The 274635-nt window shown below is 49.7% G+C and overlaps 12 protein-coding genes and 3 pseudogenes across 23 annotated transcripts; 9 read left to right on the plus strand and 6 right to left on the minus strand.

The window, feature by feature from the left end:
- The first annotated feature begins 5875 nt into the window (after nt 1–5875).
- On the plus strand, nt 5876–27110 carry Lmna (lamin A/C). 2 transcript variants are annotated; one of them, XM_076862204.1, is made up of 12 exons: nt 5876–6439; nt 19156–19312; nt 20816–20941; nt 21215–21385; nt 21590–21715; nt 22258–22478; nt 22575–22800; nt 23767–23874; nt 23982–24101; nt 24710–24799; nt 25555–25824; nt 26119–27110. In XM_076862204.1, exons 1-12 carry the CDS (start codon nt 6084–6086, stop codon nt 26143–26145), a joined length of 1998 nt encoding a protein of 665 aa, XP_076718319.1. In that variant the 5' UTR covers nt 5876–6083; the 3' UTR covers nt 26146–27110. The 2 variants fall into 2 exon arrangements, with proteins under 2 accessions (XP_076718319.1, XP_076718320.1); XM_076862205.1 differs by lacking the exons at nt 5876–6439; nt 19156–19312; nt 20816–20941 and adding an exon at nt 22177–22191 and having other exon boundaries at nt 21240–21385; nt 22236–22478.
- Nucleotides 27111–42805: 15695 nt separating this feature from the next.
- On the plus strand, nt 42806–61718 carry Sema4a (semaphorin 4A). Its single transcript, XM_076861767.1, has 14 exons — nt 42806–42959; nt 45007–45167; nt 46024–46083; nt 46233–46331; nt 46558–46660; nt 47465–47581; nt 47947–48071; nt 48213–48385; nt 50074–50224; nt 55653–55833; nt 59677–59795; nt 59907–60064; nt 60657–60757; nt 61129–61718. The coding sequence occupies exons 1-14, from the start codon at nt 42821–42823 to the stop codon at nt 61716–61718; spliced, it is 2277 nt and encodes a 758-aa protein (XP_076717882.1). The 5' UTR covers nt 42806–42820.
- LOC143403869 (transcription initiation factor TFIID subunit 9-like) lies at nt 57524–58457 on the plus strand (annotated as a pseudogene).
- Nucleotides 61719–67061: 5343 nt separating the features above from the next.
- On the plus strand, nt 67062–86474 carry Slc25a44 (solute carrier family 25 member 44). Of its 2 annotated transcripts, XM_076862214.1 has the most exons (4): nt 67062–67209; nt 73804–74441; nt 81150–81277; nt 83986–86474. In XM_076862214.1, the coding sequence occupies exons 2-4, from the start codon at nt 73817–73819 to the stop codon at nt 84175–84177; spliced, it is 945 nt and encodes a 314-aa protein (XP_076718329.1). In that variant the 5' UTR covers nt 67062–67209; nt 73804–73816; the 3' UTR covers nt 84178–86474. The 2 variants fall into 2 exon arrangements, with proteins under 2 accessions (XP_076718329.1, XP_076718328.1); XM_076862213.2 differs by lacking the exon at nt 83986–86474 and having other exon boundaries at nt 67129–67209; nt 81155–81260.
- A 146-nt stretch (nt 86475–86620) lies between these two features.
- Pmf1 (polyamine modulated factor 1) lies at nt 86621–111350 on the plus strand. The gene is made up of 5 exons (XM_076862215.1): nt 86621–86839; nt 106699–106804; nt 108217–108317; nt 109825–110020; nt 110875–111350. Exons 1-5 carry the CDS (start codon nt 86682–86684, stop codon nt 110926–110928), a joined length of 615 nt encoding a protein of 204 aa, XP_076718330.1. The 5' UTR covers nt 86621–86681; the 3' UTR covers nt 110929–111350.
- On the minus strand, nt 91372–92271 carry LOC143403865 (growth arrest-specific protein 7 pseudogene; annotated as a pseudogene).
- Nucleotides 111351–111501: 151 nt separating the features above from the next.
- Nucleotides 111502–113917, plus strand: Bglap (bone gamma-carboxyglutamate protein). Its single transcript, XM_076862216.1, has 4 exons — nt 111502–113030; nt 113201–113239; nt 113395–113464; nt 113652–113917. The coding sequence occupies exons 1-4, from the start codon at nt 112967–112969 to the stop codon at nt 113782–113784; spliced, it is 306 nt and encodes a 101-aa protein (XP_076718331.1). The 5' UTR covers nt 111502–112966; the 3' UTR covers nt 113785–113917.
- Nucleotides 113918–114014: 97 nt separating this feature from the next.
- On the minus strand, nt 114015–118057 carry Paqr6 (progestin and adipoQ receptor family member 6). 7 transcript variants are annotated; one of them, XM_076861297.1, is made up of 8 exons: nt 117641–117710; nt 117038–117113; nt 116522–116649; nt 116232–116437; nt 116005–116131; nt 115602–115698; nt 115302–115452; nt 114015–114969 (listed from the first exon to the last, which is right to left on the minus strand). In XM_076861297.1, the coding sequence occupies exons 2-8, from the start codon at nt 117086–117088 to the stop codon at nt 114695–114697; spliced, it is 1035 nt and encodes a 344-aa protein (XP_076717412.1). In that variant the 5' UTR covers nt 117089–117113; nt 117641–117710; the 3' UTR covers nt 114015–114694. The 7 variants fall into 7 exon arrangements, with proteins under 7 accessions (XP_076717412.1, XP_076717409.1, XP_076717408.1 ...); XM_076861294.1 differs by lacking the exon at nt 117641–117710 and adding an exon at nt 118013–118057 and having other exon boundaries at nt 115302–115729; XM_076861293.1 differs by having other exon boundaries at nt 115302–115729.
- Nucleotides 118058–119163: 1106 nt separating this feature from the next.
- Smg5 (SMG5 nonsense mediated mRNA decay factor) lies at nt 119164–148227 on the minus strand. Of its 2 annotated transcripts, XM_076862219.1 has the most exons (23): nt 148000–148061; nt 145806–145884; nt 143855–143953; nt 142922–143045; nt 141837–141993; nt 140075–140164; nt 138740–138829; nt 137971–138049; nt 134122–134247; nt 133961–134029; nt 133272–133480; nt 132489–132626; nt 131532–132131; nt 129771–129946; nt 128491–128566; nt 127692–127867; nt 126862–127020; nt 123211–123270; nt 122608–122767; nt 122094–122184; nt 121213–121287; nt 120715–120853; nt 119164–120534 (listed from the first exon to the last, which is right to left on the minus strand). In XM_076862219.1, exons 2-23 carry the CDS (start codon nt 145814–145816, stop codon nt 120451–120453), a joined length of 2988 nt encoding a protein of 995 aa, XP_076718334.1. In that variant the 5' UTR covers nt 145817–145884; nt 148000–148061; the 3' UTR covers nt 119164–120450. The 2 variants fall into 2 exon arrangements, with proteins under 2 accessions (XP_076718334.1, XP_076718332.1); XM_076862217.1 differs by lacking the exon at nt 145806–145884 and having other exon boundaries at nt 148000–148227.
- A 2858-nt stretch (nt 148228–151085) lies between these two features.
- On the plus strand, nt 151086–156368 carry Tmem79 (transmembrane protein 79). The gene is made up of 3 exons (XM_076863489.1): nt 151086–151839; nt 152154–152367; nt 156155–156368. Exons 1-3 carry the CDS (start codon nt 151086–151088, stop codon nt 156366–156368), a joined length of 1182 nt encoding a protein of 393 aa, XP_076719604.1.
- Nucleotides 156369–157404: 1036 nt separating this feature from the next.
- On the minus strand, nt 157405–160293 carry Glmp (glycosylated lysosomal membrane protein). Of its 2 annotated transcripts, XM_076861626.1 has the most exons (6): nt 160143–160293; nt 159419–159676; nt 159035–159235; nt 158690–158908; nt 157968–158224; nt 157607–157861 (listed from the first exon to the last, which is right to left on the minus strand). In XM_076861626.1, the coding sequence occupies exons 1-6, from the start codon at nt 160257–160259 to the stop codon at nt 157696–157698; spliced, it is 1218 nt and encodes a 405-aa protein (XP_076717741.1). In that variant the 5' UTR covers nt 160260–160293; the 3' UTR covers nt 157607–157695. The 2 variants fall into 2 exon arrangements, with proteins under 2 accessions (XP_076717742.1, XP_076717741.1); XM_076861627.1 differs by lacking the exon at nt 157968–158224 and having other exon boundaries at nt 157405–157861.
- A 7991-nt stretch (nt 160294–168284) lies between these two features.
- Nucleotides 168285–184629, minus strand: Cct3 (chaperonin containing TCP1 subunit 3). The gene is made up of 14 exons (XM_076861006.1): nt 184514–184629; nt 182402–182463; nt 181715–181765; nt 181577–181639; nt 180723–180819; nt 178080–178197; nt 175926–176112; nt 175066–175215; nt 173337–173469; nt 173067–173148; nt 171294–171474; nt 169515–169760; nt 168975–169106; nt 168285–168617 (listed from the first exon to the last, which is right to left on the minus strand). Exons 1-14 carry the CDS (start codon nt 184542–184544, stop codon nt 168513–168515), a joined length of 1638 nt encoding a protein of 545 aa, XP_076717121.1. The 5' UTR covers nt 184545–184629; the 3' UTR covers nt 168285–168512.
- A 265-nt stretch (nt 184630–184894) lies between these two features.
- On the plus strand, nt 184895–191473 carry Tsacc (TSSK6 activating cochaperone). The gene is made up of 3 exons (XM_076861708.1): nt 184895–184933; nt 190084–190206; nt 191256–191473. Exons 1-3 carry the CDS (start codon nt 184915–184917, stop codon nt 191471–191473), a joined length of 360 nt encoding a protein of 119 aa, XP_076717823.1. The 5' UTR covers nt 184895–184914.
- Nucleotides 191474–202723: 11250 nt separating this feature from the next.
- On the minus strand, nt 202724–203636 carry LOC143403509 (suppressor of cytokine signaling 6-like; annotated as a pseudogene).
- A 14215-nt stretch (nt 203637–217851) lies between these two features.
- On the plus strand, nt 217852–231601 carry Rhbg (Rh family B glycoprotein). 2 transcript variants are annotated; one of them, XM_076861706.1, is made up of 10 exons: nt 217852–218038; nt 224240–224426; nt 224835–224985; nt 225082–225229; nt 228477–228643; nt 228919–229056; nt 229177–229310; nt 230267–230388; nt 231336–231417; nt 231493–231601. In XM_076861706.1, the coding sequence occupies exons 1-10, from the start codon at nt 217852–217854 to the stop codon at nt 231599–231601; spliced, it is 1425 nt and encodes a 474-aa protein (XP_076717821.1). The 2 variants fall into 2 exon arrangements, with proteins under 2 accessions (XP_076717821.1, XP_076717822.1); XM_076861707.1 differs by having other exon boundaries at nt 231336–231409; nt 231533–231601.
- The last annotated feature ends 43034 nt before the right edge of the window (nt 231602–274635 follow it).

Genomic DNA, 274635 nt, shown 5'->3' on the forward strand with positions numbered 1-274635 from the left:
TTTTTGTATTTTGAGACAGGGCCTCAATGAATGGGTCAGGGCTAAGCTGCTCAGAGCCAGCTAGGTTGCTGAGGCTGGCCTTGAACTTGTGATCCTCCTCTCTCAGCTTCCTAAATTGCTGGGATTACAGGCACGATCCACAATGCTGGGCTGAGGGTTTGTTTTGTGATACTGAGTGTTGAAGCCAGAGCGATGCACCATTGAGTTACAGCTCCAAACCTTTTTTTATTTGAGAGAGGATCTCACTAAGTTGCCCAGGTGGGCTTTGAACTTGGGATCCTCCTGTCTCAGCCTGGGATAACAGGCTGGGATAGCAGGCTGGATGAGGCCTTGCTGTGTTACCAGGCTGGCCTGGAACTTCCTGACTCTAAAGCAATCTTGCTGATTCAGCCTCCTGAGTAGCTGGGACCCTAGGCAAGTGGCATTCCTGCTGGCGGTGCATCTCTGTTTCCACTGGTCTTCATGCTTCCCTTCTCCCTGAATCTCAAGCTCTATCAAGCAGCTAGAATCCTCTGCTCAGACACCATGCCAGCACCAGGTCTCTACCTCTGCTGCCCACTTCTCCCCTCCTACCTCTGCCCACACTTTCCAGCCTCACCTCTGGAGGCTGCCTGCTCTCCTCCAGGTCAGACTGCACTCTGAGCACTTTTCCACTTTGGCACCTCTGCACAGACTTCCTCCCGGCCTCGGGCAACAGCTCACCTCCCACGCGTCCAGCCAAAGTGGCAGAAGATAGCGCAACGCATCCTGGACTTGAACCAGGCTGCCGGGTCCATTCTGAGCTCCGCCTGTTACTTACTGTTTGGTTTGGGGAAAGTCAGCTTTGCCTGTAAAGTAGGGAAACAACTTCCAACCCACAAGGTTGTTTTGTGGACCCCAAACTGTAAAGACTAGAAAAGTGTAAATTACTCACCGATAAAGCATTGTCCTGCTTTTTATTTTTATTCTCATAGCACTTATGTCTTTTTTTGTTTTAAGCTTTGGGGATTTTTTAAAAATATCTTTATTTATTTATTTGTTCTACTTAGTTGTACATGACAGCAGAATGCATTTCAATTCATTGTACACAAATAGAGCACAACATTTCAATTCTCTGGTTGTACACGGTAGAGAGACTCATCATTCATGCAATCAAACCTATACCTAGGGTAACGATGTCCATCTCATTCCACCGTCTTTCCTATCCCCATAGCCCCTCCCAGCCTCCCCTTTTCCCAGTCCAAAGTTCATCCATTCTTCCCATGCCCCCCACCATCAGAGATCAGCACCCACTAATCAGAGAAAACATTTGGCCTTTAGTTTTTTGGGATTGGCTTACTTTGTTTAGCACAATATTCTCCAACTCCATCCATTTACCTGAGAATATCATAATTTTATTCTCTTTTAATGCTGAATAATATTCCATTGTGTATATGTACCACAGTTCCTTTATCCATTCATCTGTTTATGGGCATCTTGATTGGTTCCACAGTTTAGCTATTGTGAATTCAGCTGCTATAAACATTGTGTCACTATAGTATGCTAATTTTAAGTCCTTTGGATATAGACGGGATAGCTGGGTCAAATGGTGGTTCTATTCCAAGTTTTGTGAAGAATCTCCACACTGCTTTCCAAAGTGATTGCACCAATTTGCAGTCCTACCAGCAATGTATGAGTGTACCTTTTTCTCCACATCCTCTCCAACACCTATTATTGCTTCTATTCTTGACTGGGGTGAGATGAAATCTTAGTGTAGTTTGATTTGCATTTCTCTAAATACTAAAGATGTTGAACACTTTTTTATACATTTGTTGATCACTTGTATATCCTCTTCTGAGAAGTGTCTGTTTAGTTCCTTAGCCCATTTATTTATTGGGTGTTTTTTTTTTTTTTTTTTTTGTATTAAGTTTTTGTTGTTTTTTTTTTTTTTGAATAGGGATCGATCCCAGGGGTACTTAATCACTGAGCCACATCCCCAGCCCATTTTATTTTATTTTTTATTTTTTTAAAGAGAGAGAGAGAGAATTTTTTAATATTTATTTTTTAGTTTTCGGCGGACACAACATCTTTGTTTGTATGTGGTGCTGAGGATCGAACCCAGGCCGCTCGCATGCCAGGCGAGCGCGCTACCGCTTGAGCCACATCCCCAGCCCCTGATATTAAGTTTTTTGAGTTGTTTATATATTCTGAGATTAGTGCTCTGATATATGTGTGTATACCTTTATTTCATTTATTTATTTTTATGTGGTGCTGAGGATTGAACCCAGCGCCTCACACATGCTAGGCAAGCACTCTACTGCTGAGCCACAACCCCAGCCCCCCCAGCCCTTATACCTTTACCTATAATTTTCTCTCTCTCTCTTTGGTATCGTCAGTTGAACGTCAAACACAGAACCACATCCCCAGTCCTTTTTCATATTTTATTTGGCAACAGGGTCTCAATGAGCTGCTTAGGGCCTCACTAAGTTGCTGAGGCTGACTTGGAATTCACAATCCTCCTGCCTCAGCCTCTTGAGGTGCTGGGAATTACAGGTGTGCCACCATGCATAGCTCACTTTGGTTAGTGACTATCTTTTCTCCCTTGAAATGCCAGCTCCATATGTGTAGAGATGTTTTTTAAGGGTTTTTTTGTTGTTGTTTTGCGGAGCTGGGGATAAAATCCAGGGCTCTGCAAACACTAGGCGGGTATTCTATCACTGGACTATATCCTCAGTCCAACTTTTTTTTTTTTTAAATGGGATTTTGCTGTGTTGCCCAGGCTGACTTCGAACTCATGATCCTCCTGCCTCAGCTTCCAAAATGGGTGGGATTGCAGATGTGCATCATTGAACCTGGCCTTAGCCCCCTACCTTTTTTTCTCTTCTTTTCTTTTCTTTCTTTCTTTTTTTTTTTTTTTTCTTTTTGCAGTAGTAGGTAGGAACCCAGGGCCTCTCACATATTAGACAAGAACTCTACCACTGTGCCACGTCCCCAGCCCCTATATTCTAATTTTACTCATTAAATGCTCCAGCTTCCAGATTTCTGGGATTCATTACCCAGTTTAGAGTTCCATGCCTCCCCCGCCCTCCCTGCCCCCGCCCCACCCCAGTGTTCAGTTTGAAACCAAGGCCCTGCTCTGGCTGGGCAAACACTCTACCATTGAGCTACAACCCCAACCCACTGTGCTGCTCTTTAACCACTGTACTTTTTGGCTTTGCTTCTCTCTCTGTCTCCTCTACCAGTGGGAGGCTTCCTTGAGAGCAAGAAGAGCATTTTATGCCATGGCATGGTGTGCACCCCCCAGAGCTCAATCTCCATGTGGTTGGTACCCACAGTGCCCATGTTACAGCGGAGGAAGCTGAGATCCAGAGAATTCAGTTGCAGATCTAGTGTCACACATCAACTGAAAGACAGGATTGGAACCTGGTTACCACCCTGTCACAATCCCCCAACCCCAGCCCCAGGAGGCCCAGATTCTCTAGACCTGGCCTCCCCTACTCTCTCTTGCTTCCTTTGGTAGTAGTGATCCATGCCCTGGCACAGGGAGAATAGACTCGTGGCATTTGGGATCCAGAGTTTGAATAGAATATTCAAGATAAAGAGCCTCCCTAAAACCTCCAGTCCTGCTGCCCCTTTTGGGCCCCTCTAAAGCTCAGATTTAGGATAGGTGCCACTTTGGTGGTGGTGGTGGTAGTTGAAATCCTTTGGAAAGAGTTCAGAGTGAAATTCAAGGAGAAAATCCTATTCCTTTCTCCTGCACCTTTTCCCCAAAGATGAGAAAGTCTAGGATAGGAAGGGTTAAGTGTGGTTTTGCTTCCTCAGCCAGGAGGGGAAGCCAGGCCAGGCGGGGAGGGGAGCTCAGTGCCAGGGTGGGGGCTGAGACAGTGGGAACAGCGCGAACCCCATCCCTCACGTTTCACTGGTTTGCCCTCAGCCCTCCCACCTCTTCTTCTGGTTGGGGGAAGAGAAAGGGGAGAAACAGAACAAGCCTTTTTGTTTTGCTTGGGAAGCTGAGGGTAGGTGCCACACCCTGGGAGAGAGAGCTCCTGGGAGAGGGAGCCACATCTTGGGTCCCCTCATTCTGAGCTCTCACCACACTGCCCAGACACCCCCACCTAAGCATCACCTTTCAAGTTCCCCTCCTGAGTATTTAAAAGTCCTTGCCATAATCCCTCAGCAACTCCTGGTCCATTTGGAGGCCTGGTCCAGAACCCAGAACTGAGGACCTGTCCAGCCCTACTTTGCTTGTGTACTGAAAAGCTCTGATACCTTGAGCTGTGGAGGTTAGCAACATAATCTAATCCCCCAGGTTCCTCACCAGAAAACAAGCTGGGTGAGCACTGGGGCGGGACTAGAGATGGATAGGCCCTGGAACCTTGGTTCTATCACCTCTTAGAGAGGATGCCTTGGTTGAGGTGGCCAGGGCCAGAATTAGAGGAGGAGAGATCAAAGGGGTCTTTGGTGAGAGCTGAGGATGGAGGCTCCAGAGCCTGGGACAGGGAACCTGGGGATCTGAGTGGTACTGGTTTGTGAGAGGGCCTGGCATGACTCTTCTCCAGAGCTGGTTGACCTGGCCAGAGAGGAATGTGGAGATCAGTGTGGTGGTGGCCTTTGTAGCCAACAGGGCCTGTTGGTGTTTGCTGTTCCTGACCCTAACTACTCTTTTTCTAGCTGGAGCTAAGATGGAGACCCAGTATGGACTGTCCAACCTCCAGTCCTGCTCCCCCTTTCGGGCCCCGCTGGGAACCACAAAAATCTGGGACCTGGTGTCCTGGCAACGTGATGAATGCACACACAGCTCTGGTATCTGTTTTAAATTATCCATTAAAATAAGTACAGTCCTGGAAAAAAATAAGTACAGTGCTGGAGTTGGCTGGGTGGGGTCAGCAGCAGAAAGGGCCTGATGGGGGAGGCACCTACTAAGCCTCTTTTTCCAACTGCCTGGGTTCAAAGGAATGGGCAGGAGGTGGAAGGGGACAGCTCCTGGGTCCTATTATTTAATTAATTTATTTATTTTTGGTACAGGGGCTCTTAACCACTGAGTCACACCCCCAGCCCTTCTTATGTTTTTGAGACAGTGTTTCACTAAGCTTCTTAGGGCCCTGCTAAGTTGCTGAGGCTGACTTTGAACTCGCAACCCTCCTGCCTCAGCCTCCAGCCATGAGGCCCTGAGTCCGCTCTGGGTCCTATTCTTGGTTTTCTCTGGGAGCTGGAGACGCTGAGGTTTTTGCTTGGGTCTTAGACCCAGTGTTTAAGGCAGATAAATAGGGGCAGACCATAGGAAAAATGGGGGGCCTCAGACCTCTATCCCAAAACTGAGGGCATAAAGCATCTGAGAGGTTCCAGAATTCGCTGCACCCCAAGGAACCCAGGCATTTCTTACCCCCCCAACCCATCTCTGGCATACTGAGATGCATCTTTGAATGGGCAGCCCACATGTGGAGGGGGGGGTAGAGGTGACTCACGATTACTACTGGGAGACAAGGGGGAGCCAGTGGTGGAAGAGTGAGTGAGTCACTTCGACGGGCACCGGCTTCAGCCCTACCCCCACTTTCTCGCTCCCTTTCCCTGCCTGGCCCCCTCCCTTGCTTTGCACCCACTTCCCCTCCTCGACACCGCTGCCCTTTGCCCACCCACTCTCGTCCCTTGGCTCTGCCCTCTACCCCTGAAGGCCTGAGGCAGTGGGGGGCAAGCTTAGAAGTAAGATCGCTGAGCAGGCAGTAACCAAGACTGCGAGCCCCAGGCAGACCGGGCGCTCTGGAGAGGGTGGAACCCGACTCTGCCACAGCCGGGCGATTCGTGCCCCTCCTCACCATTCCCGCCCCCGCCTCTGTGGGTAGGTAGATTGCCCTTTAAGAGCGGTAGACCCGCCCCCTGTGGGGAGGACCTATTAGAGCCCCGGCCCGGTCGCCGGTGACTCAGTGTTCGCGGGAGCGCCGCATCTGCACCAGCCAACCCAGACCCGCAGGTCCGACAGCGCCCGGCCCAGGTCTCACGCCTGCCAGGAGCCAGCGGAGAGCCAGCCACCCGGCGCGCTCCGCCCCTGAGCAGTCTCTGTCCTTCGTCCGAACCCTAGCCCTTTCCGGGACCCCTGCCCTGCGGGCAGCGCTGCCACCCTGCCGGCCATGGAGACCCCGTCCCAGCGGCGCGCCACCCGCAGTGGGGCGCAGGCCAGTTCTACTCCGCTGTCGCCCACTCGTATCACCCGGCTGCAGGAGAAGGAGGACCTGCAGGAGCTCAATGACCGGCTGGCCGTCTACATCGACCGTGTGCGCTCTCTGGAGACGGAGAACGCGGGTCTGCGCCTTCGCATCACCGAGTCTGAAGAGGTGGTCAGCCGCGAGGTGTCCGGCATCAAGGCCGCCTATGAGGCCGAGCTGGGGGATGCCCGCAAGACCCTCGACTCGGTGGCCAAGGAGCGCGCCCGCCTACAGCTGGAGCTGAGCAAAGTGCGCGAGGAGTTTAAGGAGCTCAAAGCGCGGTGAGTGAGGCCAGGTGGCGGCGTGCCGGGCGCAGAGTGCAGAGGGCGGACGGACCGGCACCCTTGGCCGAGTCCAGGAAGGGAGCCGGAGGGCGCTGGGCAGCTGACAACTTTGCTATATAGTCTCCTCCCTCCCCGGAACTGCCCAGCGGGCGACTGGCAGTGCCAAGAGGAATTGTCAGACCGGGACAGAAAGGAAAGGGGTCTCTGGGAGAGGGTAGGAATGTAAGGAATAATGGGGGCACTGGGGCTAAGCAGGGGCCCGCGACAGGGCCGCATTCTGTTAGGGTAGGATTTGACATCCATTTGGAGCCTCAGGGAGGGGCTTAACCAGCACAGATCTGGCCTTGCCAGGTATTGGAACTCTGGGCACTTAGACCAGGTTGGAATGGGTAGGTCTGTTAGAAGTTTCTTGGTAGTCCTGGCACTGTGCCAGTTTCACCCAGGCTTACTCTGAACACATGATTTCCACTGAGAAAGGTCCCAAGCCTGCATCTGCCCAGTGGTACTGGACCCCTTTCCCAAGCAGCACAGTGGAGGCCATTTGGCATGACGTTTTCCTGGGTTCTTTTTAGCATTGGGAAGTTCTCCTCCACTCCTAGCATGTCTGGGACCTTTCTTGGACTCTGAGGCCTACCAGAACAGCTCCCACAGCCTTTGGCCTGTCTGGCCCAGGAATGCAAAGGAGGGAGGGAGGCCAAGGGCAGAGGCTCCTGGCACAGGAAGTTGTATTATGCCCAGGTCTGGGATAACCCTCCTCTTGGCCCTGTGCCTGGCTTCTCCGAGGGTTAGGGGCTCTGTCTTTCCCTCCCTCTTCAGGGTGAACCACTTTTATTTCCCAGTCAAGTCAGAACAGTCTGCTCTGGCCCATCCTATCAGCTGCTGACGTTTTGATCTTTGCTTTATTAAACGGCTGGAATACAGTGACACTTTTGAAATCCAGCCGTTGGGATCTTCAGGCCACTCCCACTTCACCCATCCCAGCCCCACCCTACCACACCCTACTTGACTCCACCTTCTTTTCTAAAAGGGCCTTGGGGGAGCCTGGATGCTTAGGCCCTCTTCTTCCAGCCCCCAATAATTTGGGTCTCCTGGGTCCTATATGAAGATCTAGACCAAAAAGCATTGAAGGTGCTTGGACATCCATGGGGGGCTGATTGATGGCTTTGACTTCCACTCCTTCTCTCCCTTTGCATGATCTTCTCCAAACTCATGCCCTTCCCAGAACCCCTCTAGGTGGTGCCATGCAGATCCATCAGTCTCCTGAGGGATGGATAAAAATTGCCTGGAAAGATGGGTTTAACCTTTATTTCTGCCCAAAAGGGATAACCTGTCTTTTCCATTAGTAACATGAACAACTTAGAACGACAGATAAGGAACCCCACTGAATTAGTGTTCTACTCTAGTCCACTCAACTACCAACCCCTGCCTCCTGCTTTCAGATTCCTACGAAGGACATTCTTAGCAGATCTGGGGAAAACACTGATTGGGGAACAGGACCATTGGAGTCTACAGCCTCTTGTGCTCAGATAGCCACGACAGTCTGACTCCAGTCTCATGGTGCAGCTGTCCAGGCCTGGGACACCAGGCGGCTGTGTGCCCACGTGGGGTGGGGTGGGGGTGGTGTGTGTACTTGTTATATTTAGCCACCTGACTCTTTTCTCCCCCACTGATCCTAACTAGGGAGGTTGGGCTTCCGGAAATGGGAGGTGGGTTTGCACACCTGGATCTCTGGGGTGTGGGAGGTGGGGTAGAGGAAAAAGGGGTGTCTGGGGGTGTCCGTCCACTTATATATCTTTAATAGGAAGAGCCAGGATTCCTATTCTTTTTTTTTTTTTTTTTAATCTTCTGTGCTCAGGTTGATGTGGAGAAATGGCCAGAATGAAGAGTTAAGGGCAGGGGTTGTCCCAACTCCTCCCACCAAAGCCTAGAAAGAAGATGTTGTCTGGTTTAATATTTAATTAGAGCTTAGAGGTCAGGGCCAGATTTGGAATTGGGATGCTGAGCAGTCTGTGGTGATCCTTGGCCCAGCCTCAGCACCTCAACCTCAGCACCTCAAGTACCCCCACAGGTTTGGAACCCATTCTTTCCGGGCTGGGTTATAGGTACCAAGAAAAAATATTTTCCCAAACACACACACACACACACACACACACACACTCTCCCTCACTCACTTTCTATTCTGGAACCCATGGTATTTGAACGCCTCAGTTTGCAGAGAATGGAAAGACTGAAAGCCCCAGCAAAAGCCCACCTGGGGTCCAGGCTCAGAACTGGGCCCCACCCCAGGCCAGACAGCTGGGTGGATGACTCAGATGCTGTCCCCCTCTCCCCCTCCCTCCCACCCTGGTGACTTTACAGGAGACAGGGTGGAGACAGCAGATGTCCTAAAGGGGAGGGATGGGGGCCTGAATGTCTGCATCTGTACCCCTCTGCATCCTGGTGTCCCTTTCCTGCCTCTTTTCTTAGACTCTGGTGGTGTCTGGATCCAGAACTCTGGACAGTCACTATGGACAAGCAATTAGCATGCAGAGCTGATTCTGGAGTTGTTGCCTTGGGCTGCCGACAGTGCAGGGTCTTTGACTTCTCATGAGGAACTGTTGGAGGAAGACTGAGTCAGAAATGGGGAGATCCCAGGCCCACAAAGCAGAAGCACCTCTTCCCCTCCTGAGGCCCTCGTGCTCTACAATTTCCTGGATTGCCTGCCTCTTGCGGCCCCAATGCGGACGGGCAGGGAGAAGGAGGTTGAGGTACTTATGGGTTCTGATCAAGATAAGCACAGCAAAGGCCATAGAGGTGCCCATATTCCCAGAAAGGGATGATAGGTCAGGGCTTAACACAGGCTCTCTGACTTCTAGTTGAATACTCTTCCCATTAAACCTCGCTTCTCTAACTTGGGGGACAGGTTGGAGATCTGGGGGATAAGGTAAGGAATGGTGATTGAGACTCCTGCAGCATGGAGAGTCTGCCCTGAGGCCAGTGATCCCATAATGTCCTTCAGTCCTGTCAGGGCATGTGGACACTTTGTCAATAGCCTTTGTCTCAGTCTGTACCTGGAAGGACCCAGGACCCTGCCAGGCCATAGATCATGAGACAGTCAGAGCTCTAGGAGCCTGATGGTTTCAGTTTTGAGCCTGTCTAAGGACTTGTCATGGGAATTGTCTACCTGGATGGGAAGGGCACAGCCATTAGGTTAATGGGGATGGGGGTCTTTGAGCATGCATTGCCCTTACCCTTATGTAATTGTGCCTCCTGATGTTACCTCTCCCAGCTACCCTCAGCCTTGCCCACATTCTGATTGAAAGGGCAAGAAGGTACAGTTCAAGGGCTAAAAAGTACTTAAAGAGCCCAAGGGAAACAGGAAAATTTTTTTACTTTTGTATGGGGAATTGAACTTAGGGGCATTTAACCACTGAGCCACATCCCCAGCTCTTTATTGAATTTTATTTAGAGACAGGGTCTCACTGAGTTGCTTAGAGCCTCAATAAGTTGCTGAGGCTGGCTTTGAACTCTCAATCCTCCTGCCTCAGCCTCCTGAGCCACTGGGATTACAGGTGTGTGCCACTGCACCTGGCTGAGAATCATTGCTTTTTTTTTTTTTTTGGTACTGGGGATTGAACTCACTCAACCACTGAGCCACATCCTCAGCCCTATTTTGTATTTTATTTAGAGACAGGGTCTCACTGAGTTGCTTAGCACCTCACTTTTGCTGAGGGTGGCTATGAACCCGCAAGCCTCCTGTCTCAGCCTCCTAAATCACTGGGGTTACAGGCGTGCATTACCACGCCCGCCAGCTGAGAATCATTTCTTAATAGGGCCTCCTAACGCCTGCCTCTCTGGGAGTTTGAGACTACTACATGGGATGTGCCCATTGCCCCCACTCATAATCCCTCCAGTGATTCAGAGCTCAGGATCAGGGACAGCTGGGGTGACAACTGGTAGGAGATGTCTTCACCTACCAACTGTGCTCTCTGCTCTTTTCCCCCTTGCCTCCTTCCTCCCCAGCCCCTCACCAGTTCTAGCAGCTGTGGCAGACAAAACCAAGTCTAGGGACAGTTCCTCCTATCAACTCCTTGGCCTCCAGTAGAGGGGTGACACAAGCATGCACCTTGTGTCACCTCTAGGTGGTCCACCAACAAAACAGCACGTAATATAAAGCTGCAGAAACAGCCCTGGCCCTAAGTGTCCCTAGTTCTAGGATTGGCCCTACCTATAAATTGGCATGTGACCTTGAACTAATCCCTTTTCTCTGGATTTCCCTAGCTATAAAAGAGGGGATTAAAGCAAAAGGTCTCCAGAGATCCCTTAGGTCCCTAAGTAGTACAGTGACCCACAAAGTGAGAAAATAGTCCTCTAAAATACCAGGCTTTTCAGCTGGGCACAGTGGCTCATGTCTGTAATCCCAGAGGCTCGGGAGGTTGAGGCAGGAGGATTGCAAGTTCAAAACCAGCCTCAGTAATGGTGAGGTGGTAAGCAACTCAGCAAGACCCTGGCTGTAAATAAAATACAAAAAAGGCCTGAGGATGTGGCTCAGGGGCCAAGTGCTCCTGAATTCAATCCCCAGTACAAAAAAAAAAAAAAAACAAGTTATTCATAGAAAAATCAAATATAATCAATGTGAATATAATTAATAGTCAGTGCTCTTCTCAGTAGAAATTTTCCCATAACCAGTGGAATTAAAAAGACTAGTATTCTTCTCTATGTCCCAAAGAGAGTGTGTTAGAAATGGTTAACTATTGTGACATTACCCTCTTGGCGTGTTCTTTGTTTTCATTACTAGTAGGAAAGTACAATTCGTTTTCAGTGGCTCTCCTTCATGACAGTGGAAAGGGCTGTATCATGTAGCAAGACAGGGACAGTCGGCACTGGAATGACTCCCTTTGATTGACTTGTGTAGAGGCTAGAAAAGAGGCCCTAGGAAGGCAGGACTGCTACCCAGAGCTGGCCAGGATTACACAGCACAGGCCTGGAGCCCAGGGAGGTGCATGGTGACCTTGACCTGCCTACCTTCCTCCCTTCTTTCACCCAGCTGGCTTCCCCATCCTGAGGCTGGGCTGTGAGGAGGTTTTGGCCCTTCCTAATGCCTTTAGAAAAGGGACAGAGTTTGGAAAGGGGGCTCTTCCCACCCTGCTGTCTAGTTGTGGGAGAGGAAGCCGGAATCCCGCCTGCCAGGAATAATTCTGGCTGTGATCCCAGGCCCAGCAGGGGAGCTGAGTCACTGTAGAGGGCAGAGTGTAGAGTGGACAGGAGACCCAAGGCTTATCCAGTCAGGCAAGAAAAGTCTGAGAGATGGCCTTGTCCTTGAGAACTAAATTCAAATTTCAGCAAGAAGGACAATTGTAGCTGGATGTGGTGGCGCATACCTGTAATCCCAGCAGCTCAGGAGGCTGAGGCAGGAGGATCATGAGTTCAAAGCCAGCCTCAGAAACTTAGTGAGGACTTAAGCAACTTAATGAGAGGAGCCTGTCTCCAAATAAAATATAAAAAGGAGGTACTGGGGTTTTTGCTCAGTAGTAGAGTGCTCACCTAGCACATGCGAGGCCCTGGGTTCGATCCTCACCACCACATAAAAATAAATGAAATAAAAGTATCATGTCCAACTACAACTAAAAAATAATTTTAAAAATTTTTATGTAAAGGGCTGGGGATGTGGTTCAGTGGATAAGCGCCCCTGGGTTCAATCTCTGGTACCAAAAAAAAAAAAAAAAAAAAAAAAAGACAACAGTAGGTACGTTTTGTGGGGACAAGTGGAGGGGAATGGGATATATGAGACCCTTCAGGGTTGGTCAGGGTTTTGAGATTCTTCCCTCAGGGGGTCTGGCCTCTGGGCAGTGGAGAGAAGGCTCTCTGGGGATGGGAAAGCTCGCCCTTCTTCCCTTCTTCTCTGGTGCTGCCACCCCCTGCTGGCTGGGAGAGAGCTCCGCATCTTCCCAGGCTTAGTAGGAATGTGGCGGGACCAGACTATCTAGGTCCGCCCAGACTTCCTCTCCTGATGTTGGGGTGGGGCTCCTACACCCAGCCAGGGCTTTCAGGGTTAATAACCAAGCACCACCAGACAGAGGGGCTAATAAGTCCCAAGAAGGAACTGCTGAGTTGATTTTTTGTGAGGATCCCCAAGTGCCCCACCCTGGGACCAGTAGCTTCCCTTCTTCCCCACAGGGGAAAGGGAGACACAACAGGGACATTCTGACTTTCTTAGGCCATCTTTCCCCTCCTCCCTGCTTCTGTTTCTTTTGGTCTATCCCCAGGCCCCACCCTTGCATTTTTATGACAACACAGGAATGGCTTTTGGAGCCTTGGTCCAGGAAGATGGAAAGCGGAGTTTGACACAGAACTTTGCAGTGTTGGTTGCTGAGGAAGCCAGCCCTGCCTGTTACCCAGGACCCCAGAGCTCTGGCCTCTGGCCCCAGGCTTCTCCCCCTCTGTACAATGCCACGTTGATACACCCAGCAGCTGTGACTCAGGTCTGGCCCCCTGCCAGGCCCAGCGCCTCTGCTGGAGTTGTGTCTGAACATGTCAACAGGCCTCCTATCCCGCTCTTAGCACTAGCGCCCCCCAGACCAGCTCCTCCCTCTGCCTCGAATTAAGACTGACTTTGTCTTGGGAGAGGACAACTGGGAGCCTGGCTGCTCGTGAAGGGGATCTGAGCATATTTGGCTGGTGTCACACCCAAGAGAGGCATGTGGAAGCTGAGCCTTACCAGCTGTGGCTCACACGTGCCGCGTTTGGGGAGATCAGGGGTGGTCCATACACGGGACCTGCCATGCATGTGTTTTCCAGGTTTAAGACATCCAGAGCTTAAAAAGAAAAGAAAGAAAGAAAGAAAGAAAAGAAAAGAAAAGGAACACATCCAGGGCTGGGGTTGTAGCTCAGTGGTAGAGCACTTACCTAACATGTGTGAGGCACTGGTTGGATCCTCAGCACCACATAATTAAATAAAATAAAGGTGTTGTGTCCATCTACCATTGAGAATGAATGAAAAGAAAGACATCCAGAATTTCACAGGTAAAGTCCGGGAGAGGCTCAAGAAGACTCTAAGTCCCTGGAACACCTGCCCCCTCTCAGTTCCTCTTTTTAAGATCTCCTTTCCAGAGAGGACTGGCATCTCTGATGCCAAGGTGGGGAAGCTGGCTGCCCACATTCTGCCCTTACTTGAGAGTGGTCACTGACCCACAGACCAGCCAAGAAAACAGCAGCGGTTCCCTCGGTTACCTCTGGTGGCTGCACATGGCTGAGGGTTTGGGTAATGTTTGAGGGTGGTTGGGAGTGACAGACTCACTAGGCCTCTGTCACCCTGACTGGGGTGTCTCCCAGCAATGGAGTCAAAGGTTGACATGCCTCCCAGGCTGTGTTCCTGTCTGCACAGCCTGCTCTTTTTTCTTTTTTGGTGCTAGGGGTGGAGCCCAGGGCCTTGGGCACGCTAAGCAGGTACTCTACCGCTGAGCTACACCCCTACCCCATCATGCCATTTTCTGTGCTCTGTCCCTGTCTGCTGTGAGTCTCCTCCGGTGACTCAGTGGACAGATTATTAGTATCTGACCCTACCCTCTCCTGGTCTTAGTTTCCTTAACTGTAAAAGTACAGGAATTGTTCCAGAGGGTCCCTCTAAAAGCCCTGAGCACAGGAAACATTTAGTCTCAGGGCATTCAGGGGAGTTCAGAAAAATCCCCAGACCCCATAGGTAAAACAGCATGTGAAATCAGCAGGGCTGGGCTCTGCTAGGCGGAGCTTGACTGAGGTGTGTGCGGGGAGGAATGGGTGTGTTAGAAGGGGGCTGGGAGAGAGGGCAAACTACACTGAGAAGAGTTCCTGGAGCAAACTCCAATTTGGGTGGGTCAAACATATAAACTTTTCTATACTGAATGTGCATTATAATATGTCTATGTAAAAAAATTTTTAAAAATAAAAGGAATTGCCAGGCACTGCACGGCCCAGGCCTGGGATCCCAGTTACTTGGGAGGCTGAAGCAGGAAGATTGCAAGTTCGAGGTCAGCCTCAGCAATTTAGGGAAACCCTGTCTCAAAAAATAAAAAGGAAGAAAAAAGAAAAGAAAAAGGGCTGAGGATGTAGCTCAGTAGTAGAGTACCCCCCCACCCCCACCCCCCAAAAAAAAGAATTTACTGTTTTGTTAATGAGAAGGGCAAACGAGAGGGGTGACAGAGACAGGCATGCAGGCTGGGAGAGGGCAACACTCAGGGAGACCTGGCAGCCCGGCCCCCACGGCCTGCTCAGCCGCAGGGGTCGCCCTGGCCTGGGAGGCAGGAAATGCCCAGGGGCTCGGAGCCCTTGCTCTCGCCCCCCCCACCCCCCCCAGACAGAAGCCGCGCAGCCCGGCCATGGGGAACTCGGAGGGCAGGTGAGGCCCCGAACGGTGGGCCCGGGAGCCGCCGGGCCTGTCCCCGCCGCCTCCCTCCGGGCCTTCCCGCCCACTAACTATTTTTAGCCCCCGTGAGGGCGGCCCCAGTCTGGCCGGGAGGAAGCTGGCCTCTCCCTCAGCCCAGCGCGTCGCCCCCAGCAACCGGGCCCAACAGGCCGCTGCCGGCCGCCTGCCATATCTGGCCGCGCTGGGCCCAGGAGAGCGACTCCGTGGGCGGCTCAGCGCCTGGCCCGGTGCCGCAGCGTCTCTCCCCTCCGCGACTGAGCCCGGCCTGCACCGCCGAGAGCCCCCGCCCCGCAGCCTGGGCCTAGCGGACCGCCCGGCCCCAGCCCGGCCTGCTGTCCCCTCCCCGCCGCCCGCCCTGGGGGCCCTGCCCTGTCCCTGCCAACCGTGGGATGAGTTAAACAGGATGCCCAGCCCGCCGTGCCCCCAGAGGCTGCTGGGCTCGGGGAAGCTGCAAGGCGGCGTGAGAGGGAAGAGCTGGCCCTCCGTGCCTGCTACCTGGCCTGCCACCAGGCCCCCTGTGAGCACTAGAGGATTTCCCGACCCGGCCCTGGTATTGTCTGCCTGGGCATGAGTCACCTGAGGAGCCCAGGCTCCCACCCACTCCCAGCTCCCCTGACCTGCTCCACCCTTTCCTCCCTGCCTCTCCAGCACCGGGAAGATGGCACTCAGCACGCACCCAGCCTGCTTTCTGCCACCCCCCATGGACTGGGGCCCGGCAGCACCACCGCCCGGGCACTGAATATGTGCCTTTTCCCTGCTAGATCCAAAGCCCTTTCCTAGGAAGAAAATAGTGTTTGGTGGTGGACAGGCAGGCCTAGGGAGGAGGGAGGGGAGGCTGGGTTGGGACCTACCCCCAGCCAGCTCTCGGGTGTGTGCATGTGGCTCCCTGGCTGCAGAGCGCCTGAGGTCTGAGTCATGAGCTCATGGGCGATAGTGGCTTCTTCCCCACAGATGGGATCTCCCCAAGCCTGACTAAGAAACCACAGAGGCCCTTTCTTGCTTCCCTCTCTTTGCTCGTGGTTTCCCCCCATCGGCAGGGTGTGTCTTAGTTCTAATCTCCTCTCTTTCTGGTGCTAGTCAAAACCTCCAGGAGAGAAAGGGAAATGGCTCCCTTAATTTAGTTGGAAACCCATATATTAGAGCACTTGCTGAACCAGCACAGCAGCCATTTGGCAATTGCTGTGTACTGGCTGCAGGACCCTGGACCCATCTCCCTGCCTCAGTTTCTGTAACTGCATAGCTAGAGTGTCTGTCTCACAGGGTAGCTGTGAAGATTAAATGAGGTGATACTGTTATATTTAGAGAAGTGTTTAGTACATAATAAGCTCCACATAAGTGTTTGCTATTACAGTAATGCAACACATAATAATGTGTTTATCAAAGACTGGCCACATACGTGAACAAGGGTGGTTCTACCACTGTCCTATAAGATTATATTGATAATCTAGTGACATTGTAGCTTAGTTTGCGTAAGTAAATTCCATGATGTTCACACAATGACAAAATTGCCTAATGATACATCTTTCAGAACATAACCCCATCATTAAGTGATGTGTGACATGACTATATTATTATTATTTTTGCTGTACTAGGATTGCTCTACCACTGAGCTACATCCAAAGCTGTTTTTATTCATTATTTTTGAGACAAAGTCTCACTAAGTTGCCCAGGCTGGCCTCAAAGTTGCAATCCTCCTGCCTCAGCCTCTCAAGTAGCTGGAATTATAGGCATGTGCCAACCACACCTGACTGTGACTGTACATTATTACCACCACCACCACCTTTGGGAACAACAGAAGGAAGTAAAAAGGTTAGACTTAAAACACAGAAAAGGAAAAAGAGGGCTGGGATTGTAGCTCAGTGGTAGAGTGCTTTCCTAGTATATGTGAGGCACTGGGTTCGATCCTCAGCACCACTTAAAAATAAATGTATTGTATCCATCTACAACATGTATATACATATGAAAAAGAACAAAGCAACCCTGTGCCTGTGAGACTGTGAGGCCAGAGGGTAGGAACCAGGAACCATGCACCTCCATTTTCCTCAGTCAGTGTTTGCCAGGTACTTCCAAGGAAAGGGTATTTCCAAGGAGAACCCCAGGAGCTCCCCTTCTGGCATCTGAGGAGGTCTTGGAGCCAGGACTAGGGAGAGATGACTTTGAGACACGGTGTGAAAGTGTCTTGCCTCTCCCTGTTCAGGTTGGCCCTGTCCGAGGGGCATTTTGTGGTGGGGAGGGCAGTCTTCTCCATTCTCTCTAGCCTTGTGACTTGGGAAAGCAGTGAGATGGAGGAGGAGGAGTCCCAAACCAGTGGCCAAGATAGACTGGAACAGTATCCCCGAAGTAGCTTGCAGTGTTTGACACTGGGTCATCCACCTTCTTCTTCTGTCCCTTATCTGTTCAAGCAGGATGCTGAGTTGAGCCGAGTCTAAGCTGGTTCTCTAAATTTTTTTTTTTTTTTTTTTTTTTTGGTACTGGGGATTGAACCCAGCGGCCCTCTAGCACTGAGCTGCATTCCCCAGCCCTTTTATTTTCTGAGACACAGTCTTGCTAAGTTGCCTTGAACTTGCAGTCCGCCTGCCTCAGCCTCCCGAGTCACTGCTATTACAGGAGTGAACTATCCACCAGCTGGTTCTCTAAATTCTGAGAGTCTCTCCATAGAGCCAGCTGCAGCCCTGGCCTTCAGGGTAGAAAGGCCTCTTCTAGGAGGCCCCTGCCAGCCTGGGAGCAGCCCCAGGAGCTCTGAGTCTAGGTCTGCTGTGTTGCTTCACTTACCAGGAGTTTTTCTTCATCCTCCCTCCTTCCCCTGCAGCTGCCTCAGCTTCGGAAAAGTTCTGAAGTCATGGAAAGTTGGGGCTGTGCTCCCAGCCAGGGGCTGGGCCGGATGGCAGCCAAAACCTGAGCTGGGTTTTGACTTTATTTTTAGCTTTTCAGGCTGAGAGGGAGGAGAGGAGACATCCTCTGGTCTAGAAGGGCCTCTCTTGCAGGAGACAGACACTGTTGCATTGAACAGTTTGTTCCGGGGGATGGATGGAGCAAGCGCTCGGGCAACTCCCCTGCCCCTCTGGGTGTCCCTCTATCTCCATCCCACCCAGTGGAGCCCAGTTAGAGGGGAGCAACTCCTTATTTGGAATCTCCCAAGTGTCTCCTCCCTTCACAGCTTCTGCAAGTCCCCTCTCTCCTGCTTCAGAGTGAATTGCTGGGTTGTGTGGAGCTTAGGGCTTTCGTGGCAGGAAAAAGTCTGTTAGCAGGGCTGTTCTTCTCCTTGCTGGGTAGGTTTTTCCTGACTGCCCACATCTGGTTTTCCTTTCTCCCGTCTGCCCTGGTGGGCCTGTGCTTGAGGGAAAAATAAAAAATAAACAAATCCTAGAAATGAAAGCAGATGCGTTACATATGGATGTAGGCACTCTGACCAGGCACTTGGATCGGCACAGTTGGAAAGTTCTTGGGTTCCCCAGAGCCTCCAAAGAACCTAGGACCTCTGTGCTTCTACAGTTCTTTGGCAGAAGTAACGAGGGGCCCAGGAGGTGCAGGAGCAGGGTTGTTGGTTCTACCCAGAGCTTTGCCCATTTGAGGAACAGGATGCTCAAGGCTGGAGTGCAGATGGAACTGAAGGCCTGGGAGCCGCATCTGGGGCCAGATGCCGAGGCTTGTGGGTAGATGAGTAGGGTTCAGCCTTCTCTCAGGGCTCCAGTAGAGGCTGGGACCTCCCCTATTCTGCACAGATCAGTCTTGAGAGAGGAAAGGCCCAAATTTCCCCTCATGGTCCTCGTCCCAGGTCTCCTGAGCCCTAACTGGACTTTCCTTTCCCATAGTCCCATGTTATAAAAGGGTTAGGAGAAGGGACTGACAAGGTTGGGGCTCAAATTGAGGATTAGGTACACAAGGCCCAGGGCCAGGAGCCTAGTTGTCGGGTTCTTCCGAGGGAGGGAAGCTCAGGCAGAATGGAGAGTGGGTGTTATTCAGGGAGGGGAAAGTTAAGGCCCTGTGTGGGAAGGAGCAGGAGACAAAGATGCCCTGTCTCTTTTGGAAGGAATGGTAGGAGAGGGAAAAGCATTCATATCATGGGATCTAGCTTTGCCCTTAGCCCCAGGCACGTTCCTGAGCCCTGAGTCATGGGAAGGGTGGAGAGGAAGGAAAGGGGTTTTGGGGAACCTTGTGGGAGGTGGAAGCCCAGCCCCAGAGTCTGGCAATGTAAACAAACCAAAAGTAAGGGCGCCCTCTCCTGGCAGTTAGGAGGACTGCAGAGCCAGCCTCATGGGTTGACCTCTTGGGAACACCTCCCTCTCCATGGACCTGGATTCCTCTGAAACCCACTCTTCCCTCTTTTCTTTAGCAATACCAAGAAGGAGGGTGACTTGATGGCCGCCCAGGCCCGGCTCAAGGACCTGGAAGCTCTGCTGAACTCCAAGGAGGCTGCGCTGAGCACTGCTCTCAGTGAGAAACGCACGTTAGAGGGCGAGCTGCACGACCTTCGCGGGCAGGTGGCCAAGGTGGGACACGCTCCAGGGACCTCCTTTGACCCCCATCTGACACATGCACACTCATTCTTCCACCCGGTCCTAGGAGGTGCCTGGTCTGTCACACAATCCCAGAGCTGTTCACTTGTACTAGTGTCACTTTGTCCGGCCAGACCATATCTGGTCCTCCTTTGGCTGCTCCTGGGGTCAGTGAATTGAAAGTAATCCTCAAGCCAATCGCGGTGGAGCTTGCCTGTAATCCCAGCAGCTCAGGAAGCTGAGGCAGGAGGATCCCAAGTTCAAAACCAGCCTCAGCAATTTAGTGAGGTCATAAGCAACTTACTTAGCAAGACTTTATTTCAAAATAAAAAATAAAAAGGGCTGGGGATGTGGCTCAGTGGCCCTGGGTTGGATCCCTGGTGCAAAAAAAAAAAAAAAAGTAATCCACAAAACATTTCCATGTAACTTCGCAATGAACTGGCCCTGGATCCCTCCCAGTCTGGCCTTCCTGTGGCCAGCTCTTGACTATGGGACGTGTTTAAAATGCTCTTCATATGTATGGTGGCCTTCACTTTCAAAACACTGCTATCCAACCTCTTCTCCAATTTTTCATGTTACAAACTAGGGACAGAATTGCAGAAGCGGCTTATTCCTAGTTCAAAGTCTCACCTGCTCAGAGCAGGGCCATCTGGACACTCTCCCTCCCAGGTTCCTCCACAGTACGCCACAAGAGACTGTAGAGACTGCAAGAAGCCGGCAGGTCAACTCAAAACCAGGGCTAGACCCTCTTCTCCATGGGATCCTCCTCCAGTCCCAGCCTCCCTCAGTCTTCCCCCGCCATGCCAACCTGAGCTTTCCAAAACGAATGTGTAGCCAGGTGGTCACCTGCTCAGATCTCTTCAGAGGCTCTTTTTGTGGCAGATGAGAGCCACTCCTTTTTTTTTCCCTTTCCACTCTAGGACCAGGTATGATTAACCACTGAGCCACATTCCCAGCCCTTTTAATTAATTAATTTATTTAAAAATATTTTTTAATTGTAGATGGACACAATGTCTTATTTATTTTTATGTGGTGCTAAGGATTGAACCCAGTGCCTCACACTTACAAGGCAAGCGCTCCACCACTGAGCTACAGCCCCAGGCCCTAATTTTTTATTTTTATGTGGCGCTGAGGATCGAACGCAATTCCTCACACATGTAAGGCAAGCACTCTACCACCGAGCTACAACTCCAGCCTCTTTATTTTTTATCTTGAGACAGGGGTCTTACTAAGTTTCTGAGGGCCTCGCTAAGTTGATGAGGTTGACTTCGAACTTGTGATCCTCCTGCCTCAGCCTCCCAAATCGCTGGTATCACAGGTGTGCACCACCACACCTTGTCAATCTTAGCATGACACCTCCAGGGGCATCCAAGGCCCTCACTTTCCCCGGGCCTTTCCTCATGTATAAAGGATGCCTGTGAAGAGCCACTGTTCAGCTTCTTTCCAGTTCTTGTGCTCTGAGACCCATCTCTCTGAACTCTCCCCACTTCCTCTTAGCTGGAGGCAGCTCTTGGTGAGGCCAAAAAGCAACTTCAGGATGAGATGCTGCGGCGGGTGGATGCTGAGAACAGGCTGCAGACCCTCAAGGAGGAACTGGACTTCCAGAAGAACATCTACAGTGAGGTGGGGACTGTGCTTCCTAGGCCAGGGGGCTGGGCTGGGGGGTGGCAGACACCGTCCTGGGGCTAGAGGGTAAGCTGTATGCAGAGTTCAGCTGCCTGAGTCCCCTGTATAGTGGACAGGGGTCAGGGATGGCCAGCACCAGCTCCTGAGTTAAAGTGGGTCTGACAGTGGCTTGTGGGTTAGGGCTGTGTGCGGAGCTCGGGCTTCTGGGTCTAAACTTCTAAGGGACCAGTTCTGATTTCAGTCTGTGTGTCCTTGATCCAACCTTTCTAGGAGCTTCGTGAGACCAAGCGCCGCCATGAGACCCGGTTGGTGGAGATTGATAATGGGAAACAGCGTGAATTTGAGAGCCGGCTGGCAGATGCTCTGCAGGAGCTGCGCGCCCAGCATGAGGATCAGGTGGAGCAGTACAAGAAGGAGCTGGAGAAGACCTATTCTGCCAAGGTGCCTGCTCTCCCTGGTGCCCTCACTGCTCTGCCCCCACAGCCCACCCCTGCCTGCCCTGGGAGATGCCTGGGAGGACAGGCAGATGGTGGCAGGGAGCCCAGGGTGGTCCAGGACCTGGGGCCTCAGCAGTGATGCTGTCCTCAGGCCCCTCCTTCCGTCCTTCCCCATCCCTGCAATCCTGACTCCGTGTGCTCCCTGCAGCTGGACAATGCCAGGCAGTCTGCTGAGAGGAACAGCAACCTGGTGGGGGCCGCCCACGAGGAGCTGCAGCAGTCGCGCATCCGCATCGACAGCCTCTCAGCCCAGCTCAGCCAGCTGCAGAAGCAGGTGATACCCCGCTCATTCCTCTGCCAGGGACCACTGGGCTGCGCAGATGTAGGGAGAAGCCCTGAAGAACATCTCTTTCCTCATCTGTGAAATCGGGGTGAAGTGGGTGTGGTGACAGAACAGGCCCCCAGGACCACAGACTGGGAGGCAGGGTCTGGGATTTGGAGTCCCATGGCTGTCCGCTGTTCTGGTTCTTTCTCTCCCCTTGCCTCCACTTCTTAGAAAATTCGTTTTCCCACTTGAAAATGGAGCCCATTCTTGTCCTCCCTGACTCACAGATCAGCCATAATACTCTGCAGCATGAGGCATGAAAATCATCTGTATTATTTGGTAGAATAACATTGGCTGTGCCATTTGTGACGGGAGGAAATGGGCTCTGGCCTCAGAGCAAGAGATCGTAGTTAGATATTGGGAAGGACTTCCTGGTCACCACATTAGAACCTGCAATGAGTTCTGAACAGGGTCCTTGGTACCTCGTGTCCCTCCCTCTCCATACTTGAAGCCCTTGGAGGGTCACCAGACCCCTGCTTTCTCCACCCCAGCTGGCAGCCAAGGAGGCGAAGCTTCGGGACCTGGAGGACTCGCTGGCCCGGGAGCGGGACACGAGCCGGCGGCTGCTGGCAGAGAAGGAACGCGAGATGGCCGAAATGCGGGCGAGGATGCAGCAGCAGCTGGACGAGTACCAGGAGCTGCTGGACATCAAGCTGGCCCTGGACATGGAGATCCACGCCTACCGCAAGCTCCTGGAGGGCGAGGAGGAGAGGTGGGTTGGGTCGAGTCAGGCGGTGCCAGCAAGTAGCTTCCGGAGGCCTTCCGCTCGCCCTGATCTCTAGTCCTCTTCCTTGTCTCCTTTCCCTAGGCTACGCCTGTCCCCCAGCCCCACCTCGCAGCGCACCCGTGGCCGTGCCTCCTCCCACTCATCCCAGACGCAGGGTGCGGGGAGCGCCACCAAAAAGCGCAAGCTCGAGTCCACTGCTGAGAGCCGCAGCAGCTTCTCCCAGCACGCTCGCACCAGCGGACGGGTGGCCGTGGAGGAGGTGGACGAGGAGGGCAAGTTTGTGCGGCTGCGCAACAAATCCAATGAGGTAGGCTCCCCTGGATTGGGTCTAAAGTAACAGCTGGGTCCCACTCTTGGCTCCTGGACTTCGTGGCTCTGAGACCTTAGGAACTCTATTTAACCATGAAGAGAATCAGTCTCCTTATCATTAAAATTGGGATGAACCTGGTTATGGTGGTGCACACCTGTAATCCCAGAGACTCAGGAGGCTGAGACAAGAGGATCACAAGTTTGGGGCCAGTCTCAGCAATTTAGCAAGACCCAATCTAAAAAAAAATAAAAAGGGCCAGGTGCAGTGTGGTGCCCCTCTGTAATCCTAGTGGCTCTGGAGGCTGAGACCAGAGGATTACAAGTTCAAAGCCAGTCTCAGCAACTTAGCAAGGCCTTAAGCAACTTAGTGAGTCCCTGTCTCAAAATAAAATATAAAAAGGGCCAGGGATATGGCTCAGCGACTAAGTGCCCCTGGGTTCAATTCCTGGTACCAAAAACCAACCAGCCAAACAAACAGAAAAGAGTTGGGGATGTTAGAGCACCCCTGGGCTCAATCTCTAGTACCATTAAAAAATAAAATAGGGGAAATAGTTACCCCTAAGTCTTTGAGCTGTTGGGAAGGTGAAAGAAAAAGTATCAGTGTGCCTGGTACAGCTCAAGTTTCCACAGGGCACAGCTGTTATCCTTGGGGAGAAGGGCAGTGACCGGCCGGGGCAGAGGATGGAGGGAACAGCCTGTGAACGTGGGTGGTAGCAGTTCTGCCTGGACTCTTTTTTGTTTTATTTTGTCTTATTTTCAAGATGGGGGACTCACTATGTTGCCGGTGCTGGTTTTGAAGTCCTGGGCTCTAGCCATCCTCCTGCCTCAGCCTCCCGTAGCAGGATTTCAGGCACCACCACCACGACTCACCTGCCTGGGCCCTTGAGCAGGATAAACTCAAGAGCCCAGCTGAGCCTCTCCTTCCTTCCTTCCTCTCCTCTCCCCTGCCCTCCCCTCCTGGCAGGACCAGTCCATGGGCAACTGGCAGATCAAGCGCCAGAATGGAGACGATCCCTTGCTGACTTACCGCTTCCCACCAAAGTTCACTCTGAAGGCTGGGCAGGTGGTGACGGTGAGTAGTAGGGTACTTGGGACTCTGGTGTGGCCTTAGGTGGGGACGGGTTGGCCTGAGGACAGGAGTGCTAGAGTGAGCACCCTTCTCAAATTCTCTTTCCTCAGATCTGGGCTTCAGGAGCGGGAGCCACCCATAGCCCCCCTACCGACCTGGTGTGGAAAGCGCAGAACACCTGGGGCTGTGGGAACAGCCTGCGCACGGCTCTCATCAACTCCACTGGGGAAGTGAGTAGCTGCGGCTGGCCCCTTGCTGGAGGCGGCTTCCCTGGATAGGCCCCTAGGCGGCCCCCCAGGTGGTCAGAATGGCAGCCAGCTGTTCCCAGCCCAAGGGGACCTATTCCAGCCACATCCCAGAGCTCTCTGTAGAACCCAGTAGGCAAACAGATGGGGACACTGAGGCTCATCTGTGATTCGAGAGACAAAAGAGCCTGAGGAGAGGGAGCTGCCTTCCTGGGCTCTTGAGCTGCCAGGGAGTCCAAGTCATCTAGTCTCTCCGAGGTCTCCGTTGCCCAAGTCCTGGAGCCAGGCTGGAGCTCACCTGTGTTCACTGAGACCTGCCCTGGGCCTACCTCACTGGGCATGCCCAGCACATTAGGTAGAAGTTACCAGCAAGCGTTGTTAAGGGGAGAGCCACATCCCTCCCCAGAGGGCTCAGCAGTGTCCATCTGGGACAGAAGCTGGTTCCTTAGCTCCCAACATCACAGAGGACAGAGTGAGCAGCGGAATGGATGAAGTCCAGGCCACAGAAAGGTTCCCCGAGGTCATTGTGCGTTGATATGCTCCCTCCCTGGCCCTCACCCCTGATGCTTGGTTCTGGTCCTTTGTCCCTGTAGGAGGTGGCTATGCGCAAGCTGGTGCGCTCAGTGACCATGGTTGAGGACGATGAGGATGAGGATGGAGATGACCTGCTCCATCACCACCACGTGAGTGGCAGCCGCCGCTGAGGCCCCACCCACACTGGGCCACCCAGCCAGGCCTGGGGCAGCCTCTCCCTGCCTCCCTTGCCAAAGTCTTTTCATTAAAGAATGTTTTTGGAACTTCACTTGCTGCCCTGGCTTTTCTTCTCTCTCCTCCCTCTACTTGAACAGGGAGCCCAGGTGTCTGGGCGCCCTACTCTGGTAAGGAAGGGAGTGGGAACTTTCTGATGCCATGGAGTCTTCCCACGGGAGCAGTGGACAGGGGTCTGGATGTGTCTGCTGGGAAGGGGACAGGAGGACAGCGGTGGGGCACCCAGCCCCGCCTCTCTCCCCCACTCCTGCTGCATGCCTCTCCTCTCCTCTCCTCCCTTCCCAGCCCTGCTGCATGCATGTCCCCTCATTCCCCTCAATTCTCTGCAGAAATGTCTCCTCCTATTCTTGTCCCTCCCGTATTAGATTTTGCATGTCTGCCGCCCTCCGAGCTTGCTTTTCCCTTCGCCCTTTTCCTTTTGATTTTAGGAGATTTAGAGGAGTCCAAACCATCTCTCTCTGTCCCCAGGTCTTTCTGACCCTCCTGCCCTTTCTCATCCCTCTTCCCAGTCCCTGACCTCCCAAGTCCCTGTGGCCTTTGGCTCCCTGGGCACAGAACCCACCTTCCTGCCTGGTGACTGGGACCTTGTAGGAGCCCAGAGCCTGGGTGCTGGGCCCGAGCAGCCAGTCCCAGACTCGCCGTCCCGCCTGAGCCTTGTCTCCCTCCTCAGGGCTCCCACTGCAGCAGCTCGGGGGACCCCGCCGAGTACAACCTGCGCTCCCGTACTGTGCTGTGCGGGACGTGCGGGCAGCCGGCCGACAAGGCATCTGCCAGCGGCTCGGGAGCCCAGGTGGGCGGATCCATCTCCTCTGGCTCTTCTGCCTCCAGTGTCACAGTCACTCGCAGCTACCGCAGTGTGGGGGGCAGTGGGGGTGGCAGCTTCGGGGACAGCCTGGTCACCCGCTCCTACCTCCTGGGCAACTCCAGCCCCCGGACCCAGGTGAGTCATCCCTTCACCTCCAGTTCCCCATAGGCAGGACCCTGGCCATGGAGGGTTAGGACAAGCGGAATCTCTGGGGGGTGGACAGCCTTCTCTCCCGCAGCCCGGGGGAGCGGGAGCCTCCGCCCTACAGCCCAAGTCCTAGACGCCCCATTCCTGCATCCTGCCCCTCCTGTCTGAGCCCCAGACACGAGGGCAGGGGCAGGGCTAGAGTGTGAGGTTTGGGGGAGGCCACACCTGGGAAGGGCATGTCGAGCAGCCGCGCTCACACCTGTCTACTCTCTTTCCTCTTAGAACGCCCAGAACTGCAGCATCATGTAATCTGGGACCCACCAGGCAGGGGTGGGGGCCGAGGCCACCTGCTTCCTCCTCACCTTATCCCCACCCCCTGCCCTGCACCTCATGGGAGCAGGCTTGAAGCCAAAGAAAAATACCCCCTTTGGTATTTTTTCTTCTGTATTTTGTTGTTTTGTTTTTCTAAGAGAAGTTATTTTCTACAGTGGTTTTATACTGAAGGAAAAACAAGCAAAAAAAAAAAAAGCCTCTATCTCAATCCTAATTTCTCCTCCATCCTTTCCCTGCTTCCAGGAAACTCTGTATCTGCCTTAAAACCAAAGAGGGCTTCCTCTAGGAGCCAAGGGAAAGGGGTGCTTTCACAGAACCTAGTTTCTGCTTTGCTGCCCTGGCTGCTGCCCCCGCCCCGGGGACCCTATGACATGGTGCCTGAGAGGCAGGCGTGGAGTCTTCTCCACCGGTCAGCCTCCTCTGGACAGCTGTCCCACTGCCAGGCCAGCCTCAGAGAGAGAGAGAGAGAGAGAGGACAGCTGAGCCCGGCCTCCCCTGGTTCCACTACACTTGGCTGAGGCTCCTTCGCCTGCCCCATCCCCCAGTCCCTACCCCTGTCCCCAACCCCGGGGTGAACTGATTCTCCCAGGTACCAGCTGTGCTTGCTTTTTCTGTATTTTATTTAGACAAGAGATGGGAATGAGGTGGAAGGTAGAAGAACAGGGAAGGAAGGTTAGTTTGAGACTAACTTCTCCCAGCTTAAGAGCCTTGGGTAGGCTCTGTCCAGTCACTGGAGGTCAAGGTCAAGTGGGGTGCAGGGAGGAGACAGAGGGAGCCTACAGGAAAGGGTGAGAGCCTGCTAGGGCCCACCACAGAGGAGGACGGTGAGGGGTAGAGGGTGGTTGGCAGTAGTTATTGGCAAACACTAAGAGCCTCTTGCCTCCCCATTGCCCATCTGCATCCCTTTTCTCCTCCCCAAATCAATACACTATTTGTTTCTATCCCTGGCTCTCGTGTGGTCTTTGTTGGTGGGCGTCATCGTGTACACAAAGGGTTGCGTGGTGGCTGTGTCCTCATGTTCACTGCTGCCCAGCCTCACCCCTGCTCTGGGGGACAAGGAAGAGATAAAGTCCACAGAGCACTTGAGGGTCACACCCGGCACTCAGTGATGGCTGAGGGGAGCGGCTTTGACATAAGCATCACCCATCCACAGGTGGCTCTCCCTCTGTGGATATCCCTCAGAGAGGCAGAGTCCGAAGGAGGGCATTTCGTTGCTAACTTCTTTCAACCAGCCAAGCACTGATCAAGCACCTTCGCCCTGAGCTGAGCATGAATGCAAAGACTTATGCCCACCTGGTCTGAGGGTGGCGATATCTGGGGGCCAAAGGGCAAGGACAAGTGGGGAGGGAGAGAAGCTGGGTAAAAGGGCAATAGGGAGAAAGTAGGGCTGAGCTTGCAAACAAGCAGTTAATATCTCTAATTTCCAAAGCATTTCTGCAGGATCTCATTTGATCTCTATATTGTCCTGAGAGGTCGTTTTTTTTTCCCTTTGAAATGAAGGCTCAGCAAACATACCTGAGGCCACACAGCTAGCAGGTGGCAGAGATCCCAAGGGTCTGACTGCAGACTTCTGCTCTTGTGACATCATGCTCCCCTTTGAACAAAAATATATGGATGATAAACTGTAAGTTTATGTTCCCTGGGCAGAGGAGTTGAGGGTTCAAAACTCGTGAGATCATACATGACACGTGCACCTGTGATCCCAGCCACTCGGGAGGCTGAGGCAGGAGAATTGAAAATTTAAGGCCAGTCTCCCCAACTCAGTGAGATCCATCTCAAAAAGAAAAGAAAAAGGCAGGGGCATGTCTTGAATTGTGGAAAACAGATGGGAAAAGCAAATTTAATAAAAGGGCCTGGAAACCCCTAATGTCCCCTAGGCTGAGAGCCCACGGAGCCTCTGGGGAAGGAATACCCCAGAGGAAACGGGTAGTGGGGCTCGAGGCTGTCTGGGATGGGCAGGTTCAGAGAAGGGAACCCTTTCTCTCCCGTACCTCTGCCAAGGCACCCAGCACCCAGTGGAGAATCACATCTGGAGGAGTCGCGTCCTCTAAGATAAGTGCACATCCAGAGTCGGCCACCGGGGGGCGACAGAGCCCCATCGCGGCAGGCCAGCGTCTGCGCCCCGGGGGCTGGGGTCGTCCCCGGCGTCAGCGCCGAGCCTGGGGGGCATCGCGCGGGCTCCGGGCGGAGGAGGCTGCGCTGATGCTGCGAGCCGGGGACGCCCTGGGCCGCAGGCGAGGGCCTCCGCTCTTTAGCAGGAGCGCTGAGAGCGGCGCGGCAAGTGCGCAGACCCTGCCGCAAACCCGCAAAGCGGTAGAACCTGCAGGTCGTGCGTGGGCGCAGGTGGCCGACCACGTGACGCTCCCGCGCCCCGGCTCAGCCGGCCGCCGGTGGTAACTCCAAAGTGGTTTGGTTTGGTTTGGTTTGTGCTAGGGGTTGAACCCAGGGCGCTTTCCGACTGCCTCATCCTCAGCCCTTTTTGTTTTTTACTTTGAGACGGGGTCGCGGTTGCTGAAGACCTCGCTGCGTGGCCAGGCTGGGGCTCAGCCACCCACCGCTGCGGTGACAGGCGCCGCCCCGCCCAGCCCTGAAGGATTGTTCGTGGTTAAAATGTAACGCGGGGCGCAGGGGAGAGTGGGAGGTCACTGGACCCGACCAGGGGAGGGAGGGAAGGGAGCGGGAGGGGAATGGGTTCCCCTGTGACCGCACGACCGTGCCACTCCAACCGCGCAAGCCACAGAGTGGGGAGCTCTACGCCATGTGTGTGTGCTATGTCAAAGTACATTCTACTGCCATGTATAACCATGAGGAACAAATAAAAAATAAAACAAATGTAAAACATTATTTTTTAATATATTTTTTAGATGTTGATGAACCTTTATTTTATTCATTTATTTTTATGCGGTGCTGAGAATCGAACCCAGTGCCTCACCCATGCTAGGCCAGCCTCTGCCACTGAGCCCCAGCCCCAGCCTCTGTAATACATTCTTTAAAGTAAACCTGAAAACTCAGGTAAGTGGGGTGGGGGGTAGGGAAGAGCATTCCTTTTCAATCATCCACATCACTAAATGATTTCTTTCCAGACTTTTTGCCTGAGTTTGTTTTACTTAGTTAAGATCTTACCACGGTTTAAATTTTTATTCTGCTTTTCTCAATGAATGTGCATAAGCCCTGGCCCCTGTTATTTCAAGGGTTATAAACGTTACTTAAAAATAACATAAGCTCAGGACTGGGGATATAGCTTAGTTGGTAGAGTGCTTCCCCCGCATGCACAAGACCCTGGGTTCAATCCCCAGCACCACAAAAAAAAAAAAAAAAAAAAAAAAAAAGCAGATTCATATGATACTTGGCCATTGCACAGAGGGTAGAAAATGCAAAAATAAGCACAACTCCAACTATGATTGATATTAACATAATGGTGGGCATCTTTCAGCATTTTGTGTGTGTTTTCAGTACTGAAGATTGAACCCAAGGGCAGTCTATTACTGAGTTACATCCCAGCCCATTTTATTTTATTTTAGTTTTTGGTACCAGGGATTGAACTCAAAGGCACTCCATCACTGAGCCACATCCCCAGCCCTATTCTGTATTTTATTAGGGACAGGGTCTCACTGAGTTGCTGAGCACCTCACTGTTGCTGAGGCTGGCTTTGAACTGACCTCCTGCCTCAGCCTCCCGAGCCCACAGGGATTACAGGCCTGCATGCCACTGCACCTGGCCCTTTTTATTTTTTGAGACAGGGTATCCTTGTGCCTCAGCCTCCTGAGTCACTGGGATTACAGGTATGTGCCACCAGTTTTAATCTTTGCCACTTTGATTGGAAACCAATCATGGTTTATTAATGTTTCAAATCGCAATCTGGGTGTGGTGGGCACACCTGTAATACCAGGGAGTTGGGAGGCTGAGACAGGAGGATTCCAAAGTTCAAGGCCAGCCTGATAGACTGACACTGCCCACAAAAGAGAAAATAAAAACCTCTGGGGATGTGGTTCTGTGATAACAGTGAAGTTCAACCCCAATACTGATTTTTTTTTTTTAAATCACATTTCTTTGAAGAGAAAATTGAAAAGTCCTTTATTTTCCTTTCATGTATGTTAGTTATTTGCATTTCAACTGATATGAATAACATTTTTATCCCTTTGGCTCAGGTTTTTTGTGGGGTGGAGATTACGCTTTTCATATTTGTTATTAAGAGCTGGTGCCTTGGCACACTCGTGTAATCCCAGCAGTTTGGGAGGCTGAGACAGGAGGATCACAAGTTCAAAGCCAGCCTCAGCAATGGCAAAGGACTAACCAACTCAGTGAGACCCTGTCTCTAAATAAAATACAAACTAGGGCTGGGATATGGCTCAGTGGCCAAGTGCCCCTGAGTTCAATCCCCTGTACCTCCCCCGCCCCAAGGGAAAAAAAAAAAGATTAAGAGAGCCAGGTGGGCACATACCTGTGATCCCAGCAGCTCTGAGGGCTGAGACAGGAGGGAGGATCATCAAAAGTTCAAAGCTAGCCTCAGCAACTTACGGAGGCCCTAAGTGTAGTAAAGAATAAAACATAAAAAAGGCTGGGGATGTGGCTCAGTGGTTTAGTACCCCTGGGTTCAATCGCTGGTACATCCCAAAAAAATTTTAAACAAGTTTTCCCTCAGTATTTTATGTCTATAGCTATTAAACCACATGTTTTGCAAATATTTTTAAAAGGATCTTTATCATATAAATATACTATTCCCCCAGCTATTTATTTATTTATTTAGGTGGTGCTGGGGATGGAATCCAGCGCCTCTCAAATGCTAGGCAAGTGTTGTACCACTAAACTACACCCCCAGTCCTGCCCCCAGCTTTATAAAGGTGTAACTGACAAATAAAAATTGTATATATGGGGCTGGAGTTGCAGCTCAGTGGTAGAGCGCTTGCCTGGCTTGCATGAGGCCCTGGGTTCCATGCTCAGAACCACATAGAAGTAAATAAATAAAATAAAAAGACCCATTGGCAACTAAAAAATATTTTTTTAATTGTATATATGCATTGTATACAGTGTTTTTATATATATGAATGTATGTGTATGTGTATATATATTAAAATGAATGTATCAAACTAATTAATATACCCATATCGTTACATTATTTTTCTTTTAATTTTTAGTTGTAGATGGACACAATACCTTTATTTAACTTATTTGTTTGTATGTGATGCTGAGGATCGACAGGCAAGCACTCCACCACTGATGAACAACCCCAGCCCTTTACATTATTTTTGTGTGTGTGGAAGGAACATTAAAGATCTACTCTCAGCTGGGTGCAGTGGCTCAGGAGGCTGAGCCAGGAGGATCAAGAGTTCAAAACCAGCCTCAGCAACTCAGCAAGGCCCTAAGCAACTTAGCAAGACTCTGTCTCCAAATCTCCAAAAAAAATGTATTTTAAGAAAGGGGAGGTGGCTCAGTGATTGAGAGCCCCTGGGTTCAATCCCCATTACCAAACAAACAAACAAAAAAAGCCAGCCTCAGCAATTTAGAGAGGCCCTAAGCAACTTAGCAAGATCTTTTCTCAAGATTTAAAGGGATCTGGGGATTTGGCTCAGTGGTCAAGTGCTGGTAAGTGCTCCAGGTTCAAAACCAGTACCGATGGGGGGGGAAAAATCCACTCTTCCAGCAGTTTTCCAGTATACAACATATTATTATTATTATAGTCACTGTACTAAGATAGACCTCCAGAGCTTTTTCTTTTTCTTTCAGTTTTTTATTTTTTTAAATATTTATTTATGCATTAAAATTCTTAATACACCATTATATCATAATTTATCATGTCTCTGATTATATAGAAGGTGTATTGACACCAAATTCACATCTTCATACATGTATTTTGTGTAGTGATGAGGGTCTCCAGAACTTTTTCATCCTGACTGAAATTGTGCGCACTTTGGCCAACATCTCCCAGTGCCTGCTCCCCAGCACACTTTTTAAAATTTATTTATTTTGGAAGTGGGTTCTTGCTACATCGCCTAAGCTGACCTCAAACTCCTGGGCTCAAGCAGTCCTTCTGCCTCAGCCTCCTAAGTAGTTGGCACAACAGGCTCACACCATAGTGTCCAACAAACTTTTTTATTTTTTTTTTTTTAGGTACTGGGGATTGCACCCAGGACACTCTACCACTGAGCCACATCCCCAGACCCCTCTCTCTCTCTCTCTCTCTCTCTCTTTTTTTTTTTTTTTTTTAATATTTTTTTAGTTGTCGATGGACCTTCATTTTGTTTACTTGTATGCAATGCTGAGAATTGAACCCAGTGCCTCACCCGTGCTAGGCATGCACACTACCACTGAGCCACAACCCAGCCCTCTATTTTTTATTTTAAGACAGAATCTTGCTAAATGCTGAGGCTGGCCTCGAACTTTCAATCCTCCTGCCTAAGCCTCTTGAGTAGCTGGAATTATAGGCACAACCATGACCAGTCTAACAGACTTTTTTTTTTTTTTTTTCCCTTCTTCTTTTTTGTGGTGCTGAAGATTGAACCCAGGGCCAAGGTATCACATATGTTAGGCAACAACTATCACAGAGCTACATTCCCAACCCTTTAACCCTTTTTACTAATTTTGAGACAGGGTCTTGTAAAGTTGCCCAGGCTGGCCTTGAACTTGTTATCCTAATCCTTGGCCTCCCGAGTTGCTGGACCACAGGACTGTACTCATTCCCAACTCCCAACATACTTTTTAGTGGCTGATCCCCTCTGGGCATTCAGATTAATTCTCAGGCTTTGTTGCTATAAATTATGCTATAATAATGCTTTTCCCCTTCCTTCCTTCTTTCTCTTTTTTTTTAATTTTATTTATTTATATGCAGCACTGAGAATCCAACCCAGTGCCTCACACCTGCTAGGCCAGTGCTCCACCACTGAGCCACCACCCCAGCCCTCTTCTTTCTTTCTGTAGCGCTGGAGATTGAACCAAGGCTTCTTCTTCTTCTTCTTCTTTTTTTTTTTTTTTTTTAAAGAAAGAGTGAGAGAGAGAGAGAATCTTTTTAATATTTATTTTTTTAGTTTTTGGCGGACACAACATCTTTGTTTGTATGTGGTGCTGAGGATCAAACCCGGGCCGCACTCATGCCAGGCGAGCGTGCTACCGCTTGAGCCACATCCCCAGCCCTGAACCAAGGCTTCTTGAATGGCAAGCAAACACTGTGCCATTGTGCTACATGCCGGCCTAACTAGGGGATGCTGTTAATATATCAGGTAATGTTTTAGGATGGAATCCTGACGATTTCCTTGCTGACTGGTCTTTCAGTTCATGATCACATGCCCTTGGAACCCCTGTCCCTGGTCTAGTTGTCCTCGTGCCCCAGAGGACCATTCCATGCCTCCCCCTCTCCTGAACTCTCAGGTGCTGGCCTGCTTCCTGCTTGACACCACAGCCTGCTCTTGCTAAGCTCCCCAGTGCCCGGCACATCGCTAACCCAGCAGTGACCACTTCTCAGTCCTCAACTTACTTGACCTTTTTTGTCACAGGTGACTCATGCTCATCAGCCGACATTGATGATTCTTCCTCTTCTCCTTGGGCTCTACAAGATATACATACTTGAGCCCAAAGATGCTTCCTTTAGGCTCACAGTGGGTTTTTATTTTTTTATTATTATTTGTCTGTTGTTTTTGTTTTGTTTTGTTTGGGTGGTGGGATTGGATACAGGGTTGCTCTACCACTGAGTCACACCCCCCTCTTTTATTATTTATTTATTTACTTATTATTAATATAGTTTTTCTTAGTTGCAGGTGGATACAATGCCTTTATTTTATTTCATTTTATTTTTTAATTTTATTTATTTATTTTTTTGGTACCAGGGACTGAACTCAGGGGCACTCAACCACTGAGCCACATCCCCAGCCCTATTTTGTGTTTTATTGAGAGACAGGGTCTCACAGAGTTGCTTAGCACCTCGCTTTTGCTGAGGCTGGCTTTGAACTTGCAATCCTCCTGTCTCAGCCTCCAGAGTAGCTGGGATTACAGGCGTGCGCCCCACCATGCCTGGCTCCAAGGATTTATCTAAATCTCTAGAATATGTGTGGAATCCAGTCCATTCTTGTCATTGTCCCCTCCCCCTGCCCTCTAGCCTGGGTGGTGGCCTTAATCTCCAGGCTGTTCACCTGCCCTTGCTCTGTACATTTCATTCTCCACACAGCAGCCCAGGGACCCTTTAACTGCTTGGTTACTCCTCTGCTCAACATCCTCAGAGTCTCCCCAAAGCACTCAACGTGAACAAAGCCAGAGTTCTCACAATGGCAGGGAAACCTGGCATGAAAACCCTCCCACCGTTGCCACCTCATCTTCCTTCTCCGCCCACTCAAGCCACAGTGACTGCTTAGGTAAGTCTAGAGTGTATCCTGCTCATGTCTGCCCCAGTGCGTTTACATCAAAGATTCTCTCTGCCTGAGTGGGACGGGAAAGTCTGCATGCCTGGTCCCCTTGATTTCTGCAAGTCTCTTTGCCACCCGGTAAAGCCTCCCCTAATTAAATTTTATAAAATAACAACATGCTCCACACTGGGAATATGAGCACATCAGAACTACTCTGATTTATTTTCCTCTAGGTTATTTAATACCATCGGACACATTCTACTTGTATATTTTTTCATTTTCTGTTTCCCATCCAAAATACACATGCCTGAGGACAGGGACTTTTTTTTTATTTATGCCGAATCCCCAGTATCTAGTCCAGTGCCTAACTACATAGTAGGGTCTTTATAAGTATTTAAAGGAAATGCACAGAACCAAGTGCCTGTAACCCCAGTGACCCAGTAGGCTGAGGCAGGAGGATTGCAAGTTCAAGGCCAGCTTCGGCAACTTAGCGAGGCCCTATGCAACTTAGGGAGACCCTTTCTCAAAATTTAAAAAAATTAAAAAGGGCTGGAGATGTGGTTAAGTGATTAAGCAATCCTGGGTTTAATCCCTGGTTCCAAAAAATAAAGAAGAAAGAAAGAAAATGCATAGTCAAGCCTAGTGGCTCATGACTATAATTCCAACAATTTAGGAGGCTGAGGCAGGAGGATCCCAAGTTGGAGGACAAACTGAACAACTGAAAATTTAAAAAAAAAAAAAATGTTTTTTAAAGGCCTGTAGCTCAGGGGTAGAGCCCTAACCTCTGGGTTTGGTATCCAGAACTGTGCCCATACACACACACACAGTTGGAGAGGGTGAGACAAATTAGGATCCTTCATCTTTCAGTCTCTGCAGAACCTCAGTGTCCCTGATCCTGTCCCCAGAGGGAAGTTGGTAAGGCCACTGGCAGGGGACGATGCTTCCTCTTCCCGCCCCTCCAGGTTGGCTCTGAGGGGCTGGCCTCCCCTTTTCCCTCGGCCCTTCCGCTTCTTGGGCTGATTCTCGGTGCCTAGTACCAGTCAGTGCCAGTTGGCAGCTCTTACCGGAGACTGAGGTGGCACGAACACGGGAGAGGGGGAGAGAGTGGGCAGGGGCCCAAAGGGAACAGAGACCCAGAAGTAAGAGGTTGTCATCGGAACTGGGTGGCCGGCTGAGAGTTTCAGGGGACGAGGGACAGCCTAGGCGGGGGATCCTCGGGGTTTCCAGGGGAAGTGGGTAGGTGCCAGGCCCCCCCTCTGGACCCCGGAAAGTCCAGTCCTCTTCCCCACCACCTACTTTCCTCTCCAGTCACCCCTTAAGCCGCCCCTGGCTAATTCTTCTTGGTCTCTTTAAGAGCTGCCTGGGAACTGGGACACCAGAGGGGGCTGGCAGGCATCCCCCTCCCCTCCCCTGCCTGCCTGGCTCCGCCCCCTGCCCCCGAAGAGATTCGGCTGGAAGACTCGGACTCCTGGGTTAGGGTCTGCACTCCTGGGCTGGGGGTAAGGCCGGAAGGTGGCGGGGGAGGGGAGCGTGTTCTCTGGGGTGGGCTGCAGGGATGGGACCAGATTCCTGGGCGATGGACCTGCTGCATCTAGGTGCTGACTTCAGTGGGTAACGGTAGGGGGTGGCCCTCTGGTCTCGGCTGGGGGGAAGGGCAGTTGCGGAGAACTTGAGGGGCAAATCCTAAAGGGCAGGAGCCCGGGGCCTAATCAGTCTCACTCTCCTGTTTCATTATCCCCACGACCATCATTTGCTCAACTGCACCGGCCATTTCCTGCCCCTCCCACAGTCAAAGACACAGGGGAACACCTGGTCTTCCCAAAGGTGGGGAAACCAAGGCTAGGAAACCAGAGGAAGTCAGCTGTGTCCAGCGGCGGGAGAAACGGAGACAGAAAGAAAGCTCACTCCACCCCAGAGATCCGGGAGCAGCAGACCTGGCATCCAGGTCACCCGGCAGGTTCCCCATGGCAGCCACCAGCCAGGACCAAATCCCTGCTCTCTCAGCAGGGCCATCAAGTTCTTTTCTGGAAGTTTGGACTTCCATAGGTCAAGGCCAGGAGAGACCCCCTGAAGTCCAGCTGGGTAACCCAGAGAGAAGCGGAGCCAGGAGAAACCTGGAGACTCCCCTGGGACATTTCAGAAAGGTAGCCCCTTCCAATTCTGCCTCAGAGGCTGGACCCCCATTTCCCAGAAAGAGAAGATGACGGACACAGGGACCCAATGACTTCCAATGAGGGTGTGGGGCTTTCTGCCGTTCCCCCTTCCTCTTTCTGTTACAGTTTTCTTGAATTCCTTCCATCTTGATCCCAATCATTTTCCCCCTGTTACCGCGTGTCCCTGTCCTGAGTGAGGATTCTGAAGAAGTCGGCACTTTCTGAGGCCCCCAGGCCTGGGTGCTGAATGGCGGAGAGGATGGAGTGCCCGGAAGGAAGCGTGGGCGGATGTGATAGTGACTCTGCTCAGAGGTCACTTCCACTTTCAGCACATGCCATGTCCTCCTTGCCCCACCCCAGGAGGAAAGCTCACCCACCACGCAACCTAGACCTAAGAGGGAACCAGAGCTGGTCTGTGAAGCCAGGGCAGCTGCAACATGCTCACTTCCTATTTCCTAAAAATACTAGTAAGTCTGGAGAGAGCCAGGCTGGTCCCAGGTGGCAGGAAAGCCATCAGCCACCATTTGCATACATGAGTCAGAGAGGGCAGGTGCCCTGCCGGGGCTCACACAGCAAGTTAGAGGCAACCAGGTCCAGGATTCAGGGCAGAGGTGCCTTTTTCTCAGTCCTCCTGCATGCTGAGAGAGACCAGTCTAAAAGGGACTTTTTTCTCAACTCCTCACTTATCAGGGAAGAAGTTGAGGCCCGGCAGGGACAGATGGGGACTCTGGTAATAGGGTTGCTTAGGACCAGCACTGAGAGGGACACAAAGACCCACCTAACCCTCCACCTACTGCTTAGATAAGGAGGGATTCCCAGGGAGCAGAAACCCAGGGAAACTGGCCATCAAGGGGAATGGACTCCAGCTGATGCCGGGAACCCAGCTGGGGAACATCTGCATAGTGGTGCCTGCCTGAAGGTGGCCAAGGGGCTGAGCAGGGATGGGGGCTGACGTCCCCTCTCCTTGCCTCGCCCCCACATGGAGCCCCTCCTCCTCCACACATGTGGATCCAGGAACCACAGAAGGTGGGGCACAGTGGGATCAGGAGGAGGAGGAAGAATATGGGGAGATTCTAGTCCCTCCCACTTAGAGATGCGGTCGCCATGGTGACTAAGGACCAGTGAGGCGGGATGGGGTTGGGGATGGGGGTGGGGGTGTGGCAGGGACGAGGCGCCGGGAGTCGGAACGCCAGGCATTCCAGGGGGAGGGAAGCGGCATTCCCCAGCTCCAGGTAAGGGAGCCAGAGAGCTGAGCGACAGTCCTCAGGAGGAGGCGGGCCATTGTCTGGGGCTGGCGCTGCCCCGAGGAGGGGGCAGACGAGGGGTCGGGCCATTGTGTGCGGTGCCGTGCGCAGTCTTCCAGCACTAGTCAGACTGAGCAAGGGACCCAGGAGGCTCTGGGTAAGGGGTTAGGAGGCACTGGCTGTGTGGGCGGCAGGAGGCTGGGGTGGGAAGAGGCGGGGGGATGCCGGGGGAACCCCCTGGTGCCCACATACAGTAGGCACTCAACGCACATAAGTTGATTTGACTGGCTGGTGATCATAAAAAGAAGGCAGGCCAGGGGAAGTGCTGTGGGTCTGAGGAAGGGGAGCCAGGAAGCAGAGGTTCCCCAAGTCTGCGCTCTGTTGAGGGCTGCCCCTGAGGCTGTGGGGGGGGGGAGGACCAGGAGGATCTGAACCTACCAGGTCATCGGTGAGACCTGGAGTGGCTTTGGTCCTGACTCCAGGAGCCCTCCCCTCAGTGAGGCGCCCCTGCTCTGCAGGGAGACCTTGGGGTTGGTTGAAGTTCCCAGGTAGCAGGGGCAGGGTGGGAAGCAATCCCTCCATCTCCCCTCCCGCCTCCGCCTGCACATCTGGGTCTCTACTCTGGGCCATGAAGCCTGGCAGGAAAGGGCTATTGTCGCCTGTGGTCTAAGGCTGTGGAGGAGGAGTCTGGGGAGGAGTTGGACCCTGGCAGGGGTGGTGGGGGGTTGAGCTCAGCATTGTCATGCTGGGGGTCCCCAGGTGGGGCTCTAGGCCTTGTGAAGCAATAAGGGGGAAGCCCTAGAATGGGGCTATGGATATGGTATAGCCCTTACAGCCTGTGCCCTGAGCACCTAACCCACTGCCACCCCACCTGACCTGCTGCCCCAGAGTGCTTCCCCTCTCCGGCCTCAGTTTCCTCATTTGTACAGGGAGGGCGGAGGTGGGGACCTGCTGGCTCTGAGCTTCCTGTGGGCAGGACCTGCTGCATGATTTGTGCAGCGAAATGAAAATGTGCCCTGTTCAAAAATTACTAAGACTTTCAAAACAGCACTGGGCCAGGCGTGGGCACCGTCTGAGCACAGGGACGGTATGACTGTACTGGTCATGCATCCCTGACGCTGGCCTTGGCCGTGGGCTCTGCCGGCTGCAACCTGTGAGACTTTGACTTCAGAGGCTCCGTTGGGAGGGGTGCGCTGCTGGGGACAGAGTGCCCCTCCTTCCCATTGGGCTCTCTGCCAGAACTAGACCTGAAGGCCTTTGTGAAGGCAGGGGTGATGGTGGGGAGGCAAGGAGGTGGGATGGCCTCTCTTTAGGTAGGTTTTTGTTCTCTCTGAATCAGGAATCACCCCGGAGATACTGTTTTTTAGCTGAGGTAGAGCTTGCTATCTCCCACCCCCCCACACTTACCTTCTCCTTCCAAGGGGCTCTGAACTGAGTTTCCTTGGGGGGGGGGGGATGAGGGGGGAGGGGACTGAGGGAGCAGGGCTCCAGGGAGGCTGTAAAGCTAAGGAATTAGCTTCTGAATGAAGTAGAGCTGAATTTAACTTGGCTTCTAGTTGGGTCACCTCCTCCATCCTCACTTTTCGTCTCTAAAATGGGATTGTGTTAGATTATTGGTAATGTTTGCCTAGCATGCAGGAGCCCATGGGTTTGATCTCCAGAACTGCAAAATAAATGCATAAAACAAATTTAAAAAAATAAATAAATAAAATGGGATTGTGACCAGGCATGGGGGTGCTCATCTGTAACCTAACAACTCTGGAAGCCGAGGCAGGAAGATTGCAAGTTCAAGGCCAGCCTGGGCAACTTAGTGAGACCCTGCCTCAAAAAAAAAAAAAAAAAAAAAAAAAAAAAGTGCTGGATGTATAGCTCAGTAGTGAAGCAGCCCTGAATTCAGTCCCCAGTACTGCAAGAATAAAGAAGTAAAATACAATGGGATTGTGGTGGCAGTGACCTGCTGAAATTGCTGGCAGGACCCAGAAGTCAACAGTACAACTCTCCAAGTTGGATGGAGGGGCTGGGGAGAGGAGGTCTGGTTTGAAGGGGGATCCTGGGTCTTGCAAGGAGGAAGTAGTACAGGGTATTGAGTCCTCCATGGCTAGAGAGGCGGGAATAGAGCACCGGACGGGGAGGAGTGTGGCTGGGAGGAGTGTGGCACTGGAACTCCCCGCCTCTGGTTCCCCATCAGATCTCCTCCCGGTGACCCAGATAAGCTAATCTGCTCAAATGGAGAAGGCCTTGGGGCAGGTTGGCTTCCCAAATCTGAGCTTGGGGGGGGGGGGTCAAGGAGCCTTTGCAAATGGGGTCAGGAGCATGGAAGTTTCCTTTGATTTTGAGAGCCTGGCAGAGATCTGGCAATCAGCCTCCAAGAGACTTCGCAGGAGTCTTATGCAAGTCTGCCAGAAAGGATGGTCAGGAGGGGTCTGTGTGAAACCAAGCCCTGGGGAACTGAGAGATGATGGGAGCAGGAAGAGAAGAAAAATGGCCAAGTGGGGTCTGACAGGGAATTTTAAGAAGTAGTGGGCTGTATCCCCGTCAACTGGCGCTGTGGCAAGAGGGATGGGAGTTAAACTACAGGAAGGACTTCCTGGTAGTGAGGAATGTGCACTTAAGATGGAGGTGGGTTATTTATTGGAGTTGGACTGGCCGTGGGACATCTGTGCTCTTTAACCTGTAGTCAGCTGACCTGGTTGAGTGGGCAGGAGCCTCCTCATTTTATAGGCCACAGTGCCTCATTAACCCTGCATTATGAGGTCCCCCTGGAGTCTTTGCGGAGGAATGAACAGCCACCATTAGGGGCTGGGTGCCTCAGAAGCGTATTTCATTAAACATGAGCTCAGACGGGAAATTTCCTGGGCTTCCCACTGGGCCAATGCTTCCCGAGAATGATGGCGATTACATTACAGGAGGGACGTCCTCAGCAAAGTCGTGAATAAGAGCCTCATACAATGGTTTTCATCTTTTAAAGATCGTGGGCTTGCTGGGCATTGGTGGTACACGCCTGTCATCCCAGCAACTCAGGAGGCTGAGGCAGGAGGATCATGAGTTCAAAGCCAGGCTCAGCAATTTAGTGAGGCCTAAGCAACTGAGCGAGACCCTGTCTCTAAAGAAAATATTTTAAAAGGGATGGGGATATGGCTTAATTAGTGGTTAAGCATCCCTGGGTTCAATACCGGTACCGCCCCCCGCCCCCCAAAAAAAAAATGGACTGGGGATGTAGCTCCGTGGAAGAGTGCTCCTGTGTTCAATCAGGAATAAATAAATAAATAGAATAAAAAATAGTGGCTCAACCAAAAGTGGGAGTTTGAAGGTCAGACTGCTATAGGGACTTCCCAGTGTGTAGGTGTGGTAAGGCCCCCACCGTATGGGTAAGTGAAAAGAGGAATATGAAAGACCATGATACCAGGTCTGCTATCTGGGAAATCTTGGGCAGGAGAAACCACAGCTGGGCTGGTTAGACTGGCTGGATAGAGAGGCAGGAGAATCACTGAAGTGACCCAGAAGGGCCTTTTCAACTTTCTGGATAGATTGAGGCAAGAAGCGGGCGGGAGGGAGGGAGGGAGGTGTGTCTCCTGGGAGGCCGGGAGGTTTTCTTTTTCCCCTCCCAACCCACTGACTTCCGCCCAAGCCAGGATCTGTCACAACTCGAGGTGGAAATTCTGGTTTCCCTGGCCAGGACTCCTGCGCTGGCTTTGGGACGATGGGTGCCTGGAGGACCTTGCTCCCATTCCAGCCGGGCTGAGCCTTCTGTCCCCTGCCTCTGGGGCCTGGGAACCTCCTCCTTCTTTCTCTTGGGTGGCACCCCCACCCCGAGTCTGCCACTGGGGGTTCCCGCTGTGGCTGGTCCAAGGGGATGTGAGGTGAGAGGGGCAACTGGGAGTGGTGATCTTGGGGGAGTGTGCAGCAGAGCCCCAGGGAGGCCCCAGCAGGAGCAGAGAGACAAGACAGAAAGGGGACAGCTGCAGAGGCTGGGACGACACCGCCACCCAGGCCTCCCCTCGGGAAATACTGGTAGCCAAACTGGCTGATGGACTGGCATCACCTCCCCGGAAGATGAGGGCCAGGTGGGCCTCCTAGTCAGAGACCCTGAGCCCCCTGGGGCTGGGGGAGTGGTGAGAGCAGGCTGACTCAGACGGGGTGCCTGCCTGGGTCTGGGGTGAGTACGGGGCACAAAGTGTCAACAGATCTGGAGGTGATGGGGGTCAAGTCCAAAGAATCTATATTTTGAGTATAGGAACTTGCTCCCCAGAAAGTCCCCTGCCTAGGGCAAGCAATGATTTGGAGAGGGGAAGACTAGGAAGAAAAGACACAAAGACTTCCCCGAGAATAAGGTAAGAATTGTTGAAGCAGCCAGGCGTGGTGGCCCATGCCTGTAATCCCAGCAGCTTGGGAGGCTGAGGCAGGAGGATCGAGAGTTCAAAGCCAGTAGTGAGCAATTTAGTGAGGCCCTAAGCAACTCAGTGAGACCCTTTCTCTAGATTATGTGTGTGTGTGTGTGTGTGTATAATATATAATTATTTTTTTAAGGGCTGAGGATGTGGCTCAGTGGTTAAGCACCCCTGGGTTCAATGCTTGGTGCCAAAAAGAAAAAAAAAAAGAAAGAAAGAAAGAAAGAAAAAAAAATTAGAGCAGGGCTACAGAGGGGAAGGAACAAGGTGGAGAGTGCCAGGGCCCCTACCTTGGGGGCAAGCTAAGCCGCAAGCTGAGTGCGATGGAAGCGAGATGAGACTGAGGCCATTTCAGATGGGGAACTGTGCCCTCCCATGTACCCTCCCCGCCTCCCCCCACACACACACTACACACACTTCTGCTGCCTGGGGCCCTGCGATTGGTCCTCAGTGAGGATGTGGTAAGAACTGGTCATCCAGAAAGTGCCCTGGTGCCTGTTTCTTCAGAGCCATCTGGTGATAGCTTCTGGCTGAGCATGGCCCTCCCAGCCCTGGGCCTGGACCCCTGGAGCCTCCTGGGTCTCTTCTTCTTTCAACTGCTGTTGCTGCTGCTGTCGCCGCTGACTGCAGAGAGTGGTGGGCAGGGACCTATGCCCAGGGTCAAATATGATGCAGGTGAGTGTCAGATGGGGAACACGAACTGGGGGGGAGAGGAGGAAGGGGAGAGGGGGGAAATAGATATGAAGAAACAGGGTGCCAGGCAAGTGTTAGGCAACCACCGTGTGTGTGTGTGTGTGTGTGTGTGTGTGTGTGTGTGTTGAACCTGAGCCTTGTGCATGCTAGAAGAGCACTCTGCCACTGAGTTACATGCCCAGCCCAAGAAACAGAGAGGCGGAGGACCTGGGTGAAAGAGAGACAGTCAGAAATAGAAATTAAAACCGAGAAGCCACCTACCTGAGCTACAGATTCTGGGAAGGGGCGAGAGGGGTCCCAGGTTCCCCAGGGCACCGCCTCTTTCATTTCGGCAAAGTTGGTGATTTCTTTTTTCCTTCCTTAAATGTCACCTTAAATCCCTAACTGCTTTCACGCCCCCAAGTGCCCCAAAGTCAAGGTCCTGCTAGAGGATCATCTGCAGATCTGGTGACCCAGGGCGTACCAGGCACAGGTAACCGGTGGAGATCGTGCTGGACCATTCCCTGACCATAGACACCAGGAGTGTGAGCACTGGGGTGGCCCGAGTAGGAAGTGGGCCCTGGACCCCTGCAGGCACAGCTCGGCTGGCTTTCTACTGAGGTTGTGGGGATGCTGGTTCTTTTATCTCTAGGAAGAGGGTTCAGGGAAAGACATGGCCCCTGCCGGATTCCTAGGAGCAGGTCTCCCGGGCACAGCTGTGACTTTCACATCTTTCTGGGGCAACCTGGTAAAGGAAATGCAGTTGCCTGTTTTCATTGTTGATTTGGCCCTGGGACTTGAACCCAGGGGTGTTTTACCACAAAGTCACATCCCAACCCTTTTAAAATTTTTTTTTTTTTATTTTGAGGCAGGGTCTCACTAAGCTGCTTAGGTCTTGCTCAGTTGCTGAGGCTGGCTTTGAACTTGCAATCCTCCTGCCTCCGCCTCCTGAGTCTCTGGGATTATGGGCGTGTGCCACTGCGCCTGACTTTAGTGCCACCAATGGAGAGGCCCCCTCTGGGTAGCCCTTCTCTCATGGAGCTCAGCGTCAGAGCGGGTTGGGGAGTTCGATAAGCAGACACTCGCGGTGATCAGTTTGGTAACTGAGGGGTGTGCACAGTTCTGGGGGAGGCCTGGGCTTCCTGAGGCCAGCTCTTCTTTTAGGACCTTCCCCACTTTCTTCTTCAACTTCCCTTAGTTGTTAGATACCCTGAGCCTGCAAAGGTAACAGGAGCCAGGCAGCCCTCTCGTGCTAAGATGTGTGTTGAGAGAGGAATCGAAGAGCTCCTTTCTCCCTCGCTGATGGGCTCATGGGACACACACACACACACACACCACCACCACCACCACCACCACCACCGTTACCACCACCACCAAGCTATACTGGGGAAATGTACAGGACCTAAATGAGCCTCCCACAAACGGAAGCCCAGATGACATTCAGGTGTGGCCACCCAGACCCCAGAAAGGGAGAAAACATGTCTCCTCTCTGTACAATTTCTGGTGGTGGAAATTTTCTGTCATAGAGGAGGAGAAGGAGGTGGGTTAGTGGTGCAGGTGTCAAGAGGGACTCTTCCCCTCTCCCCCGACACTGTCCTGTCTGTCCCTCCCTTTCCTGTTTGTGGCTGGAAACACCTTTCTACCTGTCCCTTGGACTGCTGAGCCCCTCCCAGTGGGGATCAAGGTGCCCTTCCCACTGCAGCCCCCCAGCCCTGAAAGAGCAACCCCTGTGCTTCTCTTCATTTCCTTTCTGTCTGCCTGGGGTGCTGGCCACACTACCCCAGTCCCAGGCTGTCATTACCCTGTCCCTAGCAGCTTCTCTCTGCTGTGGACTCAACACGCAAAGCTCCCGTGACTGCCAGCAGGGTGGGGAGCAGGGGCTGCAGGTGGAGAGGACTGGGTTCAGCTCTGAGGCTGGACGAGCTCGGCTCCCAAGGTCCCTCTCCCAGGCCTTCTGCTGCTCTTGCCAACCTTGACCTTGTCCTGCCTTTGTCGTGGGAGTCGGCTGCTGCCCATCAATTTCTGCTCACTGTCTCCTTCTCACCTACAGGGGATGGACGTCGGGCACTGAGCTTCTTCCACAAGAAGGGCCTCCAGGACTTTGACACTCTGCTCCTGAGTGGTGATGAGAACACTCTCTATGTGGGAGCTCGAGAGGCCATTCTGGCCTTGAATATCGAGGATCCAGGAATTCCGAAGCTGAGGAACATGGTGAGGATGTTGGGGGTGCGCTGGGAGGGTGCCCGCAGCTGCCCCACACTGGGGCTGCCCGCGGATGAATAACACCCCAATGGCCACTAGTGCCATCAGCAGTAAGCAGCCATTCTTGTTTATATATATATATATCTTGACAGTATAACAAACAGGAAATGTTATTGTGACCTTATTTATTATCACAAATATTGGTTGAATAATATCAACTGTTAAAATGGCTGGTATGGAAATCATTGACATAGAAGATAAACATTGACTCAAATCATATCAATAATTTGATATCCACCCACTGAAGCTTCTATAATGGAAGGGAGAGAGGAACAGGAAGGAAGGAAGAGAGGGTGTTAGCAATCACTGGTTAAGTCCATGGTGTAGTCCGCGTGTGGCCTGTCGTCCACTTGCATCTATGTGGTGCTGGCAAAAACCGCCGGTTTTCTGAGGTGTGTCCCGGGAACTGATGCTTTAACAATGGCTCTGGGAAATGTGTGACATGACAACTGTTGCCGTATATATGATGCGTTACACTGGGTGTTTATGTAGACTACCTGGGGTGTCTGTCTGCAGCCTGTGACCTTGACCAAGGTCACTTAGTAAGTGCTAGAGCCTCCATGGGAACTCAGGTTTGTCTGATTTCTTAGGCAATGTCCTGCCACGGACCTGGGTCCTGGCGAACATTAGTATCAACAGGTTAATAGCCCTGATCACAAATAGATGTTGTTGCTGTCCATTAGCATGTGATCAACCACCATGCCTACTGGCAATCTCATGCCAGATCTGAGAAGGGGATGGCAGGGCACAGAAGAGCTAAAGACCCCATTTCCCTTGGTCTCCCCTTCCCAACTCTCTATTTCAGATACCTTGGCCAGCCAGTGACAAAAAAAAGAGTGAATGTGCCTTTAAGAAGAGTAATGAGGTAAGTGGAGGTGGGGACATGGTGGCTCCGGGTAGAGAACCCCCGGTATCTCTAAGGCCATCATGGGATGACCTCAGATGGAAGTGAGCCTCTGGGGGTGCAGGAGTTCGGGGAAAGGGTCTGGAGGTCTGATTCTCTGTCTCCCCCAGACGCAGTGTTTCAACTTCATTCGGGTCCTGGTCTCTTTCAACGCCACGCACCTCTACGCCTGTGGCACCTTTGCCTTCAGCCCAGCTTGCACCTTCATTGTGAGTCAGCTGACACCCAGTGCACAGGCCCCCCGAACATCACTTCTCACACCTACCCCAGCCTGTCCTCTGTAGCTCTGGAAAACTCTGGTCCCTTAGGACCCTCATGGGCTTCCTGGCCCCAGAAAAATTCCCCTGTCGGTCCCTCTCCCTTCCTCCTCATGCCCCTCATTTCCCAGATGTGAGACCCTGGCATTCTGGGCCCCCAGCCTCTCTCCCCCTCTAGGGACTCCAAGATTCCAACCTGTTACCCATCTCAGACAAGGTCATGGAAGGGAAAGGCCAAAGCCCCTTTGACCCTGCTCACAAGAACACAGCTGTCTTGGTGGGTGAGTGTCAGGCCTCCTGGTCCCTCCCAACATCTGCCTTTTCTAGTCACTGTAAAATATGGAATATGACAGAGAGGTGATCCAGGAGCCTCAGAACCCAAGATTTAGAGGAGAATCAGGCGTCTCAACCACCAACTCCTACTGGAACTGCCATGAGGAGATGGAGGGAGACAGGGAGATGTGGAGAGCAGAACCGAGACACCTGGGAAGGGTGTCAGGCAGAGAACTGGGGTTCAGTCACTGTTCAACAAATGTGTGCGTGTGCAGACATCTCCTCTCGTGGGCCAGACATGGGGCTGGGTATTAAAGCGGTTACAAAGAAGGAATCATGGCCCAATGCCTTCCCAGACACAAACCATTACAGTCTTCCCACTCTGACTTCCTGGAGGAGGTGGCCTTTGACTTCTGAGCAGGACTTGAAAGATATCAGGTAGAGGGACACGGAAGGTGTTCCAGGAAGAGAAAGGGAGGACCCAAGGTGTGCAAGCAGAAAATGCAGTCACCCTCTGAGATCAGTGAATGCAAGTGGTTCAGCTGGTATGTGAGGGAGTAAGCACAGAAAGGCTGGAAGAGTGCCCAAACACAAAAGGTGACTCTGGTTATTTCCTGTGGAAAGGGGCGCCTAAAAAACGTGTCTGGTGCCTGCGTGCTGGGTGTGGGTATGGGTGTGTGTTAGCTGGGTTTTGGGGGCTCTGCAGGAAGATGTAGGAAGAATAAAGGGGGCCAAGCTGGCCCCAGACATAGGCAGGGCAGGGCACCCTCCGTCTGCTAAGTTCTCCTCTCCTCCCCATCCTCCGGCCCTAGATGGGATGCTCTATTCTGGCACGATGAACAACTTCCTGGGCAGTGAGCCCATCCTGATGCGCACGCTGGGCTCGCAGCCTGTCCTCAAGACTGACACCTTCCTCCGCTGGCTGCACCGTAAGGATCTGACTTCCAGCCAGCATGGGTCTGGCCCCTTTCCGAGTCTGGGAGACCATGCACGGAGTTGTTAATTCAGTGCACACTATGCGTGCATGCTAAGAGTAGGTGCATTACTCTTAGGCATTGGGGGGGCGGGGTTCGCAGGGAAGAAGACAAACCTCCAGTTCTCATGAGGTTTTCATCTTATGTAAATAAATTAAACAGGCAGCGCGCACGCACACACCATCCCAAGCTGTGGGGATCTGAGGCAGCCGGTTTCAAGGACCCCAGAACCAATCCAAGGGCTTTCACCAAGGGAGAACCCCGGCCATCAAGGTGCTCACCCCTAATCCCATTTTGCTACCCCCCCCCCCCCCCCGCAGCGGACGCCTCCTTCGTGGCAGCCATCCCTTCGACTGAGGTCGTCTACTTCTTCTTTGAGGAGACAGCCAGCGAGTTCGAATTCTTTGAGAAGCTCCACACCTCCCGGGTGGCTAGAGTCTGCAAGGTCTGCTGCCTGGGCGGGAGGCGGGTCTGTCCGCGGGGGAGCCAATGGGGAGGTAGCAGAGGCGGGGCGGAGTTCCGGAGGCCCAATGGGAGGGCGGGTGGGCGGGGCCGAGGCGCCCCCTGACTGCTTGCGCGCCCGCAGAATGACGTGGGCGGTGAAAAGCTGCTGCAGAAGAAATGGACCACTTTCCTGAAGGCCCAGCTGCTCTGCACCCAACCGGGGCAGCTGCCCTTCAACGTCATCCGCCACGCGGTTCTACTGCCCGCCGATTCTCCCTCCGTTCCCCACATCTACGCGGTCTTCACCTCCCAGTGGTGAGCCGGAAGGCGGGAACACCTGGGCTAGAAGAATATCTGTGGCCGGGGCTCCCTGGCTCTCGGAAAGGAGACAGGAACCGATGTGCAATGCACTTTGCATAGACAGGCATTTGGTTGTCACGGCCTCCCAGGAATTCCACTCATGTCCTTCAGATAGATGGGAAAAGTAAAGCTCAGAGAGGCTCCGACTAGTTTATATTCTAACTGGCTCTGAAATGATGGGGAAACGTTTACAAAAAACATGTTAGAATCAAGAAAATAGACAAGAAAATAGGAAGAAATGGGAGAATACAAGACGCTAAATAAAAATTTAGGCTGGGCGCAGTGGCGCCGGTCTTTAATCCCAGCGGATCGCGAGGCCGAGACAGGAGGATCTCCAGTTCAAAGCCAGCCTCAGAAGTGGTGAGGAGCTAAGGAACTCAGTGAGACCCTGTTTCTAAAGAAAATACCAAAAGGGCTGGGGATGTGGCTCAGTGGTCCAGTACCCCTGAGTTCAATCCCAGGTACTCCCCCCCCCAAATGCATGTGGATTAAATAAATTGTTAAATACATTAAAGTAAAATGATTTTAAAAATAAATAAATAAACAGAAAGAGAAAGGAAAAGAAAAAAAGAAGAAGAAGCTTTAGCAGCTAGAGTTAAGGCCAGTACATTACAAATGCTTTCCATAGACATTGTATAGTCCTTAGCTGCCAATCACAAATTTATCTCTGAGATTCCTAATGGCCAGGGCAAAGAGGGAAACACCATCAGTATCATTAGAGAAAAATAAAGTCTTTGCTTAGAGGCTGAGAACTGTTAACTGATTTTTCCAAAGTCTCTCAGCCAGGTCAGACCCCACAGTGTTTAGTGGGGTCAGACAACCACACTACAGACAGTGTGTTAAATACCAGAGTTATCTGGTGTAAACAGGGTCTGGTATCCATGAGATCTAAAGCTAAGGACTTGGTGTGTATGATGGTCAGGTTAAGAGAGAAAGAGAGAGCTGGGTGTGGTGGCAGATGCCTGTAATCCCAGTGACTCAGGATGCTAAGGCAGGAGGATTGCAAGTTTTTGAGGCCAGCCTCAGCAATTAAAGTTGCCCTAAGCAACTAGCAAGACCCTGTCTCAAAATTAAAAAATTAAAAACAAAAAAGAGGGCTGGGGATGTAAATTTGAGGTAAAGTAGACTAAATCCTCAGAGGGGAGAGAGAGAGAGAGATCTTCTGTCTCCATAAACCACAACTGAAGGGATAAAATTACTCAAAATACTCTGATAGTCAGGCTGTAGTAGATTCTCCGAGAACCAAGAATCCCAGGGACCCAAAAAAAGAGAGCTTCATGTGGAGCCCTGATTTTCCCAAGGTCTGGGGCTGCTTGTTTTGCCTTTCCTATGGGGGTAGCCAGCCTAGCAAGATAGGCAGGAGCCACCCCAGGGACTGTGCCCCAATTAATTCTCATTAAGCATAATCACATTTCAGATTCTGAGATGGGCCTAGAGCCAGGCTGTGGGCTAGACTCAGGGAACTCTGGGGCTCTCCCAACCCTTATCACCATTGCAAGGGGAAGAAGAGGCAGCTGGAGGTTTGCCCAGTGCTTCACGCTCATGCCACCCTCTCCCTGAGGGTGGGCCAGGGCTGGAGGGGTTGCTGATTTGTACAGCAGAGAAAACCACAGATAGTATCTAACCTCTCTGGCTGTCTTCAGGCAGGTCGGCGGGACCAGGAGTTCAGCAGTGTGTGCCTTCTCTCTCGTGGATATTGAGAACGTCTTTAAGGGGAAGTACAAGGAGTTAAACAAAGAAACTTCACGCTGGACTACTTATAGTGACAGTGAGATCACCCCCCGCCCAGGCAGCGTGAGTATAATTCTACCCCTGAGCAAAGCCCCTACAAAGAGGCATGGATATAATGTGTGTGCAGAAGCAACTGTCCTACCGTGGGAAGTGCCCAGGAACTTAGTTACCTACCAGTCCTGTCTGGAGCTGGGTCAGTTTCTTACAAATGCTGACGTTGGCCCATTTATATTCTACCTAGCCCAGCTGCCCACATCCCACAGGTGTCCGATGGCATCCTACATCCAGCACAGTTGCTAGGCACCTCCTCTCCAAGACTAAGTGCACACCAAATATCTGGATATTAAGGCATCATGGGCAGTGTGTCAGACTGGCTTGGGCATCTTCACCTGCATTTCTTATGTGATTTTCTTTAAAATCAGAGTTATATATAACTAATTTAAAAAGTCAAAACGATCTACAGAATTGGATCCAAAAAACAGCCCTATCTGGGCATGGTTGGCACATGCCTATAATCCTAGCTGCTGGGGAGGCTGATACAGGAGGATCGCAAGTTGGAGGCCAGCCTGGATAATTTTGTGAGACCTGGGAAACTTACTACATGGCTCAACTGTGAGAAATAGCATGCATAATATAATATTAGTCTACCAGGCACAGTGGTGCATGCCTGTATTCCCAGCAGCTCAGGAGGCTGAGGCAGGAGGATCTTGAGTTCAAAGCCAGCCTCAGCAACATAGCAAGGCCCTAAGCAACTTAGAAAGTTCCTATCTCTAAATAAGAAATAAAAAGTGCTGGGGATATGACTTAGTGGTTAAGCACCCCTGGGTTAAATCCTTGGAGTGTGCACACACACAGACAATATATATATGTGTGTGTGTAGCACACATATGGAGCACAATTTTTCAAGTCTCTGGTTGTACATAAAGTAGTTTTACACCATTCATGTCTTCTTACATGTACTTAGGGTCATGATGTCCATCTCATTCCACCGTCTTTCCTACCCCCATGCCCCCTCTTCTCCTCCCTCCCCTCTGCCCTATCTAAAGTTCCTTCATTCCTCCCATGCTCCCCCCATCCCCATTATGAATCATTATCCTCATATCAAAGAAAACATTTGGCCTTTGGTTTTTTGGGATTGGCTTACTTCACTTAACGTTCTCCAAATCCATTCATTTACCTGCAAATGCCATTATTTTGTTCTCTTTTAAAGCTGAGTAATATTCCACTGTGTATATATACCACAGTTTCCCTATCCACTCGTCTACTGAAGGGCATGCAAATTGGGGCAGCCAATCTGGAAAGCAGTATGGAGGTTCCTTGGAAAACTGGGAATGGAACCACCATTTGACCCAGCTATCCTACTCCTGGGTTGATACCCAAAGGACTTAAAAACAGCACACTACAGGGACACAGCCACGTCAATGTTGAGAGCAGCACAATTCACAATAGCTAAACTGTGGAGTAATTATCTTTTTTTTCCTTTTTCCTGCTTGCTTTGTTTTCTAAGTTCTTATCTCTCCTTCAACCTCAGATTCCTTATGAATTATCTGAATATCTCTGAAGACAGACCTGTTAGCTATTTAGCAGTTTCATGTTCCTGGAGAGCTTCACATCTACCCCTGTCTAGACTGGTGGCCCTTTGCATTAGCTGCAATCCTGGAGTCCCCCTTTGTCATCATCCTGGGGATTCCCTGGCCATCTTCCTGACACATACTGTGATTGTGTTTTTTTGCATTCCGTGGCTTCCTCTTTTTCTTTTCTTTTCTTTCTTTCTTTCTTTTTTTTTTTTTTTTTTTTTGTACCAGAGATTGAACAACCAGGGCCACTTTACCACTGAGCCACATTCCCAGTCCTATTTATTTATTTATTTATTTATTTATAATTTTAAGATGGTCTCACTCAGTTGTTGAGGGTCTCTCTCAATTGCTGAAACTGGTCTTGCACTTGCAATCTGCCTGCCATGGCCTCCCCAGTTGTTGGGATTATGGGCATGAACCACCACACCCCCCTAAATTAAATGTTGATAAAGAGGAGGCCCTAGGTTTAATCTCTGACACTGAAAAAAAAAAAAAAAATTCTATTGAACTATTTCTCCTCCTTCCTTCCTGTCGTCTTTCTTTCTTTCTTTTCTTTTTTTTTTTTTTTTTTTTTTTTTTTTAGATGGGGTTTGTTCTGATGCTCAGAGGCTGGCCTCAGACTTCTAGACTCCAATGATCCTCCAGCCTCAGCCTCCCAGTGGCTAGGACTACAGGTGCACACCACCACACCCACAGTGTAGATATGGATATTTCCTTTCCATTTTCTCTTGAATTTATTTGTTTGTCTTAGAGTTTTCCACAGTCTGGATCTTGATTGCATCTGGTGTAGTTTAAGTATTTCTTGTAAATTGTTCAGTGGTTGAATCTAGAGATTTAATCAGATTCAGGTTTGATTTAAAAAGAAAATCATAACCACAGCTATTTTATTTTTTTATGCATTTTTTTGTGGTCCAGGGCCTTTACATGCAAGGCAAGCATTGTACCAACTGACCTATATCCCCAGCTTTGATTTTTGTGGGCAAGATTGCTACATTGTGGTTGTTTGTACTTCCTTCTGGCTACATGCAAAGTCTAGCTGCCCAGTGAAGTAAAGATTCCTCTTTTGCAGAATTCTATTCTTTTTTTTTTTTTTAAAGAGAGAGTGAGAGAATTTTAATATTTATTTTTTAGTTATCGGCAGACACAACATCTTTGTTTGTATGTGGTGCTGAGGATCGAACCCGGGCCGCATGCATGCCAGGCGAGTGCGCTACCGCTTGAGCCACGTCCCCAGCCCCAGAATTCTGTTCTTGTCTTCTGAATGTTCTTTTCTAAACTTTTTGCATTTTTAAAAAATATTTTTGAGTTGTCAATGGACCTTTATTTTATTTATTTTTAATGTGGTGCTAAGAATCAAACCCAGTGCCTCACACATGCTAGGCAAGCGCTCTGCCACTGAGCCACAGCCCCAGCCCTTCTAAATATTCTATCTCTACTCACTTTTCTTAGGATAGTAATGATAGTTTTCTGTGATATTTTCTTCTCCCTGAATCATTTCTGTTTCCTCTTAGGTATTTCTTTGTTCTTTCCCCCACCCCTTTATTTGGTTTCTTTCTTTCATGTTTGTAGCTTTACTTAGAAGTCTGGTCGTCCTTGCGATCTACTCTGCATATGTGTTTTGGTACTGGGGGGTTGAAACAGGAGGCACTTTGCCACTGAGTCACATCCCCAGTTCTTTTTATTTTTTATTTTATTTTATATTTTTATATTTTATATTTTATTTTGAGATTGCTGAGGCTGACCTTAAACTTGTCATCCTCCTGCTTTGGCCTCCCTAATTGCTGGTATTACAGGAGTATACCACCAAGCCTGGCTGTTCTGTCTGCTTCTTAAACTGACTTTCAAATAATCTTCTTTATTTATTTTCCCTTTAACTTCACTTCCAGAGGTAGCTCGGTCCATAATTCACACACTTTAGGAATTCTATCTTTTAAATCAGATGGTTTAGGGGGTCCCCCTAGGGGTACCTGAAGAAGGTTCTTCTCTCTCCTGTAAGTCGTAAGTCGTTTGTTCATTTGCTTAACAGCGTCTAAAATGTGAATGCTGTTTGCTTTCATTCCTGTTCTCCACACCACTCTGCTCTAGGTTTATGACTTTAAAAAGAAATCCCTCCAGGTATAGTAGCACATGCCTGTTATCCCAGAGGCTGGGGAGGCTGAGGCAGGAGGATTGTGAGTTCCAGACCAGCCTCGGCAATTTAGTGAGGCCCTAAGCAACTAAGAGAGACCCTGTCTCTAAATAAAATATTAAAAAGGGCTAGAGATGTGCCTCAGTGGTTAAGCATCCCTGAGTTCCATCCCTGGTACAAAAACCAAACAAACAAATAAACAAAAAAGAAATCCCTTTGGGCTGGGTCTGATGGTGCATACCTGTAATTCCAGCAATTTGAGAGGCAGAGGCAGGAGGATTGCAAGTTTGAGGCCAGCCTCGGCAATTTAGCAAGATCTTGTCTCAAAATAAAAAGGGCTGTGGTACAGTGCCCCTGGATTCAATTCCCAATTCTGGAAAAAAAAAAAAAAATCCCTTTGGGAGGGGGTGGAAGTAGGCGTGTGTGTTCTAACTGGCATCAAAATGGGATGTAGATGCTATTACCTCACTTTACAGATGAGGAAGTTGAAGTTCAGAGAGGAGAAATAACTCACCTAAGTCTACAGCGGTAGGTGACAGAGTTTGGGCTGTCATCGAGAGATGCTCTTGGTTGTGGAAAACAAGGATCCTAACTGATGATCAGGAAAAAGGTGCCCCAGAGTCCCAGCATGCCTGTGTTGGCAGGGCCTTTAGAGAACAGCTGGTCCTACCCCCTCATTTATGGGTGAGAAAAAGGAGGCTCAGATGGAGAAGGGACTCTCCCAGAGTCATGCATCAAGTTCATGCAAAACTGTGATGAGAAACACTGCGTGCCACACCACCCCTTCCTGTGATGTCCCCCATGCCGTCACCGACTCAGCAAACACTTCCTGAGCACCCTCATGCCAGGTCCTGTGCTGTACTGGGGCTAGAGACATGGGCAAAACATGGTCATTGCCTGCAAGAAGCCTCTCCTGCTTCCTGCTGACTGCCAGGCATCTCTGATGCAGGTGCGAGGAGGACAGCAGGAACAGCTAACCTTTCCTATGTACTGGGCATTGAACCCAAAGGGGCTTAATCACTGAGCCACATCCCCAGCCCTTTTAATTTATTTTATGTTTGGCAGGGTACTGGGGATTGAACTCAGGGCACTCAACCACTGAGCCACATCCCCAGCCCTATTTTGTATTTTTTTTTATTTAGAGACAGGGTCTCACTGAGTTGCTTAGTGCCTTGCTTTTGCTGAGGCTGGCTTTGAACTTGCAATCTTCCTATCTCAGCCTCCAGAACTGCTGGGATTATAGGTGTGCGCCACTGCCCCTGGGAGCCCTTTTTATTTTTATTTTTTATTGTTTTGGTACTGGGAATTGAGCTTATGGCCACTTAACCACTGAGCCACATCCCCAGCCCTTTTTATTCTTTATTTTGAGATAGGGTCTCGCTAAGTTGCTTAGGGCCTTGCTAAATTACGGAGGCTGGCCTCGAACTTGCAGTCCTCCTGCCTCAGTGTGCTGAGTTTCTGGGATTACAGGCATGTGCCACTGCGGCCGGCAGCAGTTAACCTTTCTTGAGGACTTACCGCCTGCCAAGCACTGTTTTGATTATTTATATTAGTGCATTTCATCCTCACGAGGGGCCTGTGAGGTGGGTATTGGCGACATGCCCAGTTCATCATTGAGGAACCTCAGGCATGCTGAGGCCGGGACTCAAAGCCAGGCAGCTCCAGAATCTGAGCTTTATCCACCCTCCTAGATAAGAGAAGGCAAGGGGAGGGAGGCGAGGGCAGGGGCAATGGATGGGCTGAAGAGATGGGCCAGCCAACCTGATGTGCCTCCTTCCTCCGTCAGTGCTCCGTGGGTCCCTCCTCTGATAAAGTCTTGACCTTCATGAAGGACCATTTCCTGATGGATAAGCAGGTAGTGGGCACGCCCCTGCTGGTGAAGTCTGGCGTGGAGTACACACAGCTCGCGGTGGAGACAGCCCGGGGCCTTGATGGGCACGATCATCTGGTCATGTACCTGGGCACCTGTGAGTAAGGGGCTCAGGGCACTTCCTAGAGCAGGGGCGAAGGAGGGAAGACCTTTCAGTCCAGTCACTTACTCAGGGTTTTACAGATGTTCAGTGCGCCTGGCGCTCTGCTGGTCCCCAGTACTCTGTTCTGGAAATCCAGTAGGGGAACAAGACAATCCAGTCCCTTCTCTTTCTGTGCTTTCGGTTTTCGAGGGGACGCAGGGAGGTCTTTGATGGTGCTGGCGAGAGCTGCCTGTTTTGTGGGGAAAGCCGAGTTAGAGGGTGAAGAGTGAGTGTGTAGAGGAGAATCAGAATCAGTGTATAGAGGTCACTCCTTTCTTCTTTTCTTTCTTTTTTCTTTTTATTCTTTTGAGTGCTGGGGACTGAACTCAGGGTCTTGTGTGTGCCAGGCAGGCAGTCAACCACTGAGCTACACACCATCCTTGAAAGAGGCCTGAGATGGCTCCTTCAGCTGGGAAAGTAGCTCAGTGGTGGAGTGTTTGTGTAGCACGCATGAGCCTCTGGGTTGGATCCCCAGCACCGCCTGTTGTCAGGCTTCTTTTTTCTTAGAGATGGGAAAGATGAAAAGAATCGAAGAGGGGCTGGAGCTCACGGGTAGAGCGCTTGCCTAGCATGGGTGAGGCATTGCAGATGAATAAATAAAATAAAGGGAAAAAAATAAAGAATCAAGGAGACCGGGTGAAGGTAAAAAGATAGTAAAAGATGGTAAAAAGGCAGGCGCTGGGCATGGTGCCACACACCTGTAATCCCAATGGTTTGGTGGGAGCTGAGGCAGGAGGATCACGAGTTCCAGGCCAGCCTGGGCAACTTAGTGAAATCCTGTCTCAAAATAAAAATAAAAAAGGGCTGAGGATATAGCTCAGTTGGTAGAGTGCTTGCTTTGCATGCACAAGGCCCTGGGTTCAATCCCCAGCAGAACACACATAAAACAATAATAATAAAATAAAAGGTGAGATCTAGCTCAGTGATAGAACACTCTGGGTTCATTCCCCAGTATCACAAAAGAAAACAAAACATCAGACACAAATCTGTGTCCTGACAGAGTAGGCAAAGACAGACAATAAGAATCCTGAGTAAGGGGCTGGGGAGGTGGCTCAAGCAGTAGCGCGCTCGCTTGGCATGCATGCGGCCCGGGTTCGATCCTCAGCACCACATACAAACAAAGATGTTGTGTCCACCGAAAACTAAAAAATAAATATTAAAAAATTCTCTCTTAAAAAAAAAAAAAAGAATCCTGAGTAAGTAAATTACATAATATCATAGTATGTTAGTTATGACATTAGAAAATCCAGTAGAGCGTTGTAAGGAGGAATCAGGAATACCAGTAGAGGTTGCAATTAAAAAAAGATATTTTAGGCTCCTCCCCGTAGTATGCCCAGCTCTCTTACAGTTGCTGTGGAGGATTATGTTGTTAAGGGACATTCTGCTCACCAGTACTCGAAGCTTTGAAAAAACTACACTAGGCAAAGAACTTGTATCAAGATCAGGACTGAGGGCTGGACTGAGGGCTGGGGATATAGCCCAGTTGGTAGAGTACTTGCCTTGCACAGACAAGGCCCTGGGATCAATCCCCAGCACCACACACACACACACACACACACAAAAAAAAAAAAAAAAAAAAGATCAGGACTGAAATACATGAAATCAATGTGGTGATTTGGCTCAAGACGTTTGATCACTGGATATCATGGAGTCTGGCAAGATGGCTTCTCCCACAAACATTACAGAAAGACACACAGATGATGGCACAAATCGTGAAGGATATGGGATTGGAGAATTTGAGCCAAGAGTTATAAATCAGATGTTGGGATTTGCCTTCTGATATGTGGCCCCAATTCTAGATGATGCTAAAATTTATCCCAGCCATGCTAAAAAGCTCCTGTGGACGTAGACGGTGAGTGAATGGCAATCTGGCGTGGAGCTGACCAGCCTTCACCTTTCCTCCCCCGAGAGATTTTTTTTAAATTAGATATTGCAAGGCAAAGAAATCGAATTCCTTTGCCATTGATCAAGCCATATTCAGATCCTAGATTGCCTCCTGATAGATATTGCTTAACAGCTACAAAGTATAGGCTCAAGTTTTTACAAAAAAAAAAAAAAAAAAAAAAGCATGTACTTCTGTGGGAAGAATAACAGTTCCGTGGTTAAGTGTTGGTTCAGTTTCTAGCAGACCAAGGACTCCCACACTGGGCACACCAACCCTCCAAACCATGTTGTCCCATGTCTGTTTCAGCTAAGTAGGGACTCCAACGTCTCCATCAGGGCACAGGTTTACGAACAGAAGCCTCAATTCCTGCAGCATCAGCAGTTCAGAATGTTGTGATCAATGATGGATTCATCGTTAATTGGATAAAAAAAAAAATTCCTTTTTAAAAAATTTTGTTAGCTGTTGACGGACCTTTATTTTATTGAGTTATTTTTATGTGGTGCTAAGAGTTGAATCCAGTGCCTCCCGCTTGTTATGCAAGCGCTCTACCACTGAGCCACAGCCCAGCCCCCAAAACATTCTTATTATCACTAATATGGTATCATCACAAAATACTGCCAATGAATTATCAAATGCATCAAAAAGAAAACGTGAAGATGATGATGATGATGACGACCACTATGATAATTTGTAATCTGGCTTTGATGCATGTGATACTTTTTTTTTTGGGGGGTGGATACCAGGGATTGAACTCAGGGGCACTCGACCACTGAGCCACATCCCCAGTCCTGTTTTGCATTTTATTTAAAGACAGGGTCTCGATGAGTTGCTTAGCACCTCGCTGTGGCTGAGGCTGGCTTTGAACTTGCCATCCTCCTGCCTCAGTCTCCCAAGCCGCTAGGATTACAGGTGTGCACTCCCACACCTGGCCTGCATACTTGGTCTCAAACCCATTGTGCTGAAATTAAAGAAGCACAATGGAATTTTTCAAGTTGTATTTTGGAAAACTTAAGTAGTATTTAATGAGTAAATAGTAGTTACTGTTCTTCTCAATTGAAATGCTGGATTTTTCTTTAATAGGACCTGTAATGGTTTTCATCAGCCTTTATAATTAAAAAATAAAATTGTTCATTGATTTGTTTAAAAAAGACATTTTATTATGTTTTATAATATATATTAATTATATATGTATACATAAAATATATATGATATATATTTTAATATATGTATGTGTGTATATTTACACATACACACATATATACCTATGTGTATTAGAGACAGGTCTCTACGTTGCCTGAGATTAGGTTGCAGGTTTTTATGTGTTGCTTTTTTTTTTTTTTTTTTTTTGTACTGGGAGTTGAACTCAGAGTTTCCCACTTGCTAGGCAAGTAGGTTACAATTTTGTTTTTTTAATATTTATTTTTTAGTTGGACACAATATATTTACTTATTTTTATGTGATGCTGAGGATGGAACCCAGGGCCTCGCACATGCTAGGAGAGCTCTCTACCGCTGAGCCACAACCCCAGCCCATGGTTGCAGTTTTTTAAAAGGTGGTCAGGGCCTCACCAAGGCGCCCCAGTAGAGACATTTGATGCATGTGATGGAGGCCAGTGATGTGATTTTCAACAGGGGCAGTCAGCTGCCCACTGCCCATGTCTTTGGAGAAAGGGGGCAGCTGGATTTCTCCAACAATGGAGTTTTCAGGCTGTTGCAAAGGAAAGGGAGCAGCCCAAGGCTCTAAGTCATTTACAAGAGCCCTCCACCCGTGGGCATGGAGGACAGTGAGTGGCCTGGCTGATCTCCACCCTGTACACCCTGCACTTCAGGAGTGTTTGGCAGCTAGGGAGGCTACCCAAGGCTGAGAGGGCTCCAAGAGCCAGGGGAGAAGCTTCCAGCTCTGTTTATCCACAGCCACAGGGTCTCTGCACAAGGCTGTGGTGAGTGGGGATGGTGATGCCTGTCTGGTCGAGGAAATCCAGCTGTTCCCTGACCCCGAACCTGTTCGTAACCTGCAGCTGGCCCCCACCCAGGTGAGAAGGGACTTGATCCTCAAACGGCCACCTAGTAGGGCTGGCCTTGGGTGCTGGGTGGGGCTGGCCCCTGGGCCTGGGTTGTCTTGACCCTCTTCATCTTTATTCCAGGGCGCACTGTTTGCGGGCTCCTCGGGAGGTGTCTGGAGGGTGCCCCGAGCCAACTGCAGTGTCTACGAGAGCTGTGTGGACTGTGTTCTTGCCCGAGACCCCCACTGTGCCTGGGACCCTGAGTCTCAAATCTGCCGTCTTCTCTCTGCCCCCAACCTGTGAGTGCCAGTCCTGGAAGGTGGCTAAGACGGCCCCCTGAGACCTTCGGACCCAGCTTCTGCTTTGCTCTGCCCTCTCCTGGGGCCACTGGCACATCACTCCAGAGGCCAGGGAGCCTCTGTGTGGGTTCCTAGGACAGCGTGTGGCCAGGGGTTCTGAAGCTCTCTAGCTATCCCAGCTTCTGCATCCTCTCCTCCGTTTTCTGACCCCCCTTCTGCCACCCTGCACTTCCCTCCCTTCCTTTTCCTGTTCCTTAATTTTTTTGGGGGGGATTCTGGGTTTTAAATTCAGCGGTGCTTTACCACTGACCTACATCTCCAGTCCCTCCCCTTTTTTGGTACTGGGGATTGAACCCAGGGCTGCTTAATCCCTGAGTGACATCCTCAACCCTTTTAATTTTTTTTTATTTTGAGATGGTCTCACTCAGTTGGTTATGGCCTTACTGAGTTCCTGAGGTTGGCCTCAAACTTGTGATCCTCCCGCCTCAGCCTCCTGAATGGCTGGGATTGCAGGTGTGCACCACACGCCTGGCTTTCTGTTCCCGTGTTTGTCTGTCTCGACAGATGACTTTTGCGTGCTTTGCCCCTTCAGGAATTCCTGGAAGCAGGACATGGAGCGTGGAAACCCAGGGTGGGCGTGTGCCAATGGCCCCATGGGCAGGAGTCACCGGCCTCAGAGCCGTCCGAAAATCAGTGAGTGTGGGACCAGGGAGGCTCAAAGGCTCTGGAGGCCTTCTGAGTGGGGTGGGCGTTTCTGCTCCACGCCTGACTTGAGACCTGAGCTGGAACCCATCTGGGTCCTGGCTGGAGGAGGAACAGCGGGAATTCTGAACTGGAGACAGCTGGGATTGGGGTTGGGATGGAAGTCGGTTTTGGTGTCAGAGTTGTGGTTCAAGGGACTGGAAGTTAGTGTGGGGTCCAGGCTGAAGACAGACTGGGGTGACACCGAGCTGGGAGCTGATATAGAAGCTGGCGATGAGGTGGGGTCTCGGTGGAGGTTAGGGACTCTCCCGTCCTCCTTCTTCCCTGCTTCCTTAACAGCTGTGCCCTTCCTTGTCTTCCAGTTAAAGAGGTCCTGGCCGTCCCCAACTCCATCCTGGAGCTCCCCTGCCCCCACCTGTCAGCACTGGCCTCCTACCACTGGAGTCACAGCCTGGCGGCCCTCCCAGAAGCCTCTTCTGCCGTCTATAACGGCTCCCTCTTGCTGTTGCCCCGGGATGGAGTCGGGGGCCTCTACCAGTGCGTGGCCACCGAGAACGGCTTCTCCTACCCCGTGGTCTCCTACTGGGTGGACAGCGAGGAGCAGGCCCTGGCCCTGGATCCTGAACTGGCGGGCATCCCCCGGGAGCGCGTGGAGGTCCCCCTGACCAGGGTCGCTGGTGGGGCTGCCGTGGCTGTCCAGCGCTCCTACTGGCCTCACTTCCTCGTGGTCACCGTCCTGCTTGCCCTAGTGCTCTCGGGGGCCCTCATTGTCCTCCTTGCCTCCCCCCTGGGGGCACTCCGGGCTCGGGGCAAGGTCCAGGGTTGTGGGAGCCCGCCCCCTGGGGAGAAGGCCCCTCTGAGCAGGGAGCAGTGCCTCCAGCCCCAAAAAGACTGCAGGACCTCCGTTAGTGACACGGACGCTGACAGCCGTCTGGGCACGGAGGTGGCTTAAACTCTGGGCACGGGCAAGAGCCCTTGCTGAGCAGAGCTGGCTCCTGACCGTGCTACCTGGGACCCTGTGCAGGGCAGCCCTGACTGGGGGAGTAGCACAAGTGACTGTCCTCCTTCCATGACCGGAGCTTGTCCTGCCTTGCTGAGCCGCCAACGGCACCCAGCGGAGTCCGCAGCAGCCTGCGGGCCTCCCTACGGGACTCCCTTCCACCAAGCACAGAGGCTGCCCCCAGGCCTGCACCACAACAGGGGGACCTGGAGAGGACCCTGCAGTTCTGGCCACTCCAGGGACCCTCCAGAAACTTACTGAGATATGGAAACCCCGACTGCTCCAGGACCCCGTATTGACCCCCGGACACCCCAATGACCGTGACTGGACCTGGTCCTGGAAACTCCACCTTGAATGCAGCTGCCACCTCGGACCACCAGCCTCCCTCCTCCCAGGGGTCTCCAGGATTCTGCAGGGAGCTGCCCACTCCTGCTCCCCTTACCAACCACACACCACTGACTCTAGGAAGTCTTTCCTAAAGTCTGACCATCTTCCCTCTTGCTTCCGTTTCGGCAGATTGTATTCTTTCTGCCCGACTAGAAGGGCAGGGGTAATCTGAGCCTTGTTCACTTCTTTACCCTTGCTGACCCCTTGTCCTCTGTCCTCTCCCTTTCCCTGTGTTTTGAGATTCTGAACAATGCTTGTCACAGACAGATTATTTTTTATTAAAAAGACAAAGCTCATGACTGGTGCTGTTTTGGGGGCAGCAGGGTGTTCCCAGAGGACCGCCAGGAAATGCAGCGAGAGGCCTGAGAACACAGGGCGGACCCACCACTGGGTTTGTGGGATGATTGCCCGAGGACCTCTGCTGCCTGGCAGAGCCCTCTCCTGCACACTGGGGTTGCTGGGGAGCACCCTGAACCTTTCCTGCAGCACCCACCGGCCTGAGCTTGTGCCTGCTAGACAGGTGACACCTTGTCATTACTGTCACCACCGACTCCCTTGCAGGGCGCCCACAGTCGCCGTCCCCAGCTCTCCCACACTTCTCGTGACTCCAGCTCAACCCCCTGAGCAGCAGTTGGCTTCAAGTCTTGGTAGACGAATTTATAGAAAGACGGTGCAGCCACCCCCTCCTGGCCATGTCCCTCTCAATATCTGACAAACAAGGCTCTGTCCACACCCCCACACCACCTTCCCCCTCTCCCTCCCGCCAAGGAGGTACAAGTCCTTCCTCCCACCAAGAGCAAGCGGTGCGTCTCTGTCACAGCTAGGAGTTTGTCCTGTAAATTACGGACCTGGACCACCATGCCCACACCACTTGACCCACTTCCTCTGTGTTTTTTTGGTGCAGGAGATTGAACCCAGGAGCATTTTACCACTGAGCCACGTCCCCAGCCCTTTTTATTTTTCATTTTGAGGCAAGGTCTCCCTGGGTTTTCCAAGCTGTCCTTGACCCTTCCATCCTCCTGCCTCAGCCTCGGGAGTTGTTGGGATGGCAGATGGGCGCTGCTCTGCCTGGCTCTGCCTGGTTTCTTTCTGTCTTCAGGTGGGACAATAACCCTCCCCAGAACTCCACCCATTCCGTCCACCCCCACTCCCTCTCTCTGTCATGTCAACACCAGCAGACATCGGCTACGGGTCCCCTCCACCTACTCTGTTGCCCTCCTTCTTTAATCCTCTGTGATTTGGTTTATTTTCCCCCTCCTCCCACCTCAAATGACTTTCCCTTGAGTACCTATAAACCCTTAACTGAGGAATTCAACCTTGACCTTTGAGCCGCTGGGATTACAGGCTTGAGCCCCCACGCCTGGCTCGACCACACACTAAAGATAGATAAAACACTAAAGGGTTTTATCTATCTGTTTATTTACTTATTTGTTTGTATGTATTTATCTTGCAGTACCGGGAACTGAACCCAGTGGTGATTTACCACTGAGACACATCCCCATCCTTTTTTTTTTTTTTTTTTTTTTTTGAGATAGGGTCTTGCTAAATTGCTTAAGGCTTCATGAAGTTGCTGAGACTGGCCTCAAATTTGCAATCCTCCTGCCTCAGCCTCCCCAGTCACTGGCATTATAGGCATACTCCACTGTGCCCTTAGCCGCTTTTTAAGTGTACAGTTCAGTAGCATCAACTACAGTCACATTCTTGTGAACAGGTGTCTAGACTTTTTGCATCTCGAAAAACACAAACTCTGGGCCCTGGCAACCACCTTTTGACTTTTCGTTTTCATGAATTTAGCTACTCTAGGTTACTCTCATAGTGAAATTACAGAGTATTTGTCCTTTTACGACTGGCTTATTTCATTTGACATAATGTCCTCCAGGTTCATTCTGTTGTAGGGTGTGGCATAATTTCTTTTTTTTTTTTTGGTGTGTGTGTGTGTGCAGAGATGGTATTGTTGGGGGGATTGACCCAGGGGCACTGAACCACTGAGCCATATCCCCAGCCCATCTTTAAAAAAATTTTTTTAGTTGTAGATAGACACAATACCTTTATTTTATTTGTTTTTATTTTTATGTGGTGCCAGGAATCTAACCCAGTGCCTTGCGCATGCTAGGCAAGTGTTCTACCACTGAGCAACAACCCCAGCCCCTCCCCAGCCCTTTTTAATATTTTATTTAGAGACAGGATCTTGCTGAGTTACTAAGGATTGCTAATATGCTGATCCTCCTGCCTCAGCCTCCTGAGTTGCTGGGATTACAGGCGTGCACCACCACACCCCTCAGGATTTCCTTTTTTAAGGTTGAATAATACTCCATTGTGTATACATACCATCTCTTCTTATACATCCCTCCATTGATTGGTATTTGGGTTGCTTCCACCTTTGGTTATTGTCAGTGATGCTGCAGTGAACATGGGAGTGCAGATCTCTCTTTCAGATCCTATCTACTGTGACTTTTTATTGGAGTTATTTGGCTTCTCTAGTTATTTCCTTTTTCTTGCTGTTTCCTTTTCTTCCTCTCATTTCTCATCCCCCCAGTATGCTTCCACCCCGATGTTCAGTCTTTCCCATTCCTGGCTTCCTGTCTTGCCACTCCCCTGATGACCTCTAGACCAAGGGCTGTGGGGAAGCCTGGGACAGTGGAGAGGACCCTGGACTAGGATTAGGCTCCTGGAACTTTCATGTGCTCTTAATAGACTTGGGCGGCTCTTCCCATCTGTACCTCAATTTCTCCACCTACTGGATGAAAGGAATAGGCAGAAAAATCTTCCCACTTGAAAGCGGCTATACACTGCCAGCTACACAGCTCCAGAGTTGAGCTTTCTCCTGTCCTGTGCTCTGGCCAGTACAAGGACAATCCTGATGGACATATTTATTCAAGTGACCCTGAGGCTTCTTGAACCATTCCTTGTGATGGTTAAGGTGTCGGCTTGAATGTATTAAGGAATACTTCGAAGCAAGCGTTATTTCTGGGTCCTGTGTCCCACCTACTTAGGAGGCTGAGGCAGCAGATTGCAAGTTTGAGGCCAGCCTCAGCAATTTAGAGTAGCCCTAAGCAACTTAGCAAGATCCTGTCTCAAAAAATAAAAAGGACCAGGGATGTGGCTTTGTGGGTAAGCGTCCCTGGGTTCAATCCCATGTTAACAGAAATAAGCCAGGCACTGAAAAGCAATTACCATATGATCTCATATGAATATAAAAAAGTTGATCTCATAGAAGTTGAGAATACAGCTGGGAATGGTGGTGCAAACTGTAATCCCCGTAACTTGGAAGGCTGAGGCAGGAGAATCCCAAATTCAAGGTCAGACTCTGCAATGCCGCAGTCTGGCTGGGCACAAAATAAACGAGCCGCCACAAAGCCTTGTAGGTTCAAACAGCAACTCTTTATTCCCGAACTCTCACCCGCACTCTACACACACTTCCCGGGAACACACTCCCTCCACTGGGCTCCACCCGCCAATTCTCCCCGAACCCCACCAAACTCAAAGGGAACTCCAAAGTATCAGGTGCCTGAGGCAGCAGGATCCTCCCTAATCCCGGAGCCACCCCATTCCCCCCCAGGATCCGCCCTAATCCCTGAACCGTCCTAATCCGGGAGCAGGGTCACCTTTCAACCATTCCCTCTAGCAAAATGCCAGGCATTTTAGTTCCAACTAAACTGTGGCTCTCAAAACTGCAATTTAGTGAGAGCCTGTTTCAAAATAAAAAAAATAAAAAGGGCTGGGGTGTAGCTCAGAGGCCTTGGTTTTAATTCCCAGTACTGGGGGAAAAAAAGAAGTTTAGAATACAATGGTGGTTGCCAGAAATTGAGGGAAGGGAGAGATGAGGGAAAAGTTGATGGGTACTAAATTGCAGATGGATAGGAGTAAAAATTTGGTATGAACAGTAAAGTGACTATAGGTGACAATATGTACTCTATATTAAAAAAAAAAAACAACTAGAAGGATTCTGAATGTTTTCATCATTAAGAAATGATACGTGTTTTAGAAAATAGGTTTAACCTGATTTAAATATTACATGGGTGTGGTGGTGCATGACTGTAATCCCAGTGATTTAGGAGGCTGAGGCAGGAGGATCACAAATTCAAAGCCAGCCTTAGCGATTTTAGCAAGGCACTAAACAACTTAATGAGACTCTGTCTCAAAATAAAAAATTTAAAGGGATGGGGATGAAGCTCAATGGTATGGTAGAGTAACCCTAGGTACAATCCCCAGTACAAAAACAAAACCGCCCCACAACATTACACAAGGTATACATGTATAAAAACATCACAAGGCACCCAATCAATGTATTCAATTTTTATATATCAGTAAAATTGGGGAAAAACTGAAGTGTAGAATAAAAAAAAAAAAAAAAAATCTACCCGTAGGCACAACCAGTTTCAGAGCTGGATGAGACCCTTAATGTTATTTTCTCCACCTCCAAGATGACCTTCATTCCTGCAATTTTTTTAGTCCCTAAACCTCAAAATTAGTTATCTAACCTCAGTCCTTCCTGCCGCACTTTGACCTCTACTGTTTGGGCTCTATAAAAAAAAAAAAATGAGAAAAGCTACACAAAAATTAAAGATTACATTTTTTTCCCCTTGCATTGCTGGGGATCTCACTCTAAAGATCAGATTTGAATATAAAGATTCCAACGGATCTTAAAGCACGCGGTGACCCACTTACAACTGGAACTTCAAGAAAGGATCACGGACTCATCCGCGAATTAGAAACAGCCCTAGCAGAGCACGCATGCGCTTTAGACCTGGGGGCGCCGCGAAGGCAGAGGGGGCGTGGCTACCGCCCTGAGGCAAGATGGCCGTCAGGACCGCCCATCGTCGCTCCTGGGGGAGGCTCAAAGGCTCAGAACGCCATTGGTGCAGTTACCCGGGGGGCGGGAATGACAGCGTCCCAGTTTCCGGTTCCGGCAGTACCGGGATCCTAGTCGAGATGGAGGAAGATGCGACCGGAGGCTGGCAGCCGCTGGGAACGGAGGGTCAAGCGGGGCCTGCGGCCTAGAGGTCCGGGGTCGGAGTTCGCTTCAGACGCGGTGGAGCCGCCGGGGTCTGAGAAGGTAAGAAACCGTGGGAGTAGCGGTGCCTGAGGGCTGAGGTGTCTAAGGACCCGGACCTGCCGGGGGGCAGTGGATGTCAGCGATGCCCGGCTGCCGGGCTCTAGAGCTCGCCCTGCAGTTTGGGGAACGAAGGGCAAGTCCGGCGAGGCATCCCTTCCTGGCTGAGGAGTATGAGATTCACGGACAGCAAAAGAAGCGTTGTGAGGAGTAGGTCCTAGGACCTAGAGGTGACTGTGCGGGGAACCGGGACCAAATCTGCATAAAGAGGGGTGCCATGTGGAGTGTGTGGAGAGGACTGTCATGTGGCGTCTATGAGAGGGATCACGTGGGTACTTATGGAAGACCAAGGAGGGCTGCCATGTCAGAGGAAGGAGATTACCTTGAAGGAGGGGTCGGGGCGTCGCCTGGGAAATATATGTCCAGTAGGACAGGTGGGCAAATGTAGTCACGTTTCATGGCAGACAGCTCCGGGATGCAGAGATCTGATGCAGATGCTGTAGGAAGGACAGAAGGAATAGAGGATGCTTGTCTCCACTCTTGTTTACATCTGAGAAGTGGGAACCCATGAATGTCTTGTCAGTAGTTGTATAAGGTAATTTGATTGGTGTTTGACTGAAAAGACTGGAATGGACCAAATGATCCATTGTGTCCAGTTCCAGTGACAAGTTAGGATGGAGTCAGAGGGCTTTGGGATCATAATGTCATAATGATCCAGGATTCCTAGATAGGTGTTGTAATTCTTATATTGACAGTCCCTAATATTTAAAGCAATGCTTCCCAAACTTTGACGTGGATCTAGTGATCTTTTAAAAGTTGTTAGCTCTTATTCAGCAGATCTAGGGTACAGCCTGAAATTCTGTTTTTCTTTTTCTTTTTCTTCGTTATACTAGGACTTGAACGCAGGGGCACAGTGCCACTGAACTATATCCCCAGCCCTTTTTATTTTGAAATAGGGTCTTGCCAAATTGCCAGGCTGTCCTCAAACTTGTGATCCTCCTGCCTCAGCCTCCTGAGTAGCTGGGATTACATATGTGTACCACCTCACTCAGCTTTGAAATTCTGTATTTCTTTGTGTGTTCATGTGTGTGAGAGTGTCCTACTGGGGGTTTAACCCAGAGGCACTTTACCACTGAGCTACATCCCTAGCTTGTTTGTTTATTTATTTTTGTACTGGGGATTGAACCAGGGGCACTCTACCACTAAGCTACTTTCCCACCTATTTTTTATTTTGAGACAGGATCTTGATAAGTTGCTTAGGGCCTTGCTAAATTGCTGAGGCTGGCCTTGAACTTGTGATCCTCCTGTCTCAGCCTCTTAAATTGCTGGGATTACAAGTGTGCACCACTACACCTGGTTGAGACAGGATCTTGATAAGTTGCTTAGGGCCTTGCTAAATTGCTGAGGCTGGCCTTGAACTTGTGATCCTCCTATCTCAGCTTCTTAAATTGCTGGGATTACAAGTGTGCACCACTACACCTGGCTGTAATGTCTTTTTTTTTTTTTTTTTTCCTGGTCATTGAACCCAGGTACCAAGCACTGAGCCACATCCCTAGCCTTTTTTTTATATGTTATTTACAGACAGGTTTTTCTTTTTTTTGTAATATTTATTTTGTTTTAGTTGTAGTTGGACACGATACTTTATTTTTATGTGGTGCTGAGGATTGAACTCAGCGCCTTAGAGACAGGTTCTTGATAAGTTGTTTAGGGCCTTGTTAAGTTGCTGAGGCTGGCTTTGAACTTGTGATACTCCTGCCTCAGCCTCCCGAGCTGATGGGATTATACAGGTGTGTGGCCCAGATAGATTCTACATTTCTAATCAGTGCCCAGATGATGCTTGTGATGCCAGTTAGTGAACCAGTCTGAGTGGCAAGAGCATCCCTATGCAGTAGAGCTTTCTGCGATAACAGAAATGCTTTGCTGTTAACAAAATGCTTTCACAATTTTTAGCTCCTATGGAGTTGCACCACAATCCTTGTATAGCTGCTGCAGCTTTGATTAGCCCCATTTCACAGACGAAGAAGCTGAGTTCCAGTGAAGTGACTTGGTTCCAGTTTTACACCAGTAAATAATGGGGGACTCAAATATGGATCTACTGATGACGAGTGTTCTTTCCATTTTATATCCTTGCCCTCTAGAAAATACTGTCTTCTCTTGAGCCAGAGTTTTATCTTAGAACTTAGTGAATAGGCTTGCATGATTTGTGTTTGTTTGTGTGTGTGCAAGGAGAGTACAAGTGAAGCAGAGGTACACACCTGGGCCAGTTTCTCCCTTCCCACTGGTAGAATCAGTAATGGGAGCTCCACCTCTGATATTTCATTTGATCACTTAAGGACACAGTGTTCACTAATCCTGGGTCATCTATTGGGTCCTCACAAGAAGCATGCAGGTTTTTTGTTTGTTTGCTTTTATGAGCAGGGTTTTTTTTTTTTGTTTGTTTGTTTGCTTGCTTTTATGGTGCTGAGAATTGAACCCAGGTCTTGTGTATGTTAGGCAAGAACTCTACCACTGAGCTACATCCCCAGCCCAAACCTGAGCAGTTTTAAAAGTGGGAGAAAATCTGGAATTGGAGCCAGACACACAAATAAGGGTCTGAGAAAGAACCATAAAGAAGTTGAGCTGACTCACTTGGGTGAAGGGAATACTGAAGGAAGTTTGCATAAACGTATCTGCAAAGAGGATTTTCCAGAGGCTAAAACAAGAGGAGCTGGTTTTGATATTTCAGCAGGAAACTTGGAGGTTATATAACAACAGGTTGAGATCTCACCATTTAGGAGTAACCTCCTTTTGAAAAGGCAGAGGGGGTGTGTACAGTGCCCTCACCCTTCTGAGGTGGCTCCTTGGTTTTTTTGTTTTTTTTTTTTTGGTACCAGGGATTGAACCAGAGATGCTCAACACTGAACCACATCCCTAGCCCCTTTTCATTTTTCATTTTGAGACAGGGTTTTGCTAATTTGCTTAGGGCCTTGCTAAATTGCTAAGACTGACTTTGAACTTGTGATCCTCCTGCCTCAGTGTCAGAAGTCACTGGGATTACAGATGTGCAACATGGCATCTGGCAGTGGCTCATCCTTTGAGGTCCAACCCTTAATGGCTTCTCCTGTTACTATGACAACAGTAGGCCTTACCTGCTTCAGAGAATCCCAGCTTCCTTCTAGGAGTTTAAAATAGACTGGGCAGGGGAGAGATGGAGGCAAGGCAAGAAGTGGTACATTGTATCCTGTTGTAGAATTTCTTTTCTTTTTTGGTACCAGGCATTGAACCCAGGGCACTTAAGCACTGAGCCACACCCCCAGCCCCTTTTTATTTTTCATTTTGAGACTGAGTCTTGCTAGGCTGTCTACTAGGTTGCTGACAGCCTCCCTAAGTTGCCGAGGCTGGCTTTGAACTGTGATCCTCCTGCCTCAGCTTCCTGAGCTGTTGGGATTACAGGTGTGTGGCATCGTGCTCAACCTGTCATAGAATTTCTTATCAGGAGATGCTGGTACTTGGTGATTCAGCTTGACAGGTTGAAGAGACACTCAGGAAACCAGGTCCTGGAACAGAATCTCATGGCCGGCTGTGTCCTTCTGCCCTGCACAGCACTCAGTTTGCACGTGCCGGCAGGAGGCCCTCCTGCCTGAGTCCTACTGTGTTTGTCCCGTGCTGAAACATGCCTGCTCAGTCATTCCAGGAGCAGAGCAGCGTTTGCTTTCTCTGAAACAAAGTGAGAGAAGTTCCTGGGCATCTGCATGGCCTGGGGCTTATGCTTAACCCTCCAGTGACCTGCAGTCATGAGGGCATTAACTTCACCTCCCCGGATGGGAATGACTTTCTTGAAACTGAACAGAAGGATTTGTGTTGGAATCTTCAACTCCCATGGGGTAGAAGGCATGGTGGAGTAAAGAAATCTTGGCTTGTATGCTCCCTTCACCACTGGCCAGCTGCATGACCTTGGGCCTGTTATACTTCACTTGTCCAGCCCTCTATGTCCTCACTTGTCATAAATGTTTAACTGTATGCAGGTTAAGTTGTAAGGGCTGCATGAGGTGGTAGATAGTCAGTAAATCCTAGCCTTTGCCTGTGTGTCTTTACCTCTCAGTGGAGAGGGAAGCATGACCTTGGGTCCCCAGATGACAAATACTGTGGGCAGGACAGACAGTGACCACCTTCTCTTGGAGGGTTCAAAGAAGATTGCACCACTGGACTTGGTGGGTATCTCAGGCTGAGCCTGGGGAGGAGGGTCATCTTGGCCCATAGCAATGGCACATCAGTGTTCTGAGGGTCCTCCTGCCTGCAGAACCCCACCTCTGCCTCATTTCTCACGGCCTAGATTTCCCACTCTGGACAGCCCCATTGACGGGTCTTCTGTCTCCAAGCCATTGCTGTTTTCTTTGCACTGTCTGCATGTATTCCTTCATATTATATATTTATTTATTTTTTAGTTGTAGTTGGACACAACACCTTTATTTTTATGTGGTGCTGAGAATCGAACCTAGGGCCCCGCATGTGCTAGGCGAGCCGCAACCTCAGCTCTACTACTGAGCCACAACCCCAGCCCCTGTATTCCTTCTTTATTCAAGCTGCTTTGTCCTCTAGGAAGCCTGTCTTGTTCCACGCACCTCACCCATGCCTCGGCTCTCAGCTACTCAGATTGCACTGTGGGTAACCCATACTCTAATGAAAGTGGTAACAGTGCAGCTCAGGGATTCCTGAAAAGCCAACCTCCCCCACCCTTGGACTTCCAGAGACTCCAAGAGCAATTCCCATGGAACAAAAGCTACCTAAGCCTGAGTTGGGACTTCTGTTAGGGAAGGTGATTGAGGATGGACTCTGGTTGGACACCTAGCATGAGGTTTGCCACCAGAATTTTTTGTGTAGAACATTTCAGCCCTCTAGAGTTGTCCCCATGAAGTGGCCATCTCCTTACCCATCTCCTGTCTCAAAAGCCAGGGAAGTCCCTGGCTTCTCACTTCCTAGAAATTTAACTTCCCACTTTACCTGCCTGGGTGAAAATTTCCAGTATCCTGTATAACCAGTGGGCTACACCAGAGCATATGACATTTCCACTAAGTATATAACGTCCTCTGGTTTCACATTTCCTAAATTTGAAGCTCCTGATTTTAGACAGTTATTATATTAGTAAGTTTACTGGTTTGTTCGAAAGTCTAAGCAATGAATAAACTTAACATATGGGTCACATGTACAATCATTTGCCCCAATCTCTTTCTCTTTGTGTCTTATATCCATTCCCTAGAGGGATGCGGTGTCTCCTTGAACAGACTGAATTTCTTGGTGGCAGAGTCTGTGTATCTGTCATTTCTCCCTTCATTCTCTAGGGCTGCGGTTGTGCTCTGTTTGCTTAGGTTGAAAGCACAGGGTCAGACATGTCCTCCAATTTGTAGCGTTAGGCTTCTAGGTGGTTCTTTTCCCTTTCTGGAGTGCTATCTAATAACCAAAGAGGACTCTGACCTTTGGGCTGTCCCTGGGTCTCTAATTCTTTTCCCTGGAGGGTGATAGGGGGTGCCTGTGGTGTAAGGGCTCTCCCGACTTGGGCTCTTCCCCTCATTTTCTTCTAATACAGACTGGAAAAGGGGGTGCTCAGAGAGGCCAGCATGGGAAACCATGAACAAAATCAGATCTGTTGGGGAGCAGGGAGGCATGGGAAAAATGGAGGAACTTTGGGCAAAGGGGAAGTAGGGCAGGAAGGATGCATGGGGGTAAGAAAGACGGTGGAATGAGATGGACATCATTACCCTAGGTACATGTATGACTGCTCATATGGTGTGATGCTGTATTGTGTACAACCAAAGAAATGTAAAGTTGTGCTGCAGTTGTATACAATGAATCAAAATTCATTCTGCTGTCATATGTACCTAATTAAAATAAATTAATTAATTAAAAGAAATCAGACATGTCAGTTGGTAAATGGTGGCAAGAGGCACCTTGCTGAGGATGTACAGCCAACATGGTGCCTTCTCAGTGAGCCCAGGGGCACAATAAATGGAGCACTTGGGGCTGAGGGTGTGGCTCAGAGGTAGAGCGCAAGCTGTGAGGCACGGTTCGATCCTCAGCACCACATAAAAATAAAATAAAGATGTTGTGTCCACCTATAACTAAAAAATAAATATTTTTAAATGGAGCAGTCCCTTCCAGCCTTCATGAGCCTCCTAAATGTCACTTAATGACATCCCATTAGCCAACTTAAAAAGGCCCTGCAAACTTCCAGGTGATTCCTTTGACCACAGCATTCTGAACTCTGCCTGGCTGGGCCAGACAAGGAGAGTGGTCCCTGCCTCAGGCTGTGTCACGGTGTCCCAGGCAGAGAAAGTGCAGGAAGGACAGTCCCAGATGCTAGGGTCGGGGACTGAGCTAAGAGTGGAGTTAGGAGGGTCACGATGGCGAGGGATGATTTCTGTGTGGGGACCAGAATTGGGAAGGACGGTCAAGATGCTGATTTCTGAAGGCTGGTGATGGGCAGAGCCAAGCGGGGTGAAGTCTAAGCTTTGGGGAGGTGGGTGTCCCAGGAGAGGAGAAGAGGAATTTAGAAACTAGCCCAGAGGGGAAAGCACAAAGTTCTGACCTCCTTCCTGACGCTCCACCCTGTCCAAATCCCAGGTCTCCAGGCACAATGGAGGACAAACGAAACATCCAGATCATTGAGTGGGAACATCTGGACAAGAAGAAGTTCTACGTGTTTGGTGTGGCAATGACAATGATGATCCGGGTCAGCGTCTACCCATTTACCCTCATCCGCACCCGCCTGCAGGTTCAGAAGGGCAAGAGCCTCTACCATGGGACCTTTGATGCCTTCATTAAGATCCTGCGAGCAGATGGTGTGTCTGGCCTCTACCGGGGGTTCCTGGTCAACACCTTTACCCTCATCTCTGGCCAGTGCTATGTCACCACTTATGAGCTCACCCGGAAATTTGTAGCTGACTACAGCCAGAGCAACACAGTGAAATCATTAGTGGCTGGTGGCTCGGCCTCCCTTGTGGCCCAGAGCATCACAGTGCCCATTGACGTGGTCTCCCAGCACCTGATGATGCAGCGCAAGGGGGAGAAAATGGGGCGCTTCCAGGTCCGTGGGAACCCAGAGGGACACGGGGTAATTGCCTTTGGCCAAACGAAAGACATCATCAGGCAGATCCTGCGAGCTGATGGGCTTCGAGGCTTCTACCGAGGCTACGTGGCTTCACTGCTTACCTATATCCCAAACAGTGCTGTCTGGTGGCCCTTTTATCACTTCTATGCAGGTAAGCAGGGGCCAGGAAAATGGGGGATGGGGGCTATTGATAGGGTGAGGTACTGTTGCTCTGTGCAGGTTGCAGTGGAGATGAGAGTTAATGGGGGAATGGGCCATTCATCCAACAACTGTTTGAATCCAAGAGGATTCAAAGATGAGTGAGACATGGTTCTGCCTTCAAAGAGCTTGTGAATGTAATGAGGGGGTCAGAGAAGTAAAGTAGGTGAGTATAGAACAGTTCATAGTGCGTGCTCTGGGTGTGCTGGGACCACCTTGTGTTAGCAGAGTATTGCCAGAGAATTGGAAGGTGGTGGGGTTCAAAAGCTGTTGGATGTTTGGGATTTGAAGATAGTAGTGAGCTTTTTTATTTTGGGGGGATACTGGTGATGATTGAATCAAGGGGTATTTAACTACTGAGCTACATTCCCAGCCCTTTTTTTAAAAAAAAATTATTTATTTTGAGACAGGGTCTTGTTAAGTTGCTGAGGCTGGTCTCAAACTTGGAATCCTCCTGCCTCAGCCTCCCGAGCTGCTGGGATTGCTGGTGTGCACCACTGCACCTAGCAATAGTGAGCTTTAAATATTTTCCAGAATCTGAATTACTGAGGGCTTCAGTAGACATTTTGCTTTCTGAAAGGTCAGAGCACATTGCCGGGTGCGGGACCTGAGTGTGCCTGCTTCCCCAGCCGTGGGTCACTACCACATTCTGGTCAGGGCATCTGTCCTCACAAGCTTCCTGATGGCTGCTGCTGGTTTCTTGCCTTTCACACTGGGCATTCCGTCCTGTCCCAAAGGGTACTTTCTAATGACTTCCTGTCCTGTAATCATTTCGTCCTATGGCACTGTACTTTTCTGGTGATTCTTTTATTTTCCTGATTATACCTTCTTTTTATTGCTAACTCTGTTTCTTCTTCTGTTTCATCTGGACTCTTTGGTAAAATTCAGATTCTTAGACTCTACCCCTGACCTTTTGGAAATAAATTCTGAAAATCTCTAAAAATTTTCATTTTTTTTTTTTTTTGGTACCAGAATTGAACCCACAGGCACTTAACCACTGAGCCACCTCCCTAACCCTGTTTTTTATTTTGAGACAGAGTCCTTTAAGTTGCTTAGGGCCTCACTGTGTTGCTGAGGCTGGCTTTGAATTTGCCATCCTACTGCCTCAGCTGCTGGGATTACAGGTGTGTACCACCATGCCTGACAAAATTTATTTTTTGTATTTTGTGTGTTATTGGAGGTTGAACCTAGGATTCTATATTCCCAGCCCTTCATATTTTTTATTTGGGGACAGGGTCTTGCTATGTTGCCCAGGCTGGCCTTGAACTTGAGATCCTCCTGCTTCAACCTGCTGAGTCTCTGGCATTATAGGTGTGTTCCACCATGGCAGATCCTGGCAGTATTTTTTTTGTTTGTGTGGGCAGATACCAGGGATTGAACTCAGGGGCACTTGACCACTGAGCCACATCTCCATCCCTATTTTTTGTTTGTATTTTATTTAGAGACAGGGTCTCACTGAGTTGCTTAGCACCTCACTTCTGCTGAGGCTGGGTTTGAACTCCTGATCGTCCTGCCTCAGCTTTCCAAGCTGCTGGGATTGTAGGCGCATGCCACTGCACTCTGCCAGATTCTGGCAATCTTAATATTAGAAAAGTTTCCCAGGGGCTGGGAAGAGCACTCGTCTTGCACATGTGAGGTCCTGGGTTCGATCCTCAGCACCATGTAAAAATAAATGAATAAATAAAATAAACGTATTGTGTCTAACTACCACTTAAAAAAAAAAAAAAAAGAAAAGAAAAAGAAAAGCTTCCCAGGCTTGGTGCAGTAGTGCATACCTATAATCCCAGCAACTCAGAAGGCTGAGGCAGGAGGAGCACAAGTTTCAGGCGCCTCGGCCACTTAACAAGACCCTGTCTCAAAATAACAAAAGAGCTGGGGTAAGCTGAGTGGAAGAGCACTTGCTTAGCATGTGTGAGGTCTTGAGTTTGAGCACTACAAAACAGGAAGGAAGGAAGGGAGAGAGGGAGTGAGGGAGGAAGGGAAAAGAGTCCCAGGAAGTTTGTGGAGCATTTGTTTGGCTTTCTGTCCTCATTTGGTTTTATTTACAATTAGAGGTGCATTTCCCCAATATGTCTAGTATCTTTCGTTCCCAAATTAACCTTTTCCAATGTCTGGTCAGACATTCTGACTCTTGGACCTCTTGATATGAAGGCATCTACTGACATTTGAAATTTTTTTCATGTAAGTATGCTGGCTTTCCCTTCTGACTGACTTCATCTGTCAGAGGCCTTGTTTTTCTCCACATCTTTTAGGCTGACTCCTTGGGATTTGTGCTTGACCACTCCCTCCTTCTTGTCTCATATTTAGTCCTGGTGATTCGAGAAAGGCTCTCCCCATTTTCTCTCTATCCCTGCTGAAATTGCTTGAATCTTTCTTAAGGTAGTATACATTTGTGTTGATTTTATTGTTTGCCTTATCTTTTCTGCTATGTGGAAATGTTCTTGGAAGGGGAAAAAAATAACACTGGCTGAATGCCCTGTGTGCCGAGCTCTGTGTGGGGCGACCTTGCATCTTCATTATTTCCTTCTCGCAAGAGTCTTATGATGGAGGCATCTTCCCTGCTGCCCCAGTCTAGACTGGCTTCCTTTTTGGATGTTCATATGAAGCCACATTTCTTTCAGATCACTCAGCTGAGTCTGTAATGATACATTCATTCATGTGATTATTAAGTTAATGTCTCTTTCCCTGCTGGACTGCAGTGTGTTAGAACAGGGGCCATCTCTGTTTTTATTCACTATCCTACCTTCCAACACTGGCTTGGTGGCTGAGTGTTCAATAAATATCTGTTGAGTGAGAATGGTTCTTGTCATTTCCTTTTGCTTCAAGTGTCAAGGCTGCCTTGTGGGCATTTAGAATAAAATCCAGTTTTCTTCTCATGGGCTCCACAGCGCGGCACCCTGTGGCCTCTGCTTCTCTGCGTCTCCACTCTGCTCCAGCCTCACTGATGTTCCTGAGTTTCCTGGTTCACATGAAGCTCTGTTCTGCTTCAGGACCTTTGCATATGATGTTCTCTCCGCCTAGGAAGCTCTTTCCTCTGGTGTGTGGCTGGCTCCTTCTCACGTTTCAGGCCCACCTTTGCAAAGACTTCTCTAGCCACTCTATTGAAAGGAAGGCTCTTTATGTTTTCTGTTTTGGCACCTTGTTTCCTTCTTAGCACTTGTCATGATTTGCAATTATTTTACCCCAAACTTCAGCTCTTGATTGGAATATAATTTCCATGAAAGTATTTCCCTGTTTCTCTGTTTTATGTCTACTGCTTATCACGGTGTCTTTGACCTGGGTTTATCTTCTTTTTTTGTGTGTCATTGACCTGGGTTAATCTTCTTTTTTTTTTTTTTTTGTGGGTGAGGTACTAGGGATTGAACCCAGGGGTGCTTAACCACTGAGCCATATCCCCAGCCCATTTTAATTTTTAAACTTTGAAACAGGGTCTAAGTTACTCAGGGCCTCCCTAAATTGCTGAGGCTGGTTTTGAATTTACCATCCTCCTGTCTCAGCCTCCTGAGCCATTGGGATTACAGGTGTGTGCCATTACACCTTTGATCCCTCCTTTTTTTATTGATACAAGTCTTGTTAAATTGCTTAGGGGTCACTTTATTCTTGAGGCTGACCTTGAACTTGGGATCCTCCTGCCTTAGCCTACCACCAAATCACTGGTATACAGTTTTGTGCCTCCATGGCTGGATGGGATTATCTTCTGCCTTGTAAATAATAGGTGTTCAACAAACATTTATTGAATGAATAATGCATGAATGAATGATACTACTACTAATTATTATTGTTTTGCTTTTGTGGTGCTGAGGCCTCTTGGATGCTAGGTGAGCACTCCATCAACTGAGCTATATCCTCAGCCTTTGAATGAATAATGGAGAGGAGGGAAAGACAGGAACTCTTTCCCTCCACACCTTTGCCTTTGTTTTATTCATCCCCTCCCTATCCCCAGGAACGTGGCATGCTATGTAGGTATAGTCAGAATTGGAATCTGGATCCCAATGCTACATTTTATGATTGCAAAATGCTTTCTTTGCAGGAGAAACAGGGCACCCAGTAAGGCACAACTGCCAATTCACTGTTTGTGTTTTTGTTGTTTTCCCCACTGTTTCTGTTTGCACGCCAACTCTGGGGAAGAAAGTGATTAGAAACTGGGGAAGAGGTGATTCTGTAGGGCTGAAGGAGTTCTGCCATGCCAGCTGGGACTTGGAAGCCCTCACTTCTGCCCTGCCAACCCCCTCCTCCCTACTTCTCCTCCTCCTGTCTTTAGTTGCTTGGTTACAAACTACCAAAACTAGGAGCATGAGAAAAAAATTCTTAGCAGTATGGTGACTGACCATAGAAGAGAAAATTGAGGGAATCAAAGTTCTTGCAATGGCTTCAGGCTCTAAATGGCTTACCTCTTGGGTCTCATTACTTTCTTTCTCTTATTCTGCTCCAGGCTACTGAATTCACTGCCCCTTGAACAATTCAGGTGTGCTATTAAGGTAAAGGGACTTTGCATGGGATATTATCTTGAGCATGGAGAGCTCTTTCCACAGATCCATGTGGCTTGTACCCTCTTTTTCAGCTTTCTGCTCATCTTCACTTCTTGGAAAGGACTTCTATGACTACTTGTTAAAAATGGACACTTCTTCACCCTCACCCTTGGCCTTCCCATCTCCCTTTCCTGCTTTATTTTCATCTACAGTAATACCTTCTGACATGACTGAATTTTGCTTTTTATTTGTTGGTTTTTTTTTTAATTTTGTGCCTCCAGTTTTTTATTTTATTTTAATTTTTTTAAGAGAGAGAGAGAGAATTTTTTTAATATTTTATTTTTTGGCGGACACAACATCTTTGTATGTGGTGCTGAGGATCGAACCCTGGCCGCACACATGCCAGGAGAGCACGCTACCACTTGAGCCACATCCCCAGCCCACTTTTTATTGGTTTATTGTCTGTCTTCCCCCACTAGAATGTGAATTTCTTAAGGGCAGGAAATTGTGGCTCTTTTATTCACTGTTAAGTCCTGAAGAACCAGGGTGATAAGCTCATGGTAATCACTTAATAAATCTTTGTTGGATAAATTAATGAACTCCTTTTCACACCCAGAAAAGTTAAAGCAGAAAAGTTCAATCACAGTGGACTTTCCAGTGGTATTGGCAATGAATGAATCCAGGTACTATTTCGTCATTGACATTTAGAAAAATTAATTTTCCTTTCTCTCTGTTTTTGTGATATTGGGAATTGCTCCCAGGGGTACTTTACCACTGAGCTACATTCACAGTCATTTTTAAAATTTAAAATTTTGAGATACGGTCTTGCTAAGTTGCTCAGAGTTGCTGACATTGACCTCAAACTTGTGATCCTCCTGCCTCAGCTTCCCAATGCATTTTTCTTCTTGAAATAGGCTGGTGAAAAGTTCTCACTGTGGGATAAGAATTTCTGTTTTAAATTTTTTATACCAATATTTAATTATACCTTTATTTAATTTATTTTTATGTGGTGCTGAGGATCAAACCCAGTGCCTCACACTTGTTGGGCAAGCACTCAACCACTGAGCTACAACCCCTATCCTAAAATTACTTGTTTTTATTTATAAAAACATCATTTGGTGGCTGGGGATGTAGCTCAGTGGCAGAGCACTTACCTAGCATGTATGAGACCTTGAGTTAAATCCCCCCCCCCAAAAAAAAAATCACACTGGCCAAAATTCAAAAGATGGGTAAAGGAATATAGTATGCAATGAAAAGACTCTTTACCCACTGGAGTCATCCAGTTCCCTTTCATAGAGACAATCAGTGTCACAGTTTATCCGACCAAAATTATTTAATGCATATGTAAGCAAATATGTAGCATCTGCTTGTCTAGCCTATGACTTGGGAGGAACAGAGCAAGAACAGTTTTTATATCAGGAAGAATATTCTGTCCATCAGATGAAAGGAGTCATCTATAAAGAGGTTTTAATATTCTCTTTTCCAGGGGAGTCTTATCCTATTTAAATGGGTGATATCACCAAGATGACTCTAGAAGGGGCTCGAGACGTATAATGTGATTTTTTTTTTTCTCCTTGTTGAATATCGACATCTGTCCCAGCTGGCGACTTAATGCTGGTTCACAAAATCTGACTATTCCAATAACTTAAAAAATGGCGAAGAAAGCATGCAAACACACAGAAGTACCTTTTCAAGAGTCCAGGGACAGCTCTGAGACCTTAGGGGTCTGTGAAAAGAGAAAGAGCCACTGGAATTCTTTATTCTTATATATGGGACACACAAGGGGAGGGTCCATGGAACATTCTATCCCCAAAAGGGCAATGGGGTAGGATTACAAAGGAATAGGTGAGTGTAACTCAACCCCCTGTAGAGACGCTTACTCCTGGAGCCACGCCTTGTTATCCGAGTTGGGGTAATGCCCAAGTTACTGCCACCTGGCACTACCGTGCCAGACTGAATGCAATAATTGTTCAGAACCCATGCATCAGGACTTAAGGCATCTGCATCCAGGCAGCTCCTGACAATTGGATGAAGGCATAAACAGGGAAGAGAAAAGATGGGAATTGTAGGTCTCAAGTGGCAAAGGATGGAGGGCTTGTCATGGTTGCGAAAGTGAGTAAAAGCAAGCAGAAACTATGAGGGCAGTTTGGTGGTACCTCATGTCTCAGGCATTGTCTTTCCCTGGATTTCAGAGCAGCTCTCGCACCTGTGTCCTAAGGAGTGCCCTCACATTGTCTTTCAAGCCATCTCGGGGCCCCTGGCTGCAGCCACTGCCTCTATCCTCACCAATCCCATGGATGTCATCCGAACTCGTGTGCAGGTAATGCTGGTCTCCTCCCCAACCCTCCTCCCAGAGAAGCCATGAGAAACATAATCTTCAGGCCCTCCAGCATTCCCTTGACCTCTATGTGACATGGTCTTTTGGTCTAGTCAGTCTGTTCCTGGTCATCCAAGTCCCTTCCTTGGGCTTCTCATCTGCAGAAACCAGTGAGCACTTGGAAGTACCTAGATTGTTTCTCTTACCCTGTCTGCTACCTTGTGTGACTCTACCTGGTTTCTTCTAGCTATTAGCATACCTATAAGTCATTCTATCTTCACCTTGCAGTTTGTGATTATTAGAAGTATTGATTTCAACTCTGGGCAGTGGTACATTACCTGTAATTCTAGCAACCCTTGAGGCTGAGGCAATATAGGATCTCAAGTTCAAAGCCTGTCTCAGCAACTTGGTGAGGCCCTAAGCAACTCAGTGAGACCCTGTCTCTAAATAAAATATAAGAAGGGCTGGGGATGTGGCTCAGTGGTTAAGCACCTCTAGATCTGGCCCTTGGTATACACACACACACACACACAAAAAAAAGGTATTGATTTCAGTTAGTTTCGTAAGTCTGTCTGATTTTTTTTTTCCCACTAGGCTATAGGTTCTCAACAGAGAGTGAGAATGACTGTTCTTTTTTTTTTTTTTTTTTTTTTTTTGGTACCGGGGATTGAACTCAAGGGCACTCGACAATTGAGCCATATTCCCAGCCCTAATTTGTATTTTATTTAGAGACAGGGTCTCTTTAAAGTTGTTAGCACCTCACTTTTGCTGAGGCTGGCTTTGAATTGCAATCCTCCTGCCTCAGCCTCCTGTCACCACACCTGGCTATTTTTTATTTTTGTGACAGGGTTTCGCTAAGTTGCTGAGTCTGGCTTTGAATTTGTGATCCTCCTGCCTTAGCCTCTCAAGTTGCTAGGATTATAGATGTGTGTCACCACGCAAGGGGAGAGTGATTTCACAGATTGTTTTGTTTCAACTGAGTAAAAATGCTGACAAAAACCTTACATTACAGTCTCTGTCTTCAGTCAGCTCAAAGACTCTTTCCTTCACCTAGAAATAGAGTCTGAATGATGGTGTATAATATTGCAAAGGGTAGATTTTACTCTAGTTTTAGGTGGAGAGAAGGGAGATTTGTTTTTCTTTCCCCCCACTTTAAGTATTGGAGAATTGAACCCAGGGCCCTGGTCATGCTAGATAAGTACTCTACCACTGAGCTGTGTATCCAGCTCTTTAACCTGTTTAGTTGTCTAAGCTGGCCTCAAACTTATAATCCTCCTGCCTCAGACTCCCTAATAGCTGAGGTTTGTACCAACATGCTGGCTGCAAAGGAGATTTTGTCTGATTTTGGGGAAAGATAGAGAATCAAGAAAGATGAACAAGAGATGGGATCATTGGGTTATGTTGAGGAGAAAAGGGAAGGAAAAGAACATTAACAGGTTGGGGAACCATATGTGGTGGCCTGTGTCTGTAGTCCCAGCTGTTCAGGAGACTGAAGTAGAGGATCATGGGTCCAGAAGTTCAAGACCAGTCTATGCAACATGGTAGAACCCCCTCTCAAAAAACCAGACCAAACCAAACAAAAATAAAGCAACAACATCCAAAAAGTATTTTGGAGATAAAGTCAGTTTCTCTGCTATCAGAATGTCTGGAAGGAGACAGGTAGCAAATACAGGTATTTTTTCTCCCTAGAAAAGAATGTCTCCTACTGCATTTGAAAATGAATACACCGGCGTCTGATCGGCTAGCCCCCATTCTCTCCTGAGCCTGTCCTGAGTGTTCTAGGAGATCCAAGGGAAAGGACAGGTCTCTACTCTGAGGAGCTCCCAGAGGTGTAGCTAGAAAAGCCCCTGGATGGCTGTGGAGAACTGGAAGGTTGGGGGCAGAGGTGGTCAGATGAGGTGGTACTAGTGAAGAAGGGCCTGTGGAGGAGTTGCTGATGAGGCAGGGGCACTGGGGAGGGGAGGATCAGCTTGTGTAGTCATGCTGTAGGGAGGGAGACAAGGAATGTGTCTGTTCAGCCGAGGAGCTGAGTGGTCAGTCTCTAAAGGGTGTGGTTTAGGAGTGGGGGAAGAGTGGGACCGCTGAGAGGACCACTGAGAAAGAAGAGATTAATGCCCTGGCCAAGCTTCCAGTGTGACAGGGAAGACGGGCCATGGTGTGTGTGAGCGATGACAAGGATGAAGGGGAGGGTTCTCGCCCTGGGCTTCAGACAGATTGAGATGACTAAAGTCACACTCCCAGACTGGCAGAACTGCAGAGGACCTTGGAGGGGATTTAATCCAGCATCCCCAAGATCAGAGAGAAGAACCTGGCCAAGACTTACAGCTAGGTGGCTTAGCTAGTGATGTGAAGAGTTAACGTGACTGAACATTGACTCTCTGCCAGGTTCTGTTCTCAGCATTTACAAGTATTAGTTTCTTTTTGTTCAGAACAACCTCATGGCATAGAAACTATTATCATTGTTTTATATTTGAGGAAACTGAAATGTAAAGGGTTAAATTGCCCAGGGATATGCTCTTAATAAGCTGGGGATCAGACTTCGAACCCAGGCAGTCTGGCGCATACAAAGTCCCTGTGCTTTCTGGTCCTCAGAAGCAGAATCCAGCCCTTCTGCCTCCCAAGTAGTTCTCCCCACATGAGCCTGAGGCAGAGGGAGACTGCGCAGAGGGCACTGACCGCAGACTATGATCCCCAACTGTGTTGACTTCCAGGTTGAAGGCAAGAGCTCCATCATCCTGACCTTCAGACAGCTGATGGCAGAAGAGGGACCTTGGGGCCTCATGAAGGGCCTCTCGGCCAGAATCATCTCAGCTACTCCTTCCACCATTGTCATTGTGGTGGGCTATGAGAGCCTCAAGAAACTCAGCTTGCGACCGGAGCTGGTGGACTCAAGACACTGGTAGCAGTGGTGGGCAGAGAAGCTGGCTGTTCCCACTACTCTGGGCTGGGGGCAGAGCAGGGAAGATAGTGTCCTCTCTAATGCCCCCACTACATACCCAGCCCTGCCCTGGGCCAGGTGGCCTGTCTGGGAAAGGGACAGAGACTTTGGACTGCTCTTGCTGAAGAGGTTCCATGCCTGGCTTCCCTGCCCCAACTATTTTTAATTCTCCTACTGAACTGGGCTCCCTTCCTCAGCTCCTGACCTGGAGACCCACCTCGCCTGACCTGCTAGCCCCCTCAGGCTTCCCTTTGCATCTTCCCTGAGGTCCTGAGAAGATCTGTGCATAGAGCTTATTGACTACCACTGATTTCTCCTCTTGGGCTTTCTGCCAGACTCTAAGCAGTTGCCCCCCACTCTACCATGTCACCTCTGAGGCTAGCTCATTTTTAATTTGGGTCTGAGCTGCCCACCAGACTACTCTGCATTTCTTACACTTTGGGGTAAGTTGCCAGGCACTTTTGCACAGTCAGAGCAGCAAAATCCCTGTCTCTACAGAGCACTCGTCTTTTCTTTGGAGGAGTTATTGAGATGGGGAGAAAAGCTGATACTTTATTTTATGTGTATATTTTTAAACGTCTGTGAATCAGGCTCTTGTCATAGTCCTGCTAAAGCACCAGTCCTGCTGTCAGAGCCTACCCCTGCCTTAGACAGGTGGGAAAATGTCATGTAGCCTTTTCCTCAATCCCAGTCCTATCCCTTCACTGTCCCTTCAACCCCAGCAGCCCCTGTACAATATGAGCTGTTGGCTTCCCCTGGCCCAGATGACGACAGTGGGGTTGGGGGGCACAGTTCTAAATAGGTTGGGCTGAATCGGGTACACTGGGCTTGGAGCACCACCTTGAAAAGTCAGGTTGAGAGAGTAGTTGGTTTGGAAAGCAACAAGAGGGTATGTGTTCCCCATCAGGCCAGCTGAGCCCAGCCTAGGAGAGAACAGTGGAGGTTCTCAACCCCATTGAGAGGCAGCCACGAGGTACACATACACCCCAGTCACTCATACTCACGGCAACAGAGTTGTCTCACAGTGGAAATCTGAGATGTGGAATGTTTTTTTCCCCTTCTCTCTGGGTGTAAAGAGTCATCCCAGTCATGGTACCCTGTGTTTGAAGAGAATAAAGAGCAGTTTAGGAAGTCACCTAATACCAGAATCACTGCATTTACCAGCCTGATACTGCCAAGATTATCTGTTGAAGCTCCGCTCAGAAGCTAGGAGACCGGCTCCTGCTCCCCTGCCTCATTCTTCCCCACCCCACCTCCTCCACCAAGCCTGGGTTGGGTGGAGAGGTGCAGCGAATGGAAGGAGAAGGAGGCAGTCAACCCTGCCTTCCCACTTGAGACATTTGGTCTGAATGATCCTTTAAACCTATTTAATGGTCCCACCTGCTGGGGAAGGCCCCGGTGCCATTGAAAGGTGCTAGCTACCTGAAGCCTTGATATTTCCCACATTCTTACACCCTGGCCATACCAGACTCTGAAAACCAGATTTCACTACCTTCACCGCCAACCATGTTCCATCTTGTCTCTAGTTAAGAATTTTCCCCTTTTCATTTTATTTATTTAAAAAAAAATTTTTTTTTGGTCCCTACCTTCACTTTGTCTTCCAGTTTCTTTTCACAGATAGTCATCCTAAAGGTTGGGCCCACAGGTCATTCCGAATCTTCCTGCCCGTCACTCATCACTCACCCTGAGAACCACCCACACAGAGAAGCAAGGGCCCTCCTCTTTTTCAGTTTTCCCAGTGAGCGCTGGAGGATGGTGTTCTCAGTGCCACCCTTCTCCCTCAGAACCGGTCTTCTGACCTTCCCCACTGTGCTGACGTGGGTCCTCTCCTGCCTCGGGTGTGACTCCCTCCCCGCTCCTCTCCTGTAGGGTACTCAGTCTTCCACCTGTCCCCGCCCAACACACAGTTTTCAAAGGTGTTGTGGAGAATTAATGGGACCCTGGCCCCTACTTTCCCTTAATATTTTAGGAGCTGGGATTGGGTTTAGGACAGTTTTTGGTGGGGATGAGACCGTGGACGTCCATTTTCCTACGACTTGGAGACCAAAGCAGCCGGCAATTTGATGTATTGATTAGCAACCAAACTAGAAGAAACTCCTAGAGAATAGGCAAGACCGGAACCTGACTGCAGGAGCACTGAGAGGGAAATGAAAACATGTGAACGTCTGACCCAATGAACTCTGTGAATATCAGCAGGGAATATTCACTTTTGCACTGTACGATGTCTTTGAAGTGTAATTAAAAGTTTTTACGAGCCCCTGAGCTTTGGCTTGTGCGTGTTTTTCCCGGCGCACTGCGTCCCTCTTGGCTTTCCCCCGCCCTCTGACTTCGTAGGTGCTCCGCCCCCTGCGGCTCGGTGACAGACGTTCTGCCGGGCCCAATCGGAGGCGTCCCGTGCGGAAGCACCCAATCGGGGGCCCAGGTGGGTGGGGCGGCAGGACTAGTTCGCTTTGGCGGTTCGACTTCAACATGGCGGAAGCCGGTAGCGCCCATCTGGCTGCGGATGAGGAAAAAAAGTCTGAGGGATCGTCTTCCGAGTCCGTGTCACCCGGCACTACCATTTCGCGGGTGAAGCTCCTTGACACCACGGTGGACACTTTTCTCCAGAAGCTGGTCGCCGCCGGGAGGTAAGGTGGAGGATGATGAGAGAGAGCAGCAGTTCCGAGCTTGGTCCTCGCCTGAGTGCAATTCCCGCGGTTTCGGGCGGGCGGAGGGTGGGCGGCGCGGGCTCCCGGCGGGGCGAGGCGGCCGCGCTGGTGCTGCCCGGTCCGCTCCCGAGCGGGGAGGAGTCGGGTGACGTTTACCACCCGAGGTGACCTGCCGTGGGTCCGGCACAAGCAGCCGCTCCTTCCGCCGGAAAGACCGGTTTTGTCCACAAGCGGCTCAAAGGAAGATGGCCTTTGCCGCTAGATGGGGTTCGAGCCCCGGCCCCAGCTGAGCCGGGCTCAGCGGCCCACTGCCCCCTGGTTCCTCAGCGATCGGCGACCGCGCTGCCTCGGACTGAGCGCCCCGGACGGCGCCGGCCGCGGAGGAATCACTGGGTAGAGGACCCGACGTGCCGCGCAACCGAACCTCGTCCGCCACGACCTCGACCTCGGCCTCGGCCCGGTGTTGACACGGGGAGGCTTTAAAGGGAGGCTGTGCCCTGACGCCCCGCCCCTGCACTGGGGCGCCGAGCCCATTCACAGCTCCCTGGAGCAGGGCCTGGCCTCGTCCCCTCCGTCCGGCTCTGGCCGCACCGGCCCTGTCCACGGGCCTCACGTTTTGGGCCTGGGCTTGGTGGCCTGTACTTGTCCCGGCTACTCAGGAGGCCCAGACAGGAGGCTCACGGGGCCCCAGGAGTTTAGCCCGGCCCTGGGCAGCAGTGAGTCCCCAAGCCCATCTCCAGGACAGATGGTCTCCCTCCTCCGCTGTTCAGGACTCACTGCTCCTGGGTGGCTCTGCGGGTGTCCCCGCTCAACCCAGCGTCCGGAAGCGCCTCCTCTGTGGGTACCAGGTACACGGTAGCGCAGTCACGACCTCCGCCTGGGTTTACATGCAACAAGTAGAAACATAAACGAGATGGCCAAAAGCTAGGTAAGATCCCGAACAGGGATAGCCTGCTCTGGGGACATCGGACAGTGCAGAAGTGCATAGTCCCTGCTAATATTCACAAGAGTTCATTGGATCTTTTCATTTCCCTTTCAGTGCTCCTGCAGTCAGGTTCCTGTCTTGCCCATTCTCCCAGAAGTTACTTCTGGTTTTGGTTGCTAATCAGTACATCAAGAAGAAACTTGAATGTCCAGATGAAGCTAGCTTTTTGAAAAACCAGAAAAAGCAATAAAGGCAAAGGGGTAGCTTCTGCAAAGAGCAGAGGTGATAGGTAATTTAGGAACTGGCAGGGTACCCCGTTCCTGGCTGCAGCAAGGAAAAGTAAAGTAGGGAGGCTGGCCAGGCAGGTGGAAACCTTACCAGTCCGGGCATAATTTGCCATAATAATGAATTTAATGAAATAATTTGTAATTATTTTTATGGACCAATAATGGCATACCATCATTTTATGTCCTTTATTTATTTTCCCCCCTCTCATTCTTGCCCTCTTCTTTCCTCAAAGGCTCACTTTTGTTGGCTATGTGTTCTTCATTTACTCATGATACAAATATTTATTGACTATCAACAGCATCTCAGGCTCTGTTCTAGTTGCTGGATATATAGCAGTAATAGAGATGAACAGGGTCCCCACCCTCCTGGAATGGACATTCCTCCTGGAATGTATATATCAGGAAAAAGGGATAGAGAGCAATGAGGAAAGGGGTCAGGGTAAAACTATGGCGGGTTTTTGTTTTGTTTTGTTTTGTTTTTGGTGCTGGGATCAAATCCAGGTCCTCACATATGCACAGCACCCTCTCTACTATTTTAAGCTACATTCCTGGCCCCGGTATATTGTCCTTTTTGTCTGTGTATGTTTTAAATTTATATGAATGATATTGTGGGTTTTTTTCCCCACGCATATTATTTTAAAGTCCCAACTATGTCTGTAAATACCTAGGGTTTGTAGCTTCCCAGTGCTAGTTGTCCTCCCATGGTGTACACCTCCCACTTACCTATTCCTTATTATAGGCACCTGGTTGTCTGTAAATCCCTCCTCCACAAATGATGGCAGGTTAATCACCTTGTCTATCCCTCTTGGACTAGTGCTAGGATTTCTCTGAGATATATAAATACCTGTGTTTTGTCTGACTGCTTTCCAGAAAAGATGTTCCTGTCCTCCACATCCTTACCATCACTCGGCATCCACCATTTTCATATCTATCATTCTGACAGGTGTAAAACCAGGGTATCTCATTTTTTTTGTGTGTGTGTGTATGGTGCTGGGGATTGAACCCAGGGTCTTGCATGCTAGGCAAGCACTCTACCAACTGAGCTATATCCCCAGCCCCAGGGTATTTCATTGTTATATTTTGCATAATTCTGACTGGGTCTTGCTAAGTTGCTTAGGACCTAAGTTGCTGAGGCTGTCCTTGAACTTGTGATCCTCTGCCTTAGTCTCCTGAGTCTCTAGGATCACAGGCATATGCCACCTTGCTCAGCTCCAGTGTTTTTTTTTTTTTTTTGTATCAACCCAAATAACCCAAATGACAAATAGAGGAGGATTACATAGACCTTTTTTTTTTTTTTTCGTACCAGGGATGGAACCCGGGGTGCTTAACCACTGAGCCAAAATCCCCAGCCCTTATTATTTTTTGTTTAGAGACAGGGTCTTGCTAAGTTGCGTAGAGCCTTGCTAGTTGCTGAGGCTGGCTTTAAACTTGGAATCCTCCTACCTCAGCCCCCCTAACCTCTGGAATTATAAATGTTCACCACCATGCTGGGCACATAAATTTGATATATTTTTTTTGACAAGATCTGGTTTGTGGGCTGGGGATGTGGCTCAAGTGGTAGCGCGCTCGCCTGGCATGCGTGCAGCCCGGGTTCGATCCTCAGCACCACATACCAACAAAGATGTTGTGTCTGCCGAAAACTAAAATAAATATTAAAATTCTTAAAAAAAAAAAAAGATCTAGTTTGCTTTAGTATATTGAACATCTTTCTAAAATAAACTATGAGAAAGCCATTCTAATTCAATGGAAGAGATGCTGAAGGATTCAAGATTAACATCCATTATGAGCAATGTGAAATGGAAGGAAAGATCCGTGAATTGTGCTCGTAGAATTCTGCCCCCATGGGAGACGGAAGGGTCAAGCGGAAAGCCATCAGTGGGAAAGATGAAGAAAGATGGGCTCTCAGAGCAGGGGTTTCTGGCTAGAAGCTGTTCTTTGCTCACTGTGTCAATTTTTTCTCCCAGCCTCCTCAGGCTGATTCTCTAGGCAAAGATGGGGTAGATGGTGTTTGCTGTAGTAGAGAAAGAAAGTGACGGGCTGAACCCAGGGGTAGTGCTGAAAAGCTTCCCGAGTCACACTTGGCTCAGGCTTCTCCAGGGAAGATGGACAGAGGGAAAGGAGGTGCTGGCACCAAGTGAGGGTTCGGTGCATGGCTCTGGAAAGTTCAGAGGAGCTGGAGACCCAGGTGGCAGGACACGCCTGGATAGCAAAGAGAGAGTCTGCAATGCTCATACAAGGGACAGCAGTCCAAACCCTATCATGCATAAGCAGATGGAGTCTGACAAAGACTTGCCCTAACCTGTCTCCCATGTGGGACTGATCTAGCCCTATTAAGCCCTTGGTGGGCAGCCTCGGAGAGTGGGGGTCAGGGTAGCCCCATGTTGGACAAGACACCATGGGAGCAGACCCCATGTGGTTTCTGGCTCATCTCCATCTCTCAAAGCTTTTGGACATGCACACAGCTGGAGGGGGTCTCACGGGTGGAGAACTTTGGAAAGCTCCCTCTAGTGAGACTGGGCAGGGGTGGCAGGGTGGGGATGGGGACTGCCTTGAGAAAGCAGCTGAGGAATGGAGGGATTGGGATTTTCCAGAGACTTCAGAGATGATGCCTGGTCTGATAGGAACCATGATTCAATGCTCTGACTTGGGGCTGATTTGCTGAATGAGGTAGTTTCATCCTGACCTCTCTGGGCAGGGTTGGTCAGGGAAGACAGAAAACAGGCCTTCCCAAGACCCATGGGAATGAAAAGTGGCCAAGAAAAGCCAGATTTGGGCTCCCAGAATGCAATGAGAAAAATAGAGAAAGGGCCGTAAAGGATTCTAGGTGCAGGCTGAGCTGACAGCACCTTCTATCCATGATTCTGTTCTTAACATTGGCTTAGAGGCAGAGACAGCCCTTCCCTGATCTTCCAAAGCCCCGGAGATAAAGGGACCAGCTGGAGGATGGGCTTTGGGGCATCCAAGTATGTGACAGCTACCCCTGTGGAACTCAGCAGGGACCACAAAGTTCCAGCCTCAGTTTGTTCTCAGAGCAACAAGCACATCATGGGGTTTGGAGGGGCTTCAGTCTTGGAGACAAGGGCAGGGTTGCAAGTCTGTCTTCTTGGCCTGGGAATATTTGGGATTCCCCAGCTGAGCCATCCAGATCACCCTTCTGGAATTGCCAGCTCTCTCCTCTCTCCTCAGTGGACAGGAGAGTGGGTGGGAGGGCAGCTTCACCCAGTGGGAGCCACCACCCCCTCTCCATGGGACCCCCAACCCCTCTCCTGGGCAGGACACCCGGGGCTACACAAGTGTGTCTAGATCTTCATCTCCACGGGGCGAATGTTGCCTGTTTTGTGCTCTCTGACCCACAGCTCTCTGTCCACTTTTGACCGGGTCCACTTTTCAAAGCAGTTGGTCCACAGGCTCTACTGTGCTTTGGTTGAACATGTCTGTCTCATGCCGCAGCTGTGTGTACTGACACAGATGTTGCCAGATCATCTCCAGCCGCTCCAGCTCCAAAGTGGTGGTCACCATCTCTTCAAAACCACTTGGACTGGGCCTGGTTGTAGAGGTCCACACAGCACATGAGGTCATCGCCAGCCTGTGTGGACTTTCTCCAGGCCTTCTTGATGTCCTCCTCTGTCTTGTTGCTCAGCTTGATCTCCAGTTGCTGGGTCTTCATCTCCAGGTCTCTCTGCCGCTCTGTGAGGGCTTTCCGGGCCTTCTCCACCGATGTGTGGCGGCTGGCGAGCTGCTTGCGAAGGTCAGCAATATGGTGGTCACACTTTTTCATGTCTTTCTTGAAGTTCTCATGAAAGTTCATTAGGGGCTTCTCTACCTCGATGTGAAGCTTGGCGGAGAACTTGAGATGAACTTTTGCTTCATCTGCCAGACTCTTCTTCACCTGGGCCCAGGCTTCTCCCAAGGAGCCTACCTCCTGTGCAGCCAAGGAGTTCTGAGAGAGCTTAGCCAAGTTCTTTGCATATTCTTCTTCAATCTTTATCCTCTCTCGGACGAATTCAGACATTTCTTTCTACGTTTGTTTGCCTTTCAGTTGCTTTTGGAGCAGTAGTTCAAACCCAGCCACTGTGCCATTGCCTTGGGGATCCTTCTTATCAGCCCAAAAGTAGTCACAGTAGCTCCACTCGGTTGGCTTTAGCAGTTGCTGTTCAGGCATGGTGTCTGGGTGAGGGAATGTCACGCAATTTATCATCTTCTCTGTGGGGTCAACTTTATTTTCAAGATTATATATTTTGTCTTCATTGCCTGAGGTTCTATCTTCCAAATGGTCTTGTCTGTTGGTGATACTTTCCATTGAACTTTTAAGTTGGTTTAGTAATTCCTTCACTTCAAGGATTTTTTCTTTATTTCTTTTCAGGACCTCTAATATATCTTTACAGAAGTGATCTTTCATCTCCTAAAGCGAATCTGTTATTTTACTGCTTAACTCCTGTGCCTGCTCTCTTATATAATTCTTTAAGTCGTAGAACAGTTTTACTAATACATCCTGAACTCCTTCTCTGACATTTCTTCGATGGATTCTCTTATGGGAGCAGCTTGGTTTGTTTGGAGCACTTTATTCCCTTGTTTTTTCATTTTGTTTGTGTGTCTTCCCATCTAGCCGTGTGGATCTGAGGCAGGATAGTTTCTACTATGTAGATTTGAAGTGTCCCTGAAGGTTTCCAGAAACTAGCTGGAAGGAGCTTGCCTAGCTGCAAACTCACAGATCCAGGCTCCGGTTTCTGTAGGCTCTGCCACACTGCAGCACCCAGAAGGCTCACTGACCGAGGACGATGGATGAACTCCTGGAGAGAGTGAAGGGAGTGAACTTCCGTTCCAGTTTTATCCGCCCTCCTGCCCAGCCCTAAATATAAATTTGATACAGTAATTTTGATAGAGTAACTCTCAGCCATAAGGATTAATAATAAGATTGCTAACCAAGCCTGGTGGCATATACCTGTTATCTACTTATTTGTGGGGCTGAGACATGAGGATTATAGGTTCAAGGCCAACCTGGTTAACTTAGTGAGACCCTGTCTCAAAATAAAATAAGCAGTTCATTAGTAGATAGTACTTTCCTAGCATGTGCAGAGGCCCTAGGTTCAACCTTCAGTTAAAAAAAAAAAAAAAAAAAAAAAAAAAAAAGATCAGTAACAAAGATAATGCAGTCCAAATCTGAAAACAGTTGCTAGTCAGATGTCCTTTTAGAAGTTTTTCTGTGCAAGGTAGCAGGAGCCTTTGTGCCATCTGTGGTTCTGCCAGTCTTTTGTGATAGTTTTGTTATCAGACATAATAACTAGAAGATTCCTTCTTTTACCTTTAATTTTAATGTATTGTTATTGTGTTCAAATCTTCTATTATCTATTTTATTATTTTATTCTTTTCTTTAAATCATTGTCTGGATTAAGGTATAAGATAGTAATCTCAAGCCAGTCTACTTTTTCTAGTTTCTCCCAAATGATCAACTAAAGAGTTCATTCCATTGCGTGATGTTAGATGTTTGCCTCGCAATCTACTGTGTCCTGGGTCTCTTTTTCACCCCACTGATCCATTTGCTTGTGTCTTGCCACTGCATATGGTTCCCCACTCCTCCTGGTACTAGAGGTTGAACCCAGCAGTGCTCTATCTCTGAGTTAGGTTTGCAGCACTTTTAAAATTTTATTTTGAGATAGGATCTCACTAAGTTGCCCTTGAACTTGGGATCCTTCTTCCTCCTCCTCCTAAGTAATGGGAATTATAGGTATGTAGCACAGTATGGCTTCTTAAAACCAGGCCCTTGCAGGAAACCTTATGTCTAATACAGCAAGTCCCCTCTGTTCTCTTTAACATTGGGCCTTCTAGTTAAGAATCTTGATTGATTGATTGATTGATTGATTGATTGATTTTTGCCTAAACTTTAGAATGAGGGATGGGGTTGTGGCTCAGTGGTAGAGTGCTTGCCTAGCAAGTGTGAGACACTGGGTTCATTTCTGAGCACTGCATATAAATAAATAAATAAAAATAAAGGTCCTTAACACCTACTCATTTTTTTTTTTAACTTAAAAATGAATTTTTTTTGTTTTCTCAAAACATTCAGCTAGTTGAGCACAGTGGCCACACCTATGATCCTAGTTACTCAGGAAGCTGAAGCAGGGGGAGTACAAGTTTGAGGCCTACCTGGGGTCTCAAAATAAAAAAATAATTAAAAAAAAAAAAAAGCGTGGAGTAAGGGAATATAGGTTGGCCAGGGTGTGTGAGGCCATGGGTTAAATCCCAGCACTGCAAAATAAATAAATAAATTAATTAAATAAAAATAAAACATGAAAAAAGGAACTAAGGGTGTTGCTCTCTGGTAGAGCACCCTGGGTCCAATTCCCAGTATTGGGGGAAAAAATTTCAGCTGTAAATTTGGTTGGGATTATACTGAGTCATAGATCAATTTTGGCAGGACTGGTATCTCTACAATGGCATCATTCAGTCACAAACATGATATAATATATCTGTTACGGTTTGAGTGTGAGGTGTCCACCAAATGCAAGAGGCTTCAGAGAGGAAATGATTGGGTTGTGAGAGCCTTAACCCAATCAGTGAATTAATCCCCTGATGGGGTTAACTAGTGGTGACTGGAGGCAGGTGGGGTGTGGCTGGAGGAGGTGGGTCATTGGAGGCGTGACTTTGGGCTGTGTGTTTGTATTTGGCAAGTGGAGATCTCTCTCTGCTTTCTGATCATCATGTAGCTGCTTACCTCCCCCATACTCTTCCACCATGATGTCAGCCTCACCTCTAGCCCCTAGGAGTGGGGCCTCCTGTATGTATGGAAACTTCTGAAACTGTGAGCCCCCAAGTAAACGTTTTCTCCTCTACAATTTTGCTTGTCAGGTTTTTAGTCACAGTGACGAAAAAAGCTGACTAAAACTGTCCATTTAGTCAGATTGTCTTTCAGCAGAGTTTTAAAGTTCTTTGTCAAGGACTTCTGCTTTCTGTCACTGTAATAAATATCTGAGATAAATCATCTTCATAAGAGGAAAGGTTTATTTTGTTTATTTAAATTTTTTTTTAGATGTTGATGGACCTTTGTTTTATTCATTTATTTATACACGATGCTGAGAATCAAACCTCACCTCACATCTGCTAGGTGAGCGTTTTACTACCTAGCCACCACCCCAGCCCAGAAAGGTTTATTTTGGCTCATAATTTGGGAATTTCAGTTCATGATGGATTGGCTCCATTGCTTTGGGCTTGTAGGGAGGTGACGCACACCATAGCAAGAGCCTTTGTTGGAGGAAGCTGCTCATCTATTGCATTCTGGAAGAAAAGGAAGAGGAAGGGACAGGATCCCAATATCCCCTTCAAGGTTATGCCTCCAGTGACCTAACTTACTTCCACTAGGCCCCACCTTCTTCTAAGAATTCCAGCCTTCAACACATGGGTCTTTGGGAGACATTCATGCCCAAATTATAGCTGTGGTCCATCTTGCCTGCATAAAATGTAAGATTCTTGAGGGCAGGATCTTTTCAGTCATGTTTATCATCCTCTATTCATTGCTTTTTTTTCATGGTGCTAGCACATAGGAGACACTCAACACATAGTTTTGAAATAAATGAGGGTTCCGAAGCCATATCTCTACTCAGTTTTAGACATCTATCTATTTACTATTGGAAATCTCCACTTAGTGTCCCACAGAATCATCAAGCTCAGCATGATTTCTCCTCCCTCTCTTCTCTTCTTGTGATCCCTTACATGGTTGTAGGAAGTACTATCCACCTATTCTCTAGTCAGAGATTTGGTAGTCCTCATTGACCCCTCCTGCTCCTTTCTAGTCATCCTCCTAGCCCTGCTAGTCCCAGCCTCTCTTCAGGCTCCTCCTTTTCAGCTCCCACCATCACTGCTTGAATTCTCTCACTAGATCATTGCATCAGCCCTCAAACCAGCCTTCCACCCTTAGTCTTGCCCCTGTCTCTCCAGTCTGCATCTCAGATTTGAGCGTGCCCTTCTGCATAACATGTCTAACTGGTTCAGGACTGCTTTCACAATCAGATGCAGGCTCCTTAGCCCAGCATACAAGGCCATTCACTCCTTGGCCCTTTCCTGTCTGTCCAGCCACACGCTAAGGCCATGGGAGTACAGAGGATGAACACTTACATGCCAATGTGGACATATGCCTGCAGAAAGGTTCTTCATTTAGTGCTGCTACTCTGCCCCTGTCCCTGCCACCTTTTTCTTTCTACTTGCTGCGCTGCTCAATAAAACATCCTTGCCTTCATTTGGCTAAATAGGAACTTATGGCTGATTTCCACATAGACAATGCCCAGTAAATGTCATATTGAGTATGATTTTTTTTTTTTTTTTTTTACCAGGGATTGAACCCAGAAGGGCTTTACCATTGAGACACATATCCAGCCCTTTTTATTTTGAGACACTAAGTTGCTTAGGGCCTTGCTAAGTTGCTGAGGCTGGCCTTGAATTTGCAATCTTCCTGCCTCAGCCTCCAGAGCCTCTTTGATTACAGGTGTGTGCCCTCACGACAGGCTTGAATACAAACTTTTAAGATGTATACAAATACTTGACCTCAGTCCCCCACCCCAAGTCATTAAGTTAAAGAATTTAAAGTCCTTAATCTTGCTGCCTGTGGTGGTGCATGCCTATAATCATAGCTGCTTGGGAGGCTGAGGAGGAAGATCACAAGTTCTAGGCCAGCCTGAACAATTTAGTGAGATCCTGTCTCAAAAATAAACAAATAAATAAATAAATAAATAAGGGCTGGGGATGTAATTCAGCAATACGATGCCTAGTACCATAAGTAAGTAGATAGATGGATAGGTATATATATACACATATACATAGTTAAGTAAATTAATAATCATTCTTCAGTCTCAAGGACAAAGTCCTTATACCTGGGACAGGAATCTACACATAGTAAATTCTGGTTTAGTTACATGTCAGTATCCAAAGGGCTATTTTAAAACCCACATTGATTTCCCCCACAACTCAGCATATTTTAAATGTAAATATTAGCTTCAATAGGAAGGCAAATCCTATGATGTACTCCAGAGTGCCTGGAAGATTATCAGCCATACTGGGCTGTCAGATTCTGGCAACCCATGCTCCAGTGTTCTGTTATGGCATCTTCTGAGGCAGAGGCTGCCAAATCTGTTCTCTCAGGCTTTAGAATGTAGAAATGGGGCCTGGTTGGAGTCTACCACTTACAACCTCTGCCTGTTATTTGAAGATAAAGTCTTCTTTTCTGTCCTTACAGTTTCCTGGGCCTTCTGAAAATAGCCATTCACCTCTTTAGCCTCAGCAAGAAGGTGAGGGTGCTCCTTTTCTCTGTTGTGTTACAAATTGGGACCTGCCTAGAGGGGCAGTTGGTTAGAGGTGTTGTAAGTGGGACTCAGGATGAAGATTAGTTAGAGAAAACTTCAAAGAAAAGCTGGGTCGCCATAGGTACCTAGGGTAGCTGGGCACCTGTGCCCCAGGAATGTTGGTCCCGTGAGGGCTGAGGGAGCAAGAGATGATTGATGTTCTTAAGTTCTTAGATGCCGTCCTGGTGCAGCCCATGTCCTTCTTGCTCAGCCTTCTGACCAGAGATGTGCTGTGCAGGGTATATGATTTGTGTAAAGTGACTTAACGCATTCATCTGACAGTGACCAAGGAAAGAGCCAATTGAGTTTGTCCAAGAACTGGTTGAGTTTTAACATGGTGGCAAAGGGGCTGGGGTGTTGCTGAGTGGTAGAGCTTTTGTCTGGTATGAGGCCTTGGGTTTAGTCACGAGCACTGCAAAAAAACGAAGAAAAAGAAAAAAAGGGATAAAACTAGTGGCGAAGATTGTTGGTATTCATAGGAAACAGTTCTTCCATGGAAAAAGAGTGATTTTAATACATAAACTCTCTCAGTGCCACGGAAATACCTTGCCCTCTTTGTGCAGATGCTGCAGGCTGGTGGTAGGGCTTGGTTCCTGATGTCGGGGTGTGACTCACCAGTGTGGTATGTGCTTCCAGCCTGTCACGCTAATTCTCTTCTTTGTACATCTCCAGACCACCCAGCTTTATCTCTGCTGTCTCTGCCTTCTCAAGGCTACTGACATTTCAGCTCAAAATGCCTTCTGAAACCACCCTCACATAGTGACCCAAGTCATCCCTGCTTCAAACCCTTTTCCAGCTCTTCCATCATGATTCATTTAGACTCTTATGTAGGGTCCCTCTGTGCCCTGCAGCGTGCAGGCTGTGTCTGTTCCTACTGGCTTCATCATATGCCAGCTGTGTGACCTTGGGCAGTCTCCTCTCCACCATAGCTTACTCATCTGAGCAATGGGGATGATGATAATAGAACCCACCTCACCGTGTTCTTGTGAGGATTCAGTGAGTTACTCCACGGAGAGTGCTTAGACCAGGGCCTGGAACCAGTCAGTTCTCAGTAAACATTTCTAAGATTACTGCTATACCCTCTGTGAGGGCAGGGATCACACTTTCTCATCTTTATATTTGCACCACCATGCTTGGCCTGCTATGTGCTTGGTAAGTATTTATCAAATGAATATAATTTTCTTGATGGTACTTTTTGTCTGCATGTTAATATTGATCAAATCAGAAGGTTTTTTCCTTTGGGAAAGTATCCCAATTTCAGATTCTTTTTTTTTTTTTTTTAATATTTATTTTTTAGTTATCGGCGGATACAACATCTTTGTTTGTATGTGGTGCTGAGGATCGAACCTGGGCCGCACGCATGCCAGGCGAGCACGCTACCGCTTGAGCCACATCCCCAGCCCCCCAATTTCAGATTCTTAATTTATATTTTCTAGCAGTTTCCAATGGCAGCATGTAAACAATAAAAGTCAAATAAACTTAAGAGACCAAATAACCTAAAGACATAGTTAAGATTAATTTGGGGGGCTTGGTATGTAGCTAAGTGATAAATGGCTTGCCTAGCATGAGCAAGGTCCTTGGTTCCATCCCCAGCACTACAACACACAAATAAAGATCAATTTTCATTTTATTTTATTTTCCATGGTGCCTGGGATCAAACTGAGGGCCTTACACATGGTAGGCAAGTACTCTATCACTGAAAAGATTGTTGTTGTTGTGATTGAACCTGGGGTACTTTATCACTGAACTACATCCCCAGCCCTTTTTATTTTGAGACAGGGTCTCACTAAGTTGTTGAGGCTGACCTTGAATTTGTGATCCTTCTGCCTCACCCTACCACTTCAGCCTTCTGAGTCACTGGAGTTACAGGTATGTGCCACCACAGTGGTGCTTTCCTTTAATCCGAGCAATTTGGGAGGCTGAGGCAGGAGGATCACAAGTTTGAAGGCAGCCTCAGAAACTTAGTGAGGCCCTAAGCTACTTAGTGAAACCCTACCTCAAAATAAAAAGTAAAAAGGGCTGGGGATGTGGCTCAGTGGTTAAGTACTAAAAAACAAATAAATAAAAATAAAAGATAATTTTTGGGGCTGGGGATGTGGCTTAAGCGGTAGCGTGCTTGCCTGGCATGCGTGCGGCCCGGGTTCGATCCTCAGCACCACATACAAACAAAGATGTTGTGTCCGCCAAGAACTAAAATAAATAAATATTAAAAAATTCTCTCTCTCTCTCTCTCTCTCTCTCTATCTCTCTCTCTCTTTAAAAAAAAAAAAAAAAAAAAAAAAGATAATTTTGGGTGTGTGTTAGTTTGTTAGTTACTGGGGATAGAACCCAGGGCCTCATGCATGCTAGGCAAGAACTGCAACACTGAGCTACATCTCCAGCCATTTTTATTTTTAGACAATATCTTGCTGAGTTCCCCAGACTAACCTGGAGATTGCTATCCTCCTGACTTGCTGGGATTATAGATGTGTGCCACTGCACCCAGCGAAAGATAACTTTTTTGTTTGTTTGTTCTGGGGGTGGTTGTGGTACCAGGGATTGAACCCAGGGATGCTTAACCACTGAGCCACATCCCAGCCCCCCCCCTTTTTTTAATATTTATTTTTTAGTTGTAGTTGGACACACTTTATTTCACTTATTTATTTTTATGTGGTTCTGAGGATCGAACCCAGGGTCTCCGGCGAGCGAGGTGAGCGCTCTACTGCTGAGCCACAACCCCAGCGCCCCCAGCCCTTTTTAAAATTTTATTTTGAAACAGGGTCTCACTGAGTTGCTTAGGTCCTCGCTAAGCTGCTGAGGTTGGCTTTGAACTCGTGATCCTCCTGCCTCAGTCTCCTGAGCTGCTGGGATTACAGGCATGCACCATAGCACATGGCAAGAGATAACTTTTTAATATTGATTCATCTTGAATCCCTGATCTGGAGATTTTTTTTTTTTTTAAGAGGGTGGGGGAGAGAGAGAATTTTAATATTTATTTTTTAGTTTTCGGCGGACACAACATCTTTGTTTGTATGTGGTGCTGAGGATCGAACCCAGGCCGCTACCGCTTGAGCCACCTCCCCAGCCCCTGGAGATTCTCTTTTTATTTTCACGTTTCTCCTGTCTTTTCTCCCTTTTTCGGTCCTGGTGCTGCCCAGTATACACAGAACCGAGAAAGGGGAGAGAAAAAGCCCTAACAGAAAGGTTTATTTAATGGAACAGGACAACTGCAGTTAGCAGGTGGAGTGGGGGGGATAAAGAGCAGGAGTGTCTGTTGGGTTGCTTGTATGCCACACAGCTGGGATCTGTCTAGTCTTTTGGTGGTTTGGTGGTGGGGAACAGGGAGTGCCAGTCACTGCTGCCCTCTTGTGGGCAACCTGTGAAACAGATATTGAGTTGGGCACCAGGGACAAAGGCAAGCCTTGGCGCCCTTGGTGCTATGTGCACTGTGATCCTGCCCAACATGTGTTCACTTGTCTGCGCCCAGTCCATCTTTCCATAGTGTCCTTTACAGTTCATCTGCATATGTAAGCCAGCAGACTATGAACCACCAGGACTTGTCTACACCTATATTTCAAATTTTAATTTTATAAAAGTCAAACTTCTGTGATAATTTACAGTGAGTTGTTTTTGTTTTTGTTTTATGGTTCTGGAGATTGAACCCAGGGCCTCATTCATGCTAAGCATGTGCTATACCACTGGGCTGTATCCAGACCCCCTATAGTGAGTGAGTTCTTAGTTCTTTTTAGTGCAGTGGTTGAAATGTTTTCTTATTGAGTTCAAAAACAATGAAGTTTTCTGACATTGTGTAATTTTTATGAGAAGATAATAATTTAAAATCAGTTTAGTATGGTCATGTCAATTTTGAAACTCATAATGTGACACTGGGCATAGTGGCATGTGCCTGTAGTCCCAGCTGCTTGGGAGACTGAGGCAGAAGGATCATTTGACCAGCCTGGGCAAAACAATAAGAATCTCTCTCTCAAAAAACAAAACAAAACAAAACTCAGTAATTTGGGGTGTTTATTTATTTATATCTTATATCATTTTTTATTTATTGTGGTACTAGGAATTGAACCCAGGGAAGCTCTACCACTGAGCTACATCCCCAGCCCCTTTTATTTTTTATTTTGAGAAGGGTCTTGCAAAGTTTCCCAGGCTATCAATGTTTTTAGCAGCTCAATTACAATAGCTAAACTGTGATAACAATCTAGATGCCCTTCAGTAAATGAGTGGATAAAGAAACTGTGGTATATATACACAATGGAATATTACTCAGCCTTAAAGAATGAAATTATGGCATTTACAGGTAAATAGACGGAGTTGGAGAATATAATGCAAAGCAAAGTAAGTCAGTCCCCCAAAAACAAGGGCCAAATGTTTTCTCTGATAAGTGGATGCTGATCAATAATGGGGGGTGGCAAGGGAAGAATGGAGGAACTTTGGATTGAACAGAGGAGGTGGGGATGATGGAATGAGACAGACATTATTACCCTATGTAAGGGTATGATTGCACAAATGGTGTGATTCTTTCTATGTCATGTACAACCAGAGAAATGAAAAGTTGTGCTCTATTTGAGTAAAAAATAAAATTAAATTAATTAAAAATTTTCTTAAAAAGTTTCCCAGGCTAGCCTCAGACTTATGATCCTCCCACCTCAGCCTCCAGAGTTGCTGGGATTATAGATTGTACCACTGCACCCAGCTAATAGCATGGTTTTTAAAAGTTTCTTTCAGACCTGGGGATAAAGGTATTGTGCCCACCTAAAACTAAAAAATAAATATTTAAAATAATAATAATAATAATAATAATAATAATAATAAATTCCTTTTATTGATCTTTTTGGACTCAGTGATGGAGCACTTGTCTGGCTGGTATGCATGAGGCCCTGGATTTAATCCCTAAAATCCTGCAAAAAAAGAAAAAAGAAAAGCCTTTTGTGTGTGTTGGAGGGGGGGCACAATTTAACCTCTGCTCTTTAGTGGTGACAGATCCAGTCTGTCTACCTAAGCTGAGTAGAGATGTGCCCTGCTTGGACCCTGGTTTTTACTGCTTGGGTGGTTTCTTCATTTGCAATTGCAACCAGGACACATTTACTCATCATCTGCTTTCCAGAGGAGGAAGACTTCTCAGCTTTGAGCAGTCAAATTACTGACATATACCTCTGAGGGGTGGTGTGAACTGTTCTGTAGACTAGTACTGGCAACTATAGCTAACGAGGAACACTCAGTGTGCTAGGCACTACATTAAGTACTTTACATAGCTGGGCATGGTGGCACACACCAATAATCTCAGCAGCTCGGGAGGTTGAGACAGGAGGATCCTGAGTTCAAAGCCAGCCTCAGCAACAGCAAGGCACTAAGCACTCAGTGAGGCTCTGTTTCTACATAAAATACAAAATAGGGCTGAGAATGTGGCTCAGTTGTCAAGTACCTTTGAGTTCAATCCTTGGTACCGCCCCCAAAAAATAATTAAAAAATAAGAAATATTAAAAAGGGCTGGGGACATGGCTCCATGGTTAAGCACCTCTTTTTTCAATCTCTGGTACAAAAAAAAAAAAAAAAAGAAGGACTGTATATATGTAACCTCATTAACCTGATTTAATTCTTAGAGTAATTTTGTGAAATACAGATGTAGTTATTATCCCAATTTGACTGAGGAGGAAACTGAGGCTTATGGAGGTAAATAAGTTGTCAAAGGTCACTCAGCTGATGAGTGACAGAGGTAGAATTTGAACCCAGGCAAAAGAACAGGCAGTCTGTCCTCAGAGCCAGCGCACTTTCCAGGGCACAGCTTGGTAGCCTCTGTGTAAGCTCAGAAAGGCAAGGCCAGGAGCCTGTTCTGTCACAAGGTTAAGGGGAGCATTGACAGACTGGGAAGGACTCGTCTGTTCAAGCAGTCCAGTCCCTGGACTTGGGGCCCAGGGTGGGAGAGGTGGCTGGATTGGGCAGGCTGAGGGCCAGACAGCTGAGGCCTTTCCTCAGTCTCAGTCACCCATTCTGAGAAGGAGTGTGCTCCTGTGAATCTAACACCGCTCTGGACACCTTGGAGATCCCAGCGACGTTGCAGAGGACATCCTAGCCACAGGGGTGTTATCACTTGTATGAAAAGAGAAAATTTTACAATTGAGGAACAAATGGTCATGAATGTTTTCTAAAACATCACTTTTTGCTTCTCCCTGAGTATTTTTTAGTAAATCCTCAGGGCATTCAAACCACTTCCAAATCTGCTTTGGCATTCAAAGAAGGAAACAGCTTCCTCTTGTACTCATGGACATTGGTGTCCAGTCTGGCTTTCGTCTTTGGTTAAGCCACATGGTCCTATTTAACATAAATTCCCATCTTGCATATCTGAAGAATGTGCGTGGTTCTGGGGTCCTCCACTTTCATTAATTTTTGTGGTGCAGGAACTGAGCCCAGGCCTCCATACGAGAGAGCACTCTACCACGGGGCAGCCCCAGGACCACTTTCACTAATTCTTAAACCATAAGGAGACTTCAGGAGAGTTCATAAACAGCAGTGGTCACCCTGGCCCGGGCTCTGTCTACCTAAGTTGAGTAGATATGTGCCCTGCTTGGACCCTCTGCCTCAGAGTGGGCTGGGAGAAGGAAAAGGATTTCTGGTGTTCACGCCACAATTACCCAGTTTCATTTCCAGCCCAGCTTGGTCAAGGATCATGTGTCCCTTCACATTCCTCCTTTTAACCACAGACTCTTTGGCTTGTGGGGCCAGCAACAAAACAAAGTCTCTGGGATTCTACTGAGGGTTGAAAGGATGCCCAGCGTCTTTTTTTTTTTTTTTTTTAGTTATCAATGGACCTTTGTTTTATTTATTTAAATGCAGTGCTGAGAATTGAACCCAGGGCCTCATGCATGCTAGGAAAGTGCTCTATCACTGAGCCCAGCATCTACCCTTTGAATTGTCCTTTTCACTCAATCTTAGCCTCCAAGGTGTACTAATATGAAATGTTTACCATTGAAAAGGTAGGAGGCTATCCCTGTGACCCAAAAGTGTGCTCGTAGGTGTTTAAAGCCAACTCTCTAAAAGTAAGCCCTGATTTGCCAATTTCAAAGTGTACATTTTCCTAAGCTACCGATTTGGCATTACCAAATACAGAGTTGGGGAGAAATGGACAGTACATCTTTGTACAGCGTTTCTGTCACACAGAGACAACATATAAATAACCTCAGGAGCAAATAAAGTGCAGTAGAATGATTAGAAGGTAGTATTTAGGGGGTGGTGAGTTTCCTTGTTTTTGTTTTGTTTGGTACTGGGAATTGAACCCAGGGTTGCTTAACCGTTGAGGCACATCCCCGGCTCTTTTTTTTTTAAAGTATATTTTAGTTGTGATGCACACAATACTTTTATTTATTTTATGTGGTGCTGAGGATCACACCAGTGCCTCACACCTGCTGGGCAAGTGCTTTACCACTGAGCCCCAGCTCTTTTTGTATTTTATTTAGAGACAGGGTCTTGCTGAGTTGCTTAGGGCCTCGGTAAGTTGCTGAGGCATGAGTCCTCTTGTAAGCTACTCTGAGCTGGCTTTAGCAAAACACTGCTCTTTCTCACTACCTATTTCCAAAACTGTGGGACTTGGGTGGGGAGGCCCAGCGAGCTGTGAGAGAGGTAGAACCAGCAGTGATTCCCTAAATGGGGATGGGACCCTGTATCCGGCTGCAGGTACCTGTGCCATATTTATCCAGTGGTCCACCAGACTGATCCACATGATTGAGGAGCATCCTGACCCCCAGTAGAGTCTGAGTGCAAGCTGTTGTGTGCTTGAGTGCTCTTGGTTGGCTTAGACACATTCTGAAGTTCACTTAAACGTTGCTTCACAAGAAAGCAACACCTCCTCCTCACCTTAAAGAATGAAGCACCATAACTCTGGCCCATAAACCACTCTCCACAGTGGTAAGTGCCACAGTCATGTGAGCCTCTGTTTGCTGACATCTCTCCATTTTGCCCTTTCAACTGGCAGCTACAGAAGGGCAATTCCCAGTACCTAGTGGGCAATCAGTATATAGCAGGTACTCCATGAATTTTAAAAAAAAAAAAAGTTTTTCTCCCCCCCCACCAGTACTGGGAATTAAACCCAGGGGTGCTTTACAATTGAGCTGCACCCCCAGCCCTTTTTATTTTGAGACAGGGTCTCACTAAGTTGCTAAGGCTGGTGTTCAGGGGGACTGGAATGACCAGAGATTCTCAGAGTATCATCTCTAGACCAGCAGCATCAGCCTCACCTGGGAGGTTGCTAACTGACGGAGGACAGTTATCTATTATTATAACAGATCACTTTCTTGCTAATTTTATGCACAGTAAGGGTAAATAACCATAGCTAGATGAATCATGGCTCACTTCTTTTTCTTTTTTTTTTTTTTTTTAATATTTATTTTATTTTAGTTATCGGCGGATACAACATCTTTGTTTGTATGTGGTGCTGAGGATCGAACCCGGGCTGCACGCATGCCAGGCGAGCGCGCTACCGCTTGAGCCACATCCCAGCCCCGACTTCTTTTTCTTTTTAAGACGATCTCACTATATACTTCAGATCTAATTTTTTTTTTTTTTTTTTTGAATTGGTGACTTAACCCAGGGGCACTTCATCACTGAGCTGCATCCACAGCACTTTCTAATTGTTTTCTTTAAATTTGAGACAGGGTGTCATTAAGTTGCTTAGGGCCTCTCTATGTTGCTGAGGCTGGCCTTGAACTTGTATCCTCCTGTCTCAGTCTCCTGAGCTGCTAAGATTACAGGTGTGTACTACTGTGCCCAGTATCCAGATGAGTCTTGAACTCCTGGGCTTAAGTGATCCTCCCCCTCCCCCTCCCAAGTACAAGTACATGCCACCGATCCTGGCTTATGGTGACCCTCTTTTTTCCCCCCAGTCCTGGGGATTGAATCTAGGGATGTACTACCACTGAGCTATTGCCGTAACCCCTGTTTTTGGACAGGATCTTGATAACTTTCCCAGACTGACCTCAAACTTGTAATCCTCCTGCCTCAGCCTTCTGAGTTGCTGGGACAATAAGTATGTGCCTTTGAGCCTGGCTTATCATAAGTCTCTTTAAGAAGTAACTCCCTGAACTCAGTGAGGGCTCTGCTGAGAAAAAATGGGGAAGCCAAGTGGGGCACTGATGGTGGGATTGAAGCATCCTATGATGTGAGCTGCTGATGAGAGATTTGCATTTATTATCATTAGCAAGAGGGCCATGAAGCAGATAAAGCTTGAGTCCTATGATGAGAAGCAGAGGTGCCTGGGCAGCTTGATGACTGGCTGTGCACTTGACCCTCCCTACCTTTGACTTCTCTTCTTCCTGCCAGCTACCAGAGATTCACGGATTGTTATAAGCGCTTCTACCAGTTGCAGCCTGAGATGACACAGCGAATCTATGACAGATTTATAACTCAACTGGAGGCATCTGTCCGGGTGAGTGACAAGAGGCCCAGAAGATACCATTAGCTTAGTTTTTTTTTTTTTTTTTTTTTTTTAAAGAGAGGGAGGGAGAGAGAGAGAAAGAGAGAGAGAGAGAGAATTTTAATATTTATTTTTTAGTTTTCGGCGGACACAACATCTTTGTTTGTATGTGGTGCTGAGGATCGAACCCGGGCCGCACACATGCCAGGCGAGCGTGCTACCGCTTGAGCCACATCCCCAGCCCCAGCTTAGGTTTTTATCTCTAGATTGTTGGTCCTCTGGGGGCAGTGACCCTACTCTTTGCCCCTCTGTCTTCTCAGCCCCTTCAGCTACCCTCTGTGCACAGCAGGATGCAGTATCAGTCACCCCCCTCCTCCAAAGAATGTGGGTTTCTTAAATGCCCCTTTCTCTTATTGTGCTGTATTGTAATTATGTGTTTATATGTCGTCTGCCTTACTGGGCCGTGTGTGCTCTGCAAGGGCAGGACAGGGTCAAGTTCATCTTTGTATCTTCAGCTTTTGGGCCAAGGCCTTGCCCAGAAGCAGCCACCTAATAAACAATACCACTGTGAATCCAAAAAAGGCTATGATTCCATTCATGTCTTTAATAAACTGCAGTATCTCGAGAGTCAAGGATGGCCCTGTTAGCACCACAGTGTGAGGAATCGGGAAGGTGCTGAGAGTGGACACAGGCAGTGTCCAGCCCCCAGAAATGAAGGCGGGGAGAGAGGCTTGCTACACGTTCTTTCTAAATGTTTGCCATATTATATTTTATTTTCTTTTTAAAATATATATATATATTAATATATATATGTTAAGTTGTAATCAGACACAAAACCTTTATTTATTTTTTATGTGGTGCTGAGCATGGAACTCAGTGCCTCACATGTGCTAGGTGAGCACTGTGCTGAGCCACCACCCCAGCCCCTATATTTTATTTTCGTAAGTATAAATGTCACATGTTAGCCAGGCACTTCGGTAATCCCAGTAACTGGGGAGGATAAGGCAGGATGATCAAAAGTTCGAGGCCAGCCTCAGCAACTTAGAAAGACACTGCCTCGGGCTGGGGATGTGGCTCAAGCGGTAGCGCACTCGCCTGGCATGCGTGTGGCCCGGGTTCGATCCTCAGCACCACATACAAACAAAGATGTTGTGTCCGCCGAGAACTAAAAAAATAAATAAATATTAAAATTCTCTCTCTCTCTCCCTCTCTGTCTCTCTCTCACTCTCTCTTTAAAAAAAAAAAAAAAAAAAAAAAGACACTGCCTCAAAAAGACTGGGGACGTAGCTTGGTGGTATAGCACCCCTGGGTTCAACCCCCAGTACCACGGGGGTTGGGGGGGGACAGAAATGAGCCAGAATTTAGTGTATTTCTACTCTGGGCTTGTCTAGTATCATTACAGTTTTTTCCTCCTTTCTCTTCAGGAGGAAATTTCAGAAATTAAAAAAGAAGGGAACCTAGAAGCTGTCTTGAATTCCTTGGATAAAATTGTGGAAGAAGGCAAAGACTGCACGGAGCCAGCCTGGTGAGAAAGGAGCGGGAAGGGACCACACTTCAGCCTCTGGTAGGAGACTCTGAGGCTGACCCCATATCTGAGATACTGGGCTCTATATAGCCCTGAGAGAGGACCCTTTGACAGGGACAACACCAAACAATAACCAAAAACAGTTGAAATGCAGAGTTCCCTCCTGGGAGGAGAGCCCCAGGGCAAGTGCATGTTATCCAGGGGTTCGGGAGGGAAGTGGTTTAGAGGTCTGACTGAAGAGGCCTTTGAGAGGTCATTTCAGGGCCTGTTGGGCCTGTGGGAGGAAGGAGGGGAGGGACAGAGGATGCCGAGCAGTGAAATTGGGAATCCTATGTAGGTTAGGCTGGCCAGGCACTGGCTTTGAGTCATTGGTTTATTCAACACACATTTAGGGTGCACCTACTACACGCTAAATACTGTTTTAGAAGCCAGTGATGTGGCAGTGAACAGTGACACTCTGCATGTGACAGTTCAGTGGGCAGCTTGGCAACCTGGAATGCCATGAACCGGAGGAAGAAGTAAGGCCTTGAGCGCAGAGTGGAGAGAGAGGCCGTCAAGACCACCACAGCGTTCCACTACCTCTGCCCTCACAGGACCTCAGGCCAGAGGGGAGAGATGCCATTCTTGCGCTTTGTGAACTTACTTCTTTTTTTTTTTTTTTTTTTAATATTTTTTTAGTTGTAGACGGACACAACACTTTTATTTCTTTTACTTATTTATTTTTGTGGTGCTGAGGACTGAACCCAGAGCCTCACACATGCCAGGCAAGCACTCTACCTCTGAGCTACAACCTCAGCCGGTGACCTTACTTCTTCAAATAATGAAATTTTACAACTAAAAAAGAATTTTTAAGCCATATGGTGGCACATGCCTAGAATTTCAGTGGCTCCACAAGTTCAAGGCCAGCTTCAGCAACAAAGCAAGACCCTATCTCAAAATAAAAAGGGCTGGGGGGTTATGTGGCTCAGTGGTTAAGCACCCATGGGTTCAATCTCAAGTAGCAAAACAAAAAAAAGAATTTTTAGAAGAACCTACAGTGGCGCCTGCTCCCTGTGTGATCTTGCCTCCTTAGACCCTCTCTCCTTATCTTCTCACGTCCTCCAGCCTCAAGGTCTGGGTCCTCTCTCCAGAGCCACCCCACTGGGAAGTCTCATCCTGTCACAACCCCATCTCTCCTGCTCCCAGCCTGATAGGGTGATACACAAGCAGGGCACATGTTCACAAGGACAGTGGCAGAGGCCGGGAAGTCACCTCTAGACCTGGCCTCTTGAAGATGGGGGAGTGTGTGTGGGAGAGAGGAGAATGTGGAGTGTGGGGTGGAAGGCTGGTGGCAGCGGGCCTGGGGTGGGCGGTGTTCCCATCAGGAGCAGGGCTTGGGAGGTAAGAGGGAGAGATCTAGGGAGCCAGCCCAACTTGGGACTGGGGTGGGAACGTCAGTGATTTGGTTTGGAAGTAGAACCCTCCCACACATTGTCCCTCCCTCTCTGTCCCCCACGTGGCCCTTCAGGCGCCCCAGTGGGATCCCAGAGAAAGACCTGTGCAGCACCATGGCACCCTACTTCCTGCAGCAACGGGACACCTTGCGGTGCCTTGTGCAGAAACAGGAGACCAAGAACAGACAGCTGGCCGATGCCGTCCTGGCCGGGCGCAGGCAGTTGGAGGAGATGCAGCTGCAGGTCCAGGCCCGGCAGCAGGCCTGGCAGGCAAGTGTCCAGCCCTGCCTGCTTTCCCCTTCATCCCCGATAGGCCCTCAGAGATCCCTTCCAACATAAGGGACCCCAGAGGCAGGAGGGGCCTCCTATGGTGGTACAGTCACTCATCACTTCTGCTTGGATGTGTGTAGCAGGCTTCTCCCACCATAGCAGATGGGCTACTGCCCGCCCTGCCCCTGCTAACTCTAACTGCAGCAAGGATTCCCTGCTGCCACGGCTGAGGCCCAGAGAGGGCAGAGGTGTGTCCCAGGAAATGGTCATTGTACTTCTCCCTGGGAACATAGACAGTATCTTCAAAATGTGCACACTGGAATGACTTCTAGAGCCCTCAGTACATCTGGAACTCATTCTCCAGCAACAGTGTATGTCCTTTGAAGGTGAACTTAATTTTTGAAAGTGGCCCAAGTGACTGAGGATAGAAAGGGTAGAGTGATCAAGCTGGCTGACACAGCTGGCAGGCGATGAAATGGGGTTTCAGTGATGAAATGGGGTTTCTTATTGGCTCAAAAAAGTTAAAGAAATTATAAAAAATAAAAACAAAAAGTACTGGGGATGTGGCCCAGTGACAAATTGCCTCTGGGTTAAATTTCCAGTACCAAAAAAGAAAAATAAAAAGAAAATGAACTCTGCCCTGGGGAGGCCTAGCCTAGGTGTCCTTGGTACCCAGCCCTCTATCAGTACCCATTGAGTGGTGGACTTCCTGCCTATCTTTGTCCTAATGGGCCTTCCTGGGCCAGAGATGAGTCACATGGCCCTGGGGGAAACCCACGCCCCAGTTCAGCTCAGAAGAGAAAGGGTTTGGTTTCCTCATAGCCTGTGTAGCTATTCTCTCCTGCTGATTTCAGGCTCTGCATGGAGAACAGCGGGAACTGGTGGCCGTTCTGAGGGAGCCAGAGTGAGGCGGAGCCTGTGGCTGAGAGCAGAGGGCAGTCAAGGTCGAGGGCTGTGGTCTGCATGCTGGGCTAGGCGGGCTGCCTTTGAGGACAGCTGAAATGGTGCCAATCTCCAGGCAGTGATGGAGGATCAGGCCTGAGCAAGCCCCACTGCTGCAGTGCTGTGAGGCTCCCCTGGGGTCACACATACTACCTTCAGACTCCTCCCTTCTGCCCAGAGATGGTAGCCCAACGTGGAGTCTGGGCCAGACTCTTTCTCCTTCAGGTGCGGGCCAGCACCACCCCCAGCGCTCTCCTGCAGGCTTCTCTGCACCCTACCACCCCCCTCCCTTAGGGAATGTGTTTTCAATTTCACTGATTGTCCCCTTGCTGGCCAGCCCAAGGTCGCTTGCCATGTTCTCCCCACATCCGTAAATAAACATCCTCCACTGCACTGTAATCTGTAAGGATGCTTCCTTGCCCGGCGTCTGTTGGGCCAAGACCACTTCTGGGTCCCCAAGCTCCAGCTTCAGGCAAGGGCTTGGTCAGTCCAGGCTGGATGGGGCAGTTGTATGGGACCATCATGTGCCAAGGGCAGCAGAGCCCCGTTTTCACAGAAAGTGTGAAACCTGGGTCCCCCAAAGTCAGGATGAGCTGTCAAGGGTATGTCACTCTTCGTCCCACCCTACCTTCTCTTTGACATTTGGATTAAGTGTCCATGGTGGAGGCCTCCAGGATAGTTGGGCCTCAGGACAATGTGACTCATGACTGCTTCTCCACTGTGCTCTTCTCCAGCCAGGACCACCAGGACCGGAGAGGAAGGGGGACAGTTTTGGGTAGAGGGCAAAGCTTTTTGCCCTGGTGTGGGCCACACCCTAGCCCCTTGGACAGAAGCTTGGTTTGGGTCTGTCTCAGAAGCACTGGGGACAGATTGGAAGACATCAGAGTGGCTCCTGCTTTTACCTCTTTCCCCACCAATAGCCCAAGCTTCATCTTTCCCTCTGCCCTCCTCTGCCCTGTGGAGCTGCAGCATTAATAATCCAGACGTCTCCGTCCTGTGCAGCCACCTCATTGAGTGCTATGTGTATTTGTCAGAGTGGGCAGGCGGCCTCCAGCCCCGAGGAGTGTGAGTGAGGACACTGGTCAGCTGGGGAAGGAGCTGGGCCACCCTTCCTTGCTAGGCTGGCTGGAGGCAGTGGCGGCTCTCAGGTGTGGGCTGGGGTTTTCAGGCTGGGACCTGCGGGCCTTCCTGGAGGACTGGGGGAGGCAGGTCCCTCCCTGAGGCTATTAACCTTGGGGAGGCTGCAGGGGTAGGAGAAGAATGGGGGCGGGGGGTCAGGAGCCCAGAGATGCATCCTGTTTTACACTCCTCCAGGTCCTCCCTGCTGGGTCCCCTACCACAGTGCCCTTTCATACCTGGAACTTACTAGCCACCTGGCCTGCCCAGAAATGGAGAGGCTGTCCTCATACACCCAGCCCTACTGTATCTGTTGGCTTTGACTCTTGGACCTGTGCTGCCCTGACCCCTTCTGTTCCTGAAGCAGTTGAGTGGCCCACACCAGCCGGCCTTTGATGTCTGCTGGGTGGATGAGGCCATTGCTGGCACTCCCTCCCTAGGTTTGGCTCCTGCCCCCCAGGCAGACAGTGCAAATCATAGGCCTTGAGAGAGCTGGAGCTCTGGAGCCTATTTTAGACCTGAGCACCCCCTTCCTCTCTCGTTCCACTTAGATCCCAGCCAGGACTCGGGCGGAGGCTGCGGTCTCAACAGAATGGAGAAGGGTACAGGGATCTGGGCAGCCCCCTAGGGCAGGGGCCAGGGGTGATGTCAAAAGCCTGGCAGCCTCTGATTGTGGCTGTCCTCCTTCATCACTCCCAACCACAGTATCCTTTGGGGTTTGGCCTACAGAGCCAGGGCAGATGACCCCCAATTAGCCCTGGCCGCTTCCCCGAGCCCTGCTTGACCATGTGGGCGTAGCCCCCCATCTCTGGGGTGGTATAAAGAGTGCTGGAGTCGGGAAGAGGCAGACCAGTTCCAGCAGCAGTCCTGACAGTGCCAACGGACACCATGAGGACCCTCACACTGCTTGCCCTGCTGGCCCTGGCTGCACTCTGCCTCGCTGGTCAGGCAGGTAAGTACCCCCACTTCTCCCCTTTTCTTCTAGTCTGGACACCCTTCTGCAGGCCCACGCTGTCCTTGTGGAGGGAGAAGCGGGAAGAACAAGCTACCAGAGAAGTAGGGGAAGGAGGATGAGGGCCCTTGGAGTGAGCCAGGGGTGAGCTGGGCACCTTTTCTTTGCAGATGCGAAGCCCAGTGGTGCAGAGTCTGGCAAAGATACAGGTATGGTCCTGGTAGGGGCTCCTGGCACCCCCTCTGCCCTACGCCCTTCAGTCCCATTCCCTGTCGCCCGCTGACTCCTGCCTGTCAGGAAGGCCTGCCTGCTCTCCCAAGCCTGGAACCACCTGACCCTTGCCCTCCTCTCCATGTTTCCACAGCCTTCATGTCCAAGCAGGAGGGCAACAAGGTGGTGAAAAGACCCAGGCGCTTCGTGGACAATGGGCTGGGGTAAGTAGGAGATGCTGAGCAGGGCCCTGCACCTGCAGATGTGCTCGGAGGAGCCATGGTAGGGAGTGGCTTTTAATAGGATCAGGCAGGGGGTCCCTCCTGGTAAGCACTCTGGAGTCAGTGTGCATTTGGAGTAGGGGGTGGGCATATTGCATGAGGAGTGATGCCACTGTGTGGGACTTCTCAGAGCCCCAGCTCCCTACCCGGATCCCCTGGAGCCCAGGAGGGAGGTGTGTGAGCTCAACCCGAACTGTGACGAGCTGGCTGATCACATCGGCTTCCAGGACGCCTACCAGCGCTTCTATGGGACCCCGGCCTAGGTGTCTGTGCTGGCCGTGGCAGCCCTGCTCTGGCTCTGCGCCAGGACTCCTCCCTCGCCTCCCCCTCGGTCCCTCTGCCCTGCCAGTGTGGGCATCCCAGCTGGTCCAAAATAAAGTCCAGAGGAAGAATTGATGGGCTGTGAGTCTGTCCAGTCTTTGGGGGAGGGGCTTGGCGGATGGAGTGGAGAGAAAGTGTCACCTTCTTCAGTCCCAGAAAGTGCATCCCGAAGTCCTGTTTGTTTATTTATTGAAGCTGCTTTGTTCCAGAAAGCATGGAAGGTGGTTTCCTAAGGCTAACTAGGCTTCCCAGCTCTGGCCCAGCACCCCTCCCACACCAGTCCACTGAATTAGCCATGACACAGCAAACACACCAGCCCCTGAAGGCCTGGACATCTTGAGTATACAGCTGTGACCAGGACAGACTCATCTCTAGGCAAAAAGCTGCTGGCAAAGAAGGTGCTACCTCGTTTTGGGGGGTGGGGAGCCAATGTGTGGCCCTTGGCTGGTTAACAAGCATTCAGGAGAGGCCTAGGTTAGTCAAGTCAGTTCTTCTGGGCTGAGTGGAGACTTCGGGGAGCACCAGAGATGGGCCAGGTCAAAGGGCCCGACACTCCCTGTTTCAGCCCCCAACAGGGCCCGGGGGCAGCTCCAACCTGGACACATGCATCTCCTCCCATCTCCCCTCACAGACCCTCGGCACTTACCCCACTCCCTCCAAGAGCCCCTCACGGCCCTCGCACTCTGCCAGTTCCCTCCATCTGTCCCTCCTCTCTTATGCCCTCCCTCTCTCCTCAGCTACTCTTGGCTCCAGGCTCAGATGTGCCCCCACCTTATCAGGCCTGGTCTGGGCTCCACAGCAGCACTGGGTCCTGGTCTCTGCCTCCCTCCAGGCCAAGGTCAGGGATGAGTCTCACTGTTGCTTGGCCTGAGCTCCCCCCTCTGGCGGACCACCTTGCAGCAGGGGGCAGGTCCCAGGGGCTCGAAGCAGGGAGGCTGTGAAGGCAGCAATGATGAACAGGTTCCCAGCCACTGCCAGGCCCAGGGTGGCCACTGTGCCCTGCAGGCCCAGGGGGGGTTCCTGGGTGGCCAGCCAGGTTCTGCGAGATCCCATATCAGCTAGTACCGCCTCCAACTGGAAGTGGGTGCCCAGCACTGCACAGATGTGGAATAGCTGGTGACTGTGGCCTGGAGGGAGGGTGGGCAGGTCAGGCACACACCCATTCCCAAGGTTCACTGACCCACTCTGTAACCCAGGGCAAGTCACCTGTCCTCCTACTCCCCTGTAAGAAACCCTGACTCCCAGAATTGTTAGAAGGGGGACTGAGCTGATTTGCATAAAGCCTTGCATAGTGTATTAGTTTCCGCTGTTTCTGAGGAAGGGCCCAAGGAAGAGGAAGGGTGTGTCCTTCCTGGCATCTGCGTCCACCCTTGGGCTGTGAAATCTCTCTACCTAGCTCACTCCTGCTCTGGGAAATTGTCTCCCTGGCCCGTGCAGGGCCGGCCGGGCACATCCTCACCGATATAGTCAAAGCGCCCAGGCGCCAGCCGCTCTGGCAGGTGGGAGGCAAAGAGGAAGCCAGTGAGCAAGGCACAGAGGAGATGGTAGCTGTGGCTGGTGCTCAGCGCCTCCTGTCCGCAGCTGTGACCCCGGCCCCAGCACAGCCCCAGCTGGCGAAGGAAAAGCATGGCTGGTGGAGAGGGCCTCTGAGCGGAGTCCGAGATGGGTCTGGGACCTGGCCAGGGTGCTGAGCCTGGAGAGCAGGGAGAGGGCTGGGGGAGATGGGTCAGGAGGAAGCCGGGCGGTCCGGCAGCCTTACCCTGTAGAAGAGTGGAAGGTTGTCGAACAGGAAGGGATAGGCGAAGGCCGCCGTGCGGAGTACCTTGCTGAACCCAGGACTTTCTAGTTCTGGGAACCTGGGAGACACGGACAGGCTGGTCGCCATTCCTGGCTCCGGCAGGGATCAAGAAGGGCAAGGGGAGCTTGAGCCAAATGGGTGTCAATGAAGCTTAGTGGCTAGGAAAGCCCTTAGGTCGCACGCCTCCCTATATAAATGGTCACGTCTGTAAAATGGGGCTAAGGACCCCTTAGGCTGTGGAATGAACAGACAGCTGGGCATGTGCAGGCGCGCAAGGGCTGGCCTGTGGCCTCTCAGCTCTCCTCTCCTATCCCTCGGCCTGGCTTCGCCCTCCCTTCCCCGGGGGCGGCGCCGGAGCACCCACCGGGAGTAGCAGGAGAGGCTGGTGCACAGGAGGGAGTTGAAGGCGGCGGCGGGCACAAAGAGCTGGTGCAGGCGGCCGTGCAGCCAGGAGGCCGGCATGGAGTAGGCGGCGTAGGGGAAGGCGCAGCCTGCGGGGGGCGGCGCGGCAAGAGCTGAGGCCCGCGCGCCCGGGCCTCCCGAGGTCCCCCGCCCGGCCCCGCCTCCCGCCGCGACCCGCCGCCGGCTCACCCAGGCTGTAGAGGCTGAGCGCGCCGTAGTCCAGGAAGTAGCAGATGTGACGCGCGCGGGGCGACATGGAGCTGAAGGTGTGCGCGCAGCACGACGCGAAGGGGTAGAGGCAGGCGGGCAGCAGGAAGATGAGCAAGGGCCAGTCGTAGGGCTCGGCGCGGAAGCCCGGGCCCTCGAGCAGCGCCAGGAGGCGCCACAGGAAGTACCTGCGGCGGGAGGGCTGGGCTCAGGCCGCCACCCCGCGCCGCGCTCCCGGCCCAGGCTGCGCCCTGGAGCAGAGCGCCCCTCACCAGGTGGGCAGGAAATGGGTCCAGATGTTGACCGTCTCGTTGGTCATCTGGAAGGAGCTGAGGACACAGTCCAGGGCGGAGCTGGTGGGGCGCCGGTAGCCCGACATGATGCCGTCTTCCCAGAACACCTGGGGTCGTGGTGGACGGAGAGAGGGGCAGTCACTGTGCCCTGCCCGCTCCATCCGCCAAAGACCTCTGGAAGCCGGTGAAGAGGATGCGCGCGATGTCACGGGTCCCCAAAGACGTACTAAATCTGACCCCCATCTTACATGGCCCCAGTACCCACAGAATGAGAAACAGAAGAGCCAGGACGGGGGACAAAATGGGCGTGGAGAGGCCACAGGGCAGTCTGGAGGAGTCTGAATGGGGGCGCTGTGGGCTCTAGGGAGGGGCACACGCTCAGAGAGCAGGGGACAGGAGGACAGGAAACTGCTGCCGGGGGATCTCCTCAAGAGCCAAAGAAAAACATCGCCCACAGTCCTCTGGGGGGAGAGGGTTGGTGGGCGAGGCCCTCACCCTGGGAACCTGGTGGACTCGAAGGAGCTGGGGCAGCTTGAGGCTGAGCATGGTGGCCCGGCAGCTCCACGTGGACCTGGAGATAGAGTGGGGGAGCGTCAGGGACCAGCCCATCCACTGGCCGCTTTCCCCGGGCTCAGGCTAGACCTGGTTACTCAGCCCAGGACGGGGCGCCTGCGTGGTGGCTGCTGGCCACGGGCTGCTTCCTCTGGGCCAGGGTAGGCTGGCCCGGCTCCCTCAGAGAGCCCCACAGAGCCCTGCCTTTCTCACTCCCCACTGGAGAGGCTGTCAGCCTCAGCCTGGAACAGAGGGCCCTCGGCCAACCCGGCCAACCCGTCCCCTGGAGTCGGCCCCCTAGTGCTCTCTTGGCCTCAGGAAGGACCCTGACACCTGGAGGCCAGCGGAGGCTTCAGCGCCCCCTCCAGCAGAGAGCCCTCGTGCCTGGTAAAGCACTGAAACCTGCCCTGGGGGAACTCCCGGGAAGAAGGATGCCATCCAGTAGGCAAGGAATTAGGGTTCTGGTCTTCTCTGAGGACTACACTTGTGCCCAGGAGATACTCGGGGTCCCTTCCCCTCCTGATCCCCAGGCCCCTCATCCCAGACCTGTGCAGTGCCTCCGGGTGGCTGCGGCTCTGCTGCCCCGCCCGCCTCTCAGGCTGCCTGTCCCCTGCATTCCTTGGCACCAGCAGAGGGGATGGGCTTGGAGGTGGGCGGGCACCCAAGAGGGAGAAAAGGACACTCCCCAAGTCCCCAGGCCAAAACTTTCCAGCAACTCCGCAGCCAGCCCCACCCCTCTTCCTGCCAAGTCTGAGCTTCATGGGTCTGGGCCTCACCCAGGCCTCTACTTGTGTCATTCAACAGTTTGGGTCCTCAGGGACTAACTGGGTGCTGAAGGCCTGGCTGGGAACAAGGGTGCCTGGTCCCTGCACCCCACATGAATAGAAAGGGCTCCCCCAGGATGTCGCTTGCCACCACCTTTCTTGGAGAAGGTGAGATGATACAGGGTCTGTCTCCTCTCGGGATTCCTGTCATCAGAAATAGGGTTTGGAGCTCTCAGCCACGGAAATGAAGGATCAGACGGACACTAATCAGGACACCACCTGGAACCCAGAAGAGGAAGGGCCAGGGCCCAGGTCTTGAGCTTCCTTACCCAGAGCTGCAAGGCTGCTCCTCAGATGGTGGCTCTGCCACCCAGGGCTCCTCAGGCGGAGTCCCAGGCTCCTTCAGCCAGACTGACAGGGAGAAGAGTGCCGGGGAGGCGGGCCAGGCCTGGGCGGAGAGTGGGGAGACAAGGGGGAGCTGGGGAACAATCCCCGCCTTGTCCAGCCTCTAGGGAGCAGCATGGGGTGGCCCAACCCCATTAGCAGGCAGCTCACTCGGCCTCCTGGGAACAGTGGCCCCTCCAGCAGGACCCGCCTTGCTGTGCAGACTGGCTGGGGCAAGCCCTGGTGGTGTGGACTCCAGTCCCCTCTCATCAGCACACCCTGGTTCCAAGTTGTTCAAGGAACGTGGACGGTTTAGTCTCAGGCCCAAAAAGGGGATCCAAATCCCTAGAGGGTAGTTGTTTTTTTTTTTTTTGGTAACAGGGTTGAACCTAGGGTGCTAACAACTGACCCAGCCTTTTATTTTTTTGAGACAGGGTCTTACTAAACTGCTGAGGCTGGTCTTGAATTTGGGGTCCTACCTCAGCCTCTGGAGGGCGCTGGGATGACAGGCGTGTGCCACTGTGCCTGCTCCAAACCCCTACATTCCAGAAATGCCAACCCCTCTCCAGTCTCTCAGTACCTGGTGTCTGGGAGGTGCTCAGAGCAGACTGTGGAGGGGCCACCTCCCCGCAGGAATGGATGTGCCAAGCTTGTTTACCCCCAAACACAAGGGTCATGTGGGTACTGACCCTCAGGACAGGCACTGAGGCTGGTTTCAGGGCTCCCCCCTGCCCCCCCCCCAACCCAGGAAGCACTGCGGAGGCAAAATTATTGTTTGGGCCTGTCCTTGGGAGGAAACCATGGGGCCATGAGGTCAAAGAGCGACAACCACAGAGCCATCTCCAGGGACTTCGTTCCTGAGGTGCACTCGAGAAGCATCCCCAATACCCCAGCTCCCCAGTGAGACTCTGGCAGACAGGCTCGGGCTTGGGGGTCTTTATTAAGTGATGCTTTAGTCTCAGTCTCTGCCAGGATCTGGGGTGGGGATGACTGTTCCCCCAGGTTTCCAGACACACACTCAAGAGGTGGCCGCCAGAAGCCAGCTCTCCTCTCAGCAGTCCAGGAAGCTAGGCCAGCACTGGCTGGGCTGGGGGCAGAACTGAGACCCTCCTCCCCAGCCCCCAGCCCTGCTCTACTGCAGCCTGGGGGGAGGGCCGAGGCGTCCGGGCCAGCGCCCCCCACTCCTAGGTGCGACATTCACTGCCCTGAGCTATTCATGATCTCTGCTCCCACATGGTCACCTGGACACTCCAAAAGCCAGCTCATGCTCGGCCCACCAGACCTTTAATCCTGGGGGAGGGAAGCCCATCAGGACGGTGATCCTGGCTGGCGGCTTCCGCAGGCCTCCCCTTTCTCCCCTTTCTACGGCCCACTGAATGCTGGCCGCTCGTCTTTGGCCCTCCCTGGGACAGTAGGGGTGGCCTCAGCCTGCACTCCACCCTGCCCCAGCGCAACAGCCAAGTGCACAGAGCACAGCAGTGGGCTGGTGGCACAGAACCACCGCTGGTACAGGCCAGCCTGCCTGAGCCCCGCGTAGGGCTGCCCCTGCCCTGGAAGCCAGACAGGCAGATGGGGAGCAGAAGAGGGGCAACTGGGAGTGTGGCTCCCGCAGCAGGGGGGACACAGACCCCACCCCTGCCACACAGCGCGGGCTACTCCAGGCCCTGCTTTCACAGAGCCCCACAGCTGGCTCCAGAGCAGTCCTGCCCCCCAAGGGAGATGAAAGGAAGATGGGTGGTCCCTGAGGAGGGAAAGGGTCTGCAAAGAGCCACTGACGCCTGTAGTACTCAACTCTCCCCAGGGCCCAGAGGGTCCACCGCCTGGCCCCTTCCACCTGCACCTCGGGTAGAACAAAGGGCCCCTTCTGCTGTCCCTTCCCCTCAAGAGGTCCAGGAACAACTCCAATGAAACGCAGACACCTATGCCTGCCACCTGTCACCTGCCCAGGGGACAGCAGGAGGGTCAAGACAGGAAGGCTGGCGGGGAGCCCAGCCCAGGCCTCTCCTGCTCCAAGAACTTTCCTCACTTTCCTGACATCATCTTGGCAACAAGGGACCCCCCCTCCCAGCTGGCTCCTGGGCCCTCCCTCAGCTCCGCACAGCTGGGCTTCCTTCCTGTTTGGTGGGGTGGCTGCAGGTGGTGGTCCCGGCTGCCAGGGAGAGCAGGAGAGATCTGGTGTCAGCCCCACTGCAGGGCCTCGGGTCAGCCTCAACCAATCTCCTTCCACTGCTTGTAGAAGTCCAGAACGTTCTTGATGTCCACGCTGGCATGGGCAGCGGCCTGCAGGGCTGCCTGCAGAATGAGGGAAGGAAAGGTGGAAGAGGCCTGGCCTCCTGAACTGCGGGACAGCTGCTGATATCTGGGGAAGGGGTGTGGCAGGGGAAGGGACATCTGCCTGGGAGATTGAGGACAGATGCCATTCAGGTCTGCTTCCCCACAGTCCACCCTGTCCCCACCTCACTGGTGACCCACCTGCATGGGCCCTGAGAGCGCACTGGGGTTATCCAGGGGAAGGCCTGTGACAATGGTCACCATGCCACTTGGGTCCTCTTCCCCTGTCCCCTGGGCTAGAGTCAGTTGTTTGCAGCTGTCCAGGATCTTATAGAGAGTCCTAGTGGGAAGAGCAAAAGACAGGCTGAGACCCAGCAGAGCCTAAACACGAGGGTTCCCAGGGGCCAGGGGAAGCTAAGAATGGGAGGACACCAGGAAATGGCAAGAGAAGCCAGGCAGCCAGGGGCAGGGGCCCTGAACCTGGCTCTGGGGGATGTGCTAGAAGACAGCAGAGACAAGCCGAGCCTAGCGAGCAGAGGGCCAGGCCCAAGCTTCTCAGGCTTGAGGCTGAGCCCATCCAGAGGGAGGAGGGCCCCGGGGCTGGGCAAGTCCAGAGCTGCAGGAGGCCCCCTGGCAGGGGGGTGTGGAGCCCAGGACTTCCCCTGGAGGAGGTTCTAGTGGTAGGGGCTAAAATTTTACCAGGCATCTGCATCCTGCCTCTTCAACTTATGCCGCTCGAAGCTCTTCCCCACCTCCTTCTGGCAGCGAATGTACCTGTAAGAGAGGGAAGGAGGCAGGGTCAGGGGACAGGAAGGGCACTTTATACAAAGAAAACTATTGTAACCCCCGGGGTCGCAATTTTGCCAGAGGGGGAGGGCTGGGCTGGCTGGTGGCACTGCTCCCATCAGGATCTTTTGGACTTGTTTCAAAGTGGCTTCCTGGCTGCTTTCCTCTGATAACATCATTCTCTGGTTCCTCCCGGGGAGGAGCCAGGAGCAGCAGATGCTTTCAAGTCAGGGCTTCTGGAGACGAGGTCCACACAACTAGGCACCATGCAGCTCCTGGCCATGGGAGGCAGATGCAGGGGAGGGCAGCACCCCGCTCCTAGTTCTCCAGCCCCAAAGGACAGAGGGCAGCTGGACTGGATGGGGAACCCGCATGTGCTGCCATCTGCTCCTAGCTGACTGGCGGTCTCCCACCTCGCCTCCAGCCTCGGCTCAGTGGGGAGCTGGGGCGGCTCAGTGGGGAGCTGGAAGGCCCTGGGTGGTCCCTGGTTCCCAGCAGGAGAGTTCCACACGAAGGAGCCCACAGCCAGGAGCTGGGGTGGTGACGGCTCCCTTCTCCCCTGTGCTGCTGACCACAGACTTGCCCAGAGGTGAAAGGACAGCAGCTCAGTGCTCCCCCTGGGCCTCTTGACCCCTGAGTCACCCTCTGTTTCAGCAGCTGTGACCTGGACTTCCATTGATCTCTTCCATGTCACTCTCTAGGCAGCATGCAGACCAGGACGCCAGCCGCTTGCAAGCACGTGCTGTCCCCACTGTGGGCCAGGGCCCACCCTACTCCTGCCAAGATGTTCTCACCTGTTTCCTTTTTTAAATTCTGCCTCCAGGTACCGGATCCCATCTCGGGCTCCGGGGTGTTCCTTCTTCAGCAAGTCCAGGCCATCGATCACTGGGGCACAGGGTCGGGGTAGGCAGAGACAAACAGAGGAGCTCAAACTGCTGACCTGAGCTCTGTGGGAAGCATGTGCGCATACACTGGCACAGACTGCAGGGGACAAGGGCCTGTGGTGCCCCACGAGGCTCCTTAAGTTCTTTGAAAACATGACCTTCTGCCAGCAATTTACCAAGAGCTTGCATTTAGATTTTTCTCAGTGGTTACTCCAGCATCTTGTGAGATAGCATTTAATGGAGATTATTAAGGCCATCTCGCAGATGAAGTGACTGGGTTCAGAGCTGTGGTGGCACTCGGCCAAGGGCACTGTATAAACTGCCGGTTCTCCTCCAGCCCCCAAGGCCAGTCAACCCAAACCAGGCATCCTCAGTCTGTCTTAGGCACACATGTACCTTTCCTCCTACCTCCCAAAATGCTTACCTGTCCTTGGGATGATGACGATGAAGCGGCCACTGGTGGCCAGCTGGCGGATGATAGGGAGGTGGTGGCAGAGGGCTTGGGTATCAGGGACGAGGTAGGGAGACATGGCCGACTGGGCCTTGGGCTGCTGCAGGCTGCCCTCCAGCTGAGAGACCTCGAGCTAGTTAGAGGAGACAGAGTGAGAAGAGCTGCCAGGCCCCGCAGCCTGGGCTGAGCAGCAGCAAGAGAACCCAGGCAGCAGCAATAAGTGGCTCCTTCTCTTGCTAAAAGGGACAGCAAAGTCTATACCAGTGACCTCAGTGGAAAGTGGACAGGAAGAAAGGATAAGTTAACACCAAGGGCAGTGATGTGCATCCAGGGCCTATAATCCCAGGGCTTGGGAGGCTCAGGCAGAAGGATCACCAAGTTCAAAGCCAGCCTCAACAACTTAGCGAGGCCCTGAGCAATGAGGAGACCCATCTGGAAGGCAAGAAAGGTGATCCAGGTGAAGCTGAGGGACACAGTGGCACAGAGCAGGGGTCTGCAACTAGAGTGAGATCCACCAATGAGGTTCAAGCAAAAGCCGGGCCAAGAGCAGGAGGAGCACCTGGCCCCACTTCCTACCTGAAGCCGGAGCTGAGCCATGTCTCTCATTAACCTGTTCCGCCGAGCCTCCTCCTGCGCCTATAGAAGACAGAAGCTGTGAGGACAGAGGAGGGCACTGCCCTCCAGAGACCATGACCACCAGCAAGCTCCCCTGGGGCCTGAGACAAGCTCATGCCTGCTGCAGGAGGGGAGGGAGGAATGGAAGAGGAAACACTCTTCTGCGCACCCAGCAACTCCCATGACCAGGCCACACTGGACCGCCCACAGGGGCTGTCATGACGCAGGATGCCACCTGGCTGTGCCTCGGGGCCTGGCTGATGTCTGCTCTTCTTGCTCTCCTCAGCTGGATACCCCTAGAGGACCCAGACCTACATCCTTGGCCTCCTCCCACTAGCTGCTCGACAGTGCCCTCCAAATCCGCAGACTCCACCGGGACCTGACCAGCCCGAGTTCTAGTCCCATGTCCACCTGCCCGTTCAGCAGGCAGCCGAATCTGCCTCTATGACCTGCTTCTTTCCTGCTGGTGTCCCTTGTCTCTGAGGGAAACAGAAACATTTCTCCATCTGCCTCAGTCAAAAAGCCTGCAGCTGGCTTTGACTCTTCCTCCTCTCAGCCCAGAAGTTACCAGCTTTCCAGACCTGCCGACTGAACTCCCTGACCAGCACAGGGACTTTCCACCTGCATGGGCCACCCCAGTCCCAACCAGCATCTCTGTGTCGTCAGCTCAAGCTCTTCCCTGGTCGAACCCCACCCGTCTCTACCTGCAACCACAGCGATCGCTTAAACCATCTGATGCCTGTTTGGCCCCGTCTAAAAGTTCTTTGATGTTTTCTTTGGCTTTTTGGATAAAGTCCAAATACTGCAATATGGTCTAAAAGCAGGGGACAAGGATGGGGCCTCTGTCCTGTGCAATACGGAGAGCCGCTGGAGACTCCTGGAGGAGCCAAGCAGTCAAGGTGAGACCTCACCAGACCAGCCGCACCGAAGGGAACTGAAACAACCAGCTGCAAGTCTTCAAAAGATCAAGGTTGGGGAAACTGAGGCGCTGTATCATATTGGAGGAGACTAAAGAGACAACAACCAAATATGTGGGACCCTGCGTTGGGCTAGGAGGAGAGAGACATCAGTGGGAACCGGTGGACTATAACACGCCTGCAGCTAACAGCACCGCCCCGACCCAAATCCCTGCTTTTCTAACTGTACTGTGGCCAGTACAGAACTGTGCAGAGTCCGCACAACAAGAACTGACCCGGCTGTGTGTGGTAGCGCACCCCTGTGACCTCAGCTCTGGAGGTTGAGGCAGAGGGTTCGCAAATTTAAGGCCAGCTTAAGCAACTTAGAGAGCCTCTGTCTCAAAAAAAAAAAAAAAAAAAAAAAAGTGATAAGGGCAGGTGACAGCGCAGGGGTGGCGCACCTGCACTACCCCCGTGAGGCACCATATGAAAAAGCCCTGCCCAAGTGGTAGTAGTGATTGCCGGGAAGCACCTACACAGGAAGCGCGGTGAGGCGGAAGGCCAGAGCCTGGGGAGGTACTTCCCCACAGGCCTGTCGGCAGACTAAACACAAGAGCACTTCCCTCCAGAAATGGGGCCCATGAGTCTCATTTTTATGCTAAAACTCTTTGTGGATGGAAGCCCACGTTCAAAAGAGGGAGCGGGGGTACTTGTGTGACTCCTGCCCCAGAGAATCAGTGCAGGCCAGGGACCCACGGGCCCGGGGTGAGGAGGGCTGCATTGAGCTAAGGGCCCTGAAGTCACCCAACAGTGCGGACAAACCTGGTGCTCCTCAGACAGCCCATCAGAAGAGGGGACCCCACCCCAGGAGGACTCTGCCGCGGCCCCGTGGAGTAAGTGCCCACTCGACCTACACAGAAGTCCAGTCCCTAGAGTGGCACAGAAGAGCCAGGAGAAGAACTCAGGTTTGGGGTTCGGGGTCACTCACTGCACAGCACTTGCCCAGCATGCCAGAGGCCCTGGGTTCAGGCTCCAGCCACACACACAAACTGAAACAAGAAGAACTCGGGTCTGTCCAACTCCAGAGCCCTGGCTCCACTCTGACGACACCTGCTGACCTTGGGAAGGCTCCCTTGGGTTCTGTTTCATATATGAAACAAGCTCTCACTTCCCAGGGCTGCTTCAAGGTTAAATGAATGTCACATGCGAACCAGTCTTTGCACCCAGAAAGGTTTTAATGAATGACAGGAGATGACAATGTGACCTTCATAACCCTCCTGCTCCTGGGGGCTGGGCCCCGTGGTGGGGAAGCCTGTGACCTGGGCAGAGCAGAGGCAGTGTGGCCGCTGATGTCCAGTTCCACATGAGGTGGCCTTGCAAGTGCTGCCCGCGCCCACTGCCTACCCTCGGAGCCTTCAGAAACTTTTGGCTGAAGGAAACGCCTGTGGAAACGCCAATGTGTTTTGAAGCTGTGTAACTTCCCCACAATTATTTTTGTAACTCCGTCTTTTCCTATGGAACTGCAATAAACCCTGAATACAAAAGGTTTGTTTTTAACAAAATATGCTTGTTTACAAGACGGCAAGGAAGGGAGTTTCTGGGGAGTCAGGGTCCCTTCAGCTCAGCAGAACGTCCGCAGGAAAGGGGCTCAGAGCTAGGAGGGAAGTGCTGGCCTGGGGCTGGGGCTGGGGCTGGGGCTGGGGGAGGAAGCTGGCCGGGGCGGAGACTGGCTTGGGATGAAGAAGCAAACCAGAGGCTTCTGAGACACTGGCCTGTACTTCCCGTGCCAGACACCAATGCCCCAAATGCACTAGAGAGGACAACATGCCCAGAGCCCATGGAAAAAACCAGACTGTTGCTCAGAAAGTATCAGCCCCACAAAAGAAAGGACTGTCCTGTTGGCCACTGTAACCCCAGCGTCTCCAGCACCCACACGCCTAGCACCGAGCAGACTCCCGATGGGTATCTGCAGAATGAAGCACTAAATGGAAGAGAGGTAACGGAGGCCACTGCCGACTCTTTGGGGCCCCTGTGGAGGGGAGCATGAGCAGAAGAGGTCCCTGCATGGTGCCAGGTCCCAAGGATCTCCACCCCTTCCTTTCCTGTCTTCTGTTGTCATTGTTTTACCAGGGACTGAACCCAGGGGTGCTTTACCACTGAGCACATCCCCAGCCCTTTTTAATTTTTTGTTTTGAGATAGGATTTCACTAAGTTGCTTAGGGCCTTGCTCAGTTGCTGAGGTTGGCCTCAAACTTGCCATCCTCCTGCCTCAGCCCCAAGTAGCTGGGATTATAGGCGTGCGCCACATGCCAGCTCTCTACCCCTCCGTCTTGATGCCTCTTTCAGGGACAGGAATGCTGCCACAAGACAATGGACAGGGCACACTCTGCGCACCCTTCTCCCCTCTTCCCGAAAACCCCAAAGTCAATTCCATTTATTCCCACATACAAGACTAGGAAACTGGCTTTGCAAGGTTCAGGGACTTTCTTAATTCAAAGCAGGAGGGAACAGAGATGGCCACGTCAGTCCAGGGACAGTCCTAGGCCATGCTGCCTCTGCTCAAGGCCCCTCTCACTCTGTGTCCAGGCCCCATCCCTTAGTCCCTCCCGGTCCCCCTTCAGGAAGGCCAGCTGGCCTTCCCACTCACCAGGTTCTTCGGGAAGGCCCGGCAGTGTGGCTGAGCCCCCGCCCGGCCCCTCAGGGAGGCCTGACTCACCATGCGGAACTGGGCCTGGGCCTGCTGCAGCAGGCTCTCCTGTTCAGACTGGGCCGTGCTGACAAAGATGCCGACCTCGGGGTTGAACTGCAGGATGCTGCCTTGCAGGCGGGCGACAAAGTGACCGAAACTGCGGATGCAGCAGATGCGCACCACGGACTGCAGGGAAGCACAGGAGCAGGGCTTCTGGCCAGCCTGCCACCAGGAGGCTCCCGTTCCTCCCCATCCCTCCAGCCCCACACCGGCCCTGCCACCTTGGCCCTGGGGGTCTACAGTGGGAGGGAGGAGCAGTGAGGCCCAAGGCCTCTACCTGCCAAAAAAGCAGGAAGCAAGCAGGGCAAGGAGAGCCTAAAAGATGGGAGAACCAGGTCTTGGTCTGGAAGAGCAAAGGGCACGGAGGGGACCCCAGGAGAGCTGTGTTTAGCGTCACCCGCCTCCACAGGTCTCAGCTCCTTGATGGAAAATGAGGATTGAAACAGATGGGTATTTCCCAACTTTCTTTCGTCAGTAAAATCTTCTTCCTCCTCCAATGCAAACCCTCTCTGGAGTCTTCAAATACAAAGCCCAGCACAGCCAAGCGGCTCCGGTGAGAGGCAGGCAGCCAGGGGAGGGCTGGGGCACTGGGAGGCGCCCCGACAACCCAGGAGGTGACGCAGACTCAAGGCTGAAGGCAGCGGGACAGTGGGCAGCACAGCCTCCCAGCACAGAAGCTGGGCTCCAGCTCCAGGGAGGAGGCGTCTGGCGGCCCCACCCTAGTCCCCACCCCAGCCCCTACCCCAGCACTGTGGCCCTGCACACAGCACCCTCTGGCAGGAGAAGGAAATGCTCACCTCCTCCAAGGCGCTGAGTAGGGGCCGGTCAGTGTCAAAGTTAAAGCGGCGGTGAGCAGCCCTGAGGGGAGGCAGGTTGCGGAGCGCCATGTCCTCTGGGAGCAGGGGGCTTGAGGGGAGGTCAGGCAATTCACAACCTTCCAGAAGATCCTGCACCTCAGGACATAAGGCCAGACCTGGGCAGAAGGAGGCTACATCAGACCACCCGCCCTGGAACTCCTGGTCAGGGGGACAAGCCCTCACCCGTGGGAATTACGGGGCTGGCAAGGCAGGACACACCACAAGGACAGAGGGGAGGAAAAAGAGCCACAGGAGGACACCCCGGCAGGACACAAGAGCTTAAAGGGTCAGAGGAGCAAAGCTGGGCACAGGAGGAGGAGGACGCTCAGTCCATAAAGGCTCCCCAACGGAAGGCACACACTGGGGTGCAGCTGGGAGAGGGGCTCTGGAGCCAGGAGCCACTGGAGGGGGAGAGCAGGCGACCATTCTAGCGGCAGGAGGGAGGCCCGTCAACTCCCAATGCCACAGGCATCCGAGCGACAGCAACCACAGTGCCTGGCTCCTCCCTGGATGCCTTCCCGAGGGAACACGGCCCTCCACGCCCAGGCTACCTGCCCAGTGAGTGGTGCTGGGCTAGACACCCGAGAGGCCGGACCAGACAATGACTGCTGTGTGCTAGGGAGGCCCTGTGGTGAGTCCCACTGACCTCCTTACCCCAGGGGCTGGGCTACGGCAGCGGGAGGGGCTCAGTGGGGTCTGGAGGAAAAGGGATGAAGGACAGTGTCAGCGACTTGCTCACCGGACTCCTGGAGCTCGCCAGCAGCTGGCAGCAGGTTCAGCAACACAGACAGGCGGTTCCACAGACTCTGGGAGCTCTGGGGAGGGAGAGGAGGGCTTGAGCCAGGGACTTTGGTGCTGGAGGAAAGCAGCCGGCCAGGGCGCCACGCCCTGGGGACTGGGCTCATGTTGGGGCCTGGTGGGATCTGACAGGAAAATTAACCACAGAGGCCAAGGGGCTAGCAGAGGACCTAGAAAACAGAGGGGGTGGCGAGGGCAACCCAACTATTCCCACATGGGGGGGGCTCAACTTCTTCACCAGCGAACTTCATGAAAAGAGGGCAGTGAGGGGACAAGAAGGACTTCCTGGATCTAGACAGTGGGAGAAGTTCAATGTGGAAGAGGTGACTTCTCCACGGCCAGCAGAAGCTTTTCTTTCGGCCCTCTCTTCATGTGCCCATTCTGGGACACCTCTCCAGGGATCTGACCTAGTTCGTCCACCGTGACTACGCTACACCTCCTTGACAACTAACGACTGGGCACCTGTCCTCACACGTGGGCACACACCCCAGGGTGTGCCTGGACCTGGCTTAAAGCTCTCGTCTAGGGAAGGGGGAGAGCCACTGGGAAGAATCTGTCACAGCAGGGCAGGTGGACTCCTGGGGAAAAAAAATCTCTGATACAGGCTGGGTGCCGTGGCTCACGCCTGTAATCCCAGCAGCTCGGGAGGCTGAGGCAAGAGGATCGCGAGTTCAACACCAGCCTCGGCAATTCAGCGAGGCACTAAGCAACGCAGCGAGACCCTGTCTCTAATAAAATACAAATCAGGGCTGGGGACGTGGCTCAGTGGTTGAGTACCTGAGTTCAACCCCTGGTACCCCCCAACCCCCACAAAAAAAAAACTCTGATACAAATGAGAGGAGGAGAAACAGCCATAACCCACCCAGGCCCATGGTACAAAGTGACACACCCGGAGCCAGTGCACCTTCCTTGGACACCCGCTCAACCCTGTCCCAAGTTCCTGCCTCCTGCCGCCATCCTGCACTCCACCTCTCCCTCCTCTGGTCTGTGTGTGCTGAGTCTGGCCTCACACACACACACTCATCAGGCCACTCATGGCAGGCATTACGCTCAGCACAGGGCACAGAGAGCAAAGCAGGCAGCCTTCTTGCTGTGCCCTAGCCACGGGCTCTTTGAGGCAGACATCAGGCCTGCTCCTTCCCTGGAGCCCAGCCCGGGGGTCCCTGGCCACAGGTCCCTCTGCCAACATCCTGGGACCTGACACCGGGGGACAAGGAGCACCTGAGCACACACGATGATGAGGTCGGGGTTGGTCCGCAGCCAGTCCAGGAAGACCTTCACAGCAGGAAGCAGGCCCTCAGACGTCAGCACCTGCAGCTTCTCCTGCAGGCTACGCTCGTTGCGACAGGAGCGCCCACTGGACTCGCTCCCTTCCGACTCAGAGCCCTCCTCAGACACTGGGGTTGCGGGGAGAGAGAACTGGGATCAACAGCGAACGGCACTTTGCAACAGGCTTCAGTTCTGTTGGGGGACAGGCCACCTAGATTCTTCTAAGGAATTCTGACATGAAAGAAGTGGGAAGTTGGGCACAGGGATGCACACCTGTAATCCCAGCGCGTGGGAGGCTGAGGTAAAGGATGGCAAGTTCAGGACCAGTTTCAGCAAGTAAGTGAGGCCATAGCTACTTAGGGAGACCCTATCTCAGAAAAATAATAAAAGTGATGGGTATGCAGCACAGTTGTAAGACTGCCCTGGGTTCAATCCCTAGTACAAAATCAAAAATAAACAAAAAAGGGAGAAAGAGGTGGCAAATTCACGGTCAGACCTCTGCCCAATTCTTTTTTTTTTTTTTTTTTTTTTTTTAAGACAGAGAGAGAGAGAGAGAGAGAGAGAGAGAGAGAATTTTAATATTTATTTTAGTTTTCGGCGGACACAACATCTTTGTTTGTATGTAGTGCTGAGGATCAAACCCAGGCCGCACGCTTGCCAGGTGAGTGCGCTATCACTTGAGCCACATCCCCAGCCCTCTGCCCAATTCTTTAAGGCCCCTAACTGGAGTTTCTAAACCAAGGGCTTGCTGCCTTCCAGTACGATTCTTTCAGACTCAAGCTAATTTGTAAGACTGGCCTAGAGCTATTTGCTCATCCAATGTTTATGAAGTGCTTACTCTGCCCTGGAAGACAGGGCAGACAGTCAGAAGGGAGCTCTCAAGGAGGGAGAAAAACAGGGGGCACAGGTTCCAAACAATTACCCTCAACTCTCAACCCTCTACTTTGTAGAATAGAATACGGAACAGGGCATTTCACCTCTTGAACAACAGCCTCTGCATTTCTTTCATTCACTCAAAATGAATGGGGATGTCGCTCAGTGGTAGAGCACCCCTGGGTTCAAACCTCAACATAGCACCAAGAAAAAAAAAGGTTGGGGGTAAAAGGCAGCCCTGGAGACAGAGCTCAGTGTACAGCGCTGCGTGGCAAAGCCTTGGCTTTGATCCTCCGCACGAAAAACAGAAAAGATGACAGCACTCAGGGTAGGGATGAGAACTTTCACGACTGCTCCGAAAATTCAAAGTCAAACACCACCCTGGAACCATCTAGCCTAATGCCTCACGCAGAGCAGGTCGACAAACGCTTGTGCTGCTGAAGGGCACTCTTTCTGCAGGCAAGATCCTCAGAGAAGTCCCTCCACCCCACCTACCCTGATGGGGACAGGTTTCCTAGCTTGCAGAGGCCCAGAGGGACCTTGGTGGCAACTGGGGAGAAAGCTACAGTTGCAACTGTGTGAGAAGAGAGCCCAAAAACTTCCGGGCAGTGTCGAGTGGGAGGAAATGGGACACAAGTGAGACCAGGAAATGGGTAAGAAAGTGAGCAAAAGGAAAAGTCCTCAGGAAGACCCTCCTGGGCTGCCCTGTTGGAAGAGTCAAAGGTAAGGCAACGAGGGTAAGAAGAAGTGGTTCACAGAGGGGAAGAGTGGCTTCCCTCAAGTGGCTTCCCAGGGCACGGAGGTGTGGGCCATGGCAGGATGGTGAGGGTGACCCCATACCTGGCTCTGAGGGCCTGTCCACATCCCCATTGACACAGGGCTGGTGGCTGGTCACGGCATGAGGGTCGGCGGTGGGCTGGAGGAGCAGGTTGCTGAAGGTGGGGGCCAGTCGGAAGCAGCGCTTGGTCTGGAACATCTGGGTGGACATAGCTTGGAGGTTGCTGGCAATGCTAGCCTCACTGGGGCCCAGAGGGCCATTGAGGGAATCAGGGGCCTCGGATCTGGCCCGAGGGGGCTCCAGTGCTGGGGATCGTGTCCCCTCCTCATCCTCCATATCTTCCAGGTCTGACCGAGACTCCTGGCTGTTCATCTCCGAGTCTGTCTCGGCATCAAAAGCTGTGCCCCCACCTTCCAGACTCTTGTCTGAGCCACTGTCAGAACCCTCGCTGGCCCGGGCTGAGTCATGGCTTGAGTCAGACTCAAATCCTTCACTCAGATCGCTGTCATCACCAGCTTTAGGCGGATGCCGGCGGCGGCGGAGGCAGGAGAGGCGGGAGAACTTTCGGCTCTTTCTACCCTCGCCAGCTTGGGGTGCTGTGGGGGGAGGAGGCTCAGGATCTGGCTCCTCTTTCTCCAGTGGCTCCTTGGACTCGGGTTCATCTGTGGAAAAAGGAAGGTCAAATAGAGCCTAGGGAAAAATTACAGCCTGAGAGCTGGAACATTCTATCCATATCTCCACTCCCGGCTGAGCATCCCCCACCCGCCCCCACTTTTACGCCACGGAACCCAGGGCCTCACGCGTCCTAGGAAGGGCTCCACCACTAAACTACATCCCAGCCCTTTTTATTTTTAGCAAGGGTCCTACTAAGCTGCTCAGGCTGGCCTCAAACTCCAATCCTCTTGCCTCAGCTCCTGAGGAGCTGGGGTTCCAAGTCCGCTCCGCTGCACTCATGTCCCTTTCACATCCCCGTCCCCACACCAGTCTCTCCACAGTCACCACCTCCCCCATTCTCCCACCTGTGCCATCGCTCTGGAAGGCCGGGACAGGGTTTTCGCCCTCCTCGAGCTCAGCCTGCAGCCGTATGTTGACATGGTTGACGAGGTGGGAGAAGAGGGCCAAGGTGAAGGCAATGGCTGCACTGTACTGCTTGGATCCTGAAGCCAGGGAAGCCAGGCGTGAGGACCCAGGCCTGATGAGGAATAGGCACCTCCAGCTCCAGCCCCATCTTACCTGTTCTCAACTCATCCAAGGATCTGACTACACTTCAAAGCTTCTGCTAAGGTAAAAAAAGATTTCCCAAGTCTCTGGACCATCGTCCTTCTGACAGTCTAGAACGCACCAGCTCACCCTGTGCCCCCTCATGGAAGCACACCTTCTTGTCCTAGCTCAGGATCCCTGGCTTCAAGGTTCTTCCCAATTACCCAAGAACTTTGCGTCCAGCGCTGCCCCTCCCCTCTTCCCTTCAAATCTTGCTCTACAAACACCTCTGCCAGAAAGGCTTCCCCAGGTGCCGGGGTCGGAACTGTGTTGGTGTCATCAGCTACATATTTGGCCCTTCTCCTGGCCAAGTGTGTACATATCTGTGTGTGTGTGGGGGGGCGGCAGTACTGGGGACACACTGTCGCCTTTGCTCATTCACAGGAGGCCACATAGGTGAGGTTCTTTGGCCCTCATTTCTACCACATCCAAGCAGTGAAACAGTGAAGGGGCTGCTTTTGGAAGGAAGTCTACATGTAACGAGCTGCAAAACAGGGCGTGAGGTCCGGTCAGAGGGGCAAGCGGGTCACGAGGAAGGTTACCTGCTCTCTTCAAGCTGTGCACACCCATAAGGCAGATGATGACCATCTGAAAGAGGAGCAGATCCGGGAGAAACGAGTATCCACTCTCATACTCCTCCTCCTCCTCACTGGCCAGGCTGAGGTTGGGCGAGGAGGGCAGGTAGAAGAGACAGAGGTTGAAGTCCTCCAGGACCGACTGGCAAAGGGAGGTCAGCTCGGAGTCCACAGAACTGTGGAAGGGCAGGAGTAACAAGGCAGGTCAGTGCTGGGCCCGAGGGAATTGGCAATGAAGACTCAGAAAGACTACGGGGTCTTACAGGTGAGACCAGGGGAGAAGATAGTGCCGGGCTGTCTCTAAAGCAGACAAAATGGGCATGGCTCTGTGGAAAAGCACTTGCCCCCCACAAAAGGCCCTGGGCTTCATCCCATCACCACAAACAAACAAAAAACACAGAGCAGACTAAACAAAATGAGATGGAGTGTGGGTGACAGTTCTGTCTTCCATACTTAGGACCTACTTTGTCACAGAGGGTGAGCTACTAGGAGAATGGACAAAGAGCAAGGGGTGCCAAGGATGGACTGAGTGGCTAGAGAATTTCCAGTGGAGGCAAACTCCAACAGGCAGAGCTCTCCTTGGCCTCCTGTGCAAAGCAGCATCCTCACTGGGGCTCGCACAATGTGATTTTCTGCTTCTGTTTTTCTCCACTCACCTGCTTTTGGGCTGCAGGAGGCTTTGCAGGTACATAAAGTTCACCAACAGTCTCTTAATATCCTTACATCTGAAACAAGAGGAGCCCAGGTAAATGTTAAGTGGCCCCAAAGTCCCCACTGCACTGACAGGAAGGCCCTGTCTTACCCAGACCCCACCCACCTCTTTTTGCTGGGAGAGAGCTTCCGCGCCTCGCACTTCTTCAGCTGGTGGTACATTTTGGCTGCCTTGTCATATAGCCGCTTGAGGTTCCCGTAGGCCCCCTCAAAGGACACTTCTGACTGGATGCTGAAGGAGATACAAGGGAGAACTATTGAGTCTTGGCAGGGGAAAGGTGGAGAAGGGCATGTCACTCTACCGGGGCTTTAGGGAACAATGTCACTAGTATATATAGGCTGTCCCCCACCTCACCTTATATATATATATATATTCAGGGTAAAAGACTCCTAAGCTACCCAATAAAGTACACCCACACAACTTCCAAATTTGTTGCTACTGATGTTTTAAATATGTTTTTTAGTTGTAGATGGAAACAATACCTTTATTTTTACTTATTTTGATGTAGTGCTGGAGATCGAACCCAGTGCCTCACGCGTGCTAGGCAGGCACTCTCCCACGGAGCCCCAGCCCCGGCACTTGCTGTTGCTTTTGCTGTACTGGAACCTAGTGCGCCACCACTGAGCTACACCCCCAGCACTTTTTATTTTGTATTTTGCGACAGGATCTCACTAAGTTGCTCAGCCTAAGCTTGAACTTTCAATTCTCCTGCCTTAGCTCCCCAAGTTGCTCCCAAGAGCCACTGTGCCCAGCTCAACTTCTTCCAGATGAATCTGAGTAACTGATATCTTACTCTCCTCAATATCCGGAAAATAGACAATAATCCTATTCTACATTATGACCTTAACTTAGTTAATCACTGAAATACATTATCCTAACTACAACAGGCAGCATTTAACGAGCATTTACTACGAGCAAATATATCTACCCACACTGTTGCAGTTAATCCTTCCAACACTCTTTCAAACACAAACAAGTACTAAGCATCCCTTGTGTCAGGTACATAGAGTACCCTAGCACTGTCCACTGTTAAAAGAGAGGAAAGGGGGCTGGAGTTGTGGCTCAGTGGTAGAGTGCTTGCCTGGCATGTGTTAGACCCTGGCTTCGATCCTCAGCACCCCAGATAAATAAATAAAAGATCCATTGACAACTAAAAAAAATATTTTTAAAAAAAGAGAGAGAAAAAAGGGAGCCTGTGAGAACAAGGACATTGCCCAAGGTCACACAGCTGACTCATGGCAGAGCTGAGGCTCCGAGTCCATCTCACTACAAAACCAATAACCTTGGCACTACTTCACAAGCTTTGTTTTTTTGTCTTATTTTAAAAAAACAACTTTTAGGGGCTGGGGCTGTAGCTCAGTGGCAGAGAACTTGCCTAGTAGGTGACAGGCACCGGGTTCAATCTTTAGCACTATATACAAATAAAATAAAGGCATTCTGTCCATCTAAAACTACAAAAATTTAAAAACAACTTTTAGGCTTGGAAGTATAGATCTGTGGTAGAGCACATGCCAAGTACACACAAGTCTAATCAAAAAGCCAGATCACTTTCAGGAGAGTCTATGCCTAGCACGCAGGAGGCCCTGGGTTCTACCCCGAGCACTGCAAAAAAAAAAAAAAAAATTATATTGTATTTTAAAAATTAAGATAAAAAAACTTTTTAGTTATAAAAAGCAAGGTGTAAAAAGAATATACATTGGTGGTAAATTAAAGACAGTCATAAATTCTTTGATACTCCTCCTGCTGAGAAACAGGGTTCCTCTCTTCCCCTTCAGTTTTACAGCAGGAAGGGCTCTGCAACAGCTCTGACCAGCAGAACAGGGCAGAAGTGGCTAGAGGTCTCTGAAGTCAAGCATTAAGAAACTAGCACAGCCAGCTGCTCTGGCCCACGCCTGTAATCCCAGCAGCTCAGAAGGCAGAGGCAGAAGGATCAAAGCCAGCCTCAGCAAAAAGCAAGACATTAAGCAACTCAGTGAAACCATGTCTCTAAATAAAATACAAAATAGGCTGGGGATGTGGCTCAGTGGCCGGGTGCCCCTAAGATTAATATCCTTGGTACAAAAAAAAAAAAAAAAAACTGCTTAGCAAAGAATCTTGAATCTCCACTATGTAGCATCCACATTCAGCTGAAATAGCACCCAAAATAGAAGGAATGATAAATTCTTTAAAAAAAAAAAAAAAAGAAAGAAAGAAAGAAAAAGGAGAAGAAAAGAAATTGGCAGATAATGAAGGTATTGTGACACATGACTGTAATTCCAGCAACTTGGGAGGCTGAGGCAGGAGGATCTGAAGTTGAAGGCCAACATGGGCAATTTAGCAAGACCCTGTCTCAATAAAAAAACAAAAAAAGAGCTGGGGGGCTAGGGTTGTGGCTCAGAGGTGGGGTGCTTGCCTGGCATATGTGAGGCACTGGGCTTGAGTCTCAGCACTGCATATAAAGAAGTGAACAAAACAAAGGTTCATCAACATTTAAAAATATATATTTAAAAAAATTATATATATATATATGAGCTGGGGTGGAGACATAGCTCAGTGGTAAAGTGCCCCTGGGTTCAATCCCCAGTACCAAAAAATTATTATTATTAATAATAATAATAGGGCTGGGGTTGTAACTCAGAGATAGAGCACATGTTTCACACGCATGAGGCACTGGGTTCGATCCTTGGCACCGCATAAAAATAAATAAAGATATTGTGTCCATCTACATTAAAAAAAAAAAAAAGAAGAAAGAAAGAAAAGAAATAGAATAAGAATAAAAGAAAAACTGACAGACCCTACTTCTAAGTCTCTCAGGGCATACATGGTTCACTATTGGAACGTAAGGCATTATGTAAGACGTCTATCTACCTTGAGGAAGAGACCACCTGGAGAGCCCCTGAGACTAAATGGAGAATGGGGTCCAGATGAGCCAATCTTCCAGACTTCTCAGACCTCTAGATCAGGTGAATTTCAAAGAATTCAAGGGTTGCCCACTAAGCCCTGCCCAAATGCCTTAACTCATTGTTTTAGCCCAGGAGAGTAGGCTCTCAGTGGGACCTCCCAGACGTGCTTGGCTCTATTTTGAAGTGACTTACCCTAAAGCAAGCTTATGAGTGTGATGGGGGCCAAAAACAAGTAAGGGAGGCATTCTCTGAAAGCACTCAAGAAACAGGAAAGACACATGGAACATCATAAACCGGGTAATCACACTGAGGAAGGAACAGCTGCAGTAGCACAGTGGGGGTGCCAAGCTGCCCTGAGCTGGAGAGGCACACCCCAGAGCTAACCCATGGCTGATACAGGCAATGGATTTCCTTGACCTTGTGAACCAATGATTTCAGCACATGGAATCAGAAGGCAGAATTAGGTCATTTACTGTATTACACTTGAATGTTTGATCATTTAAGCTAAGAAAACCATGCTATCCCCTTTGTTTAAAGCCCAACTCACTTTATAACCTCTCCTAAGAACCATTTGGCTTTAGACCTGATTAAGTAACAACAGGGAGTTTTCCAGGCAATTTATTCCATACTATAACAACCAATTTAACCAACAGCATTCGGGGCTACCCATCAGCCTCAGGGCACTCAGTTATGAGGACTCAGTACCTCAAGACTTAATTTTAAAAGCTGAGGATCAGACCCAAGGAAGCACTGACCCATCCTGCTGGTCCTCCCATGTTACAGCATTGCATTAAGACACCAAAGACCAAGAATCCTGAGGTTCTTGTCAGAGGCCACTTGGGTAACATTTTATCAACTCTAGCAAGTTTATTTCCTTCTTCAGGAAGACAGCAACCCTGTACTCTGCATAAGATAGCGTGTAGTTATTTTAGCTGTCCTAGTGTCTACAAATCCAGGTGGCCTGCCCTTAATCTACCATCCCCCCATCCCTCTGAGCCAGGAGCTACAGAAAGAAGGAAAGAAGACAAAGCAGGGGGATGCAGACAGGAAAGCAGAGCGGGCAAATACTCACCAGCGCAAGTAGCAATACATAGCTTCCACGTTATAGTACTTGCTGCCCGCAAGGGTGCCCAGCTGGTTGAAGGGCATTCCTGGAAAGAAAGAGAATTCATGCAGTTGAAGGCCACAGTATTCAGCCAACGCTGCCAGGCCCAACCAACGCTGGGCTTATGGGGAAAACAGGCGGGTCTGCAACAACTCTGGTGTCTCAGTCAACTGGCAACTTAACTTTGTTCCTCCGGATGACTACTGGTCTCTTCTCACTTCCTAGCAACCTGCTTCCCCTAGCTGGCCAGGGGTCACCTGCACTACCGAGGCGTACTTCTTCACCTGCCACTGCGGCTCTTCTGGGGCTGATGGAACTCCATGGAGCCCCGTTCTCTCCCCTAGCTCAGTGTCTTAGCTCTGAGTTCCTTCCTACGTCCCACATGTAAATCCCCATCTCTACCTACAACGGAATCCTACCCCTTTTCCCACTGCATCTCCTGTGGGGACAGTGGAAGTATGATTTCCTCTTTCTACAGAGACCTCATAAATAGGGAAGTCATTGTCCCCTTCTTCTTTCTTGCCTCCCTCCTTAGCTGACATTTCCATTTCTCCTCTCTCTCTACCACCTTCTGAGCGTGTGTTATAAGGTGAAGAATACGCATTCAAGGTGAAGTATGAGAGAGCTGAGGGTGGCGAAAACCTGGAAGAAATGAGTATGCCCGCTATCTCAATGGTACTATCTTCCTCTTGAAAAATGATACTGGTTTGGAGGCCCAACTAGGAGGTTCACTTACCAATCTGGGGAGCAACTGACAGGGCTTGGTAGTAAAATCTCTCAGCTAGCAGCTCAGTGTCTACACCTGCTAGTTCATTCTGATAGCGTGCTGTAGGAAAGAGAGGAAGAAGGGGAAAGAGATGATTCAGAAAACTCTCTCTCCCCCGATCAAAGGCCCATTCTGAAAAGCCATAACGAGAACCTGGTACAGAGGGACCCAAGCTGTTAAACAGGTTGTGGGTCTCGGACACAGTCCTGACCTGCGTGACCATGGGCAAGGGGCTCAATTCTGTCTTCCTTCAACCCTACCCTTCTTATTTTTATTTATTTATTTTGGTACCGGGGATTAAGCTAAAGGGCACTCATCCACTAAGCCACATCCCCAGCACTATTTTGTATTTTATTTAGAGACAAGATCTCACTGAGCTGCTTAGCGCCTTGCCATTGCTGAAGCTGGCTTTGAACTCGCAGTCCTCCTGTCTCAGCCTCCAGAGCTGCTGGGATTACAGGTATGCACCACCATGCCCAGCCAACCCTTTTTGTTTATTTATTAAGACAGGGTCTTGCTAAGGCCCATACTGGCCTTGAACTTGAGATCCTCCTGCCTCAGCCTCTGAGTTGCTGAATTACAGGCATACACCACTGCACCCAACTAAACAGGATCTTCTTGATTTTCTCTTCCCAATGAAAGGGAGCCGCTGCATTTGTTTGCAAAGACCTCTCATATTTGGTCCTAGAATGCAACTGCCAGATTCTACAGGTAAGACATTGCTAAAGACACACTGGTCTGCCTAATATGAAAGAGTTCACTCTCTGCACACAATGCCCATGACTTCAGGAGTGGGTTGCAGGAAGGGATAGAAGGAACCTTCATCAATAAAAGATACTGTGCCCAGCAGCTACACACCAGCAGCCTAATGAGGCATACCTGTCTATGAAGTCTAGAGACCCACAGCCCATAAAACAAGAGAGCGCTTTTCCATTCTCAGAAATATGTGTCAGGCAGAGAATGCTCCCTGAGGTCCTGCTTAATTAAATTCCTACTCGTCTAGAAGCCAACGAAGATGAACAAGAGCATCAAGGGAGAAAGATAACAAGTTAAAAATCTTCTTAACCCACTACTGAGCACCTTGACATTCTCAGAGCTCAAACGCCCTTCCCTGTGTCCCATATTCACTGGTCCTCTGACTCCCAGGAGAGATCACTATCAACAGACTGGAGGGGAGAAGTTATCAGAGGCCAAACCATTTCTTCTGCTCTTTACTCATGTAAAAGGTGGTACCAAAACTGAAGCAGCCTGGGCCTTTCCCATGGCCCCTAAGAGAGGAAATAAATAAAAGGTGCAGGTTCTTACACAAGTCTCCCAGGTATACCAGACATCGGTGGCATGCCATTTGTGCCCAATCCATCTCCTTCCCTGAGGCTGACACTGGCTTCTTGCATCCTGAAAGACAGAAAGGTTGATTTCTGAGTCCATACCTCTGTCCCCACTTAAGCAGAAACATTCTTCTAAAGTGGATAAAGGAGGAAACTCGCGGACCGGCCTTGGAACCATGTCTTCTGGGCAGAGAAGACATTCATCTAAGATGCAGATAGATACAGAGGTTCACAGGACTCACCCACAGGACAGGAAGGAACTGAAAGAGGAGGACTAGGTCCTGAACCCAGGACAGTACCCTGGGGGTGCCCCTTCCAGAAAGGAGGAAGAGATGAGGCTCAAGAATCAGGAAGGTTAAGGGTGCCTTTTATGGAGCTATCTACATTAAGATAAAAGGCTGGGGTGGAGTTGGGAAACTAACTTGCCCAGAAGAATGGCATGTGAGTGAGGCCCAAGCAAATGCTCCTTTCTGCCTGATGAGAGCCCAGAGAGGAAAGGCAGCACGGAGAGTCTTCCCAGAGAGTAGACAAGTGCGCTCGCCCTGCCTGAGGACTAGTGATGGTCACGGCGAAAAGTGCCTGGCTGTCCCCTCTCGCTTCATCTAAGCAGCCTTGTGATTTTGGTTCAGAGAGCTTGGGCTCTTTGGGTGGCAATTTCCCTGCATGCCAGGTACAGGTTTAAGTGTCTTCAGCATTAACTTAATCCCCATGCAACTCCATGAAGTAGTTAATACTCCTGTTTCACAGTGGAGGAAATCAGCCACACAGCTGGGGAGTGACACAGCCAGGACTCAAAACACAGTCTGGCTTCAGAGACCATCCTCTCTGAAGCCATCCCAACTGACAGCCGCTCTGAGGGCTTTGGAGCTCCTATTCTGAAAAGCCCTGCCAAATGTTTTCTGTAGAAATCTCTTAGTTGGCTGAATGAAGAAAACATCAAAGAAGAAGAAAACTAAAATGGTTTGGGGAACTAACTCTTTGAAAAAACTTTTGAAGATGTGAACCCAAAAGTCCATGCGGCTATCTGGTAAAACCTATGGACTTCATCTTGGAATAACTTTGTTATTTTACAGCCCTGAGGACAGAACCCAGGGCTTGGGCAGCTACACAGCACTGCAGCACCAAGCTACACCCCCACTGTCCAAAAATGTTTTTAAATGCACAAAACATGGATGCTCTGCTTCTGACCAGAGAATGCTATTATGTGGTGGCAAGGTGGGGTGGGGACGTGGTTCAGGGGAGGAAAGGGGACACAATAAGGACAATCAAGGGAAGGAGCTCTACAGGGTAGCTGAACTGAAAAGAAAATTGCCAACTAGAAAAGGTAAAGCAACTGCAGCTGCCAGCACCTCCACTGCAGAAAAGGGATCTGCACTGTCCTGAAAGACGGCCCACAATCTGCCCAACATTTCTAAAGACTTCACTGCTTTCCCCAAGCTTTGGGAAACAATCTCTAAAGTCAAAGAAACAGTGCTGGCGAGATTTACATGGGAGAAGAAAAGAAATATCATTACTATCCTCTTCCAGACCCATTCTAAATGTTTCTGGTTCCTCCTCATACTGGCCCACAATTCCAAGCTCTCCCCTTCCTTAACATCTTTACCCTACCTCGTAAGACTGGTTAAACCCAGGCTTCATGAAGCCTGGCTGGGTCACAAGCTAAACAAACAAGGGACAAGGCAGCAAAAAGTGAGGCCCAGGAACCTTCCCCTCAAGTCCACCTTTCCGGCTGCACTGACCTATAAGAGGGTCGGTGACGTGGGTCCAGTCAATGCAGCACTGCAGTTCAAGCTGGTAGTGGGACTGGATATAGAGAAGGAGATGCTGGTAGAAGCCAATACCAGCCACCAGGTGTGTCCTGTAGGCACATTCCAAGGTGCTCCGGCTGTGGATGTGCTAGAGATGGGAAAGGGAAGGGGCTAGCTAAACAATAAGTTCAGAGTACCATTCCCCCACTCCTTCACTCCTCCACTCCCCCAACCTGCTTATCCCACTGAGGAAATCAACTTTTTTTTTTTTAATTGAACCCAGGGGCACTCTTATCACTGAGCTACATCCAGCCCCTTTTATTATTTATTTATTTTTAAAAATTTTTTAGTTGTAGACAGACACAATACCTTATTTTTATGTGGTGCTGAGCATTGAACCCAGTGCCTCACACATGCTAGGCAAGCGCTCTGCCACTGAGCCATAACCTCAGCCCCCCTTTAAAATTTTTTTTTATTTTTATATTTATTTACTAATTTATTTATTTTTTAATAGCTATTTTATTTTTCTTTATATGGTGCTGAGGATCAAACCCAAGGCCTCACACGTGCTAGGCAAGTGCTCTACCACTGAGCTACAACCCCAGCCCCAATTTATTTAAAAAATATTTTTTTGTTGTTGTAGTTGGACACGATAAATAGCTTTATTTTATTTATTTATTTTTATTTTTTTGAGATCGGTTCTTCTTACAGTACTGAAGTTACTCTCCAACTTGCCATCCTCCTGCCTCAGTCTTCTGAGTTGTTAGGAGGTTACAGGCATGTACCACTGCACCAGCCACAAACTTATCTCCTTGACTCTGGAACCTCACCCACCCCGCTCTCTTCTCACTCACGAGTAGCCCCTGTCTTCGGATCTACCTCTCTGGTCACCCCATCTGGGACAGGCTCCCTTCCTTCTTGAACTTCAGTTATGTCTCGACTCCCTCCCTCCTTTCTGCCATCTTCCCCGTGGCTTCCCTGCCTCCAACCATGCTCTAGGCCCAGGTTCCCAGGTGTTTCTTCCTTAGCTCCCCTCTTCAGTCGAGTTTCTTCCCAAGTTCTAGGGCCCCCCTTACCTTTTTGTTAGTCTTGATAAGCTGGATAACTTCATAGTACACCTTTCTCCACAGCAGCTCCTCAGCCTTCCTTCCATAGTCCACTGGATGCAGGAACATAAGCTTGACACAAAGCTCACGCAGCCTGGGAGTGGTAAGGGTACATGAAGGAGATGGCCCATCCCTTGGTGAGGTACACAGAACTGAGGGCAGGGAGCCACGTGCCATATACCCTCACCGACAAATCTACGTGCTTGACAAGAGATAATCAGAGTCAATGTGATCCAGAACAGCAGCCATCAAGAAAGTAGTGCACGAGCCCCGAAAAACAGACACAGGAAGCAACAAGGATTTCAACAGTCTTCATTTCCCCCCTGCACCTCTTTCTGGGCCTTCTTTTTTTTTGGCGGGGGGCAGGGGGGGGAGAAGAGGAGGTTATCAGGGACTGAACTTGGAGCACTTGACCACTGAGCCACATCCCCAGTCCTATTTTCTATTTTATTTAGAGACAGGGTCTCACTAAGATGCTTAGGCCCTCACTAAGTTGCTGAGGCTGGCTTTGAACTTGTGATCCTCCTGTCCCAGCCTCCTGAGCCACTGGGATTACAGGCACATGCCTCTACACCCAGCTTTTCTCTGCCTTCTTGCCCCTCTTTCTCTCTTTGCCTCCATGGCCAACTCCTTCAAATGCTCTTTTTTTTTTTTTTGTGGGGCAGGAGTTAATTTGGAATTTAACTCAGAGGTAGGCACCTACCATCAAACTACATCCCATCCCTTCTTTGTTTTTGAGACAGGGTCTCACTAAACTGGTCAGGCTGGTCTGGAACATGCAATCCTCCTGGCTCAGCCTCCCAAGTCACTGGGATTACAGACATGCACCACCACTCCTAGCTCAACTGCAATTCCAGTGGAGACAGACAGGGAAGCGTTCGGGATTTGTGGTCTCCAACTTACTTGTTCCTCAGGCTAATGTTCTCTGGTTTGAACACTTCTTGATAAGCAGTTTTGTTGCAAAGGATGAGGTCAAGTCGGTGCACAGCCTCCACCACAGCCCTATAGGGAAATGGAGGCAAAGAGCCCAAGTCACATGCATGCATGGTTCCCCTCAGATGCTGACTCTAGAGGGGAGGGAAAATAACATGACTGCAGCTAAGGTCCACACAAAACAAGATGAACAACACATCCTCCATCTGAGACAGCAGCACCCCCAACCAAGGGGCATCTGGAAACCGTCCATGACGAAGGCATTCTAAGTTGTCACAAGGGATGCGGGGATGTGTGTGCTACTAGCATTTAGTGAGTGCTGACAGGATAGCCCACCACAATAGAGAATTATCCTGTCCAAAATGTCAACAGTTTCAAGGTACAGAAACTGTGACGTGAGAGGATCGACTCTCCGGATGGAAAGAACGCAGGCTGTGATGCCAGGCAGAAAAGCTTGCGAGTTTGAACCCTGGCCGTGTCTTTGGGCAAAGTATCTAAACGTTTAAAGGTTACAATATCAAAATAGACATAATAATAGCAGCTACTCAGAGGACCTGTTGTAAGGATTAAATGGCAATAATTTATCTGTAGTTTTGTTACATGGTAAGCATTCAATAAAGAATAGGAGAATGAATGGATCACTATTATTATTCAAGGGTTTATTATCCCTGACATAAAACCTCTGATGTAAAAGTCTGCTTTGAAATTGCAGGGTATGGGAAGGTAAAGGGGACTCCTGAGCTGCTTAATCATAAGTCCTGGATTCTACTGAAAGACTATTTTGCATAGTGGTTGAGTGTAAGCTTGAAAACCAGACGGCCTGGGTTCAAATCCTGACTCCATTTCTTACAAGTTTTCTGGGCCTGAGCAAAATATCCAACTTCCTTATGTCTCAGTTCACCCCACTATAAAATGAGAATATGATCACTGACCTTATGAGGATTAAATTAGCTAATATATAAAGCATTTATGACAGTGCCCGGTACATAGCAAACATAAGAGTTAGCTTTAATCTTCTTGTTGTATAAGGATGAGGGGAAGAGTCAAGACACTAACTCTGTCATTACAGAAAAGAAAGCCACAGAAACTACAATGAATGGCCAAGAAGTCCCAGAGGTAGGTGTCAACTCTGGAAGGGTAAAACCCAGAGGACAGCAGGTAGCAGCTGTGAGAACAGGTGAATCAGACACAGCTGTGGACCAGAAAAACAGAGCAACCAAAAAACAAAGGGTGATGATTCCCAGAACAAACTGAAATGTGTTCCCAGCTCAGGGCAAGCAGGCTGGCACTTGGTGGTGGTGGTGGCTTAGGTGGTACACCAACCAATAAAAGCTGCTCTGTACAGGGCCAAGTGACTGCCAGCACCCAGATGAGTGGGTGGGACAGCAATGAGGCCTTCTTACAGGCAATCTTGAGAGCTCAGCATTTCTCCAAACACCTTCTGGGCTATCAAGAGATGAGAGTCAGGCCCTTCTAGCCAGCCTGGCCCTCAGTGCCAGGGACAGCAGCAGTGAGTGATTTACTGACACCAGCTTAGTCCCCAGGGCAGGGATTTTTTTTTTTTTTTTTTTTTTTTTAAGAGGTAGTGCTCACTATGTTGCCCAGGGTAGCCTTGAATGCCTCAGCTCAAAAGACCCTCCTGCCCCAGTCTCCTGAGTAACTAGACAACAGGTGCAGGCCACTATACCCAGCAACGCAGGGTTTTTAACATCAGTGCCACAGTCAGATCTAATAGGAGTGTATGCATTTTTCTTTTTGGTGCTGATGACTGAACCTGGGGCTTGTAGCTACACAGCTACAACTCTAGCCCAGGTGCATTTTTATAGATAGCCTCCAGAACTCTCCTTACATCCTAATCTAAAAAATGTTAATAATCACTACTCTGGGGGCTGGGGTTGTGGCTCGGTGGTACAGTACTTGCCTTGCACACATGAGGCACCAGGTTCGATCCTCAGCACCACATAAAGTAAATAAATTAGTAAAACAAAGATGATGTGTTCCTGTTCAATTAAAAAATTTAGAAATAACAATCACTACTCTGGAAAATTCTTATCACAAATGTATAAATTTAAGAGAGCTCAGCACTTTTTCCCCATTCCCCATCAGATCATAAGGTCTTTTACTAAACTATAGTCTTGGTTTTTTTTGGGGGGGGGAGGTTTACTGGAGATTGAACCCAGGCACTTTACCGAGAAACTACATCCCCAATCCTTTTTTATTTTGAGACAGGATCTCTCTAAGTTGCTGAGGTTAGCCTTGAACTTAGAATCCTCCTGCGTCTATTTCCAGAATCACAGGGATTACAGGTATGCACCACCACACCCAGCTACTGTTGTCTCCTTCACTATTATATTCCTAAGCCTTGCATGGTGTTAAAAAGAAAATATGTTTTTAAAATAAATAACTCATTAACTAGCCTAATAAATTAATTGGTGCTTATGTCCCTTCCAGCAACAATTCTGCTTCTTTTTCTTCTGTCACTCATAAAATACTTCAGAATTTCCTATCTGTAAACTGCTAGGTGTGGGAGTTTCCCAAATTTACTGAAACCCAGTGATAGGTCCATAGTTTAACCACATAAATAATTTAGGAAGAGAAATTGGACCTCCCTCCCAGTTCCTTCCACCAATCACCACTGTTATTACAAATAAATATAAAAACAGAGACTGACTTCCTGAAATGTTTACCCTACTCAAAGCCAACGGTGCACAATTAGAGGCACAGATACCCATGTGCACACATGTAAGCCACACACGCAAATACACTAGTTTAAGTCAGTGCTGTGAAGGTCAGGTTTTGAGAAAGAACTAGATGGGAGAAAAATTAGAATGGCTGGAGCCATCCCCCAAAGCTGGAGAGAAGTAAGGAATTTGCAGACACTGCCTACGCTCTGTCTGATAGGCAGCAGTGACACTCAGCAGCATGATGAGGCCCACGTGCCACCCCTAGCCAACTCCTCACCAGCTTGGGGACTGCTTGGGACAGCCCACAGTGGGTGCCCAGGGGCTGCTGGATTGGATCACTCTTCTATTTTTGGAATGGCCTATACTCCCCTCTGCTTTCTGGCTTACAAGGACGGAGCAGACCGGGATGCCTACTCAGGGAGGAAAAGACAACACATCCTCTTGACTCTTTCACTGCCAAAATGGGTCCCAGGGCTCTGAGGGTAGTCTTTTCAGGCAAACATTTCTGTTCAACAGAGACGGGGCCAAATGAAAATCCCAAACCCTACTTTCTACTACAAAGCAAAAAAACTCAGTTTGGTTTCTATGCTTCTTCCTATTATGATCCAATTCCGGGGCCCATGTTCCAGTTGACCTAAACAAAATTCTTCCAGCCAAGTTGGGAAGACCTCATACTGCCCGGTTCCCAGCAGAGGCCTGAAGGGCTGAATGTGTGACTTGCGGAGTAGGGAAGGCACTGTGGAAATCAGAAACCAGGAAGGGAAGTTGCCTGGTAAAGGACTGACTGTATTCATGAGTCCTTAAATGGGCTTCCATGTCCTAAGAACAAGCTGCACCCAAAGTCCTTCATGACCCTTCCAAACCAACACAGCTATTCTTTCAGTCTTTCTTCTCATACAGACTCCCCCGAATTAGAGATTTATGGGACTTCAGAGTGCATCCAATCCAAATCTCTCCTTTTAAGGAAGAGGAAACTGAGGCCCAAGGTCATGTAGCAAGAGCAGAGCAAGGACCTGAACCTGGTTCTGCGGATTCCTGCCTAGGTCTCTGACCTGTAAATCCTACAGGGTTCTAAGCACCGTTCCCCTTCCGGGTTTTTCTCCATCTGTGACCCCCCCTCACCCAGCCAACCCCTCCAGTCCCCCATTCCCACCTTATTGCCATCCCAACTCTGCAAAGCTCCTTGCCCACCCCAAGCTCACTGCGGAAGGGCTTACTCCACGTGCTTTCCTCCAAAACTCCCACCCACCCAATTCCTCCACCGGCTTCATCCCAGGGTTAGGAGACCCCGCCCCCGACTCCGTCCAAAATTGCACTCTCTTCCCCCGCCCGCGCCGGAGCCCGCACCCGGCCCCGCCTGCGCGGGAGGCCCCGCCCCTCGTCGTCCCCCACTTTCCCCGGCAGCTGCACTCACGCCCCGGCCCCTCTCACCGGTAAAGCCGCTTAGTGTGGAGGACCTTTGCTTCGGGCTCGCTGCTTTCCCCTGTAGGGGGGCCTTGGCTCATGGTGCCCGGGTCCGGGGGCGGCTCCCGGTCACAGGCCCCCGCCACCCACCAGTGCCTCCACCACTGCCGTCTCCGGCCTTAGCCGCAGCCGCCACCGCTGCCGGCCCTGCTCGGCCGCCATCGCTGTGAGGCGGCTGCCCGGGACAGCTCCTCCTCCGCCCGCCAAATCTCGCGATAGCAGCTCTATTGCTGCGGGCCAGTGGCCTGCTGCTCCCAAATCTCGCGGAAATCGTTTTCCCTCCCGGGAAGTTACCAGAACTCACTCTGGGCAGCATGGCCTCTTTCCGGCTTCTCCCAGCCCTTGAGAAAAACTTTATTGGCAATGCTGCCGGAGAAGAGACAACGAAGCCAGGGAGGCGGCTGAAGCTGAGCTGGATCTGGGGAGGTGGACTCCCAGCTGGGAGAGTGACTCTGCTGTGTCCAGCGGGGGTCATTAATCCATCCTTGGGCCTCTTAACCCCTCCCCATTTGAACCGAGCCTCCTTCATATTACTGATTACAATGATTCCAACCCCCTTCCCCCAGTGATGTGGACAAAATTGGGTGTTTGTGAAAGTTTCCTTGGAGAGGCCGAGCATCATGTAGAGCTAAGGCTTTGGAAGATATGGCTATTGTAGAAGCGCCTCGACCTTTCATCGTCCCCTGCCAAAGATTCCCAGCTTGCAAATCCTCTCACCAACCCAGCAAACATTCATTGAACACCTGCTGTCTTCCAACAGCAACAGCGTGCTGGGTTCTGGGCACACAGATGAGCTAGCTAGACCCTGTCCCCGCCCTCACAAAGCTCAAATGACCTCAAGGATAAGATGACGTAGGCATGAGAAGTCAGCCAGGCCAGGTGGTGCACACCTGTATTCCCAGCGATTCAGGAAGCTGAGGCAGGAGTATAGCAAATTCGAGGCCAGCCTCAGCAATTAAGGCCCTGAGCAATTTAGAAGACCCTTGTCTCAAGTGACCCACGCCTGTAATCCCAACGGTTTGGGAGTCTGAGGCAGAAGTTCAAAGCCAGCCTCAACAACTTAGCAAGACAAGACCCTGTCTCTAAATAAAATACAAAAAAAAAAAAAAGGCTAGGGATTTAACTCAGTGATTAAGTACCCCTGGGTTCAATACCTGATACCCCCCCCAAAAAAAAAGAGAGAGAAAGAGAAAGAATTAGAAGCCATTTCCTTATATTTCTGCCCCTACTCCCCATCCTCTCATTGGAAAGATCAATTCTCAGCTCCATACGTACCTCAGTGGAAGAGCATTTGACTAACATGAGAGGCCCTGAGTTCACAAAAATGAAAGATCAGCTCCTATCTAACTTGAATGCCTATTGCTTTCTAACCTTTAAGCCTAAGCCAAGAAGCAAGGTGTTTGGGGGCCTATGTACACATTATAATGGGAATATAAATTCCTGTTCTACCGTTATACTCCTGGCTGCAGGCACTAATGCTTTCCATTCCTGAAACAGCCTTAAGTCTCTCCCACCTACTGGCCTTTCACTTGTGCTTCTTCTGCCTGGAACAATTGTATACTCTTGATTTCTCACTGGGTTTAGCTCAAATGTTACTTTATCAAAGACGTTTTCCCCATAGACATAGTCTTACTGATTTAGTTGTGAGGCTGGCCTCAAACTTGCGTTCCTTCTGCCTCGCCTCCGGGATCACTTGGGATTACCACATGCACTACAATGCCCAGCTGGGCCTTCTTTATTATCTGTTACCCCAACAGAAGATAAGCTCAAGGGCAGAGACTTTGACTGTCATCTTCTTCTTCTCTGTGGCTGTGTGTAGAATAGTACATAGCTAATAATAGTTGCTTAATAAACATCTGTTGAATGAATAAATGTGCAGATTGTTTTCTAGATATCCTACTCCAAGCATGCTTTGGTGCATGAATTCATTCTCCCCACCACACATACACCTCCTGCTTTCCTGAGCTGGGAGCTCTTACACCTCTGCCCCAGGTGTTTAGAACACACACTTACTTCTATGCCCAGCTGTACCCCCATTTTCAGAAAGGATGACGTCTTCCGCTAATGCCTTTTCTGTCGGCAGATTTAGCTGGGCGTGTCCTGCCCCTTTAATCTGGGCCCCACCTGCTCTGGTCAGACAGGTTTGGAGACACAGGTAAAGGGAGGAGAGACAGAAATACTTGCAGAGCCAGCAGAGAGCTGGGCAGCTCTTTCCCGGATGCTGGGGACCCTCCGTCTCTCCCAGATGAAAAGTAAGAGGGTGTTATGGATCCAATGGGCAAGGGCAAGAGGGTTCCTGAGGAGGTGAGGGAGGGGATTTAGCCTTATCCAGAAACAGTGAGATGGTGGGCGGTAGGGAAAGGAGAAAGACAGGAAAGCAACATGGGACACAGCCATGTTCAGACCTAAACGTTAGAATGGATAAACCCAGGCCACGTGGATCAGCGAGAGGGGGGGCTAGCAAGGAGTTTGGAAATTGACCAACACCTAGGTTGGAGATGAAAGGACCCAGTGCCCTGCTACTGCCACTTCTCAGGCCAGATTTGTCAGCAAGTCACTGGTATCAGGTATCAGGAGGGTTCCGGGCAGGGATCTGCAGGGAGAAGGGGAGGTGGGATGGTGGAGGGGCAGCCTCTCTGTTTGGGGGAAGATCCTTGGTGGGAAAGAAGCTCTTGCAAAGTTCGCGACACCGCCTCTTCCTAGTGTTCCCGCTCTAGGGTGGCCATGACTCCAGGGATTTTGGTGGAAGGGGTAGAAGGCGTGGGTGGAGCTAAGGTCACAGCTGCCAGGGCCTGTGCCCCCTGACTCACCCAGTCCTGCTGGATGACATTTGATGTTGAAAGGGTGTCTCCATTTCAGCTGCTCACTACCCTTCCACCTCCCTCTTGTTTCAACACCTCCTCCGCATTGAGTTTTCCCTAAGTCCCAGAGGGGCCAGCTGCCTGGGAAAGCTCCGGATCTGACACTGTCTAGAGGACAGGGCCTTCTGACAGAGCTTTCCTCTGCTCCCTTCAGGATGATCTTGTGGTAGACCCCAGAACTGAGGCCCCAGGATGGCAGAACCTGAGACCCTGTCCCTGCTGGAAATGAAGGGGCCTGAGACGCCCAAGAGCCCACCTCAGGCTTTGGTCCCCAATGGCCGGCAGCCAGAAGGGGAATGTGGAACCGAGTCCCCTGGAGCTGAGTCCCTCAGGGCCGAGTCTGCAGTTGACTCTCCCATGGCCAGAGATGGAACTGAAGATGGTCTAGACAGTACAGTAAGTGAGGCTGCCACCTTGCCCTGGGGGACTGATCCCCAGCCCAGTGCCCCGTTCCCGGATCCCCCTGGCTGGAAGGTCATCGAACCAGAGCCTCTGGAGTCAGAGCCACTTACCAAGCCAGAGGAGCCACCTGACGATGATGCCAACCTGCTCCCTGAAAAGGCGGCCCGGGCCTTTGTGCCCATCGACTTACAGTGCATTGAGAAGCGGCCCCAGGAAGACCTCATTGTGCGCTGTGAGGCGAGCGAGGGCAAGCGCCAGGCCTTCCTGCCCACCCGGGCCACCCATCCAGAGCCCCTTGAGCGAAAGTGGGCTGAGGCCATTGTGAGGCCGCCTGGCCGATCCTGTGGGGGCTGCGGGAACTGTGGAGGCCGCGAGGGGATAAGGGCGGTGGCCTCCATGGGAGCGGCCCTCATCCTCTTCCCCTGCCTTCTGTATGGGGCCTATGCCTTCCTGCCCTTTGATGCCCCACGGCTGCCCACCCTGAGTTCCCGCCTGGTCTACACACTGCGCTGCGGGGTCTTTGCCACCTTCCCCATTGTGCTGGGTGAGTCTGGGCCCTGGGACAAGGGACATCCAGGAAGTGGACTTGAGGGGTAAGAGCCTGCCTGGCTTGGGAGGAGGGTTTCCCTTCATTCAGCCTGAAATCACGATCCTCCTGGCTCAGCCTCCTGAGTAGTGGGGACCAAAGGTGGGCTCCACCCTCAGCCTTCCATACCTGCAGTTCGGTACTCCCTCCTCTCCAGAACCACCTCTCCCACTGTGCAGATCCCAGGCCTCTGAGCCCTTTCCTATGAGCCTTCCCGCCTTTAGCTCCTTTCTCCTGCCCACTGTGCCCCGTGTGCTTCCCCACCCACCCAGGGCTCCTGGTGTACGGGCTGAGCCTGTTGTGCTTTTCCGCCCTCCGGCCCTTTGGAGAGCCCAGGCGAGAGGTGGAGATCCACCGGCGGTACGTGGCCCAGTCCGTCCAGCTCTTCATCCTGTACTTCTTTAACCTGGCCGTGCTGTCCACCTACCTGCCCCAGGACACCCTCAAGCTGCTCCCTCTGCTCACTGGTCTCTTTGCCATCTCCCGGTGAGTAGGGGTAAGCTTGGGGTGGAGGGATGGTGCTATAGGAGCCGGGCACCCGAATGTCTGTCCGGAAAGCTAGGGTCAGGGGCTTCCTGGATTCTACAGCAGCCTAGATGTACACCCTGGAGAGATGAATCACTTTTCTCTCTTTTTAAGTGGACTTAAACACATTAAATTAAATTATTTAATTAATCTATTATTTATTGGTACTGGGGATTGAACCCAGTGGTGCTTAACCATTGAGTCACATCCCCTGTCCTTTTTATATTTTGTGAGATGGGGATCTCCCTAAGTTGCTTAGGGCCTCGATAAATTGCTGGAGCTGGCTTTGAACTCGTAGCCTCCCACTGGAAGATCCTCTGGGAGTAGAGGCGTGTGCCACCATGCTCTGCCTAATTTTCTTTATTTGTGGTAGTATGGATTGAACCCAGGGCATCCCATATGCTAAGCAAGTGCTTTACCATTGAGCTCTACCCACAGCCCATTTTATTTATTTTTTTTATTTTTGAGACAGGGTCTTACTAAATTGCCCAGGCTGGCCTTGAAATCATGATCCTCTTGGTTCAGCCTCCTGAGCAGTGGGGACTATAGGCGCGCACCACCATGCCCAGCCTCGGGTGTTGGTTCGGCCAGTGCAGCCACTCCAGGACTCTATTGTGGCACTCCAGTCAGGCAGCTTAAGACTTTAGCCTCGAGTGGAGCACCACATGCTCAATTCTTTTTAAGGCAATCTGTTTCCATTTTTAAAGGTCCTAATTGTTAGAAAGTTCTTTATACAGTGCTGTGCCAAAAACTTCTGCCCTGACTGTGACCTCCAAAATTGTCCAGGACAAATTCCGATATTTAACAACAGCTCTCAATTCCTCCCACTGTCTCCGAATGACCCTGTTCCCTTCACTGACCTGGATCCTTCTCTCTGGGCAGGAAATTCTCCTGCTTATCAGTGAGGAGGGACCTTGGTCAAAGGTACAATTTGTCCTTTTCATAAAAAGTGAGGCCACGTGAACTTTCACACAGCCTCGTTACCCTGAATTTCATTCAGAGTTGCAGTCACTTGAAATCCTTAAGGGTGTTTTTGTTGTTATTGTCCTAGCGATTAAACACTCTACTACTGAGCTACTCCCCCAGTCCTGAGGATGTTTCCACGTGAACTCCTGTTAACCCAGAAGGCACCTTTGAATTTCAGAACCCAAATGAAAGTCATGACATCCTCTCCTGATACATCTCTTCTGCTACTTTCAAGACAGGATGCTGAAACTGCTAAAATAGTCTTCCTGTTGAGCTAAAATTAGTCTTCTCACCACTTCTTCTTCTTCTTCTTTTTAGTTGTAGATGGACACAGTACCTTTATTTTATTTATTTTTTGTGTGTGGTGGTGAGGATCGAACCCAGTGCTTCACGTGTGCGAGGCAAGCGCCCCGCCACTGAGCCCCAGCCCCAGCTCCAGTCTGCTTGCCACTTCTGATTGTCGGCTGGCGTTTAGCTGTCCCACCAGCCTCCCGACCCTCATGCAGCCTTGCATTTTCTCCCAGTAGATTTCCCTAAGATAAATATATCCCTGCTCATGTAATTCAGCTTCCCATCTCTTTCCCTTGGGAATACTGGTCTCAGAAACTGGTTTAGGCTGGGCACGGTGGTGCACACCTGTTATCCCAGCAGCTCAGGAGGCTGAGGCGGGAGGATTACAAGTTCAAAGCCAGCCTCAGCAATTTAGCAAGGCCCTGTCTCAAAAAAAAAAAAAAAATAATAATAATAATAAATAAATAAAAATAAGAAGGGCCTGTAATCTCAGCAGCTCAGGAGGCTGAGGCAGAAGGACTGCAAGTTCAAAGCCAGTCCCAGCAAAAGCCAGGTGCTAAGCACTCAGTGAGACCCTGTCTCTAAATAAAATACAAGATAGGGCTGGGGATGTGGCTCAGGGGTTAAGCCCTGCTGGGTTCAATCCCTGGTACCAAAGGGAAAAAAAGGGAAGTTGGCTTAAACAGTAAGAATCATCAGGAAACTAAATGAAAAGTAAGTGATTGTATGGTCCAGGCTTCCCATTCTACAGAGAGGAAATCACAAACAGATCGAAGGAATAGAGTTGCTCAAATTGGTTAGAACAGTGCAGGACTAGGATCCTGGCCCTTTTCCTCTTCCATCCAGAGTGCATTCTTTTCTATTATGAGATAGTTCTTTAAGCATCTTGTATCTCAGTTTCATTATCTATAAAATGGGATTGTGAGGATTAAATTAATTCATGTAGACTGCCTGAAACAATCTGGAGCTTGGTTAGGACTCGATAAATGTGAAGTCTAATGCCAGCTGCCTCCTAGTGTAGTAGATGGGAATCATCTTCTTTCCTTTTTACCTAAAAGGAACAGGAACATGTAAATTTTGAAATACATCATCCTTCACACATTAAGAGGAAGTTGTTCTTTCCTACCCAATTGAGGAAGTGCTTTTTTCATTTGTTTGTTTGTTCTTTGTTTTGTTTTTTGTACTGGGGACCAAATCCAGAGGTGCTTAACCACTGAGCCACATTCCCCGAAATTTTTTTTTTAATATTTTATTTTGAGACAGGGTCTCACTAAGTTGCTCAGAGTCTGGCTAAGTTGCTGAGGCTGGCTTTGAACTCCCAATCCTCCTTGCCTCAGCCTCCCAAGCCACTGGGATTACAGGCATGTGCCACCATGCCCAGCTGAGAAAGTGTGTATTTTGAGTGGATCTTCCAAGAGGGCAAATTTTGTTGTGAATGATCTATCCCTCTTGACTTCAAGCCCTTCCTTATTGTCCTCTTTTGCTTCTCTAACACATTGGACGAGGAAGTAATAAACAGCCTTGGGTTCAGATCATAGCTTTGCTATTTCCCAGCTGTTACCTTGGAGCCCTGGGGAATCTTAGTTGCTTCATCTGCAAAAGGATAAATACAATCAAACACTGCAGCTGTAAAAGAATGAGGAAACTGTTTATGTACTGATATAAAATGATCCCCAAGATATATAAAAGGAGAAAAGTCAACTTACTAGCATCTATACAGCTGGGCGCACACCTGTAATCCCAGAGGCTCAGGAGGCTGAGGTCAGAAGATCACAAGCTCAAGGTCAGCCTCAGCAATTTAGTGAGGGCCTAAGCAACTAAAACCCAATCTCAAAATGAAAATAAAAAGTGCTAGGGATGTAGCTCAGTGGTAAAGCACCCCTGGGTTCAATTCCCAGTACAAAAAAAAAAAAAAAAAAAAAAGGAAAAAGAGAATTTTTTGCTCAGACTTGGGCTGTAAAGTGCTTGTGTAGTACACACAGGGTTCTGAGTTTGAATCCCAGCACTACATACAAACTTTCTGTTGTATGTGTATAAAAACCACTCAGTGCACAAGAAGCCATAATTAATTGGATACTTAGGGTGGGAGTCAGGGAGGAAAATAGGATGGGAACCATTGAATCTTTTTTTTTTTTTTTTTTTTTTGGTACCGGGGATTGAACCCAGGGGCACTCAACCAGGGAGCCACATCCTCAGCCCTTTTTTGTGTTTTAGTTAAAGACAGGGTCTCACGGAGTTGCTTGGTGTCTCCCTAAGTTACTCATTGACTCTTGAACCATGTGAATGTATATTGCCCACTCAAAAATTTTTATTGAAATTTGGAAAGTAACTGAAAGCAACTCAGAGGGATGTAGGAAATCAAAATTAAATAGTGCACTTGAATTAGCCCTGTTCCTGGCAGAAAACCCCCACCTGCCTTCTTCCCTCTAGTCTTCCGATGTCAGCTACTGCCGCCTGGCTGACTTGCCAGACCCTTGCCATCCCCCTGCAGGCTGATATACTGGCTGACCTTCGCCGTGGGCCGCTCCTTCCGAGGCTTCGGCTACGGCCTGACGTTCCTGCCGCTGCTGGCCATGCTGGTGTGGAACCTCTACTACATGTTCGTGGTGGAGCCAGAGCGCATGCTCACCGCCTCCGAGGGCCGCCTGGACTACCCCGACCACGCCCGCTCGGTCTCCGACTACAGGCCGCGGCCCTGGGGCTGAGCGAGCGGCCCCGCCGTGGGCTCGCTTTCTTTTCTGAACCGAGCTATGGGCCTGGGCTTTGTCCCCAGCCCTGGGACCTTTGTGGGATATCATTCCATCAGGGCCTGGATTGACCCTTGCTCCCTCTTAGCCGCTGTTGTCCTTCACCTCTGAGGCTTGGCACCGCCATAAAGGAGGGACTTTTCTTGCAGGGAAAGAGGTGGACAGCCATATCTCTTGAGGATGCTGAGGACACATGGTCCAAAGGCATGGTTCCTTCCTGAGCAATCTCCTACTGCCATTAGGGCTCCCTAAGGCTGGACTCTGTCCCGCTCCCCAGCTCTGTGAGGCAGGAGGCAAACCCTGACTCTTTCTGTGCCAGCTGGACCATCAGAGGAACTCAAGGAGAATGGAGAACCTGCTGTGCCCAAGGAAGAGGCTGCATCAGACCAAATGAGGACTTTCACATTTGGTGAAATTCTTGGGATCCTGGGTTTGGGACTGGTCTTAAAGGCTTGTTAGTCTCAAGACTATTCTAGCTGCCCCCATGCAGAGCTACTGCCTCCTCCCTTACAATCTATGTACACCTCCAAACATTCCAGATGTCACACTTCCCATGGGAAGAGGGGTCAGGGAAATCTGGCTCCCAAGAGGGGTGTGTGGACCCACATGTGTGGTGGCTGGGGAGTGGTTGGAAGGCACAATGGTTAATGTTAACCTAGTGCAAGTGTTTGTTTATGTGTGTGTGTGAGACAGAGAGAGAGAGAGACAGAATAAATTACCACCCCTGCATTGACTCTTTCTTCCTGTTTGTCCCTCCCCTGCCCAATCCCAGGTGTCCCTTCCTTATTTGATTCAGACAGCACCAGAAACCTTCTGGGTCCACCTGATACGCAGCTGGCAGAAGCTGTGGTTCCACATGGAGGGAGAGAACCTGGTCTGGTGGAAATGGGGTCTCAAATAAAGTTGTCTTCCAAACCTATCTCGTAGCCCTCCCACTCCCTGAAATCAGCCCCAAGTGGACCCCACAATATCAACATGCTGAGAGACCGGAAACTTGTAGAAAAAGATAAGTCTTATTTCGTACCCTCCAGGGTCACTCTTAGTTTAACAAAACTTTGAGTGTCAACCAAGAAGTAGGGATGACACAAGTAAACACCACCAAGGGGACCTTTTAGAAATAACCCTGACCCCAACCCCAGGAAGTGGAGGTTCGTTTCTGAAGTTCTGCAGAAAAGTGCCACGGGAGGGGACAGGCCAACTGGAACATTGGCCCTCCAACCGCCAGCAGTCCAAGGAGGCACGGCAAGGCAGGTCCAGGAGGGTCCTTCCCTCCAGACAGTGAGTCTCAATTTATGGACTGGTACTCTGAGTGCTGTTTGTGGCGCAGCAGCAGGATGAGACCTCCCCCCAGCAACAAGAGCCCTGGAGCACCCAGGGCCACTGCCACGATTCCTAGGATTAGCGGGGACAGAGCATCCACAGGAGGGGAGCCCATACCCAGAAGCATTGACCTAGAGCGAGAGAGAGAGAAGTTCGTGGGTGAGGAGGCCAGGCTGGGAGGCAGCCCTCCTCCACTTCAACACCCCCGCCCCCCACAGTCCCGGCTCGGGCTCTCACCAGCTCAGGTAGTGTTGGTCCCAGTAGCCAGGGCCCGTGGGAGCCCCAAATGTCAGGTTGAAGGAACAGAAGTTGCTCTGCGACCCGAAGAAGGCTTGGACAATGGGTGACTGGGGAAGGGAGTACACCAAGCTGGGGCGAAGAGGAGAAGCCTGGCAGGGCAGGGCTGACTCTCGGCTCCTCTGCTTCTGGGAGAAAGCCACTGGTCGCCACTGCATGAAGCCAGACGGGAGGGAGCCCCACAGCAGCTGGTCCACCTGAGGAGAAGGGCAAGCAAGGCAGGGTGAAGAGGAGGCCTGTGCCAGACGGACCCTTGTCCTCCCTGCCTCTCTCAGTCTCCATCTGTCACTAGCAAAGAGCGTGCTAAGAGCAGCAGAATCCCGAGTCCTGGGCTCAGTTCTAGAACTGACAGCTGTCTGCACCAGAGCCCTGGTCTCTCTTCTGAAGGGCACTTGGCTGGATGAGCACCGGGTCCTGTTCCGGCCCTGCAGATCGGCACCGAGCTCCCTCCCCTGCAGCCCCAGGCCATCTGGGAGCTTGAGTCACACTGCACTACCTTTTGGCTGTCCCCCTTGAGGGTAGAGACTGAGGGGGATTCAAAGTGCCCAGTACTTAAAGCCTCCAGAGAAAGTTGCCAACTGATAAATAGTTGAACAACTCTGAGGTCCTAACAGGGTCCTGCCTACCTTCCCACCCATCTGCCTCTTCCTTGGAAGTCTGACCTGGAAGACAGCAGGTGCGTATTCATCGTCGATGGAGTGCTGCTCCCGCATTGAGGGACATTCGGGCCTCTGCCCCACAGTGACTACTTCCAGCCCAAACAGGGAGTGGTTTCCTCGGGGAGAAGCCCCAACCAGGGCCACTTCTAGCTGGCAGGTGTCTGCGGTGTGCAGGAGGCGAGGGGGTTGGGCAGGTCGGCCAGAGCTGGAAAAGGCCTGGACCTAGGAAAGGGGAGGGATAGAGGGTTGGGACGATGGCCCCATACTTGTGCTTAAGGGTTGACCCATCATGGACTCTCACCTCATAAACCAGTCCTGCGAGTTCCTTCTCTTTCCTCACACCCTTACCTTGAAGGCCAGACTGCCATTGGCAAAAGCCCCAGTAGGGTCGTTCACAGGGTGGCCTTGGAATGTGGCACTCAGGCTGGCAGGATCCAGTGAGTCAGTGATGTTGTTCCAGGAGAACTCGGCCAAGGAGTACGGAGGGTATGGTTTTCCCAGGGGCTCTGCTGCCACATCCAACATGTTGATGCCCTCGAACTCCAGCAGCTGGGGGTGGGGTGGTGGAGCTGGGTTCGCCACAGTCTAGCTTTCTCCTAAGTCACCTGTCCCACTCCATACCCACCCCCAAGCTCCCACGGCAGAGCCTGTCCCCAGTCCTCAATCCCTCCCTCTAGTTGGGAGGAGCCCCCTCCTCTGTGCTCTCCACCTCGGTGTCCCCCACCTCCTCACCCTGGTGAAGATAAGGGCAGAAGAAAACTGGACGCTGTCCTCCGGGAGAACCCTCAGGCCCCCATCAGGCTCAGGGGACAGCAGGCGACTCCAGTTGACGTTAAGGACACTGTGGGGGGTGTCGGTGGCCACCAGCACCACTGCTGGAGGCCCGAGGCTGCTCCACACATAGTGCAGGGTGGAGTTGGGGCCCACTGCCCGGATGTGAAGCAGGCTCTGGGGGAGGCCTGGCCAGCCGGGGATGACCTCCAGAGACACCTGGAAATTGGAGGAGGGGAGGGTGGAGGGGACAGATCCGGGAGAGACACAGGCAAAGACAAACCTGAGGGAGGGGAGAGGGGCTTGGAGGACAATTCTGGGGAAATCACGGGCAGTGAGAGCCTAGGAGAGGAATGGACGTGAGCCCAGGGAACCGTGGGGTGAGGGCGGAGCAGGGTGACCAAGACCCGACGGGAGGAGGGAGGGCCCAGCCGAGAGGAATACAGAAATCCCACACTTCCTGGACCTGGGATGAGTCGGGGTCGGACTCAGAGCAGGGAGTCATCCTACCCCTCCACCCACTCCACAGTCCTTCCCCATGAGCCAGGGATGCCCCCACCTCCTCCAGGCTCAAAAACACTTCTCTTTGCAGTCACCCTCCACCCCTTGGGTGCCCCACACTCCAGCCACCCTGGAAAGGCAGCATTTCCTGACACCTCCATTGCTCTAGTCCCCAAGTCCTCACCTGGCGGGTTTCCCCTCCCAGAAGGCCAAGCGGAGCTGTGCACAGGAGACTCAAGAGAAGCAGGGAGCTGGGGGCATGGGGACCCCAACCCCAGTGGGGCTCCCCACAGCCGCACATGCAGGTGGCAGCAAATTCAGTTGGTGGAAGACACTGGAGAGTCATGTGACTCAGATTCAGCTGATCCCTTTAGAAGGTGGGGCCGGCTGCTGCACCAGTTCTTAAAGGGATCGCCTCCCTTAACCCAAATTCCAGCTGCGTTGGAACAGAATCAGAGAAAACATCATCCCCAAATGGAGTCGGCAAGCACAACATTCCAGCTCATGTGTGCAGACTCATTCCTAGCCTCTCCTACCCGGTCAGTCCCACTCAACAGTTATTTGTAATGAGCATGATGTCTGGATTCAAGATACAAAAGGGATCTGAATAATGACTGTGGTAGAAAGGTCCAGAGAAGAACTCAAAGAATTTCTGTGAGATGGAGTACCCCAGAGGGTTTTTTTCAACCTAATATTTATTAAACACTGAGATATGCATCCTGGAAGAATTCACAATTGTATTGAGAAGATACCTGAAGAAAGAAGATAGGAAAGCAATACATTTATTGGTCAAGAGGGAAACCACACCTGGCCAAATGCATGCTTTTTGATGTTTTTGCTTAATTTTAAATCATTATTTATTTATTCATTTATGGGTATGGGTGCACTTGACCACTGAGCCACATCCCAAGCCCTTTTTATTTTTTATTTTTTTAAAGAAAGAGAGAATTTTTAATATTTTATTTTTTAGTTTTCGGCGGACACAACATCTTTGTTTGTATGTGGTGCTGAGGATCGAACCCGGCCGCATGCATTCCAGGCGAGCACCCTACCGCTTGAGCCACATCCCCAGCCCCCAAGCCCTTTTTTTATATTTTATTTTGAGACATGATCCTGCTAAATTCCTTAGGGCCTCACTAAGTTGCTGAGGCTGGCTTTAAACTTGCCATCCTCCTGCCTCAGCCTCCCCAGCTGCTGGATTATGGGTGTGCGCCACCATGCCCAGCAGTCTTGAGTTATTTTGATTAATAAATGCACATAGTACAAAATTTGAAAGGTACAGTAAACTGGAGCCTACTGAGACAATCACCACTCACCATTCCCAGTTTGTCTTTCCCTCCCACCATCCCCCGTTCCCTTCCTATCTTATTCTTCCTCTCTCTCTCCTTGTTTCTGTGTTTCTGGAGATTTCTTTCTGTGCTTCGGGAGATGGATCTCAAGGGCTTGTACATGCTAGATACCTGCTTTACCACTAAAGTACATACCCAGTGCCCCCCTCTTTTTGGGGTGTACTGGGAATTGAACTCAGGAGCACTCAACCACTGAGCCACATCCTCAGTCCAATTTTGTTTCCTTTTTTTTTTTTGCAGGGGTGGAGGGGCTGGGGATGAACTCAGGGGCTCTCAACCACTGAGCCACATCCCCAGCCCTATTTTATATTTTACTTAGAGACAGGGTCTCACTGAGTTGCTTAGCGACTTGTCATTGCTGATCAGGCTGGCTGTGAACTCGAGATATTCCTCTCTCAGGCTTCTGAGCTGCTGGAATTACAGGCGTGTGCCACTGCATCTGGCCTATACCCATCCCTTTTAATATTCTATTTTGACCCAGGCGCAGTGAAACATTTCTGTAATCTAGAAATGTGGGAGACTAAGGTGGTAGAACCACAAATTTGAGATCAGATTGGATAATTTAACAAGACCTTGTCTCAAAATAAAAAGGGCTGGGAATGTAGCTCAGTGGTAGAATGCCCATGGCCTGAATCCCTGGTACCACTAAACATAAATATATTTTTTTTTGTATGTGTGGTATTGGGGATTGAACTCGGGGGCTCAGCCACTGAACCACATCCCCAGCCTTATTTTGTGTTTTATTTAGAGACAGGATCTCACTGAGCTGCTTAGCAGCACACCATTCCTGAGGCTGGCTTTGAACTTGCAGTCCTTCTGTCTCAGCCTCCCTAGTGAGTTGCAATGAATTACAGGCATGAGCCATGGTGCCCACCCAAAAATCTTATTTTGATATAGGGGCATCTTGCTGAACTGCACAGGCTGACATTGAATTTGTGACCCCATCTCAGAGATTGCAGGAGATGTCACTCCATCTGGCACCAGTATTTCCCCCTAACCCCTGCAGTATTTGGAATTGAATCCAGAACTGTGCACATCCTAGACAAATGATCTACCACCGAGCTACACCCTCAGCTCTTTTACATTTTGAGACGGAATCTCCCTAAGTTTCCCGGGCTGGCCTTGAATTTGCAATCCTCCTGCCTTTGCCTGTCAGATAGTTGAGATTGCAGGCATCTATCACATCCAGTCATTACCAGTTTCTTATGCATTATTCTATGTATACTTAAGAATATGTGTTGAGCATGCTGGGTTCAGTGGTGCATGCCTGTAATCCCAGCAACTTGGGAGGCTGAGGCAGGAGGATCATAAGTTCAAGGTCAGTCTCAGCAATTTAGGGAGGCCCTAAGCAATTTAGCAAGACTCTATCTCAAAATAAAATATAAAAAGAACTGGGGATGTGCTCAGTGGTTAAACACCTCTGGGTTTAATCCCTAGTATTGTGAAATAATAATAATAATAATACCATCATACAATGACATCCAAACACTGTTTAATTTTCCACTTGAGAACTAGTCATATCAATGATTTGGAATTGTCTCATTTTCTTTGCCAATTACACACATGCACAACTTTTAATTTTTAAAAAGTTTTGGTAGTACTGGGGGAATTAAACCCAGGGGTATTTTACCACTAAGTTACAGCCTTAACCCTATTATTATTATTATTATTTTGAAAGACAGGGCCTAAGTTGCTGAGGCTGGTTTCAAGCTTGTGATTCTTCGCCTGAATCTCCCGAGTTTCTGGGATTAGACATGCACCACCATGCCTGGCATATTTCCTGGATATATTTAATCAGAACCTTGTTGAGGTAATATTTGCTCTGGCAAACAATGCTGGAAGAGATATTCCCATACATACATTTCATACATTCATAACCAGTGGCACAGGTAAGTACCTAGGTTAGGTCAAATTGCCTTGTAAGTAGTTTATTCACATTCACACCATGTGCTTGAGGGTCCATTTCCACGTGTTTACCAAATCAGGTTTTTATTACCTTACAGATCTCCTCATGTTTTAGTCATTATTTCTCACCCCACGCCCCAGCTATTTATACCCTTTGCCCATTTTTTTTTTTTTTTTTTGGTACCAGGGATTGAACCCAGGGGTGCTTAACCACTGAGCCACATCCCCAGCCCTTTTTAACATTTTATTTAGAGACAGGATCTCACTGAGTTGCTTAGGGCCTCACCAAGTTGCTGAGGCTGGCTTTGAACTTGCAATCCTCCTGCTTCAGCCTCCCTAGCCTTTGGGATTACAGGTATGTGCCAGTACGCCACCACACCTGCTCCCTTTGCCTATTTTGCTGTGATGCAGGGCCTACTGCATGCTTAAATAAGAAAGCACTATCTTCTGAGGTACAACCCCAGCCTGATTTATTTATTGGTACTGAAGATTTAACCCCAGGGGTGATTTCCTACTGAGTTACATCCCCAATGCCCCCTTTCCCCCCACATTTAAATTAAAAAAAAATAGTTGTAGATGGACACAATGCCTTTATTTTATTAATTTTTATGTGGTGCTGTTATTTTATTAATTTTCATGTGGTGCTGAGGTCATCAGCACCACATACAAATTAATAAAACAAAATAAAGTGCCTCCCTGCGTGATAGGCAAGCACTCTACCACTGAGCCACAAATCCAGCCCTCCACATTTTCTATGGGTGTAGAGTGATGGGATTTGTTACATGGTCATAGATGCAGTCAACACAATCTAATTTGGCCGGTGTAACTCCCCAGCACTCCTCTCCCTCCCTGCCTCCCAACCTTGGTTCCTCTCCTGATTTCACTTTGATTTTCATGGGCTCCCACCCCCCCACTTTCTTTTCCTTTTTTCTCTTTCTAGCTTCCACATAGATGAAAACAAAAGACCCTTGACCTTCTAAGTTTGAGTTATTTCACTTAATTTTGTCTAGTTCTACCCATTTTCCTGAAAATGACATAATTTTATTTCTCTTAAATAAAAAAGTCCATTGTGTATATATACTCTCCATCGTGTCTAGACACCTTATCCATTCATCCACTGATGGGACACTTAGGCTGGCCCCAGTTTGGCTATTGTGAACTGTGTTACTACAGACAAGGGTATGCATGTGACACTGTAGTATGAAGATTTTAATTATTTAGGTAAATACTGAAGAGTGTTACAGCTGGGTCATGTGGTGTTTCCATGCCTAGTCTTTTGAGGAGTCTCCTTACTGATATCCATAGTGGTTGTACTAATTTACAATCACACTAACAATGTAAGACTGTTCCTTTTTCTCCACATCCTCTCCAATATTTATTTTTTTTATACCAGGGATTGAACCCAGCGGTGTTTACCCACTGAGCTACATCAGCCCCCCTTTTAAAAAATTCTTATTTTTGGTACTGGGGATCAAACCCAGGGGCACTCAACCACTGAGCTGCATCCCCATCCCCCCCCCCCTTTTTTTTCCATTTTTAGTCAGGGTTTTGCCAAATTGCTGAGGCTGACTTTGAACTTGCAATCCTGCCTCAGTTTCTAAAGCTGCTGGAATTATACAGGTGTGTCACCATGCCTGGTCTATTATTTGTAATTTTTTCAAATATTTATTTTTTAGTTGTACATCATACCTTTATTTTGTTCATTTATTTTTATGTGGTGCTGAGTCACAACCCCAGCCCATGTTATTTGTATTTTTGATGACTGCCATTCTGTTTGGTGTGAGATGAAATCTGTGTAGTTTTGATTTGCATTTCCCTAATTGTTAATGATGTTGAACACTTCTTCACTTATATGTTTCTTCTTTTCAGAAGTGTCTGTTTAAATCATTTGCCCATTTATTAACTGGGTTGATTTTTTTTTGGTGTGGTTTATTTGGATTCTTAATATATTCTAGATGTTAATACTATTATCAAAAGAGGAGCTAGCAAAGATTTTTCTCCCATTTTGTAGGTTCTCTCTTCGTATTCCTATTGTTTCTTTTGCTGTGCAGAAGATTTTTAATTTGATGCTATTCCATTTAATTCTTGGCATTATTTCCTGAGCTTTAGCCACCACCCCCGCCCCCCCACCCTTATCTTTTTGAGACAAGGTGTAAATTGCTTGGGCCTAAATTGCTGAGGCTGGCTTTGAACCTGTGATCCTCCTGCCTGTCTCCAGAGTTGCTGGGATTATAGGCTTGTGCCACTGTATCTGGCCCCAGGTATTTAAATTTCATCTTTTCGTTTGCTTTTACAGGATCAAACCCAGGGCTTTACACAAACAAGGCAAATGCTCTACCACTGAGCCTCATCCTCAGGCCTTTTTGAGACTCGATCTGCTATTGCCCAAGCTGGCCTTGAACTCTCAATCCTGCCTAATTGTCCTGAGTAGTGGAGATCACAGGTGCGCACCCCTGCACCCTTTTGCTTCTGCAGGGCTGGGGATAAAAGCCAGGGCTTCGCACATGCTAGGTAGGCATTCTACCATCAAACTACACCCTCAGCTTAGCTTTCTTCCTTAAGTGCCAAGTTCTAAAAATTCTTGAAGGAAATTAACTCATGTTGTTACAAACATCCTCCCACCCTGTGTTTTTACTGTCATTTTCTTCCCACTGTGTATTTTAAACTCTACATCTTCTTACGGTTTTCTCTTATGGCTCCATTCTCTTCAATTTAAATCTTCCAGGAACCCAGAATTAATTTTTCTATAATAAAGTAAGGAAACAATTCCATCTTTTTCTTCCAAGTAGCTACTCTAGGAAGAACTATCAAATTTTCCTCAAAAACTCACTTTTCTTGAGGAAAAAAGGCACTCAGACCCTCTAAGCTATCTACTCTGGAATACAAGTGAATCTTGGCTGAGTACAGGGGGTTTCAGTAGGAGTCAGGAAATCAAGGCTCCCCACTATCCAAAAAGAGTACTGTCACCAGGAGGTGCTGGCCTGTGACTGCAGTGACTCAGTAGACTGAGACAGGAGGATCCCAAGTTGGAGTCAGCCTTAGCAACTAGGCAAGGACTTAAACAACTTAGTGAGACCCTGTCTCAAAATAAAAAATCGATGGGGATGTAGCTCAGTGGTAAGGTGGACTGCGGTTCAGTCCTTGGTACCAAAAACCAACCAACCAACCAAATCTGCATGAGGGCTGGGGAGGAATAAGACTTGACTGAATCTAGGAATTGGAAGGATCATGAACAGTCAAGGTGATGAAATTGTATTCATGATATTACTAAGTTTAGTGAATAAGGTTCATGAGGCCTTAATTATCATATTAAATATAAACCCTGGAGAGCAGAGAGGAACTCTGAAAACTGGACCAGAATCTGATTGATTTAACATTGTAGGTGAAGGAAAAAAAAAAAAGGTGCTTGCTAACGATATCAAGAAAATTAGGCTGGGGTTGAGGCTCAGCAGTAGAGCACTTGCCTAGCACGGGCAAGGCCCTGGGTTCTATCTTCAGCACCACATAAAAAAAAAATATATAAAATGAAGGTATTGTATCCAACTACAACTGAAAAATACTTAAAAAAAAAAAAAAAAAAAGAAAATTACATTATCCACTATCCACGGATGACTATTAGAGCTGAAACCAGAATGCACCTAAGCCAATCAGGGATAAACAGAAAGAAAAAATCCATAGGGAATATATAGCTTCCTCAGGACCCCTGTAGTTCCTCAGTATGAGCAATACTTTTTGTTTGTTCTTCCTTTGTGGAGGTACTGGGGATTGGACCCAGGCTTTCATGTATGATAGGTGAGCATTCCACCAGTGAGCCACATCCTCAGTCTCTTATGAGCAGTATTTAAGAAATGACCTGCCAACTTATTGGAGAATTTATCCCACATCCCTGTAAGAACTTAAGGCTCTGAGTGAATGAACACTGCAAGCAGATAGGGATTTCAGGAAAAGGCAGGCAGGGTTACTTCAGACCCATTTAGAAAAGTTTTAGAGAGACAAAGCTAGGCAGAAAGCTCAAGGATGGGATGGGGTACAAAGGGTGTTCAGGGGTACTTTTTTTTTTGGTTATAGATGGACACAGTATCATCACTTTACTTTTATGTGGTGCTGAGGATCGCACTCAGTGCTTCATATGTGCGAGGCAAGTGCTGTCACTGAGCCCCAGCCCCCACCCCCAGAGGTACTCTTCACAGCCCTTCTGACCCCACACTTCAGTCCAGTCAGGACAGCAAGCATGGCTTCTAGAGTTAACACAGACTACACACGAATTCCAGTTCTGCCACTCAACAGTTCTGGACTCTCGGACAAGTCACTTTATATATTTTAGATCCCTCTCACAAAATGGAGGCTATTACCTGTCTTACAGGGCCTTTGTGAGGATTAGTTAAATACACACAGTGCCTAAAACCTATCAAACAGTATGTACTACTGTTCCACCAAGTATTCAGCTTAATATGACTCAGTACATGGGCAGGGAGGAGAACCACAAGGCTGAACGTATGAATCTTAAGGACTAAGGGGAAGGCTGAAGCCCTATTGCTTACAGGAAGGACAAAGAAAAAAAAAAAAAGAATCAACGGGTGACACCACTCAGATTCCCCCTTTGATAAAGGAGATGTTAAATGTCCTTCAGGACAAAGGCCTAAGCCCTAGTACCTACTGGGTGTGGCTCTACTTGTAACCACAGATGGGGAACACCCTGGTTTAGGCAGGTTCCTCCTGTTCTTTGGGTAGTGAATACACAGCGATATCTTTTTCTTAAAAAAATTTTTTTTTCCAGTGAGGCTGAGGACGAAGACCAGGGCCTTGGTGCAGGCCAGGCAAGTCCCTAAGTCCCTACCACTGGGCTACAGCTACACCCTCAGTCTTGAAGTGGTACTACTTAAACTTTTACAGTATCATCCTTTGAATTCCAAATTTTCCCAACCAAGACTGAAGAATACCCTTTAAGAAGGTGCATAAAGAGACTTAATGACCTTATTCCATTTCCCTTTCTCTCCAATAAGGTTTTCTGTCTACCTCCCACTTTGCCAGGAGGTAGATATGACCCAAGGTTGAAAAACACAACAACAATCTCAAATGACTTAGATTTAATCATCGGAAGCAAACTAAATGGAAAGCTTACAATAGAGAAGAATTACATGTCAGTGCCTTCTGCAAACTGAGCCGGGACAGAAAGGGACTAGAGGCTGCCCCTCAATTTGATCCCTTCCAAACAAAGATGTCCACAGTGTTCCTGGCACTCTGGCTCAGGAAAGGGGGAGACCGCTGGTTCTGTGCACTGAAGTTGCCTTGCCCACCGCTCACTCCTGGCCAGCATCAGGAGCCCCTCCTTGCCGGCTCTGGTCATCACCCTTCTTTTTGTGGCCTGAGACGATGTCATCGATCCTCAGTAGCAGAACTGCCGTCTAAGAGAAAAACCACAGTTCCAAAGAGGTCAGCAGAGAAAGAAAGGACAGTCTTCTTTTAGATAGTATCTCCTAGCTCCTCCCACACAATTACCATTTTATCTGAAATCTACCTTTTCAGAGTCCTAAATTCAAAATGTAGAAATGCAGTTCTCCCTAAGCAAGAGATACTGCTGTGCTGTTACTTTTTCCTTGCTTTTGCTTAAGCTAAAGATTTAAGTGAGGGTAATGGAATTCCTTGAGAGAGCTTTAGGGAATACGCTGCCTTCTACAGGCTGTCCCTTTAAGACTGGACCAAATACATGGTTTTTGGTTATTTGGAAACAAATAACATGCACAAATCTTAGGATGCCTCACCTCCACCGCTGTCTTGTATGTTTGTAGCTTCACAGCCAATGGCTCCCATATGCCTAGTTCTTTCATGTCCACCAAAGTTCCCGTCTCACCATTTACACCCCAGGTCTCACAGTTCTCCTGGGTGTGCTTGGCCTGAGGTTGGAGCAGACAGAAGTTAAAGGAGAAACTACTGGAAAAACTTTAGGTAACACACTAAACAAAAATACTTAATTGATGGGGCTGGGGTTTTGGCTCAGAGAGCGGTAGAGCACTTGCCTAGCATGTGCAAGGCCCTGGGTTTGATCCTCAGCACCACATAAAAATAAATAAATAAAATAAAAGCATTGTATCCAACTATACCTAAAAAATAAATATTAAAAAAAAATACAGAATTGGTATACAATAGATATGGGAAAATGGTAATGCCAGCAAACAAGTCAAAGATTAAGATTGTATTTAAGTAATAAACTATAAGGAGAACTTAGACATATGTAAACCACCCCCCTAGGCCAAAACCAGCTTTCCTACCCCACCAAGGTAACAGCACAGAAAAGAACTCACCCGAAGGGAAGTAAGTAGACGGATCATGCTGGCCCCACAGTTCTGGATCAAGGTACGAGGGATGACTTCTAAAGCCTGGGCCACAGCCCTGTATGGCCACTGTTCCACACCAGTCATGGCCTTGGATTTTTCCGTCAAGGCGTGGGCCACAGCCATCTCAGAGGCCCCACCCCCAGGCACCAGCTGAGGGTCCAGGAGAACATTGCGGCACACCTGCATGGCATCCTGGAGGTTGCGCTCTACTTCCTTGGGGAAGCAAACAGACAGTATGAAGCCAGCCTGATGACTTCCTTCTAGTTGTGCCCTTTAGATAACTAAGGGAGGAGTATAAACTATTTACTAGCCTCTGGAAAAGTTACTAAGTCTCACTGAGGAAAAAAAATAGTATTTACAATTTCAACTTAAAAAATAAAGAGGGCTGGGATGCAGCTCAGCGGTAGAGAGCTTGCCTAGCATATGCAAAGCCCTAGATTCCGGATTTGATCCCCAGCACCACAAAAAAAAGAAGGGGGGAAAAAAAAGTGATGGTGGGGGAAACCGTGGTTGCCAAGAAAGAGGAACTGAGGAGTCCTATTCAACAAATATAGTCTGGGTTGTATAGGATTAAAAATTTGTGGGCTGGGGCTATAGCTCAGTGGTAAAGCGCTTGCCTCACATGGGTGAGACACTGGGTTCGATCCTCAGCACCACATAAAATAAATAAATAAATATTTTTTAGGTACTGGGGATTGAACTCAGGGGCACTCAACCATTAAACCACATCCTCAGCCCTATTTTGTATTTTATTTAGAGATAGGGTCTCACTGAGTTGCTTAGTGTTTTGCCATTGCTGAGGTTGGCTTTGAACACATGATCCTTCTGTCTTGGCCTCCTTCCTGAGGTGCTGCGAATTACAAGTGTGCATCACCATGCCTGGCTTAATTTTTAATTTTTGAGAAATTCTCTCTAAGTTGCTAAGGGTAGCCTTGAACTTGTGATCCTTCAATTTTAGCTCCCAAGTCACTGGGATTGCACATGTGTGCCATCATACCTAGCACTTGTATGTACTTTTAACACCAACAAACTGCATTTAAACAGTTAACATGGGCCCAGGGTTGCCTGTAATCCTAGCAACTCAGGAGACTGAGAAAGGATTGCTCAAGGAGGCTTAGGCAAATTAGTGAGACCATGTCTCAAAATTAAAAAAAAAAGCTGGAAGGGGCTGGGGTTGTGGCTCAGCAGTAGACTGCTTGCCTCGCACGTGTGAGGCATAGGGTTTAATCCTTAGCACCACATAAAAATAAACAAACAAAATAAAGGTATTTGATAAAGGGATTTGTCCATCTACAACTTGGGGAAAAAAAAGAAAAGAAAAGAAAAAAAAAAAAAAGCTAGGGATGTAGCTTGGTTGATAGAGGATCCCAGGGCTCAAGTACAGGAAAAAAAAAAAGACAAAAGTTAAGATGGTAGATAAATTTCAGATTATATTCTTTGTCATAGCCAGAAAAATTTTACTTATTTAGTTTAAAGGAAGCAGGAAAGATATCTGTGGCTACAAATCCAAATTAAATAGTTATATGATGTGCAGACACAGGTCCAAAGCAATGAGGTCAATCTATAATGGACTGAAAACTCTAAAACTATGAGATAAAATAAACCTTTTTCTTTTTTGAAACTTGATTGCCTCAGATATTTCTTACAGTAATGGAAAGCTGACTGATACAAAAATGATTTTAGACTCTCTGGGAGCTCAAGTGGAACGATCTCCTCCATCCAATTACATTTCTAAGGCTGACTCACCGAGAGAATTTCTTTGCTGGCCCCCCTGAGGAGAATGGTACAGGCCTTCGGGTCTTTGCAATCAGTGATGAACGTAAAGTACTCATCTCCAATTTTCTTGATTTCCAACAGGCCCGCACCTGTTCCAACATCATCTTCTCTCAGTTCTTCTGGTCGGCTGACTATCCGGGCCCCGCAGGCTCTGTTGCGTAAAGAGATGGGGAGAAACAGATGATTTCAGAAACTTTACCTATCTCCCTAGTCTAGGGCCTGTGGCTGAGGATTAGGGCTAGTAGATTGCTAGAAATGTTACCCAGGAGGTCTTGGCTGCCTGGTAAAAAAACAGATACTACCTAATGGTCATTTCTAGATATAATCCATGTTGTACTATCTGGTTAGATCTTGAGGCCATTAACAGGACTGTACCAAAGAAGATGTTGGGCTGGGATTGTAGCTCAGTTGGTAGAGTGTTTGCCTAGCATGTGTGAGGCACTGGGTTTGATCCTCAGCACCACATAAAAGTAAATAAACCAAATAAACGTGTTGTGTCCATCTACAACTAAAAAGATGTCAAAGGCAAGCAAGGAGGAAGGTGAATTAAGTGCATCAATGTGTGACCCAATTTTAATCAATGAATGACTGACTTCTTACTTATCACTCTTTCCCCTTGACGCATGAGCAGGCATAACAACCAAGCATATACATGTATGCTGAGAGCCATTTAGGAGAAAATGTAAGTATAAAATTTAACCTGGATCTGTAATATACTGAAGGATGGTAGGTGCCACAGTGTGTATCTTAAGTGTCCCCCAAGCGTCCATGTGATAATGACTTGTTCACTGCTAATAGGAGGTATTGGAGCCTAAGATGAAAGCAGGACTCCAATCCCTTTCTCTTTCTCTTTTTGTTTCCTGGCTATGAAGTGAGTGTATCTGCTTCACCCTGCATTGCCATCGTGTGCTGCCTCAACACAGGACCAAAATCAACAGGGCCAACCAATCACGGACTAGAACCTCCAAATCTGAGTCAAAATTAACCTTTTCTCTTCATACATTCATCTCAGGTATTTGTTATAGTGACCAAAAACCTAACTATTGCAGTGGGGTAGATTCACTAGCTTTTAAAAATATATTAGTATTCTCTGGGTGCAATGGCACACATCTATAGTCCCAGTGCCTTGAGAGGCTATGATAGGAGGATCAGGAGTTCAAAGCCAGCTTCAGCAATGGTGAGGTACTAAGCAACTCGGTGAGAACCTGTCTCTAATTAACACACAAAACAGGGCTGGGGATGTGGCCCAGGGGCCAATTGCCCCTGCATTCAATCCCTGGTATCCCCCCCCATTAATATTCAAAATGGATGGTATGAGTACAAGTATCAGTGCAGAAACAGTGGATGCAATCTATGAATGCATTAGCAGCAGGTAAGGATCCAATCAAGGAAACAGATGGCTCTGTTATATTCTATATTCAGACTACTCTGGAAACGCTTATTTAGAATCGTCATGATGACAATAAAGACCTTGACAAGTAGTTATTTCAAAATGTAATGGACATCCATCAAAGTAGCAATTACAGATGTCTACACACAAGCTGCTCACTGATGTTTAAGGGCGGTAAAGAAGATTCATGCAGTGCATAATTGTTGTACTATAAGACTTCTGAAGAGCACAGACAGCTACACCCAGGTTATTTCTGTTATTGTATCCTGTATTATATCTTTTCAGATAATTATGCAGCTACAAAAAAGGAAACCCATGGGAAGGAAGAATATTATCTTCACCTGGCCACTCACCTAGCAATGCGATTATTATCTGTCTTCCGGACTCTGCGGATGGCTGTAATATTGGCCCGCATGAGGTAGTGCTGAGCTAAATCTGCAAATTCAAGAGTAGAAGTGTCAAGCTAGATTCCATGACTCCAGGATTCTCAACTCATTTTATCCTCAAAATACTCCAACCATCACATTTACAACGACTACACCAACATGGTGCAGGAGGTGGGCAGGGAATCACCTAACCTCTTCAACCTTTAAGGTGGGCTGGAAAAATTAATAAAGCACTACCTGAGATGCCTTTTTCTGTGATAACCACATCAGGCTTCATTTGGATAATGTCCTCACAGAGCTGCTGGATATACTCTTCTTCCATTTGAAGGATTCGGGTGAAGTCTTCCTCTCGGGTAATCTCAATGTCAGTCTGTGTGGTGGAAAAAAGCCATACCTCACACCATTCTGTGTAAGCCAGTTCAGTTCTAGTTACTACCACTTAGTTTTAACCCTTTAATTTTTGTCTTTCCAAGCTCTCTGACCACCCAACTCAATGTTATCTGCCCTCCAAGTATGCATGGGAATTCCAGGTCTTTTTATTTTTTGGTACCAGAAATTGAACCCAGGGGCACTTAACAACTGAGCCACTTCCCTACCCCTTTTTTAAATTTATTTATTTATATTTTTTTAAAGAGAGAGTGAGGAGAGAGAGAATTTTAATATTTTATTTCTTAATTTTCGGCAGACACAACATCTTTGTTTGTATGTGGTGCTGAGGATCGAACCCGGGCCGCACACATGCCAGACGGGCGCGCTACCGCTTGAGCCACATCCCCAGCCCCCTTTTTATTTTTTGATATAGGATCTTGCTAAGTTGCTGAGGCTGGCCTCAAACTTATGATCCTCCTGCCTCAGTCTCCTGAATTGCTGGATCACTGGCAAGTGCCATAGTGCCCAGCTATTCCAAGTCTTAATTCTTCCCATTGTTGATTCTTATTCTCAATCTTTGTTTAGTAAGATTCAAACACTTTTAGAACCCTGCAAGCCTTTTCTGCCCTCTGAAAAATTCTCCTTCAGCACTTCAAAGCCAAATTAACTCCTATTCCATATCCTTCTAATGTATTACCTAAGATGGCATGGTTATATAAAACTGAAGCCAAGTGGCACATGCCTGTAATCCCAGTGGCTCAGGAGGCTGAGGCAGGAGAATCGCGAGTTCAAAGCCAGCCTTAGCAACAGCAAGACCCTAAGCAATTCAGTAAGACCCTGTCTCTAAATAAAATACAAAATAGGGCCGGGGATGTGGCTCAGCAGTCAAGTGCCCCTGAGTTCAATCCCCGGTACCAAAAAACAAAACAACAAGCAACAACAACAACAACAGAAAAAAACTGAAGCCAAGTAGAACTGGGATCAAATCTTGATTTGGCCAATACTAGTCTTCCCCAGGCAACTAACCTAACTAGTCAATTGGGTTTCAAAGGCCAAATAATAGGACTGTACCAAAAAAAGATGCTAGGGTCAAGCAAGGATGAAGGCAAATAATTTCTTAAGCGTATGTGTGATCCAAATATATATATATATATATATGTATATATATAGTACCAAGGAACCATTAGTGCTTAACCACTGAGCCATACCCCCAGCCATTTCTACATTTTATTTAGAATAAAGTCTCACTAAATTGCTGAGACTGGCTTTCAACCTGGGATCCTTCTGCCCCAACTTCCTGAACCACTGGGATTATAGGCATGTGCCACCACGCCCAGCTCTGTTTTGACCCTATTTTAATATATGTAGGAGGGTCAGCACTCCCACTAAACCTCAGGTATCTCATCTATAAAATGGCGTTATTAACACCAATGATGTTTAAGGACTGCTGTAAGACTCAATGACAACACATACAAAGACTCAATGACAACACATACAAAGGAAAGTAACTGGCAGAGTAGTCACGTAAAAAACATTCTTTTTATTTCCCTTATCCATATTAGCAGATTCCACTTTAAGGAATAGGGCCAAAACTCACCTGACTTTCTCCTTTCTTGTATTCCAGAGAAGAATCCAGCAGCACGATACGAGGGTTCTTGATATAACGCCGCATTCGTGGATGGGTCACATCTTTGTTAATCATGACTCCACGTAATACACACGAGTCTTCAATGATGCCCCCAGGTATCTAAGCAAAAGAAGACCCACTTTAATCTGCAACCCAAAGGGGACAATTTCTCAACTTCATTCCCAGATATTCCTCTTTCCTAAATGGCTCCTACTTCAAATTCCTAACATAACTTTCTTCCATGATGCTTAGAAACAAAATATGGCAGCAAACATATTTTGTCCTCTCTAGGAAGCATACCAATTTTGAACCATGATACACAAATCTGAAGATTGGCTGAGATTCACAGAATGTCAGTGACTTGACAGATTTAAAGACTCAGGTCTCTTCTACTTCCTTAAAGATATTCCCATATAATTCTAGGCTTGAGCTCCATCTACTGGCCATAAGATATTATTTTTAAAATCTTAAATTTAATAGAAATGGTAGAAAGCTTTCTAAGGCTTCTTAACATTATACTATAGAGACCTTGTAAAGTTTATATTCTGGCCAAGTGACTGATACATATTCAAATGCAGAAACATGGAGATTCCAATAAGTCCTTCCGTATCCTTATAAACTTTGCTCTTTGCTATTCTTATAAACCTTGTGAAAGAATAGCAGTGAAGGTAACAAAATTACTTCAGGAATTAGGTTTTTGTCTTCCAGGCTTCAAGTTCTTCCTAGTACTAACTAAAGATATCTTCCTTTAATTTAACTATTTCCTTTAGAAGTGGGATTATTCATACTAGAAAATAATTATTCTCAAAGCACACACTAAAAGAGTTCACCTTTTCCACTCTTGCATATTTCTTGATGTCAATCTCCTTCCGACCATTTTCCTCAAACTGTACAGTCTTGACAGCATCCAGGGCAATGTTGCAAGCCAAAGAGGACCACCGACTAATTACTTTGGTGGTAATGGAACTGTTGATGATGTTCAGCATCATGTCACGGTTACTGATGTCAACGGGAATACTGGAGAAAAGAAACCAGGCAACTTAGACATTTAAAGTAGTTCTTCATGTACTTCAGAGACTAAAACTTAATTCATGCTATGCCACATTGTACTTACCATTTTTAGGTATTAGTCTGGTTTCCTTTGACAGGATTATAAATTTGTGCATGGCCAGACTACTCAGAACAATAAAATAAAATAAAGCTCTAACAGCTCCTGGATAACAAACTTGTCCAAATTTTCACATACTGCTAAAATTCCCATCATGCTAGTATAAGGTGTACAATATGCAATTATCAAATAGTTATTAATTATGCTACATGCCCAGCCCTTTTCATTTATTTTTCAGGATAAGAGTTTTGCTAAGTTGCTGAAGCTAGCCTTGAACCTGGAGATCCTTCTGGTTCAGCATCCAGAGTTGTCAGGATTATAGTTGTGTGTCACCATGTCTGGCTAATATTAAGGTATTCTAGATGGGCAGATATTGCTTATTAAAAAAAGTTTCTGCGTTTTGAACAACCAACAATAAAAATTAAAAAAAAAAAAAAAAAAAAAGTTTCTGCAGCTGTGAGTACAGCTCAGTGTTAAAGAATATTTGCTCAGCAGCATGTGAACAGCTTTGAGTTTGATCCCTACCACCCAAAACCACAACATCATCAAAAACTAAACACAAAAGCTTCCAAGAATTCAGGCGCCACATACTCAACAAAATATTACAGAGCTCATAAAAATAACTAAAGCATACATCTAATTCTCTGAAAGTATGCTAGACAGATATTAATGCTAACTTTTTGTTTAACAGCAGGAGCGATTTAACACAAAATTCACAAAATTACTACTTAAGCACCCAATGACTCAACCATATACAGAAGAGTAGAGCACCATTTTATTTTTGTGATTCTCCTATCTCAGCCTCTAGAGTGGCTAGGATTACAGGTGTGCACAATGCACTTGTCAAACAAAAATCTTTCTATTCTTAACATGCTCTTTGTGACTCTATGTTGTGCCACAAATTATCTAAAGTTCCCTAGTTAGAAGTAATGCATTTTTATATCCCCTTTATTGCCACATTACCACATTAGCACTACGCAAATATAAACTAATAGCAAGTTCCCCAATTACTAGATTCAAGCAGGATTTTCAGTCTTGGCCCTTTGCATTTTAGTGGAAAACTTCTGGCAGCATTCTCATAGCACTTTCTGGGTACTGAATTAGCTACAATGAGACATGATAGTAGGACATTTTTAACACCAGCCAGGTACCATGGCACATGCCTGTAATCCCAGCGATTTTGGAGGCTGCAACAGGAGGGTGCTGATAGCCTCAGCAACTCAGTGAGGCTCTCTCAGTAATTTAGCAAGACCCTGTTTCAAAATAAAACATAAAAAGGAGCTGGAGATTTAGCTAAGTGGTACAGCACCCCTGCGTTCAATCCCCAGTACCAAACCAAACCAAACCAAACCAAAACAAAAAAACTTGGAAAGTAAGCCTGTTATACTCAGAAAGTTTTTCGTTTCTCATGGCAGAACTTAACATGAAAACTTGCAGATAACCATCTACCCAAAATATATTTTGAAGAACTAATCCTAGTAACTCCTTTACTATTTGTCTTTTTCTTTTTTAGAGAGAGAGAGAGAGAGAGAGAGAATTTTTAATATTTATTTTTTAGTTTTTGGCGGACACAACATCTTTGTTGGTATGTGGTGCTGAGGATCGAACCCGGGCCAGAGGCATGCCATGCGAGCGCGCCACCGCTTGAGCCACACCCCCAGCCCTCTATTTGTCTTTTTGAATTCTTAAACTTTTACTCCCCTTACCCTCTTTTTCTTTTTGCTGCCCTCATTTCTCTTTTATTACAAAATAATACCAGGGTACACCCAGCGTGTTTATGTAAGATGGGTTTGGCCTTCTTTTATATCTAAGAATAGATCAGTCTTCTAGGCCTCCCCTAGTTCCTAGTACCCATTTCTGGCCCATTCTCCCATACCTGATTTTCTTTAGAGTGCTGATCATATCATCCAGCGCCTTGCGGTAAGCACTGATCACCACTGTTGGGTGCATCTGCTGCTCTAGGAAGTGCTCAGCCACAGACAGCATTTCTCCAGCTGAAAAAAGGACAAAAGCACCACAGTAATGTTTTAGAAAGTACCGGAGGATCAAGACAACTTCATTATGCTTCTAGAAAGGTTTCTTTTTTAGGTATAGATGGACACAATACAATGCCTTTATTTTTTTTTATGTGGTGCTGAGGATGGAACCCGGGTCCTGTCCATGCTAGGCAAGCGCGGAGCCACAATCCCAGCCCCTAAAAAGGTTTCTTTTCCAAAAACAGAGTCTCCCAAAAGAAATGCCATTTGATTGTTAATACTATTTGAAACTTTGCACGTCGTGTAAGCGGGGTGTGGTGGACACCTGTAATCCCTAAAACTCGGGAGGCTGAGGAAGGAGGATCATGAGTTTAAAGCCAGCCTCAGCAACTTCGCAAGGCCCTATGAAACTTAGTGAGACCCTGTCTCAAACATAAAAAGGGCTGGGATATGGTGTCAGTTAAATCCCCAGTAACCCAAAACAAACAAAAGCATCCTGCCAAGTGTAGTGGTGTTTCCCTATAATCCCAGTGGCTCAGGAGGCTGAGGCACAAGGATTACAAAATAAGGCCAGCCTCAGAAATTTGGCAAGGCCCTAGGCAACTTAGTGAGACACTGTCTCAAAATAAGAAAACTAAACTTTCTAATTAATAAACACACCAAATGATCTACATATAGAAAAAAACAAAATTAGCTTTTAAAAAAGTTTAAACATAGCATGTTAAGTATTTGTATTAAAAAAAAAAAGCATTTGATAAATGTTGTATAATAGCTGCTGACAATAAATTTAATATATACACAGATGTGATCAAGTTCACATGTATACTCCAAAGAGTATGCATTGCTGGGTGTGATGGAACACCATGCCTATAATCCCAGCAGCTTGGGAGGCTGAGGCTGGAGAATCATGTGTTCAAAGCCACCCTCAGCAATTAGGTGAGAACCTGTCTCAAAATATATTAATAAAAAGGGGTGGGGGGGCTGGGATTGTGGCTCAGCGGTAGAGCGCTTGTCTAGCACGGGTGGGACCTGGGTTCGATCTTTAGCACCACATAAAAATAAAAAAGGCATTGTGTTGTGTCCATGTATATCTAAAAAATAAGTATTAAAAAAAAAAAAAAAAAGGGAGGGTGGGGGTGGGGATGTGGCTCAATGGTTAAACACCCCTGGGTTCAATCTCCAGTACCAAAAAAAAAAAAAAAAAAAAAGAGTATGTACATACTCAAATGTTTGAAAGCTTTATTCTAATTCCTAGCTATCCATCATACATTTTTTTTTTTTTTGGTGCTAGGGATTGAACCCAGGGCCTTGTGCATGAGAGGTGAGTACTCTACCAACTGAGCTATAGCCCCAGCCTCCCATCATATATTTTTTTCTCTTTTTAAAAAATATTTATTTTTTAGTTGTAGTTGGACAGAATACTCCTATTTTATTTATTTATTTTTATGCGGTGCTGAGGATTGAACCCAGGGCCTTGCCCATGCTAGGCGAGAGCTCTACCACTAAGCCACAACACCAGGCCCCCATCATAAACTTTTCTAAAAAAAATAATAAATACTTCATAAGATGCCAGAGTAAAGAGAACTTAGAAAATATCCTGTTAAATGAAGAAGAGTTGGGGTTATCTCCAGGGATAAGGGTTCAGTGGTAGTGTGTGCGGTTTCCATGTGCAAGGCCCTGGGTTTGATCCCCAGCACTGCAAAAACAAACAAGCCCCAGCCTGAACAACATAATAAAAGCAAGCAACAAAATAGTCTTCTTCACTTCTAAAATCATTACTGAAATATTTTAAAAAACAAATGTTTCTATTTTAGAAATCCCACCATCAATTTGAAATTTATACAATAAAAGCAATAGGTCTTTTCTGGAAATTATCCTAACAAGTGGAAGCTAGATGTGATGTCACACGCTTGTAATCCCAATGTCTTGGGAGGCTGAGGCAGGACTGCAAATTTGAGGCAAGCCTCAGAAACTTAAGTGAGAGCTTGTCTCCGCCCTCTGAAAGACTGAGGTTGAAAAAAAAGACTGAGGCTGCAGCTCAATAGTAAAGTGCCCTCGGTTCAATCCCTAATCCAAACAGAACAAAACAATACCCAGACAAATATAACAATAAAGACAATTTTCAATTTATAAACCAAGGCTCACTATTTTCAAGATTTTCTATCTGTCCTTCACTTTAGATTTCACAGCCTCTAGAATTGAGATAATCGTTTAAGCTCTTCCAAAATATTTCTTGTGATTCCATGTTGTACCACTTGCTAAAATTTACTTGAAACTTCAAAATCAATATTCATGGCACTTTCATGGTTACTTATTGACATGTTCAAAATGACAAAAAATTTGAGCCACCCAATACCATTCTTGGAAGAGGTTGAACAGTTTTCATACCGTAAACAGTATCCTTTATGTAGTATATTAAAAGCTATGCTTTTTTGGGGGGTGATTTCATGATTCTACCACTGAGCTACACCTCCAACACCAAAATTTTCTTCTTAAAATGAGACACAGACATTTTTTCTAATTTTTCTTTTCCATTTTCTTACCAAGAATAATTACTGATGTGGTTCCATCTCCAACCTCTTCATCCTGGGTCCTGCTAATTTCAATCATGGACTTGGCTGCTGGATGTTGGACTTGAATCTAAAAAATTTAATTGAAAATGTAGATCACTCCTTAACTAACACTATGCTTGGTCCTAACTCCTAAGTTTCTTGCTTCACATATATATTCCCTTTCCCTTTATTGTTTTACCATATCCTGAAGATTAAAATGTCCTCCCAAACCACCTTTCCACATCCTTTGCTTTTGAGGAAAAAAATGCATCATAAGAACTCAACTATTGGGCTGAGGATGTGGCTCAAGTGGAAGTACGACTGCCTAGCATGCATGAGGTACTGGGTTGGATTCTCAGTACCACATTAAAATAAAATGGAGTTATTGTGTTCACCTAAAACTAAAAAATAAATATTAAAAAAAAGAACTCAATTATTACAGCTTCTTAAGGATAGCATGGTACCATATAGTTACATATTGCAAGTTCTATTGTGTGTGAACTGTGTCCTGTGAATATGACTTGGAAATAAAGTCTCTGTTTTTATTCTCCCAGTACTGAGAACTGAACCCAGGATTTTGTGATTGCTAGGCAATCACTCTGGCTAGAAAAGACAAAGAATTCTCCCCTAGGCCTTTCAGGAATAAGGCCCTGCTGATACTCTGATTTCAAACTTTTAGCCTCATTTTATTGTTGTTTTGATACCAGAGATTGAACCCAGGGGTGCTTAACCACTGAGCCATGTCTCCAGCCCCTCCTTCCCCCGAGTTACATCCCCAGCTCCTGGATTCTTTGTATTTATAAAACTGTGAGGAAGCAAATGAAAAAGAAGAGAAAAAAACACACCTCTCGAAGAATGGCATTGCCATCGTTGGTCATCACGATGCCTCCCATTGGGTCCAAAAGCATCTAAGACAAAAGTGAAGTAAGTGTCCTAAATAACAAAAAATCTATATACTCTGTAGTTAATGAAGATAAGATTACCTTCATCATGGACTTGGGTCCCAAACATGTTCGGATGATATCTGCAATAGTCTAATGGAAAGGAAATATAAGACATGTAAGCACAAATCAGAGGACAGTATGAATAAGTTGGAGAACAACCAGGACAGCCACTGTTTTAAAAATGATACCACTAAAGTAGAATTGACAACTATTTCAGATACTTCACAAGAAAAAAGGAGAAATATGCCTCCCAGAACTTTATTATAGTTTTCCAGCAGTCCAAATCTCAGTATTTCTCTCCATAACAATGGCCTACACATCACCATAAGTCAAATCTCAGGTCACTTCACTATATTCAAAAGCATTATTCAGCCTCTATGGAGGATCTATGATGGGCACTAGGAATACAAAAGAGAATCAATACAGTCCTTCCCTTCAAGTAGCACAGTCTAGCATGGGAGACAAACACAAGTAGAATGCTATAAAATTTATACAGCATACAATTATGCACAGATTAATATAAGAAGATTACTAGGCCTTATTATTAGACTTAAATTGTAAGGGAATATATAATTCCTTACTGGTACTACCATCAGGGCAATGTCCTGAAAAAAGGGAAGTCAACTTTTTCTCTGCCTAATTGCACATTTTAAAGTCTAGATATAAGAAACCTTATTGCTAAGAAGAAATACAGAAATACTGGAGAGTGGGGGGGAAATATGCTACCTTAGCAGCATTGATGTTTCCAGACTGAACTTTTCTTCCAGATTCGCGCTTTATATTCTGGCCTAAAATAGATAAAAACAATAGTCAACAGCCTAGGATTGCCCCAACTGTACACAAGCTATTTATTCCCCAATCTTTGGGGGAGGGTGGGGTGGGAATTGGTTTTGCAGTATATACATAGATTAAAACTTATCAAATGATATACTCTAAATATGTGTAGATGTCAATTACATTTCAAAAACCTAATAAACACATGTACTTGCAGCTATTTACTTTGTGTGTAGGTCAAGGGGTACTGGAGATTGAACCAAGGGGCAACTCCTCTACCACTGAGCTACATCTCCAACTCTATTTTTTTAAATTTTGAGACAGGGTCTTGTTCAGTTACAGAGGCTGGCCTCAAACTTGCAATCCTTCTGCCACAGTCTTCTGAGCAGCTGAGATTATAGATGTGCACCCTACACACATCTATTCATTTAATCTCAATCCCTAGAGCACTAAGGAATAACCCATAATGCTCCATTCCCAAAATCTTGGACAACACTTTCCCTTTAACCATTCACACATTTACAGTAGGATTCAATCTGAGATCTATGAATGGGCCTCAGTGAGATAATGAACTCCCCAAGATTATGTGAGAAAATGAAAGATGCCCCACCCCAGACCTGCCCCAGAAGAAGATCCAAAGCCAATATCACATTCTCAAAGGGTTAGTGATCTTACAAAAATCAGAGCTTTTTGTAAAGAGGGGAAGAGTTTAGGGGTTATTTTCCTGCTTGAATAACGGAAGAATACTCTAACAGTCCAAGCCTAATTACTGACAGAACCCCACTGCACGCTGTGGAATGAGAATACACACTCTTCCAAGTGTCCCAATTTATAAGATAAATTATACAAAGCCACCCCATACTTGGATGAAATAAGAATACCTCACTAACCCACTTATCCTGGTTAAGATCTGGTTACAGTTTAATAGGGAATAGAGTCAGGTACAGCCTTTAATGCCAGAGATTAATGCAGACAGGAAAAGAGCTTTACAAATGCACCACTCACCCCAGGGCCCACTCAGTGGAGACAAGCCAGTGACTATAACCACACCAACAAAATAATAATTTCCCTCCACGCTCCTATTATACGTTCTTATACAATTTAATTCTGTAAATCTTTCATCCCAGTCCCATCAAACCTAAACACCTATCATAACCCTCAGGGTTTACATTTTCTATCTCAGGTAGAAGTAACCAAAAACTTATATGGATCTACAATCCAGAAGAAGGAAGGGGTTTTTCCCAGGTACATGTAAAACGAACAAAAACTCTCATCATCATTGGACATACAAAGAAGAAACACACAGGGCGAAATGGCTGGTCGGGCATCCTAGGCCCAGAAGTTACACTCAGAAGGGAAACATACTGAGGGAAGACAATGTAGACAATGCTAATTTCTTAGAAAGAAATAAGGGATATTTCCAAAGGGAAAAGAAAAGTACTGGAGAATTTGGGAAAACTCGATTGCTTAGTGGCAAAGATTACATCTAAGTCCAAGAAGGGAAGCACGGTTCCTCCAGGAATAGGGCTGCTGAACGACTGGTACTCATGATAAGCGCAGAAACCAAGGATGCCACCGCTAGGTGCCAGGCTCTCTTTTAAGCAGCTTATCGACTTGACTTGCAACTCTATGAAGAAACACTACCAATCTCAACGCAGATGGAAAAACTTAATTTGCCCGAGGTCACATCGCGACTAAAGCCATGGGCCAAGAATACAGAGCTAGGCCTCATTTGGAAGACCATTACTCATTCAACTCTACACCGGAAGTCAAGTTGGTAAGGGCGCAGGGGCGTGGAGGAAGGGGGCGGCTGATACTCGAAGAGGGGTCTACAAGGGCTTCCCAAGACAAGCAGGTGTAAATACACGGGACTCGGCGAGGGACGAGTCGGTCTGCGTTTGTTAAGGGAGGACGAAGGAATGCGAGTAAAGGAGCGCCCAAAAGGAGACGATGACTGGAAGCCTCTGGTCAGGTCATGGCGGGACGAAGCTGGGGCAACACTAAGAAGCGTGGGGAGAGGCGTACAAAGAGGGGGGTCCCTTCCCCAGCTTCCCCAGAACTCACTGAGCACGAGCACAGGACGGTGGCCCATCATGGCGGCGCGATGCAGAGCTAGGTACCCAGAGCTGGAAGAACCGGCAGAACCTTCTGGAGAGAGAGAAGCACGGAGAAGCCCAGAAAATGCTGCCTCTTCGGTGCTGACACCTAAACCCGCTAGCTTCTAAGTCATTCGCCAATCACCGCAGCCGCCTCATTGACTGGCACGAAAACGGACCAATCGGCAGTATTAACCCCGCCCTACGCAAAAAAACGGCAGAGCAAGGTAGATAGAGAGAGCGCGATGATGGAAACGGGAGAGCTCAGGCGCTTGCGCAATAGGGTGGCCGCTCCCGGCCGCGTGCGGCGCGATCTTCAGCTCCTGCGCCCCCGCCGAGGTTCGGGCAGTTGGCCGTACGCTGTTGCGCATGCGTATCAACTACAGGGGTGGGTGCTGGGTTTGAGGCTTTCGATTAATACCGCAGGTGAGGTCACGAAACAGTGTGTTGTCCCTCCGCATCTATCGGACCCTGAAGGCCAAGAAATCTGTGATAGTAGTTTTCATTCTTTTGTCCCAGCCTCGGTAACGGGGGAGTAGAGGGCGGGGCTGTGGCCTGGTCTGACGAAGGGTGCAGTGGGAGTTGTAGTCCTGTGGGGCAGGGCTGGGAGGCAGCGATCCCCCCCCCCCCGCCCCACCCTCACTGTTTTCCGGTCTCGCTGGGAATCGTGGTGTAGAACTGCTGGACCCGCTGTGTGTGGATCTTTCCCTTCTTAGGCGAATGCTTTCTACCGAGGCTGAGAGCGGTTTCGGAGGGTGACGGCTTCGCTTCCCCCGAGTTGTCCTGTCTAGGTCTCTTCTCCAGTGTTCCCGCCAGTGCTCCGGCGCCTGCTCCCTCCCGTCCGTCCCCGGTCGCTCTCCTGGTTCAGCCCCAAGTCCGTTGGACAGGGTCGGAGCCAGAGTTTTTAAATTGCCACCCCAGATAAGAAAAAGACTCATACTGCAGAAATTGAGCATGTAGAACATGAAGAATAAAGCGCCCGTTAGAAGAAGGCTCTTCAGGCTTGGAATTGGTCTTGTTTCGTCCTGGGAAAAAAAAATTGGGGGGGGGAATAACAATAGGAATAACTTTTGCAAACGGATGAAGGGAACGTGAAAAGAATGAGCAGTGGTCACTTACGATTAGCCATGAAGCAGAATACACACAGCTTGAGATCTGCTGGAGAGAACTTATGAAATTGTCATTGATTAAAAAATAACATCAAGGGTTGTTTGATCATGTGATGCCATGATTCTTACCCTATTGGTGTTCAGGTGGAGAAGCGCTCTGGTTATCCTACTAACGGAAAGGATGTGTGTGGGTCGAGGTCCTGCTTCCCTTCCCTTACAAGCCAGACCTCCCTAACTGCTTAGCATTTGGGGAAATGATTCTAGTTGTTGTTGTTTTGTTACTTGGTTAATTGGAAAGTATTTGTGTTTTCTGCATTCCCAACAAAGGGAACATTTCTGTGCCTGGTGTCTAGAACTAGATCTGTTAGAGTAGCTACTCAGGGCTAGGGGACATAATTCGGTAGAGGGCTTGCCTTGCATGCACAAGACCCTGGGTTCAATCCCCAGCACCATAAAAAAAAAAAAAAAAGTAGATGCTTAATGAATGATTATTTATTGAATAAATTTATCCTATGTAGCTCCTCTTAATATTTAGAACAAGACTGTGTACAGGGATCTCAGAAGACTTGATGTTAACCAGAGTGAATGGAAACTCAGTTTGAGTGGGATAGTCCTGCTGGTGGGCAGGAAGGTGGTTAGGGCTGTCTGACTGCAGAGCCTATCCACTTAACTGTAGGTGGAATAGATTATTTTATCTGGGAGATCTATTATGCCAAGGCTTGGACATAAATTAACTATCTCTTCACAGAACGTAAAGAGCAAGTGAAAAAACATGGTTTTGAAGTCTACAAGCTCAGATTTAATTCTAGCATTGCCAAATGCTAATTATGGAATCCTAAGAAACTTAAGTTCAAATAATATGTTGACAATGCTGCCTACTTCAGAGGATCATTGTAAAAACAGTGTAAGAGAATGCATTGTATGTAAAGCACCTTTACTATTTTCTTCTCTGATCTACCTCCTTTTGTTGCTTCCCAATCTATTATGTATTCTCTAGCTGTAATCCCAGCTCAGGAGGCTGAGGAGGCTGAGGCAGGAGGATCATGAGTTCAAAGCCAGCCTCAGCAAAAGCAAGGTGCTAAGCAACTCAGTGAGACCCTGACTCTAAATAAATGAAATTCAAAATAGGGCTAGGGATGTGGCTTAGTGGTCTAGTGTCCCTGAGTTCAATCTCTGGTACAAAAAAAAAAAAGAAAAAAAAAAAAAGAAAAGAAAAAAGAAAAAGAAGAAAAGAAATGTGGTTCTTAGGCAGGTGCGATGATGCCTGCCCAGGAGCTCAGGAAGCTGAGGCAGGAGGATCACGAGTTAAAAACCAGCTTCAGCAAGGTAGGTTGCCTGCCATAGCAACTCAGTGAGACCCTGTCTCTAAGTAAAATACAAAACAAAACAAAACAAAAGAAAGAAAGAAAGAAAGAAAAGGCTGTGAATGTGGCTCAGTCGTTAAGTGTCCCTGGGTTCAATCCCAGGTACACCCCCTCCCCCCCAAAAGAAATGTTTCTTTCAGTATATATTGTGGGTAAAATATATTCTTCAAGCCTTACAGTCCTGTGGGAAACACATCCCTGTGTGCCCATGAGTGGTTTATATGATTGAGAATGCATGTGCATGGAAACTAACACATTTTTCAAATGGTGAGAAAAATCTTGAGATCTGAGTTTGAGCGTCTGTCTTTTTACCACTGCATGAGCCATCAAATGACATGACTGGAGCAGGGGGAAGGGAAGATGGAGGACCTGCAGTAAAGCTTAGAAAACCCATTTTTTGGGAAAAAATTTTTTCCCACACCAAGAATAACTGTAACCCTGTAGCAGATTTCCATTTTCTTAGGGTCAGTTTCAGTGTCCCCGTAGACAGAAAGCATCTCAATGTGGCACCCATGTATGAAGACGCAGTGAATAAGACTTCTTCCTTCATACAATCTACTTGTCACACACTGCCCCCACTGCAAGACTGTCAGCTCCAGGAAAGTAGTGACCACAAACTGTTCCATCTACTGTGGGGTCTTTAGGAAGGAGTTAGTTATTTCTTAAATGTAGGTGTGAATAAATCAATTTGATTTTGGGGGACTGGTTATAGAACCCAGGACCGTGAGCATGCTAGGTGAATGCTCTACCACTGAACAATACCCCAGCCCTTTCCTTTCTTGATGTCAGTTGGTCTTTCTTTGTCTGTCTGGTTTGTTTTCTGGTGCTGGGGATCGAACCCAGGGCCTTGGGCATGCAAGGCAAGCACGCTACCAACTGAGCTATGCCCCCGCCCCCAGTTGGGCTTTCTTGAGGACAGTGATCTGTTGACTCCTCACTGTTCAGGCTCTTCATTCCTTCCTGATCCCAGCTGTTCTGCCTTTCCACTTATTGTCCTCCTGTCTACTTTGCCACCTTCTCTTCATTTTCCACACTCCTGAGGAGCTACTCAAAGGTCCAGTCTTCTCATCTTGTTTCCTCTCGTTACTGTTGGGCTTGGAGAGCTAGTCTACTTTAGTAGCTCCTTCATCCCCTTCTGTGGCTGGCCTGGCAGTTTGACCCTTCACACAAACTCAGTGCCATTTCTTGCTTTTCTAGGCATTTGTAGAATTCAGTGTATCCCAAATGTGATGGTATTAATAGGACAGAACTCCTACTCAAACTGCCTTGAGTGAAAAAGGTAAGTTCGTGTCTTACACACTTGAGGACACTGGGTAGCTCACAGAAGATGAAGGAGGAGGTGTAAAATGAGGTGTCAGGACTGGCCCTGGGAATTCCGTGCCCATTGATGGCTGTCTGTCCATGTGGCTCTGTCCTCTCTTGTCTCTGATCTTGCTCGTATCCACTTCTCATGGTATGCCGGCCAAATTCAGTAGTTTCCATGGGCTGAACTTTGTCTTCTCAGAATAGCAAATCAAGAAAGTTTTTTTGACAAAGAATCCATATGTTGATCTCAGCAAATGACTCTGGCCCAGCCTGCCTCACATGCTTACCTTCTTGGATCAATGACGGTTACCAAGGGGAACGGGATATTATGATTGACTGGTACTGGGTCACATGTCCCTCCTTGATGGGAAAAGGGGGTTGATTGAAGTCTCACCAGTATGGCCTGGAGAATCATTTCCCAGAGGATGGGCTGCTCAGTAGACAGAAGTAACAGATGTCTTTGATAGGGCTCCTCATGTCCTACAAATTGGTTTTTCTTCCTAACTGAACTGTTTTTGCCAAAGATAATTTATTTATCCATTTAAGAATCTTTTCCAGGGCTGGGGTTGTGACTCAGTGGTAGAATGCTTGCCTAGCACATATAAGGTGCTGGGTTCAATACCCAGCACCATGTAAAAATAAATAAATAAAATAAAGGTATTGTGTCCAACTACAACTAAAAAGAAAAGATCTAAAAACTTATAAAAAAAAAGAATTTTTTTTCATGTCCAACTCATTGTGTTTAATATCTACAGATTAATCAAAATATTTTAATCCTGTTTTCTAATCCTAAAAGGCTAAGTGGCTTCCCATTATACTCAGGAGAAAGCCTAATGTAAAAAGAGGCCTCGGTGGACCACCCTGTCTTCTCACTCCCAACCCTGGGCCGCCTCCCAGGGCGGCTCAGCATTCCAGCCGAATTCTTCTTTGCTTGCTTGTTCACACTATTCTGTTTTATCACCCACTTGAAATATCTCTTCTGCTCAGGAAGTTTCCCAGGTTTTTAAGGTCCAGTAAATGACTTTTACCTGCATGGAGCTTTATTTGATTATTGTACTCATATTAATCTTTTCCCCTTTTTGAAAATACTTGTTTTTACATTTAATTATGTACTTAATATAACAGGTAAAAGGCCTTCTGTTCATCTCAGACTATCAGGCTAATTTTTTTGTGTGTTTTGTTTTGGTATCAGGGATTAAACCCCTGGGTGCTTAACCACTGAACCACACCCCCAGCCCTTTTTGCATTTTATTTAAAAACAGGGTCTCATTGAGTTGCTTAGGCTTCGATAAGTTGCTGAGGCTGGCTTTGAACTCTCAATCCTCTTGTCTCAGCCTCCTGAGCCGCTGGGATTACAGGTATGCACTACCACATCCGGCATCAGGTTCATTCTTTATGTTCTCGTGTTGTTGTATCACTGTTTCACCTGCTTCTCATTTGTCTTCCTATACTGAGAATAAGCGCCTAAGAAACCATACCTTAATCCTCATGTGCATGCTCTAGCATCTGGTAGGGTGGTAAGCGTGTGATGCCTATCAACAAGAACTTTACACTGTAAGCACTTTCGATTTTAGCTTGTCCCACCCCTGCTTGGTTTTCCTTGATCCCACTGGGATTTCGTCACTCTCTCTTTTTCCAGTGTGTCAGGTAGTCAGGGCAGGGCCTGGCACCTGCCTTACAGACAAGGTGCAGGGATTTCATAAAAAGCCCACTCCCTGTTAGAATGAGCTTTGATTTAGTTACCTCTGATTTTGTTCCAGCAAAAGAGGAAGGTAATGCTATGCCTCTTTGTCGAGCAAAACCGTCCCCCAGTTTTATTAATCTTCAAGCAAGTTCCCCACCAGCCACTTTCTTAAACATCCAGACGACAAAGCTGCCCTCAGGTAAGAGCTTGGGGGAGGTTTCCCAGTAGACCCTGCATTGCAGGTGCTGTGCTGGAGGCGGCTGAGCTTCCTTCTGTTGATCTAGTGCCAGCTCTGTGTCAAAACACCTGTAGGTTTTTCATTGTTAATTGTTTTTACTTTCACTGTAACTTATGGATTATTCAGTTAAATTGATTTCATTTTCTCCCCGGGTCTACCAAGTCGTATTGTTGCCTTGCTCAGCACCTTTGCTACACTATAGGCAGGAATGGAATGAAAATCTTACTGCTTGTTATTCTTTTTGATTAAAAAGTGGCCATGGAGAGAAATAATAAATATTATCTCAACCTGTGTTTCATTGACTTTCTGTTATTCATCTTTCCTTGGGAAATCAGTGGACATTTGAAATACCTATTGGGAACCCAGTAGTAGACAGTCATAGCCCCTGTTTTGAGGACCTCCGAGTCTAATAAAGAAGTCAAGAACAATAAACACACAAGCCACAGTAGTACAGTTACTAAGGTTGACTAAGAGCTGCCTGTGTATTTGAAAAATAAATTGATGTACCAAGAGCAGTTGAAGTTAGACAACAGAAAGAGCTTCAGGTCACAACTAATGGTACCATGCCACAAAGGGGAGGCTGAGGTCTCCCCAGCTCATCAAATGTTTGTTGAACACTTCTGCTAGTTGCTAGGGATTCACCAGCGAATGAATCAGACAAAATTGGTTGCCTTCCCAAAGTTTACATTCTAGAAGGGGGACTTAGACAAAAATAAAGAAATAATCACAAAATATGCCACGTGTCCATAAATAATTTGGGAAAAATAAAGTAACGGAGAGAGGGATGAGTTCAAGTTATGTTCTACTTTAAGTTAGTTTTAAATTTCAAATTTAATTTGAAAGCAAATTAGAATGTCACCAGGTGAGTCACACGGAGAAGGTGATAGCTGAGCCAAGGGTTGTGCCTGGAAAGATTAGAGAGAGCATCTTGTTGGAGCCATTCCAACCCTAGTACAATTACAAAATCTTCTGGTTTTTCCTTTTATTCTCCTTCCTGGCTCTTCCTTCAGGAGTTCATCACAAGCCCAAAGAATGTCTAGGACTCCTGGAATGTATGTACGCCAACCTCCAACTTCAGACCCAGCTCGCCCAACAACAGATGGCTATTTTGGAAAACTTACAAGCATCGATGTCACAACTGGTTCCTGGGAGAGAAAGCAAGAACTCTTCTCTCTCAGTTTTATCTCGTAATCTGTTGTTAAATCACCTGCCCCAATTCCGTAAATGAATTGTAGAACAAAGTTATTGTGTATGTTTTTTCCCTCTCTTTCCCAGTAAGCCCCAGGTAGAATCAGCCATGTATGTTCTTCCTTCTCCTCTTCCTCATCCTCCTCTTTTTTTTTTTTTTTTTTAATGCTAGTGATTGAACCTAAGGCCCTTAAGAACACACTGAGCAATACCTCCAACAGCTCCTGGGCATGTATATTTTACATATGGTTAATTTGTTTGCAAATTCGTAATGTGTGTTCATTGAGTAGGTCACTGTACAAGGCCCTTGGGAATATATGTTATAGAAGAGCCAACTTGGTCAGGGAGGGTTATGGCCTAACAGGGCAGAGAAGACAGTTCACTGCAGAACTGAGTGGTGCTCTGAGTGGGACAGGGCAGAGGTTAAGAGAGAACATTGGGGGTTTCTAGGATACAAATGAACTTGAACTCTTGCTGGAGAAAATAACTTTATGATGCTATTTGAAGAGAGGGAGGGATTGGATGGTGTGCAGACAAGTCAGGTCATTTCCTATCGGTTGGGAAACTTGGACAAAGACCTAGAGGCAGGAGAATTACCCCTCAGAAATGAGAAGACTTTCCCCCGACGGATGAGGGGTGTGAAGTAGAATGCAGAGCAGCTGAGGACAGACATGCAGCTTTTTCTGTGGGATTATTCTGACAACTCTTAGAAGCTTGAGAGAACCATTGGCAGCTTTCAGGTAGCACGAGGCCCACATATTCTAGTAGAAGCCCTGGGGCAAAGCATTTTTGTGTGGAGGGAGAAGGGAAATTGAGAGAGATGTATAAAATAGTAATAGCTATCTAAGGGACACTACAACGGCCTGGATAAAGGGTTTGGAAATGAAGAGGGACAAGGGGTAAATCTGAGCTATTTTGCACATTTGACATTAAAACACCAAGAGACAGCATCCTGAAATTTCTCAGCTGGGAAGCCAGGTAGCTTTAATGAGTGTTCTAAGTCCTGCTGAAAGTTTTCAGTGTTTCAGAAGAAACAGCTGAGGTTGGCGTGGTCATTTCAGTCGCATTAGGACACCACCTTCCTTTACAGGGTGATTGATAAGTCACCCTTGAGACTGGGTCCTTTTCCCACAGATTTTCTGTGGAATGCGGAGAACATGAAAGGTTATTAAGCTTGGATACAAATGGGAAGAAGAAGGGAGAAATTAGCGATTGAGAAGAGGACTTCAAATTGACCTTCAAGTCTGAAGCGTTTTCCAAAGAAACCTCTTTTATTTTTTATTCTATACCATTAAAGAGGGCAGAGTGGGTGGGCATGTAGTTCGGTGGTAGAGTACTTGCCTATCATGCTTAAGATCCTGGGTTCAATCTCTGTACCACCAAAAAAAGAAAAGAAAGAAGAACAATAAGAGTAACAGTGAAACCTAAGGAACTGTCATTTGGCATTAAGGGAGAAATTCTGTTTATCTAGGTTATTATGGGGAAAGAAAAAAAAAGTAAATAATTTTAGAATGGAAGAGATGCCCCCATAATTGTGGATGAGTATGTATCTAACTCTGGATGGAAGAGGAAGGGCAAATTATGTGTAAAAGTTTCTTTTAGTCCTACCATCCCATTATTGTCAAAATGCAGTTGGGGGGAGTTACTGAGACTTGAATCAAGGGGTGCCTTACCACGGAGCTACATCCCCAGACTCTTTTTTTTTTTTTTTTTTTTTAAGACAGGGTCTCACTAAGTTGCAGAGGCTGGGCTTGAACTTGCAATCCTCCTGCCTTGGCCTCCTGAGTTACTGAAATTACAGTCATGTCCTGCAAGGCCAAAGATTTAAATAAAATCTTAACTAGGTCCCTTCTTCCCTTGACCAGTGATCTCTCTGTTCAAACTTAAGGTTTTTTTTTTTTTTTTTTTTTTTTTAAAGAGAAGAACTTTTATTTATTTTAGTTGTAGATGGACACAATACCTTTATTTTATTTTATTTGTTTATTTGGTGCTGAGGATTGAATCCAGTGCCTCACACATGTGAGGCAAGCAAGTGCTCTCCCACTGAGCTACAATCCCAGCCCCCACACTTAAGTTTTAAAAGCCATACTCAATGGAAAGATATTCCATATTCATAGATAGGAAGACTGTAAGTATGGTTAACATTTTAGTTCTTCCCAACTTGCTCTACAGATGCAATGCAGTTCCAATAAAAATCCCAGTGAGTTATATGTGAATATCAACAAATGGATTCTAAAGTTTATATGGAAAGGCAAAGACCCAGAATAGTAATGCCACATGGAGGGAGAAGAACAAAGTCACAGGACTGAAACTGCCCAACTTCCAACTTAGTATAAAATTGTACTTCTCAAGACAGGATGGTTTTGGTAAAAGGATAGAGATAGATCAATGAACAGAATAGCCTAGGAAAAGACTCACACAAATACAAGCCAACCAATTTTTGACAAAGGAACAAAGGTGATCCATTGGGGAGAGAATAATTTTTTCAACAAATCAGTGTTGGAACAACCGGATATCACATCTAAAAAAATGAACCTAGACATGGACTTTATGCCTTGCACAAGAAGTCATACTCCCTGAAAGGGCCTTGAAACAGCGATCAACTTGGCAGCAGCAAATACCCTTAGCACCCAGAATATAGTCTCTAAGAGTACGTTTTGTTGTTGTTAAGAAAGGAAGCTAGGATCCTTAAAGATATGATTGTTTCAGGTTTCAGGTAGGAAAAAGTACAAGATGAGCTCAGAATATCTTATCCCAGTATGTAGCAAGAAGCTGGGGTTGTGGCTGAGTGGTAGAGCGCTCACCTAGCATGCAGGAGGCACTGGGTTGGATCCTCAGCACCACATAAATGTAAAATAAGGATATTGTGTCCATCTAAAACTTAAGAATAAATGTAATTTTTTTAAAAAGTTTGCTAAATTGTATCAAAAGAATAATCTAGGGGTTGGGGCTGTAGCTCAGTGGTAGAGTGCTTACCTGGCACTGAGTTTGATCCTCAGCACCACATAAAAATAAAGGTATAAAAATAATAATCTAATTTGTACTTTATTTATTATTATTATTATTATTATTATTATATTGTTATTATTGTTATTTTGGCACTGGGGATTGAACCCAGGGATACTTAACTACTAAGCCACATCCCCAACCCTTTCTATTTTTATTTTGTGACAGGGTCTTGATAAGTTGCTTAAGGCCTCACTGAGTTGCTGAGGCTGCCCTCGAATTTGAAATCCTCCTGCCTCAGCACCCAAGTTGCTGGGATTACAGGCAACGTGCCACCACACCCAGCTGATGGTTCTGTATTCTGATATATGGGTTTTGGCACACAGGTATGCACTTATCAAAATTCATCAAATGGTACATTTAAAATTTGTGCATCTCATTAGATGTAATTTTTCCCTTAAATCATAAACAACTATTGAACTCTAGTTAATGATGTGCATAAAGAAAGGCTTAGCCATGAAGTATGCTGATTCTACAACTCTGAAATGCATCAAAAGTTAAAAGTAGTGATTAGATTAGTGAATAGATGGGAGGATGGACAGATAATTATGTGAGAAAACAAATAGAAAATGTTGTTATAGAATTTAGGGAAGGGGCTGGGGATATAGCTCAGTTGGTAGAGTGCTTGCCTTGCATGCACAAGGTTCTGGGTTCAATCCCCAGCACACACACAAAAAAAAAAAAAAGAAAAGAAAAGAAAAAGAATATGATATATCAAGAACTATGTAATGTTTTGAACAACCTACAATAAAAATTAATTTAAAAAAAAAAGAAAAGAAAAAGAAAGAAAGAATTTAGGGAATGGGCTCACAATCCCCATTATCACAAAAACAAACAGTGGCTGGGGCTGGGGCTCAATGGTGGGGCACTTGCCTGGCATGTATGAGGCACTGGGTTTGATCCTCTTCACCACATAAAAATGAATAAGACAAAGGTATTTTGTCTATCTACAACTAAAAAATATTAAACAAACAAACAATAAATCCTATGCCTTCTTCCCAAAGAAAACCATTGTTTACCATTTCCTGTGTATTCTAGAAATCAATAACTATATTGAACTAGAGTTCAATAGTAGCATGTAGAATAGATTTGAACTGAATATATTATATATATACATTTTTATTCTTTTTCTAATGTATTCAATGGTAGTATGTTAGTTTCCTGTCACTGCTGTAATAAATTACTTCAAACCTAGTAGCACAACATAAATTTATCTTACCTTTCTGTAGATTTATAGATCAGAAATCAGAACAGAGTGCTGGGGCTGGGGCTCAGCGATAGAGCATTCACCTAGCACATGCGAGGCTCTGGGTTTGATCCTCAGCACCACATAAAAATAAATAAAATAAAGGTATTGTGTTCATCTACAACTAAAAAAATAAATATTAAAAAAAGAGGAAAGAAATTTGAATAGATGTCATTGGTTTAAAATCAGTGTCCCTTTTGGTGGTTTAGAGAGAACTTGTTTCCTGGTGGGTTCCAGTTTCCTGGGGTCCTCCTTCCTCCATCTTCAAAGCCAACAACATTGCATCTCTGTCCACTCTGTGTTTCACCCCTTATCCATTCTCCTAAAGTCATATCTCCTCCTGGACCGCCTGCCTCCCTCTCCCACTCTTGTGGTTGTTTTGGTACTGGGGATTGAGCCCAGGGGCACTTTACCATTGAGCCACATCTCCAGTCCATTTATTTTTTTATTTAGAGACAGGGTCTCACTGAATTACTTACTGCCTCGCTTTTGCTGAGGTTGGCCTTGAACTCTCGATCCTCCTGCCTCAGCCTTCTGAGCCACTGGGATTATAGGTGTGTGTCACCCCACTTGGCTAATGACTAATATTTTTAATACTGCACTAAATATCCTTAATTTGTAGGAAGAGGTATTTGTGACTCTAGGCTAAACTCAGCAACATAACTGTTTATTTTAAAAACCAGCTAGAGGCATCACAGTACCTGATCTCAAAAAGCCCTACAGGCAGTACAATCCACAATAGCCAAGCTATAGATCCAGCCTAGATGCCCATCAACAGGTGAATGAATAGAAAAATTGTGGTACATATACACATAGAATATTACTCAGCCATAAAGAAGAATGACTTTATGACATTTGCCAGTAAATGGATGCATCTGGAGATTCTCACACTAAGTGAAATAAGCCAGTTTGAAAAATCCAAAGGTTTTGGTTTTGCTGATATGTAGAAGCTAAGCCACAATAAAGAGGAGGAGGGAAAAGAGAAATATGTTATGTAGATTAGACAAAGGGGAATGAAAGGAAGGGAGGAGTATAGGAATAGGAAAGACGGTAGAACATAGCTAACATAATTTTCCAATGTACACACTCACTTAGATAAAGTGAATCCCACTATCATGCCCATCCACAAGAGTGGGGTCCTAAGTAGAATAAGATATATTCCATGCTTGTAATTTATCAAAATGGATTCTACTGTCATGTATAAGTAAGAAGAACCAATAAAAATAAATACTAACTCTTAAAAAAAAAAGTTCTTCAAGGCTATAGCAACCCAAACAGCATAGTATTGGTATAAAAACCAACACAGACCAAATGAACAGAATAGAGAACCCAGAAATAAATCCATGCATCTACAGTCAACTGATCATGGACAAAGACCCCCGAATCAGATTTTGGAGAAAAGAATATTCTCTTCAATAAGCATTGTTAGTAAAACTGGATGATCATGGAAAAATGAAAGCAGAGCCTGATCTCTTACCACACACAAAGATAAACTCAAAAAGTGAGACCTGAACTATGAAACTATAGAAGAAAACAGGGGAAACACTTCAGGACCTCACTACAGACAATGATGTTTGAGGAAGATCCCGAAAGCACAAGTAACAAAGCAAAAACAGACAAATGGGATAACAGCAAACCAAGAAAGCTCTCCACAGCAATGAGTGATAAGACAACCCGCAAAAGGAGAGAAATAATCTCAATCTATGCAGCTGACAAGGTATTAACATCCAGAACATAGAGGGAGTCTAAAAAAAATCACTAACAAAAAAACAATAATCCAATTCAATCAGGCAAATGATCCGATTGGACATTTCTCAAAAGAAAACATAAAAATGGCCAAAAAGTATATGAAGACATGCTCAACATCATCTGGGAAATGCAAGTCAAGACCACAGTGTATTTTCTCTAAAAACAATAGCCATTCTACCTGGGGTGAGAGAGCCACCAGGTAGAAGGGCCATTATGAAAAGGAGAAAAGAGCCCCTGCTGGCAGGATGCAGAGACGGGAGGACACTGTGCAGGGGTCACGGGGACGGGAACCAGTGCAGCTGTTTGGAAAACAGTACAAAGTTTCCTCCAAAAATTAAGAACAGAACTACCATACGATCCAGTTATCTCACTACTGGTGGTATATCCCAAGGAGATGAAATAGTTGAATCAGAAAGATACTGGCCCTCCATGATTATTGCAGTGCTCTTCCTGTGAGGTCCTTGCTTAGCATCTGGACGGCCATCTTTAAGTGACAGTCGCCATCTTTAAATGACAGTCCCCATCTTAAGAAAAAGTTTCGCTTTCCCCCACCCAAGGGCCTGTCTGAGAGGCTCACCACCCTCACACCAACCCACCCTTACCTGCCCACACTAGGACCCTCCCGGCTCTGATCCCTGAGCCTCCTCCAGTGAAGCCTGGAACCCCAAGCCTGAGGTGCCCCTCTCTCCTGGAGAGAGGTGGCCTTTATTTGTCAGCGCTGACAAACCGTTTCTCCTCCTGGTCTCCAGCTCTCATTTCTCGCTCGCCCATCTCCCAGTTCCTCACTTTCCTTTCAATTCCCAACAGCCAAAATCCAGAGTCCTCTGAGGTGTCTGATGATTTTTATAATACGACTGAGACATTATTTGCTTTCATTCTCATTGAGCATATGGTAGAGTTTCCAGGCTACATGGCATATGATATCACAGGGATTGGAAGCAGATGAGAAAATCCAGTATTTTCTAATAAACCAGACATTAAAAAGATTTGTAAAAATGTAAAATTGGGTTCTTACAAATTGCATTTAGTTTTTGATAATAGAGTTATTTTTATTAAAAATATTTTGCATTAACATGTCATGGGTTTATTATTATTATTATTATTATTTTAAATTTGTTTTAGTTGTAGATGGACACATACCTTTATTTTATTTATTTTTATCTGGTGCTGAGGTTCAAACCCAGGGCCTCGCATGTGCTAGGCAAGCGCTCTTCCACTGAGCTACACCCCAGCCCTATTATTATTATTATTATATATTTATTTTTTAGTTATAGGTGGACACAATATCTTTATTTTTATGTGGTGCTGAGGATCAAACCCAGTGCCTCAGGCATGCTAGGTGAGTGCTCTACCTCTGAGCCAAAATCCCAGCTCCCATGGATTTATTATTTTAAAAATGTTTTATTTTATATTATTGCTTTAGATTAATATATAAATATATTATTTATAGTAATATAAATATGTTTATTATTTAAGTTCAATAGAAATAACAAAATGTAATAATATATAAACATAACAAAATAAAAATGTTAAATAAAACATAATTCAATGATATAAAATTATTATATGTAATATAGAATAATTTTAAATATTTTTTAGTTGTCAATGGATCTTTATTTTATTTATTTATAGGTGGTGCTGCGAATCAAACTCAGTGCTTCACACATGCTAGGCAAGGGCTCCACCACTGAGCCACAGCCACAGCCCAGAATAATGTATTTTAATACTATGTATTATTCAATATGATTATATTAATATGCTTATTATTTATATTCAATATAAATTCATTTATTGTTCCAATTTCTAACAAGGCATGTGTTGATCAATATAATCCACATAGACAAGAGCTCTTTGGGATCTTCCATGATGTTTAAAATTGTGAAGAGACCAAAATCTCGAGAAGTGTTGGTGAGCGCAGTGAGAGGAGGGGAGAGATGGTGGGAGGAGGGAAGCCTTGCTGATAGCGTGACATTTGGGCGGAGACCTGAAAGAAGACGAGGAATAAGTCAGATAAATTTCTGGGTGTAGAGCATCTCGGCCAAGGGAAGAGTGAGTACCAAAGCCAGGAGGTGGAAAAGTGCTGGAATTCTGCAAGAAAAAGAGGTCATCATCTGCAAAGATGTGAGTGTGAGAAGGAGTAGAAGGAGGTAAGATCAGCGAGGTGGTGAGGATGCGAGATCCTGCGTAGGGTATTCAGGAACTTTGGCTTTTACTGAGTAAAGTAGGAGGATATTGGAATGTTGGGAGATTATAAGGAAGAGTGCTGTTATCAGAAAAAAAACTTTTTTATTAATATGATTCTAGCTGCCATGCTGCAAATAGATTACACATAGGCAAAGAAGGAGGAAGAAACTAGTGGGCTGAGTTTTTTTGTTTTGCTTTTTTGTCCTGGGACTTGAACTCAGGGATGCTTTACCACTCAGCTGCATTTTATTGTTCATCTTGACACAGGGTCTCACTAAGTTTCTGAGGGTGGCCTCCAACTTGTGATCCTCCTGCCTCAGCCTCCCAAGTCACTGGGATTACAGGTGTGCACCACTGACTGTGGGGTGGCTATTTCATTCATCTAGGCAAAAGATGATGGTGGCTTGGAACATCTGGTAGCTTCAGAGTAGCACAAAATATTTGATTTATATTTAGAAGTTATAGCTCTGAAGATTCAGTGATGGATGGATATAATATATGAGAGAAGTGGATGAGGGGCTGGGGTGGTAGCTCAGTGGTAGAGCGCTTATCTTGCACGTGCGAGGCCCTGGGTTCAAACCTCAGCACCACATAAAAATAAATAAATAAAATAAAGGTATTGTGTCCATCTACAACAAACAAACAAAAGTTAAAAAAAAAAAAAAAAAAGAAGTCAATGACCAGAACACCTGGAATCTTGGAGGTTTCACTTACTACTAAGTGGAGGTTCTTGTAGTAAATACCAGATGATGACCAGTAAAGATGCCACGTTTAGGCCAAATTAATATTGTCATATTCCGTACATATATGAATATATAACAACAAGTCCCACCATTGTGACCACTGTGTGCAATTGTAGTGCACCTTAAAAAATGTGGGAAAAAAAGATGTCAGATTTATTATGGCAGCTGTTACTGGGACTACCGTGTGGTTAAAGTTGTGATAATCCGTTGTTGTCTACTACAATGACGTGGCTTCTGTTTGGGTCAGACAAGTGCACTTGATAGTATACCAGCCATCACACCCCCATCACTGAGTCCCAGCAAGCCCACCATCCCCGGGTTTGACGGTGGTGCTAATCTCTGCAGTTTTACCAGGACAAGTGCTAGTTTGGTAGATTAGGACTGGAGCCTCTTGGCCCTTCTACCACAATGGCTCTTTATAGTCATTAAGTGTATATTTTCCAAGTAAGCCCTCAGCAGTGGGTGTGAAACCACAGGGTAGATCCGTGAGCCCAGGGGACCCACTGTGACACAGACTTGGGTTGGAATCGCACTTTCCTTACCATCTGGAATCCCTGTGCCCCACTGGATTCAGACAACCAGAGGCTATTTCACGTCCCATGGTATCAGTGATCACTCAGACTTTGTATGTGATAAATCTCAAAAGGTTTGGGCATCTCCTCCTTTACCAGCTATCCTAGTAAATGAATAAAGTCCATTTGGGAAGAATCAAGGAAAATTTGTCAGAAATACTTGTGATAGCTAGGTGCAGTGGTGCGTGTCTATAATCTTTTGGGAGGCTGAGGCAAGAGGATGCCAAATTCAAGACCAGCCTCACCAATTTAGTAGAACTCTTTCTCTAAATGAAAGACAAAAAAGACTGGGGATGAGTCGGGTACGGTGGCGCATGCCTGTAATCCCAGCAGTTCTGGAGGCTGAGGTAGGAGGATCACGAGTTTAAACCAGCCTCAGTGAGTTAGCTTGCAAGACCCTGCCTCTAAATAAAATATAGGTTTAATAAAAAGGCTGAGGAGGTTGCTCAGTGGTTAAGCACCCCGGGTTCAATCCCTGGTTACCATCCACCCCACCCCCCACCACCCCACCCCCCCACCCCCGTCAAAAAAAAAAAAAAAGAAAAATGCTTATGAAGGCATTGCAGGGTTTTTCCTCAGGGAACTTTTTCTTCCCTTCAATTGATGGACTTGATCTATAAAGTGACTTAGATATAGAGACAAGGTGAGGGATCATGATTTTCCATCCTAGAGACTTCTGTTTACAGTTTGTGATTTATTTATTTTTATTTTTTTTTCAAATCTAGCACATTTTATCGTGACTACATAAAAGAAAAATATAAATCCAACTTTAAAGCAATCTTTTCTTTCTATTCAAATCAATTTCAAACTTTTTTTAAATAAACTTTAACATTGTTAAACATTGAGAATCCAGTCCATTTATGAAAATTAGTTGTACAATCAAGTTCACCCAAGAATGTGTTGACTAAACTAAAGAAATCACAGATTAAACATTTAACCAAAGGTACAGTGCAGGCAACATGGAAACAACGCTCTCACGGGAACTGATCTCACTTCTGTAGTCACTGTTCCAGTCTATAGGTCTTTACACTATGCCAATTTGTACCCGGGTTTAATGACAGAAAAGGCCACAATTGCTAAATTTGTGGTATATATCTCTTTATGACTCTTAAATGTAAGGCCATTTATTAAAATGGACAAACCACAAGATGAAAATGAAGGCAACAGAAAAACACAAAGTTTTCACAACCAAAATATTAGCACAACCTTAAAAATGATTTAGAAGTTGTAAAGATATGTGGCAAATTTGCATCCCATTAACTAAGATGATGTCAATTAATAATTCTAAATAAATCTTTTTGAAGTATGACATTAAAAAGTCATTTTCAGTGTATATGTAAATAGTTTTATCACATGTTCATTCAAGTAGCTTTTGAAAATGGGTCATTTAAAAAGACAAAGTAATTTTCATTCTGTAAGTTTCATTCAACTTTACTTAGGGTTGAAGACACATGGAATGTGCTTTTAATGCATAAAAATCACAGTGGATAGCAGCAAAGGACGGGCAGGGGGCATCAAGGAGAATCTGATAATTCACATTGCGATTATTCTGCACACTAATGAAAGATAATTCACACTTCTAGAACCTCAAGACATCCCTTTTTAAAGAACCAAAATAAATCCAAGACACCTTGCAGACACTTCCCCACCCCTTAACAAACCGTTGACTCTTACACATAAAATTAAAATAGTTATGGCAGCAAAAGATTCTGATGGCAATGAAAGTTGTAAACTGTATCTCAATCTCTTTTTCTTATTCCCAAAGTGCAAGATGCAGGGCTCTCGGTCTTTCAGTAGTGCTTCTCCTGTAAATAATCCTTCATTTTGTTTGGCAAAGGCAGTTTCTGAATCAGGTCTATCCAGGTATACTGACATATAACGAAACGACACAGGTACCGCAGAGAACGCACCTGCATGAACCGTGACACTGGATTGGTCAGTCTGACGGGGTAGGTTGCAGATCCAGGCAACCGAGACCTTGAATAACAAAAAGCTCCATTTTCAGAGTCCCTGATTGAATGCTCAATTAGATCAACTATGGACGGATGTCCTTTCACATCTGGTTGTTCATAAAAGCTAAACCTACCATTCGAGTGCTCGATTCTAGTGTTTTACCACGGGAATGAAAGCTCAAGCTTAAAAGGTAACGGTCGGTGGTCAGAACTATCCCGAACAAGAAAAGAACCATCGGGCACGTTGGCTAGCTTCCCTTCTGCCTCCCAGGGTGTGATTGGTCCCCAGTACCATCCTTGTTTTGCAAGTTTCTTCAGCTCCTCCGTAAGGCTTGTCACAACCATGGGACCACTACTTTGCACAGAGTCATAAACCCTTGCCACCCCAGGGGCAGAGTTAGGATCAAAATTCAAATGACAGCGCATACTTTCAGCCCACATGGGCATCTGTGCCCGTGAGCCCACTGAAGTTCCTTTGGATCTGATTAGTCTGCATTGGAGGTAGCAATGGCCAGAGCGGAGGGACCTCATCGTGACTTGCTCTGGGGCTCTGCAACATGACTCCTGTGGTGCCAATCAACAAGCCATTCACTGACTGGTCCACAAAGATCTCTGGGGCAACAACTAGGTCCTGGTCTACCTGATTCTCATCTTCGGCAAAAGAGCTCCCTCCCACTTGAGGAGGAACCGCAGAGACCTCCATGGGCGAAGAAGTGTCTAGACAATAGCTGCACGATCCTTCCAACACAGTTTGTGATTTTTTTAGTTGTTGACAGGCCTTTATTTATTTATACATGGTGCTGAGAATCGAACCCAGTGCCTCACACATGCCAGGCAAGTCCCAGCCCAGCTTGTGATTTTTTAAAAAAAAATCTACAAGTAACATCTTGATATATGAAGGCTGAAATACATGTTTATTGATCTTGTCCCTTTAAACTTTCTTACCTATGAGCTTTCATCACAGATCCCTGGACACGAAGGCACCCTGTTTGTTATTCTGGCTTAGTGGTCCATTATGATAATTCTGTTTATTTTGCTTCTGATGGTTAAGGATTCTGACTTTCTGAAATTTCCTCATCCCAATTGACACTGAGAACCCCAGTTTCATGGAAGTATATCCTACTGTCGATCCTAGAATATGGATGACAGCAATCACTGAATTTCTCAGAAACACTGGTGTCCCCTTAACTAGTACATTTCTTATTGCATTAGGAAAGGGCACACTGGGCCCTTAGGAGAACAGTCAGGTGGTAGATCCTCTGGGTCTCACATCATAAACCCATTCTAAAATCCACAGACCTTTTGCTTTGTCTTTCAATATCATGTCAAGACAATTTGGGCAATTCTGCCTTACCACCTGAAGTCTATTATTGAGTCAAGCTTCAAAGATCCATCTTCTGGATTAGTACTAGTTCCAAATATCCTTGCCAGGACATCGAACCCCAAAACATAGATGAGTACTTCCAATCAATAAAATCTCCTCTAGATTTGGGCAAGTTGGCACCTACATGTAATCCCAGTGTCTTGGGAGTCTCAGGTAGGAAGACTGCAAGTTCAAACCCAGCCTCAGAAACTTAGAGAGGCCCTAAGAAACTCAGTGAGACCCTGTCTCTAAACAAAATACAAAAAAGGGCTGGGGATGTGGCTCAGTAGCTAAGTGCCCCTGAGTTCAATCACTGGTACTAAATAAATAAATAGATAAACAAACAACAAATAACAAAGTCTCCTCTAACCATCCTCCTGTTCCACAGCTTCCTGTTATTCCAGATTCATTTCATGTGTTCTCCCAGCTCCAACTAGCTCATATTAGCCAGGGCATGCGATTCTTTTGATACCTACCTATTTCTTCCTGTAGTGGGAACTGCATATCTCTACTTGAATTTATGGAAGACTAACCCTGGAGAAAAAAGGGTGGCAGGGTGGTATTTGATAAAGACAAGTAACATTTTCTTAGACATCTTTTTCATGTGAGATCTTTGCAGGGCCTCTATTCAAGGGCAGGCTGCTTTTCTCTAGCAAAGAAAGAGTTGCTTTTGCTGACCTGGAGTGTTAAGAAGAAGGAAAAATTTCAAGATTGGGCTCATGAACAAAACGTCCCATTCTGGGTCTTTGAGTCTTGCTCTTCCTGACAAGGTCTTAACGTTGATAAAGGAAAACTGTTGAAACTGTTCATTCAGTTTCCTTTGCAGGTCTGCCACCCATTAATCAGATCCCATCTTTGATTTTCAGCATGATCTGCTCTGCTACTCCAGTGAGTCTTCTTTATTTTTTGGTACTAGGGATTGAACTCAGGGGTGCCACATCCCCAGGCCTCCACTTTTTTTTTTGATACAGGATCTCACTAAGTTGCTGAGGGTCTTGCTAAGTTGCTGAGATTGGTCTTGAACTTGCGATCCTCTTGCCTCAGCCTCCAGAGTTGCTGGGATTATACTTATGCACCACGGTGCCTTGAGAGAAGCTTCTTAAACATTGCATTAGAGACACTTTGGCTTTCACAGCATCTGTTGAATTTACAGGTGGCTGACCTGATCTTATAATTTTTTTCAAGGCTTTCAAAGCAATTAACAAAAGTTAGTCAATCCCTGTTATCGCCTCATACTATTTAAGGGTCATACCTATTATATATCCCTATACTTCACCTTCACTCTCATTCCAATTCACCACAGGTGAGTTATTTGATGCTATCATATACCAAGAATCATCAAAATCCCCATCCCCCTTCTTTGGCATCAAACTAAAGAGTGAGGTCAGGGGGCCACCAGGATTGTGGCTCAGTGGCAGAGCACTTGCCTAGCATGTGTGCGGTGCTAGTTTCAATCCCTGGAACCACATAAAAATAAACAAATACAATAAAGGCATTGTGTCCATCTGCAACTAAAAAATATTAAGAAAAAAATAAAAAGAGTGAGTTAGTTTGAAAATCCCCTCCTGAGTCTACATTGTAGTTTGGAATTAATTGTTTTAGCCAGATTCTTCCAAAAGCAAAAACTGAATCAAAGGCTTGCATATAGCGGTTTATTTAGGAACGTGATCCAGAAAGCAATATATGCAGAAGAAGGGATGGTGGGGGGCGGGGAATAAGGAAAAGGTGATATAAAGATATGTCAGTGAGTCGACCACCATTATAGGTGACTGGTGCTCTGTCCCACAGAACCTTTTGGGGAACTAATATGAAATGCATCCCAGAACCATCAACCAAGAGGAATAAAAAGGGGAAATTTTATCTTTTGACTTCTGAGCCCCATGGGTCAAGAGTGGCCCCCCGTCGTTAATTCTCCTGTGCGTCCATGTTGCATGTGCAGGATTCTTTGAAGGTTCTTGCAAAGTCCCAGAGTAGGAAATAGTACATAATGCAGATTCTAAGGGGAGACACTGTCAGGTTATTCTGATCAGCCTGACCAACTTAGTGAAATCCTGTCTCAAAATAAAGTCTAAAGAGGGTCAAGGATATATGGCAGTGGCAGAGTGCCCTGGAGTTCAACCTTAGAGGTTGAATAGGTAACAGACTGGGTTGTGATGAGGCCTAACCCGAGTTACCTCCCTTTAGATAAAAGAGGATGGCAAGGTGGTACTTGATAAAGACCCCTGTAAGATCTTTGCAGGGTCTCCCTGCAAGGGGAGGACGTTTTCTTCCAGCAAGGGACAGGGGTTGCTTCTGCTGACCTGGAAATGGGACCTAGCAATCTGCTTTTTAACAAGCCCTCGGAGTAGTTCTGAAGACCACCAAAGTTGGACATCCATGGATCTAGGGGTCCCAAGAAGAAAAAAAAAAACAGTGCCTGTGGAAGACCCTCATGACAATGTTTCCGAGGGACCTGCACAGAGGGTTCAGGACGGGAAGATGGCGGTGCGCTGAGGCAGGACCCCTGGCGGTGCTCTTCTGGCCTCCCCTCAGGGAGACTGCGAGCGCCTGGATTCCTGCTCCTCCTTATGAGAATAAGTCACCCCCAAGGCTGCAGGTTTGCCACTTCTCTCTCTCCAGGCCCTGACTCCCTTTTCAGTTCTAGGATTTCTGGTTGCTCTGAGGCTGAGAGGGAGGCCTAGAGCAAAGTTCTAAGAGAAGCCGGGTCCCCCCTGCTCCCCCCCTGTCTCCTGGAACTGATTGCTGGAAACCCTGGTCCTCCCAGCCCTCTACCTCCAGCCAGATCCTCGGGAACCAAGTCTAAAATACTGCCCTCCCAGTGCCCTTTGCTTTGGGATTTCTCTGACACAAAAGTTTGGTTTTCCCATCCTAGTATTAGCTTTTTGTCATTGAATGAAACAGTTCCCCAAGGACGGGAGTGCACTGCTCAAGGGCACCCTTCCACTGTCCCCCCATCCCCCCACCCCATGAGACAAGCCAACCCTCCTCCTGGGCAGGTCCTTCCCTCCTTGCACTGAAACCCACATCTCGGTGATTGGATGAGGACCACGGGGTTATCCAGGTACCACAAGTGAGACCTTCCTAAATCCGACAGTTGGAATCCAAGGAACCAAGCAGTAAATTTTCTGACACAGTCAGTTGAGGGGTAAAGGACCACTAAACTGTCAAGCTGAACACCTACAAAAAGTCTGAAGATGGGTAGTTTTATTTGCTTTTTAAAAATGATCTTGCCAGGTGCGGTGGTGCATGCCTATAACCCCAGATGCTCGGAGGCTGAGGCAGGAGGATTGCTAGTTCAAAGCCAACCTCAGCAATTTTGTTTGGCCCTAAGCAACCGGAGACCCTGTCTCTAATAAAATTTTAAAAAGGGCTGGTGATGTGGCTCTGTGGTTAAGTGCCCCTGGGTTCAATACCTAGTACCTAAATAAATAAATACATATAAAAATAAAAATGATGTATGACACCAGGTGTGGCGGTATTCGCCTGTAATCCCAGCAGTTCGGGAGGCTAATGCAGGGGGATCACAAGTTCAAGTCCTGCACTCAGCAACTTAGCGCAACGCTAGCAACTTATTGAGACCCTGTCTAAAATTAAAAAATAAAAAGAACAGGGGATGCAGCTCAGTGGCAAAGCCCCTCTGGGTTCAGTACCTCGTACAAAACAAACAGAGATGTGTGACACTGTAATAAAGAGGTGAAACCATTCTGTGATCTCAGGTTTGACAGGTTTGTCCTGTTGGCAGGTTGGGCCATGAACACAGGTCCTGGGCTAAGAGGGTAGGCAAGTTCAGACTTTTATTTCGCAGAGGTTTCAAGACTCAGAACTATAAGGGCCCCAGAGTTCCACCGGATCATGGGTTTCCAACTTTGGTGTTCATCAGAATCTCTCAGAGGTCTTGTTAGAAAGCAGACCACTGGGCTCATTCCCAGAGTTTCGGATTCAAATGGCACTGAGGCAGAACCCCAGATCTCACAAGCTCCCGAGTATGAGGGCTGCTGCCCCAATTCTGCCTACACACTGAAATTATCTGGACAGCTTAAAAAAACATATGGAACTGGGATTCCTCCCGGATCTCTGAAATCCAAATCTCTGGGGTAGGTCCAAGCATTGGAGTTTTTCCAGAGTTCTTTCCCCCAGCTCAGGCGATTCTGATGTGCAGTCAGGGTTGAGGACTTTGATGCACAGCCCACCAGGCCGGGTGGTTCGCCTGGGGGAGCGGGTGCTGCTGTGTGGGGATCGTGGGCTAAGCCTTTTCCACACTGCCCTGGTAGCGAGAGCAGTTGCCCCTCATCCCTCTGGGTCCATGACTCTCCCTGCCAGGGCCCACCCAGTGCCTGGCCTGGCCTCAGGAGGGCTAGCCCCCTCCAGGAAGTGGGTTTGAGTGAACAGGCTCTTCCTGGACCTGCCCCAGGTCGACTCCTCAGCCTTCCCCGAGCTCTTCATGAGCAGATTCCACGGTCAAGTCGGGGGTTGTACCCCTGCTTCCCAGCCAAGGGCCCCCTTCTCCAGCCCAGCCGCCAGGTTCCTGTAACCCCTTCCTGCGGTTTCCATCCCAGCCCGCCTCCCCGCTCTCATTGCCGTCTCAGTTGGGCTGCTGCGAACCCAACGCAGAGCTCCGGTGTGGTCAGAGCTGAGAAGAAATGGAATTTGGAAAGGACACTCGGAACCTGCAGGGGTGTCCAGGCACGCTCAAGGGGGTGAACATGCTTGTTCCCCCCGAGATGTTCTGTGTCCTGCCTGTTCCCAGCCCATCTTCTCGTTCCCCCAGACAGGATCTTCTGGGATTTTTCGTTTTCTGACATTTGCAAACAAGTTGGCGGGAGTTTGGTGCAAAGTCAGATCACCAGTTTCCAGTACGGACACATTTTATTTTTTTTATTTATTTTTATGTGGTGCTGAGGATCGAACCTAGGGCCTCACACGTGCTAGGTGAGCACTCTACCACTGAGCCACAACCTCAGCCCCTTATTTTTTTTTAAATATATATTTTTAGTTAATAATTGGACACAATATTTTTATTTTATTTTTATGTGGTGCTGAGGATTGAACCCAGGGCCCTGCACATGCTAGGCGAGCGCTGTACCGCTGAGCCACAACCCCAGCCCCATTACTGACACATTTTCAAACAATACTATTTATAAAAATTTTAATGAGCTTCACATCAGCATTTTTTTGGGGGGCTGGGGTAGGGGCAGTACTGGGGATCAAACCCTGTGGTGCTCTACCACTGACCTACATCCCCAGCCCTATTTATTTGTTTATTGGTACCAGAGATTGAACCCAGGGGCACTTAACCACAGAGCCATATCCCCAGCCCTTTTATTTTTTTATATTGAAATGGCATCTCGCTAAGTTGCTGAGGCTGATTTTGAACTCGCAATCCTTCTGCCTCAGGCTCCTGAGCTGCTGGAGATTGCAGTCCTGTGCCACTGCATCCAGCTGCCCTTTTTATTTTTGGAGACAGAGACTCTCTAAGTTGCCCAGGCTGGCCTTGAACTTGTGCTCCTCCTGCCTCAGCCTCCCAAGCAGCTCTTTTCTCCTGTTCTTGATGGTTTTCCCATTGCTGTATAGTCAGGGCATAGAACAGTACCTGGCACATAGCTGGTGCTCAATAGATATTTGCTGCATATTTAAATGACTAATAAAGTAAGTATTCAGAGTGGGAAGGATAATATGATGAGCAAGCTTACCTAAGAAAAGAAGATAAAGCAAGGCAGCGAGCCAGAGAGCACGGCACAGCCAAGGACGTGAGACGTACTTCTTTCCCCTCAGCCCCCGCCCCGCCCCCCAACACCTGCTCTGGCCTGGGCCTCAAGCTTAGGATGAAGGTGATAGGAGAAAGACAGGAACAGTGACTTTGCTCACTGCCAGGCGGCCGTTGCCTCGGTGTGGCTGGGCCTGGAAGAGAAGACAGGAGGAAACGGAACCCAGTGGAAAGGGCAGGTGAGGCCCCCCAGCTCTGAACACGCCCAGAGCTCTGAGTGCAGTTAGCAGCACCCCAACAGAGATGGGCACTGAGAGCAGGGAGGCGGGTGGGGACCGAAACTGCAGGAGAGTGTTAAATCCCCGGATCTAGATGGGACTCTGCTCACACCCAGGGCTGCTTTGCCCGGGTGGAGCCAAGGTTGCACACCTCACCTCAGGAGCTGTGCACCTACTGTCCCCTCGGCCTGGGATGCCCTCTCCCCTAAGTCATGTGGTCCCCTCCCTCACTTCTTCCCGTCTCTCTTGAAGCCTTTCCTTTCACACATCTAATAGCACCATGGTCACTCTGTCCTCTGGTCCAAGTTATTTCCTTCATCATCTGTGTCTATCCATGTCACCTTGCGTATGGAGCTCAAAAGCTATTAAAGTGCAGTTGTAGCTCAGTGGTAGAGCACTTGCTTAGCATGTGTGAGACACTGGGTTCGATCCTCAGCACCTCGTGAAAATAAATAAATAAAATAAAAGTATTGTGTTCATCTACAACTAAAAATTTTATTTAAAAAAAAAAGCTATTAAAGGAAAAACTGAATGGTTATGGTTTTGCTGAGTGGCATTAAGATCTATAGCTCTCAGCCAGGCATGAGAGCACACTCCTGTAATTCCAGCAGTTTGGGAGGCTGAGGCAGGAGGATCTCAAGTTCAAAGCCAGCCTCAGCAAAAAGCAAGGCATTAAGCAACTCAGTGAGACCCTGTCTCTAAATAAAATACGAAATAGAGCTGGGATGTGGCTCGGTAGTCAAGTGCCCTTGAGTTCAATCCCTGGTACCAAAAAAACGAAAACACACAACAACAACAAAAAGATGTATAGCTCTCATATTCACCTGCCTCTTGGTACCTAGGCAGGGCTGTAGAAGGAAGGCCCCAAATGGCAGCCCTGTCCCTGAATGGGCATTAGAGGAGGCTAAGATCTCCGCTTACCTGGCTCCTTTTGACCCCTCTTTGGCAGCTACGAGTTACTCAGAGGGACCAGTTCTTGGCAGATCTTAAGAAACAGCCGGGCACAGTGGTGCACGCCTATAATCACAGCAACTCTGGAGGCTGAGGTAGGAGGATCACAAGTTGAAGGCCAGCTTGGGTAACTTAGCAAGTCCCTGCCTTAAAATAAAAAATAAAATAAGGGTCATAGGGGAACACGTATTTTTGGAATCAATCCCTAGTTATACATGCGTGTGTGCGCACACACACAAGCACACACACATACACTTGAAGTATTCATCTCACCCACAACATCCTGGTTGATCCAACCCTGCTGGACCAGGGTCCCTCACCAGATCCAGAGCAGAGAACTGTTGTGGTTTAGATATGAGGTGTCCCCTCATATAAGTTACGAGAGCCTTAACCTATTCATACCACTATTACCCTTAGGGATTAACTGGGTGGTAACTGTAGGAAGCAAGTAGAGTGTGGCTGCAGGAGCTGGGTCCTTAGGGGCATGGCTTTGGGGTATACATTTGTCCTAGGAGAGTGGAGAGGTCTTCTTATGCCTGGCAGTCCCTTGGCTGCAGTCACACCATGCATCTAGAAGCAAGATCTCCGCCCCCTGCTGCTCCTCCTGCTTTTCCTCTGAAGGAGGCCCAGTTAGGCATCTGAGAGCTAATTGAACATGCTCCTTTTCATATTCAAAACTAAGGACAGTGGTGCAGGGTGCACGCCTCTAATACCAGAGGCTGAGGAGGCTGAGGCAGGAGGATGGAAAGTTCAAGGCTAGCCTCAGCATTTTAGGGAGGCTGTAAGCAACTTACCAGAATCCTGTCTCAGAATGGAAAATCAAAAAGGCTGGGGATGTGGCTCAGTGGTTAAGCGCCCCTGGATTCCGTCCTGGTACCAAAAAAAAAAAGAAAGAAAGAAAGAAGGGCTGGGCTGGGGATGTGGCTCAAGCGGTAGTGCGCTCGCCTGGCGTGCGTGCGGCCCGGGTTCGATCCCCAGCACCACATACAAACAAAGATGTTGTGTCCGCCAAGAACTAAAAAATAAATATTAAAATTAAAAAAAAAATAAAAAAAAAAAAAAAGAAAGAAAGAAGGGCTGAGGCCCAGTTGTCCCGTTGTCCTATGCCTCAGAAAGTTCTCAGTTCTGAGTCCAGTAGCAGAGGAACAGGAGGGGAGAAAAGACACAGCCACACTGTTTGCCATTCGCTCACGTGTTTCCTATAACAGAGTAATCACCCCGTCTTATACTACGGGAAACTGAGCACACAGCCTGTGTTTGGGGGCATTAACCTGCACACCAATGCCTATGAGGTTAGTATTACTGTCTCCACATAACAGAAGAGAAAACCGAGGTTCAAGCAATCCATCCAAAATCTCCTGGGGCCAGAGCCTGAACTCTGACTCTGACTCTGTCCCTCTCATTTGGGGCTAGACTCTCACTTTCCTGCCTTTAAAAACTGGTCAGGAATTAACTGCAGATTCCCGAGAGGAAAGGCCACTTCTGAGCACTGAAACAGGGCTGCTGGGCCTTAGAAACTGAGTCTACAACTCTGTGTGTGTGTGTGTGTGTGTGTGTGTTCCTGGGCATTGAGCATAGGAGTGCTCTACCACTGAGCTACATCCCCCAGCTCCCATTCCTTCTTTAAAATTCTGAGACAGGGTCTCATTATGTTGCCCAGGCTGGCCTCAGTCTTTTGATCCTCCTTCCACAGCCTTCCAAGTTGCAGGAATTACACTTGTGCACCTCTGCACCTGGCTTTGAGTCTACACCTTGTACATCCTGAAAATGGAGCAGAGGCCTGGCATGGTCATACACGCTTGTAATCCCAGTGACTTGGGAGGCTGAGGCAGGAGGATCCCAAGTTCAAGTCCCACCTTAGCAACTTAGTAAGACCCTGTCCCAAAATAATAAATAAAAAGGACTGGGGACTTGGTAGGGCATGCCTGAGTTCAACCCCCAGTACTAAAACAAAACAAAACAGAGCATGGTTGTGTTCTGTTTGGTGGGAACATTACCCTAGAATTTAGCACCACACCTGGCCCATAACAAGAATTCAAATGGAATGTGATAAATGAATAAATAGAACAGAAAAAAAAAATTGGTTTGCAATAACTGCCTTCTTACAAACTTTTCTCCCCAGGGTACTGCCATTTTTATTTTACAGATAAAGGAAAACTTTTTCTTTTTTTAAATGGGGGATTTAACATAGGGGTGCTGTACCTCTGAGCTACATCCCCCATCCTTTTAGTGTTTTTTTTTTTTTTTTTTTTTTAATTTTAAGACAGTCTCATTAAGTTGCTGTGGTGTCACTAAGTTGCCCAGACTAACCCTTGAACTCGCCACCTTCCTGCCTCAGCCCCCTGAGCCGCTGATCATAGGTGTGCATCACTGCGCCCGGACAGGTGAAGGAAGATTTAACAAACACAAGTAATCTCATCCTGAGAAACTTTTATGTGGAGGCTAATACGAAGACCCTCTGGAGAGAAAAGGCCATGTTTAATTGTCATGGTGCCATGTATGTAAATGCAACCGCATTTTTCACAGTGCTACAGCGGCAATTGTTTGGAGAGGAGATGGAAGTCAGGGGTTTGTTCATCCCCAAAATGTGGTGAGCACTCTAGCATATGCTGAGGGCCATTAGCCAAGTAGGCATGACAATTTCCTTGCCAGCGTACCCCATGTTGCTTAGTGGAAGGACTCGTGGAAATAGGACTTGCATTAGACATTTTGCAGTGACATTGCATGTAAGGTGACCTTGCTCAAGGATCAGGGCGGATCCGGGTTTAGGGCGGTTCCAGGTTTAAGATTATTCCTGCTGGGAATAGGGCGTATCCTGCTGCCTGAGTTCCCCTTGAGTCTCTCCTGGGATTCAGAGAGAGTATTTTGGGAGTCAGAGGAGGTGGATTTGCGGAGAACGTGGATTTCCCCAGAAAGTGTTTGGAGAGGGCCGGTGTGAGTTCAGGAATAAAGAATTGCTGTTTGAATCTACAAAGCTGTGAGTGGCTCGTGATTTTGTGCCCAGCCAGACTGCGGCAAGCATAGTCTTTGTTCTACTTTCATATCAGAGTGTGCAGGTGAAAAGGAACCCTTTAGCTGTGAAATTAGGCTGGGCATCAACACAGCCTCTCTTCCCCTGGAAAGCCTTCCGACACTCCTGTCCAGAGTTAGGAACTCCCCCTCCTGTTCCCACGGGCCTGTCTTCGCCATTCCAGCCCTCTGCAGTCTGATTTGCTGACTTATTTTACCTCCTGCAGATGGAGGCCTGACCCAGGCAGGAACTATATCTTGTTCAGTTGAATCCCCGATGCCTGGCACAGTGTCCGGCACACAGTAGGTGCTCAATATAGATTTGTCAAATGAAGGAAAACTCTGTCTTTTCCGAGATCTTCTCTGTTTCAGAGTTGTGTCCCTGGGGCTTTATCTGATGGCCCTTCCCGAATGTGCCCATCCTAGGTCCCTAGCCCCTGCTGCCCATCCCCCTCGAAGAATGCATCAGGACTGTGCCTGCTCCCTCCATCCGTTCCTTTCCTCAGAGTCACCATGTGTCCCAGAGTGTGTAGGAGCGGGGAACCCATTTGCTCACCCTGCTTAGCCAATGATCACCACATCTGTTGGATGTTTGCAAACATGCAAACATTTCAACCAGCAATGGACACTCATTATTTGGAATCCCCACAGGAAATAGTACTGCCCCGTCAGATAAGGAAACTGCGACTCAAAGAGGGCTCAGTAACTTGCCCAAGTTCATACAGTAAAGATATGATGAAGGAAGGGAGGGACGCGAGAAGGAAGGAAGGACCACATTAACGAAGCAACGGCAAATACTTTAGTGACTCAGGTGCAATTTCTGCTTTCTCTCCCATAAACGTTGGGGATGGGTCAATGAAACTAAAGGAGCCAAGTGGCCTTGGGGATTCCTGAGCTAAGAAAGCTGGGAACAGGAAAGAGGTGACCCTGGTAGAAGCAGCTCTGAGCCACCTCGAGTTACTCAGTAACCCCAGCTTCTTGGTTCCAGGGGCAGCCTGGCCGGGCCGGGCAGCACACACTAGTTCCCTTTGGCTACCCTTCAGGTGCTGGGCTGGTCACAGGTGACCAGAGATAGAAGGTCAAAGATTGGGCAGACCACAGACCAGTCAGGATGGGAGCTGGCGGTTCAATATCCCCTCTGAGGCCTGGGATAGAGGGAGGAGTGAAAGGAGGAGCCCCTCACCGTGACGTCAGAGCTACCAAGATCATAGAAGGCAGGAAGGGAGGACCAAGGGACTGGCATAAGCTGGTGATCCAAAAGGAAAATGTGGACTGAACCTCTCCACGGCATTTAGTGGTAGGTGATCCAGGGTAGACCTCAGGCTGCGGGTAAGGGGAGAGTGGACACCCTCATAACTGCTTTTTGCTCTTTGCTGGAATAGGGCTGATACTAGCTGGCACCCATGGATTGTTAAAATAGCAAGATCAAGCTGGGCATGGCTGCGCACTGTGGACATGCCCATAATCCCAGTGATCGGGAGACTGAGGCAGGAGGATGGCAAGTTTGAGGCCAGCTTCAGCAACTTAACGACACATTGTCTCAAAAAGGGCTGAGGATGCAGTTCAGGGGTAGGGTGTTCCTGGGTTCAATCTCCAGTTTGGGGGTGGGGGGACAAAGGGAGACAGCAGGTGTGACAGAAATGAAGGAAGCTAGAATCAGAGAGGTAGCACCCAGGTGCTGGGAGGGCCCAGTCCATTTCTCCCTGTTCTCTGGTTCTGCGGGTTTTCAAGACTCTTCCCCTCCTAGGTCCTGTCTAGAACCTGCTGGGACAGCCCAGTGCAAGCTGGCTTCCAAATGGGGCTCAGGACGTCTCTGGGGCAGAAGGTTAGGCCTGGGAGGAGCCCCCACATGCTGAATCATGCTCCAAAGGCTGATGACCAGACATCCTCCCCACCGATTCTCTAGGGGGGCCGGAAAACAGCCTTCCTGCTGACCAAGGAGAGATAGAAAGTCTCTGGAGAGGGGCCACTGAGGACCAGACAGACTATTGAGCCCCCGGAAGCCAAGCTACCGAGGCTGACCCCTGCTTCCTCATGTGCCCTGGTTGGGCACTTAGGTGAGGAACACCGGAAATCAAGAATCCACTTGTCAGGCTAGGGCTGTGGCTCAGCGGTAGAGCACTCACTTAGCATGTTCGAGACCCTGGGTTTGATTCTCAGCACCACATAAAAATAAGTAAACAAAATAAGAATATTGTGTCCAACTACAACTAAAAAATAAATATTAAAGAAAAAAGAATCCCATTTTCCTCCAAAATCCAAGCAAGACTGGAGGCTTAAGTCTGTGAGGGAAGGAGGGGAGGGGGAGAGGTAAACTGGGGGAAGGGGCAAAGGAGAGAAAAGGAAGAGGGTCCAGAACTCCACTGTGTCACTATCCCTGCTCCTTCCTGAGAGGGGACAAGGACATTCCTGAGAAGGGGCAGACCTCTCATGGACTGTAGGTGCCAGGGCCTCTCACCTACTTAGAGCCCTTCAGTAGCTCAGCACCCAAGGGCTGGAAGTCAAGTGCTTTAGCTGGGCTTTTGAGGCCTCTGCTGAACACACTTCTGTCTCTGCTGCTCTCATTTCTTGAAATGTCCCCTCGACCTTCTTCCCTTGCCCATTTCCTAAGATTGTCCTTCCAGACTGCCTTCCAATATCACCTCTGCGGCCAGCAATGCTCCATCTCCTTTCTTCTGTTATCCCACCCCTGTGGGCTCTGAGCCCCTCCTCCTTGACCCCCACAGCCTTTGCACTTCTCTGGGTCACACACCAGGAGAATCAAAGTTCAAGGCCAGCCTGGGCAATTTAGCAAGATCCTGTCTCAAGATAAAAATTAAAAAGGGGTCCGGGTGTAGCTCAATGGTAGAGCACTCCTGGGTTCAATCCCAGTAACACACCCACACACACACCTTTCTAAGAGTCTATGTCAGGGCCGGACAGTGGCTCCTAGGGGAAGGAGCCCTCTGGTTCATTTCCACCGCCTGTCACAGCACGCTCTCAGCAACCGTCTGCCACCTCCCTGTGGACCCCTGGGATGCAAATCTTGCTTGTGTAAAGAGAGACTCAACTCCTAACAGAGAAGACCCTCCCTGGGCGGGGCCGGGAGCAGGTTTCAGTGTGCGAACCCCACCCTCAGCCTGCTGCACTGGGTGATGTTCAGACTCGGGGTGGGGAGGCTGGGGAGGCTTGGCACAAGATAAGGGACTCCATTGCCCAGCCTGGCAAATAGTCCTGCCTGGAGAGCCTGTTTATCTCCATTCTCGATCTTGTGTCTTTTTCAGGAAAGATTGGCCACCACCAGGTCAGCACAGCTGTGCCCTAGCCGGGGCAGAACTCGGGGCGCCTTTACAAGGTCACTTCCAAGGACCTGTCCTGGCCCGAAGAACGGCAGAGTCAACTGGACTAAGAGAGAGAGGACCTGGGGGGTCCAAAACCGACCTCAAGTCCTTGCCCACCTCAAGCGGTGGGCCCAGACCCCTGCTGCAGGATGCTCTGGCTCCGGGCTCCCACCTGGAGCCGCGGAGGGCGGGCCTCCCGGGGGCGTGGCCTCCAGGGGGCGTGGTCTCCCGGGGGTGGGGCTTCTGCCAGGCGAAACCTGCCGGGCTCCTCCCGGCGGAGTCAGCCCCGAGCCGCGCGCTGCGAGTCCCGCCGGAGCTGGCGACTTCACAGCCTCTGTCCCATGGCCGGATCTCCCCGCCGCGCCGCGAGCCGGCGACTGCAGCTGCCCCTGCTGTGCCTCCTCTTCCAGGCTGCCACCATCATCCTCTTTGCCATCTTTGTCCGCTACAACCAAGAAACCGACGCTGCCCGCTGGCACTGGGGCAACCACAGTTACGCGAACAATGAATTTTACTTTCGTTACCCAAGTGAGTGCGGGTGAGGGCGTGGAGGGGACCTGAAGACCCTCCACGCTCCTGGGTGTCTTGGGAGGGAGCTCTTGGGTGCTCAGATCTGTCCCTAGGTGGGCAACCCTCTCGCTGAGATGAAGGGGCCCCGAATTGGAAATAACCCTTTCTCTAGTGCCTGCCAGGTTCCGGGTACTGTGCTCAGGATGGCACATGCCTTCCCATTTAGGCTATGAGACAAAGGTGAGGTTCAGAGAGGTTAAGTGGTTGATTCAGAGACACACAGGAAGAAGTAGGGGAGTTGGGATTTGAATCCAGATCTAAAGCCCCACTTTTAGCCATTCTCTTGCCCCACTTCCCATTTGACCTAACTGGGCTTTGCTAGGCTGTTCCAGAGAATTGGCCTGTTCTAGGGGTTTTGCCCTCACTACAGGAAAGAGAATCTAGCTGGGCAGGAGGTGTGGGGGGTGGGTGGGAGGGGGGTGTTGGTGGTAGTAATGGCAGGTATTTTTAATTTTATATATAATTTTCAGTTGTAGATGGACACAATACCTTTCTTTTATTTATTTGTTTTTATGTGGTGCTGAGAATTGAACCCAGTGCCTCGCACATGCTAGGTGAGCGCTCTATCACTGAGCCACAGCCACAGCCCCATGGCAGGTATTTTGTATGAAACCTTCACACCTGGAAGCATCCAAGAGTGGTTGGGATTCAGGCGTTTCTCCCCAGGACCCCAAAATTGGCCTTCTAAGCCAGAGAGAAAATGACATAAGCAGCTACCAGCTAACCACAGAGCAGTAACCCCAGACATTGAATGAAGGCCAGACATCGAATGAAGGCATGGGAGGGGCATTACTCATCACCCATCTTGTGAGTGACAGAGCTGGAACTAGGCTTAGGCATCCTAAGCTCCTTGTACCAAAGGCCACTTGCCTACTGACAAGGTTGAGAGGGGGAGGTTAACCCCCCTTACCACCTAGATGGGGACGGAGCCTGTCCCTTAATGTTGAGTACCCTGCCTTGTAACTCAGGGCCTCAGCCACTTGGAACCAAGACCTGCCAGACTCCATCACAAATGCTTGAGCCATTCTTTGAGACTCAGTTTTCCCATCTGAGCAACAGGAAGAACTCAGAGTGAAGGTTCTAAACTCCAACAAGGCCCAGGGTGTGACAGTCTCCTATAAAAACATCCAGGCTGTTATTACCCTACTTTCTATATGCAGTGCTGGTGGCAGGCTGTCCCCACCTCACCCTGACCCAGTCCCAGTCAAATGAAGTTCACGATGCTGAGGATAGACAGGCTCAGGTGGAGGCTTGGACTTGGGCATCACGCACCAGACCCCCAGCCACCCTAGGCAGAAGGGGCTACTATTCCTCACTCCACACATTTTGTCCCCAGCCTCGACTGGAAAAGATGAGCCATGAAAGCTGGGATCAAAAGCAGGGACCCGGCTGGGCATGGTGGCACTTGTAATCCCAGCAATTTGGGAGAATGAGGCAGGAGGATGGCAAGTTCAAGGCCAGGCTGCAGAACTTAGTGAGATCCTGTCTCAGAATAAAATAAAAAGGCTGGGGGTGTCCAGAGGTAGAGCACCTGGTTCAGTCCTCAATACTGGGGGGGGGGGTGGACAGGAAAGAAAACAAGGTAAACAGATGGGCCAGAAAGATGGGAGCTGGTGGGAGGAGTCTGAGGGGCTGTCTGCCATGGTCCCACCACTTGCTTCTCCTGTAGATGTCACACAAGGCCTGGAAGCCCTGCCTGTTCCTAAGTTCTGCCTAGAATCCATCCCTGTCCCCGGGCTGGGCTCTTCTATGACCTCTTTTTCTGCCCCAGGTTTCCATTCTGGTGGACTTTGACCTTGCAGTGGGGGAAGGTCAGGCAGGAGAGAGGTGTGAAGTCCCTAGAGCCTGGGGCTTTGAAGAGCCGGTTCTCAGCTGTCCCAGTGTCCATGGGAAGGGGTCAGGGTCAGGGGGAGGTGTAACCACCGCTTTGATGAAAGGAAGTCCTGAGCTGCTGGTGAGCTCCTGGACTGCCAATGTCAAGGGCATGTCCACTCCCAGGGGTCTCTTTGTATCTGTAACCTGGACCCTCAGAGCCTATCTGGTCAACCCCTCTCAGATGTGGGGAGAGAGCCAGAGAGGTCCTGGGACCTGCCTGAGATCACACAGCAAGCTACAAAAGGAGCCAGTCTAGCACCAGTTCTCTGGATCCCAGCTACAAAAGGAGCCAGTCTAGCACCAGTTCTCTGGATCCCCGTCCACGGCCTTTCCCCAACCCTGCAGGCCTCTCAGTTCACAGGACTAAGGATGGAAAATAAGAAAGGAGTCCAGGGCCGCACAGGCCACAGAAGGAACAGGAGAAAGAAAGTGATATGGGGGCTGGGCTGGGGCTCAGCATAGAGCGCTCACCTAGCACGTGTGAGGCCCTGGGTTCCATCCTCAGCACCACATACAAATAAATAAAATAAAGGTATTGTATCCACTACAACTAAAAAAATGAATATTAAAGAAAACAATATGGATGTATAATTTTATTATTTTTTTTAATTTTAGCCAGTACAACTTTAGACACATCCGAGATCCTACCTGTGTGTGGGAAGCGGGATTTAGGATAGGAGGGAGCAAGCAGGGCACCAGGACACATGTCTATAATCCCAGCTACGGGAGACCGAGGCAAGAGAATTGAAAGTTCAAGGCCAGCCCAGGAAATTTAGCAAAACCTTCAGCAACTTGGGAAGACCCTGTGTCAAAATAAAAAATAAAAAGGACTGGGGACGTGGCTCAGAGGTGGAGCACCACTGGGTTCCAAAAGTACCCCCTCCCAAAAAAAAGAGGGGGGGAATAGGGTAATGTGACCAGGACCAGAGTGCCTTGTGACCTCTTCTGGGAGAATACAGCTCCTTGATCTCCTGGGGGCAGGTGTGGTGGAGTGGAAATGGTAGAAGTTGGCCTCCTGGGTCCTCCCTCCCTGCTCCCCACCCCCTTGTATATACCTTTTTAAATTCACACTTTATAGATGATGTAACAGAGGCTTAAGAGAGGCTAAGTGTTTTGTCCAAAGTCACAGGTCAGGGGGTGGCCAGTGGGTGGAGAGGCTGGAATTTAAGTCTGACTTTGTCCGATGCTTAAGGCCCAGCTTTAACTTGTCACCTTGCCTCATCTTTGTGACAGAAGTCACCTAGCTGGGTTGGGGAGAGGAAGTATGGGAAGGGTGGAGAGCAATCAGTAGCTCAGGAGGCCTCTTTACCTTCTCTAACCAAAGATTGCTTGGGACTGGGTGCACACCTGTAATCCCTGCAACTTGGGAGGCTGAGGCAGGAGGATCACAGGTTCAAGGCCAGCCTCAGCAACTTACTGAGGCCTTGAGCAACTTAGCAAGACCCGGTCTCAAATAAAAAATAAAGGAGGCTGGGGATGTGGCTCAGTGGTTGAGTGCCCTTGGGTTCAATCCCTGGTGCAAAAAAAAAAAAAAGTTGCTTGGGTTAGGGAGGGGTTGGCTGCAGCCCACCCCACACAGAAAGGAATGTTGGGAGGCCTTATCTGTCCTCCTGCCTTCAACTAGAATAGCCCTTCACCCACCAGAGCTCAAGGAGAAGCTATGCCTGGAACAGGCCCCAGGGAGGGCGTTCCTTGATGTTTAGACTACAGTTGAAAGACCAAGGATCGAGTTATGATTCCAAACAAGCCTGGGTAAGGAGTTCTAAACCTCGTCACCATTCAAGACAAGTTCTGGAGTGGTTTCTTGTATATAAATGTGCTGGAGCCCGCCCCGCCCCATTATCTTGTTGTCCTTGGGAACAAGAACATACATGGCCTCCTCTCTACAATTCGTACAAGGAGAAAAGAAATCAGGCTGCGAGGCTTAGGAAAACTAGGCTGGAGACTGAGGTCTATGTGTGGCTTCCTTCTGCTGGGTTGTGAGATCTGGATGACTTCAGGGGGGCTGGAGAAGCAGTGCAGGGTTGGGGACGTAATGAGGCCAATGACTTACGGCATTGGCAGCCAAGCTGCAGACCTCCAGTTCCAGCTCAGGCCCAACCCTCTGTTTACAAAAGTATTTCTTATGCAACATTAAATATAGCACTTTTTTTAAAAAAAGCATAAAAACCAGGTGTGGTGGATACACCTCCCCAGCTCCCGGGAAGCCGAGGCAGGAGGATCACAAGCACCAGGCCAGCCTGGGCAACTTAGCAGGACCCTGTCTCAAAATAAAATTTAAAAAGGGCTGAAGATGTAGCTCAGTGGCAGAGCCCTTGCTTAGCATGCACAAGCGCCTGGGTTCTGTCCTAGTACTGCAAAAGAAAAAAATGAAAAAGCATAAAAGTCAGCTTCTCTAGAAGTTATTGATTGCATTACAAAATTCTATAACAATTTTCCAGCTTGTGGGTACCTCTTCAGATTAAACAACCAAAAATTTTTTTTCCATTATAATCTAATTTTTCTATAAGAGATTTGGGGTCACTTACAACCAAAATGTGTATGAGATGAATATGCCTGATCTAAGATGTTTTGGACTTTATTATATATGGAGGGGAGAGTATCTTGGGATGTGACTCAAGTCTAAAGAAATTCCTTTGTTTCATATACACCTTTATACACATAACCTGAAGGTAATTTCATACAGTATATTTATACAGTAAATTTAGTGTACCTGTATTTTTTTTTTTTTTAACCAGGGATTGAACCTAGGGGTGCTTAGCTGCTGAGCCACATCCCCACCCCTTTTTATTTTTATTTTGAGACAGGGCCTCACTAGGTTGCTGAAGCTGGCTTTGAACTTTTGCTCTTCCTGCCTCAGCCTCCTGAACTGCTGGGAGGTGCCACCAAGCCCAGCGTGTGGCAGCATTTTGACTGTGACCCATCGGATGAGGAATTGTGGAATTTTCAAAAAGAATATTTAAAGCAAATGCAATGACAGCATTTATGACGCTCTTTCTTTAGTTTTTTTTTTTTTTTAAACCCAAAAGTATAGCTTGACATCTCCACTGACACAGACCCAAGACAAAGAGAATAGGACCAGATGAGGTGACAAAATGTCTAAGTCGCTTCAAACCCTATTTAGAAGTTGATGTGGGGAAGAGGTAACAGAACGAATTAATACTAATTACTTAATGATTATTTGTATTTCTCTTATTTTTGATATCACTGCGTATTATTTTTATTAGCTTAGTTTTTTATGTCGGGAGATACAGAATAGAAAGTGAACAGAAGAGGCCCCCGATCTTCCTGTCCGAAAACCCACTGGTACTCTGAAAGTTCAAGTCATTCATCTATAAAGTTAAAATATTCAGACTATACAAAGAAACAACCAAAAAAGTAAAATCTGGAGAACACCCATAAACTCAGCCTCCAGGATTGCAAAGTGAGGCCAGCCTGCCTCAATCTAAAAAAATAAAAAGGGCTGGAGATGGGGGCTGGGGCTGGGGCTCAGTGGTAGAGCGCTTGCCTAGCAGGTATGAGGCACTGGGTTCAATTCTCAGCACCACATAAAAATAAATAAGTAGAATAAGGGTATTGTGAAAAAACTCTTTCTAATAAAAAGTGTCTGGAGATGTAGCTCCGTGGTAGAGCACCCCTAGATTCAATCTCTAGTCAAAAAAAAAAGAAAAAAAAAAAGTAAGCTCCTCCCTCCTCCTATCTCCAAATCAGACAGCTCCAGGGGATTCTTTCTGTTGAAGTTGTATGTTACAGCAGCCTTGCCCCTCCCTCAATTCCTTTTCTCTGAAGTAATCTATGTTAACAATTTAAAGCTAGTCACCAAATTATTTTTAGTTGTAGATTCTAAAGGAATAGGCATGGTGGTTGGAAATCAAGAGGGACTTACCAATAGAGTTGAAAAGAAACCAAAGGGGAAGAGAATTTAGAGCCCTGGAGGGGCCCAGGCTGCTGCAGGAAAGAGCAGGGCGCACACTGGACTTTCAACTAGTTAGCTATAAAACGAGTAGGGGCAGAGAATGAGAAAATTCTCAGAGCAGAAAGTTCTAGTCCCTTGCTCTGACATGGGGGCATCAGGGATGGTCTGGGTCCCACTGCTCCAAGCTGGCCGGCTCTGGGCAGGTGGCTCAGGGCTGGGTAGCCCTGCCACGCCTGGGGAGTTTTATAGGCATGACTCTGCTTCAAGGCGGCCTTGGCTGGCAGGAGCCAGGGGCAGTGGCAGGGTGGCCGATGGGTTTATGGGGGTGGCCCGGGCGCCGCGGTGCTCACCGCCCCTGGCCCTCGCAGGCTTCCAGGACGTGCACGCCATGGTGTTCGTGGGCTTCGGCTTCCTCATGGTCTTCCTGCAGCGCTACGGCTTCAGCAGCGTGGGCTTCACCTTCCTCCTGGCCGCCCTGGCCCTGCAGTGGTCCACCCTGGTGCAGGGCTTCCTGCACTCCTTCCAGGGCGGCCACATCCTTGTCGGCGTGGAGAGGTGGGCAGCGGTGCAGAGAGCGGCGCTCTGGGGTCCCCCGGGCGGCTCCTGCCCCAGAGACACAGTTAAGCCCTTGTCCTTGGAGGCCGGTGCCTGGCCCTGTTTCTGACCCATCAGTTGGTTTCCCCAGGTGTCCTGCCTGGCGTCCTTCCATCCCTGACCCACGACCAGCCCAGCTCACATTTTAGGGCCACCTCCCACCCAAGCGCTCCTAGGGGCAGCGATGGCCTCGCAGAAAGGGGCAGGTTAAGAGGCGCCCTTGGCTCGGTTCTGGTTCTTGGTGGGCTTCGTGGGCCAGTCTACAAGAAGGAGCGAGGCCGTCCCTTGGACCCAGGGGAGAGGTGCCTTCCGCTGGCCCTCCCGGCCGGTGCCCGAAGCCCCTCTCCCGCCCTCTCCCCCGCGCACCAGCATGATCAACGCCGACTTCTGCGCGGCCTCGGTGCTCATCTCCTTCGGGGCCATTCTGGGCAAGACGGGGCCTGCGCAGCTGCTGCTCATGACCCTGCTGGAGGTGGCGCTGTTCGGGATCAACGAGTTCGTGCTCCTCAACCTCCTGGGGGTGAGAGTCTGCAGGAATGGATGAGGGTGTTGGGGTGGCCAGCGCCAGGCTCTGAGCTGGGCGAGCTGCCTCTCCACCTGCGCTCCTCCTCCCCAGGTGAGGGATGCGGGCGGCTCCATGACTATCCACACCTTTGGAGCCTACTTCGGGCTGTTCCTGTCGAGGGTCCTCTACAGGCGCCAGCTGGAGAAGAGCAAGCACCGCCAAGGCTCCATCTACCATTCGGACCTCTTTGCCATGATTGGTGAGACCTCCTGTGACGGATGCTATTCAGGGGCTGGTTCCAGATCCCCCTGAACTGGGATGGAGGAGACCAGCTCCAGGCGAAGTCTTAGGGTGCTGCCTAACTAAGGTCCTTGGCTTTCTAGCTGGGAACTCTTCCCGCTTGGAATCTGCTCTTTTTATTTCAGTACCGGGCATTGAACCCAGGGCTGCTCTACCACTGAGCCACATCCCCAGCCCTTTTTGTGTTTTGAGACAGGGTTTCTCTAAGTTGCTGGCCTTGAACTTGTGATCCTCCTGCCTCAACCTGCAAAGTCACTGGGATTACAGGCATGCACCAGTGCCTGTTCTTTGTCTTTATGTGTGTGTGTGTGTGTGTGTGTGCGCATGCGCTCCTGGAATAGAACCCCAAGGATGCCTAACCACTGAGTCACACCCCCAGCCCTTCTTATTTTTTATTTTGAGCAGCGTTTCACTTAGTTCCTTAGGCCTTTACTATGTTGCTGAGGCTGGCCTCCAACTTGCAATCCTCCTGCCTCAGCCTCAAGAGTTGCTGGGATTACAGGCGTGCACCACCATGCCCAACTGCTCATCATTCTTAATGGTTTTATGACATTCTTAGAACTCAGACCTGGGGTACCCACCTGGCTCAGATCCATCCCAAGGGCCCCCTTTTTGTCTTTTTTTTTTTTTCCAGTACTAGAGATTGAACCTAGGGGTTGAGCTGCACCCCCAGTCCCATTTATTTATTTATTTATTTTGGGGATTGAACCAAGGCACGCTTTACCACGGAATTACATCCCTAGTCCTTTTAATTTTTATTTTAAGACAGGGTCTCACTAAATTGCTGAGGCTGGTTTGGAATTGGGATCCTCCGACCTCGGGCTCTGAGTTGCTGGATTACAGTCATGTCCCACCATGCCCAGTTTTCCAGGGGCCTTTCTAAATCCACCTCCATCTTGCTTCAGATCTTTGAGGGCCCCCACAACCACACGTTAGAAACAAGACCCTCATCCTGGGATACAGCCCCCTAGTCTGCTCACTCACCCTCCCCTGTACTTGGCTCCAGCTGAGCTGCATTTGAGGGGGTCTGGTTTCCTGCAGATCTCCACCTCTGCCTGCCCCTGCTGCTGCCTTCCACCCATGAGGGCTTTCCCCTCTAGCTGCCCTGCAAGCCCCTGCACTGTCACCCCCCCCCCCCCCCCAGCAGTAGGGCTGGCCTGGGGGCCCTGTAACTCTGTTCCTCTCTGTGCATTTACAAACTGCGGTCAGCAGAGGACATCCATGTTATTTTTCATACAAGGCACTGAACAGGGCCTGCAGTGCCTATTTTTACATTAAAAAAGAGACTGAAGCGCTGGGCATGGTGCCTGTAATCCCAGTGGCTCAGGGGGCTGAGACCAGAGGATTGTTAGTTCAAAGCCAGCCTCAGCAATCCCTGAGCTACTGAGGGATGTGGCACGGTGGTCAGGTGCCCTTGGATTCAAACCCTGGTACAAAAAAAAAAAAAAAGAAAGAGATAAAAAGAAAAAAAGAGACTTGTTTTGAGAGATACATGCCTATGATCCCAGTAATTTAGGAAACAATAGGAGGATTACAAGTTCAAGGCTAGCCTGGGCAAATTAGCAAGACCCTGTCTCAAAAAAAAAAAAAAAAGGCAGGGCAGGGGTGCTAAGGATGTAGTTCAGTGGTAAAACACACCTGGGTTCAATCCCTAGTACAAAATATTTGTATTTTGTATTTCTTGCCCCTCTCTGGGTTTGTTGTGAAACAGACGGCTGCAATCTCCTTGACCTTTGAGACCCAGATAAGCTTGGCCTCAAGTCCAAAGGCTACCCCAGGATTCCCAGACATTCTCTGATCTCTGCCTCCTGGCTCCTGGCTGTTAGCGTGTAGGTCACTGAGGCAGGACCCTGGTCCCTGCCTCCACTGTCCCCCCAGTCTCCATTAGAGACAGCCCATGTCAGTGTGGTCCATTTTACCCAGGTCTGTGGGGTTGCAGGGAGCAGTTCCCCCCAGCAGGCTCCTCAAGACTAAGGGACAGTCCTGAAGCCGCTTACCTGGCTGGCCCACCATGCGGGGCCTCCGCCATCTCCTGCACCTTGTCCCTTGGCTCTTCCCCCCTCTCCCTGCAGGACTGGTCCATGAACCTCACACATGATTCTTACCCCAAAGGCTCGGGATATCCATTACTGAGCAGACAGCCCATGCCGAGTCCACCTTCTCTAGGTGGCTGAGGTTCTAAAACAAATTGTTTTCCTGATAAAGGCACCCAGAATCATGCCTCATGTGCAGTAACTTTTGTCTTTATTCTCCTCTGTTTTTTTGTTTTGTTTTTGTTTTTTGGTAACAAAGATGCTTAACACAACTAAGCACAAACCCCTCAGCCATGTTTAATATTTTATTTAGAGACAAGGCTTCGCTGAGTTGCTTAGGGCCTTGCTAAGTTGCTAAGGTTGTCTTTGAACTCATGATCCTCCTCCCTCAGCCGGGAGAGTTGCTGGGATTACAGGCATGTGCCACCGTGTCTAGCTCCTCTCCTTTTCTGATACTTTAAAAAAATAAAATAAAATGAAATAAAATAAAACGGGCTGGTATGTGGCTCAGTAGTAAAGTGCTTGCTTAGCATGTGTGAGCCTAGCATGTGTGAGGCTGTGAATTCAATCCTTAATCCCCATCAAAAAGATAAATAAATAAATAAAACAAAACACTCAGATAGGCACACCCGTGATCCCAGCTACTCAGGAGCCTGTGAGGCAGAAGAATCACAAGTTCAAGGCCAGCCTGGGCAATCTAGAGAAACCCTGTCTCAAAATAAAATAATAATGAAAAAAGAAGGCTGGGAATGTAGCTCAGTGGGAGAGTGCCCCTGGGTTCAAATCTCAGTATCAACAAGGCAAAAAAAAAAAAAAAATCATAAAACCTCAATGCTCTGTGGCTTGCAATCACATAGTTCCCAGTACCCTTTAATAGATACCATTTTTTTTTTTAAAGGGTTGGGGGTGCAGGTGGTACTGCGGATTGCACTAGGCACGAGCTTTACCAATGTACTGCACGTCAGCCCTTGTCAAGCACTTAGTACCTGCTAGGCCACGGCCTGTGTTCATCTGCACCATGTCCTTGAATCCTCACTTTGTGCGGAGGTATTATCAGCCCCACCTGCAGAGGAAACAGGCTGCAGAGTAGGTGACTTGTCTGCACTAACCGTCTCCCACCATGAGGGGGAGCCCTTCTTTTCCTCTCACTCTGCCTGGCTGCCCATCATTTAGGAACCATCTTCCTGTGGATCTTCTGGCCTAGCTTCAACTCTGCACCCACTGCGCTGGGGGACACGCAGCATCGGACAGCCCTCAACACGTACTACTCCCTAACGGCCAGCACCCTCAGCACTTTTGCTTTGTCTGCCCTCATCAGTGGGGACGGGCGGCTGGACATGGTATGGGGAGAAGGCCTTGAGGGAGGCAGAGGGACAACCTACCAGGGGGAAGAGAGACTCTGCAGGGAAGTCTCCATGGAAACAAGCATAGGGGGGCTGTATCCCCCCTGGTGGTGGTGGGGGGTCAGAATAGGAGACTATGAAAGCAGGAGAGTTAGAGGTTAGATGGCAGAGGGACTTCCAGAGCAGTAGATGTCTTGCGGAGGGGGTTGTGTTGAGTGTGGGTGGATAATCTGAAAGGGTCTCCGATGTCCTGTCCTTCCCTGCTCCCTTAGGTCCACGTTCAGAATGCAGCACTGGCCGGAGGGGTCGTGGTGGGGACGTCTGGCGAAATGATGCTGACCCCCTTTGGGGCTCTGGCAGCTGGCTTCTTGGCAGGGACTGTCTCCACGCTGGGGTACAAGTTCTTAACGGTACAGCTGCCTCTCTGGCCTGGGCAGAGCATGGTGTCACTTTCCTCCCACCTCCCCAGCAGGCCCAGAGTGGAGGTGGGAGGGGACAGGAGTCTGATTATTTATTCTGTCCTCCCTCAGCCCATCCTTGAATCCAAACTCAAAATCCAAGACACATGTGGTGTCCACAACCTCCATGGAATGCCGGGGGTCCTGGGGGCCCTTCTGGGGGTCCTTGTGGCTGGACTAGCCACCCATGATGCTTATGGAGATGGGTGAGTTTCCCCCCAATGCCACAGCTGTCATTATCCCTCTGGAATGCCCTGTCACTCTGTTCCTCTGTGTCTATTTTCACCCATCCATCCTCTGTCTACCCACCCATCCACCCACCCGTCCACTCACCTATCCATCCACCCATCTATCCACTCACCTACCCATCCACCCCTCCATCCATCCACCTACCCACCCACTATCCACTCACCCATCCACCTACCCCTCCATCCACCCATCCATCCATTCACCTACCCACCCATCCATTCACCTACCCACCCATCCATCCACCCATCTATCCACTCACCCATCCAGCCATCCACCTACCCATGCGTCCACCCATCCATCCACTTACCCATCTGTCCACCCATCCATCCATCCACCCACCCACCCATCCACCCACCCACTCACCCATCCACCCACCTTCCCACCAACTATCCATCCATCCATCCATCTATCCATCCATCCATCCACCTATCCATCCATCCATCCACCCACCTACCCACCCATCTATCTACCCACTCATCCACCCACCCACCCGCCCATCCACTCACATTATGGGAGCCAAGGAAACTGGAGTGAAAAAGACCAATCCAGGCACTGTCCTTCTGGTCAAATGCAACAGGAGGTCATTAAACAAATGATTTCAAGAGTGTGGAGTGTTATTAAAGGGTCAGTAAGACATAATGACCCTTGGGATCTGTTTTTTGCACATCGGGACTAAGAGGAGAGGTGGGCAAAAATGACCCTGGACTGAGCCTTGAAAGGTGTGTGTCTGTTCCATGTGAGGGGCGGGGTTGCAGGCTGTGGCCTGGTTAAGCCAAGGTCTGAGGTGAGCCTGCCTACGGGGCTTCCCGGAAGCCCTCTGGCTGCTCGGCTGTCCACCGATGGGACCTGCCCTGTATCCTTGCTGCATCCTTGTCCCTCACCCCTGCTTCTTCACAACCTGGTCTCCCTGCAGCCTGGAGAGCGTGTTCCCACTCATAGCCGAGGGCCAGCGCACTGCCACATCTCAGGCCATATATCAGCTCTTTGGTCTGTTGGTCACACTGGTGTTGGCCATTGTGGGCGGGAGCCTTGGAGGTGAGTGGCCTTGGACGGCGGTGGGGGACTGGTAGGAGCTCCAAGGACCGGAGAACAGAGGAGAGGGAGTCTCTGGAGGATGGGCCACTTAGTCCTTTGTCCCTGGATTTGATTCATTTGCTCACAGATGCTTACTGAGTGTCCAACTTATGCCAGAGGTCAGGTGGAGGGGTCAGGGTAACCTCCTTAGGGCGGGGGATTACAAATGGCTCTTGCTCCCTCCTGGGTGTCAGGGAGGCTGGGGAGCCGGGTGCCACTGAGTTTCCCTCTTGTCCTGCTGGCTCCCTTGTGCTGCTCCCTGGGGCCACTAGAGGGCAGCCCAGCCTCAGGCTGAGGCCCAGCAGGGGCAGGCTCATCTATCCCCAGGCAGAGACCTGCAGGGAAGAGGCCGGCTCACCATGAGAATGGAGGTTTCACAAAAACCTTTGACTAGAGGTACACCGCCCTTGGTCCCAGGTCAGGCAGTCCTTCCCGATGTCTGACCTTAAAAATAATTCCTCATTCAGGATCCCCACTTTCCTGCTCTCTCCCCAAGATTTTCATTCTCTAGGTTCAGTTCATTCATGTAAGAACTGATTTACACCATACTCCCTTTCTGTGCTTCTCTTATGTGGGAGGCCACCGAAAACGCAGTGGCTCATGACAGAATCATAATTTGGTCACCCCCTTACCAACTGCGAACTTGCGCGTATGGCTGAATTTCCCTGAGCCTTGGTCACGTTGTCTGAAATGCAGGATAAGATCCACCGCACAGGGCTGTGGTGGTTTCTCAGGAAGCTCATGGCACATCAGTAGGTGCTCAAAAACTGCAGCTGTGGTTTTCCTGTGCCAGGTGCCAGGTTGACCTCCTGCCTCCAGCCCCCTTGTGCCCCTGGGGCCCTGAATGGCAACCTTTCCTGGGGGCTGGCGTTAGAGAAGCCTCACACGTCCTTCCCTCCCACCACCAGGGCTCCTGCTGAGACTGCCCTGCCTGGATGCCCCCCCAGACTCTCAGTGCTATGAGGACCAGATCTACTGGGAGGTGAGGCCGTCACAGCCCTGTACCCCAGGCCTTCATGCCCTTTGACCTCTGTGCTCCCCACAGCCCTGAGCTGTGGCCTGCAGCTCCCTGGAGCTCTCCCTTGGTCCCCTTCCTGCCTTCCAGGTGCCTGGGGAGTATGAGAATGAAGCGCAGGGACCCCTGAGTGTGGAGGAACCAGATACTCGGGCCTAAGCAGCTGCCATCCCTTGAGAGGATATTCTCTGTTTAGAAGATGATGTCGGGGACTGGGGCTGTAGCTAGTGGTAAAGCACTTGCTTAGCATGTGCCACACCCCGGGTTCAGTCCCCAGCACCCCCTGTCTACACACACACACACACGGGAGATATCCTTTAGAAGGTCTGGAGAGGATGGAGGGACAGGAGGAACTGGGTGGAGGAAGCCTGGCCAGCTGCCCCGCCCCACTGCCCTACCAGCCCGCACATGGGGTAGAAGAAGCCAAAGTGAGAACAAGTGCCTGCCAATCCTTTGGGCCATCCTTTGGGCCAGTGTCACTGAGTTCCAGTGAAACCTAGGCCAGGCTCAGTGCCCTGGGTTAATAAACACCACCCTCACCAAGGACTCTGACTCCTTTTATTGGTGTCCTAGGAACATGGGAAGTCCCTCTTCCCTCTAACTCACAGCGTTAGAACCCAGAAGAAGGAAAAGACCCCATTGGTGAAAAAATCCTTCCTCCCTGGGTCCGTTAGTCTCGTTCTAGGAGGTCACGTCTTAAGAGACACGGCCCTGGCCTGGGCTTGTGTCTCCAGGGACAGGGAGAGCCTGTGTCTGCTCCAGCACAGCTCAGCTGCCTCTCCGACCCTCAACTGGGGTGGCCTCTGAGCAGAGCAGGCCCAGGGGGCCCTCATGGGAACGCATTGCCTTCCCCTTAAGCTGTGTGACACCAACCCTCAGAAACTGCAGGCAGCCATCACTAGGTGCCACCTTATGCTTCTGTCCTGAAACTGGGGAGTAAGGACAGGAAGGGCCTTGGGTGGCAGGGCTCTGTGGCACTGGTCAAGAAAGGTGGGCCCGGGCCTCCTGTAGCCTGAAGTTATTCGACCACCAGGGGGCGCTCCAGATCCAGCAGAGGAAGAAGCCGTCTTCAAGGCTACCATTCTGTGGTTCTCTACCAGGAATTCATCCCTCGGCCTTTTGAGCTCCCACCCTCTCCCCATTACGTGTCAGGCAGAGGCCGGGGGTTTCAGGTCTCTCACTCTATAGAGAATCCATTCTTGCAGTACGCTGACATCCCCTTCCCAACACTGAGCGACGGACCTTGCCTCCTCTCCCCCAGCCTCCCCTGACCCCTGATGGCTGGGGTAGGTGTGCTGGGGGTGAAGATCCCTGGGCTGAGGCAGGAGACTGACAACTGAGATTGCAAAAAGGTCTTCTGTCACTGCCAGCCCCTGCGGGGAGAGAAGGGGCAAGTTTGGGAGAGCTGAGACCTCATCTCCCATTCTACCCTGTCTCAGCTCCCAGCTCCACATGGGTAGAGGCCCAGCACGTTCACCCATCTTAGCCGCCAAGCTCCAACAGAGGCCTGAAAGAGGACTTTACAGGGCAATTTAAGTATAGGATAGCCCCTGCCCTTGCCCAGCCTCTTCTGGGTAGGGAAAGAGATGAATTTTATTCATTCTTGACATCAACATTTTATAGCCTTACCTTGTCCCTTAACTGATGGTTCCATTATTTTTAATATTTGTAGCTGTAGATAGACATAATACCTTTGTTTTATTTTAAAATATTTTTGTTAGTTGTGGATGGATGTTTATGTATTGACATGTGGTGCTGAGAATCTGACCCAGTGCCCCACCATGCCAGGGAGCAGTCTACCCCTGAGCCACCACCCCAGCCCTGAATGGTTCCTTCTTGGTTAAAACCAAGCCTGTTCTTTCAGGCACCTCCAACTTAGGTGAACCACCCATCTTGATCCAGGAAGTCTTCCTGGAGAAGGGACAACCGAGCCCTCTAAGAGAGCAGTTGCCAAACCAATTTTTAAGGGACAAATGGCTACGAGTCCCAGGATGGCCTGCCAAGAGGTCTGAGAAAGGAGGGAACGCGTGAGGGCTGTCCCTTGAGAGGTGGCCCTATATGTTCTGTAGCCAGATAGTTTCAAGCTCCATCACTCCCTTGAAGTCCCCCATGATTCCAGCAACGATACTGAGTGCCACCATACTGTGCTCCTATTTTCACTTTATTTCCTCCTTTCCTTCCCCACATGTGGGGGCACATGGTGGGTAGCTTGTTCCATTTCATCCACCTGAGCCATTATTTGGGGTCTGGGCCAGGGGGTCATCATCCCATTACTGATTCAGCCAGGGAATTCCGAGGGCAAGAAGACAGGTGTCCTTAGCCCCTTGATACACAAGAGCTAGCACCACCACCCCCAGCTCTTGCCTGTAGCTCTGGCTTCAGCCCTATTGGTCCCCCACATGGTGGCCCATCCATTCAGGCTGGGTCAACAGGGTGACAATGAGCAGGTCAAGGGGATGCCGGGGCCAGGGGCCAAGGGGGCTCCTTCTTCACCCATTCAGGACAATGAGGCTCTGCCCCTTGAGGACAGCCCCTCTGATCACCACCATTATTAGTTTCAATGCAGGACAATCGGACACTTGCCCGCTCATGAACTCTGTCCAGCCCCAGTGCCTGAGCTCTGGGGATAATGATGGACGAGGACACTCCGGGGCCAGGGAGTGATGGGCTGTGCTGGGGTCAGGATGAGAGCCATTGCAGGACAGCTCTCTGGAAGCAGCCACTGTTCTGGCCTGGAGCAAGCGTGTATGGGCTGACCACAGGGTTGCCCTCCAAGACATCTGGGCAGGAGGCCCAGGGACTTCAGGGTGCTTCTGTGCTTGTGCAACCAGAGCCTCCTGGACGGGGCGTCGTCGGGAGCTGCCCCCTGACCTCTGGGGGACCCGGCGCTGCGCTCCGAACCCGCGCAGCCTGGGAAAGGCCCGGGATCCCCCCGATTGGGATTCACATCACGGAGCGCGGCAGCCCCAGCTCCGGCAGAATTAGACACGGCGCGGGTGTCCCAAGTGCGGGGCGGTGGCCGTCGGGGCAGCCGCGTCCCCCCACCTCACCCCGATATCTCTCTCCGCCGTCGGGATCCCCCGCCCGCCCTCCCGGCCCCGCGCCCCGGCCCCTTTGTCTGGCCGCCCGCCGCTCCCCGCCGTCCACCGCGCGCCCCGGCCGGGCACCCTCGCGCCGCCGGGAACAAAGCCGGCCAATGTCTCCGCGCGGGCGGGCGGGAGGGCGAGCTGGCTATGCAAATGCCCAACGGCCTGTGAGAATCGCTCTCCGCCGCCTCCCGGCCTCCACCCTGAAAGAGGCCGGCGGCCCGGCCCCGGGTGGGGGAGGCGGTCACTGCATTAGGGATGAGCTGTCGTCCCGAGCGCCCGCCCGCCCGGGACAGAGCACCATTGTCTGTGTGCCCGCCGTCTGATGGCCAGTGGAGTCTGCCAGCTCACGGAGGATGTCGAGGGTGACCGGAACAGGCACTGGGCCCAGGAGAAGTGGTCACCTGTGCCCTTCCTACCTACCCCTCATTGCAGCCCCCTTTGACTCAGGGGTCAGACCGCTGTGGGCTCCCGTTTGCGGCTGTCCTGCTCCCCAGCCTGTGTCCTGCACAAGTTAGTTCCCTTCGCAGAGCCCGTGTGCCCTGGGCTTTGACTTGGCCGGTGGTGGATGATCTTCCCACTCTGTCCTACCTGGTAGCCACTCCCCTCCCAACCCCCACCCATCTTTTTTTCTTGCCCACATCGTATTGACCCCATGGACTGGCACAAGTGTCTCTGAGGCCAGTTGTCTTCCAGAGTCCTGAGAAAAAGTCATGGTGCCCTGAAAGCAGAGCAAGTTACTAGGCAGAGATGCCCCCAAGGGGTCCTCTGTGTCTTGCAAGCCCCAAGCCAGGTCCAGGACTTTGTCCTTGGCTCCCTGGGTCATCCACTACCTGTTAAGGCGCCCCACTTTAAGTGGGAGAAAAGCCAGCCACAGGGGGCTAAAATGAACTTCTCTGGTGATCTGAAGGTGGGAGTTGCCACATAAAGGTTCTTCCCACAAGTGAAAGAGGGTGTCCATCTAACAGAGGGCAGTGGTCTAGCACTGGAGGATACCTGTGGACAGTGAGGAAAGGAGCTCTGTGTTAAGAGCAGAGCCCATTCTGACTGTGAACTTGGCCCTTGTACCTGAACATCTACAAGCTGAGCTCCAGGATAGGAGCTTTGGTGTCAGCAAGAATGTAGGACAGGCTGGGTGTGGTGGTGCCCTCCCGGAATTCCAGCGGCTTGGGAGGCTGAGGCAGGAGGATTGTGAGTTCAAACCAGCCTCAGTAACTTAGCAAGGCCCTAAGCAACTCAGCAAGACCCTGTCTCAAAATATTAAAAAAGGCTGGAGATATGGCTCAGAGGTTAAGTGCTCCTGGGTTCTATCACTGGTACCAAAAAAAAAAAAAAAAAAAAAAAAAAATGCAGGGCAGAAACCTACTTTTATAAACTTCCACCAGGATTCATGAGATTGGGGGTGTGGCTCAGCAGCAGAGCCCTTACCTAGCAACTACAAGACCCTGGGCTCCATCCTCGGGACTGTACCACCACCACCAAGAAGCCTCCTGAATAAGGGTGCATGCTACTTTTGTGAGGAGCCATTTTGGAGATTTGGGGGCCTTTGAAGCAGTGATGTAAAATCAGTCAGGGCCAAATAAGAAGTATCCCAGGAAATCCAGGGTTTCAGTCACAGGAGAGGCTGGATGAGGGGAGGAAGGAGAGGTTCTGGTAGGGCAGGTGGTCTTCTGGTAGGTGGGGCTCAGTCTCAGGGGCCTGTTACTTTTTTTTAATGTTTATTTTCTAGTTATAGGCAGACACAATATATTTTTATTTTTTTATTTTTATGTGGTGTTGAGGATGGAACCCAGGGCCTCACGCATGCCAGACGGGCGCTTTACCTCTGAGCCACAACCCCAGCCCAAGGGGCCTGTTCCTTTTCACACACACACACACACACACACACACACACACAGGGGACTGAACCCCAGGGGTGCTCTACCACTGAGCCACATCCCCAGCTCTTTTTATTATTATTATTTTTTTATCAAAAGACAGGGTCTCCCTAAGTTGCTCAGGCTCGTGTGGAACTTGTGATGCTGCTGCCCCAGCCTCTGAAGCAACTGGGATTGAAGGTGTGCACTGCCCAACCGGCTGGGCCCTGTGCTTGTGCTTCTGCCAGCCTTCCACACAAGATGGAGCCCCCCCCACTTCTGTCTTCTCGACCTGGGGGGACCCAGGTGCCCTGTGCCTGTCAGCCCCATCCTGAGGCGGAGGCAGCCTCTGGGACGACCTTTGGGAGACCATGAGATGGAAGGGAAGTTGAAGACACAGGACCAGGGCTGGGAACTGGGCACTTCAGGTGCCAAAGAAGCAGGCAGAGTTCTGTCACCCAGTCACTCCTGTCCAGCCTCTGGATCATGGGGAACCCTCAAGGCATTCTGGCCTGGGGCCGCCTGGCTTCATGGAGACTTCTGCAGAGACCCCCAAAGCCACTTCTGAATGAAGCTGAGCCAGCGGCCTCTCCGGGCTTTCCTGAGCCCCAGAATACACTCCTCCTCCGTGGCCCTCACCCTCCGAGGCATTTCCAGAATCAGCCTTGCCTTGGGAACCCTGGGAAGAGGGTTGGCCAGGCCCCTGCCCCATGGCGGCCCTCTCCCTGGGTCTGAAGTTCCGGGGCTCGTCTTGGGGACTCGAGGCCGGCCCCAGGCAGGCTCCGCTTGGCTCTGGGCTGAGGGAGGAAGTGGGCTTTGTGCTGGGCACCCTCTGAGCTCCTGGGTTTCATTTTCCCACCCTGCTCCTCTTGGCAGGAGAGCGCTCAGCTGGAGAAGCCCCCCCCCCCACCCGCCCAGTGTCCCCTCCTTCCCCGTCCAGCACCATCCATCTCCGTCTCCCCAGAGCAAGGAATGTGACTCCAGGACACTGTGGGGCTTGTTCCCAATCCCCTTCTAGGTCATTTCATCCAGGCTGTCACAGACTCCCCTCCACCTCCCAGGCCGCCGTCTGGTTCTGGCTCTAAAGGCAGAGACGGAGCCCCCTCCTCCCCCCAATTCCTCACGCTTCATTTTGTCCCAACACCCTGGAGGAGGCTGCACGGTGGGGGGTCAAGGAACCCTGGTGTGGGAGCCCGTGGGGGCGGGGGTCCCCTTTCTCCCACCTCTCCAGCCACCCAGGCCAGCCCCTGCTGCTGTGCGGACCCAGCGCCCTCCGCAGCGTCCTCGTCATTCCCCGGGCCGCAGACCATCCATCCCCTCGCCCGCCCTTCCTGTCCATGCCCCGCAAGCCTCGATTATCGGTGGAATTAGCACCGGGCTTCTTGTTGGCAGTTGCTAATTAAGACCATTAATAAACGCGATTATTAATGCTGCACCAGGCGGCAGCTGCCAGCATCTATCACCGGCACCGTTGGCAAGGTGCTGGGCCCAGGATGGCTCCTGCCTGCCTCCATCTTGGAGTGGTGCATTCACCTCCTGCTCCCTTTGCTGCAGGCCCTGCCAGGTGGGGTCGGTGGATGCAGAGGTTTGGAGAGTGTTTGGCTGAGCTTTCCAGAGAAATGGAGTCCTATACTCCAGAAAGGCCCCAAACTGGAACCAGGGAGGCCAGGTGTGTGTGTGTGTGTGAGAGGGACCGTATCTGCTGCCAGTACCTTTCTTCCCCAGAATGGCAGGTGGATGGAGACACAGTGTACAGAGGCTCTGGGGAAACCTGGTGCCGTGGCTCACACCTGTAATCCCCGTGATTCAGGAGGCTGAGGCCGGAGGACTGCGGTTCTCGGTCAGCTGGGCAGAATAAAAAATAGAAAGGGCCAGGATGTGGCTCAGTGGTGGAGCACCCCTGGGTGCAGTCCCCGGTACTGGAGAAAAGAGTAAAAAGACTCCCGGGAGAGCCGTGTGGACCCTCAGGTGCCCCTTCTGCTCCCAGTGACCACAGCTCTCGGTGCCCGCCTGGCCTGTTTTGTTCTATCAGGTAATACTTGAATTTTCCTAGTGGGTTTTCTTACCCTACGAGCTAGGAGATGATCTGGGTGAGACAATGAGTCATTCTCTGTCAAGGGCTTGGAGATGCATCTGACTGGAACAGCCACTGAGCTCCTGCTACTTGCCATGTGGGAAGGAGAATCTCCTCTCTCTCTCTCTCTCTCTCTCTCTCTCTCTCACCAGGGATGGAACCCAGGGCACTTAACCACTGAGCCACTTTTGATATTTTATTTAGAGACAGGGTCTCGCTAAGTTGCTGAGGCTGGCTTTGAACTTGCGATCCTCCTGCCTCAGCCTCCCGAGCTGCTGGGATCACAGGTGTGCGCCACCTCGTCCAACTGGAAGGAGACTGTCATAAATGGACCGCAGACATCTCTCCCAGGGAGCTGTCTCTGCGCTCCACCGACTGGATGAGGCCCATCTCCTCCGTACCTCTCTCTCTCCCATTTATGTGACATATATTGGATGAAGTTGTGCACTTATCTGTTCACCCCAGTAGACTGTGTGCTCAAGGACAGTGGCCGTGTGTCACTTATTTCAAACAGCAGAAACCCAGACTGGATTTGTCGTCGCGTCTTTCCTGCCTGTCTGCGGGTGATCCCATCTTCGGATCCCTTCCTTGCTCCATCCTCTCCTCCCTGACCTCTGGCCTCAGGCTACCAAAGCAGGATGGGTGGCAAGCGCCCTCTGACCCAGCTGGCCTCACTCAGAAGGGCAAGAGAACCCTAGGACTCTAAGGAGGCCGGACGTGCTGCCTGGCAGGTTTGAGCCTCGGGTCCTTTCAAGGAGCTGGACGCTCACCTGAGCTTCCCCTCAGTGCCCACAGGTCTAGCCTGGCCTCTGCCCCTCTCGCACCATCCACTCCCGTCCCAGGGTGATGGGGCAACCCAGGAGAGCCCGGGAAGGGACCCCCCCACACACCTGCTCTCCCTCTTCTGTTTCGTCCTCTCCCCTCCCCACCACGTCAACGTCTTGACTTTTCCTGCAGCATTTGAAGGGAGAGTCCCCCAAGACTTTAGTCTTCCCCAACTCAGGGAAAGAGGAAAGGGGGGGAGAAAGTCCTGGAAACAAACCCTGGGCAGCAACCTTAGAGTGGGAGAGATCAGTTGGAAGGCCTTTAATCCCTTAATCCCTCTCAGATGGGCCTTGAGACGCTAATGATTTTCCTAATTATTCCCTCCCATTTTCCCATCGCTCTATAAGGACTTTCGAGAGGAGCAAAATTCTGAGGGAGCCGGTGTGGGATGAATGGCAGGGTTACCTCCCCCCCAAAAAAGCGCCCAGAGTCCAGGCGAGGGGGTGGGGAAGGGCCAGGAGTACCCAGCTGGGGGCTCGGACTTCCCCACCACCGACACCCGGGTGCAAGGCGCGAAGGGGCCTGGGACAATGGGGCGGTTGGGGGCTGCCTGAGAGGGCCAGGTGTGGGGCTGGGGTCCCCTCCGTGTGAATGGCCCATTATCCGGCCTAGAGGATGAGGGTCTCTTTGTGTCCCCCCCCACCAAAAGGCCCCTCCGGGTGATAATCACCCTGGGAGGGAGGAGGAGAGGGTGATGAGGGTCTTTAAAGGGGGCCAGGCCTCCCCAGAGAACAGTTGCCCATTCAGGCCTCTGTCCTTCCCTGGGACCCAGTGGGCCATCCATGGGAAGTAGGGGTGAGGGGTGGCCAGCAAACGAGGCGAAGCCGGGCACGCAGGCCCCTCCCCTCCAGCGTGGCCTGTGGGACTGAGTTCAGAGGTGGCCTTCTCCAGGAACACACCCCCAGACCACGCTCCGTACCCCACTAACCTCTGGCACCCGGAACCTTGTCTCACCTCTCCAGAGGTGGAGTTCCTCGGGGACCAGAGCCGCCTGACAACACCTTGACCCTTGACCCCGCGGCCTTGCTCTGCTTTAGGGAAACACTCTCAGCGGTTCTCACTCTGATCCTACAAACTCCCACCGGGATAAGTGTGCTAACCCCACTTCCCAGGTGAGAAACTGGGAGGTAAGCAATGTCTGGAGGGGGGCTCACCAGTTAGGTGCAGAGCTGAGATTGGAGGCTGATTTCCCAGACACCAGGCCAGGTGTTTTTGGGGGAGGTTTTATTTTGTTTGGGTACTGGATTGGATCCAGGGGCACTTGGCCACTGCCATCCTCTTTTCCTTTTTATTTTATTTTCAAAATTTTTTGAGACAGGGTCTCATGAAGTTGCACAGCCTGGCCTTGAACTTGGCGATCCTCCTGCCTCAGCCTCCTGAGAGCTGGGATTACAGGACTGCGCCGCGGTGTAGTCAGGTGTAAGAAGGCGTGGACATGCCGTCATTGCCCTGCCCACAATGCTCACCTCCTAGATGGCCACCCGGTTGGCTTGCTGGCCTCCTCTGGCCTTGGCTTAAGTCACGCTGTCCAACCAAGGAGCCGTGAGTGACTTGCTTCGAAATGACCAGGTCGGGGGAGAGGTGGGAGTAGGGATGATGATGGATGGATGGGGGTTCCTTATACTATTCTGTGTACTCGGTAACTATTTAAGAATTTCCACACACACAAAAGTTGAACAAAGTCCAGCCTTCCCTAAGCGCCTCATTTTGAATCGTCGTTCACCACCCCCGGCCCTGCACTCTTTTCCCCAGATCGCTCACCGCCATCTGACCTCCCTGTGGGTTGAACTTATTTGTCCTGATCCTTGTCAATCTTCCATATAGGTCAAAGGGCGTGAGGTCAGAGGTCATGGGGACTATTTGTGCAGACGGATGCCCCAGCAGGCGGGGCAGTGCCTGGCACCTCAGAGGCACTTGGTGGGGATTAGCGCAGGCCTTGGCGGCTGAGGGCTCTCGGAGGAGCTGACTGGGAGCCGGAAGGGGCGGCCTTGTGTTCCTGGGCTCCTGGCCCTTCAGCACCTGGAGCCACAGCCGGAGGGTTCTTCCCAGCACAGCCCCCAGCCTGGGCTAAGCCCCTAAATGTCCCATTACACACCATTCACTTCTCACTTTGTCGGGGCCCATCCACAGCCACTGGGTCCCTTTGTCAGAGGGCCTGGGAGCGCGAGGGGCTATTACCACCAGGCCTCATTATTCCAGCCGGAGCAATAATGAGGTGTCCCTTCCCTGGACTCGCACACTTTGCAGGCCCCTCCCATTTAATAACTATAATAATGATCACCATTGATGGGTCTCCGTGCTGCACCAAGCACTTTACATACGTGACCTCATTTAATTCCCCCCTGGCGGATCTGGGAAAGAGCTACTGTTGGTGTCCCCATTTTCCAGACGAGAAAGCTAAGACTGGGCAGGCACAGCTCAGCTGTACAGGCAGGGTGAAGGTAGGATGCAACCATAACCCAGATGGGAGACTCCAGCTTCAGAGAGGGCAAGTGGCCTGAGGAAGGGCACACAGCAGATCAGCAGCCCGGCAGCAGGATTCCCTCTGGTGTGGAGAGAGGTGCACATGACAGCTCCTCAGCTCTCCAGGCAAGGGTCACACAACCTCCTAGCTGTAGTAGGGAGTGACTGTCTCTGTCCCTGCCTCACAAGGAAAGTGCTGGCTCAGGGTGCTTTGGTGCCCGTGTACACAGAGCTAGTGAGAATCCAGACATTCGGCCTACAGTGCGAAGGGATGAAGAGGCAGCAGGGGGAGAGAAGCTGATCCTGCAAGGCTCCGGAAGGACCATAGGACACAGTGACCAGGCCCAGCTGGACAGGCTGATGTGGGGCATAGCGAGAAGAAGGGAACTGGCCAGGCACCGTGGCTCATGCCTGTAATCCCATTGACTTGGGAAGCTGAGGCAGGAGAACTACAAGCCTTGGAAACTCGGGGAGACCCTGTCTCAAAATAAAATAAAAGTTAAAAAGACTGGGGACAGGCCAGCCACCATGGCTCACGCCTGCCATCCCAGTGGCTTGGGAGGCCGAGGCAGGAGGATCTCGAGTTCTAAGCCAGCCTCAGCAACTTAGTGAGGCCCTGTCTCCAAATGAAATATTTTAAAAAAGGGCTGGGGATGTGGCTCCATGGTAGAGCATCCCAGGTTCAATCTGCAGTACGGGAAAGAAAGAAATCCAGTAAAAACCACAACAGTGGGCTACAGAGTGCGGGCCTCCCTCCGCCTGGGCTTCTCCAGCCCCGTTCCCATCCCAGAGACACACACGTTCCTGTCTTCTCCTGGTTCCTCCCAGAACTACTCTGTCTTAGGGCTTTTGTTTATAAAAATAAATACCCACCCCTCACCAGGCCATCCGTTTCCTTCCTGAACACATGAAATGCGCTGGCCCTCGGCTCTCAGGGGAGCCCACGGGAGAGAAGAGCAAGGGTCACGTGAACGAGAAGTCAGCCGGTGAGCACAAGGGTGGCTCCCACATGGGCAGCAGCATGTGCAAGTGCACAGAGGTGTGACACCAGTGTGTCACAGAGGTTCACAGAGGTCTCTCTCTCTCCTCTCTCTCTCTCTCTCTCTCTCTTTCTTATATTGGAGGTTGAACCCAGGAGCACTCTACCCTGAGCTACATCCCTGACCCTTTTCATTTTTTATTGTGAGACAGGGTCTTGCTAAGTTGCTGAGGCTGGCCTCAAAACTCTGATCCTCCTGCCTTAGCCTCTCAAGTCCCTGGGATTATAGGCGTGTGCCACCATGCCCTGTCACAGTGGGGGGTTTTGCATAAGAGGCAAAGAGGAGGCTTCCGAAACTGGGTGACGTCCAGAGCCAGAGGTCTTTGGCTGGCCACCTGCATGCCCTTGACCTCAAGCCTGAGGTCCCTGACTCTAGGAAGGGTTTGGGCCATCCCTGATCTGCAGGACCCCTGGTGTCCACTTAGCTGGTGGCTCGGTGGGCTCTGGGTGCAGGCATTGCCCTCCTCAGTCTTCACTGTGTGGTTGTGAGGGTTCAATAAGTTGATAAAGGGTTAGTACAAAGCTTGGCACATTTTAAATTAATGACAGTTACAATTATTCCAAGGACAATCTTTTCTCCCTCTAACTTCCCTCTCTCAGTGTTTCCTTTGTCTCTGGGGACCTAAGCAACCCTCTGCAACATTCCTGGCTCCTAGAATTCTTTTCCAGGCCACTGATAACCCCATTAGGCCAGGATGGGTGGCTCATGCCTGTAATTCCAGTGATCTGGGAGGCTGAGGCAGGAGGATGGCAAGTTGGAGGCCAGCCTCAGCAATTTAGCAAGACCCTGTCTCAAAATAAAAAAAAATAAAATAAAAAGGGCTGGAGATACAGCTCAGAGTTGGGGCACCCCTGGGTTCAATGCTCAGTACCACCAACAAACAAAACCAATAAAACCTCCACTGGTTGCAACCTTCAACCTTCACCTTGGATTCTCTGGGAGGGGATTAGGAGCAGAACTGCGGGAGCACATGGGCTCGGGAGCTGGGGTCTTCAAGGGAAGAAAGAGGCTCCCCTCCCGGCTCCTCGACCCCGCCTCTTCTCACCCACCTCCCTTAAAAAAACCCGGCCCACTCATTACAGAGCCCAGCAGCCAGCCCCTGGCTAGAGCCCTGGTAAAGGCAGCAATTAGATCATTAGCACCAGCCCTCACCCACCTGCTCGGAGGCGGCAAATGTGTTTTAATTATAATCCCTTAATCTCCCTCAGATGGTGGGGCTGGCTCTAGGGCTTTTGCCCTGCACAACCCCTTTCCCTCCCCTCCTCCCCCAATTAAGGGGTCCTCTCAGCCCCTTTCCCAGCGAAAGGTCTCTGCCCGGAGGAGCGAGGGCCTGTGCTCTGTCCCTGGCCGTGGAGTGGCCCCCAGTGGCCGTGTTGGTCCACCTGGAAATTTCTCTGCAGGTGGAATTGCTGTCCCACGGGTCCTGTCCCTCCTGGCCTGGGGACAACTGCTGGGATGCTTAAAGGTCCCTGAAAGGTGCCCCTTGGGCTCCTGTTGTCCTGGGAGTCCTCGGGAAGCGGGTCCCCAGGCCCTGTCACAGGACTTCTGTCTCCCCGCCAGCCACCCAGCCCACCTGGCTCAACTGTCTCCTTGGCGTCTCTTGGAAGCCACCAGGTTCTGCGGCAGGTGGCGCTGAGGCCTGGCCCTGATGGGATGCCTCCTGGTGGCAGCCCTGGGTCAACCTCCAGTTGACATCATCGGATCCCATTGTCACCCTCCAGCCCCTCGCGCCCGGCCAGGGCCCTGGAACCCCAGACACACGGAGGCAACGGTCAGGCCCACCTCTGTCCCTGAGCTGCCAGCGGGCACAGGGGAGGGACGGGATGACCCAGCATGTGGCCCTGTCTAAAGCTGAGCCTGGATGAAACTCTGTCCTGGGAAAGTTCTGTCACTAATTGACTTGCAAATGTCTTGTTTGTCCCCAGATTCATAATTAGTGCTAAGGATTTCTAGGGCCCCATCCTGGAGGGGCTCTTTTTGGGGGGCAGCCTGTTCCTCTCCCCTCTCCGAGGTCGGCAGGGCCGGGGGTGGGCAGAGCTGGGCACCGATGCCCAGCTGCTGCCCAGCGTTCCCACGGCTCCGGTGCCAGAGTGTGAATGGCGAGGTGCGGGGGCCGCGGGGGCCGGGGCTCCCCGCCATCCTGCAGCCGGGACCACGGCCAAGGCCCCAAGGCTCCAGGAAATGGCAGAGCTGGGGAGCGGGTTATGGCAGCGGCGGGGGCTGGCTGGCACCCCCAGGAAGGAGGATCCAGCCGGTGCTGGGGGCTGGCATGGGCCGAGCCTCCGGCGCGATGAATGAACCAACAAGGGGCCTCTCTTCCCCACAGCTCCCCACAAAGGCCTTGGCTGAGCCTCTGGGTGTGGGGGGCTGGGGGCACCGGAGGAAGAGGGAAGGCTGTTTTCAAAGACCCCCCACCCGTCGCTCTGTGCTCCTAGGAAGGGCCCGGATTCAGGCCCAAGTAGGGCGTGGGTCTCCTGACGGGGAAGGCCGCTTTCCCAGACCCTGAATCCTACGTCCCCGTGGATTATCTGTGACCTCCTTCCCACCCGGGGGTCCCCCTCTTGGTTTCTGCTCAACCAGCTGCCTCCGTAGCCTCACCCCCACTCTGCTGAGGATTCTCAGCCCGCCGTAGGCCTGAGACCCAGCCACCATCAACAGCCCGCTCTGGGGCTCCTCCAACCCTGCCTGATGCCCTTCACCTCCCAATAGAACAAGAAAGACTGTTCTGGGGGCCAGACATGGTGGACCCTGCCCTTAATCTCAGGAGGCTGAGGCAGGAGGATCCGCAAGTTTGAGGCCAGCCTGCGCAATTTTGCGAGAATCTGCCTCAAAATAAAAAAAAAAAAAAAAATTTAAAAGGACTGGGGACGTGGCTTAGAGTAAAGCACCCCTGGGTTCATCCCTGGTACCAAAATAAAGAGACTGTTCCCCCCAGGTTCAGAGGCACACCCCTGTAATCCCAGCCAACTGGGAGGCTGAGGCTGCAGGATCACAAGGTCAAGGCCAGCCTGGGCCACTCAGGGAGACCCTGTCTCAAAACAAAAAGGACGGAGGCTGGAGGCTGTGGCTCAGTGGGACGCACCTCTGGGTTCAATCCCTGGCACTAAAACAAAACACAACCAAAAAATAAAATAAAGGGAGGAAGGAGAAGGAGAGGAGGAGTCTCCGCTGTGCCTGAGTCACACGGGCCAGGATCCCACCTCTTCTTGTCTTCAAAACCCCCCGGGGTCTTCCCCGGAACCCAAAGTCCCTGGAAGGAAGGCACTCTTCTTGAGGCCAGGGGAGGAGGCTCGGTTGAGGTTCTTTTCCTTCCTTCTTCCCCAGCCTCCCTTTCCTGTGCCTGGGACGTCTATTACTCTCACCTGACCCTCTCCCTGCTTCATCTCCAGTTGCTTTCCCAGAACTGGTCTTTTTTCCTTTAGTCAGTCCTTCCTGCAGTCTAACTTTCTGTTGCAGGTTGCCCACCCCCAGATCTGGCCGCTTCCCAGGCCGCCCTACAGCTGGAGCCCTGAGGGAAGGGGAGGAGGTGAGGCTCTATGGTAACCCTGAGAGAATGCCCTCTCTCCTCATCTGCATACAGACGGGCTCATTTGCATACAGACAGGCCTCATCTGCATATACTCAGTGGGACTCAGGCACATTCCGAAGTGTCCCGCCTGGTTCCTCCCACCCCAGTCCTGGCATCCCCGGCCGCCCCTCCTGCCCCTGTCTGGTCTGGGTCTTTCTGTTTGCAGAGCCTGTCGCTTCTCCACCTGCTGTTGTCCCCTTTCCTCCCTGGGCTCACAGGAGCCCCTCTGCCCACGCCCCCTGGTGCCCCAGGCCCTTTGTCCAGGAGCCTCACTCCCATGCAGGAGGCCACTCATGGTGGCAGAGGTTTGCCACCCCCTGCCCAGCACCCCGCCCCCAACACCCAGAGGGTACGTGGGCCAAGAAGGTGGATCCCCAGCTCCGGGCTCCACAGCAAGCCCAGGAAGTGGAGGGAAGCTTCTCCTGCTGACCCTCCCCAAGCCCCGTCCCCCTCCTCCTCCACTCACCCCACTTCCCCAGGGACTGACCCCCAGGGGCCACCGTGGGCCTCGGCAAGAATCCCCCATCCCCCGCCGCCAGACGAGGGCTGGGGACCCCGGAAGCATTATCCTGGCCTGGGGAGCCTGGGCCCAGCCCCTGAAGGAGCCCAGGTTTTGAGGAAATGAACGGCCCCCTCCCAGCAGCCGCCCAGCCAGCCCCTGTCCTTATGGGGGAGCCCGGGGCTTCTGGGATGTAAACTGGGGGAGTCTGAGATTCTCCTCCTCACACCCTCCACCATGCTGGGGACCTCCACCTCTGACCCTCCCCTCTGTGACCCCAGTTTTCTCCGCACAGAGAGGGACAGGTAGACCAGGCAGCTCTGGTGGCTTCCCGGAACAGGGCCCAGGTGCCCGGCAGCGTGCCCTGAATCTCAGCAGACACAGCTTGCCCGGGGCGGGGTCCTGGTCTGGAGAAGCGGCAGCCTTGTGTGGTGGGGTCTACCTGGAAACGGGGGATGTGCACATGGCTTGAGTGTGTGGGCTATTTGGGGGAGAACTTAGGACCAGTGGGTACTTCTTGGGAGAGGTGTGTGTGGCCGGGGACAAAGGTGGGAAGGAGACCTGCTTTCTCTTTTATTTTTGTTTGTGGGCACTGGGGATTGAACCCAGGGGTGCTTTACCACCAAGTTACCTCCCCAGCCCTTTTTATTTTTTAATTTTGAGACAGGGTCTCCCTTTATTGCTTAGGGCCTTGCTAAATTGCTGAGGCTGGCCTCGACTTGGCGATCCTCCTGCCTCAGCCTCTTGTGTGGTTCCACCCTTCCTAGCTGATACTTTCCACTGAGCACTGTTAGGATTGGGCCACATGTATTATCATAGACTTTTTTTTAAAAAATATTATTTATTTAGAAAAATTCCAGGACTCAAACTGTAATTCCATGAGGGAGTACGGTTAGATCAGAGGCACATTCCCAATTTCTTGCTGTGTCTCCCGTGCCCCTCTCAGGTCTTGTTATTTGCAGAGAAGTCCTGCCTGCTGTCTAACCTGAATTCTTCTTGCCATTCATATTGGTTCCTTCTGTTTCTGCTGAGCACAGACAGAGAGGAAGTGGGAGCAGGTGGCACCATGGGCGAGGGGCGCTGCCTCTCTGTGCACTGCTCAGACCCGGGGGGCATTTCTGAGGAAGGATCCTTTCATGGAGGACACAGGGCTGCCCAGTGACCTCCCCCACAGAAACCCCACCCCCATGCTCTGGGTCCTTCAGATGTCCCTCGGTGCCCCTTTGGCTGGGAGCGCCAGCCCATGGCTCGGAGTTGGAAGGGGCCAGATCCTGGGTGGAGCTCTCAGGGCCTGGGGTGGCTGAGAGGGGCCTGGGGACCGGACTGGTTGTCAGCCACCACCCCCATCCCACTCCCCAGGGGGGATCGCCACCTTCTGTTGCAATGTTCCTTCTATGGCTGGGCCCCTGTTAGGGGGAGCCCAGTGTCACCCCCTCTTCTTCAGTCCCTCCCCTTCCAACCCGCCCAGGCACATCCACGGCCACGGTCACTGTCAGTCAAAACTCAAGAGTCTTTATTAGACAGGAGACAGGACTTCACCCCAGAGGGCGTGGGAAACGCAGCTGAGAGGACTCGGGATAAACGAGGTGGGCCTGCACGGGCAGCCTGTGGACAGGGAGCAACGGGCCCAGCGAAGGCTCCTTCCAGAAGGTTCCAGGTGGGGTGGCTGCCCAGGAGGGTGGGCGGGTGCTCCCCATTTCCTTTCTGCCTTGGTCGATCTCACTCTGCTGCGCTGAGCCTTCGGCTGGGATGGAAGGCTTCTCAGAGGGAACCCAGCCGCCCGGGGAAGTGGGTTCTTAGAGATCTGAAAAGAAAAATGGTCAAAGGGCTGGGCTGGGGCTCCGTGGTGGAGCGCTCGCCTGGCGCACGTGAGGCCCTGGGTTCCATCCTCAGCATCACATGCAAACAAATAAAATAAAGGTCCATCAGCAACTAAAAAATAATTTTAAAAAAGAATAATAAATACATAAATAAATGATGTAGAACTGAGGCGAGGGCAGAGGGAAACTTGTATGTGTGGCTTTGAAAGGGTGCCTGTCCATCAGGAAAGGAGGAGGACAAGGGCCACCCGACAGAGGCTGGAGCCCAGGCGTCTTCTCCAGGTCTGCACGCAGGGCAATGGGGGGGGGGGGGGGCTCAGATTCCAACAGTTCCAAAAATCAGGCAGGGACCCCAGGGCGGGCGCTTTCTCGGGGAAGGAAGGCAGGGGGCTTGCTTCCTTGGAGCTGCAGGGCCACTTAGGAGGACTCTGGTGACTTCTCTAGTCCTGTCCTCAACCTGCAGGGACATCTGAGAATCTGCCCGGCTCTGCCTGCCCTGGCCTCTCCTCTTTCCCTCTTTTCCGTCGACTGTGTTCAGAACATGATTCTGCAGGAAGCCAGCAGGAGGGCAGGGGACCCAGCCCAGCCCAATGTACTAGCCCTGTGACTCGGGGACAAGGACATCCTTCCTGAAGATCCAGCTCCTCCTCTGGAAAGTGAGACGAGGACGCACCATTTTCAGGGAGGGTAATTGAGATAATCGCTGAGACAGACCAAGTGGGTGCAGAGTCAAGGTCAGCCCCTTCCTTCCTGGAGTCCGGGAAGGGGCCCCAGGAAAGACGGAGAATCCATCATGGGCACGGTGCTTCCTGTAAGCCAGCAGTTTGGGGAGCCCCTGAAGTTCACCTCACCCGACCTTCCGTGTTGGGGCCTGAACCCGGGGCCACACAGGACAGGCAAGGGCTCTCCCACCGAGCCACAGCCTTGGCTGAGAACCTTGAACTCTGAGAAGGGAGCCTGTGGCGCCAGCACCTCCAGAGGCTGAGGCAGGAGGATCCCAAGTTCAAGGCCAGCCTCAGCAACTTAGCAAGGCTCTAAGCAACTTAGCAAGACCCTGTCTCTAAATAGGAAATAAAAAGGGCTGGGGATGAGGCTCAGTGGTAAAGTGCCCCGAGTTCAATCATCCCTGACACCAAAAAATACACACACACACACACACACACACACACACACACACACACACACGATGGGACCTCACTACACCCCTGCGTTGCCCAACTCCACTCAGGTCAGTGCTCCCCTCTTGCCACCCAGACACCCCCCAGCTTTTCTTCCTTCCTTTCCAAGGGCCTCGCCCAATTGCCCAGGCTGGCCTTGGACTTGGGATTGTCCCTCCTTGGCGTCCTGAGTGGTGAGACCGCGGCCTGCGCAGCAGTGTACCCAGTTCGCTCCTGGCTTTTCCAGACTCACCTCCCATCCCCGTGCTCCCGCCCGGCTACCCCTCCTCCCCCTGCTCCCACTTCTGCCCGGTCCCTAACTGGACCTTGACCACATGGAGGCTTGGGGACAGAAGTCGGCCTGGCTCATCGTACTGGAGACGCTGATTGGGGAAAAGGTAAAGACCGTCTCCCTGACCCCCTGGCTGACTCCAGGACCCAGCTGGGCCGCGGTTCCCCAGAGTCCCCCAGCCACCGGGGCAAAGCACCCTCTCGGGCTCTCTCCCTTCCGTTCCTGGCTCTGGACCCTCAGCCCATTAGGGAGCCCCATGCCCGCCCCCAGGCTGTCTAGATTTGGGGGGACAGCAGGCTTTCCTGTCAGAGTGTGGATGTGGCCGGGGACCGGGGGGCTGAGCCCACCCTGAGTGAAGCAGGCAGGAGTCCCTGGGAACAGCGTCACCCTCCCAGCCCCAGTCAGAGCCAGCCAGGATCTCCTAGCAACTGCCGTACCAGGGCTGGGCCAGGGGGCGGTGGCTGGGAGGGCGGGGCGGGGAGCAATGACATCATAAATTACCCGGCCCCCACCTCTCCTCGTTCAGGACTCCCCTCTGCAAAGCTGGCCCCTGCTCCCCCTGCTCCGTGCCCCTTGTCGATGTCCCTCGAGGTCAAGGTGACCGCTCTCTGCTTTGGGTTGGCTCCAGAAGGGGGGCACTCTCTGGCCCGTGGGCCCGGGGTCTCAATAGATCCGGGACCCCTCAGGGTCCTTCTAGGGGTCTCCCCAGGGGGGGGAGTGGAGAGAGTCTCCCGAAGGGGCCTCCCACTGGAAAGCCTGGGAGACTATCCCTGTCCAATGGTCCTGGCTCCTGCCTCTTTTTGGGGTCCTGAGGGGGACCGTGGAGGGGGAATTTCTAAACCTTTCAGGGTACTGACTCCTCCCCACAAAAGATTTGAGCAAGGGGCCCCCAGGGATTTGAGGAGGCATTCTGACCTCTCACCAAACCAGCTTCCTCGGAGGTCCTTTCTCCGGTAGTTGGGGTCCAGAAATATCCATAAAGTGACTGAAGCTAGATGGCAGTTCCTTTCTTACCTCTCAACCATGTTCAGCCAAGGGTCCAAGAACTGGTGTTAAAGCACTATAGATCTGGATTAGACACTAGGAAGAACTTCCCAAGATAGGAATCTGTAGGTGGAATTTTCTGGTTGGAGAGAAGAAAAATCTATCATAGAGCCAGAACCTCTTGACATCTATCCCATTAACCCTTTCTCAGCACACTGAATAACACACAGGGAGTGCTTAGCATAGAACCTGACACAGAATGAACCTCCACTTTGGCCATAAAAAAATAAATCCTATCTTAAGTAAGGTATGATGGCCCACACCTCTAATCCCAGCAACTGGGGAGGCTGAGGCACAAGGATGGCAAGTTTGAGGCCAGCCTGAGCAACTCAGACCCTGTCCCAAAATAAAAAATAAAAAGGGCTGGGGATATAGCTCAGAGGCAAAGTGCCCCTGGGTTCAATCCCCAGTTCCAAATCCAGCACATACAAAAGGTCATGCGTGAACACGAACTTTTATTGGCTGAACATCAGAGAACAGGGACGAATCTCTGGAGAGCCATCTCCAACCTCCAGGAGCCCCATGGGAAACCCCAGAGACGGGGTGGCACCCTGAGTGCAAGATGGCCGCCGATTGTCATGGCAACGGCAGAAGGCGTCTGGTTGGCTGTGGGGGCGGTGCTGGGCAGCCAGCTGGTGCCAGATGGACAAGCCCAGCAGAAGGCAGCCCCAGCCGGGTGAAGCTCGTGCCCCATGCCCAGGGCGCTCCCTCCATATGCCAGCCTCAACCTGGTCCTTCCTCCAGGCCCAAAGGCCCCACTTCTAACTGCAAGGGATGATGCCAAAACCACGCCGCCTCCGACCCTCGCTCCTACAGCTAGGAGTGGCCGCTCACAGACAAAGACCCTCCTGCCCCATCTCTCTGGCCCGTGGGCCCGGGGTCTCAATAGATCCAAAGCTAGCTCCCTCCTGGCCATGCTGAGGAGGCATAGAATTGGGGACTTGAGAGGTCCCAGGTGGCAGGGCTTGGAGGTACCATTCTGAGTGCATTGACAGAGCAGAGACTCCACAATGGCTGGCTGATGGTCTCTCTGGAGAACATGGAGTCTGGGCGGCCGAGGAGGGGCCGGGTGGGTTATGGGCAATCTGGGGCCATGGCTCCACCTACCTGTGTCCATCTCCCAGCATTGCTGGATGCTGTTCACACATGGCCAGCAGCATGTTTTTCCTAAGAGGGATGAAAGAAGCTGTGGGAATGGGGTTCCCCACCTTATTGTTAAAAGTGAGCCCCTCTTGAATCAGTCTCAGCTGCTCAAGCCCCAGCCCTCGCAACCTACATCCCATGCCCCCAAACCAGGGAAGCATTCCTGATGGCCCCCACTTTCTTCCAACGGCCTCTGTAACTGTGTCCCTCAGCATTTAGTAATTAACACCCGGCATCTACGCACAGTCCCATAAAATGCTCCCATCCTCACCATCCCATTCGATAATGATGGAAGTTCAAGTTCAAATGCATTAGTTGACTTGCCTAAGGTCACCTGGTTGGGAGGTAAGGGAAGCCAGAATTTGTGTTCTGACTGGCCTGTCCCACTCCAGAGACAAAACCCAAAAACTCGGGGTGCAGGGGGGGTGCTGGGGATGCAGCTCATGGTAGAGCACTTGTGTATCATGTGAGATCCGGGCTCAATCCCCAGCACCACAAAAACAGAAATAAAACAGCTCCAAACCTCCTCCCTTTGCTGTCCTCCCTGCAGACAGAGCCTCTGTCTGACAGTCTGAGCCGCGACAGGCTGCAGTTGCGTCTGCCATCATCCTATGGCTCCAAGGGCCCTGCATCCAAACAGGTTTTGAAGGGTCAGGGTCCTTCAAAAAGGCCTTAGCAGTCGGGGAGAAGGTCTCTCCACACTGCGGACTATCAGGAAGGGACCCTGGGACGGGGCCAGCCAGGACTGACTTCCCCTGGGGGAGACAAGAATGTACTGGAGGCTGAAGTGACCTTGGGCCTCATGTTAGGCTCTGGTCAATCCTGTTTGTCCACCGTCTCAGCACAGCTCTCCCTGGAGGGAGCACCTGGAGGAGCTGGAAGGGGACCCTGATGTCCCCTGCCAGGAAGAGGAGGAGGCTAGATGGGGTCAGGTCCAAGAGTGTCCTAAGAGGGCACCTATACTTCATGGAGGAAGGCTGGAGGCGGGGAGGTCTGGCAGGACTGGGAGGTGCAGCTGGGGGAAATGGGGAGTGGGCCGCGGAGGGGGCTGCCTATCCAGGAGAGGCTCTCCACAGCCTCAGGGTGAGGTCCCGGGGCCTCGGCTTCTCCCTTCCTGCTCAGACCTGGTTTAAGCCCGAGGCCACCCCTCAGCCCCCCTTCCCCCAGCCCCATTCCACAGCAGCCCCTGAGCAGCCCCTGGGAACTAAGCCTTTGCACCTGACAGGGCCACTTCCATGGCCACTCACACAGAGGTCTTTGTGCAAAGGCTGGACTGGGGCTGGGTGGCAGCTGGCCCCCTCCTACATTCCACCCTGTGGCCAGCAGCAGCCTCGTCTCTGCCCAGCTGTCCCTTCATCTCCTGTCCCCTTTCTCTTTGAGAGTCCCCTCCCAGCCTTGGCCCCGGGCACCTCTTCTGGCTCCTGACTTCCTCCAGGAAGTTCCCAGGACGGGTCTCCCTTCTGCACGTCTGGGCTCAGCCTCCTGTTCTTGCAGCTCTTGACCTCTGGAGCCACTTTTGTCTTCTAAGTAAGAGAGCGTGGAGCAGGCCCGCAATCCCAGGGACCCAGGAGGCTGAGGCAGGAGGATCGTAAGTTTGAGGCCAGCCTGGGCAGCTTAGCAAGACCCTGTCTCAAAATAAAAAACAAAAAGGGTTGGGGGATGTAGCTCCTGTGTAAATAAATAGATAAGTAAAGTCAGAGAGGTCAGGCAGAGGCACAAGGTCAGGGCCAGTGCCCCTGCCCCTCTCCAGGCCCACCTCCTGCCCTGACCTGAACGTGCTCCTTATGATGGAAATTCCCAACTTCAGTTTCTCCACATTTCTCCCCAAAGAGCTCCCATAAGCCTAGCCGTCCTCCCCCTCCACCACGTGTGTGTCCTGTCTGTCTGTCTGTCTGTGAGAGAAAGAAAGAGAAGGAAGACGGGGAGAAGGAGGGAGCTGGGTGCAGTGGCCCATGCCTATAATCCCAGAGGCTCAGGAGGCTGAGGCAGGAGGATCTCAAGTTCAACGCGCCAGTCTCAGCAGCTTATTGAGGCCCTAAGCAACTCAGTGAGACACTGTCTCTAAATAAAATATAAAAAAATGGCTGGGGATGTGGCTCAGTGGCTAAGGCACCTGAGTTCAATCCCTGATATCAAAAAAAAAAAAAAAGGAGAGAGAAATTCTGAAAGTGGGAAGGAAAGACACAGCCCTTTCTCAGGTGGCTCCTAGGCCTTTTGTAGGTTTTTTCACTTCTCTGGAACCAGCTAAGAGTTAAGTGTCTGATGGGTGCTGCGCTCAGTGGGCAGCTAGATTGGGAGTCCCCTTCCCTGCTCCAAAGTCGCTCCCTCTGCCCAGGATGCCCGGTCCTGTCTGCTGGCTTCTCCAGCACTGTGGTTAACCCTAGCCTCCCTGGTGTAGCACACAAGGCTCCTGCCAATGGAACTTCTGCTCCCATGTCCACGTCCCTCGGGAACAGACTGCCTTCCAGGGACAGGCTGATCCCCAACACGCCTCGCTCCTTCCTCCCCTCCAGCCTTCCCGTGTGCAGCCTACTGTCCACCACCACCTCCTCAGACTCCTCGGAGTGACAAACTGCTGCATGCCTGTGTCACTGATCTTGGGCACCCTCAGGAAACCTTCCCTAGCTCTCCAGAGGTGGCCAGAGGCTCCCTCCTCCACGCCTCCACGGCACTAGGTGGGTCTTCAGGACATCGCTCCTCGCTGGCCTGTGTCCCCACCAGACGGCTAGTTCCTCAAAGCAGCTTTGTAGTCTACCTTCCCCTTCACACAGCACTCACTCAGCACACAGTAGGCCCTCAATAAATACCTGAGTGCATGAGCTGATGTGGAGCTGATAAAGGAGGAAGCGATGGGTTTGGTGGGGCCAGGGTTGGAACTGGGGCAAGTCCAGGAAAGTGCTCAGGATCTGAACCTGAGAGCCTGGGAGTTGAGCAATGCCGCATCTCCTCCTCCTCGGGAAGCAGGAGCTTGGGGCATGATGCTAATAAGGAGCCCCTGGGAGCGGCCCTTCTGAGTGTTGGGGGAGGGAGCACCTGCATGCCCCTAGAGGAGATAAGCACACAGGAATTTCCCAGGACTCCCGTGCAGCCAAGGTCGGGGCATGTGGCCTTTCCAGTCTGACCTGGGAGCTCATGGTGGGAGCCCCAGGCGGCAGTTAGGAGAGGAACGTGGAGTTCTGGACAGGTCAAGGTTAGGCACCTGGGTGATGGTTGAAAGGCAAGAGTGGGTTAAGAGGAAGAAGGAAGAACACAGGGTGCTGGTGGCAGAAGCTTGGGGAGCCCTTCTGGGTGGGGAACTGGTGGATCTAGAGGAAGGGACCAGGAGTGAATGGTCACGGATGTCACAGAGCTGAAGGCCCCGGGGAAGATGGGAGGGAACTCCCTGCCTGGCCCTGGGGAGGGCACACCTTCCCCAGGTGGGAGAGAAGGCGGACAGCGGCTCTCCACAGGCCGAGACCCCGCCCGCCCACACCTCACTGTCCCTGTCCCTGCTGGTGCCCCCAGCTCTGATGCCTCCCAGGAGCCTCCAGAGCTCTGGGGGCCCCCCTGTGCTGAGGCGTCCCTGCCACCTGCTTCATGGCCAGACTCAGGCCTGTCCAGGGAGCCGCCCTCCCTGTCTCTCCCTCTCCCTCTTCTCCCTGTCCTCTCTTCCCGAGCTCCACTGGTAAGAACGTTCAGCCACCTTCTTGGCCAGCCAGGAAGTCCTTCCGAGGGTCCCGGTCTCCCTGGTGTCCACCGGCCAGGGCTGGCTCTCGGCCCACACCTGTCAGAGGCGGCCATTTTACGGGCACCAGCTACCTAAGATGGCGGCCCCCTGCCTCCCTCGGCTTCCGTTCCCACAGCCTTGCCTCCTACCCCGGCCTCTTTTTTCTTTCGGAAGCCTGAACCCAACAAGGTGGGGGGCCGGGCTGGGGAGCCAAGGCCGGAGGAAGCAAGACAAAAAAGGACAGAAAAGCGGTCCCTTTGGCTTCCCTCTCTGGCACTGGAGCCCCGCGCAGGGAGGGAGGCAGGGAAGAAAGAAAGTAGTGTGAGTTTTTATTTCTGGCCTCTTCCTGCCGCCTCCCGGCCCCTCCCCCCACACTTTGATGAAAACAAAACCTCTCCCCTTTTCTCTCTTCTCCACCCCCCCCCCTTTTTTTCCCCCTGGCTTCTACCATGAGCCTCCTGGAATGCAAATGAACTGTATTATGCAAATGTATGCAAATCAGGCTTAACGAGCGGAAGGAGGGGGCAGAATGCCTAATGAGTAATGGCGGAGGGTGCAGATGGAGGGTGTCAGGAATGGCCCCCTCATCTTCCTCCATTCCCACAGTCCGGGGGTTTGCGGGGAGCAGCAGGGTATTCCTCGCTCCTGGGAAAGAGGAGAAGGTCGCGGCTCTGTTGCTTCCGCTGAGAAGGCCCAGGGTGGTCCTGGCCAGAGGTGAAGGGCAGAGGAGTTTGGGGAGAGAGGGGGTTAAGCACAGGGATGGGTGCCCCCTTGCACCACCTTGCCCAGACCCGGAGTGCACCAGCCTCCCCGCCTCTGTGGCCTACTGATGCCAGAAACTTCAGCTCCGAGGGCTAAAAAGAGGGTGATGCTTATGCATGCCATGGCTTGTGCATCAGAGAGGAGGGTTCCCAAGGGAAGATTCCCAGCCAGACCCAGGTTCTTCCTGGAGGTGGGGGTGAAATCTGTCTCTCTTTGTGCTTGGGGGGGTGGGGGTGGGGAGTCGGGGGTTGCCATGGCAACATAGCGTAGAACACCCACCTCCCCAACATCCAGCCCCAGAGGACTTAGGAGTTGGGGGGTGGATAATGGATTGACACCCCCTGATGCCCCCGCCACCTGGCACTGCCAGCCGGAGATGGCGGCATCAAATCTGAGAGAATGGCCCCTTTGTTTCTAGGCTCACGGTGTTGGGGGAGCAGGCCTGGGCACACAGAAGGGCCTTTCCCAGGCCCCGTTCCAGTTTGCATGACTCCTGCTGGCCTCTGGAACTCCTTGTGGTCATCCACTGGCCCCTGTGCCCTGGCAGATGGTGGCCTCTTGCCTTTTCTCTCATGGCTTGCCAGCTACTGCGAGGTATGCCTTCCTCTGCCCTGCTCCCTCAGACAGGGACGGAAGGCCACCTCGTCCTGGCTCCTGCAAAGCCCAGGCATGGATCCTGTCCTAGTGTGCGAGCAACCTGTGAACTCCCCCTACCAGCATTAGTCCTGCTCTGCCCAAGCAGGGGGACTCCTAGAGAAGATGTCTACCACATATGTAGGAGGGCCAGGCTGAAGGCAGGGGGCTGGGTGACCTGTGACCACAGCTCTTCCACTCCCCTGGGATCTGTGAAATGACACAGTGCTGGGGAGAACTGAGGCCCATTTTGGCGTGACCTCGTCTTACATGATGTTAGTTGAGTTCTTCCTGAAATCTGACCTTTATCTTTCCTACAACGACATTGAGACTCCTCCCATGAGGACAAACCCAGGGTCCTGGAGACTGGAAAGCCAACTGCCCTCAGCCTTTGCCTCTCCCTGAGAGTCCACATATGACTGCCAACAAGCCCCTCAGACACAAAAATGTGACATAAGGAGGCCCCTCCCCACCCTCCCAAAGCGGGTCTGCAGAGTCTCACTCACCATCCGGGAGCTGTCCGTGGTGCTGGAGGCGGTTCTGTCGTCCACGGGGAGGAAAGAGGGCGGGAGGGTGGTGGAGCACCCACCCGCCCCAGGTGAGGAGCTAAAGGGAAGAGAAGCAGAAATATTTGGATACAGTAAGAAAATGGGAAATGGAATCCTGAAGAAAGTCCCCTCTCTGGAGACCTCCACATCACCAATGCGCTTTGAGGGAACAAGAGCACAAGAGTCAATCAATATCTGAGCCTCCCACGCCTTCATCCCTGATGATTTAAGCGCCCCCGATTAGATCAACCCTTCTCTGGATGCTTTGGGGAAATCCACAGGGAGATGGAGACAGTGTATTTGCCCTTGGGACAGAGTTTAGGTTGATGTGAAAAACAGAGTACAGACCTCTAAATTCCATCCTAAATTCTAAGGCTCCTAGGAGAAATTGAGTAACGAAGATGAGAAAGAGATAGGACCTCCTGGTAGCAATTTAGATATCAAGAGCTTGAGAGGAATGGCAGGGCAAGGTGTGTGCGTGTGTGTGTGTGTGTGTCTCCCAGACAGAGAGATGAGCCTGTATCAGAGATTCTTAACACAAAGTTGCACATTAAATAATACCAGTGCCCAGGTCTCATTCCCAGATACTCTGATTCCCAGATACTCAGAGATATATTGCATATAGTATATCTATCTCCCTGAGGTGACTTAAGTGCATAACCAATTGAGAACTCACTGGTGTAGAAGGAGGCAGATAATAAAAGGTACCGGGGTTAAGCCTGGTCAGCTGGGGAAAGAGACACCCCCACCCCCAGGAAAAAAAGGAGTGAATAAGGAAGAGAAAGGCACAAGCACATAATTCCTGTCCCCAAGGGCTCCTGGATGGTCCCGGGTTGGCCTCAGGAGCCACGCAGGTGTTGAGCCTGTCCCTTCCCTTCTGTGGAAGCTCAGCCACCCCAAGGTGAAGAGATGAACTGTCTCTCCATCACAGACCCTCGGTGCCAACAGGGATGGGTGCAGTGACCTGAGGGCGTCCCCAGGGAGGCGGCTGTGGAAGGTAAACAGCAACAATGGTCCCTTTCAGCGTCCAGACTCCAACCCTTCAGTCCAATTAGCAGACACAGCAAACAGCAATTCAGCTGCCTTCAGCCGCTGTCATAACAAACTCAGAGCTGCCTTAATGGGGGGATTAGGGCAGTAGGAGGGGGGGTGTCCTCTAGCCCTGGCAGAGCCTGGGTGGCAAGGAGGGGTTCCCCTTTCCTCTCACCTCTCTTAGCTTCCCATAACCACGCTCTTCCCTCTCCTCAAAAGCCTAAGAATGTTTTTATAGTTTGGGCTCCTCCTTTCCCTCCAGCGATTTTAAAGCATTAACCTAAACTCTCTTTTCTCCTAGGGAGGTTGGCCTCAGGACAAGACCCCAATCTCTGAGGTCCAGATAGCAAAGAAGGGAGGTAGGAAGGCCAGTCTGTTCCCAGGGAGGAAGGTCAGTCTGTCCCCAGAACACCGGGGTGAAAGGGAGGTGAGAAAGTAAATACCAGAGTTCTAACTCCAAAAACTCGGCAGTGCAGACTTCAAAAAGGACTTCCAGATGTAGAAGAGCACAGAGGGACCTAGGCTTCTCTGGTGGGTCCCAAGCCCTGGGAATCATGTTGGGAGGGTATTGGTCTGGGAGGCCAGGGGAGAGAAGATCATTAGGATCTCTATTTCTCCTCCTCCTCCTCCTCCTCCTTCTTCCTCCTCTTTTCTTTCTTCTTTCTCCTCCTCTTCCTTTTCTTTTCTTTCTTTTTGGAATAAAGGGATGATGGGACCCAGAGCTTCATACATGCACTCTCTCTGCCACTGAGCCACTTTCCCAGCCCAAGACAACTTTGTTGATGAAGCATAAAGTCTGCACCCCAATAGGCAGGTCTCTCTTTAGTTTATTAATTTTACCTACTACCTAACTAGTATTTTAATTTTAAAAAGCGTATTTAGTAACTCTGGAATCTAGATTTTTAATGATATGAACTTAGAATTGACACATGCCATAATTTATCAACCCACATAAATTGACGTACCAATCCTCAGTGCTTTGACAGATAAGTGTAAGACACACTGAGGAGAAGGAGCCTGGCCAGTGGCCATTCTGCATGTAGACACAGCCTCTTCTATTAACAGGACTCCCAAGGGCTCTGCGTCCTCTCTTTAGGGCTCCAGCACTTCCCACCCAGGGGTCCAGGAGTCCCTCTCTGACTCCCAAAGCTGGAAAAGGAGGAAGGTCCTCACTTTTAAGACCCTTGGTCATAAACATGCCAGAAAGCATGTTCTTTTTACATTGTGAAATCAATCGCATCCTACCAAATAGTCTTGCCAAACAGAAGCCTTTGACTTTTCTGCAATCTAAGGATTACCCTTTACCCATGAGAGTCAGTACATATTATGGGGTTAGTTATACAGAATTCTTCATGTGCCGCATATAACAACCACCTTAAGGGAGCACAGAGGGTGTCGCTCAGTGTAGACTGCTGGCTTAGATTGGGTGAGTTCCTGGGTTTAAACCCTCACGCACACACACCAAAAACACTCAAGGGTATCATTCTTATCTCCATTATCTAATTTTTTTTTTCAGCATTGCAGATTGAACCCAGGGCGGCTCTACCACTGAGCTACATCCCCAGCCCTTTTTATCTCTTTCTTATTTTGAGACAGGGTCTTGATAAATTGCTCAGGCTCACCTTGAACTTGCAACCCTCCTGCCTCAGCCTCCTAGCCTCCTGAGTTGCTGGGATTACAGGCATGCACCCCTGTGCCAGGCCCATTATCTGAACCAAGACCCAGAGACGTGCATAGCTGGTAAACGACGGCACCTGAGCATGGTCCTTGGTTCAGTCATTTTCTCCTTCTGTTTTCTCTTCCCTAGGCTTCCAGATTATGGTGATTCTCATGACTCCAAGGACCTGTCAGCAAGACCCTTTTGATGCCTGGAACTAGAAAAAAAATTGTGCCCCTGGGGGAGGGGGTGGGTGATCATGTAAAATTTGAGTCAAATTTCTTAGAGAAAGTTGTCTTTACCTGCTTGGACTGAGAATTCAATAAGAGAGCATTTTGGATGAAGGGTTGGGTGGGGGAGAAACAGATCAAGAAACTAGCTTAGAAATTCTTTGTTTTCAGTAAGTTAGGTGGATGTAGTGAGATCTGAAACATCTGGGGTTTTTCCGGGGGAGAGAGAGTGCTAGGGATTGAACCCTAGCAAGCACTCTACCACTGAGCCACATCCCCAGCCCTTTATATATATATATTTTTTATTTTAAGACAGTGTCTCCCTAAGTTGCTCAGGCTGGTGTTGAACTTGCAATTCTCCTGTTTCAACCTCCTAGATCACTGGAATTATAGGTATGTGTCCCTGTGCCAGGTTAGATCTGAGAAATAAAACTGAAAATTCTAGGACACAGGCAGAGGCAAGATAATACAACAGGGGAATTTTCCTAACTGGTAGCTGGTGCGGCTCTTCTGAGCCTATGCAAGAAAGTCACCCAATTCTACCAGGTCTCCTACTAAGAAAGAAGGTGCTTATCTGGTATAAAGAAAAGAAAGGTCATGTTGGGGGTGTGGCTCGGTGGTAGAGTGCTTGCCTAGCATGCAGGAGGACCTGGATTCAATCCTCAGCACCTCAGGAAGAAAAAAAAAAGTGCTATGTCCCAGAGTGTCTGTTCCTATAGTGGATTTACCTATACGTAGCCAGGCATCTGTAATCCCGCAAACAAGCTTCCCTAGTGACTATGGAGGTGCACACATCCAACCTCTCACCAGCTCAGGAACCACTTAGTCTCCCACGCTCACGAAAAGACACACAGGGTTCACAGTCACCCATTACTTTGCCGGCAACACTGCACATTCACACAGAAGGGGGACACAAACCCTCACCCTCACAACCCTGTGGCCTCTCTTTCTTTTTTCTATAGATGTGCTTAACTGGTAGGGTACGAGCCTTCAGTTCCTTTATTCTCCATTGGAGGTCCTAGAGTTAAATGTGCCCATAGAAAGACATTGACAATATAAATCCACTGTGGATGAGGCTTGGTGGATCCCAAACACATTCCCAACAGGCCGCACGAGAAAGTTTTAAAAAGGGTATGGGGCAGGAATGCAGCTCAGTGGTAGAGCACTTGCCTCATAATTAAGGCCCTGAGTTCAATCCCCAGCATCACGAAAACACAACAACCTCCCCCTCAAGACCCCAACAATGAAACCGCCCCCCCAAACAGGAAGGCTGTCTTTCTGCCAAGCGCCCAGCCTGGGCTCTGCTTCTACCCTCTCTTGATGCCCCTTCCCTCCTCAACCCAGCCCCATCCCAGTTCCTCTTATTTTCCAATTTTCCCACAGGCGAATTCAGTGTAATTCGGGTTGGAAGCCACTGGGTGACATTAGCAACTCATTTGGGTCTGTGGTTCCTCATCTGTAAAATGGGGACAATAACACTTCCCTCGCCAGTGTTGCAAGATCAAAGAAAGGCATACAGACCGAGCTGGGGTTAGGGATTATTATAGTCCTTGCCTAAAACCTGCTCTTTCTCCCTAATCCAATCTCCACTTCCACCTCCTCCAGAAAACCCAGATTCCAAGTGGCTGAAAAATCAAGAGGCTGATAATCTCTCCATCTTCCAAATCTCTAAAGAGATGAGACATATGCACTCCAGGCTCCCGGAAGCCCAATTTTTTGAGTTTAGATTCTATAATATTTCTCCCACATAATATATAATTGAATCATTATCGTCTAGCTATAAAAAAAAATCAGGTCCTTGGAGGAAAATTTAAATTCACCCCGGAAACTGGAGTCTGTACAAGATGATTTGCCCATTTTTTCTTGCCCCTATTATACTTTACTGCCTGTGTCCTGGAATGTCAGGCTTTGAGTGTTGCGATGGGGATCAGTAATAAATGCAGAGGGGCGACCTCTACCTTTGGCCACAGTTACTTTTCTTCTACAAGGTGACTCTAGTTCTTCCTCCTCCTCTCAGCTGCACCTAAATACTCTTGCTTAAAATATTTAGGTCAGGCCAGATAAATGGATTCTTTTAGGAAAGGCCCTGATTAATCTAATTCTTTGCTTTCTCTGGGCAGCATAGATACTAAGCTACACATTCCTTTGTGTTTGAGCTCCTCAGAGCTCCTTGAAGCCATTTATTCTTCTTGGATGTGACTTTCAAAAGTAAGGATTGGGCTGGGAGGAAGCCATAGAATGCCCTGAAAGACCCAGACTCAACCCCTTTGGTCATTAACCACACACACAGTGTGGTGAGAAAATCTTTTTAAGACATCATTCAGATCCTGAGTCCCAAGGAGAAAAGAATATGGAAATGGAGCAGAGGGAGTCTTCTCTCCATCGCCCCAGAACTCAAGGCTGAGCAAAAGAATTTCTAGCCACTCTGTCCTGGCTGGGCAGGTTTGATTTTTGCTTCTTCTCCTTTGTAAAGCAACACTCCTTCTAGTCACCGAGGTCCTAACCCCACCTATTCCACTTTGACTTCTCAGCTTCCAACCAAGCTAAATAGCCTTATATGGCTTCAGGGACCTGACCAAAGCAAAGACCAGGGTTCTCAGGTGAAATCCCACCACCCTCCTCCTCCAGCAATAGCTGCTGGCAGCCTGGGGGAAACTGCTCACGGGTCCTGCTCCCGGGAGAAGCCTGGTCCAGACGCCCCAGGCATATCCCGCATGGCCCTGCACCTAGATTTCAACTGACTTCTCCCTGGCAGCAGCTCCCTGGCCAATGAACTCTATCATCCCGTCCCAGGCGGGGACTTCCAAAGGGGACCACACCTGGCTTCTTTACTCCCTCGAACTCAGCGGGGCTGGGGAGGGAGGGCAGAGTGTTGTGCCTGGCTAAAGTGAAATTCGACGGCAATTCCTACCTGAGCAGACCGGGTTTGGGGGTAGAAAGTCGCCGCGACCAGTGTGGTCTGGAGGCCGTGGTCCTCTTGCAGCCTCCCCGGCTGTCCTTCCTCGAGGCTCTAGCCCTTCGCTCAGGTATCCCCCGCCCGCCCATGAGGTCAGTTCCCTGGGCCCCTCTGCGCAGTGTATGGGGTTATTTTTACTTTCGGTTATCTAGCTTTATGAAGACTCCACACCACTCATACAGCTAGATAACCAAAGATAACAACCAACCCCGCCTCCTGGCTGCGCCGCCGCCTCTTCCACGCAGCCTCCAGGCTGCCGCCGCCGCCGCCTGTACTTCCGCAGCTCCGCGTCGCCCGCCGGTGAGGGTGGGGGGAGGATGCACGCTTGGTGGGGGGGGAGGGAGAAAAAGAGAGAGAGGGAGGGAAATGGAGTCCAAGACCAAAAAACGATTCAGACACAGTGATACACTAGACTGCAGGAAAAAGCGTAGAAAGGAAGCGATGACCTACGGCGTCGAGGTCCAGGGACTGACCCCCAAAGCTTCCGACGCCCCATTTCCCTCTCTCCCTCTTTCCATCCAGAAGTGGGAGTCCCTCTGGTCCCTGGTCCCGGAGAGAAGGGACTTGCGGGTTTTCGTGCCACCCGGGAAGACGGCAGGGACCGATGTAGAGGCCTCCCCAACCTCACCGGGTCTCCATTGCCCTCCTCTGGAAGATGGAGAGCGCATCGGGTAACCAGAGCCTCAGCCTTCCGCGGAGCCCGGGCCTCCGCGTGGGGTGAGAGCCCGGAGCGCAGAGCCACCCAGCCAGGTCTCCAACTCGCAAGGGCGGTGGAAGCGGAGCGCAGCCCGGGCAGAGCCAACAGCTGGATCCAAGCTGCCGACTGAAAGAGTGAGCGCGCAGCGGAGCCCTGGGGGTAAAATCCTGGAGGCGCGGGGAAATCCCGCGACTCAAAGATGGGGAAGGCCGTGGGGGTGGGGTGGAAGGCGAGCCGGAGACCCCAAGGCGAGTCTTGCAAGGGAAGAAGGAAAGGGCAAAGACACCATCCTGGAAGAGATCACCCGTGTGACGGCGTTAGGGGAGGAAAGCAGAGGGCGGCCGGGCAGGTGAGTCGAGTTCCAGGCCCCGCAGAAAGCCCAGAGAAATGGCTTTGTACAAAGAGGATCAGAAATCACCCAGGGCTGTGAAAATGGCCGGGGGTCTGAGGCGAGGGATGCCCCAGGGGCTGGCAGGGGGTGGTATCGGGAACCGGAATCCACAAGAAGGAGGGTCTGGGAGCCGGGTAGAGGGTGTGGAGCTGCGCCGCAACCCCCCCCCCCCGCCCCTCGTGGCGGACGCACAGCACGCTCCACTCCCAGGCGCTCGCCCACGTCCTGCCCCACACCCGCCAGGCCACTTACATGGAGCCCAGGGTGCCCATCCGTGCTCTCCTGCGCAGTCCTGACGGCGGGTCCCCATCCACGGAGCGCCGTGGACCTGGGTCCGGAGTGCCAGAGCTCAGCGGAAGCCAGGGCGGAGGAGCCCGTCCGCCCCAGCCTCAGCGGTGCCAAGGCTAGAAGGGTACAGCGGGTCTCACTTGCCCTGCTCCCTCCTCAGCCTCTGCTGCTGCTCTGGCCCGGGCGCGCTCCGGCTCCGGACTTTTCATTCATCCTTTCACACTCCCTCCCCAGGGCAGCCTCTGATTGGTTCTATCTAATCTGACGTCACCGCCTCGTTCCCCTGCCGGCCCCGCCCCTCTCCCTTACCAGGTCGGGCCACAGCTCGCAATTGGGGCGTCCCTCCCCCGGAGAACGGTTTGTTGCGGGGGAGTACTACATCTGTGTGCTGATTCTCAGCTTCTTGGTGCCTCCCTCACCCCCGAGACCTGCCTGCCATGTCTAATCCATTGCCACTTGTGGTTTGGATCTCCAGCCTCACTCTTTTTGTGGGTCCTACATTTTCCATTTTGGTCGTAGGTATGGGGCTCTAGGACCAACGCGCAAAGACAAAAAAGAGATCCGGTGAAATCCCCTTGAAAAGAACCGGATGACTAGAGCCTCTACCCTTCTCCACCTCCTCCCGTCAGAGTATGCTTTGTGCTTCTCAGGTTCTGATCCTTCCCAAACTGTGATTCTAATATTCAGTATGGACAGGAACCTCTGTCGTCGGTTTTCAACCCCAAACAGTGAGGGAAAGATTCTGGGGCTTTGGAACTCCCGCTGGAAGACACGGGGTTCTAAGCGAAGCCAAATCTCCTTTTGGCCTTGGCAGAAATGGGAATATCTCTTGAGCCTATTCACTGCACCGAAGTTCCAGGTAAGGGAGTCTGGGGGGGGGTGGGTGAAGATCCCCGCTGACTTTAGCCTGGGCAAACCCCGCAGAATTAGGCCTAGCCGTGGGGGTCCTATTAAGGCTAGGTTTCCCTTTTGGCATCCGTGCACTCTAACCCCAAGTTCTGCTCAGGCCTCCACCACACCAGCTCTAGGGCTTGAGGAGGAAGAATGCCCACAAAGCCTCAGGTCCCCGCTGTCCAGCCTGGCTCCCCATCTGGCCCAGCAGGACATTTCAAGTTCAACCTGGATTGGAGAATCAGAACCAGATCTTGAATGGTACACAGCCGCCAACCGGCAAGAAGCTGGCTGCAGAGAGCTTTCTGAACCAGCGAGCCCCCAAGAACCGGGATGCCGGCAGGAAGCAGTTTGAATCCCCGCAGTGCCCTCCGCCCTTCCACTCACCCTCCTCTAGGGAGCTCTGCTAAGAGACTGGCTCAGATACCTGGAGCCTATTGGTCTGATTCACACGGGGCCAGCTTCTATAACCAGGGATCCTTGAGCACTAGGTCACCAGGGGAGCACTCCAAGCACCACTGATGGTAGGTCAGACCTGCTCAGATTGTTTTATCTGAGGGTTACACACACGGGAACAAAGCCAAGCCTGAACCCTGTTCTCCGTGGTTAAACACAAACTGATGGACAATGGATTGAACTTGGTGCTTCCTTCAAAGAATGGTGGGTATCTAAATAATCACTGCCATTGATGTGGGCAGCAAGACTGTGGGGTCCAGGGCAGACTGAAATGGGATAAAGTCCAGCAACCCAGAATGGTAGTATGAAGCTGAAGCAAATGGCCTGATTTCCCCAGGGCATGGGGGGGGGGGGCTGGCGCAGCATTTTTTTTCTGTCAGCCTCCCCAGGGTCTCAAGGCCCTTACCCAAAGGAAAGACTTATCTGGAAGCTTCCAGGGCAGTAATACTTCCGTCCTTCCAGAACTGAGAGCACAAAGTGGATATGGAGGGCTAGGAAGCAGAGACAAAGTGTCCATTCCTCACATTGTCTCCTCCTGCCCCCTTACAACTCAGAATGGAGTACGCTGGGGGAGCCTTAGGGTTCCTGGGGTGGCAGGCAGTACAGTTGCAGAAAAAGGAAATGCTTCCCAAATATTCTCACAGACGGACCGACCTACCAGCATGCTGCAATACAGTCCCCAAATGCATCTCACTGGGGCTCCAGAGAAACCACAGGCCTTCTGACCTTTCTTCTCTATGCTCACAACACCCTCAAAGATTTTCCAGCACACCACCTCACACCCCTTCACAGGATGCCTCCTCCTCTGCAGCCATTCCAGCCATTCCTAGTAGGGCCTGCAGTTCTCCAGACACTCTACCAACTCCCCCAGCAAGTATCCCCCATTTACCCTCCCATAGAATCCCTCCAGGGCAGGTAAGCAGACCTTTCTCCTTCCTTCCCCCATCTCTCCAGCACTGGGAGATTGCGGCCAGCTTGTGGAGAAAGAGCCAGTCGTCCAGCTAACTAAAATTGTCCCCTTTTCCTCACCCACCAATTTTCACCAATGTAACCTGTCATCTGTGGCATGAAGCTAATCTCCACCACCTCTTTCCCTGGCTTGGACCTTTCGGATGTATGGAAATAGCCAGCCAGGATTAGTTAAACTCTCTTCTCTTTCAGGCCCCCCCCCCCCCCCCCCCCCCCCGCGCCGTTGTGGTTGGAGATGGGAGAGAACAACAAAGCTTTCTTTGCACAGTGGAGACTCCTGTACCTTCATCCCTACTGGCCAAATTCAGAACTCAGCTGGACTTCCTCAAAAATCAACATCAAAAGAGAATGGATCCAGGCTCAGTGGCTGCACACCTGTAATCCCAGTGGCTCAGGAGGCTGAGGCAGGAGGACCACAAGTTCAAAGCCAGCCTCAGCAAAATCACTAAGCAACTCAATGAGACCCTGCCTCTAAATAAAATACAAAATAGGGCTGGGGATGTGGCTCAGTGGCCAAGGGTCCCTGAATTCAATCCCTGGTAGTCCCCTGCCCTGCCAAAAAAGGACAATGGATACATTTAGCTAACTCCTGAATATATGTACAGCAAAATTCCCCCAATAGCAATATCCTCCTGCCTCCTACTGTGGCTTTGAGTTCTACAGAGGTAGTTCAATCCAAACAGGGTCCAGATTAAGGAATTGACAACCCTCCCCCCAAAGAAAATGGAGCTTGGTTTAAATCGCCCTGGCATTATCCACTTGGAACCCCACCTCTTTCCAATTTGGGTTTGGTTTTATCTGGGTGTACTGGACAGCCCCATCTCCCACCGCTCCTGTGCAGAGATGCAAACTAGTGGATCTGGATCGTCAGCTGTCTTTATTCCAACGAGGACAGCACTATTAACCAGGAAAGAAGCAGAAAAGTCCCCACTGCCACCTTAACTGGGATAGGACTGTACCCTGGGCCGTGTTGTACCAGTTTCAAAAAAGAAACTACTTTGAAGGTGGCAAAGCAAACAGCTTCTTTAAGGACAGAGACAGTTTCTGACTTAGGCATCCTATAGGAGGAGACAAAGCAGGCAAACTTTCAGCAGAGTAGGCCAAAAAACTTGGTGGAGGACCAGGCATGGTGGTGCACAACTGTATTCCCAGCAACTTGGGAGGCTGAGGCAGGAGGATCAAGAGTTCAGTCCGCCTCAGCAGATTAGGGAGGCCCTAAGCAACTCAGCAAGCCCCCTGTTTTTAAGTAAAGTATTTAAAAAAGGGCTGGGGATGTGGTTCAGTGGTTAAGTGCCCTAGGTTCAATCCCCAGTGGTTAAAAAACAAAAAACCGCTTAATGGAGGAGCAGTAATTGATAAACCAGTAAAGGTGTGTGGGTCCCTGTGTCTGCAAGCCTGGGTTTGCCATCATGTGGTCATGTGCACCATGGTGGATGCTGGTGTATCAGTGAGGGTATTGATCAGTTGTGTTCTGTGGAAGTTGTGTATGGTGTGGGGGAGGGGGCACTGTGTCCATCATGCTGTGTGTTCCTGACTAGTGACTATTCTGCAGTCTTTGACCAGGGAAGACCCTTCTACTGATAAGATATGGCAGACTTGCCTAAGGCTAACAGCTGGAGCAAAATAGGGGCTTTAGGTGCCATTTCAGGTTGGCTCACCAGTCTCCGTCTCCCTAGGCAGGCCTCAGCTGGAGCAGAGCCTCTGCTCCTAGTGCAAAGCGCAGTCTGCTGGAGTGTTCTGTGGAACAACGGTCGGTCTGTGAACCACACCCTGAGTCCTTCCAGGGACATTTTGGGGGACTCTGGAGAGAGCACCCTAGATCCCTGTGCTGATGAGCCTGCCTTCTGGGCCAGCGCCTATCCCCACCCCCAGCCCCTAGCTGGCCACCTATTGTCTGTGTACCCGGAGAGGCCCATGTAGAGAAAAACATGGCCTGAATTATGCTTTCTGGATGCAGCTTTTGGACAGATCTTTATAATCCGGGTCCCAAAATACATTTGGCAGTAAACCACTCTCTTGAAATATTCAGGCAATTAAATAAAAAGCATATTTTTTTTTGTTTCAATTACCAGGTTAATTTGCCTTGAAGATAAAGATGAAGACCGTATTTGAGGGAAGGTGTGTACACATATTTATTTCTGTCTATTAAGTGCACGTTATTATGAACATTATCATGTACTTTTCTTTCGCTGTAGAATATTTACATTGTTTGCGGGATCATGGGATCATGCCAAATAGCATTGGCAATTAAAAAATGCTGAGGCTGTGTGAAAAAAAAAAATATGTACGCATGTATATGTCTGTGCATATGAACATATAAGCTTAGAATGCGTGGAGTCAAAACATGGAGGATTTCGCCCGGGGAATACCACCCTTCCTCTCCACAACAGTTTTTTTTTTTTCTTTTTTCTTTTTTTCCCCTTCCTTCTCCAGCTGTGGAAAGGCCCGCCTGGAAATTCCTCAGGCCTGTCTGAGCACGGCCTCCCTGGCTGGCTCCAGTTCTGTCCTTGAGCCTACACACTGACTTACTTGCCTGAGAGCCCCGTGCTATTGGGGAGGTGAGAAAAAGATGGCAGAGACGGTGAAGGATTGACTGGGACATCCAGATGGGACCCTTTCTACATACGAGACACTCAGCCATCGGCTAATGACCTCCACAAGGGGCACCAGCAGGTATGTGCAAGGGGACTGTGCAGTACCCATACTCAGACCTAGTACAATGGCAAAGCCTCCCAGCAGAATCACCTCCTGAGGCTCACAGGTGCATGCTGGGAACACACACCCACTCCTTGTTGCTTAAGCTCCCATGCCCTCATTCACCCCACCTCACACTCCTCTCCTTTCTTAATCCGGTCTAACCTTTCTTACTGTCATCCATGAACATCCTCCCCAACCAATCACCTCCCCCAGACCAGCTGGCCTCCATCTCTGCACTCCTGAGCCTATGGGAGAAGGGGAATCGAGTTTCCTCCGTCTCCAGTGCCTTTCCTTTCAGTCACAGAACTGAATGCAAGGTGGCAGCCAGCGACTTGCTCCATTTCCATGATCAGTCAGTACACAGATCTTACTGCAGAGAATCTCAGAGAGTTCAGGAGTGGGGTGGAGGGGTGCGGGAGAAAACAGGTGATACAGGGTCAGCTTCCCCACCCCACCATCAAACAACAAGAAAATAAATACCCCAGAAGCCAAAGGTGGCCACCTACGATGACACCAGAAACAGATCAGGCTGCTGCTTCTCGGATGCCCAGCTCCTGTCAAAGGAGAGAATACAAAGGTTAAAGTCCACTGGGCAGCGCCAGTCCCCTTTCCCTAGTAGCTCCCAGGCTCCCTGCCACTCTCCTCCAGCCCTCTGTGGCCAGCACCTCGGCACCCACGTTTCCCTTTTCAATCGCCAGGGCTCTAGGCTGCCCTGGGGGGTGGAGAAAAGAGAAAAGCCTACAAATGGACGGAGTGTGCTCCAACTCCATCTTGCCTGGGTGACGCTAACCCTGCCTCTCCTCAGGATCTCCTGGGCTCCGTGGAAATTCTTCAGGCCCAGGGGTTTGAACTGAGCCCCCTGGAGATCTCTGACTCTGACATAAAGAAGTAATCCTCTGCCCAAAGGACACAGCTCCTCACAGATCCCTGATGCCCAGCCTACCGGACAGCACCCTTGGGATAAAAGGGAGGATCTGGGATTAGAGATGTATTTGTGTCTGTGTAGATCTAATGACACTATAAACTGTAAAGTACTGTGCACATTTAAGATATTCTCATTCACATAATCTCTAGCTTTCTCTACCCATCTCCGTCGGTACTTACCCACCTGTCTATCTATGTATCTCTCTCAGGGTCCACAAAGACATCCTGTAGCTATCAATTCCTCCCTTCTCTTTTTTACATACACAAATGGTGTGGATACAGTGCACTTATTTATTATTATTTCAATGTTGGGTATGGAACCCAGTCCATCCTGTATAGTCTTCTCTTCCCAGTATTTTGTTTTTGTGTTAAATTAGGGTTTGGGGTAATCACATGTGTAGCAGAGCTAGCCTAGTTCCTAAAATACTAGGAGTGAATTTATGTGTGCCTGGGTGTGTTGGGGTAAGCTGATAAATTCTTCTATCTCAAATTCAATTCCTCAACTAATTCTTTTTTTTCTTCTTCCTCTTCTTTTTTTAACTCAGAAGATAACCTGCCTACATGCAGAGGAAGTTGGAGGGGGGGGGATAAAAGGTACTGTGGAGCAAGAATAAGCTGAAATCCAAGCCTGATTTCTAGGAGGGGTGCTTTGAATGCCTCTCCCCAGTTCTCACACCCACAAATCCTCACTTGAACCCCCCCCCTCATGTCTCGGAACCGGCAGCCCATCCATTTTAGAAAGGGAGGTATCAGTCCGAAACTGTTAGCTTCACACCAAAGACGGACCACCCCACCCCAGGCCGATTTGCTGACCTACCAAAAAACAGGCACAAGGACAGGCAGCTGGGGGACCTCTGGCTCCTTCTTCCACTGTCAGTGAGAGTTCTGGGGTCCCTGGGGCCATTGGATCTCTCCTCACTGACCTCTGCCCTCCCATGTGGCTACAAGGCACACACAATGCCCAGGGGAGCGTGATGATAAGGAACACAGCCCAGGGCACTCAGACGGCTGGCAGCCTCGGCCTCTCCCAGCACTCTGGCCTCTAGGGCACCAGGCATGGTCGGCTCTGTTCTGACTGCCCCTGCCCCACAATGATCCCAGCCTGTGTCCCAGAAAGAATAGTAGATGGGGACTAGGCTCAGGATAGTGCCATCTTTCTATATCCCTAATCCTCCTTTTAATAACACCCAAAAGACAAGACACCTCCATTCAATGGATCTGGAGGGCTTTGAAGTGGGTTCTCCCCACTTCTAGAACCCAAGCATCTGTCCCCAAACCTTGCTTGCCTTTGAGCTACTCTCAGCCCCTTTCCTATCTGCCAGCTTATAGGAATGGGGCAGGTGAAGAAGGGGAATGAAATCAATCTCAATCTAAAATGAATCTAAATCTAAAAAATATTTGTTTGTTTGTTTTTTCCCCAATTCTGGTTTCTACCTTCCTGGAAACCAGGCTCCTTTTCCTCCCCCACCTCCAAGTCCCCTGGACTTTTTCTTCCCCTGAAACCTGCAGTCTCTGGGGCAGAGAAGAATACAAGCCAGGGGCGAGGAAAGAAGGTCAGGAGTCCACACACAGAACCATTTTTCTCTTCCCTCCCGTCTGCACTACAATCTTCCTGCCTCTGCTCTGCTGCGAGCATTAAGATGTTGGCCATGTCTGGTGGAGAAAAGGGAGGGGCGGATTAATAGGATCAGTAGCACCGTGACCCTAAAGTCCCCCCCAATCCCATTGACAAACTTAGTGAGCTGTCTGGGCTGGTAGGGGCTGGGGGAAGGAGGGGGACCAAGAGGCGCTCTGGGCGGTTGGGAAGGGCCACTGCCTTCAGCTCAGTGATGGATGCCCAGGAAGCCGGGAGGTGAAACCCCACTCTCCAACTCCTCCTCCGATCACATGCCTCGTCCCTTCTGGGGACCCCTGAATCTTTCATCAGCCTTTTCTTTCTGTGATGGTTGCACCAGACTCCATTAGCCAGGAGGCAAAGTAGGAAGCTTATGGCGCTTTGACTCAGCTGAGGGGCTGTCTTGCCACCCCCAGTCCAGATGTCTGAGGGAGCTAGGATCCTCTCTGGACCCCAGTGGCCACTTACCCTGCTTCTGTGAAGAGGAGAGGCTGCACGGGTGGCCCCTGCGGCTGGACTGCCCGTCTCCCCCCTGCTCCCAGCCTCTTGTGGAGTGGAGGATGCGGCTCCCGGTGACGTAGCATCTGTCTATCCATTCAGGAATTTCGCTTGCCTCTCTCTCTTTCTTTTTCTTGCTGCTCTCCCTGGAAAGGCAGCAAAAAGGGGGTGCTGCCCCTAGCTGGAGACACCGTCACCACCAAAATAACAGCCCATTCTCATGGAGCCCCCCCTTCTCCCCTTTCATGCCGGAGTGAGAAGGGGGTCTTTGTCATGTGCGCTGCTCCCCTCACCTCCCTCTGGTGCCTTTTCTAACCTGAAGAAGGAAGAAGGGGCTAAGGGACGCTATTGTTCCTCCAGGCCACCCTTGTCCCCAAAGGAAACAAGAGAAAGGGTGTGACAGAAGTACCCCTACCCCTGGGTGCTTCCAAGTTTTCATTTGCTTTTGAACTTGAGAGAGTGATTCCATGACGTGAGGCTGTGGGGTGGGGAGCAGAGTTGGTCACGAGTCCTAGAAAGAGGGCACAGTTAGCCACTTGGAGGTTTGGGGTGTTCCAGCGCCCCCTTTCCAAAGCTCCCCCGGGCCCCTAACACTGTCAGCTGAATTAATGGAAAACCCAGATCCTGGCTGTGAAGGAGAAAGTGACAATTGGAAGGTGAAGGCCGAGAGCTGGCGGTGGGGCACGGCCAGCACTTGGAAGTCTAGACAGAACAGGAGGGGTGGGACCACAGACTCAAGTGAGAGATAAATTATCCTGCTCTCCGAGGAGGGAGAGCGATTTGGGGGTTGGTTTCCAGGGCTGGGGTCCCGATGTTTGGTGGAAGCTGGGGGCCCAGAATGGTACAATGGTCGGGTCTCTTTTCTCTCTCTCACCCCCACCCTCAACCCCTCCCTCTTTCTCCCTCCCACTCTTCCTGGCCTGCATGGGAACTCGGTCTGAGCTCGACGTGACAGACAGCAGGCCTGCATGCTAATGAAGTTTGTCTCAAGTTCATTGTCAAAGCCCCCCCTTCCCCACGGCCCCCTCCCCTTCTCTCTCCTACACAAATCTCCCTCCAACTTTTGTCCCACAGACCTGGAGGCCACTTGAGTCTCCGCTGGCTCCCCTCTCTCACCCTCCCCCACTGCTTTCAGTCTCCCCTCTCCTCACTACCTCCCTCAACTGGGGGGCTGGATGGGGGGGCCTCTCTTCTCTCACCTTCTGGCCCAGCCATCCCTAAACTCCAATTGAGGGCTTCTGAGGACCGAGGTCAGAGTCTGCGGACCTGGTCCTTCTTTCCGCAACTCAAAGTAAGGAGGCTCTAGAGGGGTGAGAGAAGGCGACAGACTCCCCCACTCAAAGTTCCCTGCCCCCCAATTCTCAGCTCTGTCCAGG

The sequence above is a fragment of the Callospermophilus lateralis genome, chromosome 7 (genome assembly GCF_048772815.1).
Source record: "Callospermophilus lateralis isolate mCalLat2 chromosome 7, mCalLat2.hap1, whole genome shotgun sequence".
NCBI classification, from domain to species: Eukaryota; Metazoa; Chordata; class Mammalia; order Rodentia; family Sciuridae; genus Callospermophilus; species Callospermophilus lateralis.

Bases quoted from the DNA above. Each gene is read 5' to 3' on its own strand.
- Paqr6 (XM_076861300.1), bottom strand. From the start codon at position 116,703: ATGGAGCGGGCAGGGCACAGTGACTGCCCCTCTCTCCGTCCACCACGA. The intron at 116,438-116,521 runs GTGAGGGGCGCT...CTCCCGCCGCAG, and splicing joins ACCCATTTCCTGCCCACCTG to GTACTTCCTGTGGCGCCTCC. The intron at 115,730-116,004 runs GTGGGTGCTCCG...TGCCGGAGCCAG, and splicing joins AGCCTCTCCTGCTACTCCCG to GAATGGCGACCAGCCTGTCC.
- Tmem79 (XM_076863489.1), top strand. From the start codon at position 151,086: ATGGCAGAACCTGAGACCCTGTCCCTGCTGGAAATGAAGGGGCCTGAG. The intron at 151,840-152,153 runs GTGAGTCTGGGC...CCACCCACCCAG, and splicing joins CACCTTCCCCATTGTGCTGG to GGCTCCTGGTGTACGGGCTG. The intron at 152,368-156,154 runs GTGAGTAGGGGT...ATCCCCCTGCAG, and splicing joins GGTCTCTTTGCCATCTCCCG to GCTGATATACTGGCTGACCT.
- Lmna (XM_076862204.1), top strand. From the start codon at position 6,084: ATGGAGACCCCGTCCCAGCGGCGCGCCACCCGCAGTGGGGCGCAGGCC. The intron at 19,313-20,815 runs GTGGGACACGCT...ACTTCCTCTTAG, and splicing joins TTCGCGGGCAGGTGGCCAAG to CTGGAGGCAGCTCTTGGTGA. The intron at 20,942-21,214 runs GTGGGGACTGTG...CAACCTTTCTAG, and splicing joins AGAAGAACATCTACAGTGAG to GAGCTTCGTGAGACCAAGCG.
- Glmp (XM_076861627.1), bottom strand. From the start codon at position 160,259: ATGTGCGGCTGTGGGGAGCCCCACTGGGGTTGGGGTCCCCATGCCCCC. The intron at 159,236-159,418 runs GTGAGGAGGTGG...CCCCACCCCCAG, and splicing joins CTGCCCTTATCTTCACCAGG to CTGCTGGAGTTCGAGGGCAT. The intron at 158,909-159,034 runs GTAAGGGTGTGA...CCCCTTTCCTAG, and splicing joins ATGGCAGTCTGGCCTTCAAG to GTCCAGGCCTTTTCCAGCTC.
- Pmf1 (XM_076862215.1), top strand. From the start codon at position 86,682: ATGGCGGAAGCCGGTAGCGCCCATCTGGCTGCGGATGAGGAAAAAAAG. The intron at 106,805-108,216 runs GTGAGTGACAAG...CTTTCTCTTCAG, and splicing joins AACTGGAGGCATCTGTCCGG to GAGGAAATTTCAGAAATTAA. The intron at 110,021-110,874 runs GCAAGTGTCCAG...TGCTGATTTCAG, and splicing joins CCCGGCAGCAGGCCTGGCAG to GCTCTGCATGGAGAACAGCG.
- Rhbg (XM_076861706.1), top strand. From the start codon at position 217,852: ATGGCCGGATCTCCCCGCCGCGCCGCGAGCCGGCGACTGCAGCTGCCC. The intron at 218,039-224,239 runs GTGAGTGCGGGT...TGGCCCTCGCAG, and splicing joins ATTTTACTTTCGTTACCCAA to GCTTCCAGGACGTGCACGCC. The intron at 224,427-224,834 runs GTGGGCAGCGGT...CCCGCGCACCAG, and splicing joins ATCCTTGTCGGCGTGGAGAG to CATGATCAACGCCGACTTCT.
- Tsacc (XM_076861708.1), top strand. The intron at 190,207-191,255 runs GTAAGAGCTTGG...CTCTTCCTTCAG, and splicing joins GACGACAAAGCTGCCCTCAG to GAGTTCATCACAAGCCCAAA.
- Smg5 (XM_076862217.1), bottom strand. From the start codon at position 148,073: ATGAGCCAAGGCCCCCCTACAGGGGAAAGCAGCGAGCCCGAAGCAAAG. The intron at 143,954-147,999 runs GTGAGAGGGGCC...ATTTCCCTATAG, and splicing joins CACACTAAGCGGCTTTACCG to GGCTGTGGTGGAGGCTGTGC. The intron at 122,185-122,607 runs GTAAGCATTTTG...CCTGTGCCCCAG, and splicing joins CGTCATCATCCCAAGGACAG to TGATCGATGGCCTGGACTTG.
- Sema4a (XM_076861767.1), top strand. From the start codon at position 42,821: ATGGCCCTCCCAGCCCTGGGCCTGGACCCCTGGAGCCTCCTGGGTCTC. The intron at 46,332-46,557 runs GTGAGTCAGCTG...CTCCCCCTCTAG, and splicing joins GCCCAGCTTGCACCTTCATT to GGACTCCAAGATTCCAACCT. The intron at 60,758-61,128 runs GTGAGTGTGGGA...CTTGTCTTCCAG, and splicing joins TCAGAGCCGTCCGAAAATCA to TTAAAGAGGTCCTGGCCGTC.
- Bglap (XM_076862216.1), top strand. From the start codon at position 112,967: ATGAGGACCCTCACACTGCTTGCCCTGCTGGCCCTGGCTGCACTCTGC. The intron at 113,031-113,200 runs GTAAGTACCCCC...TTTTCTTTGCAG, and splicing joins CTGCCTCGCTGGTCAGGCAG to ATGCGAAGCCCAGTGGTGCA. The intron at 113,465-113,651 runs GTAAGTAGGAGA...GGGACTTCTCAG, and splicing joins TTCGTGGACAATGGGCTGGG to AGCCCCAGCTCCCTACCCGG.
- Cct3 (XM_076861006.1), bottom strand. From the start codon at position 184,544: ATGATGGGCCACCGTCCTGTGCTCGTGCTCA. The intron at 175,216-175,925 runs GTGAACTCTTTT...TCTTTTGCTTAG, and splicing joins AATATGCAAGAGTGGAAAAG to ATACCTGGGGGCATCATTGA. The intron at 169,761-171,293 runs GTGAGTCAGCCT...TGCTTCCCCAAG, and splicing joins CCAGCAAAGAAATTCTCTCG to GAAGTAGAGCGCAACCTCCA.
- Slc25a44 (XM_076862214.1), top strand. From the start codon at position 73,817: ATGGAGGACAAACGAAACATCCAGATCATTGAGTGGGAACATCTGGAC. The intron at 74,442-81,149 runs GTAAGCAGGGGC...CCTGGATTTCAG, and splicing joins CTTTTATCACTTCTATGCAG to AGCAGCTCTCGCACCTGTGT. The intron at 81,278-83,985 runs GTAATGCTGGTC...GTTGACTTCCAG, and splicing joins TCATCCGAACTCGTGTGCAG to GTTGAAGGCAAGAGCTCCAT.